Genomic DNA, 288,358 nt, shown 5'->3' with positions numbered 1-288,358 from the left:
TGTTTTCAAGATTGTATATATAAATATGGGTCATTTTTCCTATTCAAGTAGGTATAGATTCACAGTATAAATATCTGAATAATTTGAGCTGTTGAGTTTACTTTTGTTTATATACAAGACCTAAAGTCCCTGAATTCCGTTTGATTATCCTAAACTACAGCGGCGTCTTTCATGTAGCCCAGGCACATAAACACAGTAAAATTGATGGTGCATCTCCATTAGTTACATGTTGGTTTTGCACACGGCAGCAATGGCAGCAGTTGTGTCAGATTCTGTCGCTTTTATTTGACATAAATATGGGTATGGATTTTGTCAAGACATTAGTAAAAAAAAATGCACACACTTTGGAAGGCTAAGTGGCATCGCTCTACCAAGTTTCAGGTCCGGTACGCCGATATACCTGGCTTTTAATAGAGAGGGAATCGCTTTTGGGTTGGGAGGATTCCTACTTGAAACTATTATTTTGTAGATGGTTTGTTTGTATTTATTCATATTGAGGGCTCGTTATGGGTATCTGTTTTTAACGCATTGATCAGCTCTGGTGTTTTGAACACTGACCTTTTGTACAAAAAGGTCACAAATAAATGCGGCATGTGATTATTTGCGATGTATTATGGGATAGCAATTAATATACAACAATATATTGTGGACATGAATAAAAAATAGGAAATTATGTTGGTAAAAAATATATTGCAATGAAAACATCTATCACTAAGGGAATATTATGTAATAAGATATTGTACATGGCTTCGGCCACCAACAGTTGTGATGATTCAAAGTATGTCCACCACTTTGATTGACAGGGCACCGAACGAGTGAATGGGACAACATTTATTTAGCTTCATAGATGGGTTAGACCATTTATGTCATTATTGATTCCTTTCATTTCTAGTGTGTAGATGGAGTATTAATCATCTCATCTCATATACGATAGTATCTGTTTATTGTCTAAGCCCATATTCGTTAATGACACATGAGGTGTAGAAAAACATAATGCACAAGGTATGCTGTGTTTACTCGTGTGATTCAAGTTAGAGATCCCCCCCCCCACTTCGTCGCAGTATCTGGCTTTAGAATCGCCCTAATCTGCAGTCCCCAGCGACTAAATTAAACCAATCTTTACCATGCAAACATCTGCCAGCACTTACTGATATTTTTATTATTATAAATTAGCAGGGGTTCTGTTATTTACGTGCATCTAGTAAGCAGGTGGAAACAATAGATGCCAGCAATAGAACGTTCAGAATAACATTATTTGTTTGCACAAGAACACAACTTACCATAAAAAACATAATAAGTAAGCACAACATTCTTTATATTGTCGACGCACCAGTCTTATTAACATCTTATTAAACGCTCTCAAGGCGGCCAGAAGAAGCGTTTCAAGGACACACTGAAAACCTAACTGGAGGCTTTCAACATCGGCCAGGGCACGTGGGGGCACGCAGCCCAAGACAGAGGAGCATGGCGATTAGCTGTACACATGGGTGCCAAAGCATGCAAGGCCAACAGGATCGCTGTTGCTGAAGATCGCAGGCAATCCAAAAAGAACAGAGCCATCAACCCTGCAACAGCTGCCACCATTGCCTGTCCGTACTCGGCGTACTGCCAGAGACTCTTCCGGGCGCAGCTTGGTCTCACTAGTCAGCTGCGGACCCACAGAGCATGACTTCCCCAACCACTCGATGACTAGGTGGTCCTCGTTGCATCGATGGACGAACAACATTACATTAACATCAGTCTTCTTGCCCGAATACTGAAATATTATTGTGGTATGATTTCTTCTAGTTCCTGTATTATCACACACCTCGCATTGCTCGTCTTGTGACGCTGTGGCAAGTGCACTCTCACATATGGCCAATAATTTTCTGTATCACGTCTGGCCCAGCGCGCTCGCCTTCATTATCCAAGACAAAACGCGTCATTCTAAATTACGTCGTGTGTTTACGGTCATTCCAAGGTAAAATTGTAATGACACCTATAAGGTATATGATAAAAACCTTATTGACTCAAATGCTTCTGCACACGACCTCGGGCTGCACAAGTCATAATGTAAACCCTTGAACACAATTCGAGAATGCACACGCTGGATGCATGGAGCCGGGAACAGCCTTGGCGGCGCTGTATACAATCGAGACCTATTTTGGCTTGCTATAGCTCATTTAGATTTTATTGTAAAACGAAAAAGCAGTTGTTAAATTTGGTGACCAGTTTAGTATTTACTAATCACAATTCACAGAGTTTCATAATAAATGCTTTCTATTCATAATTTCACTTTCAAATAATATTCATGGGATATGTTACGTCATGACCACATTAAAGGTTATTGCCATATTATGTACACCGTGCGCATGTTTTGGGCTCTTTTTTCGTATTCCCCAACGCATTAACGTTACATGCAACGTCACGTTCAGCAGCGTCAATGGGTTTCACCACATTGTGATGGTGATGATGGTGCTGAAATTTGCTTTTGTAGTCAAAGCCCACACATAAGCGATGCTACCGAATAAATACAACAGCTAACAATCCAGCGACTGCCGACGATTTGTATACACTCCCATCATGTCAAACACAGTAATATACAATGACAATCCTGGTTTCTCCATAATTCTGGGTTGGAGCATTTCTGTCTTAAACGATTCTTTTCATTTCTAGTATGTTGTATATATTGTCAACTCATCCCATATGTGTGTACTATTCAAATAATAGTATCTGTTAATGTCTAAGCCCAGCTTTGTAAATAGAAAATATGAGATAAGAAAACATAACACACAATATATGGTGTATATGTGTGTACGTTGGAGAACCCCTTTTCGCCAGAGTTCTGGCTTTAGAATCGCCAGGATCCGGGCACTATGTATAAACTGAGTACCTATTGCAGCCGTGTCATTGAATGGGTTATGTTTTTTAGGTTGTATATATATATATATGGGTCATTTTTTCTATTCAAGTAGCTATAGATTCACAGTATAAATATCTGCAATATTTGAGCAATCAAGTGCATCTTTGTTTAAATAAGTATTGATCTATATACAAGACCTAAATCCCCTGAATTCCGTTTGATTATCCCAAACTACAGCGGCGTCTTTCATGTAGCCCAGGCACATAAAAACAGAAAAATTGATGGTGCATTTCCATTAATTACATGTTGGTTTTGCACGCGGCAGCAATGGCAGCAGTTGTGTCAGATTCTGTCGCCTTTATTTGATATGAATATGGGTATGGGTTTTGTCAAGACATTGGTAAACAAAATGCACACACTTTGAAAGGCTCAGTGGCATCGCTCTACCCAGTTTCAGGTCCGGTACGCCGATATTCCTGGCTTCTGATAGAGAGGGGATCGCTTTTGGGTTGGGAGGATTCCTACTTGAAACTATTATTTTGTAGATGGTTTGTTTGTATTTATTCATATTGAGGGCTCGTTATGGGTATCTGTTTTTAACGCATTGATCAGCTCTGGTGTTTTGAACACTAACCTTTTGTAGAAAGGGTCACAAATAAATGCGGCATGCGCTACCAGATAAATACAACAGCTAACAATCCAGCGACTGACGGCGATTTGTATACAATCCCACTATGTAATACACTGTAATATACAACGACAATCCTGGTTTCTCCATAATTGTGGGTTGGAGCATTTCTGTCTTAAACGATTCTTTTCATTTCTAGTATGTTGTATGCATTATTAAATAATTCTATATATTTGTGCTATTCAAATAATAGTATCTGTTATTATTGACTCAAATGCTTCTGCACACGACTTCGGTCCGCAAAAGTCATAATGTAAACCCTTGAGCACAATTCGAGCATGCACACGCTGGACGCATGGAGCCGGGAACAGCCACTGGCAGCGCTGTATACAATCGAGACCTATTTTGGCTTGCCATAGCTCATTTAGATTTCATTGTAAACGAAAAAACAGTTGTTAAATTTGGTGATCATGTTAGTATTTACTAATCACAATGGACAGAGTTTCATAATAAATGCTTTCTATTCATAATTTCACTTTCAAATAATATTCATGAGATATGTTACGTCATGACCACGTTAAAGGTTATTACCATATTGTGTACACCGTGCGCATGTTTTGGGCTCTTTTTTCGTATTCCACAACGCATTAACGTTACATGCAACGTAACGTTCAGCTGAATGTTGCCTTTGTATTCGAAGCCAACACATAAGCGACGCTACCAAATACACAACAGCTAACAATCCAGCGACTGCCGACGATTTATATACACTCCCACCATGTCATACACTGTAATATACAATGACAATCCTGGTTTCCCCATAACTCTGGGTTGGACCATTTCTGTCTTAAACGATTCTTTTCATTTCTAGTATGTTGTATGCATTACTAAATAATTCTATATATTTGTGATATTCAAATAATAGTATATGTTAATTGTCTAAGACCATCTTTGTTAATAAAGAATATGAGATAGGATACATAACACACAATGTATGGTGTATATGTGTGTATGTTGGAGAACTCCTTCTCGTCAGAGTTCTGGCTTAGAATCGCATTCCCATTAATTACATGTTGGGTTTGCGCATAGCAGCAATGGCAGCAGTTATGTCAGATTCTGTCGCTATTATTTGATATAAATATGGGTATGGATTTTGTCAAGGCATTGGTAAAAAACATGCACACACTTTGAAAGGCTCAGTGGCATCAGGTCCGGTGCCCCGGATTTACCCGGCTTCTGATAGAAAGAGGATTGGTTTTGGTTTGTGGTATTCCCACTTGAAACTATCATTTTGTATTTATTCATATTGAGGGCTCATTATGGGTATCTGTTTATAATGCATTGATCAGCTCTGGTGTCTTGAACATAGACCTTTTATAAAAAGGCTGGAATTTAATTTGGTAAGAAATATATTGCAAAGAAAACATTTACCACCAACTGAATATTATGAAAGGGCAGATTGTGTATTGCTTGGGTCACCAACACTTCGTTCCACCAGTGACGATTCAAAGTATGTCCGCCACTTTGATTAACAGCAGTGCAGACGAGTAAATGGGACAACACTAATGAAAGTGTAACATTGAATTAATATTGTATAAACGTGAAGAGTAGAGGTTGAGGGTGGTGATTATTAATGAGTATTAATGGTACACAGTTTAAAAATTTATTGACAACTCATGATTTCCATGCATATATCCATTGCTAGTAAAACAAAAGTTTGTTGATATAAGGAAGCAAGCCAAACTACTAGTATTCATGCAAGACAAGATTAAAGGTCGGTGGTCGTCAAGCCACGCATGCGCAAAATATTTGACTGTTGCGCAGACCAACGAGTACAAACTAGAATGTTATCAAGCTTTAACTCGGTAATTTCTTTGGTGACTGGAAGGCAGTGAAGGATTCTGTCGTAAATTCGCCCTGGGCCGTTAAACGGCAGTTTGGGTTTAGAAAAAAATAAGGTGTTATTTTAACCCTTTTGATGCCTAAAAGTTTCACCGTAGTCATTGACGCCTATGCAAGAGTATTGATGTTTATTGTGACCTGCGTGAATGGGTAAGCTTCGTTTCGACAATGAGCTGTTATCACTGTAAAGAATATTAAAATATTCTTCAAATGAACAGTTTATCGTTTAAAAACAACTATCTTTTTAGCTCTGCTGTCGACTTTGTCGAGCGGAGCTTATCATATGAGTGATTGTCCTTCGTTGTCCGTCGTTCGTGTCAATGTTTTACTTTTTCAACTTCTCCTTGAAAACTACAAGCCCGAATGCTTTGATACTTGATGTATATGTGCTTTGGGTAGACCTCTCTTAGATTTGTTCATTTCATGATGATATCTTCAAATTCTCTAATTTTGCTGAATATTTTTGTCACTTTTGGTAAAAAAGTGATATTTACGACTTCTTGTTGAAAACCGCAAGTCCAATTGCTTTGATATTACATATATAGGTACTACATGTGAACCTCTCTCAGATTTGTTCATTTTGTAATGATATCTTTAATTCTCTAATTTTGGTGAATATTTTTGTCATTTTTGGTAAAAAGTGATATTTTCGACTTCTTGTTGAAAACCGCAAGTCCAATTGCTTTGTTATTACATGTATAGGTACTACATGTGGTTCTAATTCAGATTTGTTCATTTCATGATGATATCTTCAATTCTCTAATTTTGATGAATATTTTTGTAATTTTTGGTAAAAAGTGATATTTACGACTTCTTGTTGAAAACCGCAAGTCCAATTGCTTCGATATTACATATATAGGTACCACATGTGGACCTTTCTCAGATTTGTTCATTTTGTAATGATATCGTTAATTCTCTAATTTTGGTGAATATTTTTGTCATTTTTGGTAAAAAGTGATATTTTCAACTTCTTGTTGCAAACCGCAAATCCAATTGCTTTGATATTACATATATAGGTACTACATGTGGTTCTGACTCAGATTTGTTCATTTCATGATGATATCTTCAATTTCCTAATTTTGATGAATATTTTTGTAATTATTGGTAAAAGGTGGTATTTTCCACTTTTTGTTGAAAACCGCAAGTCTGATTGTTTTGATACTATACATTTTGTTCATTTTCTAATGATATCTTCTGTTCTTTAATTGAAATGTGCATTGCTAACAGCGGAGCTATCTCAGCCGAGAGGCTGCTTGTTTTATTTAAAAATAAATCATGCCGCTTTCCAATCAAAATTCAAGCCAAAAGATCGTACAACAACATCAGCAAATCTCTTCCGTGCTGCGTTCAATAACATTAACATATTTAAATGAGCTATGGTAATTTAAACACGTTGGTATCATCCATCGTTTTCATTGGTTAATTAACGATTTGACCTGTCAGGCCAAAGAACACCGTCCAGGTCAAAACATGACGAATATTCATTTCCACAACATCGAGCGTTTAAAGTGCAAGCGGATCATTCGCTTTCGATGAAATCAGTTGTAATTTATTTGCATTTCATAACAATTCAACGAATTTATTTTTTGCACGTTATTATAATCATTACTCGGTAACTGTGAAACGCAGCGTGACCGGATTGCGCTGCCGCGATCATTTGCTACTCAGCAATGCAGTTGTGAAATTGGACACAGCGCCCTCTTGAGACAATTTTTGATAATTTTGAAATTTTTCTGTGAAATGATTTTGCTGACATTGTAAAGTGCCCTATTGTTGTAGTTTTATTATCTTTGATAATGCAATGCTTGTGATACCATACTTGTTTTGATGAATTTACGGCTGATATATGTCGATTCGATTTGATCCGGTTGCTATGAATTAGCGTAGCTTCACTGTTCATAGATATTCGCAAAAGCTTTCATTAATCATACTCACTGACAGACATCGGGAACAGCAGTCAGTTGTTAGGCGAGAATAGGTTGCTTGTGATTCCCAATTAACGAAGAACGTTAATTGTAGCGTAGCATGGAGGCGGCTTTGTTTAGCTCTCCTCGCAATGCATCATGGGGCGTTCATCCACGGAGAGTTGTACTCACAGTTACCGACTTCAGGATGTATGACAATTCCTTTTAGTTATCTCTTAAGCAGAATGAAACTTCTTCCAAGTGAGCTTGAAAACGCTATTACTTGAGGTGTACTGCGCATGTGGACTCCCGGACTTGCTTTGTCATGGTATTTAATCTAGTTTTCGTCTATGACTCTCCCGCATGGCGTCGTCAATCTCGCCTTCTTGTATTCTCCGCGGAGTGCTCTCGGCACAAATAAATAGTTCCCAAATAAAAATAATGAATAATGATCTCAAATACCATCCACACAGCTATTATAATAAAATACTGTTTCGTTTTGATTAATAGAACAATAGTCGGCTTATGATTTATAACCTACAATAAGTAAACACTATTTAAACTGAATGTCATGCAAAACACCGCGGATTACCACAACTATCATTTGCGTACAATGCGCCAGCAACCACTTTCGGAAATACTTGTATGGTATGGTATCACTTGAATTTAATACTATTTTTTATTGGAGAACAATTTCTTGATTTACTTCCTTTTTGTAGTGTTATCAAATAACTCAGATCACTTCCAGGATAATGGTGAATATCCAGATTTATTATCGGTAACTAACAAATGTTACAACGTCGTCTGCCTCAACCCCACGAAGTACCCCGAGTTAACCCGAAGCACCCCGAGGCTATAAATAGCTAACACAACATCCCCCTTACAAGTCAAACTCACCATAAAGTACAATTTCAGTACAATGCGAACAACTTCAAAAATACAACACATTAATGCCAATAAGGCTGGCAAAAATCGAAACTATCTGAAGAAATACAGTAATTGCAAGTCAAAAGAATTACAAATCTAATCTCTTGGGAGGTTTAATGACTCTGCCTGATCTGGTTCTATATTCAGTAAAGTTTGATTCTTGCAGAGTAGATGATTCAGGCTGGGGTCTGTGTACCACATTTTGCTTTTCAGTCCCCATGGTCAATGGTGCTCCCTGAACTGTGGTTTCAGATTTTCCATTTACCTCAATTTGTGGTGGGAGGTCATCCTCATGACCACATGGAGCTAAATACTTCTTATTTCTACGAATCACCCTGTGGGGCATAGCTACTTCATAAGACCTAAGTTCACGCAATTTATGCACAACCTCGCCATGGGACTGCATGTCCTTAACCAGAACTTTTGCTCCTGGTTTAAGTTCAGGCATTTCCTTGACACGATGTGACCTATCATAGTTCAATTTAGCTTTCGCACGATAATCCCTCTCAAACTTGTTAAGATTTTCTATATCCAGCAGTTTGGGTTTTAACTGTGATGGTAGAATTGGGACTGTCGTCCGAATACGACGAGCAAATAGCAACTCAGCTGGACTATATCCATTGGCTAATGGGGTTGCCCGGTATGCCATTAATGCCAAGTATGGATCCGCTGATTTTTTTATAAGCTGCTTAACAGTCCTGACAGCCCGTTCAATCTCTCCATTTGACTGGCTATATATTGGACTACTGGTCACAATCATGAACCCATATTTCTCAGCAAAGGTTTTATATTCCCAACTTGAGAACTGGGGTCCATTATCTGATCTCAATTCATCGGGTATCCCGTGGCGGGCAAACATAGATTGTAAATGAACTATTATGTCACTACTTTTTGATGTGTCCTCTAATTTAGCAACTTCTACAAATCTTGAGTAATAATCCACAACCAGGAGATACGTGGTGTTCTTTAAGAAATACAAATCTGCAGCCACTTTCTGCCATGGCCGTTCAGGGAAGTCTGAGGGAATCATGGGTTCTATCACGTCTGGGCTGTGATGTATGCAAGTTTTGCATTTATATACTAAATCGGCAATTTGACCACTAAGACCTGGCCACCATACAGAACACTTGGCCCGCTCTCTACATTTAACAATCCCCTGGTGACCTTCATGTAACATATCTAAAACATCTAATCTTTTTGAGCTAGGAATAATAATCCTAGACCCTCTCATCAAGATTTTATCAACATAACTAATTTCTGCTCGAAATGGATAGTATGCTTTTAGAGTGCCTGATAGCAATTGTCTATCTGGCCACCCATATTTACAGAACTCAATCAATTTACAACATACTGCATCACCATGCTGTTCTTGCGATATGGCTGATAAATAAGAGGATGTGACTGGAAGTTGACTTACAACATTAGAAGCATATGATTTAACTTCTCTACGCAATTGTTTACTTTCTTTATCTGGTTTAATGGCACAGGGAGCTCTGGATAAGACATCTGGTACAATGAGATCTTTGCCTGGTACATGAAATATATCAAAATGGTATCTCATCAATCTAATTCGAAATCGCTGTATTCTAGGTGGGAGCTCATTCAAATCTTTTTGTCCAAAAAGGGGCACAAGAGGTTTGTGGTCGGTTTCAATTTTGAATTTGAGACCAATCAGAAAATTTGCGAATGTATCGCATGCCCAAGTGACCCCTAGTGCCTCCCTTTCTATGGGGGCATAATTTTGTTCAGTTTTTGAAACTGATCTTGATGCACAGAAAACTAACTTCCACTCCCCGTTAATTTGCTTTTGAAACAAACAAGCACCTAAACCAATTTTTGAAGCATCACTGGCAACTTTTGTTTCCAATTTAGGATCATACAGAGCAAGGCATGGGCTATTTACGCACACTACTTTAATTTCATTAAATGCCCTTTCATGGTTAGCATCCCAAGACCATAAGGTGTCCTTTTGTAATAGCTCTCTAATTGGATGGGTGAGATCTGACAACTTTGGGGAGAATTTGCTAAATTGGTTCACCATGCCCAGGAATCTGCGTACATCGTGAATATTTTTTGGAGATGGCATATCAGTTAATGCTTTGAATTTTTCAGAGTCTGGTTCGATGCCATTTTCTGATACAATATGTCCGACAAAATGAACCATACGACGACTAATTTCACACTTAGTTTTGTTTAGAGTCATGCCCGCTTCCTCTAATCGTGCCAGCACCTCCTCAAGCCTAGAATCATGTACAGCTTGGTTTGGCCCGTGAATCAAAATATCATCAATAAAGACCTCCACTCCCTCAAGGTCATCTAAAATTTGAGACATTCGCTTTTGCGCATGCTCAGGAGCTGAAGTAATCCCAAATGGCATTCTGCGATATGCATATCTGCCAAATGGAGTGATAAATGTGGTGAGAAGCTGTGATGGCTGGGTTAATGGTATTTGGTGGAACCAAGAATTAGCATCCAGTTTACTGAAAACTTTAGCACCAGGGAGCCTACTCAGTACTTCATTAACACTGGGGATCATACACTTCTCAGTTTTCACATACTTATTTAATTTTGTGTAATCTACACAAATTCTAACATCTACTATATTTCCATTCTTATCTTTCTTGGGTACTGGTACCATAGGGGCACAACATTCAGTGGGTTCACTGACTTTGAAAATTACATCATCCTGTTCTAACTTTTGTAATTTCGGTTTTATCAATCTATATAGAGGAACTGATGATACCTTTCTGGGTGCATTGACAGCATATGGAATAAATTCCTTGTCAACCTTTATGTCATATTCACCCTTCATCACCCCTAACCCAGAAAACAACTGTGGGTGTCGGTTTTCAACCTGTACATTATTGATGATTCTCACTACATCGAGTGCCTGGATAGCAGGCTTGCCTAGTAAAGCTTTCTGACACTCTTTGACAACATACACGGTTTGATTTGACTTAGTATTATTGGCGTTCAATCTAGCCGTAAATTTCCCTACACAATCTAACTTTGACTTATTAGCACCAAATAAGAATCTATCTGGTTTACTAAGTTTAACTCCAAGGTCTAAACTTGAGTACACACTTTCTGGTAAAATAGTAACATCAGCACCTGTATCTATAGCAAAATTAACCTTGCACTTATTGACATCCAGTGCTATATTCCAAATGGAGTCTGATTGCCCATTAGCAGTAACATTACCTAAGAATGCATAACTTATATTAGCCGAGGCCTCAGTCTCTGAGGAATCTGAATTAGAATCACTAGATGTACTGCCTAGGTGATCAGTTCCATTTGTAACATGTTGAACATGTGACTTATTAACTTTCATTGGTTTGCCTTCAGACTTAGAGATACAGAATTTTGCCCAATGGCCTACTATGCCACACTTATTACATGAACTGGACTTAGCTGGACAATACTTGAAATGATGTGGTCCATTTCCACACCTAAAACACCTCTGTTTTGTGTTCTTAGATGGTTTGTACTTTGATCTGTACTTTTTCTGATATTTGTAGGAGACTTCATCAATATCCGCTTTGTCTTGCTTTGAGTCATCATCTTCTTTAGTCATTTGTTCATGTTCTTTCTCAACTTGTTCACTCAGCCTTGCTGAAGTCTTGGCCTTTTCTAGGGTTAAATCACTGTCCAGTTGCAGCTTTCTTTGGAGTTTCTTGTCACGAATTCCAACTACAATACGGTCTCTGATCAATTCCTCTTTCAGATTACCATAATTGCAATGTTCTGCTAAATGGTATAAGCCGGTAATAAATTCATCTACTGTCTCGCCTTCTCTTTGTTTCCTTTTATTAAATTTGGACCGTTCATAGATTATGTTTCTTCTGGCTATGAAGTGATCATTGAATTTTTTTTTCACTGAAGAGTATTTTGGCCAAGCTACTGCCTGTTCTCCTTCTTGTGGTTCAGGGGCTGGAGGAAATTCAAAACTGTTGAAAATTTCCTCTGCACGGTTCCCCATACAGTAGATCAGTGTGTCTATTTGTACGGATTGCTGTTTATCACCAAGGCCACTAGCAGAGCGGAAACGCTCGAATCTCTTCATCCATGCTTCCCAATTTTCCCCTTTGAATGAAAACTGTTCTGGAGGGGTTATTTGAAACTGGGTAGCCATATTCGATCACACTATCACCTCAAAACTAACTTCGGTGGGTGATTTCTCTAGTCGAGCGTACACGGGTCAGAGTTCATTGACCTCACGAATCGAGATTGTCCGCTGGCTTCTCGCAAGTAATATTATGAATAATCCCTGAATAATTGTGACTAGGATACTTGATATATGATTAGATCGCTTCCCAGTTGCTGCGTTTAGCTTCAGAAAGTAGCAAGTCACGTAATATATAAATATAATAACACTAGCAACTTTACCGCCAGATGATGGACGTCACTTTCGTCCAGGACAGTCGAGTAATTTTCCAACGATGAATTATTCTTTGACAGCAAATAATTTCATCCAAGGCGGGGTCTCGTGGGAACGTTGACTTCTGACACCATGTAGTGTTATCAAATAACTCAGATCACTTCCAGGATAATGGTGAATATCCAGATTTATTATCGGTAACTAACAAATGTTACAACGTCGTCTGCCTCAACCCCACGAAGTACCCCGAGTTAACCCGAAGCACCCCGAGACTATAAATAGCTAACACAACACTTTTGACCGGTCAAAGGTCAGCTTCAGCATCCGGCCATTTTCCATTCTTTTTTTTCTTAGATAATTTTGGCCATCAATCATTCATGTTGATGCCGATGTCACTGGTAAGCAATGTATTTTATATTGTATTTTCTTCAGCATTGAATTTCATGTTTTTTATGAGAAATTCACATTTCAAGTTCGTTGAAAATGGCGTCTATGGACAGTCATAGGCTGCAAGATTTATTGGAATTATTCAGTTATTGTAATTGTTATTGTTCTTTATGATATAGAACTAGATACTTATGTACTCCTGGAGACATTTGAGTGATACTTGATGCATTTTCTAACCACGCATTTTAAGATTTTATATTTTATGACTGTTTTGATGTAAATTTGATTTAGTGTGGCGGTTGTCTAGACTGAGTCAGGGTTTTTGTTTTTGTTTACACTAGTCCAGAAATAAAAGAACAGGACATTGCATTAAACTTTACCACCTTGTTTGTGTAATATTTTTGGCGTTAAAGTAAAAATATAAGTAATGTGATACAGTTGATGGAAAAAATGACACACAAAAGAGGTTTTTTGTTGATGTTGAGACCAAATTTCTTTATGTTCGGTTTGCGGTAGAGTGCCCTCTTTGGTAGATGGGGATTAAGCTTTTGTTTGATCTGACCTTATGCCTCGTGGAAAGTCAGTTTTGTTGATCGGAGAAACTTTCTGTGTAGTGAGCGGCGCTAAGTAAAGCACGGTATGTACAGTTTGTTATTCTACAGTGTTTTCTAGTTTATTTTGAGCGTACAGTTGACATTATTGTATATTCTGAATTGCTTCAACTATGTGACTTTTCTGCTCCATACATTATGTTATCGCTCGGCAACTCATTGTGTTAAATTTGTTTTTAGTATAAATTTGGTTAATTGCTGCACATTACATAATGCCACTGATGCTACTCACATGCACTCATTCGATATTGTAGCCACTGCTGCTGCCAACTTATTTTTACCTCCTCCAATAACTTAGCCACCAATGCTGAACCACTGTTATGTCTTGCCACCGTTGCTGCTCTCATGCACCCATCCAACAATGTAGCCATCGATGCTGCCTACCAACCTCCATCTGATAGCATGGTCTCTAGTGATAAACAACTAAAAACAGACCATCTTGCCGATACATCGTTTAATTATTCACACTACAGCGCAGATTCTTGTCTGCAGCTACTTTTACAGATCCATTATCAGGCTGGCCACCTATTTTAACAATGCAGCCAAACCAAATTACTGTTGCAGTCAAATACATGTGCCATTCACATTTGACATTCCACAGTGGCGAAAAGCATTAAACGACTACCATGACAGTATCGTAGCAGACTTTTTAGAATATGGTTGGCCTATTAATTATGCGGCAGACAAGCTTCCAGTTACGATGCCACATAATGACATTTCATCAGTATCATGTTGACAACTCTGTCAGAAGTCAGTTATGGTGCACTCCTTGGACCTTACAAGACAAATCCATTTAACATTAAACTCGTCTACTCTCCTTTATCAACAGTCCCAAAGAACAATACGCAAGTACGCAGAGTAATCATGGACTTATCGTTTCCCACCAACACCTCAGGTAATGATGGCATACCTAATGATCTTTACTTAGAAGAACCATTCAAGCCTCGCTACCCATCTATTGATAACCTTGTTAATTTAATCAACTCCAGTGGACATGATTGCATGCTATTCAAATGTGATATTCGCTGGATCCCAGTAGACCCACGTGACTTTCATCTCCTAGGTATTACCTGGAGAGATCATATTTTTATTGACACCAAGCTCCCATTTGGACTCCGATCATCAGCAATGGCTTGTCAACGCTGCACTAATGCTCTGATGTACGTTTACCACCAAGCAGGCTATGATGCTGTAAATTATATCGATGACTTTGCAGGGGCTGCTACATCAGAGATAGCCGAAAATGCTTACGAGCTTCTCACCAACACTATAAATAAATATTGCTTTTGCCTTTGCCTCGCAGACAAACAATGTGTCCCTCTACAAAATTGCTCAAAGACATTAGATGTTGGATAGTTTTCATGCATGGCTAAATGATGTGAGTATGATACCCAACTGGTCAAACGCAGAACAACTCTCTACAGATGCATGTCTCACTGGCTTCGGAGCATGGCCCTTAACCACCTGGAACCACTGATGCCATGTACTTCCACAAATAAATTCCCCACTGTATGGGTTGAATTAAACATTGCATTGCTAGGGCTCTTGACCATTCCAGACGTGTTATGTGTCTTTGGCAACTCTCTTGCTGGGCAACGATTAGCGGTCAACTGCGATAATAATTTGTGTGTGGCCGTTTTAAATACAGGGGCTGGACGAGACCCAGCACTTATGTCAATTGCCAGAAACATATGATTTGAATCTGCCAATGTCAACATTCAGATCAGAGCCACCGACATTCCAGGAATCAAGAATACCATAGCGGGCAATCTATCACACTGGCACCTTGGCCCACAACATATTTGCAATGTTACTATCTCACTCGTAGCATTGCGGCAAAGGAAATTACCATATGTGACAAAGACTTTAAACTAAACAAGAACATTTGATCTCTTTCAGGGACAAACCATACTCTAAAAAGACTTTGCTTGAACAAGTAAGCACAGCTCAATGGGCAGCGTTTAGGCCAGACACTTTCAAAAATCTCAGGTCCCAATTAAATTCATTCACTACTTTTTGCGACAATATTGGGCATACTCCCTCCCTGTCTCTCCCCATCTTTCTAGGACTTTTCGTAGCACCCAGTCCAATCGCAACTATATTCCCGGCATCACAACATGGCACAAACTTTAAAATGTTGATCCTTGCAGCTTTTCAGACATAGAGCTCAAGCTCATCTTACAAGGCTTAGATAAAACCATGACTAATCTGCCTCATCCCAGATTTCCTATTCTACCTTCCCATCTTTTTTTTTATTTTACACATAGATTGGATCTCATCTCCCCTTTTGACGCCACCATTTAGACTTGCATTATTATCAGTTTCTGTGCCTTTCTCCGAAAATCCAATTTGGTCCCTCTTTCACACTTGTCATTAAATTCCAGGAAACAGTTTGTACTACAGGGCATACTTATTCATGTGCCGTGGTCTAAATCTAGGCCGTGCCATGACTACATTAATGTTATTCCAGTTTCAGCATAACCACAGTCAGAGTTTTGCCCCATTTGGGCTTATTGTAATATGCTTGCCTTACAGCCAGCCAGTGCATTGTCAGCAGCCTTTTCTGTGACTCGGTCTGGTAGCCTTGTCTCGCTCACTCAGTATTTGCTTCACAAACACTTCCAACGTTTGGTAGTTGAAATTGGTCTAAATTCTTCAGACTACTCCTTTCACAGTTTACGCCGTGGCAGAGCAACTGTGGCTGCTATGGCTGGCGTACCAGATTATTTGATTAGAACGCAGGATGATTGGCGCTCAATGGTTTACAAGGAGTACATACGCATTCCAGTGACAGAGCGTTTTCACATCACTTCTGCCATGGGTAGTTTTATGACTAGTTAATTCTGTGCCTAGTCAAGCTTTTCATTTTTACCTTTAATTCATTTTTTCCTCGTTTTCTTGTCAGTGTTTGCTTTGTATTTTTTACTATTTTACATTGTCCTTACATAGCTATCAGATTGTTTGGTAGCTCCGTCTTGGTCTGGGGTACATTTAAGCCTATGTTCAGGCCTAGTTTTGTATTAAAGTACTTCTTTTCAGCCAAACAATTTGTGTGTGTGTGTGTGTGATTAAGTTATCTATTTTTCTAGCATATTGTAGCAATTGTGTTAAATTTGTTTTTAGTATAAATTTGGTAATTTGCTGCACATATATAGACTCGCCTGTTCAGTTTATCTCTGTTGTAGTGTAGCCACCAGTATATAACGCCACATAGTGGCAGCAGATTCTCAGTCTGCTTCAATATTTTGTTTTCCAGGCTGTCTTGTATTTTTCACCCTCCCACCACTTCCCCCATTGCTTTGTAATTTTATTTTCCTACACCCCTTTTCTGAATAGTAACACTTTTAACAGATTTGTGATTTTAGTCAGTTTCAGTAATTACTTACTGCCCTGTTGTAGTCTGGTGTACTTTTAAGCCTATGTTCAGGCCTAATTTTGTATTAAAGTCACTCTTTTCTGCCAAACAATTTGTGTGTGTGTGATTCATTCATTCATTTTTCTAGCATATTGTAGTAATTTGCACATGTTTATGTCTTCAGAAATATTGTATTTGTCGTATTCTATGGGACTATACCGATATCTAGTGGTTTCTGATTTATAGACAATATTTTATTATTTGCTTTCCCGGTATTGGATGACAGTCATTGTAAAGCACGCCGTTGGCACATGTTGATGTTAGTCCCTTCCATTCGAGGTGTTACGAAATTGTTTCGTTGAGACATGGTTCTCTATGCTATTATACTCACCGTGTATACAGTATTATATTTTATTGTATACAGTATTGTATTTTCATATGTGACTTTTACATGGTTGCGGTTCTACTAAAAAGTGTCTGGGAGTGTCTAGGAGATATATCTCTCCGCCCGGGGCTGAACTACGCATCGAAACAACTCCAATTGTGAATATTCGAATACGCTTGATCGTAAAATATGATTTTTCGCAAGAATAATAAGCGATGTACCTTCAGTTGTCGTTTTATTAAACACGATTTGCGACCCACTTTTACCGATCGGTTCAGTGGGCGGCCATCTTGAATGTTTGATGTCAAGCTGGGACGACACCATTTGCGTCGCGGGGATCGACGGCAGCATTGGTAAAATTTGATGTGGTGAGGTTTTGGGGGAATAAATGTAAATTTCTAGTATATATTGAACTATAAAAATAAAACAAAATCATGTTTACAAGGGCGACAATTTTGATGGAAAATGCATAAAGAATGAGTATGGGTAATTTGATAGGTGACACATACATTGTATACATATAATAATAATACATTGTAATAATAATTTAATTCATTACGCCACAATGGAAGTTGACAGATCATTTAAAGCTGTTAGTGTTATAAATTGTATACATCTTTACAAATATTTGCTAAAAATAGAAAATCGAAGATGATGTGATAAAATGAACATATCTGATAGAGGTCCAGCTAAGGTACCTTTTTACCAAATATCAAAGCATTCGGGTTACTGGTTTTGAAGAAAATGTCGAAAATAGCATTTTTGACCAAAAATTACAACAAATATTTGCTGAAATTAGAGAATTTGAGATATGGCCATGAAATGAACACATCTGATAGAGGTCCAACCAAAGTACCTATAAACCAAATATCGAGGCATTGGGTTACCGATTTTGAAAAAGTTGAAAATATAATTGTTGACGGACGGACGATGACTGACAATCAATCACATATATGAACAGCTCTGCTCTGTCATTTTCGATGACAGCAGAACTAAAACATAGTGTAATAATGTACAGCTTGCCCTTATGGGTATAATCTATGCACAATTAAATATAGATACCATACAGTCAGTTCGCCAGTGCCTCATTTACATATAGTTACCATATTTTTTACTTTGGACTGTGTGTCATTTGAAAGTCGGTCGTTGGATGTACTAGTTGTTCCTATAGATCAAGATCGGCAGCATTTCTGTAAAAATATGTATTAAAAACTTACTTCTGCCTAATACTTTTATTAGAATCTTTTGATTGTTTGTGTTATCTTAACTATAGTTGTTTGTGTACTAATTTGTCCAAAATTCTTAACCACGAGTGTTTCACAATTTTTTACTTGCACTGGACAATAACATGGTGAATAATATATATTAAAAAACTTCCGTGGAAATGTTGATATATGCCCGAGGATCAGAACATATCTTAACTGTATTCTAACATATACCATCTCTCAATCTAAAAACGTGTATATTGCAGACATTGACCTCAATATAATAAATGGTGGGAGATTCAGGAGCTGTCGTTATATATATAATTTTGCTTGGTTTCAACCTTATTGATGCATCTCTAATAGTAATTTAAAATATATATATACAAATGTTAGATTAAATGTCTACAATATAAATTGGGGTTGCCTTTCGCTACAACATCACAACACTTAATATTAATGTTGACAGGCACCCTTGTCAGCAAACTATTTTGTCCCTGCCAATTAACTACTGCTAGTTGGACATTTGGTTATGAACATGTCTTTTTGCCAACAAGCAAATGTGTTTGTAAAATAAAATAAATGAATATATAAGCAAAATTACACTGCTTGCTTGCAGAAATGTTGGTGAACTGATTCCATGTAGCCAAAAAGTGAACTAATTTTTGTATTAAAGAATTTTAATAATGGAGTTGAACCATTCGATATCTGGGGGGGGGGCAGAATTAAAAAAAGAATAAGTTTGCGAGACACCACCTATCAGAAAACAAGTTTACTGTTGAAAAAAATCAAACATATATTTCGTTGTGGGAAAAAACCTCGTTCTAGAAATCCAGTAGAAAATACTTGTATTGGAGGGATTTTTAGAAATTTCTCTGTGTACTCTGGACTAAGGTGACGGTTATTCTCCAAGATAATTACCGCATAATACAATAGTGTGACCACATCTTGGTGTACCATCTGATAAAAGTGTATATGAACGTTATTATTTTAAATACGTGTAAAGAAACATACACATGAGATTTTCTTACTTGTCACTGTATTTATTACAATACAATATACAAGTGTCAGATAAATGCAATTCTATCACATGCTCATTGTGATACCCAATTCATGCTAATGGCTACCGATTATTATAAATCATGGGGATTTGTACCATTATATTAAATATAAATCACAGGGTTGTCGAATAGTTCTGGTCCGCCTGACGCTGTGGTGAAATCAGTTGCTTCCCAGTCAAGATTTCCTTTCTTGATGAAACATTTAGAACTCGTACCATCAAATGTCCAGATTTTACATTCTGGTACAGCTGCACAAGCCAGGCAACAGTCAGTTGCTGATTCCGTGCCTTCCATTATCTGGATAATATTTATTCCCTCTGTTGGATACTTCACACCAACTTGCATGTTACATCTTAATTCTTCTGTAAGTGATATAATTGAAAAATTGGCATTGAAATATTAGGTCATTATACATTATGTCACATTCATCGTTCATAATCAAAGAACATTAATCTTGTACGCCCGGTGTGTGTCATCAGCATTTCATTCTTAAGTATTTGTATACATAGGTCTATGTTAATGATATAATGAGTTTACTAAGAGCCACGACTTCATAGTTTCTAGGATTCTGTTGACATTAACACCATGTGTGGTTTAAAATTGATTGCACATACGTTTTAATAAATAACACAGGGAAATTACAATGAAATTCGTTTCAAACATTTGACTATGGTAAAATCGTTGTAAAAAGACGCCCCCCCCCCACTGCACAACAGTGACCCCCCCAAAAAAAACAGCTACAGATATCGTTTAATGAACACGGATTCACTGTGACTAGACGAACATTGGTAGGCAACTGTTACAGACAACTGTATACACATCAAATATAAATGGTGAGTATGGCCTGCCCAGTGAAATACAAGTTCGTGTACAATGCAGCACAGTCAGCTGGCGCACGCGTGATAATAAAATAAATACGATAATTACTGTTGAACACTATTTATACTTACCCTCCGCTCGCTTCTCAATGTCTCTCTGCAAATTTAAAATAAAAAAACAGAAGACCTCATAAATTAAAACAAATATCTACTTATATCCAGTTTATTGATCTGTCTGAGGAGGGATTATACTATATTGTTATTCAATACATCGTATTTTCTGTACGATCTTGTTCATACACGCTATGTTCTACAATATTGGTTGCCGACAAATGTAGAAGTATCGATACAGTGATATCATAATGTGATGTATTGTTGTGGGATCCAAACTAAACTGCACCGGTGATGCTGGGATGCTACTATTGCGTACATCTCCTGAGTAAGAAGAAATGACAGCGGAATGTTCAAAATTAAATTATTTGGTATGGCAGTGATACAACTCGCCATAACAATTATCATCAGTAAGCGCAACATTATTCGTGTTGTTGATGCAGCAGTCTGATGAACAGTCTTCTTTTAAATTTGGTTTGAATTGCCGTATAAGATGTCAGCCAAACAAATACGTTGGAATTTTATTGTACCATATATACATATAATGAGGGATGTGATTATCTTATTTTAGTTATAGGTGGCATATGTTCTCATGGAGGGACATAATTTGAAATTTTGCAAGAATAATGAAATAGATTACAAATGTGCTACTGAAATTAATATTGTTGCATGTTTTCTTCTGATTTCTGTCTCAGCCCATATTCGTTAATGATACATGGGGTTTAGAAAAACATAATTCACAATATATGCTGTGTTTTCACGTGTGATTCAATTTACAGAGCGCCCCCCCCCCCCCATCTTCCTCGCAGTATCTGGCTTTTGAATCGCCCGGATCTGCAGTCAAGAGCGACTAAATTAAACCACTCTTTACCATGCCAATATCTGCCAGCACGTATTGGTATTTTGATTATTATAAATTAGCGGGGGTGCTGTTATTTACGTGCATCTAGTAAGCACGAAGAAATAACAATAGATGCCAGCAGTAGAACGTTCAGAATAACACAACAACACAACTTACCATAACAGGTTTAATATATAAGCACAACATTCTTCATATTGTCGACGCATCAGTCTTATTAACAGTCTTCTTGCCCGAATAATGACGGGGTTAACAAATGTGTCACTAATATTAATATTGTGGGTATGATTTCTCCTGGTTCACACCTCGCGTTGCCCGGCCCAGCGCGCTCGCCTTCATCATCCAAAACAAAACGCGTCATTCTAAATGACGTCATGTGTTTGCGGTCATGCCATGGAAAAATTGTAATTACACTTATAAGGTATATGATACAAACCTTATTGACTCGAATGCGTCTGCACACGACCTCGGGCGGCAAATGTCCTAATGTAAACCCTTGAACACAATTCGAGCATGTAAACGCTGGACGCATGGAGCCGGGAACAGCCACTGATGGAGCTGTATACAATCGAGACCTATTTTAGCTTGCCGTAGGTCATTTAAATTTCATTGTAAAACGAAAAAGCAGTTGTTAAATTTGGTGACCAGTTTAGTATTTACTAACCACAATAGAGTGGGGGTCGTGACTGATTATACGTGACTCCGGCGTTTTATACTAATGCTTTCCATTAATAATTTCACTTTCGAATAATATTCATGAGATATGTTACGTCATGACCACGTTAAAGGTTATTACATATTGTGTACGCAGTGCGCAAGCTTTGGGTTCTTTTTCCGTATTCCACAGCGCATTTACGTTACATGCAACGTCACGTTCAGCACCGTCAATGAGGTTTCACCACATGGTGGTGATGGTGATGAAAGCTGCCTCCGTATTCAAAGCCCAAACATAAGCGACGTTACCAAATATATGCTACAGGTAACAAGCCAGCGACTGCTGAAGATTTGTACACACTCCCACCATGTCATAACTGTATTATATTATACCAGTATATTGATGGTGTTAAATTTGCATATGCAATTAATGGTATATTGGATGGTAATGCACGGGTAAATCAAGTAGCCCTGGAACATGAATTGACTACAGGTTTAATACGGAAATACATATTAATAGACGTATTGTTTGATTTTTAGGTAAATATAGTGGTTGAATAATATTAGGTGATTGTCCCTCGCCAAACCTAAACCACCGTCCCTTAACAAGGTGCCTAAACAAACGCCAGAACGCTGTGTTCTCCGTGTTGCAGTGAAATTGCCCCCGGATATGTCTGTTTCAAAGAACACGGGACAACGCAGAATTCGATGAAGATATATGGTATTGTAATTCTCCACTACGGGTAAATAAATTACAGGTGATTATGACGGTAATTTCGATAGCTGCAGATTTGTGCCGAGTGTACACCAACCACTACGTTAGAGTGACGGCGTTCAAAGTATTTCTTGTGGCCGCAGTTGAAACAAAGCTGATCATGTACGTGTCACAAAAACGATGCGAGAATCCAATCTTACACCATCAAACTTACCCCAGAACAACAACTAAACTTGTCAGGCATACTGTCACAAATCTTGGTTATACCAAAGGTATCCAGGTCAGATGTTGGAACTGAGGTCGCCCTGCCGGTCGCCGTACATGATACACTGCGGCCCGGCGCGGACCAACTTTCGGTAAAACCAAGTACCGCTGAACGTCAAATATTCACAGTTAGAAGTATTATGATGAGTCACAAAACAGGTTTCACAACTGTACTTCCATTAGACAAATTACAATCCAAATTGTACAAAAAACGGAATGAAAACGTGGAAAATTAATGATCCAAACTGTACACGACCCTGTATTTCAAATGGCGTTGACGCAGTCAGTAAACGGTCAGAAAGGTCATCTTTTGTTATGCTAAGTTTTGTGTTTACGCAGCTCTATTCACCGTGGATACGTTTCTTTTTCTTTTTCATGCGGAATAAAAATTAGTTTGTAATCAATTTGAACTGTGTTGCGTATGTAATTTTTGTATGCATTCAGCGTACAATCACATACTATTCTTATAAATATTCATGTTCAAGGACCATTATCATGATCTTTTAGTAGATGAGTAAACACTTTTTTTACAAGTTTTATCGAATTGTCAATATACTGGTATAATATAGTAGCAATAACCCCCCGCCGAAGTTGGGTATACCACTTGATATTGCATAATTCACTCCATATATGCACTCGCCTGTGGCTGCAATAAAAACATCTATCACTAAGGGAATATTGTGTAAGAAGATATTGTACATGGCTTGGGCCACCAACACTTCTGTTCCAGCAGTAACAATTCAAAGTACGTCCGCCACTTTGATTGACAGCGGGACGAACGAGTAAATGGGACAACATTTATGCAAATTTAACATTGAATTAAATATAGTCTAAGTAGTCTAATTTTTAAAATGCGTTGACACCTTTGGATTTCCATGATTAGCGTTATTGCTAGTAAATCAAAAAGGAGCCAAGCTATATTATTATTGCAAGAGAAGATTACGTTCAATGATCAGGAATTTCGTGTGACATACACAACATTGATCAAATGTAAGTAATGTGCTAGAGTTGATGAAGAAAAACCCCATAAAATGACACACAAAAGGGGGTTCTCGTTGAAAGCGTACATGCATCTGTCGCTTTGTTTTTTTGTTATACTACTGCATATGCGCAATTTATATATTGGTTGTCTATGTGCATGTTTGCTTTTAAAGAGTCGTTTATGAAAACGACCTTCAACATAATTTGTTTTAAAGAACTGTTACCAATATTTAAATATAATCACAATAATTAAAGCTGTAAATTTTCAGATTTCAGATCACTTTTGTTAGTACATTCGTCAATACTGCAAAGACATTAGGAGTACTTTCGATTGAGAACTTGAAGGAGTACTATAGATTTTGTCAATACACTTGTGTTAATTGTAAACAATTTAAAAAAATACATATGCACTGTACAAACTAAATTAAAATGTTTCATAACTTTTTGTTTAAATGTATGCTGAAATTTGTTACACAGTTGTTATTGGTGATATTGTGAGTAAATTATCAAAAACTCTGCCACAAAATTTATCAAATTCCTCAAAACATTTACAGCTGACAGACTGTTGACTCATGTTTCTACAAATATGTTACTGGTTGTCATGGACACACAAATTTCTCAAAAAACTGAAAGTATTTTAATTCAGAGTAACATTAAATATGTAAATATGAACATAATCATTTTCGCAGATCAATTATGAACTGAAAGTATTGTCAGATTTAAACTAAAAACAATGCAGACTGAAGATTGTTGATGCAATTCCCTCATTGGGCAGTTACAATTATTTCTTTCAAAGTTTATAATCAAATATAAAAGCGTTGCTCAGGACAGCTACAAGCTGTACTCTCCTCGTTTCAAATGTATTTTTTCTTATTTTCTCATTGTTGCTGGTAATAGCATGTTTTGTACTTTTTACTATTTTCACTTTTTATTGAAAGAGATTACATGGCTGTTATCGTTATTAATCAAGTTCTATACCACGTTCCATGGTGGCATATGTTTAAATTGAACTTTTAATGAGTTTGAACAAATCTTTGCATGATTACAAATCAAGTTATTATTACACGGTTTGTGACATTACATCAGTCTTGGAAGACGAGTGACAGTTATCTGTTACCTGTTACCTATCCTCCAGATGCCTAGTGGCACATAGAATGGAGACGTTCGGTGGAGGCCCTGTCATATCAGCTGCTGCAGCTCTGGCTTCCGCCCATGACTCCCATCCAGCCTTGTTTCTTTTCTTCTCTGCATTGCGTCGCCAAGTTGTTTTGGGTCTACCCCGATTCCTTTTCCCTTCTGGTGCCCATGTCAATGCTGTGTTACAGATGCTTGTGGGTTCCTCCCTTAAGGTGTGCCCAATAAATTTACATCTCCTCTTCATTACTGTAGTGCTCAATTTCTCCATCCCAGTCCTGGTTAGCAGTTCTTCATTCCTAACATGGTCTTGCCATTTTATCTTCATTATCCTCCTTAAACGCTTTGTTTGAAAAGTATTGAGTTTTCTTTCGTCGCCTTTTGTCATCTTCCAGGTTTCAGATCCATATAACAGCACTGACAACACCAATGATTTGTACAACTTGACAGTTATCTAGAAGACAGTATATTAAAGCGAGAGGGTCACCTGTGCACGCGCGGGAATTGAGTCCCCAGCGACGATAACAACACACGCTGAAACGCAAAGGCTCATGAGTAGACGCTTGTTTGTAAACAATGGCACGCTGTGGCCATCTGACTCCCACGCTTTAATAAAACGTGGTGATCTCAACTATATGTGTTTTATTGTATCTTGATTTTTCAATGGTAGTGACAGGTATGTTGCAACACAGTATGATGTTTATCATGGGCTCATTTTTAGACATTTTGAAATGAACTATTAATGTTCATTTGCATGTGTAATATCAGGTTGGATGCGTCTTCATCATGTAAAGCACAGTTTTGGTCATTAATATTGTGGGATTAAACGTTAAACGTATTTATTGATATCGCAGATTTTCAACTTTTGTTATTTATATGTAAAATAGCATATCGATGTCTTTCTAAATCGTAGCTAAATTACCAAATATTTACAATAATGCTGGTGAAATAAATATAAACGCATTCATGTCTCATGTTTGTACTGAGACCTATATTACAAGACTATGTACAAGCAAGTTTAATCCACTGGTTTATTATTCAAACCTAATTAAATATTAATATTTTGGCAAAATATTTTGGAACAATTAGTGTGTCAGTGTGCATGTCTATTTCAATTTATATGTTTGCGTGAAATGAATCATATTTAATAATCATTTAAACTTGTTGTAGAAAAAGTTTTATAGTAAAACGGCCATAGATTGTAAAACATTTCTTTCAGGATAAATTAACCGTCATTAAGGGTTTCACTGCTCAAAATATGGAGAGGGATAACATTTTGTTTTCAGTGCAGGACTTTTGATATTTAAAATCCACCCTGAGTTTTTAATGGTCTGCCCTGTGACACAAATATAACGACTATATGGATTTTTTCTTTCACGAGTGATATGGTGATACATCGCGTTACATGTGAAAATAACTTATATATCCCCACAATCATCGGACGACGCTATGGTGTTCTATCATTTATTTACTGTTGCCACAGTTGAGTTGAGTTGTAGTTTACCTGTAGTACGTTTTACTAAACTTGAATATACTCTGGATTTAACTTTTCATACTGGCACCATTGCCTAAAGATGTCCTCTCAAACGAAATTAATTAAAAATGCTTACACAAATATTAAAAGTTAATCGCATTGCCAGTTTCCTCTTATGTAGATAGTAAAAACACAGTAATTGCACACATGCTGCAAGAGGGCCTAAACTGCACATGAGTATCCTATGGGCAAAGTTCAGTTGCGTCACTTATGTATTAAATTTTATGAATTGGCAGTGCATAGCCGTATGCAGAACGATACTGCAAACCGTAGAGAGACTGGGGTCATTGTATTCATTTCCGCCTCAATTAACAAAAATCGTTATCTATTTTATAACGGTAATTATTAATTACCTTGCCGATTCTGGATGAAAATGCACTAAAAAGGATTGACTTATAGTATAGTATATTGCATTGTAATTCCCCGTTTTTGTAAATTAAAGATCCTGAGCCAGTTGAACCAACTCATGTATGCAAATTTATTTATTTTGCAATAATTCTTACTTCCAGGGAATATAAAGATAATTGGGGGTTGGGGCCACAAGCCTAATTTCCCTAAAACTGATTGTAACGTTGTGTATAGTTGCTGATAAAGTTGATATTATTAACAAAGTGCAGTTTTTCGTTAACATTGTTATTTGGTAAATTCAGGTGAAAACGCATGGGAGTGCCAAAGTCGAACTCCATCATTCTTTGTGGTCATTTTAAAGTCACCAACTTCGTTTATAAATATTTTATCATACATTACAGACTCCTGGTAAAATTAATAGTATAAACCATAATGGCAACATAAAACCTAGTATTCGCACATAACTCACTGTTTGAATGGAGCAGATACACTTGAGCAATGAAACTGATGATGATAAGCAATATACTAATATTATGGCAATTTGTGACGTTGTCAGGATGTCTACCAGGCACCGTGACAGTATAACATTAATAATTTGGCCAGGTCTATTCACGTCAGGCTGGATAATGTTCACGAACTGTCTACGTTGAAGAAATACCTTTTCATAAACTTCTGGGAAAATGACAGGCATGAGGCACAAGTTTTAAAAATGTTCAAACTTGTTCCGAATAAGATGATTATAGATGTTGCTGGGGCATCAGACATGACTAGTTTAATTTTTTTAAATAATAGAAAAAAAACATATGACAGTGGGATGAGGTTCTCAGACTTTACCTACAACATTACTTACAATCTTCTTTCATCATATTTAAGTTTTATTTCTCGTTATTTTTGATAATATTACTCCTATTACAGAAAGATACGATGCCACGATAGAAGTATTTCAAGAAATCTCTGATCCATTTCAGTACATTATATTTGACGAGTATTGTTGAATAAGTGTATTGCGTTCTTTTTTGTGTAGACGAACAATAAGAGTGGCGAGTGGTGAAACATATGCACCTGGTACATATGCCATTTTAACCTAGGTAGCGCTACCAGTATTGTAACTGCTTGATTACTTGGGTGATGTCGTGTCTTAGATCACCCAAGTAATCAAGCAGTTACAATACTGGTAGCGCTACCAAGGTTAAAATGGCATATGTACCAGGTGCATATGTTTCACCACATTGATGAAGTTGTACTTCAACTTTGAAGTCGAAGATATATTTTGTTGCGGGAAAAAACCTCGGTCTGGAAATTCAGTAGAAAATACCAGTATTGGAGGGATTTTTAGAAATTTCTCTGTGCACTCTGGACTAAGGTGACGGTTATTCTCCAAGATAATTACCGCATAATACAATAGTGTGACCACATATTGGTGTACCATCTGGTAAAAGTGTATATGAACGTTATTATTTTAAAGACGTGTAAAGAAACATGCACATGAGATTTTCTTACTTGTCACTGTATTTATTACAATACAATATACAAGTGTCAGATAAATGCAATTCTATCACATGCTCATTGTTATACCCCATTCATGCCAATGGCTACCGATTATTATAAATCATGGGAATTTGTACAATTATATTAAATATAAATCACAGGGTTGTCGAATAGTCTTGGACCGCCTGAAGATGAGGTGGTATCACTGGCTGTTATTTTAGATGAAAGATCGTTTTTCTTTATGTAACAATTAGAAGTCGAACCATAAAAAGTCCAGATTTCACATGTTGGTTCATCTGCACAAACCAGGCAACATTCAGTTGCTGATGCTGTGGGTTCGGTCCGGATTACATTTTCGTCCCCTGTTGGATACCTCACACCAACTTGCATGTTACATCTTAATTCTTCTGTAAATGATATAATTAAAAAATTGGCATTGAAATATTAGGTCATGATGATACCTTATGTCCCACTCCTCGTTCATAATCAGAGAACATAACTTTTGTATGCCCGGTGTGTGTAAGCAGCATTTCTTTCTTGAGTTTACTATGAACCACGACTTCATAGTTTCTGGGAATTCTGTTGACATTGACACCATGTGTGGTTTAAATTTTATTGCATATACGTTATAATGAGATGCAACATATGAGATTCAAACATTTGACTATGGTAAATCATTGTAAACAGATGCACACCCAACTACACCACGGTGGGGAGACGCGCACCTCAGTGCGCAACAGTCATAACCTCCACCCTAAAAATGTTTCATGAACACAGATTCACTGTGACTAGACGAACATTCGTAAGCAATGTCTATGAAGTAACAGATAACTGTATACACATCAAATATCCATGGTCAGTATGGCCTTTCCAGTCAAAGACAAGTTCATATCCAGTGGCAGCACATACTATAGGTACAGGTAAGTTACTAACATACAATGGTCGTGATTCAACACATGTAAACAAATACAGTCAAATTTTGAAACTTTAACATATACATCATGTCAATTGCTTTATAATACGTAATGATAATAATGTGTTTGACTGTTAACATTATGGTAGTTGTTGAAATAGACTAGTGACAAAAAGGCGACACTCATTCCGGTGAGTCCCTGTACACTGAACAAGAAAAACATGGCTTCTTACAGAGAATTATTCCCGAATAAACTCGTGGGTGTTGTTTATTTTGAATATTGTTCAAATATTCCGTGACAGTGTAACAAATTTCCATAATATTATGATATGGCGATGAAATCACATTTCTGCCTCGTCTTCTGTAAAGCGACTATTTTGGTAATTGCTGCAATTTTGGTTTCCGTGAAAATTAAAAAACTAGTCATCCCAAATTTTAATATATCAAATTATAAAATTCTCTGTATACAAACTCCAGAGAAGACAACAGTGGCATTCATTGTTCGCAACTGTCATCTTGTACATAAATATCTGCTAATAGGTATCCTCTTTTAAGTTGAATTACGAACATTCTCATACAAGTTTAAGATATAGGCACATAATTTAAGAATTGAAATGGGCAGACAGCAACATAATGATAAAACATATCGGTATAGTATATGATATAATGTTTGTTAGTATGACACATTGGGCTTTTGAAAAATCTGAGTCTGGCTTAAGACAAAATTACAACTGATCAGGAAGTGTAATTCATCAGTAAAAGGGTATTGATGACAGCGAGGAAACTAGTAAAGATATTTTGTTGATAGCAAGGGAACTAGAAAACGGGTAATGTGGAGAGTACAAAAACTAGGGAACGGTATTGTTGAAAGCAAGGGAACTAGTAAACTGGTATTGTTGAGAGCAAGGAAACTAGTAAACTGGTATTGTTGAGAGCAAGTAAACTAGTAAACGGTATTGTTGAGAGCAATGAAACTAGTAAACGGTATTGTTGAGAGCAGGGGAACTAGTAAACGGATATTGTTGAGAGCAAGGAAACTAGTAAATGGTATTGTTGAGAGCAAGGTAACTAGTAAACGGTATTGTTGAGAGCAAGGGAACTAGTAAACAGGTATTGATGAGAGCAAGGGAAGTAGTAAACGGATATTGTTGAGAGCAAGGGAACTAGTAAACTATTGTTGAGAGCAAGGCAACTAGTTAACAGGTATTGATGAGAGCAAGGGAACTAGTAAACAGGTATTGATGAGAGCAAGGGAACTAGTAAACAGGTATTGATGAGAGCTAGGGTACTAGTGAACTGGTATTATTGAGAGCAAGGCAACTAGTACACAGGTTTTGTTGAGAGGAAGGAAACTAGTAAAGGGATATTGTTGAGAACAAGGAAACTACTAAACAGGTAATGTTAAGAGCAAAGGAACTAAAATACGGCATTGTTTGGAACTTAAAAAGGTACTTTTCCACTGAAACAGTGGGCTGTTAGAACATTATGTGGTAGTTACCAGTTTTGAATACTTACCCCCCGCTCGCTTCTCAATGGCTCTCTGCAAATTTAACATAAAAGAAAACAGAAGAACTCTTAAATTAGAACAAATATCTGCTTATATTCATTTTTTGATCTGTCTGAGGAGGTATTATACTATATTGCTATTCCATACATCGTATTTTGTGTACGATCTTGTTCATACACGTTATGTTCTACAATATTGGTTGTCGACAAATGTAGAAGTATCGATACAGTGATATCATAATGGGATGTATTGTTGTGGAACCCAAACTAAACTGCACCGGTGATGCGGGGATGCTACTATTGCGTACATCTTCTGAGTAAGAAGAGATGACAGCGGAATGGTCAAAATTACCTTATTTGGTATGGCAACAATACAACTCGCCGTAACAAGTATCATAAGTAAGCGCAACATTATTCGTCTTGTTGATGCAGCAGTCTGATGAACAGTCTTTTTTGACGTTTGGTTTGATATGCAGTATCAGATGTCGCCTAATCAAATACGTTCGAATTTTGTAGTACCACGATATCACGAGGGGTGTGATTATCTTATTTTAGTTATAGGTTGCATATGTTCTCATGGAGGGACAGTTACGAAATCATTACAGATATACGTGTCTCCTCGATCATAATTTGAAATTTTGCATGAATAATGAAATAGTTGACAAATGTGCTACTGAAATTAATATTGTTGCATGATTTATTCTGATTTCTGTGATATCTAGATACATTAATCATAGTGTAAACCTCTGAGCACATAGTAGTACAATTCTAGCTTCATAGATGGGTTAGACCATTTTAGTCACTATTGATTCCTTTCATTTCCAATGTGTAGTATGGATTACTAAATCATCTCATCTCATATACGATAGTATCTTTTCATTGTCTAAGCCCATATTCGTTAATGACACATGGCGTGTAGAAAAACATAATGCACAATGTATGCTGTGTTTGCACGTGTGATTCAAGTTACAGAGCCCCCCCCCCATTCGTCGCAGTATCTGGCTTTAGAATCGACCGGATCTGCAGTCCCCAGTGACTAAATTAAACCAATCTTTACCATGCAAATATCTGCCATCACTTATTGGTATTTTTATTATTATAAATTAGCGGGGGTGCTGCTATTTACGTGCATCTAGTAAGCAGGAAGAAACAACAATAGATGCCAGCAGTAGAACGTTCAAAATAACATTATTTGGCTGCACAACAACACAACTTACCATAACAGGTATAGTCTTATTAATATTCTTCTTGCCCGAATAATGATATGGTTAACAAATGTGTCACTGAAATTAATATTGAGATATGATTTCTTCTAGTTCCCGTATTATCACACACCTCGCATTGCCCTGCCTTGTAACGATTAGTAACGCTATGGGAAGTGCGCCCTCACATCGGGACAATAATTTCACCTTCATCATTCAATACAAAACGCGTCATTCTAAATTTTACCTATAAGGTATATGATAAAATCATTATTGACTCGGATGCTTCTTCACACGACCTCGGGCATGCACACGCTGGACGCATGAAGCCGGGAACAGCCACTGCCGGCGCTGTATTCAATCTAGACATATTTTGGCTTGCCGTAGCTCATTTAGATTACATTGTAAACAAAAAAACAGTTGTTAAATTTGGTTACCATGTTAGTATTTACAAATCACAATAGACAGAGTTTCATAATAAATGCTTTCTTTTCATAATTTCACTTTCAAATAATATTCATGAGATATGTTACGTCATGACCACGTTAAAGGTTATTGCCATATTGTGTACACCGTGCGCATGTTTCGGGCTCTTTTTTCGTATTCCACAACGCATTAACGTTACATGCAACGTCACGTTCAGCACCGTCAATGGGTTTCACCACATTGTGATGGTGATGATGGTGCTGAATGTTACCTTTGTATTCGAAGCCCACACATAAGCGACGCTACCGAATAAATACAACAGCTAACAATCCAGCGACTGCCGACGATTTGTATACACTCCCACCATGTCATACACAGTAATATACAATGACAATCCTGGTTTCAACATAATTCTGGGTGGGAGCATTTCTGTCTTAAACAATTCTTCTCATTTCTAGTATGTTATATATATTATCAAATCATCCCATATGTTTGTACTATTCAAATAATAGTATCTGTTAATGTCTAAGCCCAGCTTTGTAAATAGAGAATATGAGATAAGAAAACATAACACACAATATATGGTGTATATGTGTGTACGTTGGTGAACCCCTTTTCGTCAGAGTTCTGGCTTTAGAATCCCCATGATCATGTCACTATATATAAACTGAGTACCTATTGCAGCCGTGTCATTGAATGGGTTATGTTTTCAAGATTGTATATATAAATATGGGTCATTTTTCCTATTCAAGTAGGTATAGATTCACAGTATCAATATCTGAATAATTTGAGCTGTTGAGTTTACTTTTGTTTATATACAAGACCTAAAGTCCCTGAATTCCGTTTGATTATCCTAAACTACAGCGGCGTCTTTCATGTAGCCCAGGCACATAAACACAGTAAAATTGATGGTGCATCTCCATTAGTTACATGTTGGTTTTGCACACGGCAGCAATGGCAGCAGTTGTGTCAGATTCTGTCGCTTTTATTTGACATAAATATGGGTATGGATTTTGTCAAGACATTGGTAAAAAAAAATGCACACACTTTGGAAGGCTCAGTGGCATCGCTCTACCCAGTTTCAGGTCCGATACGCCGATATACCTGGCTTTTAATAGAGAGGGAATCGCTTTTGGGTTGGGAGGATTCCTACTTGAAACTATTATTTTGTAGATGGTTTGTTTGTATTTATTCATATTGAGGGCTCGTTATGGGTATCTGTTTTTAACGCATTGATCAGCTCTGGTGTTTTGAACACTGACCTTTCGTACAAAAAGGTCACAAATAAATGCGGCATGTGATTATTTGCGATGTATTATGGGATAGCAATTAATATACAACAATATATTGTGGACATGAATAAAAAACAGGAAATTATGTTGGTAAAAAATATATTGCAATGAAAACATCTATCACTAAGGGAATATTATGTAATAAGATATTGTACATGGCTTCGGCCACCAACAGTTGTGATGATTTAAAGTATGTCCACCACTTTGATTGACAGGGCACCGAACGAGTGAATGGGACAACATTTATTTAGCTTCATAGATGGGTTAGACCATTTATGTCATTATTGATTCCTTTCATTTCTAGTGTGTAGATGGAGTATTAATCATCTCATCTCATATACGATAGTATCTGTTTATTGTCTAAGCCCATATTCGTTAATGACACATGAGGTGTAGAAAAACATAATGCACAAGGTATGCTGTGTTTACTCGTGTGATTCAAGTTAGAGACACCCCCCCCACTTCGTCGCAGTATCTGGCTTTAGAATCGCCCTAATCTGCAGTCCCCAGTGACTAAATTAAACCAATCTTTACCATGCAAATATCTGCCATCACTTACTGATATTTTTATTATTATAAATTAGCAGGGGTTCTGTTATTTGCATGCATCTAGTAAGCAGGTGGAAACAATAGATGCCAGCAGTAGAACGTTCAGAATAACATTATTTGTTTGCACAAGAACACAACTTACCATAAAAAACATAATAAGTAAGCACAACATTCTTTATATTGTCGACTACGGCAACCGAGGTGGCTCACAACATGCCATTTTATAAAACCATTTTTACAATTCATTTTTATTTTATAATCCCTTTTTAATAACCATTTTCGGTTCCGAAATCGATTTTTAAAGGCCACTTTCAATTGTTTAAATTCATTTTCGTTTTTAAAATCCGTTTTCGTTTTTAAAATCCGTTTTCGTTTTTTAAATTCGTTTTTGTTTTTAAAATCCGTTTTCGTCTTTAAAATTTGTTTTCATTTTTAAAATTCGTTTTTCTTTTTTAAAATTCGTTTTTGTTTTTAAAATTCGTTTTCATTTTTTAAATTCGCTTTCATTTAAAAAATCCGTTTTCGTTTTTAAAATCCATTTTCGTTTTTAAAATTCGTTTTCATTGTAAAAATCCATTTTCGTTTTTAAAATTCGTTTTCATTTTAAAAATCCATTTTCGTTTTTAAAATTCGTTTTCATTTTTAAAATTCGTTTTCTTTTTTAAAATTCGTTTTCATTTTTTAAATTCGCTTTCATTTTAAAAATCCGTTTTCGTTTTTAAAATCCATTTTCGTTTTTAAAATTCGTTTTCATTTTAAAAATCCATTTTCGTTTTTAAAATTCGTTTTCATTTTTAAAATCCGTTTCCGTTTTTGAAATTCATTTTAATTTAGAAATCCTTTTCTGTTTTTTTAAAATCTATTTACATTTTACGTCCAGGTTCTTTTTCCAAAAAAAATTAAGTAATTTTTCAAAAATATTTGTAACCTTTGGCCTCGACCACCGCGTCACGTGACCAACGTACTGTCCAATCACGAAGCCTTCATCTTCAATCACCGACGAGACCGGTCATACAGAGCACTCATTTTGCGACTTGCATGTTATCAAGGTAAGTAAGTCTTCATGATTTTCGTTCTTCTTTACACCCAGATTAGTATAATCAACTAATATGCGTGTTTGTGTTTGATTACTCTGAATAATTGTGACATGTTTTGTATATGACAACCCTCCATCGATAATTTCGTTGCCAGTGAGTTTTGCGTATTAAACGCATTAAATAACTATAATACATGTCTCGGGCATAATTGTGTCGATCTGTTTAATTGATGTATCGACGATTGTTATTTCCTTTCTTTTCTCAAACCTAATTTTCAACTTCACTTTTTCGAAAGCCATGGATCTACCATTATTTGTAGAGAATTTAGTCATACGGGGAAAGACGAATGACACAATCTTACTGTACCTCAAAAAGAAATTAAATATTAGGTGGAGGTAAGTAACTCGACACATTGTCAATAATAATTTGTTTTGTATATTTCACAGACAGCAGCTGTTTATTATTTAACTTATTACGATGTTACTGATGCACTGTCCCTCAACACCAGTTGTTGGGGGACGGTGTCTGAGGTTAACGTTGTAGGGATGGCATGGCTGACAATACATATTGTGCCACTATCAAGTCAACTATTTGTATTAATTGATCACATACACTTAACCACTCAGATTACAACAGCCTCAAAAATCTGACAATTTTATTTCGTCACCATCTTGAGAATAGTAGTGTTCATGCTACACGAAGTGCGGAATTTCTCATATGATTGAATATCGGATAAACCATGAAGTGTAAAATTAGACTCAATTGCATTCACGCACTGGAGGAAACAGGGTTAGCCCGGGCTGTGTAACGAACTTGTTAAGAATATAATTAAATCTTTAGTCTGTTTTAACTATGAGTACTCGGTACAATAACTAGGAATGTATACATGTGTGTTATACGGTTATATAACAACACAAAGTATATTCAAGTATATTCAGAATGTGCAGATTATAGTATAACGGGAAGTAGAACGGAGTCTCACCGCCGGCAATTTTGATCACTACGTTTGGTCATATCCCAGCTGCTTATCTGCACACCTTTTAATCTCCACTCTCTGCCAATCAACGACCTCCATAATATATATAAGCATCTGAAGACCATCATCCGTCATTCACTTGTATTACACTTGCCCCAATTATGGGGGAACCGGAAGTGTAATTGTATATTACAGACACAGTCACAGGGACTGTGTTACAGAGTATAACATAGTGGGAATGTGTACAAATCTTTTGCAATCTGAGCAGCTGCTGGACTGGTGTGGCTCGTTAGTTTGTGTATATATCTGGTAGCATCGCTTATGTGTGGGATTGAAATACAAACACAAGTTCAGCACCGTCATTGAGGTTTGACTCACAAACCTCATTGACGGTGATGAACGTCACTTGCATTAAACTTAACCTGCAATTGACCTCACTGTGATGCCGCATTCGAGCCGTACGCAATATGTCGATAACGCAGACATATCTCATGTATATTATTTTAAAATGCGATTATTAATGGAAATATTTTATTATGAAACGCTGGAATCTGGTATATTCGGTCTTGACCACCACTTGTGGTTATTTGAAGACTGTACATGCTTTGTGGCATACTAAATTGGCCAAAAAAATTTGAAAAGTGTCTCCAATGTTTACACAGATAACCGGCGTAAGCGTTGGCAAGCTTAAATAGATATACAGCGCCACCAGTGGCTGTTCCCGGCTCCATGCGTCCATCCTGTTAAACACCCATCCACTCTGAAGTTATCAGCATTATCTAATAAAATACGAGGCGGAGTTGTCACTGCAGCATGTACAGCATGACAATTCATTTCGATTCATTTCAATTATATCTATGACCATAGACCCTCAACAAAGGGTTGAGGGTCTATGCTATGACTAAGTATGCTTTTCTTCTTCTCCTCTTTATTATTTGTTCTTATTGTTTTGTGTGTGTGACAAACAATAAACAAATATATGAAGATTGTTCTTGTTAAATTGAATTTTTATACTATTCAGTATATCTACGTTGAAAAGGAGGATGGTGTCATGGGGAGTAACAAGGCACGATAAATCAGTAACGCCTGAGGCGATAAAAGTAAGAAACTATATTAAACTTTATATCCAATTAAACACCAAATATTATAGTATATGTTAGACATGTTGAGAAATTCAAAAAATACTTATAAATGCACTTTTTCTCTATTTATCAGATGGAAATGAAAGGCTCGGGGAGGCTACTTGGGATTAAATCCATGCACAAACGCGTCAGGCAAAAGTACCACATATTCGCTACAAGGTAAACTAATCGGTATAATTGTGTCTCGCATTGTACTCATTTGCTGAAATAGCAATATAATTGTATTTGTTTTCGACAGAGATCAAGTAGAGGCCATCATGGTAGCCCACTTTTATGACCAAATGTGTATGCGAAGAAGAGGATGATTGGTTCCAGCTATCGGCCATAGGCGAAAATATTATTCCGAGGTATGTTTACATTAGACAGTGGGAGCAAAGTTGAATATATGAATATATGCCTGAGTTATTTATCCGGAGAACATTGTAAAAGCCTGCAATAGAAGTGATTCAATCGTGAATTGCAAAGTTTTAAAGTCTCCCAAATACATGATTTGTCCAACTTGAAAATGATTATAAATTAACGGACTTTTTCTAGGGACCAAATTGGTATTGGCACTGCGATGGTTATGATAAACTTATGGGATTTCGAAAGAAAGAGTATCCCTTCGCTATTCATGGCTGCATTGACGGATTTTCAAGAAAAATACTATGGCTCAGGATATACAAAAGCAACAACGATCCCCATGTTATATGCAAGTACTTTTACGACGCGATTACGCAGAATAAAGGTGAATAAAAATAAATATCCATAATTGATGTCTCATTATAAAATACGTGAAATTTAATAAACTGTGTGTAAAGAAATGGCCTGGGAATTCGATGGTCTGATTTGTTAATTCCGCATTATGAATAAATGTTGACGAAAATGATATCGCCGTGTCCATAATTCTCTGTTTTGTCGCGGTCAACAACTAGAAAACAATGAAATACTTATTTATTTAACGAAAAAAGGTAAAATGAATATATTGAATATTATACAATGTATTATATATTCAGTTCTGTATATTGTGACACATGGAACGATTCGAAGTACACGTAGACCACATATACAGATGTTCGTTCAGTTATGTATGTTTTACTATGTGCACATGTGTGTGTGTTTTTTGTGATGTAGTAACTTTAAGCTGTTAAACTGATTCGTGCATTTGTAATAGAAAGAAGAATCGGCGCAAATGTAAACGAATTATAATGCTTATGTCAGGCATTTTCTGTTGCAACAGTTATTTGTTATTTCATAACACAAATAATGTTACCTTGTGTATCATTTTAGTCTGTCCGAGCCGTACGAGGTCCGATCGTGGTACGGAGCTGGGAGATTTGGTGCAGGCCCAGATGTATTTTAGACGTGATCATAGTGACACATATGCGTTTGAAAGATCACATAAATATGGTACTTCAATGTCCAATCAGGTATTATTGCATCTAACAATTCTCAGAAACATAATATCAATAATTTACAACACATATACTCAGATGCTGGGAATTATATTTATTTTGTATTACCTTTGTTCATTATCATATACGATCAACTGGAACAGGCATTCATTTTTTGGACATCACGTTAGAATGTACATTATGCAATACAATCGATTTACCTGTATGATTTTCATGAATCTTCCGATTACAAACCTATATTAGTTAGTTGACAGCATTTACACTTTTAGAATGCCCCCATACGATGTGTAAAGCCCAAATCGATATATAACTAGAACATCAGCAAAAACACTACAATAATACTTGACAATAAAATAAACCACAATAATTCAATCTAACAATCACTGCAATAGAACATGGCTTACGTTATCAATACGTTTTTGTAGATCATGGGTAGTCATACACGTTCGCATGTATTCCCATAACAGTGCCTAACAACACTAATTTTTCTTATGAGAACATTCGAAAATTTGCAGAGACTGTCAGTCACTCTTCTATCTCTTTTATTGTGGCCAGTTCATTGACAACCAAATCACTTCTTCATACTAAGTATAAGTCTTATGCTAATCTGTTTTTGTATGAATAGTGTATCGAGAGTTGGTGGACACAATTACGCAAATACAGCAGTCAGTTTTGGAGGGAGGAATTTAAGGTACTGTATAACAGTATTGTATAATGTCGATATATTTGCGTTTGTTATCAAATTTATAGATCATCCCAATCTGTTCCTGATCTACCGATCAGAAGAAAGCTTTCAAATACCTATTATAATGTCATACAAATATTTTTTTTTAATATCAGATGTTGAAAGATTCAGGGATATATGACAGTGACAGTTTAATTGACAGGTAAATGTAAACTTCATGAAATCACTTTTGGAATGAATTATATCGTTAATTGATATATATGAAACTATTAGGATGTATGTTGATTGTGTCTAATTCAGACTATTCATTAATTCTATGATCATGCACAGAAACTGCCTTATGTATGTGTATATGCCTATATTAGAGGAAGAACTTAGTGAATTTGCGGATGAATGGAACTCGCATAGAATTAGAAAGCAAAGGAACCAATTACGACCAAATGGTGTACCAGAAGACTTGTACAGTTTTCCCGAGTTAGTCGGTATGTATTCAGATTCACACACAAACCATGAAATATTCTTGAAATTTATACCAGTGAACATATCCTCACGTGTTGTATATCAATGAAAGTGATTGGCAGGTTGGTGGCTGAAGGCTTATCTAACTAACTTTATTCACATAATAAATTCTCTTTGAAAATACCATAATACAAAACCAAAACAATTTGTATTTAGCATCGTTCCCAGGCATTTATATACATAAAAATCTTATTGAAATGCAATAATTGTTTTGTTTTTTTAATATAGACAGACATTTGGGTAATTATGTAAATTGAGCAATTATGCAGAGATTTCAACCCAAAACTAAGTAGATCTGTTTATTGCTTGGCGGAAAGGCGAAAAGTGAATTATTATGCAAATCAGATAAATATTATGTATATAAACCCAAAACTAATAAGATCATCACATTGTCTTAGAATATTTATGTACCAAGATTCATTAAAATAAGATAGATACTTGTGACAGTTGACAATTATTATGTAAATCAGTTATTAAATATATGCATATTTTAATGTAATACTAATAAAGTAAAGTCACAGAGCATTTATGTACAAAACAAAATTATTATACACATTCGGTAATTAATATGCATGAATATTAACCACTAACCTACCATGTCTGTCTGCCCTATAAAATCTATGTAACATTGAAATGTGATGATTATTACATTAATATGCATCAAATTTACCAAAAACTAATAGGGTCTGGGCTTTGTTCCAGATCATCTTTGTCCAAGTTTCATTTAAAGCTGACCAGTTGTTGTTGGGGGTAATTATGGAACATACATACATATAAACAGAGTAGCTGCAAAGACTCCCATTGTGTGCTTCTTACACCAAAGTCAAAAACTGAATTTAAATTCAATTTAGTTTTTAAAGTATTAATATGTCAATTTCATTGTATGAATTTTATTAATTTTGCAGGTGTCAGAGATATGGGATACAGTGTATCTGATACTGACCTTGAATCTGTAGCAGAAGAAATGGGTGTTGGAACTGGACTACCAGACTATCTGTCAGCAGAATTTAGAGAAGCAGCAGATAACGAAATATCTGGAGAATTCAACATTATTAATGTAAACAATGCTAAAGCAGCCTATGTATTTCTTAGAAACACTTTTAATCCTGATGTGTAATTTTGAGAGATCTGCAAATACTGTGGCTAAGAACCGTTTTGTTATAATTGTCCCAATGTTTCTATTCGTCCTCTGTTCCTGTTTTTTGCATGATCTATTTACAATACTTCAGTGACCTAAGAAAATATACGATACTAATATATTGTTGTAGCATAAGTGATATATGATCTAAACTATCATGAATAAAATGTATAGTGTGTGACATGACTTAGTGTGTTATAATTTATATATTTTTCACAGCAAACTAGCCACATTGTTCTGAAATTTGATATGTAGTGTGTATGTAAATTAGAGTTAAAAAAAATGACAATTGATCATGCGATGCCATGGTGGATTTCAACAACATGGAAATGTTCTATTTATCATACCATTTTTATATTTGGTATACAAGAACTTTAGCACAGACTGTAATGTTGTGCTTTAACTAGAAGCTTCACTATACGAGTGTCCTTTGTCGCATAACTGGTCCATTCGTCCGAGTTGAGAATTAATGTTTTTGTGTGTCATGAACAACTTGTATTAATCTGGGAATAACATCCTAAGGAGTTGTTAATTTGTCCTCATGACTTGTGCAGTTTTCTCTGACAGGACCGATGCTCTGATATTGTCCCTAGTTTCTTACTTCAACCAAGACATATTTGACCTAGTATGGAATTGGTTTTTCATCATGCATTCTTGTCACACTGCTCAGCGCCATACTATGAGAAATAATGGCAGTATTTTAAGGTGTGGAGCTAGTTTCTGAGTCGTCAATGTCAACAGATGGTGGGAATTATGTTGACCTTGCCAAGTACAGTATTAAATTAAAGCAGCCAGTGTATGAGTAGCAAACATCTCAAGAAATCTTAGTTATTTCGAGCTACACGCTCACAACAACTCTCTGTTAGTGAGGTTTCCTAGACTAAATCCATTTCATGTTTTAGCTTGTTCAGGGAGTGATGTTTTTAAATATTTGCAAGGTGGGAATGCAACTTTAATGTGTATAATAAAAACCTGCAATACTATTTGAGAAATTAGTGATGTTTGTAACATATACATGTGTCATCAAACATCAGCCTTAACACCAAGAATGCAAGAAAAGTGTATACTCAATGTAACATTTAATTAACATAAAAAAATAACTTACATAACTGGACAGGCATGGGGGTAGATGAAAGTCATACAGAAATGCCTGCACACTGAAATATTGCAACTGTATTATTTTGTTTTTCTTTTAAATGGTCAGTACAATTATCATAAAATATCATGACTGGTCTATGCTGTAGTGTATTCATTGCCAAATACATGTATTATTACAACATCTGATTATGGGAAACCATCATTGTATATAACAGAAAACTATTATTACCCTAGAAACTCACTAAAATTATATGTCAATTTTTTTTTACAATGGTAAATTTCATATCAACGAGTCATTGTTAATTTTGTGATCTGACATATCAATTTGATTCTGATGAAGTCATTGAGATTAGATTGAAACCATTAATAGGAGATGGATTTGTAAAAACCAAGTCATTGAAAATGACACAGTTCTCGTTAAATTTGTGAAAGTTCTCTGTGCTTGTCATGAGTGGATCCTTGAAACTTGAGTCTAAACAGATTGTTTATTAACATCAAATTCGAACACGTGTTGCGTGACGACCCCTCCAGTTTAAGACATAGCAAAGAAAAACATAGATCACAAGTGAAAGCATGTCATAGTTATCACATTTTTAACAAACAAGATGGCCACATGTACATGTACATGAATCCATTTATGACATGCTAAATATGAATGAAATGATACATGGGTGACACAGATATAGTAATATGGCTAAAAATAAAAACACCCGTTATCCGGCCATCTGTGATCTTATTATGAAACAAAGTGACATGTATGATGTATGTGCCAAATACAAATGAAAATGGTACATAAATCTTGGAAATATAGTAGTAAGGCCGAAAAATCAGATGGCTGTCAATCGGCCATTTTGAAACAAATTGTCACGGACATTTATCCTAACATGTAAAAAATATATGCCAAATTTGAATGAAAACTGACAAAGCATGTCCAAGATAGCACATTTAAAAAAAACAAGATGCCTGCTAGTTGGCCATTGCAAATTGCAAAAGAAATTGTCATGGACATGTATCCTAACATGTATAATCTATGTACCAATTTTGAATGAAAACTGACAAAGCATGTCCGAAATACAACATTTTCAACAAACAAGACTGCTGCCAGTCGGCCATTTTGAATCGAATCGCTAAACCACTGCATGCACATATGTCCCACATAAAGTACTAGGCACCTGCAAAGAATGAACAAAATTGGTCCAAAAGATTCTGAAATACGACTCCGCACGCATGGATGGACGGATGGACACACAAACAGAAATGTTCATTGCATACATGGGAAAGTAGGCATGGGTATCATGAAAAACAAAATGGCCACCAGTCAGCCATATTAGTTTGAATCACAGAAAAAATATGACATGCAACTATAACCCAATATGTATGATCATCATACCAACTTTGATCCAATTGGCCTAGTCATCTCTGAGAAGCAGCTTCGGACATGTAAAAATGACGATTTATAGAGCTTTTATATAAAAATTGAGCGTCAGCCAGCCAAATTGAATTACAAAAATAATGTTGGTGCAGATGTATCTCTTTGTATACTACCTTTGTACAAAATTTAAACAGAAACGTTCATTGTATTCAAGATAAAGTAGCATGGGTACCATGAAAAACTAGATTGCCGCCAGTAGGCAAATTTGTTTGAATCATCATACCAACTTCGTCCGAACGGGGACTAATAATACTACACATCTTATTCATGCCATGTCAGTCACTTTCAATTGCACCTGTAAAAAAGGAAAATCATGATCAGATATCAGGTCGTCATATTTATCTTAATCTAGATTGAGATTCTATGCTTAAAGTATACTTAATATAATTATGCATTTGGCATTACCGGTATATAGAATTTTATGTGAATGATCAAGAATTAGAAAGAGTATCGTCATACATGTATCTTGGTATAAAACTAAATACCACTGGGAACCTAGATATAGCACAAGTAGACTTGACAAACCGGGCTCTGAAAGAATTTTTCAAACTGAAGCAGATGCTCTACTCGGAAAAACAAGTTCCCATCAAAATCTATCTGAAAATGTTTGACACTATGATCAAACCATTACTCACATATTGTACAGAAATTTGGACATGTGACATAATAAAACATAGTTGAACTCTGGTGACCTTGCACATTGTTATATAATATAATTCCCTTTATCATAGTTTGTTTCAATATAAATATGCATTGTCATAATTTTGAATACAAACAAGTTTTGGGGTTGAACCAACAGTGGGGAATCAATCTACCGAATGTCCTTAATAGATGTAAATATCTTACAAAAACATTGGTGCCTAATTTGTTTAATTATTTTAAGGGACATAATTTCCAGCTTTATTCAAAGTAATTCAGATATTTTAGTATAAAAACAAATGCCTCATCTCAGAAAAAAAGTGCTGCATTTAGACGTAAATAGATTCATAAAACATGCAAGATAACAGAAAATCTTAGCTGGCTTTTGTCCAAGTATTTGTCTGTCAAAAATTAATGATTCTATCATTCTGTTCTAATAGCTGAAACAAATTCCTGTGAATTTTCATTTGTCGAATAAACTGTTCGTCAAATACAGAATACATATATCTTAGTACAATTTTCTTTTCAAAATGTGGATGCAACGTTTTGCTTTTTATGTATTTTTTATGTATTGTTTTTGATTTGATAACTTTGAAATATAATAAGTTCAGATCTTGATCAAAGTTTGGCACCCAGTTCATAGCAGTGCTTATATTGATTTTCTGACATCTTGTTTTCTATAAATATTTTATTGGTAGGTTTGCAAATGTGTATCAGACTGTGCAAAAAATCTCTTCATGAGTTGGTTTTGAAACCCAGTATAGTATTCCCATGAGATTTGGGAGATACATTACCAATGATATTATTACAAGATAAATCATTTGCTTCATTGAACACATACAACAATGCATATTTCCACTGAGATCAGTGACCTTTGATGTGTATCACCAGTGATCAGTCAAGTGGAAACAGTCAAAATATTTTATCAGATTTTCTCAAGTTTTGCATGATATTTTCATACAGGACATCTGTTGTTCAAACTCAAGAAAGATTTTTAGTATACGACTTCAATAAAGACTATTATTATTACGTAAAACTGACAGATGTTCAACACTGGACAGCTGGAAACATTTTGTTTTTGTGTCGATCAATTTATATTGACAAATGTCGGAAGGAAACACCTGTTAGCTAGTACCACTGATAAGAGTGAGTAGTTCATTGTAGTTCTTGTTTATTATGTAAACAAAGTCAATCTCATTAACCTAGTAATTGTTTATTGCTTTGTATGCACTACATGAACACTTTTGTTTGAGGCAAGTTCTTTCACTGGATGTGCAGAAAGTTGTTAAAAAACTTACCTCTGGTAGCTCATCATCTATCATACTCTCAGATAACTCTTCCATAGCTTAAAAAAAATACATTTCATAATCAATTGTAACGCTACATATGATTTTTCACCGTATATACTCAAACTATGATGTATGGCAATTTAGACTTTTTGATCGAATTTGTATTGGTAATATACTATCTTAATACAGTGAACAATTTTGAATCAAAAATGATATAATATCCTAATTGTGCACAAATAAGAGTTATGGGCATGTAGCATCATATAAGTTCAAATATGGCAAAAAAAGAATAAATAAATCTATATATCCCAGTTTCAGACTTAGTCCAAGATGTAAAGATGCTTAACGTAAAACCAATCCACAAGACATGTCATCAACAATAGATGTGAACAGTAGGCTGAGGACCCCATATATCAATCATTTATGTGTAACATTCCTATCAATAGGCAAGGGTACTAAAAATAACAAATGTCAAAAGAACAATGGACAGGCAACTGCTGAAAAGTCAGCAGCATATTTGGAACAGCTTTTAAGACAGTTTTAAAACAGATTATCAGTTGGAAGATGATTTTTGCAGAGAAAATAAACTGAAAACGAGATTGTACACGTGTGCTTTGCGCAGTAAATATGGCTGTGACCGTTTTCCAACCCCCAAACAATAGAAAATATTATGCTATAGCCAAACATAATTTGCATATTCATTGTACTAGCTTAGGCAGAATGGTGTGCACATTTTGGAGGCTGATACGAGTTAGTTGAAGGATGATGGCACTTTTAATTGTGGAGTCTTTTTTATGACAAGCAATGTACTGCAAACTGTGCATGTTTGGAATATTCAAAATCTGTCCTACATTTTGGTTTGTTGACCTCAGGTAACGCAATATACACAAGCACACAAACAATAAATGTGTAAATAGTATCAATTCTGGAATTGGATTTTGATGTATTCCCATTCATAACAAATGACTACAAATAAAACTCAACCTACCAGGCAGATTTAAATAAGCACAATAGTCAGAGCAAACATGTTCCTTCGAAAAACCAACAATCGCAACCCTTGAAATATTATCCATACCAAATAACCTGTAATATATGTAAAACTTTAGCAGGGAAAATAATTATGTTTACATAAAAAAATGGAGTGTGTCAATAGTAACTGGTTAGACAACTGTATTCCATATTTATGATATTTTAGTTTAGTTAAAACGCTAAACATGCTAAACAATTATAATTCATCTGTTACTATGCTGAATCCATAAACAGCTTTGAACTAATTTAATGAAACATAGTAACACAAACTATGATTAGTAGAATTTAAACTATTCTGTACACTGTGTATGCAGTGTATAAGACTGATTAATGAAATACAGAAACCAATCAATATTTATGCTATTTTTCAAAGGTGATGAAAGTAAAATTCATATTTAAAAGCACCTTAGAAATGCTTCTTTGTACTGGAAATAAACTGACTGCCCTGGACTGTTGGGTATTGTTCACCCACACTAGACTAAAAAGATTAATAGGACAAAAGAAAAAAAGGAAAGATACCAACAATTCTAACACAAATTTAATAATAATTTAATATACTTTCTACATTTAATTACACAAGAAAGGTTAATAAGGCTACAATACTTACAAATCATGTGTTTCACTGTCAACTAAATCCCAAGTAGCAACAGCAACATCAGTTAAGGTATAGCCAACACCTGCAAAATTGTATGTCATTAATAAGACCATTATTGAACTATAGTATGATAGACAAAAGTACTCTAGAACTTGTTATATAGTAGAAAATATTTGGCAATATTTTGCATTTGTAGTCCTATGTAACTATACAAAATAGCTAATCATTTACTCCACAACTTACTCATCATCATTACTACATGTACCATTGTCAATAATTAGTCTACAACACAAACCAAAGTTCATGAGACAGTATCCAATTGGTCAATAATCGCATTCTACATTCATAGAAATGGGGGAAATATACATGTATACTTTAGATCCCAATACAAAATCAAAACAAGCCTTTTCTTTAAAAGGTAATTATAACAAGTCATTGAAAATGACACAGTCCCCGTTAAGTTCTCTTTGTGCTCGTCATATTAAAGCGGAGGGGTTGTCGCGAGCGTGTCCTTGAAACTTGAGTTCCAAGTGGCGTATACAACAGATTGTTTATTTACATCAAAACACTTGTTTTGTGTCATAGTAATATAGCCAAAATAAAAACAGCCGTTATTCAGCCACCTTTGATCTGATTATGAAACACACTGATATGTATGAGCCAAATACGAATGAAAATGGTACATAAATTGTGGAAATATAGTAGTAAGGCCAAAAAGTCAGATGGCTGTCAATCGGCCATCCTTGACCTGATTTTGAAACAAATCGTCATGGACATGCATCCTAACATGTATAAAGTACATGTATGTGCCAAATTTGAATGAAAACTGACAGAGCACGTCCAAGATACCGCATAAAAAAACAAAAACAAGATGCCTGCCAGTTGACCATCTTTGATCCAATTGCAAAATAAATCGTCATGGACATGTATCCTAACATGTATAATCTATGTACCAAGTTTGAATGACAACTGACAAAGCATGTCCAAAATACAACATTTTCAAAAAACAAGATGGCTGCCAGTCGGCCATTTTGAATGGAATCGCTAAACCACTGCATGAGCATATGTCCCACATAAGGTACTAGGCACATGCAAAGAATGAACGGAATCGGTCCACAGAATTCTGAAATATGACGTTGGATAGACTGACGCACAGACAGACGCACACACGGACGGTCGGACGGACAGACTCAGGAACTCACAGACGGTCGGGGACATGTATCCTAACATGTATGATCTATGTACTAAATTTGAATGAAAACTGACAAAGCATGTCCAAAATACAACATTTTCAAAAAACAAGATGGCTGCCAGTCGGCCATTTTAAATCAAGTCCCTAAACCACTGCATGTGCATACGTCCCACATAAAGTACTAGGCACATGCAAAGAATGAACGGAATCGGTCCAAGGGATTCTGAGATATGACTCCGGACGGACGCACGGACACACAGACGCACGGACACACGGACGGGCGGAGACCGAATTATAAGTCCCCGTTTTCGGACTTCGTTCGAACGGGGACTAATAACCTACAAACTTTATATATCTGTGGTAAATAATTCCAAAGAAGTCCCACTCAAAGTTTGCATTTATCTACCAAAAATACAAGGATATTCATAAACATTTAAAATATTTACCTTGTAAGTCCATTAGTAATAGTCTCCCATTGTATTTTGCATATGCCCAATGAACAAAAGCAGCCATCTTGTCAACCATATCAAATGGAAGCAAATTGTTGATCATTCCATTATTGTTTAGATATTTGATGAATTTTCCAGGAATAAATTCTTCAAGTGTGTAATATACAATGTCATCATCAACTTTTAGCAGATAACATGGGACAACACTGTAAGGACAAGATGTACACAATAAACATGAAAAATGTGCGCTTACATACAAGCTCCACTGTCCTATAGAGCTTTGCAGTAACCATGTCAAGTAATAGACAATCCCAAGATAAGATACAGGTCACCCTCAAGAAAATAGTTTGATTGTGACTGTTGAAGACATGCCCACCAACAACAACAACACATTTACATCATAATTATCCAATGGACATGCATATATACTGTAATCGAATCAGCAAAAAATGGTGGTGTAGATGTACTTCTTGCTATTCTATTATTGTTCAAGGATTTAATAAACAGTAATTGTATTTAGGAGATACTGGCATGGACACAATAACAAGTTTTAATAGATGGGTCAATGACATCCAATTCTGAACACTTTTGCGGGTGACCACATGAATAGACCTGACCCAAAGATTGTCTCATTTTAAGATGTGTCAAAACAGAAACTAATCAAAGAAGCATAAGCATAAGTATTTACCAAAAACATGACGAATACTCTATAAAAGTGTCATTAAAATCCAATTAGTGGTTCTTTATATATCAGTGGAACATTCATGGAAAAAATTAACTAATTATGCAAATTTGGTAATTAATATCCACAATTATTTACCCTAAAACTAATCAGGTCTCTGCATAGTCCTAGTGGATCTGTGTAGCAAGTCTCATTAAAATATGATGATCAGTACTTGAGTTATCAGGCGAAAAGCTGAAAATTAACTAATTATGCTAATAAGGTGATTAATATGCACAAATATTTACTCCCAAACTAATCAGGTCTCTGCACAGTCCTTAAGTAACTATGTACCAAATGAAATGTGATGATTACTACTTGAGATATCAGTGGAAAATCCAAAAATTTATTAATCATTATGCAAATTAGGTAATTAATATTGCAGATTTTTACCCAAAACTAATCACATCTGCGCATTAGTTCAGAGCATCTATGTGCCAAGTTTCATCAAAATCCAATGAGTGGTTCTTTAGATATCAGTGGAACAATCATGGAACAGTTAAAAATCAGCTAATTATCATGCAAATTAGGTAATTCATATGCATGGATTTTTACCAAAACCTAATCAAATCTGCACAGTGGCCCAGAGCATCTATGCATCAAGTTTCATTAAAAATCAATGTATGGTTCTTGAGATATCAGTGGAACAGACAGAGACAGACACAGACACAGACACAGACACAGACACAGACAGACAGACAGACAGACAGACAGACAGACAGACAGGCAGACAGGCAGGCAGGCAGGCAGGCAGGCAGGCAGGCAGGCAGGCAGGCAGGCAGGCAGGCAGACAGACAGACAGACAGACAGACAGACACACGAACTGCAAAGACTCCCTTTTTTGTGCTTTGCACACAGGAGTCAAAAATACTAGTTGAACTGAGATTAACTTGAACTAACCATGGAGTTTCGCCATATTCCGGTGGTACATTTTTCTTAAAAACTTTGCAGAGCATATTTCCAAGCATTTGAGTCTGGACTTCCTGAAAAAATAAAAATACATTAAATTAATTGGTAAATAGTTATTAAAATCTGTTAGTTATTTGTATAATAAAGATTTAGAGATAGTGGAATTTTGTTTTTATCTATTTTCATTCCTGAAGAATGATGTATCAATGTTACACTACTAAATGTAAATTACATTCCTCAAATCTCAAATATTGACTAGATTTTTTTCTCCTCATATTTTCTGGATATTAGTTGCATTGGATAAAGATTCAAGCATGATAGTGTTATTCATATTAGTATTGAGTTTCTACATGCTCCATATTATAACAATAAAAGGAAATTTTTTTTTTTTTTCACTGAAGAGAGGAAAGTATCAAATTTTAATAACATTACTGAAAATTCTCAAATCAACCAGCGATTGTACCATTTGTCAACATTGGCACACAGAAACAAAGACATGTACAGATATTGGAATGACTAGTGTAAATATGTAAATAGACTAAAATTAAATGATCAGTATGTATTTTGGTCTGTAAATTTATGAATAAAAAAAATAATATCTAGAAAGTGCATGCTTCAACCATTATAGAAATTTGATTAAAAATGCTAAAAACTGATTAATAATTATATTTTAAATATAATGAAACTCCATACTTATAAAAGAACGTAAACATTAAGTATGAACATGCATTTACGCCCTTACTCTTTTTGCCATTATAAATCTGACATCTTTAAAACTCTTTCCTTGTTCCTGGTAAAAGCTTTCATACACAGCTTGAATGCGATCATCGAAATGATGCTTCAGGACATAATTGCCTGATTTCAGGTAATCATTTTCTAATATATGACAGTTGTATGCCTCTCGCATACCTCCTTTACCAAGTAACTTTCCTTTGCGGAATGAAATTGTGTGTGGTATATCATCCCAGTTACATGCACCAGATGAACTGTATTTAAAACAAAGTAGCTGTCCTTTTGTGATTGGGCCTAACAACACAGAATGAAAAACAAACTCATTTTAAAAGTGGTATTTCATGTATTGGTGGTTTTATGATAATTTCCAAAATGCTTGAAGATGTAAAATTTGATGTCCACTTAATTAACCAACCAATCTTGTTTATACTTTATTGGAAGGTACACATGTCAGGCAATCTGACTGCAATTGATTAGCACAATGTGTTAAAAATCATAATCAGTAAATAAACCTGAAATGTTACCCAAGACCAACTCATTACCCATGGTTTTATTATTACATGCAACATCAAGGATGCATTTGACGTGATTGGGACTATGATGACATGACATTATGCATTAACAAATTAGAGCTACTTGAGAAATGTTAATTCAGGCAATAACTTACCAGACTCCAAAGCAGTACAAGCCATACTTTGACCAAACTTTAGTAATGTCGCCACACTAACTGAAGACATCCCTCCTTGTTCCAATCCCTTCTTGTTTTGTGCATTCAAAAAAATTGATGATTCTAGAAATAAGGAAAGCAACATTGATAAATAAAAAACAATAAATAAGTACTAAAAAACAATGATATTAAAACTGCCTTACAGATAGTAATTTATAGAAACATCAGTTGGATAAAACGGCAATGTCATCAGTAATTCAATGTGTTCCTTTTACCAAATACAGAGTTGTCACCAGGTCAAAAGTAGTAATACTTTAAGGACAAGGTATATGACAAATTTTCTACCGTATATATATTCGCTTCTAATTGACAAATATGGTGATATCCTCTTATGAGGTACCTTTGATTTCAATTTGCACTTACCAGAAGTTGACTGCCTACCACTGACCTCCATCTGCAAGAATATACAAGATTATAATTTACATAATAATTAACTGATTTTCAGGATGCTCTGGGTTGTTTCACCAGAGTATATTTAAATGCAATTTGGTACTCAGACGATTTAGAAAAATGTGCAGACAAAGTGTTTTAGTGCAAATGCATGTACATGCAAATAACCTATCTAATTTTCTTAATGATTAGGTAACTATTATTATGTCTTCGGCTGTTCCTCACTATCTTAAGAAGAGCTCATCACAACTCAATGAAATTAAATACATGCAGAGGTGTTGAAGTGAAGTGAAGTGAAGGTACTTTATGTTTTGGTGCGAACTAACATCTTAATTGTCTTTTGTTTATGGTCGACTCATAAACGCGTCTATGAACACAGGTTACCTTGTTGGTAATATCCTGTACTTTGTTTGGCATATTAATTTAAATAATTAAATAAAACTTTGCTACTTTTTGTTCCGGCCTGTTTTTCCATGATCTCATCAGCTTTTAACCTGTTACGTAAGCTAATTTACTGTTATATAGCTACTTTTTAATAACCAAAAATAGGTTACACACCTTGGCCTTTGCTGACTTCACTTTTGCCACATCTGCCAAATGTTTCAGTTGACTAGAAGCTGTGAATAACAATGTATTCTATTACACTGATAAACATGCATGTATTTTGAAGCATACTCCAACAAACAAGCTAACACTGCATGTACATTTATAATTGGAATATAGAACTCTGCACTGCCTATTATTGCATGGTAACAGGGCACGGATATTCACTGAAATATTGAGCTTGACTGTATCTCAGTATCTCAACCATTATTGTCCAAGACAATGTGTAAATAGTGAAGACTCCTATAACTGTTCTAATATATTCATCTAATATGCATAAAAAATACTCACCACTATGGCTACTTGGAATACTGCTAATACTATTGTGCATAGATAGGTCAGAAAGTAGACTTCTATAACAAAAAATACTGCATAAATATTATATTGTATTGTATTGTATTGTAAGTTAATTTGCCATCATGAAAATAAACATATGGTTGTTAAAAACAGTCATTGAAAGATGCAGCATTTGCATCATATCACAATTTGTATCTGAATTAGATTAGTCAGCCATTTCGGATTATTTATATAAATGATGGGACAAAAACAGTAAAAAAACAGACAAAAACAGTAGAACAAGTCTATACATGAAATTATTTTGGTTTTACTGTGTTTTAAAAACTAATCAAAAAGAGTTTAGCACTAATGAGAACAACCTACTTTGGTTCACTAGATAGAGCATCACTATCAGCATCACCATCTTCATCCTCAAAATCCTGTAAATTTAAAAGGATTTAGCAAATATTACATATTGCCTGGTGACTTTTTTTCCCCACCAGTAATTTTGATATCTTTGTAAGCTTTTATCAGGAAATGAGCGCATGTGTTTCAAATATATTATACACAAAAAATGTTTTAATTAACAAGGCAAATTCATTTGCACAAATAATTTAATTAGCTACTGAGTGTAATTCTGGTACAGGCCTAAAACATCAAATAGCAAAATAATCCAACAGGTAGTTATTTTGGTTAACTAAGGATTTGTTTTAATATCAGAAATACACTTACTGGACAGTAGAAGCAAAATGTTGTTTTATTCCATATATGAGAATCTTCCTTATATTCAGGACCATTTGACCCTCCAAGCAATTTACAGTCATTTTTCCTGGAAATTGGGACTTTGAAGAAAGTCAAGCATGCTAACATTACATTATTTATTGTCACAGGTTTGTTGAATTCCACCTATAAAAGAGACTTGCATCAGAATAACATGTATACCAGTGTAAACCTTAAACATATTCACATTAACTATAAACACATTCATATGGTGTTTGGTATTAGCATTTTATACAATAAATAAATTTGCAGGGTATCTGATGTGAATCTACATTATCTAATTTTAGTGAAAATAACTATTTTCAACTAGATTAGAATTCCCTGAAATTACAGTGCAAACAAGTTATTGTCAATGGCATAGTCCCTGTCCACAATTTAGTGACTGTGTGACACGATTAAAGATGTAGATAGACAAGGTCGGTATTGATATGTTAAAATTATTAAAAAATTAAAATTATTTCAAATAAAACAAAAATGAACAACATTTTCATAGTTCATCAAAACAAAGCATGTTTGAAAATTAAAAATATAACCCAACATATGCGATGTTCATACCAAGTTTGACTTTGTTCGCCCAGGCATGCTTGAGAAATGTTTAGCGACAAGTTCAAGTTACTATTTTCAGTGTTTTTTAGGAACAAAATTGCAGCAAGCCCAGGCAAGTATTAGAAATGATGATAAATAGATGCTCTTAATGCAATACAGATCACTGTTTTGAACCTCGCACTAAAAAAAACAAATTTATCAAAATACCAACACTTATATAAGCAGCTTGAACTATGGTGAGATTATTCTCTTCTCCTGTATTTTGAGCATCGTCAAAATACTGACTAAATCTCTAACTAATCTAACTAAGTATTATTTGTTCCATGTAAGATAGTAACTGTAACTGCTGCAATTATTTGTGAATTATTGACGTCAATAAACAACCACAAATGATATATAGAGCAATAGAATACAAATATCTTACCAACTGCTTTAAAGTGTCGCTTTTTTTGTATTTTTTTTTCTCTGGCATAAAAACAAGTTTAGTCACTGTCAGCAACTGCAATGAAAATGTAGCAAAAACACTAACAAATGCTTTGTGCATTTTTCACATTATTTTATATATCAATTTTGAAACTTTTAAGAATATGGATGTTACTAAAACAACTTAAAACACCATATTTAAAGTTTATTTGCCAAAAATATAACAAAATCTTGATATTCCAAACAGAATTTTTGTCAATACCGTAGCTTAATGGCGATTACAGGAAACATTTTCAGCAAGATCTTGAAGTAATTATATATTATGCACACAAATTGATTCATAATGTATAATCTATGACACATTTAAGTATGAGAAAAATCAAATTAAAATTATTTGCCTCATCTTGGTAACAACCAAGTGCCTATGCCAAAGACAAAGACAATAAAGCAATTTCAATACCTACATGTATAGCTCTCCATTTTGGGAAAGATAATACAAATTACAGAAAGCTTAGAAAGGACTCGTGTGTGCTGAAAGTAATGAAGGCATGAAATGCAAATATTATATTTAAGCAATGATATCAGTGGTTTCCAAGTAGCTATGGTGTAAATATCAAATGGAATAATGACCATGTATGATGACCTGATATTTTGGTCATATATCTTGAAAGACAACAAAATAGCACCAGTTGCATGTTCTTATTTGCAAACTGTTGCAGATAAGGACATGCAACTGGTGCTATTACAGACAGACAGACAGACAGACAGACAGACAGACAGACACACACACACACACACACACCCACCCACCCACACACACACACACAGAATACTAACTGCAAAGACTGCCATTGTGTGCTTCACAAAAATGAGTCAAAAAACACCAAAAAAAATGTTCAACATTACCCAAGATGACTTGATAGATTATTGTAGGAAACTACCGGGTAAGTGTGAAACTCCCTGTTCAAAGACACGTTCGTTTGAATGATCCACTGGGATTATTGTAACCACAACCAATTTACAACAGATATGATGATGACAATTCCACTAAATTCTATTTAATCATAATCCATGATCACAAAAGAGTTTAAACTTGTTACTGTCAGAACAAGAGTACTACCTAATACTTTATTTCCTTCATCCATAATATACAGCTATCATAAGAGGTAAACTTCTTACAAAATTAACCATAATATTTTTTACCAAAGGAGATATTAACACTCACAAATCACACACCATCCTTCACTGTACCGGTATTTATACCATTCATACATTATACTAGAGTGCTACAGACGATCAGCAAACTATCAGTAAAAAAGCTTGAACAATACTAGGTACATCAAAATTCTTTGAGAATTATAGGAGAAAATTAATACTACTTGCCTGAGGACATTTAGTAGTCTTTTCTTTTCTCAGCTTTCGCTGCTTCTCCTTTATTTTATCCCAAGTATCTACATGAAAAAAAATAGTATTAATACTTATGCACTGAAACAGTGAAAGCTAAGAGGGGGCACCAGTGACCCTGATTTTTACATCTTGAAGCTGATTATTAAAATATGTTATCAGATACTAAATTTTCTTATTTCGGATCACAGAATATAGCTTTCCCTAACCAGTCTGAGCTGTGATCCTGCCATATAGTATTGCATGTATTACAAAGTAGAATGCATATCTTTCTTTTTTTTAAATATATTTTTGTGCCAGACGGTAGTTCGGGAAATTGAATGTCTCCCCTGACATTTTTTTTTTTGTATGTGCAAATCGCAAGTGCTAGTGCCGACACATACCGGTAGTGCATTTTGCCACAGAAGTGGGACTACATGACAGGGCTGTGTGGCCATCTCTCTGGGTAGGGGTCCACCCTTTGAAGTTCAGCCTAAGGTAGGATTTGAACTTGGGTCCCTGTGGGAAACACCGTTAGAGGGATTACAATTTGTAGTTCAAGGGTTTTTTATTGTAATTATATTAAAGTTAGAATTAATACACTTTACAAGATCAACAATATCAGCAAATAATTAATACATGTTAGTGCAGACAATTACTCTGTATACTACTTCTATTATTGGTGCATTATAACTACAAAATAAAACAATATTTTAAATATAGCCACGTAACACGTGATCGTCTCTATCAGGAACTAATCAGGTTCTGCCAATTAAAATATGGCAGATTGCAGACGTCAGTGAACATGGGTAGACTATTACTACATGTGCGATTAAAAATTAAATGTTGTCACATACCTCGTTCTCTTGCTCATTTTTGCACTTCACATATAAAAACAAACATTTGTGGAAAATTAATTGCACTGAAGTTGTAATAGCAATTTTTGAGACAAATGGATGAAGGTAAATCTCCACCGTATATACCACCACACACACTCCTCCAAAAAATGAACATGTCCTAACGAATTTTAATAATGGTGACATAAAGTATAACAGCTGCGTTTGGGCTATGTAAAGACACTGAACCCAGATCGAGTTGATGAAAATAATTTGACGGTAACTACATACGACAACATACATTCATACATTCAGAGCACAATTGTCCATTTCCTCGAGCGCGGTCAGCCATGTTAGTTGGTCAATGGAGTTAAAATGAGAGATATAATTATGATTCGAACAAGTTATAGCCGTGGTTCTGCTGCGTGGTACCGAGTAGGGTGTACAAGGCAGCGCCGTCGGTGTACTGGCCGGACCACAAATGCACTCGACGCTGCAGGCACGTTGTAAGCAGACAGATTAAGCCAAGAACCTTCTATGAACCCCGAAACGCCGCGGAACAACGGCTAAATAAGTTCTAGACTGGAGAAAAGTGACGCAAAGTAGCCTTACCATAAAAACTTCAATGACGGAAATCAGTGCCAGGATCAATGCCTAGTAACGAAATCTGGTCACGTGGTATGAGGTCAGAGGGCGAGGTCACAGGTCAAAAAGTGAAAATGAAAATGGATTTTGAAATTGAAAGTTTAAATGATATTGAAAACACAAATCGAATATCGTATCGAAATGAGAATGTCATTAAAAACAATTATTATGTTAAAGTTAATGCGATAGGCAGGAAATAACAGTGACTTTTCAGCAAATTATGATAGAAATTTTGCTTCAAAGTGAAAAATACATATATACCTAGAGTTCAAAGGTCAAGAAAAACGAAAGTGGATTTTAAAAATGAAATCGGATTTTAAAAATGAAATCGGATTTTAAAAATGAAAATGAATTTTGAAAATGAAAACGAATTTTTAAAACAAAAATGGATTTTAAAAATGAAATCGGATTTTAAAAATGAGAATGAATTTTGAAAATGAAAATGAATTTTGAAAATGAAAATGAATTTTAAAAACAAAAATGGATTTTAAAAATGAATTTTGAAAACAAAAATGGATTTTAAAAATGAAATCAGATTTTAAAAATGAAAATGAATTTTGAAAACAAAAATGGATTTTAAAAATGAAATCGGATTTTAAAAATAAAATCGGATTTTAAAAATAAAATCGGATTTTAAAAATGAAAATGGATTTTAAAAACAAAAATGAGTTTAAATAATTACTTTTAAAAATAAAATCAGATCTCAGTAACAAAAATGGGTTTTTAAAACCGATTTCAGAACCGAAAATGGTTATTAAAAATGAATTATATAAAAAAAATGAATTTTCAAAATGTAAATGAATTGTAAAAATTATTTTATAAAATGCTAATTTGTGAGCCACCTCGGTTGCCGTAGTCGACGCACCAGTCTTATTAACATCTTATTAAACGCTCTCAAGGCGGCCAGAAGAAGCGTTTCAAGGACTCACTGAAAACCTAACTGGAGGCTTTCAACATCGGCCAGGGCACGTGGGGGCACGCAGCCCAAGACAGAGGAGCATGGCGATTAGCTGTACACATGGGTGCCAAAGCATGCAAGGCCAACAGGATCGCTGTTGCTGAAGATCGCAGGCAATCCAGAAAGAACAGAGCCATCAACCCTGCAACAGCTGCCACCATTGCCTGTCCGTACTCGGCGTACTGCCAGAGACTCTTCCGGGCGCAGCTTGGTCTCACTAGTCAGCTGCGGACCCACAGAGCATGACTTCCCCAACCACTCGATGACTAGGTGGTCCTCGTTGCATCGATGGACGAACAACATTACATTAACATCAGTCTTCTTGCCCGAATACTGAAATATTATTGTGGTATGATTTCTTCTAGTTCCTGTATTATCACACACCTCGCATTGCTCGTCTTGTGACGCTGTGGCAAGTGCACTCTCACATATGGCCAATAATTTTCTGTATCACGTCTGGCCCAGCGCGCTCGCCTTCATTATCCAAGACAAAACGCGTCATTCTAAATTACGTCGTGTGTTTACGGTCATTCCAAGGTAAAATTGTAATGACACCTATAAGGTATATGATAAAAACCTTATTGACTCAAATGCTTCTGCACACGACCTCGGGCTGCACAAGTCATAATGTAAACCCTTGAACACAATTCGAGAATGCACACGCTGGATGCATGGAGCCGGGAACAGCCTTGGCGGCGCTGTATACAATCGAGACCTATTTTGGCTTGCTATAGCTCATTTAGATTTTATTGTAAAACGAAAAAGCAGTTGTTAAATTTGGTGACCAGTTTAGTATTTACTAATCACAATTCACAGAGTTTCATAATAAATGCTTTCTATTCATAATTTCACTTTCAAATAATATTCATGGGATATGTTACGTCATGACCACATTAAAGGTTATTGCCATATTATGTACACCGTGCGCATGTTTTGGGCTCTTTTTTCGTATTCCACAACGCATTAACGTTACATGCAACGTCACGTTCAGCAGCGTCAATGGGTTTCACCACATTGTGATGGTGATGATGGTGCTGAAATTTGCTTTTGTAGTCGAAGCCCACACATAAGCGATGCTACCGAATAAATACAACACCTAACAATCCAGCGACTGCCGACGATTTGTATACACTCCCATCATGTCAAACACAGTAATATACAATGACAATCCTGGTTTCTCCATAATTCTGGGTTGGAGCATTTCTGTCTTAAACGATTCTTTTCATTTCTAGTATGTTGTATATATTGTCAACTCATCCCATGTGTGTGTACTATTCAAATAATAGTATCTGTTAATGTCTAAGCCCAGCTTTGTAAATAGAAAATATGAGATAAGAAAACATAACACACAATATATGGTGTATATGTGTGTACGTTGGAGAACCCCTTTTCGCCAGAGTTCTGGCTTTAGAATCGCCAGGATCCGGGCACTATGTATAAACTGAGTACCTATTGCAGCCGTGTCATTGAATGGGTTATGTTTTTTAGGTTGTATATATATATATGGGTCATTTTTTCTATTCAAGTAGCTATAGATTCACAGTATAAATATCTGCAATATTTGAGCAATCAAGTGCATCTTTGTTTAAATAAGTATTGATCTATATACAAGACCTAAATCCCCTGAATTCCGTTTGATTACCCCAAACTACAGCGGCGTCTTTCATGTAGCCCAGGCACATAAAAACAGAAAAATTGATGGTGCATTTCCATTAATTACATGTTGGTTTTGCACGCGGCAGCAATGGCAGCAGTTGTGTCAGATTCTGTCGCCTTTATTTGATATGAATATGGGTATGGGTTTTGTCAAGACATTGGTAAACAAAATGCACACACTTTGAAAGGCTCAGTGGCATCGCTCTACCCAGTTTCAGGTCCGGTACGCCGATATTCCTGGCTTCTGATAGAGAGGGGATCGCTTTTGGGTTGGGAGGATTCCTACTTGAAACTATTATTTTGTAGATGGTTTGTTTGTATTTATTCATGTTGAGGGCTCGTTATGGGTATCTGTTTTTAACGCATTGATCAGCTCTGGTGTTTTGAACACTGACCTTTTGTAGAAAGGGTCACAAATAAATGCGGCATGCGCTACCAGATAAATACAACAGCTAACAATCCAGCGACTGACGGCGATTTGTATACAATCCCACTATGTAATACACTGTAATATACAACGACAATCCTGGTTTCTCCATAATTGTGGGTTGGAGCATTTCTGTCTTAAACGATTCTTTTCATTTCTAGTATGTTGTATGCATTATTAAATAATTCTATATATTTGTGCTATTCAAATAATAGTATCTGTTATTACTGACTCAAATGCTTCTGCACACGACTTCGGTCCGCAAAAGTCATAATGTAAACCCTTGAGCACAATTCGAGCATGCACACGCTGGACGCATGGAGCCGGGAACAGCCACTGGCGGCGCTGTATACAATCGAGACCTATTTTGGCTTGCCGTAGCTCATTTAGATTTCATTGTAAACGAAAAAACAGTTGTTAAATTTGGTGACCATGTTAGTATTTACTAATCACAATGGACAGAGTTTCATAATAAATGTTTTCTATTCATAATTTCACTTTCAAATAATATTCATGAGATATGTTACGTCATGACCACGTTAAAGGTTATTACCATATTGTGTACACCGTGCGCATGTTTTGGGCTCTTTTTTCGTATTCCACAACGCATTAACGTTACATGCAACGTAACGTTCAGCTGAATGTTGCCTTTGTATTCGAAGCCCACACATAAGCGACGCTACCAAATACACAACAGCTAACAATCCAGCGACTGCCGACGATTTATATACACTCCCACCATGTCATACACTGTAATATACAATGACAATCCTGGTTTCCCCATAACTCTGGGTTGGACCATTTCTGTCTTAAACGATTCTTTTCATTTCTAGTATGTTGTATGCATTACTAAATAATTCTATATATTTGTGATATTCAAATAATAGTATATGTTAATTGTCTAAGACCATCTTTGTTAATAAAGAATATGAGATAGGATACATAACACACAATGTATGGTGTATATGTGTGTATGTTGGAGAACTCCTTCTCGTCGAGTTCTGGCTTAGAATCGCATTCCCATTAATTACATGTTGGGTTTGCGCATAGCAGCAATGGCAGCAGTTATGTCAGATTCTGTCGCTATTATTTGATATAAATATGGGTATGGAATTTGTCAAGGCATTGGTAAAAAACATGCACACACTTTGAAGGCTCAGTGGCATCAGGTCCGGTGCCCCGGATTTACCCGGCTTCTGATAGAAAGAGGATTGGTTTTGGTTTGTGGTATTCCCACTTGAAACTATCATTTTGTATTTATTCATATTGAGGGCTCATTAGGGGTATCTGTTTATAATGCATTGATCAGCTCTGGTGTCTTGAACATAGACCTTTTATAAAAAGGCTGGAATTTAATTTGGTAAGAAATATATTGCAAAGAAAACATTTACCACCAACTGAATATTATGAAAGGGCAGATTGTGTATGGCTTGGGCCACCAACACTTCGTTCCACCAATGACGATTCAAAGTATGTCCACCACTTTGATTAACAGCAGTGCAGACGAGTAAATGGGACAACACTAATGAAAGTGTAACATTGAATTAATATTGTATAAACTTGAAGAGTAGTGGTTGAGGTTGGTGATTATTAATGAGTATTAATGGTACACAGTTTAAAAATTTATTGACAACTCATGATTTCCATGCATATATCCATTGCTAGTAAAACAAAAGTTTGTTGATATAAGGAAGCAAGCCAAACTACTAGTATTCATGCAAGACAAGATTAAAGGTCGGTGGTCGTCAAGCCACGCATGCGCAAAATATTTGACTGTTGTGCAGACCAACGAGTACAAACTAGAATGTTACCAAGCTTTAACTCGGTAACTTCTTTGGTGACTGGAAGGCAGTGAAGGATTCTGTCGTAAATTCGCCCTGGGCCGTTAAACGGCAGTTTGGGTTTAGAAAAAAATAAGGTGTTATTTTAACTCTTTTGATCCCTAAAAGTTTCACCGTAGTCATTGACGCCTATGCAAGAGTATTGATGTTTATTGTGACCTGCGTGAACGGGTAAGCTTCGTTTCGACAATGAGCTGTTATCACTGTAAAAAATATTAAAATATTCTTCAAATGAACAGTTTATCGTTTAAAAACAACTGTCTTTTTAGCTCTGCTGTCGACTTTGTCGAGCAGAGCTTATCATATGAGTGATTGTCCTTCGTTGTCCGTCGTTCGTGTCAATGTTTTACTTTTTCAACTTCTCCTTGAAAACTACAAGCCCGAATGCTTTGATACTTGATGTATATGTGCCTTGGGTAGACCTCTCTTAGATTTGTTCATTTCATGATGATATCTTCAAATTCTCTAATTTTGGTGAATATTTTTGTCACTTTTGGTAAAAAAGTGATATTTACGACTTCTTGTTGAAAACCGCAAGTCCAATTGCTTTGATATTACATATATAGGTACTACATGTGGACCTCTCTCAGATTTGTTCATTTTGTAATGATATCTTTAATTCTCTAATTTTGGTGAATATTTTTGTCACTTTTGGTAAAAAAGTGATATTTACGACTTCTTGTTGAAAACCGCAAGTCCAATTGCTTTGATATTACATATATAGGTACTACATGTGGACCTCTCTCAGATTTGTTCATTTTGTAATGATATCTTTAATTCTCTAATTTTGGTGAATATTTTTGTCATTTTTGGTAAAAAGTGATATTTTCGACTTCTTGTTGAAAACCGTAAGTCCAATTGCTTTGTTATTAGATGTATAGGTACTACATGTGGTTCTAATTCCGATTTGTTCATTTCATGATGATATCTTCAATTCCCTAATTTTGATGAATATTTTTGTAATTATTGGTAAAAAGTGGTATTTTCCACTTTTTGTTGGAAACCGCAAGTCTGATTCTTTTGATACTATACATTTTGTTCATTTTCTAATGATATCTTCTGTTCTTTAATTGAAATGTGCATTGCTAACAGCGGAGCTATCTCATCCGAGAGGCTGCTTGTTTTATTTAAAAATAAATCATGCCGCTTTCCAATCAAAATTCAAGCCAAAAGATCGTACAACAACATCAGCAAATCTCTTCCGTGCTGCGTTCAATAACATTAACATATTTAAATGAGCTATGGTAATTTAAACATGTTGGTATCATCCATCGTTTTCATTGGTTAATTAGCCATTTGACCTGTCAGGCCAAAGAACACCGTCTAGGTCAAAACATGGCGAATATTCATTTCCACAGCATCGAGCGTTTAAAGTGCAAGCGGATCATTCGCTTTCGATGAAATCAGTTGTAATTTATTTGCATTTCATAACAATTCAACGAATTTATTTTTTGCACGTTATTATAATCATTACTCGGTAACTGTGAAACGCAGCGTGACCGGATTGCGCTGCCGCGATCATTTGCTACTAAGCAAATATACTTTCATTACTAATAAACAATTAGTATAATAAAAATTGTATTTGGCACACGAGGTTCGTTAATTTGATTTATTTGGAGAAAAATGCGCTGGGTGACATTGTAATGAAATTTACTTTTCAATCCAGCACGAAAAAAAATGTACAATTGTTGATGTTTCTCTCGTTTTGGGTGGTCCAACTGCCGGCGTAGATGAAAATATAAGTCCCCAAAAATATATTATGATAATTTTTTGAAATTTCGAACCCCAAATAAGGGCCCACCAGCTGTGCGATTTTTCGGATTAGCGGCAGAACCAGGTAGTACACGCTGCACCAAGGATTGTTGGAAAATCAATGTTTATCTTTCAGTTCAATGATAAGATAACAATATCGTGTGACCCGACCTGACATTGTTCATTTACTTAATAATTGAAAGCACATAATAATATGGTTTATAATGTGAGACATGAAATTGGACACAGCGCCCTCTTGAGACAATTTTTGATAATTTTGAAATTTTTCTGTGAAATGATTTTGCTGACATTGTAAAGTGCCATATTGTTGTAGTTTTATTATCTTTGATAATGCAATGCTTGTGATACCATACTTGTTTTGATGAGTTTACGGCTGATATATGTCGATTCGATTTGATCCGGTTGCTATGAATTAGCGTAGCTTCACGTTCATGGATATTCGCAAAAGTTTTCATTAATCATACTCACTGACAGACATCGGGAACAGCAGTCAGTTGTTAGGCGAGAATAGGTTGCTTGTGATTCCCAATTAACGAAGAACAGGACGTCAGTCCAACGATTTACGAGACAAGTTCAATCAATCGCACAACACGTTAGCGTAGCATGGAGGCGGCTTTGTTTAGCTCTCCTCGCAATGCATCATGGGGCGTTCATCCACGGAGAGTTGTACTCACAGTTACCGACTTCAGGATGTATGTCAATTCCTTTTAGTTATCGCTTAAGCAGAATGAAACTTCTTCCAAGTGAGCTTGAAAACGCTATTACTTGAGGTGTACTGCGCATGTGGACTTCCGGACTTGCTTTGTCATGGTATTTAATCTAGTTTTCGTCTATGACTCTCCCGCATGGCGTCGTCAATCTCGCCTTCTTGTATTCTCCGCGGAGTGCTCTCGGCACAAATAAATAGTTCCCAAATAAAAATAATGAATAGTGATCTCAAATCCCATCCACACAGCTATTATAATAAAAAATACTGTTTCGTTTTGATTAATAGAACAATAGTCGGCTTATGATTTATAACCTACAATAAGTAAACACTATTTAAACTGAATGTCATGCAAAACACCGCGGATTACCACAACTATCATTTGCGTACAATGCGCCAGCAACCACTTTCAGAAATACTTAAGGAATAAACGTTACCTTTCACAATATCAGCTGTAAACTCATCAAAACAAGTATGGTATCACTTGAATTTAATACTATTTTTTATTGAAGAAAAATTTCTTGATTTACTTCCTTTTGACCGGTCAAAGGTCAGCTTCAGCATCCGGCCATTTTCTATTCTTTTTTTTTCTTAGATAATTTTGGCCATCAATCATTCATGTTGATGCCGATGTCACTGGTAAGCAATGTATTTTATATTGTATTTTCTTCAGCATTGAATTTCATGTTTTTTATGAGAAATTCACATTTCAAGTTCGTTGAAAATGGCGTCTATGGACAGTCATAGGCTGCAAGATTTATTGGAATTATTCAGTTATTGTAATTGTTATTGTTCTTTGTGATATAGAACTAGATACTTACGTACTCCTGCAGACATTTGAGTGATACTTGATGTATTTTCTAACCACGCATTTTAAGATTTTATATTTTATGACTGTTTTGATGTAAATTTGATTTAGTGTGGCGGTTGTCTAGACTGAGTCAGGGTTTTTGTTTACACTGGTCCAGAAATAAAAGAACAGGACATTGCATTAAACTTTACCACCTTGTTTGTGTAATATTTTTGGCGTTAAAGTAAAAATATAAGTAATGTGATACAGTTGATGGAAAAAATGACACACAAAAGAGGTTTTTTGTTGATGTTGAGACCAAATTTCTTTATGTTCGGTTTGCGGTAGAGTGCCCTCTTTGGTAGATGGGGATTAAGCTTTTGTTTGATCTGACCTTATGCCTCGTGGAAAGTCAGTTTTGTTGATCGGAGAAACTTTCTGTGTAGTGAGCAGCGCTAAGTAAAGCACTGTATGTAAAGTTTGTTATTCTACAGTGTTTTCTAGTTTATTTTGAGCGTACAGTTGACATTATTGTATATTCTGAATTGCTTCAACTATGTGACCTTTCTGCTCCATACATTGCGTTATCGCTCGGCAACTCATTGTGCTAAATTTGTTTTTAGTATAAATTTGGTTAATTGCTGCACATTACATAATGTCACTGATGCTACTCACATGCACTCATTTGATATTGTAGCCACCGCTGCTGCCAACCTATCTTACCTACTCCCAATAGCTTCGCCACCGATGCTAAACTATCGTTACGTCTCACCACCGATGCTGTTCCCATGCCCTCATCCGATAATGTAGCCACTGCTGCTGCCAATTTATTTTTACCTCCTCCAATAACTTAGCCACCAATGCTGAACCACTGTTATGTCTTGCCACCGTTGCTGCTCTCAGGCACCCATCCAACAATGTAGCCATCAATGCTGCCTACCAACCTCCATCTGATAGCATGGCCTCTAGTGATAAACAACTAAAAACAGACGATACATCGTTTAATTATTCACACTACAGCGCAGATTCTTGTCTGCAGCTACTTTTACAGATCCATTATCAGGCTGACCACCTATTTTACAGAACAATGCAGTCAAACTTATTAACACACACAATATTTGTTTATGCCTCGCACAATCCAAATTACTGTTGCAGTCAAATACCTGTGCCATTCACATTTGACATTCCACAGTGGCGAAATGCATTAAACGGCTACCATGACAGTATCGTAGCAGACTTTTTAGAATATGGTTGGCCTATTAATTATGCGGCTGACAAGCTTCCAGTTATGATGCCACATAATGACAATTCATCAGTATCATGTTGACAACTCTGTCAGAAGTCAGTTATGGTGCACTCCTTGTACCTTACAAGACAAATCCATTTAACATTAAACTAGTCTACTCTCCTTTATCAACAGTACGAAAGAACATTACTCAAGTACCCAGAGTAATCATGGACTTCTCATTTCCCACCAACACCTCAGGTAATGATGGCATACCTAATGATCTTTACTTAGAAGAACCATTCAAGCCTCGCTACCCATCTATTGATAACCTTGTTAATTTAATCAACTCCAGTGGACATGAATGCATGCTATTCAAATGTGATATTCGCTGGATCCCAGTAGACCCACGTGACTTTCATCTCCTAGGTATTACCTGGAGAGATCATATTTTTATTGACACCAAGCTCCCATTTGAACTCAGATCATCAGCAATGTCTTGTCAACGCTGCACTAACGCTCTGATGTACGTTTACCACCAAGCAGGCTATGATGCTGTAAATTATATCGATGACTTTGCAGGGGTTGCTACATCAGAGATAGCCGAAAATGCTTACGAGCTTCTCACCAACACTATAAATAAATATTGCTTTTGCCTCGCAGACAAACAATGTGTCCCCCTACAAAATGGCTCACCTTATTAGGCAAGGAATTTGACACATCAAAAATGACCATCACCATTCCTGAAGAAAAAGTGTGTGAGACTGACCACCTCCTGCAGCAATTCTCTATCGTGAATTGCAGTCACTTGTTGGAATATTGATTTTCATTACCAAATGTGTTCGATCTGCTCGGTTGTTTATCACTCGTATCCTACAACTGCTATGGACAGTGCGCAGTAAACACCAATGCATATATCTAAACAAAGAATTCCACAAAGACATTAGATGTTGGATAGTTTTCATGCGTGGCTAAATGATGTGAGTATGATACCCAACTGGTCAAACGCAGAACAACTCTCTACAGATGCATGTCTCACTGGCTTCGGAGCATGGCCCTCAACCACCTGGAACCACTGATGCCATGTACTTCCACAAATAAATTCTCCACTGTATGGGTTGAATTAAACATTGCATTGCTAGGGCTCTTGACCATTCAAAACGTGCTATGCGTCTTTGGCAACTCTCTTGCTGGGCAACGATTAGTGGTCAACTGCGATAATAATTTGTGTGTGGCCGTTTTAAATACAGGGGCTGGACGAGACCCAACACTTATGTCAATTGCCAGAAACATATGATTTGAATCTGCCAATGTCAACATTCAGATCAGAGCCACCGACATTCCAGGAATCAAGAATACCATAGAGGGCAATCTATCGCACTGGCACCTTGGCCCACAACATATTTGCAATGTTTACTATCTCACTCGTAGCATTGCGGCAAAGGAAATTACCATATGTGACAAAGACTTTAAACTAAACAAGAACATTTGATCTCTTTCAGGGACAAACCATACTCCAAAAAGACTTTGCTTGAACAAGTAAGCACAGCTCAACGGGCAGCGTTTAGGCCAGACACTTTCAAAAATCTCAGGTCCCAATTAAATTCATTCACTACTTTTTGCGACAATATTGGGCATACTCCCTCTCTGTCTCTCCCCATCTTTCTAGGACATTTCGTAGCACCCAGTCCAATCGCAACTATATTCCCGGCATCAAAACATGGCACAAACTTTAAAATGTTGATCCTTGCAGCTTTTCAGACATAGAGCTCAAGCTCATCTTATAAGGCTTAGATAAAACCATGACTAATCTGCCTCATCCCAGATTTCCTATTCTACCTTCCCATCTTTTTTTTTATTTTACACATAGATTGGATTTCATCTCCCCTTTTGACGCCACCATTTAGACTTGCATTATTATCAGTTTCTGTGCCTTTCTCCGAAAGTCCAATTTGGTCCCTCTTTCACACTTGTCATTAAATTCCAGGAAACAGTTTGTACTACAGGGCATACTTATTCATGTGCCGTGGTCTAAATCTAGGCCGTGCCATGACTACGTTAATGTTATTCCAGTTTCAGCATAACCACAGTCAGAGTTTTGCCCCATTTGGGCTTATTGTAATATGCTTGCCTTACAGCCAGCCAGTGCATTGTCAGCAGCCTTTTATGTGACTCGGTCTGGTAGCCTTGTCTCGCTCACTCAGTATTTGCTTCACAAACACTTCCAATGCTTGGTTGTTGAAATTGGTCTAAATCCTTCAGACTACTCCTTTCACAGTTTACGCCGTGGCAGAGCAACTGTGGCTGCTATGGCTGGCGTACCAGATTATTTGATTAGAACGCAGGGTGATTGGCGCTCAATGGTTTACAAGGAGTACATAAGCATTCCAGCGACAGAGCTTTTTCACATCACTTCTGCCATGGGTAGTTTTATGACTAGTTAATTCAGTGCCTAGTCAAGCTTTTCATTTTTAATTTAATTCATTTTTTCCTCGTTTTCTTGTCAGTGTTTGCTTTGTATTTTTGTACTATTTTACATTGTCCTTACATAGCTATCAGATTGTTTGGTAGCTCCGTCTTGGTTTGGGGTACATTTAAGTACATGTTCAGGCCTAGTTTTGTATTAAAGTACTTCTTTTCAGCCAAACAATTTGTGTGTGTGTGTGTGTGATTAAGTTATCTATTTTTCTAGCATATTGTAGCAATTGTGTTAAATTTGTTTTTAGTATAAATTTGGTAATTTGCTGCACATATTTAGACTCGCCTGTTCAGTTTATCTCTGTTGTAGTGTAGCCACCAGTATATAACGCCACCTAGTGGCAGCAGATTCTCAGTCTGCTTCAAAATACAAGGCTGTCTTGTATTTTTCACCCTCCCACCACTTCCCCATTTCTTTGTAATTTTATTTTACTACACCCCTTTTCTGAATAGTAACACTTTTAACAGATTTGTGATTTTAGTCAGTTTCAGTAATTACTTACTGCCCTGTTGTAGTCTGGGGTACTTTTAAGCCTATGTTCAGGCCTAGTTTTGTATTAAAGTCGCTCTTTTCTGCCAACAATTTGTGTGTGTGTGTGTGTGTGATTCATTCATTCATTTTTCTGGCATATTGTAGCAATTTGCACATGTTTACGCTGACTCATTTCACTAGTGAGAGTATTTGCTGTATTTTATCTGTGATTCACTGATTCATGAATAGCTTTGTAATTCTATGTCTTCAGAAATATTGTATTTGTCGTATTCTATGGGACTATACCGATATCTAGTGGTTTCTGATTTATAGACAATATTTAATTATTTGCTTTCCCAGTATTGGAGGAAAGTCATTGTAAAGCACGCCGTTGGCACATGTTGATGTTAGTCCCTTCCATTGGAGGTGTTACGAAATTGTTTCGTTGAGACATGGTTCTCTATGCTATTATACTCACCGTGTATACAGTATTATATTTTATTGTATACAGTATTGTATTTTCATATGTGACTTTTACATGGTTGCGGTTCTACTAAAAGTGTCTGGGAGTGTCTAGGAGATATATCTCTCCGCCCGGGGCTGAACTACGCATTGAAACAACTCCAATTGTGAACATTCGAATACGCTTGATCGTAAAATATGATTTTTCGCAAGAATAATAAGCGATGTACCTTCAGTTGTCGTTTTATTAAACACGATTTGCAACCCACTTTTACCGACCGGTACGTTCAGTGGGCGGCCATCTTGAATGTTTGATGTCAAGCTGGGACGACACCATTTGCGTCGCGGGGATCGACGGCAGCATTGGTAAAATTTGATGTGGTGAGGTTTTGAGGGAATAAATGTAAATTGCTAGTATATATTGAACTATAAAAATAAAACAAAATCATGTTTACAAGGGCGACAATTTTGATGGAAAATGCATAAAAAATGAATATGGGTAATTTGATAGGTGACACATACATTGTATACATATAATAATAATACATTGTAATAATAATTTAATTCATTACGCCACAATGAAAGTTGACAGATCATTTAAAGTTGTTAATGTTATAAATTATATACATCTTTACAAATATTTGCTAAAAATAGAGAATTGAAGATAATGTGATAAAATGAACATATCTGATAGAGGTCCAGCTAAGGTACCTTTTTACCAAATATCAAAGCATTCGGGTTACTGGTTTTGAAGAAAATGTCGAAAATAGCATTTTTGACCAAAAATTACAACAAATATTTGCTGCAATTAGAGAATTTGAGATATGGCCATGAAATGAACAAATCTGATTGAGGTCCAACCAAAGTACCTATAAACCAAATATCCGAGGCATTGGGTTACCGATTTTGAAAAAGTTGAAAATATAATTGTTGACGGACGGACGATGACTGACAATCAATCACCTATATGAACCGCTCTGCTCTGTCATTTTCGATGACAGCAGAACTAAAACATAGTGTAATAATGTACAGCTTGCCCTTATGGGTATAATCTATGCACAATTAAATATAGATACCATACAGTCAGTTCGCCAGTGCCTCATTTACATATAGTTACCATATTTTTTACTTTGGACTGTGTGTCATTTGGAAGTCGGTCGTTGGATGTACTAGTTGTTCCTATAGATCAAGATCGGCAGCATTTCTGTAAAAATATGTATTACAAACTTACTTCTGCCTAATACTTTTATTAGAATCCTTGGATTGTTTGTGTTATCTTAACTATAGTTGTTTGTGTACTAATTTGTCCAAAATTCTTAACCACGAGTGTTTCACAATTTTTTACTTGCACTGGACAATAGCATGGTGAATAATATATATTAAAAAACTTCCGTGGAAATGTTGATATATGCCCGAGGATCAGAACATATACCATCTCTCAATCTAAAAACGTGTATATTGCAGACATTGACCTCAATATAATAAATGGTGGGAGATTCAGGAGCTGTCGTTATATATATAATTTTGCTTAGTTTCAACCTTATTGATGCATCTCTAATAGTAATTTAAAATATATATATATACAAATGTTAGATTAGATGTCTACAATATGAATTGGGGTTGCCTTTCGCTACAACATCACAACATTTAATATTAATGTTGACAGGCACCCCTGTCAGCAAACTATTTTGTCCCTGCCAATTAACTACTGCTAGTTGGACATTTGGTTATGAACATGTCTTTTTGCCAACAAGCAAATGTGTTTGTAAAATAAAATAAATGAATATATAAGCAAAATTACACTGCTTGCTTGCAGAAATGTTGGTGAACTGATTCCATGTAGCCAAAAAGTGAACTAATTTTTGTATTAAAGAATTTTAATAATGGAGTTGAACCATTCGATATCTGGGGGGCAGAATTTAAAAAAAGAATAAGTTTGCGAGACACCACCTATCAGAAAACAAGTTTACTGTTGAAAAAAATCAAACATATATTTCATTGTGGGAAAAAACCTCGTTCTAGAAATCCAGTAGAAAATACTTGTATTGGAGGGATTTTTAGAAATTTCTCTGTGTACTCTGGACTAAGGTGACGGTTATTCTCCAAGATGATTACCGCATAATACAATAGTGTGACCACATCTTGGTGTACCATCTGATAAAAGTGTATATGAACGTTATTATTTTAAATACGTGTAAAGAAACATACACATGAGATTTTCTTACTTGTCACTGTATTTATTACAATACAATATACAAGTGTCAGATAAATGCAATTCTATCACATGCTCATTGTTATACCCCATTCATGCCAATGGCTACCGATTATTATAAATCATGGGGATTTGTACCATTATATTAAATATTTAGCACAGGGTTGTCGAATAGTTCTGGTCCGCCTGACGCTGTGGTGAAATCAGTTGCTTCCCAATCAAGATTTCCTTTCTTGATGAAACATTTAGAACTCGTACCATCAAATGTCCAGATTTTACATTCTGGTACAGCTGCACAAGCCAGGCAACAGTCAGTTGCTGATTCCGTGCCTTCCATTATCTGGATAATATTTATTCCCTCTGTTGGATACTTCACACCAACTTGCATGTTACATCTTAATTCTTCTGTAAGTGATATAATTGAAAAATTGGCATTGAAATATTAGATCATTATACATTATGTCACATTCCTCGTTCATAATCAAAGAACATTAATTTTGTACGCCTGGTGTGTGTCAGCAACATTTCTTTCTTAAGTATTATTATACATAGGTCTATGTTAATGATATAATGAGTTTACTAAGAGCCACGACTTCATAGTTTCTAGAATTCTGTTGACATTAACACCATGTGTGGTTTAAAATTGATTGCACATACGTTTTAATAAATTTCACAGGAAAATTACAATGAAATGCAACATATGAGATTCAAACATTTGACTATGGTAAATCATTGTAAACAGATGCGTACCCAACTATGACACGGTGGGGAGACGCGCACCTCACTGCGCAACAACCCCAACAATGTTTAATGAACACAGATTCACTGTGACTAGACGAACATTGGTAAACAATGTCTATGAAGTTACAGACAACTGTATACACATCAAATATCCATGGTCAGTATGGCCTTTCCAGTCAAAGACAAGTTCATATCTAGTGACAGCACATACTATAGGTACAGGTAAGTTACTAACATACAATGGTCGAGATTCAACTCAATAAATACAGTCAAATTTTCAAACTTTAACATATACATCATGTCAATTGCTTCATAATACGTAATAATAATAATAATAATGTGTTTGACTGTTAACATTATGGTAGTTGTTGAAACTAGTGACAAAAAGGCGACACCCATTCCGGTGAGTCTCGAGAACAAGAAACAAGGCTCCTTATAGAGAATTATTCCCGAATATACTTGTGAGTGTTGTTTATTTCGAATAATGTTCAAATATTCCGTGACATTGTAACAAATTTCCATAATATTATGATATGACGATGAAAACACATTTCTGTCACGTCTTCTGTAAAGTGATATTTTGGTATTGTTGCAATTTTGGTTCCCGCGAAAATTAAAACTCGTCATTCCAAATTTGAATATATCAAATAATAAAATGCTCTGTATATCAGCACTTGCAATTTCAAAAAATACATAAAAACAAACTCCAGAGAAGACAACAGTGGCATTCAGTGTTTGCAACTGTCAACTTGTACATACATATCTGCTAATAGATATCCTCTTTTAAGTTGAAGTACAAACTTTCTGATACAACTTTAAGATATAGGCACATAATTTAAGAATTGAAATGGGCAGACTGCAGCATAATGATAAAACATATCGGTATTGTATATGATATAATGTTTGTTAATATGACACTTTTGGATTTTGAAATATATAAGAATTTATAACTTGTTATGTTTTGTCAAGATTATATGCGAGTATGGCTTAAGAAAAATTTACAACTGATCTGAAAGTGTAATTCATCAGTAAAAGGGTATTGATGAGAGCGAGGAAACTAGTAAACAGGTATTGTTGAGAGCAAGGAAACTAGTAAACAGGTATTGTTGAGAGCAAGGAAACCAGTAAACAGGTATTGTTGAGAGCAAGGTAACTAGTAAACAGGTATTGTTGAGAGCAAGGAAACTAGTAAACAGGTAATGTTGAGAGCAAGGAAACCAGTAAACAGGTATTGTTGAGAGCAACGAAACTAGTAAACGGGCATTGATGAGAGCAAGGTAACTAGTAAACGGGTATTGTTGAAATCAAGGTAACTAGTAAACGGGTATTGTTGAGAGCAAGGAAACCAGTAAACGGGTATTGTTGAGAGCAAGGAAACTAGTAAACAGGTATTATTGAGAGCAAGGAAATTAGTACACAGGTGTTGTTGAGAGCAAGGAAACCAGTAAACAGGTGTTATTGAGTGTAAGGGAACTAGTAAACTAGTATTGTTGAGAGCAAGGAAACTAGTAAACAGGTGTTGTTGAGAGCAAGGAAACTAGTAAACAGGTATTTTTGAGAGCAAGGAAAATAGTAAACAGATATTGTTGAGAGCAAGGAAACTAGTAAACAGGTATTGTTGAGAGCAAGGAAACCAGTAAACGGGTAATGATGAGAGCAAGGAAACTAGTAAACAGGTATTTTTGAGAGCAAGGAAACTAGTAAACAGGTATTGTTGAGAGCAAGGAAACTAGTAAACAGGTATTGTTGAGAGCAAGGAAACTAGTAAACTGGTGTTGTTGAAAGCAAGGAAACTAGTAAACAGGTATTGTTGAGAGCAACGAAACTAGTAAACGGGCATTGATGAGAGCAAGGAAACTAGTAAACGGGCATTGTGGAGAGCAAGGAAACCAGTAAACGGGTATTGTTGAGAGCAAGGAAACTAGTAAACGGGTATTGTTGAGAGCAAGGTAACCAGTAAACGGGTATTGTTGAGAGCCAGGAAACCAGTAAACGGGTATTGATGAGAGCAAGGTAACTAGTAAACGGGTATTGTTGAGAGCAAGGAAACTAGTAAACGGGTATTGTTGAGAGCAAGGTAACCAGTAAACGGGTATTGTTGAGAGCAAGGAAACCAGTAAACGGGTATTGATGAGAGCAAGGTAACTAGTAAACGGGTATTGATGAGAGAAAGGTAACTAGTAAACAGGTAATGTTGAGAGCAAGGAAACCAGTAAACAGGTGTTATTGAGTGTAAAGGAACTAGTAAACTAGTATTGTTGAGAGCAAGGAAACTAGTAAACGGGTATTGTTGACAGCAAGGAAACTATTAAACAGGTATTGTTGAGAGCAAGGAAACTAGTAACATGTATTGTTGAGAGCAAGGAAACTAGTAAACGGTTATTGTTGAGAGCAAGGAAACTAGTAAACGGGTATTGTTGAGAGGAAGGAAACTAGTAAACGGGTATTGTTGAGAGCAAGGAAACTAGTAAACGGGTATTGTTGAGAGCAAGGAAACTAGTAAACAGGTATTGTTGAGAGGAAGGAAAGTAGTAAACGGGTATTGTTGAGAGCAAGGAAACTAGTAAACGGTTATTGGTGAGAGCAAGGAAACTAGTAAACGGGTATTGTTGAGAGCAAGGAAACTAGTAATCGGGTATTGATGAGAGCAAGGTAACTAGTAAACGGGTATTGTTGAAATCAAGGTAACTAGTAAACGGTATTGTTGAGAGCAAGGAAACCAGTAAACGGGTATTGTTGAGAGCAAGGAAACTAGTAAACAGGTATTGTTGAGATCAAGGAAACTATTAAACGGGTATTGATGAGAGCAAGGTAACTAGTAAACGGGTATTTTTGAGAGCAAGGAAACTTGTAAACGGGTATTGTTGAGAGCAAGGAAACTAGTAAACAGGTATTGTTGAGAGCAAGGAAACTAGTAAACGGGTATTGATGAGAGCAAGGTAACTAGTAAACAGGTTTTGTTGAGAGGAAGGAAACTAGTAAACGGGTATTGTTGAGAGCAAGGAAACTAGTAAACGGGTATTGTTGAGAGCAAGGAAACTAGTAAACAGGTATTGTTGAGAGGAAGGAAAGTAGTAAACGGGTATTGTTGAGAGCAAGGAAACTAGTAAACGGTTATTGGTGAGAGCAAGGAAACTAGTAAACGGGTATTGTTGAGAGCAAGGAAACTAGTAAACGGGTATTGTTGAGAGCAAGGAAACTAGTAAACGGGTATTGTTGAGAGCAAGGAAACTAGTAAACAGGTATTGTTGAGAGGAAGGAAAGTAGTAAACGGGTATTGTTGAGAGCAAGGAAACTAGTAAACGGGTATTGATGAGAGCAAGGTAACTAGTAAACAGGTATTGTTGAAATCAAGGTAACTAGTAAACGGGTATTGTTGAGAGCACGGAAACCAGTAAACGGGTATTGTTGAGAGCAGGTAACCAGTAAACGGGTATTATTGAGTGCAATGGAACTAGTAAACTAGTATTGTTGAGAGCAAGGAAACTAGTAAACGGGTATTGTTGAGAGCAAGGAAACTAGTAAACGGGTATTGATGAGAGCAAGGTAACTAGTAAACGGGTATTGTTGAAATCAAGGTAACTAGTAAACGGTATTGTTGAGAGCAAGGAAACCAGTAAACGGGTATTGTTGAGAGCAAGGAAACTAGTAAACAGGTATTGTTGAGATCAAGGAAACTAGTAAACGGGTATTGATGAGAGCAAGGTAACTAGTAAACAGGTTTTGTTGAGAGCAAAGAAACTAGTAAACGGGTATTGTTGAGAGCAAGGAAACTAGTAAACGGGTATTGTTGAGAGCAAGGAAACTAGTAAACGGGTATTGTTGAGAGCAAGGTAACCAGTAAACGGGTATTGTTGAGAGCAAGGAAACCAGTAAACGGGTATTGATGAGAGCAAGGTAACTAGTAAACGGGTATTGATGAGAGAAAGGTAACTAGTGAACGGGTATTGATGAGAGCAAGAAAACTAGTAAACAGGTAATGTTGAGAGCAAGGAAACCAGTAAACAGGTGTTATTGAGTGTAAGGGAACTAGTAAACTAGTATTGTTGAGAGCAAGGAAACTAGTAAACGGGTATTGTTGACAGCAAGGAAACTATTAAACAGGTATTGTTGAGAGCAAGGAAACTAGTAAACAGGTATTGTTGAGAGCAAGGAAACTAGTAAACGGTTATTGTTGAGAGCAAGGAAACTAGTAGACGGGTATTGTTGAGAGAAAGGAAACTAGTAAACGGGTATTGTTGAGAGCAAGGAAACTAGTAAACGGGTATTGTTGAGAGCAAGGAAACTAGTAAACAGGTATTGTTGAGAGGAAGGAAAGTAGTAAACGGGTATTGTTGAGAGCAAGGAAACTAGTAAACGGGTATTGATGAGAGCAAGGAAACTAGTAAACGGGTATTGATGAGAGCAAGGTAACTAGTAAATAGGTATTGTTGAAATCAAGGTAACTAGTAAACGGGTATTGTTGAGAGCAAGGAAACCAGTAAACAGGTATTGTTGAGAGCAGGTAACCAGTAAACGGGTATTATTGAGTGCAAGGGAACTAGTAAACTAGTATTGTTGAGAGCAAGGAAACTAGTAAACGGGTATTGTTGAGAGCAAGGAAACTAGTAATCGGGTATTGATGAGAGCAAGGTAACTAGTAAACGGGTATTGTTGAAATCAAGGTAACTAGTAAACGGTATTGTTGAGAGCAAGGAAACCAGTAAACGGGTATTGTTGAGAGCAAGGAAACTAGTAAACAGGTATTGTTGAGATCAAGGAAACTATTAAACGGGTATTGATGAGAGCAAGGTAACTAGTAAACGGGTATTTTTGAGAGCAAGGAAACTTGTAAACGGGTATTGTTGAGAGCAAGGAAACTAGTAAACAGGTATTGTTGAGAGCAAGGAAACTAGTAAACGGGTATTGATGAGAGCAAGGTAACTAGTAAACAGGTTTTGTTGAGAGCAAGGAAACTAGTAAACGGGTATTGTTGAGAGCAAGGAAACTAGTAAACAGGTATTGTTGAGAGCAAGGAAACTAGTAAACAGGTATTGTTGAGAGGAAGGAAAGTAGTAAACGGGTATTGTTGAGAGCAAGGAAACTAGTAAACGGGTATTGATGAGAGCAAGGAAACTAGTAAACGGGTATTGATGAGAGCAAGGTAACTAGTAAATAGGTATTGTTGAAATCAAGGTAACTAGTAAACGGGTATTGTTGAGAGCAAGGAAACTATTAAACGGGTATTGATGAGAGCAAGGTAACTAGTAAACGGGTATTTTTGAGAGCAAGGAAACTTGTAAACGGGTATTGTTGAGAGCAAGGAAACTAGTAAACAGGTATTGTTGAGAGCAAGGAAACTAGTAAACGGGTATTGATGAGAGCAAGGTAACTAGTAAACAGGTTTTGTTGAGAGCAAGGAAACTAGTAAACGGGTATTGTTGAGAGCAAGGAAACCAGTAAACGGGTATTGTTGAGAGCAAGGAAACTAGTAAACGGGTATTGATGAGAGCAAGGTAACTAGTAAACGGGTCTTGTTGGAAGCAAGGGAACTAGTAAACGGGTATTATTGAGAGCAAGGAAACCAGTAAACGGGTATTGATATATGAGAGCAAGGAAACCAGTAAACAGGTGTTATTGAGGGTAAGGGAACTAGTAAACTAGTATTGTTGAGAGCAAGGAAACTGGTAAACGGGTGTTGTTGAGAGCTGGGAAAGCAGACGACATTGTTTGTAACTTAAAGAGGTATGTTTTCTGCTGTAACAGTGGGCTGTTAGAACATTATGTGGCAGTTACCAGTTTTGAACACTATGTATACTTACCGCCCGCACGCTTCTCAATGTCTCTCTGCAAATTTAACATAAAAAACAGAAGACCTCATAAATTAAAAAGAATATCTGCTTATATCCATTTTATTGATCTGTCTGAGGAGGGATTATACTATATTGCTATTCTATACATCGTATTTTCTGTACGATCTTGTTCATACCCGCTATGATCTACAATATTGGTTGTCGACAAATGTAGAAGTATCGATACAGTGATATCATAATGTGATGTATTGTTGTGGGATCCAAACTAAACTGCACCAGTGATGCTGGGATGCTACTATTGCACACATCTCCTGAGTAAGACGAAATGACAGCGGAATGTTCAAAATTACCTTATTTGGTACGGCAGCGATACAACTCACCATAACAATTATCATCAGTAAGCGCAACATTATTCGTCTTCTTTTAAATTTGGTTTGAATTGCCGTATAAGATGTCAGCCAAACAAATACGTTGGAATTTTATCGTACCACATATACATATAATGAGAGATGTGATTATCTTATTTTAGTTATAGGTGGCATATGTTCTCATGGAGGGACATAATTTGAAATATTGCAAGAATAATGAAATAGTTGACAAATGTGCTACTGAAATTAATATTGTTGCATGATTTCTTCTGATTTCTGTCTAAGCCCATATTCGTTAATGACACATGGGGTGTAGAAAAACATAATTCACAATATATGCTGTGTTTTCACGTGTGATTCAATTTACAGAGCGCCCCCCCCCATCTTCGTCGCAGTATCTGGCTTTTGAATCGCCCGGATCTGCAGTCAAGAGCGACTAAATTAAACCACTCTTTACCATGCAAATATCTGACAGCACGTATTGGTATTTTGATTATTATAATTTAGCGGGGGTGCTGCTATTTACGTGCATCTAGTAAGCACGAAGAAATAACAATAGATGCCAGCAGTAGAACGTTCAGAATAACACAACAACACAACTTACCATAACAGGTTTAATATATAAGCAGAACATTCTTCATATTGTCGACGCATCAGTCTTATTAACAGTCTTCTTGCCCGAATAATGACGGGGTTAACAAATGTGTTACTAATATTAATATTGTGGTATAATTTCTCCTGGTTCACACCTCGCGTTGCCCTGCCTTGTAACATTTAGTAACTTTGTGGGAAGTGCGCCCTCACATCAGGAAAATAATTTCCCGTATCACGCCTGTTCCAGCGCGCTCGCCTTCATCATCCAAAACAAAACGCGTCATTCTAAATTACGTCATGTGTTTGCGGTCATGCCATGGTAAAGTTGTAATTACACCTATAAGGTATATGATACAAACCTTATTGACTCGAATGCTTCTGCACACGACTTCGGTCCGCAAAAGTCCTAATGTAAACCCTTGAACTCAATTCGAGCATGTAAACGTTGGACGCATGGAGCTGGGAACAGCCACTGATGGCGCTGTATACAATCGAGACCTATTTTAGCTTGCCGTAGGTCATTTAGATTTCATTGTAAAACGAAAAAGCAGTTGTTAAATTTGGTGACCAGTTTAGTATTTACTAACCACAATAGAGTGGGTGTCGTGACTGATTATACGTGACTCCGGCTTTTCATACCATTGCTTGCCATTAATAATTTCACTTTCAAATAATATTCATGAGATATGTTACGTCATGACCACATTAAAGGTTATTACATATTGTGTACGCAGTGCGCAAGCTTTGGGTTCTTTTTCCGTATTCCACAACGCATTTACGTTACATGCAACGTCACGTTCAGCACCGTCAATGAGGTTTCACCACATGGTATTCAAAGCCCAAACATAAGCGACGTTACCAAATAAATGCTACAGGTAACAAGCCAGCGACTGCTGAAGATTTGTACACACTCCCACCATGTCATAACTGTATTATATTATACCAGTATATTGATGGTGTTAATCAACAAATTTGCATATGCAATTAATGGTATATTGGATGGTAATGCACGGGTAAACCAAATAGCCCTGGAACATGAATTGACTACAGGTTTAATACGGAAATACATATTAATAGACGTATTGTTTGATTTTTAGGTAAATATAGTGGTTGAATAATATTAGGTGATTGTCCTTCGCCAAACCTAAACCACCGTCCCTTAACAAGGTGCCTAAACAAACGCCAGAACGCTGTGTTCTCCGTGTTGTGACTTTGAGATGGACTGTGAAACTCCAAAAAGAAAACATGATGTACTAGACGAGATTGAAGGGATTGAAGGACAAAATAATGCAAAAAACTACGAGTCACAGGCAATAATATATGCCACCAACAACTGGTGTCCTGTAGGGGCATTCGAATTCTAGCAGACAAAATTGCAGTGAAATTGCCCCCGGATATGTCTGTTTCAAAGAACACGGGACAACGCAGAATTCGATGACGATATATGGTATTGTAATTCTCCACTACGGGTAAATAATTTCGAAAGCTGCAGATTTGTGCCGAGTGTACACCAACACCACTGCGTTAGAGCGACGGCGTTCAAAGTCTTTCTTGTGGCCACAGTTGAAACAAGGCTTATCATGTACGTGTCACAAAAACGATGCGAGAATCCAATCTTACACCATCAAACTTACCCCAGAACAACAACAAAACTTGTCAGGCATACTGTCACAAATCTTGGTTATACCAAAGGTATCCAGGTCAGATGTTGGAACTGAGGTCGCCGTGCCGGTCGCCGTACATGATACACTGCCAACGTACCAACTTTCGGTCAAACCAATTACCGCTGAACGTCAAATATTCACAGTTAGAAGTATTATGATGAGTCACAAAACAGGTTTCACAACTGTACTTCCAATAGACAAATTACAATCCAAATTGTACAAAAAACGGAATGAAAACGTGGAAAATTAATGATTCAAACTGTACACGACCCTGTATTTCAAATGGCGTTGACGCAGTCAGTAAACGGTCAGAAAGGTCATCTTTTGTTATGCTAAGTTTTGTGTTTACGCTGCTCTATTCACCGCGGATACGTTTCTTTTTCATGCGGAATAAAAACTAGTTTGTAATCAATTTGAACTGTGTGTTGCGTATGTAATTTTTTTATGTATTCAGCGTACAACCACATACTATTCTTATAAATATTCATGTTCAAGGACCATTATCATGATCTTTTACTAGATGAGTAAACACCTTTTTTACAAGTTTTATCGAATTGTCAATATACTGGTATAATATAATAGCAATAACCCCCCGCTGAAGTTGGGTATACCACTTGATATTGCATAATTCACTCCATATATGCTCTCGCCAGTGGCTGCAATGAAATCCTCTATCACTAAGGGAGTATTGTGTAAGGGTATATTGTACATGGCTTCGGCCACCAACACTTCTGTTCCAGCAAAAACAATTCGAATTACGTCCGCCACTTTGATTGACAGCGGAGTGAACTAGTGAATGGGACAACATTTATGCAAATTTAACATTGAATTAAATATAGTCTAAGTAGTCTAATTTTTAAAACACGTTGACACCTTTGGATTTCCATGATTAGCGTTATTGCTAGTAAATCAAAAAGGAGCCAAGCGATATAATTATTGCAAGAGAAGATTACGTTCAATGATCAGGAATTTCGTGCGACATACCTAACATTGATCAAATGTAAGTAATGTGCTAGAGTTGATGAAGAAAAACCCCATAAAATGACACACAAAAGGGGGTTCTCGTTGAAAGCGTACATGCATCTGTCGCTTTGTTTTTTGTTATACTATTGCATATGCGCAATTTATATATTGGTTGTCTATGTTCATGTTTGCTTTTAAAGAGTCGTTTATGAAAACGACCTTCAACATAATTTGTTTTAAAGAACTGTTACAAATATTTAAATATAATCACAATAATTAAAGCTGTAAATTTTCAGATTTCAGATCACTTTTGTTAGTACATTCGTCAATACTGCAAAGACATTAGGAGTACTTTCGATTGAGAACTTGAAAGAGTACTATAGATTTTGTCAATACACTTGTGTTAATTGTAAACAATTTAAAAAGAAATACATATGCACTGTACAAACTAAATGAAAATGTTTCATAATTTTTTGTTTAAATGTATGCTGAAATTTGTTACACAGTTGTTATTGGTGATATTGTGAGTAAATTATCAAAAACGCTGCCACAAAATTTATCAAATTCCTCAAAACATTTACAGCTGACAGACTGTTGACTCATGTTTCTACAAATATGTTACTGGTTGTCATGGACACACACATTTCTCAAAAAACTGAAAGTATTTTAATTCAGAGTAACATTAAATATGCAAATATGAACATAATCATTTTCGCAGATCAATTATGAACTGAAAGTATTGTCAGATTTAAACTAAAAACAATGCAGACTGAAGATTGTTGTTGCGAATCCCTCATTGGGCAGTTACAATTGTTTCTTTCAAAGTTTATAATCAAATATCAAAGCGTTGCTCAGGACAGCTACAAGCTGTACTTTCCTCGTTTCAAATGTATTTTTTTTATTTTCTCATTGTTGCTGGTAATAGCATGTTTTGTACTTTTTACTATTTTCACTTTTTATTGAAAGAGATTACATGGCTGTTATCGTTATTAATCAAGCTCTATACCACGTTCCATGGTGGCATATGTTTAAATTGAACTTTTAATGAGTTTGAACAAATCTTTGCATGATTACAAATCAAGTTATTATTACACGGTTTGTGACATTACATCAGTCTTGGAAGACGAGTGACAGTTATCTGTTACCTGTTACCTATCCTCCAGATGCCTAGTGGCACATAGGGCCTCCACCGAACGTCTCCATTCTGTCATATCAGCTGCTGCAGCTCTGGCTTCCGCCCATGACTCCCATCCAGCCTTGTTTCTTTCCTTCTCTACATTGCGTCGCCAAGTTGTTTTGGGTCTACCCCGATTCCTTTTCCCTTCTGGTGCCCATGTCAATGCTGTGTTACAGATGCTTGTGGGTTCCTCCCTTAAGGTGTGCCCAATAAATTTACATCTCCTCTTCATTACTGTAGTGCTCAATTTCTCCATCCCAGTCCTGGTTAGCAGTTCTTCATTCCTAACATGGTCTTGCCATTTTATCTTCATTATCCTCCTTAAACGCTTTGTTTGAAAAGTATTGAGTTTTCTTTCGTCGCCTTTTGTCATCTTCCAGGTTTCAGATCCATATAATAGCACTGACAACACCAATGATTTGTACAACTTGACAGTTATCTAGAAGACAGTATATTAAAGCGGGAGGGTCACCTGTGCACGCGCGGGAATTGAGTCCCCAGCGACGATAACAACACACGCTGAAACGCAAAGGCTCATGAGTAGACGCTTGTTTGTAAACAATGGCACGCTGTGGCCATCTGACTCCCACGCTTTAATAAAACGTGGTAATCTCAACTATATGTGTTTTACTGTATCTTGATTTTTCAATGGTAGTGACAGGTATGTTGCAACACAGTATGATGTTTATCATGGGCCCATTTTTAGACATTTTGAAATGAACTATTAATGTTCATTTGCATGTGTAATATCAGGTTGAATGCGTCTTCATCATGTAAAGCACAGTTATGGTCATTAATATTGTGGGATTAAACGTTAAACGTATTTATTGATATCGCAGATTTTCAACTTTTGTTATTTATATGTAAAATAGCATATCGATGTCTTTCTAAATCGTAGCTAAATTACCAAATATTTACAATAATGCTGGTGAAATAAATATAAACGCATTCATGTCTCATGTTTGTACTGAGACCTATATTACAAGACTATGTACAAGCAAGTTTAATCCACTGGTTTATTATTCAAACCTAATTAAATATTAATATTTTGGCAAAATATTTTGGAACAATTAGTGTGTCAGTGTGCATGTCTATTTCAATTTATATGTTTGCGTGAAATGAATCATATTTAATAATCATTTAAACTTGTTGTAGTAAAAGTTTTATAGTAAAACGGCCATAGATTGTAAAACATTTCTTTCAGGATAAATTAACCGTCATTAAGGGTTTCACTGCTCAAAATATGGAGAGGGATAACATTTTGTTTTCAGTGCAGGACTTTTGATATTTAAAATCCACCCTGAGTTTTTAATGGTCTGCCCTGTGACACAAATATAACGACTATATGGATTTTTTCTTTCACGAGTGATATGGTGATACATCCCGTTACATGTGAAAATAACTTATATATCCCCACAATCATCGGACGACGCTATGGTGTTCTATCATTTATTTACTGTTGCCACAGTTGAGTTGAGTTGTAGTTTACCTGTAGTACGTTTTACTAAACTTGAATATACTCTGGATTTAACTTTTCATACTGGCACCATTGCCTAAAGATGTCCTCTCAAACGAAATTAATTAAAAATGCTTACACAAATATTAAAAGTTAATCGCATTGCCAGTTTCCTCTTATGTAGATAGTAAAAACACAGTAATTGCACACATGCTGCAAGAGGGCCTAAACTGCACATGAGTATCCTATGGGCAAAGTTCAGTTGCGTCACTTATGTATTAAATTTTATGAATTGGCAGTGCGTAGAGAGACTGGGGTCATTGTATTCATTTCCGCCTCAATTAACAAAAATCGTTATCTATTTTATAACGGTAATTATTAATTATTAATTACCTTGCCGATTCTGGATGAAAATGCACTAAAAAGGATTGACTTATAGTATAGTATATTGCATTGTAATTTCCCGTTTTTTGTAAATTAAAGGTCCTGAGCCAGTTGAACCTACTCATGTATGCAAATTTATTTATTTTGCAATAATTCTTACTTCCAGGGAATATAAGGATGATTGGGGGTTGGGGCCACAAGCCTAATTTCCCTAAAACTGATTGTAACGTTGTGTATAGTTGCTGATAAAGTTGATATTATTAACAAAGTGCAGTTTTTCGTTAACATTGTTATTTGGTAAATTCAGGTGAAAACGCATGGGAGTGCCAAAGTCGAACTCCATTATTCTTTGTGGTCATTTTAAAGTCACCAACTTCGTTTATAAATATTTTATCATACATTACAGACTCCTGGTAAAATTAATAGTATATACCATAATGGCAACATAAAACCTAGTATTCGCACATAACTCACTGTTTGAATGGAGCAGATACACTTGAGCAATGAAACTGATGATGATAAGCAATATACTAATATTATGGCAATTTGTGACGTTGTCAGGATGTCTACCAGGCACCGTGACAGTATAACATTAATAATTTGGCCAGGTCTATTCACGTCAGGCTGGATAATGTTCACGAACTGTCTACGTTGAAGAAATACCTTTTCATAAACTTCTGGGGAAATGACAGGCATGAGGCACAAGTTTTAAAAATGTTCAAACTTGTTCTGAATAAGATGATTATAGATGTTGCTGGGGCATCAGACATGACTAGTTTAATTTTTTTAAATAACAGAAAAAAAACATTTGACAGTGGGATGAGGTTCTCAGACTTTACCTACGACATTACTTACAATCTTCTTTCATCATGTTTAAGTTTTATTTCTCGTTATTTTTGATAATATTACTCCTATTACAGAAAGATACGATGCCACGATAGAAGTATTTCAAGAAATCTCTGATCCATTTCAGTACATTTTATTTGACGAGTATTGTTGAGTAAGTGTATTGCGTTCTTTTTTGTGTAGACGAACAATAAGAGTGGCGAGTGGTGAAACATATGCACCTGGTACATATGCCATTTTAACCTAGGTAGCGCTACCAGTATTGTAACTGCTTGATTTTTTGGGTGATGTCGTGTCTTAGATAAACATTGATGAAGTTGTACTTCAACTTTGAAATCGAAGATATATTTCGTTCCGGGAAAAAACCTCGGTCTGGAAATCCAGTAGAAAATACTAGTATTGGAGGGATTTTTAGAAATTTCTCTGTGCACTCTTGACTAAGGTGCCAGTTATTCTCCAAGATGATTACCGCATAATACAATAGTGTGACCACATCTTGGTGTACCATCGATATCTGATAAATGTTTATGAATGTTATTATTTTAAATACGTGTAAAGAAACATACACATGAGATTTTCTTACTTGTCACTGTATTTATTACAATACAATATACAAGTGTCAGATAAATGCAATTCTATCACATGCTCATTGTGATACCCCATTCATGCTAATGGCTACCGATTATTATAAATCATGAGGATTTGTACCATTATATTAAATATGAATCACAGGGTTGTCAAATAGTCCTGGACCGCCTGAAGATGAGGTGGTATCACTGGCTGTTATTTGATCTGAAAGATCGCCTTTCTTTATGTAACAATCAGAATCCGGACCATAAAAAGTCCAGATTTCACATGTTGGTTCATCTGCACAAACCAGGCAACATTCAGTTGCTGATTCTGTGGGTACGGTCTGGATTACATTGGTGCCGACTGTTGGATACCTCACACCAACTTGCATGTTACATCTTAATTCTTCTGTAAATGATATAATTAAAAAATTGGCATTGAAATATTAGGTCATGATGATACCTTATGTCACACTTCTCGTTCATAATCAGAGAACATTACTTTTGTACGCCCGGTGTGTGTAAGCAGCATTTCTTTCTTGAGTTTACTATGAACCACGACTTCATAGTTTCTGGGAATTCTGTTGACATTGACACCATGTGTGGATTAAATTTTATTGCACATACGTTATAATGAGATGCAACATATGAGATTCAAACATTTGACTATGGTAAATCATTGTAAACAGATGCACACCCAAATATGCCACGGTGGGTAGACGCGCACCTCAGTGCGCAACAGTCATAACCTCCACCCTAAAAATGTTTCATGAACACAGATTCACTGTGACTAGACGAACATTCGTAAGCAATGTCTATGAAGTTACAGACAACTGTATACACATCAAATATCCATGGTCAGTATGACCTTTCCAGTCAAAGACAAGTTCATATCCAGTGACAGCACATACTATAGGTACAGGTAAGTTACTAACATACAATGGTCGTGATTCAACACATGTAAACAAATACAAACAAAGGCGACACTCATTCCGGTGAGTCCCTGTACACTGAACAAGAAAAACATGGCTTCTTACAGAGAATTATTCCCGAATATACTCGTGGGTGTTGTTTATTTTGAATATTGTTCAAGTATTCCGTGACAGTGTAACAAATTTCCATAATATTATGATATGGCGATGAAATCACATTTCTGCCTCGTCTTCTGTAAAGCGACTATTTTGGTAATTGTTGCAATTTTGGTTTCCGTGAAAATTAAAAACTAGTCATCCCAAATTTTAATATATCAAATTATAAAATTCTCTGTATACAAACTCCAGAGAAAACAACAGTGGCATTCATTGTTCGCAACTGTCATCTTGTACATAAATATCTGCTAATAGGTATCCTCTTTTAAGTTGAATTACGAACATTCTCATACAAGTTTAAGATATAGGCACATAATTTAAGAATTGAAATGAGCAGACAGCAACATAATGATAAAACATATCGGTATTATATATGATATAATGTTTGCTAGTATGACACATTGGGCTTTTGAAAAATCTGAGTCTGGCTTAAGACAAAATTACAACTGATCAGGAAGTGTAATTCATCAGTAAAAGGGTATTGATGACAGCGAGGAAACTAGTAAAGATATTTTGTTGATAGTAAGGGAACTAGAAAACGGGTAATGTGGAGAGTACAAAAACTAGGGAACGGTATTGTTGAAAGCAAGGGAACTAGTAAACTGGTATTGTTGAGAGCAAGGAAACTAGTAAACTGGTATTGTTGAGAGCAAGGAAACTAGTAAATGGTATTGTCGAGAGCAAGGAAACTAGTAAATGGTATTGTTGAGAGCAAGGGAACTAGTAAACGGTATTGTTGAGAGCAAGGGAACTAGTAAACAGGTATTGATGAGAGCAAGGGAACTAGTAAACAGGTATTGATGAGAGCAAGGGAAGTAGTAAACGGATATTGTTGAGAGCAAGGGAACTAGTGAACTATTGTTGAGAGCAAGGCAACTAGTTAACAGGTATTGATGAGAGCTAGGGTACTAGTGAACTGGTATTATTGAGAGCAAGGCAACTAGTACACAGGTTTTGTTGAGAGGAAGGAAACTAGTAAACGGATATTGTTGAGAACAAGGAGACTACTAAACAGGTAATGTTAAGAGCAAAGAAACTTATATACGGCATTGTTTGGAACTTAAAAAGGTACTTTTCCGCTGAAACAGTGGGCTGTTAGAACATTATGTGGTAGTTACCAGTTTTGAATACTTACCCCCCTCTCGCTTCTCAATGGCTCTCTGCAAATTTAACATAAAAGAAAACAGAAGAACTCTTAAATTAGAACAAATATCTGCTTATATTCATTTTTTGATCTGTCTGAGGAGGTATTATACTATATTGCTATTCCATACATCGTATTTTGTGTACGATCTTGTTCATACACGTTATGTTCTACAATATTGGTTGTCGACAAATGTAGAAGTATCGATACAGTGATATCATAATGGGATGTATTGTTGTGGAACCCAAACTAAACTGCACCGGTGATGCGGGGATGCTACTATTGCGTACATCTTCTGAGTAAGAAGAGATGACAGCGGAATGTACAAAATTACCTTATTTGGTATGGCAACAATACAACTCGCCGTAACAAGTATCATCAGTAAGCGCAACATTATTCGTCTTGTTGATGCAGCAGTCTGATGAACAGTCTTCTTTGACGTTTGGTTTGATATGCAGTATCAGATGTCGGCTAAGCAAATACGTTCGAATTTTATAGTACCACGATATCACGAGGGGTGTGATTATCTTATTTTAGTTATAGGTGGCATATGTTCTCATGGAGGGACAGTTACGAAATCATTACAGATATGTGTCTCCTGAAATGAAATAGTTGACAAATGTGCTACTGAAATTAATATTGTTGCATGATTTCTTCTGATTTCTGTGATATCTAGATACATTAATCATAGTGTAAACCTCTGAGCACATAGTAGTACAATTCTAGCTTCATAGATGGGTTAGACCATATAAGTCATTATTGATTCCTTTCATTTCCAATGTGTAGTATGGATTACTAAATCATCTCATCTCATATACGATAGTACCTTTTCATTGTCTAAGCCCATATTCGTTAATGACACATGGCGTGTAGAAAAACATAATGCACAATGTATGCTGTGTTTGCACGTGTGATTCAAGTTACAGAGCCCCCCCCCCCTCCCCTATTCGTCGCAGTATCTGGCTTTAGAATCGACCGGATCTGAAGTCCCCAGTGACTAAATTAAACCAATCTTTACCATGCAAATATCTGCCATCACTTATTGGTATTTTTATTATTATAATTTAGCGGGGGTGCTGCTATTTACGTGCATCTAGTAAGCAGGAAGAAACAACAATAGATGCCAGCAGTAGAACGTTCAGAATAACATTATTTGGCTGCACAACAACACAACTTACGATAACAGGTATAGTCTTATTAATATTCTTCTTGCCCGAATAATGATATGGTTAACAAATGTGTCACTGAAATTAATATTGTGATATGATTTCTTCTAGTTCCCGTATTATCACACACCTCGCATTGCCCTGCCTTGTAACGATTAGTAACGCTATGGGAAGTGCGCCCTCACATCGGGACAATAATTTCGCCTTCATCATTCAATACAAAACGCGTCATTCTAAATTACACCTATAAGGTATATGATAAAATCATTATTGACTCGGATGCTTCTTCACACGACCTCGGGCATGCACACGCTGGACGCATGAAGCCGGGAACAGCCACTGCCGGCGCTGTATTCAATCGAGACCTATTTTGGCTTGCCGTAGCTCATTTAGATTACATTGTAAACAAAAAAACAGTTGTTAAATTTGGTTACCATGTTAGTATTTACAAATCACAATAGACAGAGTTTCATAAAAAATGCTTTCTTTTCATAATTTCACTTTCAAATAATATTCTTGAGATATGTTACGTCATGACCACGTTAAAGGTTATTGCCATATTGTGTACACCGTGCGCATGTTTCGGGCTCTTTTTTCGTATTCCACAACGCATTAACGTTACATGCAACGTCACGTTCAGCACCGTCAATGGGTTTCACCACATTGTGATGGTGATGATGGTGCTGAATGTTACCTTCGTATTCGAAGCCCACACATAAGCGACGCTACCGAATAAATTCAACAGCTAACAATCCAGCGACTGCCGACGATTTGTATACACTCCCACCATGTCATACACAGTAATATACAATGACAATCCTGGTTTCAACATAATTCTGGGTGGGAGCATTTCTGTCTTAAACAACTCTTCTCATTTCTAGTATGTTGTATAAATTATCAACTCATCCCATATGTTTGCACTATTCAAATAATAGTATCTGTTAATGTCTAAGCCCAGCTTTGTAAATAGAGAATATGAGATAAGAAAACATAACACACAATGTATGGTGTATATGTGTGTACGTTGGGGAACCCCTTCTCGCCAGAGTTCTGGCTTTAGAATCGCCAGGATCCGGTCACTATGTATAAACTGAGTACCTATTGCAGCCGTGTCATTGAATGGGTTATGTTTTCAAGATTGTATATATAAATATTGGTCATTTTTTTCTATTCAAGTAGGTATAGATTCACAGTATAAATATTTGCAACATTTGAGCTATCAAGTATATCTTTGTTTAAATAAATATTGATCTATATACAAGACCTAAAAGTCCCTGAATTCCGTTTGATTATCCTAAACTACAGCGGTGTCTTTCATGTAGCCCAGGCACATAAAAACAGAAAAATTGATGGTGCATTTCCATTAATTACATGTTGGTTTTGCACGCGGCAGCAATGGCAGCAGTTGTGTCAGATTCTCTCGTCTTTATTTGATATGAATATGGGTATGGATTTTGTCAAGACATTGGTAAACAAAATGCACACACTTTGAAAGGCTCAGTGGCATCGCTCTACCCAGTTTCAGGTGCGGTATGCCGATATACCTGGCTTCTGATAGAGAGGGGATCGCTTTTGGGTTGGGAGGATTCATACTTGATTGTATTTAATCATATTGAGGGCTCGTTATGGGTATCTGTTTTTAACGCATTGATCAGCTCTGGTGTTTTGAACACTGACCTTTTGTAGAAAGGGTCACAAATAAACGCGGCATGTGATTATTTGCGATGTATTATGGGATAGCAATTAATATACAACCATATATTGTGGACATGAATAAAAAACAGGAAATTATGTTGGTAAAAGATATATTGCAATGAAAACATCTATCACTAAGGGAATATTATGTAAGAAGATATTGTACATGGCTTCGGCCACTAACACTTCTTTTCCAGTTGTGACGATTCAAAGTATGTCCACCACTTTGATTGACAGCGGAGTGAACTAGTGAATGGGACAACATTTATTTAGCTTCATAGATGGGTTAGACCATTTATGTCATTATTGATTCTTTTCATTTCTAGTGTGTAGTATGGAGTATTAATCATCTCATCTCATATACGATAGTATCTGTTTATTGTCTAAGCCCATATTCGTTAATGACACATGAGGTGTAGAAAAACATAATGCACAATGTATGCTGTGTTTACTCGTGTGATTCAAGTTAGAGACCCCCCCCCTCTTCGACGCAGTATCTGGCTTTAGAATCGCCCTAATCTGCAGTCCCCAGTGACTAAATTAAACCAATCTTTACCATGCCAATATCTGCCAGCACTTATTGGTATTTTTATTATTATAATTTAGCGGGGGTGCTGCTATTTGCGTGCATCTAGTAAGCAGGTGGAAACAACAATGGATGCCAGCAGTAGAACGTTCAAAATAACATTATTTGGTTGCACAACAACACAACTTACCAGAACAAATATACTAAGTAAGCACAACATTCTTCATATTGTCGACGCATCAGTCTTATTAACATCTTATTAAACGCTCTCAAGGCGGCCAGAAGAAGCGTTTCAAGGACTCACTGAAAACCTCACTGAAGGTTTTCAACATCGGCTAGGGCACGTGGGGGCACGCAGCCCAAGACAGAGGAGCATGGCGATTAGCTGTACACATGGGTGCCAAAGCATGCAAGGCCAACAGGATCGCTGTTGCTGAAGATCGCAGGCAAGCCAGAAAGAACAGAGACACCAACCCTGCAACAGCTGCCACCAGTGCCTGTCCGTACTGCCAGAGACACTTTCGGGCGCAGCTTGGTCTCACCAATCAGCTGCGGACCCACAGAGCATGACTTCCCCCAACCACTTGATGACTAGATGGTCCTCGTTGCATCGACGGACGAACAACATTACATTAACATCAGTCTTCTTGCCCGAATACTGAAATATTATTGTGGTATGATTTCTTCTAGTTCCTGTATTATCACACACCTCGCACTGCTCGTCTTATGACGCTGTGGCAAGTGCACTCTCACATAGGGACAATAATTTTTTGTATCACGCCTGGCCCAGCGCGCCCTCCTTCATTATCCAAGACAAAACGTGTCTTTCTAAATTACGTCGTGTGTTTATGGTCATGCCATGGTAAAATTGTAATTACACCTATAATGTATATGATAAAAACCTTATTGACTCGAATGCTTCTGCACTCGACTTCGGTCCGCAAAAGTCATAATGTAAACCCTTGAGCACAATTCGAGCATGCACACGCTGGACGCATGGAGCCGGGAACAGCCACTGGCGGCGCTGTATACAATCGAGACCTATTTTGGCTTGCCGTAGCTCATTTAGATTTCATTGTAAACGAAAAAACAGTTGTTAAATTTGGTGACCATGTTAGTATTTACTAATCACAATGGACAGAGTTTCATAATAAATGCTTTCTATTCATAATTTCACATTCAAATAATATTCATGAGATATGTTACGTCATGACCACGTTAAAGGTTATTACCATATTGTGTACACCGTGCACATGTTTTGGGATCTTTTTTCGTATTCCACAACGCATTAACGTTACATGCAACGTCACGTTCAGCACAGTCAATGGGTTTCACCACATTGTGATGGTGATGATGGTGCTGAAATTTGCCTTTGTAGTCGAAGCCCACACATAAGCGACGCTACCAAATAAATACAAAAGCTAACAATCCAGCGACTGCCAACGATTTGTATACACTCCCACCATGTCATACACTGTTATATACAATGACAATCCTGGTTTCCACATAATTCTGGGTGGGAGCATTGCTGTCTTAAACGATTCTTTTAATTTCTAGTATGTTGTATAAATTATCAACTCATCCCATATGTTTGTACTATTCAAATAATAGTATATGTTAATGTCTAAGCCCAGCTTTGTAAATAGAGAATATGAGAAAAGAAAACATAACACACAATATATGGTGTATATGTGTGTACGTTGGTGAACCCCTTTTCGTCAGAGTTCTGGCTTTAGAATCGCCATGATCCTGTCACTATATATAAACTGAGTACCTATTGCAGCCGTGTCATTGAATGGGTTATGTTTTCAAGATTGTATATATAAATATGGGTCATTTTTCCTATTCAAGTAGGTATAGATTCACAGTATAAATATCTGAATAACTTGAGCTGTTGAGTTTACTTTTGTTTATATACAAGACCTAAATCCCCTGAATTCCGTTTGATTATCCTAAACTCCAGCGACGTCTTTCATGTAGCCCAGGCACATAAACACAGTAAAATTGATGGTGCATTTCCATTAGTTACATGTTGGTTTTGCACACGGCAGCAGTTGTGTCAGATTCTGTCGCTTTTATTTGACATAAATATGGGTATGGATTTTGTCAAAACATTGGTAAAAAAATGCACACACTTTGGAAGGCTCAGTGGCATCGCTCTACCCAGTTTCAGGTCCGATACGCCGATATACCTGGCTTTTAATAGAGAGGGAATCGCTTTTGGGTTGGGAGGATTCCTACTTGAAACTATTATTTTGTAGATGGTTTGTTTGTATTTATTCATATTGAGGGCTCGTTATGGGTATCTGTTTTTAACGCATTGATCAGCTCTGGTGTTTTGAACACTGACCTTTTGTAGAAAGGGTCACAAATAAATGCGGCATGTGATTATTTGCGATGCATTATGGGATAGCAATTAATATACAACCATATATTGTGGACATGAATAAAAAACAGGAAAATATGTTGGTAAAAAATATATTGCAATGAAAACATCTATCACTAAGGGAATATTGTGTAAGAAGATATTGTACATGGCTTCGGCCACCAACACTTCTTTTCCAGCTGTGACGATTCAAAGTATTCCACCTCTTTGATTGACAGCGGGGTGAACTAGTGAATGGGACAACATGTATTTAGCTTCATAGATGGGTTAGACCATTTTTGTCATTATTGATTCATTTCATTTCTAGTGTGTAGTATGGAGTATTGATCATCTCATCTCATATACGATAGTATCTGTTTATTGTCTAAGCCATATTCGTTAATGACACATGAGGTGTAGAAAAACATAATGCACAATGTATGCTGTGTTTACTCGTGTGATTCAAGTTAGAGATCCTCCCTCTTCGACGCAGTATCTGGCTTTAGAATCGACCGGATCTGCAGTCCCCAGTGACTAAATTAAACCAATCTTTACCATGCAAATATCTGCCATCACTTATTGGTATTTTTATTATTATAAATTAGCGGGGGTGCTGTTATTTGCGTGCATCTAGTAAGCAGGAAGAAACAACAATAGATGCCAGCAGTAGAACGTTCAGAATAACATTATTTGGCTGCACAACAACACAACTTACGATAACAGGTATAGTCTTATTAATATTCTTCTTGCCCGAATAATGATATGGTTAACAAATGTGTCACTGAAATTAATATTGTGATATGATTTATTCTAGTTCCCGTATTATCACACACCTCGCATTGCCCTGTCTTGTAACGATTAGTGACGCTATGGGAAGTGCGCCCTCACATCGGGACAATAATTTCGCCTTCATCATTCAAAACAAAACGCGTCATTCTAAATTAAACCTATAAGGTATATGATAAAATCATTATGAACTCGGATGCTTCTTCACACGACCTCGGGCTTGCACACGCTGGACGTATGGAGCCGGGGACAGCCACTGGCGGCGCTGTATACAATCGAGACCTATTTTGGCTTGCCGTAGCTCATTTAGATTTCATTGTAAACGAAAAAACAGCTGTTAAATTTGATGACCATGTTAGTATTTACTAATCAAAATAGACAAAGTTTCATAATAAATGCTTTCTATTCATAATTTCACTTTCAAATAATATTCATGAGATATGTTACGTCATGACCACGTTAAAGGTTATTACCATATTGTGTACACCGTTGCGCATGTTTCCGGCTCTTTTTTCGTATTCCACAACGCATTAACGTTACATGCAACGTCACGTTCAGCACCGTCAATGGGTTTCACCACATTGTGATGGTGATGATGGTGCTGAAATTTGCCTTTGTAGTCGAAGCCCACACATAAGCGACGCTACCGAATAAATACAAAAGCTAACAATCTAGCGACTGCCAACGATTTGTATACACTCCCACCATGTCATACCCTGTAATATACAATGACAATCCTGGGATCAACATAATTCTGGGTGGGAGCATTTCTGTCTTAAACGATTCTTTTAATTTCTGGTATGTTGTATAAATTATCAACTCATCCCATATGTTTGTACTATTCAAATAATTGTATCTGTTAATGTCTAAGCCCAGCTTTGTAAATAGAGAATATGAGATAAGAAGACATAACACACAATATATGGTGTATATGTGTGTACGTTGGTGAATCCCTTCTCGTCAGAGTTCTGGCTTTAGAATCGCCAGGATCCGGGCACTATGTATAAACTGAGTACCTATTGCAGCCGTGTCATTGAATGGGTTATGTTTTTTTAGGTTGTATATATATATAAGGGTCATTTTTTCTATTCAAGTAGCTATACATTCACAGTATAAATATCTGCAATATTTGAGCTATCAAGTGTATCTTTGATTAAATAAGTATTGATCTATATACAAGACCTAAATCCCCTGAATTCCGTTTGATTACCCTGAACTACAGCGGCGTCTTTCATGTAGCCCAGGCACATAAAAACAGAAAAATTGATGGTGCATTTCCATTAATTACATGTTGATTTTGCACGCGGCAGCAATGGCAGCAGTTGTGTCAGATTCTGTCGCCTTTATTTGATATGAATATGGGTATGGGTTTTGTCAAGACATTGGTAAACAAAATGCACACACTTTGGAAGGCTCAGTGGCATCGCTCTACCCAGTTTCAGGTCCGGTACGCTGATATACCTGGCTTCTGGTAGAGAGGGGATCGCTTTTGGGTAGGGAGGATTCCTACTTGAAACTATTATTTTGTAGTTGGTTTGTTTGTATTTATTCATATTGAGGGCTCGTTATGGGTATCTGTTGTTAACGCATTGATCAGCTCTGGTGTTTTGAACACTGACCTTTTGTACAAAAAAGGTCACAAATAAATGCGGCATGCGCTACCAGATAAATACAACAGCTAACAATCCAGCGACTGACGGCGATTTGTATACAATCCCACTATGTAATACACTGTAATATACAACGACAATCCTGGTTTCTCCATAATTGTGGGTTGGAGCATTTCTGTCTTAAACGATTCTTTTCATTTCTAGTATGTTGTATGCATTATTAAATAATTCTATATATTTGTGCTATTCAAATAATAGTATCTGTTATTATTGACTCAAATGCTTCTGCACACGACTTCGGTCCGCAAAAGTCATAATGTAAACCCTTGAGCACAATTCGAGCATGCACACGCTGGACGCATGGAGCCGGGAACAGCCACTGGCGGCGCTGTATACAATCGAGACCTATTTTGGCTTGCCGTAGCTCATTTAGATTTCATTGTAAACGAAAAAACAGTTGTTAAATTTGGTGACCATGTTAGTAATTACTAATCACAATGGACAGAGTTTCATAATAAATGTTTTCTATTCATAATTTCACTTTCAAATAATATTCATGAGATATGTTACGTCATGACCACGTTAAAGGTTATTACCATATTGTGTACACCGTGCGCATGTTTTGGGCTCTTTTTTCGTATTCCACAACGCATTAACGTTACATGCAACGTAACGTTCAGCTGAATGTTGCCTTTGTATTCGAAGCCCACACATAAGCGACGCTACCAAATACACAACAGCTAACAATCCAGCGACTGCCGACGATTTATATACACTCCCACCATGTCATACACTGTAATATACAATGACAATCCTGGTTTCCCCATAACTCTGGGTTGGACCATTTCTGTCTTAAACGATTCTTTTCATTTCTAGTATGTTGTATGCATTACTAAATAATTCTATATATTTGTGATATTCAAATAATAGTATATGTTAATTGTCTAAGACCATCTTTGTTAATAAAGAATATGAGATAGGATACATAACACACAATGTATGGTGTATATGTGTGTATGTTGGAGAACTCCTTCTCGTCGAGTTCTGGCTTAGAATCGCATTCCCATTAATTACATGTTGGGTTTGCGCATAGCAGCAATGGCAGCAGTTATGTCAGATTCTGTCGCTATTATTTGATATAAATATGGGTATGGAATTTGTCAAGGCATTGGTAAAAAACATGCACACACTTTGAAGGCTCAGTGGCATCAGGTCCGGTGCCCCGGATTTACCCGGCTTCTGATAGAAAGAGGATTGGTTTTGGTTTGTGGTATTCCCACTTGAAACTATCATTTTGTATTTATTCATATTGAGGGCTCATTAGGGGTATCTGTTTATAATGCATTGATCAGCTCTGGTGTCTTGAACATAGACCTTTTATAAAAAGGCTGGAATTTAATTTGGTAAGAAATATATTGCAAAGAAAACATTTACCACCAACTGAATATTATGAAAGGGCAGATTGTGTATGGCTTGGGCCACCAACACTTCGTTCCACCAATGACGATTCAAAGTATGTCCACCACTTTGATTAACAGCAGTGCAGACGAGTAAATGGGACAACACTAATGAAAGTGTAACATTGAATTAATATTGTATAAACTTGAAGAGTAGTGGTTGAGGTTGGTGATTATTAATGAGTATTAATGGTACACAGTTTAAAAATTTATTGACAACTCATGATTTCCATGCATATATCCATTGCTAGTAAAACAAAAGTTTGTTGATATAAGGAAGCAAGCCAAACTACTAGTATTCATGCAAGACAAGATTAAAGGTCGGTGGTCGTCAAGCCACGCATGCGCAAAATATTTGACTGTTGTGCAGACCAACGAGTACAAACTAGAATGTTACCAAGCTTTAACTCGGTAACTTCTTTGGTGACTGGAAGGCAGTGAAGGATTCTGTCGTAAATTCGCCCTGGGCCGTTAAACGGCAGTTTGGGTTTAGAAAAAAATAAGGTGTTATTTTAACTCTTTTGATCCCTAAAAGTTTCACCGTAGTCATTGACGCCTATGCAAGAGTATTGATGTTTATTGTGACCTGCGTGAACGGGTAAGCTTCGTTTCGACAATGAGCTGTTATCACTGTAAAAAATATTAAAATATTCTTCAAATGAACAGTTTATCGTTTAAAAGCAACTGTCTTTTTAGCTCTGCTGTCGACTTTGTCGAGCAGAGCTTATCATATGAGTGATTGTCCTTCGTTGTCCGTCGTTCGTGTCAATGTTTTACTTTTTCAACTTCTCCTTGAAAACTACAAGCCCGAATGCTTTGATACTTGATGTATATGTGCCTTGGGTAGACCTCTCTTAGATTTGTTCATTTCATGATGATATCTTCAATTTCTCTAATTTTGGTGAATATTTTTGTCACTTTTGGTAAAAAAGTGATATTTACGACTTCTTGTTGAAAACCGCAAGTCCAATTGCTTTGATATTACATATATAGGTACTACATGTGGACCTCTCTCAGATTTGTTCATTTTGTAATGATATCTTTAATTCTCTAATTTTGGTGAATATTTTTGTCACTTTTGGTAAAAAAGTGATATTTACGACTTCTTGTTGAAAACCGCAAGTCCAATTGCTTTGATATTACATATATAGGTACTACATGTGGACCTCTCTCAGATTTGTTCATTTTGTAATGATATCTTTAATTCTCTAATTTTGGTGAATATTTTTGTCATTTTTGGTAAAAAGTGATATTTTCGACTTCTTGTTGAAAACCGTAAGTCCAATTGCTTTGTTATTACATGTATAGGTACTACATGTGGTTCTAATTCCGATTTGTTCATTTCATGATGATATCTTCAATTCCCTAATTTTGATGAATATTTTTGTAATTATTGGTAAAAAGTGGTATTTTCCACTTTTTGTTGGAAACCGCAAGTCTGATTCTTTTGATACTATACATTTTGTTCATTTTCTAATGATATCTTCTGTTCTTTAATTGAAATGTGCATTGCTAACAGCGGAGCTATCTCATCCGAGAGGCTGCTTGTTTTATTTAAAAATAAATCATGCCGCTTTCCAATCAAAATTCAAGCCAAAAGATCGTACAACAACATCAGCAAATCTCTTCCGTGCTGCGTTCAATAACATTAACATATTTAAATGAGCTATGGTAATTTAAACATGTTGGTATCATCCATCGTTTTCATTGGTTAATTAGCCATTTGACCTGTCAGGCCAAAGAACACCGTCTAGGTCAAAACATGACGAATATTCATTTCCACAGCATCGAGCGTTTAAAGTGCAAGCGGATCATTCGCTTTCGATGAAATCAGTTGTAATTTATTTGCATTTCATAACAATTCAACGAATTTATTTTTTGCACGTTATTATAATCATTACTCGGTAACTGTGAAACGCAGCGTGACCGGATTGCGCTGCCGCGATCATTTGCTACTAAGCAAATATACTTTCATTACTAATAAACAATTAGTATAATAAAAATTGTATTTGGCACACGAGGTTCGTTAATTTGATTTATTTGGAGAAAAATGCGCTGGGTGACATTGTAATGAAATTTACTTTTCAATCCAGCACGAAAAAAAATGTACAATTGTTGATGTTTCTCTCGTTTTGGGTGGTCCAACTGCCGGCGTAGATGAAAATATAAGTCCCCAAAAATATATTATGATAATTTTTTGAAATTTCGAACCCCAAATAAGGGCCCACCAGCTGTGCGATTTTTCGGATTAGCGGCAGAACCAGGTAGTACACGCTGCACCAAGGATTGTTGGAAAATCAATGTTTATCTTTCAGTTCAATGATAAGATAACAATATCGTGTGACCCGACCTGACATTGTTCATTTACTTAATAATTGAAAGCACATAATAATATGGTTTATAATGTGAGACATGAAATTGGACACAGCGCCCTCTTGAGACAATTTTTGATAATTTTGAAATTTTTCTGTGAAATGATTTTGCTGACATTGTAAAGTGCCATATTGTTGTAGTTTTATTATCTTTGATAATGCAATGCTTGTGATACCATACTTGTTTTGATGAGTTTACGGCTGATATATGTCGATTCGATTTGATCCGGTTGCTATGAATTAGCGTAGCTTCACGTTCATGGATATTCGCAAAAGTTTTCATTAATCATACTCACTGACAGACATCGGGAACAGCAGTCAGTTGTTAGGCGAGAATAGGTTGCTTGTGATTCCCAATTAACGAAGAACAGGACGTCAGTCCAACGATTTACGAGACAAGTTCAATCAATCGCACAACACGTTAGCGTAGCATGGAGGCGGCTTTGTTTAGCTCTCCTCGCAATGCATCATGGGGCGTTCATCCACGGAGAGTTGTACTCACAGTTACCGACTTCAGGATGTATGTCAATTCCTTTTAGTTATCGCTTAAGCAGAATGAAACTTCTTCCAAGTGAGCTTGAAAACGCTATTACTTGAGGTGTACTGCGCATGTGGACTTCCGGACTTGCTTTGTCATGGTATTTAATCTAGTTTTCGTCTATGACTCTCCCGCATGGCGTCGTCAATCTCGCCTTCTTGTATTCTCCGCGGAGTGCTCTCGGCACAAATAAATAGTTCCCAAATAAAAATAATGAATAGTGATCTCAAATCCCATCCACACAGCTATTATAATAAAAAATACTGTTTCGTTTTGATTAATAGAAAAATAGTCGGCTTATGATTTATAACCTACAATAAGTAAACACTATTTAAACTGAATGTCATGCAAAACACCGCGGATTACCACAACTATCATTTGCGTACAATGCGCCAGCAACCACTTTCAGAAATACTTAAGGAATAAACGTTACCTTTCACAATATCAGCTGTAAACTCATCAAAACAAGTATGGTATCACTTGAATTTAATACTATTTTTTATTGAAGAAAAATTTCTTGATTTACTTCCTTTTGACCGGTCAAAGGTCAGCTTCAGCATCCGGCCATTTTCTATTCTTTTTTTTCTTAGATAATTTTGGCCATCAATCATTCATGTTGATGCCGATGTCACTGGTAAGCAATGTATTTTATATTGTATTTTCTTCAGCATTGAATTTCATGTTTTTTATGAGAAATTCACATTTCAAGTTCGTTGAAAATGGCGTCTATGGACAGTCATAGGCTGCAAGATTTATTGGAATTATTCAGTTATTAGGTTTTCAAGACACATGTCTTGGAAACCTATTGTAATCGTTATGTTTTTTATTATTCCGCCAGATTTTTTCGCTAAGCGCCATTTCGAGACCGTTGCACATATCTGGAAAAAATTTTCATATGTTTGTAAAGGTTGATGAGATCTAGTGCATATCCTAAGATGACGCATGTTGGTCACGTGGTACGGCGGCCATTTTGAATTTAAGACGAAATATGGCATGCTCATTTAAACACCTTTCTGAGGGTCTAGGAGTCTCAAACTTTCGCTTAAAAGAAGCATTGGCCCTAGAGCTACGTATTTCATGAAAAAAAAGTTGAACGGTCATGTGACTTTTTTTTCTAGAATTTTCTGAAATATTGTTTTGCATCTCATTTGCATAATTTTGATCGTATCAAAATTCCACGCCATAATTTTGAAGAACATCATACATACTACCGATTAATCAAAGAATCATGAAAGTGCGACCAACAGTTTTGGAGGAGTTGATTTATGAATATTTTTCACATTTTATATAAAATAGTCAGCAATGTTGCATTATGGGAAAGGGGGGAGGGCCCATATACGATACACATTGAATTGACATATATTGAGAACTATTGCACATACAAGAATGGAACTAACGCTATATTGAAGACATTGGACAAGAGAATTTACCAAAATATTGGATGACCATATATGGTCATGCAACTCATTAAATATGCATGTCTCTAATATCTCAGGCACTATTGCAAGTACAAACATGGAACTAACTTTGTATTGAAGACATTGGACAAGAAAATGTACCAAAACATTGGATGACCATATATGGTCATATAACTCATTAAATATACATGTCTTTCATATCTCAGGCACTATTGCAAGTACAAACATGGAACCAATGCTATATTGAAGACATTGAACAAAAGAATTGATCAACATAGTTGATGACCATATATGGTCATAGAACTCATTAAATATGCGTGTCTCTAATATCTCAGGCATTATTGCAAGTACAAACATGGAACCAACGCTATATTGAAGACATAGGACGAGAGAATTGACCAAAATATTTGATAACCATATATGGTCATAGAACTCATTAAATATGCATGTCTCTAATATCTCATGCACTATTGCAAGTACAAACATGGAACAAAAGCTATATTGTAGATATTGAACAAGAGAATTGACCAACACAATCGATAACTATATATGGTCATAGAACTCATTAAATATGCATGTTTTTAATATCTCAGGCACTATTGCAAGTACAAACATGCAACCAATGCTATATTGAAGACATTGGATGAGAGAATTGACCAACATATTCGATGACCATATAAGGTCATAGAACTCATTAAATATGCATATCCATAATATCTCGATCACTTTTAAAGATATAAACATGTACCCAAACCTATATTGAAGGCATTGGACAAAAAAATTGACCAACATATAAAATGACCATATATGGTCATAGAACTCATTAAATATGCAAGTCCCTAATATTGCATGCACTATTGCAAGTACAAACATAGTACCAACACTATATTGTAGATATTGAACAAGAGAATTGACCAACACAATCAATGACCATATATGGTCATAGAAATCATTAAATATGCTTGTCCCTAAAATCTCGGACACTATTGCAAGTATAGACATGCAACCAACACTATATTGAAGACATTGGACAAGAGAATTGAGCAACAAAGTAGATGACCATATATGGTATTAAATATGCATGTCTCTAATATCTTAGGCACTGTTGCAAGTAGGAACATGGAACCAGTGCTACATTGAAGACATTGAACAAGAGAATTGACAAACATACCTGATGACTATATATGGTCATGGAACTCATTAAATATGCATGGCTATAATATCTCGGACACTATCACATATACAAACATGGAACCAACGTTAATTTTCAGGGCTATTGCAAACAGTTATACATGGCCATGCATTGCATGTGACTTGGCAATGTGCCATGGTCTAGAAAACCGGTCATTGCTGCTATGCAGCTATATTTGTAATTGTTATTGTTCTTTGTGATATAGAACTAGATACTTACGTACTCCTGCAGACATTTGAGTGATACTTGATGTATTTTCTAACCACGCATTTTAAGATTTTATATTTTATGACTGTTTTGATGTAAATTTGATTTAGTGTGGCGGTTGTCTAGACTGAGTCAGGGTTTTTGTTTACACTGGTCCAGAAATAAAAGAACAGGACATTGCATTAAACTTTACCACCTTGTTTGTGTAATATTTTTGGCGTTAAAGTAAAAATATAAGTAATGTGATACAGTTGATGGAAAAAATGACACACAAAAGAGGTTTTTTGTTGATGTTGAGACCAAATTTCTTTATGTTCGGTTTGCGGTAGAGTGCCCTCTTTGGTAGATGGGGGTTAAGCTTTTGTTTGATCTGACCTTATGCCTCGTGGAAAGTCAGTTTTGTTGATCGGAGAAACTTTCTGTGTAGTGAGCAGCGCTAAGTAAAGCACTGTATGTAAAGTTTGTTATTCTACAGTGTTTTCTAGTTTATTTTGAGCGTACAGTTGACATTATTGTATATTCTGAATTGCTTCAACTATGTGACCTTTCTGCTCCATACATTGCGTTATCGCTCGGCAACTCATTGTGCTAAATTTGTTTTTAGTATAAATTTGGTTAATTGCTGCACATTACATAATGTCACTGATGCTACTCACATGCACTCATTTGATATTGTAGCCACCGCTGCTGCCAACCTATCTTACCTACTCCCAATAGCTTCGCCACCGATGCTAAACTATCGTTACGTCTCACCACCGATGCTGTTCCCATGCCCTCATCCGATAATGTAGCCACTGCTGCTGCCAATTTATTTTTACCTCCTCCAATAACTTAGCCACCAATGCTGAACCACTGTTATGTCTTGCCACCGTTGCTGCTCTCAGGCACCCATCCAACAATGTAGCCATCAATGCTGCCTACCAACCTCCATCTGATAGCATGGCCTCTAGTGATAAACAACTAAAAACAGACGATACATCGTTTAATTATTCACACTACAGCGCAGATTCTTGTCTGCAGCTACTTTTACAGATCCATTATCAGGCTGACCACCTATTTTACAGAACAATGCAGTCAAACTTATTAACACACACAATATTTGTTTATGCCTCGCACAATCCAAATTACTGTTGCAGTCAAATACCTGTGCCATTCACATTTGACATTCCACAGTGGCGAAATGCATTAAACGGCTACCATGACAGTATCGTAGCAGACTTTTTAGAATATGGTTGGCCTATTAATTATGCGGCTGACAAGCTTCCAGTTATGATGCCACATAATGACAATTCATCAGTATCATGTTGACAACTCTGTCAGAAGTCAGTTATGGTGCACTCCTTGTACCTTACAAGACAAATCCATTTAACATTAAACTAGTCTACTCTCCTTTATCAACAGTACGAAAGAACATTACTCAAGTACCCAGAGTAATCATGGACTTCTCATTTCCCACCAACACCTCAGGTAATGATGGCATACCTAATGATCTTTACTTAGAAGAACCATTCAAGCCTCGCTACCCATCTATTGATAACCTTGTTAATTTAATCAACTCCAGTGGACATGAATGCATGCTATTCAAATGTGATATTCGCTGGATCCCAGTAGACCCACGTGACTTTCATCTCCTAGGTATTACCTGGAGAGATCATATTTTTATTGACACCAAGCTCCCATTTGAACTCAGATCATCAGCAATGTCTTGTCAACGCTGCACTAACGCTCTGATGTACGTTTACCACCAAGCAGGCTATGATGCTGTAAATTATATCGATGACTTTGCAGGGGTTGCTACATCAGAGATAGCCGAAAATGCTTACGAGCTTCTCACCAACACTATAAATAAATATTGCTTTTGCCTCGCAGACAAACAATGTGTCCCCCTACAAAATGGCTCACCTTATTAGGCAAGGAATTTGACACATCAAAAATGACCATCACCATTCCTGAAGAAAAAGTGTGTGAGACTGACCACCTCCTGCAGCAATTCTCTATCGTGAATTGCAGTCACTTGTTGGAATATTGATTTTCATTACCAAATGTGTTCGATCTGCTCGGTTGTTTATCACTCGTATCCTACAACTGCTATGGACAGTGCGCAGTAAACACCATTGCATATATCTAAACAAAGAATTCCACAAAGACATTAGATGTTGGATAGTTTTCATGCGTGGCTAAATGATGTGAGTATGATACCCAACTGGTCAAACGCAGAACAACTCTCTACAGATGCATGTCTCACTGGCTTCGGAGCATGGCCCTCAACCACCTGGAACCACTGATGCCATGTACTTCCACAAATAAATTCTCCACTGTATGGGTTGAATTAAACATTGCATTGCTAGGACTCTTGACCATTCAAAACGTGCTATGCGTCTTTGGCAACTCTCTTGCTGGGCAACGATTAGTGGTCAACTGCGATAATAATTTGTGTGTGGCCGTTTTAAATACAGGGGCTGGACGAGACCCAACACTTATGTCAATTGCCAGAAACATATGATTTGAATCTGCCAATGTCAACATTCAGATCAGAGCCACCGACATTCCAGGAATCAAGAATACCATAGAGGGCAATCTATCGCACTGGCACCTTGGCCCACAACATATTTGCAATGTTTACTATCTCACTCGTAGCATTGCGGCAAAGGAAATTACCATATGTGACAAAGACTTTAAACTAAACAAGAACATTTGATCTCTTTCAGGGACAAACCATACTCCAAAAAGACTTTGCTTGAACAAGTAAGCACAGCTCAACGGGCAGCGTTTAGGCCAGACACTTTCAAAAATCTCAGGTCCCAATTAAATTCATTCACTACTTTTTGCGACAATATTGGGCATACTCCCTCTCTGTCTCTCCCCATCTTTCTAGGACATTTCGTAGCACCCAGTCCAATCGCAACTATATTCCCGGCATCAAAACATGGCACAAACTTTAAAATGTTGATCCTTGCAGCTTTTCAGACATAGAGCTCAAGCTCATCTTACAAGGCTTAGATAAAACCATGACTAATCTGCCTCATCCCAGACTTCCCATTCTACCTTCCCATCTTTTTTTTACACATAGATTGCATCTCATCTCCCCTTTCGACGCCACCATTTAGACTTGCATTATTATCAGTTTCTGTGCCTTTCTCCGAAAATCCAATTTGGTCCCTCTTTCATACTTGTCATTAAATTCCAGGAAACAGTTTGTACTACAGGGCATACTTATTCATGTGCCGTGGTCTAAATCTAGGCCGTGCCATGACCACGTTAATGTTATTCCAGTTTCAGCATAACCACAGTCAGAGTTTTGCCCCATTGGGGCTTATTGTAATATGCTTGCCTTACAGCCAGCCAGTGCATCGTCATCAGCCTTTTATGTGACTCGGTCTGGTAGCCTTGTCTCGCTCACTCAGTATTTGCTTCACAAACACTTCCAACGTTTGGTTGTTGAAATTGGTCTAAATCCTTCAGACTACTCCTTTCACAGTTTACGCCGTGGCAGTGCAACTGTGGCTGCTATGGCTGGCGTACCAGATTATTTGATTAGAACGCAGGGTGATTGGCGCTCAATGGTTTACAAGGAGTACATAAGCATTCCAGTGACAGAGCGTTTTCACATCACTTCTGCCATGGGTAGTTTTATGACTAGTTAATTCAATGCCTAGTCCAGCTTTTCATTTTTACCTTTAATTCATTTTTTTCTCGTTTTCTTGTCAGTGTTAGCTTTGTATTTTTACTATTTTACATTGTCCTTACATACCTATCAGATTGTTTGGTAGCTCCGTCATGGTCTGGGGTACATTTAAGCCTATGTTCAGGCCTAGTTTTGTATTAAAGTACTTCTTTTCAGCCAAACAATTTGTGTGTGTGTGTGTGTGTGTGTGTTTGTGTGTGTGTGTGTGTGTGATTCAGTTATCTATTTTTCTAGCATATTGTAGCAATTGTGTTAAATTTGTTTTCAGTATAAATTTGGTTATTTGCTGCACATATATAGATTCGCCTGTTCAGTTTATCTCTATTGTAGTGTAGCCACCAGTATATAACGCCACCTAGTGGCAGCAGATTCTCAGTCTGCTTCAATATTTTGTTTTCTCGGCTGTCTTGTATTTTTCACCCTCCCACCACTTCCCCATTTCTTTGTAATTTTATTTTCCTACACCCCTTTTCTGAATAGTAACACTTTTAACAGATTTGTGATTTTAGTCAGTTTCAGTAATTACTTACTGCCCTGTTGTAGTCTGGTGTACTTTTAAGCCTATGTTCAGGCCTAGTTTTGTATTAAAGTCACTCTTTTCTGCCAAACAATTTGTGTGTGTGCGTGTGATTCATTCATTCATTTTTCTGGCATATTGTAGAAACTAGTGAGAGTATTAGCTGTATTTTATCTGTGATTCACTGATTTATGAATAGCTTTGTAATTCTATGTCTTCAGAAATATTGTATTTGTCGTATTCTATGGGACTATACCGATATCTAGTTGTTTCTGATTTATAGACAATATTTTATTATTTGCTTTCCCAGTATTGGAGGACAGTCATTGTAAAGCACGCCGTTGGCACATGTTGATGTTAGTCCCTTCCATTGGAGGTGTTACAAAATTGTTTCGTTGAGACATGGTTCTCTATGCTATTATACTCACCGTGTATACAGTATTATATTTTATTGTATACAGTATTGTATTTTCTTATGTGACTTTTACATGGTTGCGGTTCTACTAAAAAGTGTCTGGGAGTGTCCAGGAGATATATCTGTCCGCCCGGGGCTGAACTACGCATCGAAACAACTCCAAATGTGAATATTCGAATACGCTTGATCGTAAAATATGATTTTTCGCAAGAATAATAAGCGATGTACCTTCAGTTGTCGTTTTATTAAACACGATTTGCGACCCACTTTTACCGACCGGTACGTTCAGTGGGCGGCCATCTTGAATGTTTAATGTCAAGCTGGGACGATACCATTTGCGTCGCGGGGGTCGACGGCAGCATTGGTAAAATTTGATGTGGTGAGGTTTTGGGGGAATAAATGTAAATTTCTAGTATATATTGAACTATAAAAATAAAACAAAATCATGTTTACAAGGGCGACAATTTTGATGGAAAATGCATAAAGAATGAGTATGGGTAATTTGATAGGTGACACATACATTGTATACATATAATAATAATACATTGTAATAATAATTTAATTCATTACGCCACAATGAAAGTTGACAGATCATTTTAAGCTGTTAGTGTTATAAATTGTATACATCTTTACAAATATTTGCTAAAAATAGAGAATTGAAGATAATGTGATAAAATGAACATATCTGATAGAGGTCCAGCTAAGGTACCTTTTTACCAAATATCAAAGCATTCGGGTTACTGGTTTTGAAGAAAATGTCGAAAATAGCATTTTTGACCAAAAATTACAACAAATATTTGCTGAAAATAGAGAATTTGAGATATGGCCATGAAATGAACAAATCTGATAGAGGTCCAACCAAAGTACCTATAAACCAAATATCAAAACATTGGGTTACCGATTTTGAAAAAGTTGAAAATACAATTGTTGACGGAGGGACGATGACTGACAATCACCTGTATGAACAGCTCTGCTCTGTTATTTTCGATGACAGCAGAAATAAAACATAGTGTAATAATGTACAGCTTGCCCTTATGGGTATAATCTATGCATAATTACATATAGATACCATACAGTCAGTTCGCCAGTGCCTCATTTACATATAGTTTCCATATTTTTTACTTTGGACTGTGTGTCATTTGGAAGTCAGTCATTGGATGTACTAGTTGTTCATATACATCAAGATCGATAGCATTTTTGTAAAATATGTATTACAAACTTACTTCTGCCTAATACTTTTATTAGAATCCTTGGATTGTTTGTGTGATCGTAACTATAGTTGTATGTGTACAAAGTCTCTGCATGCATTCTGAAAATTCTTAACCATGAGTGTTTCACAATTTTTTACTTGCATTGGACAATAGCATGATGAATAATATATATATAAAAAACTTCTGTGGAAATGTTGATATATGTCCGAGGATCAGAACATATCTTAACTGCATTCTAACATATACCATCTCTCAATCTAAAAACGTGTGTATTGCAGAAATTGATCTCATTATAATAAATGGTGGGAGATTCAGGAGCTGTCGTTATATATATAATTTTGCTTGGTTTCAACCTTATTTATGCATCTCTAATAGTAATTTTAGGGGCCCAACAATTTAAAATATATATATATACAAATGTTAGATTAAATGTCTACAATATAAATTGGGGTTGCCTTTCGCTACAACATCACAACACTTAATATTAATGTTGACAGGCACCCCTGTCAGCAAACTATTTTGTCCCTGCCAATTAACTACTGCTAGTTGGACATTTGGTTATGAACATGTCTTTTTGCCAACAAGCAAATGTGTTTGTAAAATAAAATAAATGAATATATAAGCAAAATTACACTGCTTGCTTGCAGAAATGTTGGTGAACTGATTCCATGTATCCAAAAAGTGAACTAATTTTTGTGTTAAAGAATTTTAATAATGGAGTTGAACCATTCGATATCTGGGGGGGCAGAATTAAAAAAAGAATAAGTTTGCGAGACACCACCTATAAGAAAACAAGTTTGCTGTTGAAAAAAATCAAACATATATTTCGTTGTGGGAAAAAACCTCGTTCTAGAAATCCAGTAGAAAATACTTGTATTGGAGGGATTTTTAGAAATTTCTCTGTGTACTCTGGACTAAGGTGACGGTTATTCTCCAAGATGATTACCGCATAATACAATAGTTTATACCTCCATGATTAAAAACCAATCTTTACCATGCAAATTTTTGCCAGCACTTATTATAAATTAGCGGGGGTGCTGTTATTTGCATGCGTCTAGTAAGCAGGAAGAAACAACAACAGATGACAGCAGTAGAACGCTCAGAATAACATTATTTGGTTGCACAAGAGCACAACTTACGATAATAGGTATAACAAGTAAGCACAATATTATTCATATTGTCGATGCATCAGTCTTATTAACAGTCTTCTTGCCCGAATAATGACGTGGTTAACAAATGTGTCACTGAAATTACTATTGTGATATTATTTCTCCAAGTTCCTGTAGTATCACACACCTCGCATTTCGCTACCTTGTAACGCTATGGGAAGCGTGCTCTCACATTGGGACAATAATTTCCCGTATCACGCCTGGCCCAGCCACGACTCTCACGCTGATTTGGGTGAGGCCCAGGCTCAGGCTAGTGGCACCTCCCCCCTATCACACACCTCGCATTTCGCTACCTTGTAACGCTATGGGAAGCGTGCTCTCACATTGGGACAATAATTTCCTGTATCACGCCTGGCCCAGCCACGACTCTCACGCTGATTTGGGTGAGGCCCAGGCTCAGGCTAGTGGCACCTCCCCCCTATTTTGAGCTAGCCAAGGTTTGTCGCGCGGTAATGGTACAAGGATTTTACCCTCGAGTCTGGTCTCTGCTGTGAGTTTTGACTCTCTTCCTACCGACCCACGGACGTTTCCAGAGGGAACCATCCCTTTCGTGAGATGCACAGTCGAACGTGCTCTCTCTCACATAATTAAGTTGATAGGAGATAGTACGCTCGCGTCAGTACAGCTGGCACCTCGAACGGTCCCTCGATGTCTTCCATCTGTAACGACTTGGTGAGCCACACCGTTGGTGTGAGGCAGTGTATCATCGATCCTAATGATACGATCTAAATACCCCCACTTACTGTTGCTTCAACGCTTATGAGATAACGGGCGTCGGGATCCAAAACAACCCCATCGGCACATCTCCCCCTGTCCGGCCGTGTGCTTAGTTGGGCGCATGGTGCGCGAACGGTGTTGATGGACGGATGTTGGTCAGTCACGGAGGAGGTAATGCTTAAGGCCCCCGGGTGGGGTAAAATCTTGTGCAACACTTTCCGCTAGACCAAACACTACCCGGTTGGTGTGGTTTTGGGATCAGACCCCAAAATGTGGGATGAGACTAAAATGCCCCAACCGGATCCCAAGGCTCCTTCGCCAGACTACCACGAATTTCCGTTTGGCAAATCAGGTAAAGGGGGATGGCCGCATTCCATGGGCATTCTCGTCAGCTCAGTCTGAGACGATCCATCAGGCCTTTAGGGCAGAGTTGCTTGAGTGCATTATTGTGCACGCCCAGGACTCTGAGACCTCAGAGGCTGAATGCACCAGCCTCCTAGACCAGGCGACACATTTACTGGTGGGCCACCGCACATCTACGTGCAACATCTCCTAGTGTCACCTGGCTCTCTTAGCTGAGGCTACTACTGTGCAATGAGACACAGTCTTAGACGCATGCGTTTTTGCTGGCAAACTGAGTCAGCCAGAAGGCAAGCGCTCATACCCTTCCATGGAAGGGAAGTGTAGCAGCACGCCCCCAGAGAGGAAAGGACCAGGTGGTGACTCCTCACCCTCCTTGAGTGGTCGTCCACCCCAGCAGCGAGTTAAGCATGTTTGGCGCTTACCTCTGCGACCAGGGGAAAGCCATGTGTTTGGTGAGTGGCCAGGTCACAACTTAGTAACTACCGCAGGCCTTTGGGAAACTCACCTCATGGGAGAAGAGAGCACCACCACTAACACTAACACAGGATTTACTTCACCAGTTGGGCTCTTTAGTAAATCAAAAAAAATCAAAATGATGACCTCAGTTTGAAGGGTTGTTCCCCAGGCCGCACTACGCAATCACCCTGTACAACGCTTGTTGTTACAACACCGAGCTCTCCTATGGGAACTAAATAGGTGGATATTGATCTTGCTCAGGCAACACAACGATGGTATCCTTCAAGAAGGAGGGGGTGCGTTCCCCATTGTTGTCAGTCCTAGTAGAGCAAATTTTGGTGCCTGGAATACAATGTGGAGCTAACCGCACACCACTTTCCAGGGGTGAGGAACAGTCTGGCAGATGCCCTTTCAGGGTGGCATTGTCTCCAGAACATGGAGTGGCTGATACCCCCCTGGTTAGCCTCCAGGCTGTTTCGGCTGATAGACCTGTTTGCTGCACTCCGGAACGCCAAGCTCCAGACGTACATAAGACTCCTTCCGACTCCAGGAGCCTGGACCAGGGTCGCTTTGCTAACCCCGTGGACCCACATAGTTGTGTACGCCTTTCCTCCCTTCTCGCTAGTTCACCGGGCACCGGAGAAAAACATTGACAGCTGCTCACGTGCATATTGTCATTGGTCGCACCCAATTGGCCAACCAAGGCCCAGTTTCCACTTCTGTTGGAAATACTAGTCGAAACACCAGTAGTGCTTCCAGACTTTACCGGACCGGCTGTCCCAACTGGATGACGCACTAACCAATGAGCCCATCAGGTACCACTTACACACATAGAGGCTCTCAGTAGACCCACACATACGAAAGGTTTATCTGAGCGGGCTGCCAACGTCCTAGGTTGCGAGCATACACTGATTGGTGTAGCGATAGAGAGATTGATCCATACCATCCCTCTATTGGCCAGGTGACAGACTACTTCGTCCACATGTTTGACGAAGTGAGTTTCTCCTACGCAGCGATCGTTAGCACAGGTCGGCCTTGTCCCTCACCATTGAAACATTTTGGGAACAAGACTAGCCAATTGTCCTATTATTAGGAGACTATTTACTGCTTTCCATATCAGAGGCCGAGACCCCGTACAAGGGATCTGTCCAACTGGGATTTGTCGGTTGTGTTGTCTGCTCTAATCAGACCGCCCTTTGAGCACCTTTCAGCACCACTCAAAATTTTGACATGGGAAATAGTCTTCCTACTGGCCCTCGCCTCAGGTAGGTGCCGGCCAGAGCTGGGGGTATTGTCCTTCTCGGACGATGTACTGCAGTTATGGACAATCAAGTTGTGCTGAAGACACGAATCGGGTTTATCGTCAAGAACTAGGTTGGGTCCCATCGTAGCTTGGATTGCTAACCCAGCCCGAACGACCACAAAGGTCCCTGTGTATAGGCAGTAAGATTTCTCTACCATCAGTACTGCCTGGAAACTTCCAGGTCCTGCTTTTTGGCCTATGCCCTCATGCAGAACTGTTTCGGTCTTCACTTTGAAAGCATACTACCCCCTGAATTGGGTTTGGGTCTAGCTTTCTCAGGCACACCGAACCCTGTCACCATAGCTCTGGGGACAGCACAGGCAAGGTAAGACACCACCCTCTTTGGGTCTTAACTAAGGTGTTGAGTGATTGTTGTAGAGTCCGGACTGGGAAAAGACTTTCATCATTTTTCATCACCCGCCACCTATGAGCGTCTGGCTCTGCCTACAGTTCAAAATAGTCATTTTGACTGACCAAAGTCTATGGATGGTAATTGAACATAGTGAATTTAGGAGAGGATTCTCCAAACCCGCCTATTTACATAGTTCATACCCACCATAGACTTTGGGTCCCCCCCCCAACCCTCCACTCTTTCTATAAATAATTTCACTTTCAAATAATATTTATGAGATATGTTACGTCATGAACACGTTAAAAGTTATTAGCATATTGTGTACGCAGTGCGCATGTTTCTGGCTCTTTTTCCATATTCCACAACGCATTTACGTTACATGCAACGTCACATTCAGTACTGTCAATGGGTTTCACCACATGGTGATGGTGATGATGCCCACACATAAGCGACGCTACCAGATATATACAACAGCTAACAAGCCAGCGACTGCCGACGATTTGTACACACTCCCACTATGTCATACACTGTAATATACAATGACAATCCTGGTTTCCCCATAACTCTGGGTTGGACCATTTCTGTCTTAAACAATTCTGTTCATTTCTAGTGTGTTGTATGCATTATTAAATCATCCCATATGTTTGTGCTATTCAAATATAATAAATTTATTCATAATACTGTAGGCCTCAGGCCTCAAGGTATACTCATTGTAATTACATAACATGTTACAGAGGACAATGTCATTTTACAGTGACTGAAAAAGAACAAGAAAATATGAAAAGAACATGAACTATCAGACCAAAATAATTGCATTACGTTTTTTTGTGGCGAGAAAAATAAATTTAGAAATGTTATGCAAGATTACTGCATTTTGTAATTGTAATAGTGATATAAATTTTTCAGGTGAGGGAAGTGTATAATAATAACTTGGGATGTATTTAGATCTCAACTCTTGGTAAAACGGACAGATAATGCAAAAATGGTACTCGACCTCTACACAATTGGTATTACATAAAATACAAACTCTTTCTGTGCGTGTATTTTGGAATTTTCTATCAGTTTCAATACGTAGACAATGGGCAGAAATTCTTAGGCGACACAATGCTTCCCTGTAACAGTCTTTTTGGACAGTTTTAAAATAATTCTCTTGATCAAATATATATTTAAATTTTCTATAAAAGCACAGCTTCGGAAATAGCTCGAGTACACTTTGCCATTTTGAATATCAATGTCCAAGCATCGCTTTTTGAAAAGCTTAACAAAGTATTCAGAGTTCCCCACCCCTTGATTGTACCATGCCTCACCCAGGCCATTTGAAAGAAGTAACATTTTTAAATTCAGGGCCCAACACTTTTTACCCCTTTCTGCTTCATGGTACTGAAACATGTAACATAAATATACCAGTCTGTCGGGGTAATGATAAAATGCGAAGCCAGTACTTAATAATCCTAATAAGTCTAAACGTTTTAATAGTAAACCTACCTAACTCCCCCCTTATAGCCAAATTTGGTGCATTATGATAGACTTTCAATATAAATCGACAGAATTTGTTTTGTATAATTTCAACTTGATTGCCATTGTGAAAGCCCCAAACTTCGCTAGCATACATTAAAATTGGTAGGATTTTACCATCAAAGATTATAAATGCAATATTTACATCAATACCGACAAATTGCGAAATACTTTTCTTAATCGCAAACAACGATCCTGACGCTTTTTTGGCCAAACTAGACTGGGCATAGTTCCAAAGCCCAGAACTCAACAATACTATACCCAAATAATTATAATAAGAAACAACTTCTAGTTTATGTCCTGCAAGCCACCATTGCTCAGTTAATTTCAATCTGCCCCCACGTCTAAATACCATTACTTTAGATTTATAAATATTAACTTTTAGTCTCCATTTATTTGTATATAGATCCAAATTATTCAGAAGACGTTGTAAACCCATAATGGAAGAACTAAAAACTGCCAAATCGTCTGCAAATAACAAATAAAAGAATTTTATAGGCGTTATATAAACTCCGGCGTGGCTGTGTTGTATTGATTTGCCAAAATCATTTACAAAGAGAGAGAAAAGGAGTGGCGATAAAACACTGCCTTGTTGGACTCCTACTTCACATTTGAACAATTCAGAAATACCTACCGGGGAGCGAACACATGCCCTGATACCTTGGTACATGGATTTCAATACTTTAAATAGTTTGCCACCCATTCCCGATTTTGTTAGTTTATAAAAGAGTAAGGTGTGGTTAATTCTATCAAATGCCTTTTCAAAATCTATAAATGTGCAGTATAATTTACTTCCTAATGACAAATAACGATCAATAATGGTTGATAAAACGAATAGATTGTCAACTGATGAATAATTTTTATGGAAACCAGCCTGTTCTTCTACAATAGGATAGTGCAAGTTCACCCAATTAAGCAGACGATGATATATAATATCACTGAAAACTTTTGTAATTGATGGCAATAATGTAATACCTCTATAGTTATTAACTGAATCTCTTTCACCCTTCTTATAGACAGGAATAATTAAACCATGCATCCATTGTGGAGGGAATATACCAGTATTAAGTATTGTATTGAAAAGTTTAACAAGTAAGTGTTTAAAAATCATAGGAATATGCTTAAATATTTCCGGCGATAAACCATCAATACCAGCTGTCTTATTTGCATTTAACCGACTAAGGGCATGTTCCAATTCCACAATTGTAATGGCTTGATCTAAAATCTGATAGTCAATAACTGCAAAATTAATAAATTATCAAGATAGTCTTGAACTTCTTCTAAAAACATTTTACTTTCATTCCCATAATTCAAATCTGAACTCGTAAAGAGTTGAGAAAAATAAACATGCCATGCGCTTGATTGGATTTTTGTAGATGGGCCACTTTTCTTACTATTTAATGAATTCCAAAATTCCTTTGTATTCGGATTGATTGCAGAGATGTAAAGTTCACGTTTTTTGAGATTGTTAAATAATTTCTTTTTGTCCCTTAGCAATATACGATAATTATTTCTGTGAGTAATATAGTTTTCAAGATTAACAACAGATCTACAATTTCGAAACTGATTTAGGGCTTTCCTGGTCTGTTGCTTCATGTATTTGCAGTCATCGTCGAACCAATTACTTTTCTTATCAAACTTTCTTATAGTCTGTGGCAATTTACATTTACGTTTCATGCCATCAGCCGCGTCAAATAACAAATCAGATAAAATATTAGCAGCTATTCAAATAATAGTATCTGTTAATTGTCTAATTGTCAAAATTTCGTACCTTTTTCACTGTTAGAAAGTTAAAATACATACCCTAAATGCGTTGAGTGTTTTAAAATCTATTTACAGCATGAAACAAAATTAAAGCAGAAATGTTGTTAGCATTTAAATGACAATTAACACTGTGATTAGTCACCTTCACAGTGTGGCTATAATATCTTTACTTCTAAATGATTTATACTACAACATATTTTGTTAAGAACATATTTATTTTTTCATGAATATGCAAACATCAAGACATTTCTCCAGTTTGGTTTCGACAATTTCCATCATTGAGCATATATCTGAAACCATAAATAAAACCCACTTTACTTCAACTCATCCTTGGGTCTTTCACAACCAATTTTGAATTTGCAAATTATTTAATAGAAAATTAACAATGGTGCTGTAATGTGTTTTCAACATATCAAGGCAGAATGTTCATAATGTTACACTGTCAAAATAACGTTCTTCAGTACCGGAAAAGACACCCTTTTTGTCTATTTTGACTGAAATGGTAACCCTAAACGAGTAACGCGCATTAACGTGCTCTTCTTTAAAAAAAAACACCCTTTTAATGCATTTTCTTCCACAGACATGCGTACCAGATCATTCTTTAAGTCGGACCCCAGGTCTAAGCCCATCTTTGTTAATAAAGAATAGGAGAATATGTATAAATATGGGTCCTTTTTCCTGTTTTTCCTGCAGTATAAATATCTGCAATATGTGAGCTGTCGAGTGTACTTTTGTTTAAATAAATATTGATCTATATACAAGACCTAAAAGTCCCTGAATTCCGTTTGATTATCCTTAACTCCAGCGACGTCTTTCATATAACCCAGGCACATATACACAGTATAATTGATGGTGCATCTCCATTAATAACATGTTGGTTTTGCGTCTCATATGAACAAATATGGCGATTTTGACTGTTGCGCAGACTGAGTACAAACTGAGACGTTAGAAAGTTTTAACTCCGTAATATCTTTGATGATTGGAAGGCAGTGAAGGATTCAACAACGGTTATTAGTAAACGCTACACCCAGGATTGTTGGGAAATCAATGTTTATCTGTTTCAACACAAGTGCGGCACGACGACCAACACCCTTTCAGTTCAATGATAAATTCAATGATGTGACCCGACCTGACATTGTTCATATACTTAATAATTGAAAGCAGGGCACATAATAATATGGTTTGTAACAATATAAGTAATGTGCTTACAGTTGATGAAAAAAAATGATAAAATTAGGTTTTTCGTCATAAGCACGCTTACAGCTGCTAATTTGTTTGTTGTTATGCTACTGTACAATTATGAACTGCAAAGATTGTCAGATTTAAACTAAAAACAATACAGAATGAAGATCGTTGATGTGAATCCCTCATTGGGCAGTTAGAATTGTTTCCTTTAATGATGATGATAGTCAAATATCAAAGCCTCATGGGTAGACGCTTGTTTGTAAACAATGACACCCTATTGCCATCTGACGCATGTGCAGGTGACGTCTCCCTTCGCTTAATTTTTTGGTTTTTCCTCCATCCACTACAAAGTCCTTGTTCATCTGCATCACTACCGTAAAATTTGTATTAGAAGCCGCACCCATTCTTTTTGAACAATTGAAACCTAAAGTCACCATTTCTCATATGTGTAGATGCTCTAATAGAAGCCGCATCTCCTCTGTTGCACTGTACCATTTTATTAGAAGCCGCAGCTTTTAAAGTAATCAGGCACCTGGGGAATGTACTATATATAACTATTTACATGCTAATACATTAATACACTATTTAGCACACATTTACAGTGTATACATAGTGTACACATATTCAACATACTGTTCAACAATACATTTCCAACATGTCCTTGCTTAAAACCAAGAGAGGTGGTCCGTTTGATATCTGTGGCTTTCTTAATTTAATTTGGCTATGTAAAGTCAACATGCTATTACAAATATTTATTTACAGTTGATATGAAAAATCGTAACAGTAAGCCCGATTTGAGTATTTATTTTACAATTCCACAAATAATATAGACCATCGACACCCATTCACAAACCCATTAAAACACAACTTGGCCGAGTTAGAATCTAGCCGAGTTTGGCGGTCACCTTGCATAATGTGATATGCCATTCCATCGTGCGAGATTTGTATTGCTATGCATCAAACCATTCCAGAATGCGAAATTCAAGTATTTGTACTGGTATTTCTTGCAAATTCTTCTGCATTTTCCGATTTGGTATACTAACAAATTAAGCCTGTAGACAGTCTAAAACCCTCCCCAAATGGGACTTGCATGGTACTTATACCGCAAAGGTTAAACAAGCAACCTGACTGTTGAAATAGCTCCGCTGTCCTACAAGAACATTGTGGGAGCCAAGTTAAGAACAAATTGGTCACAAAAATAATGTACACCTCAATTGAGCTTTTTTTAACAAAAATATTTGCCAAAAATAGAAAATTTGAAGATATCGTCACAAAATAAACAAATCTGACAGAGGTCCATCCAAGGTACAAATAGCCTTTTTACCAAAAGACAACAAGCATGTTGATAGTCAAAATAGCTCTGCTTTCCTACACTAACATTGTGGTAGCCAAGTCGAGCAATGTACACCCATAAGACAAAAAAAATAGTTTTAATCGGGCTGTTCAGAACATGACAACCTAACTTCATCAAACAAGTTGTTTGCAAAAATAATATACACCGCAAATATTAAAAGCAACCATATTGGCAGTGTTTATGAAGAATTTGAAATTTTTTTTTAACAAAATTATTGGTCAACAAGTCATTGTCAATGACACGTCCCTGTTCCGTTCATATTTGAGTGACATATACATTCAAAGCAGATCATGACCGAAATCTCAGACCACTTTCAGTGGTCTGATCCGAAATGCAGCTGCATTTGTACAACACATTGTACTAAATCTGAACAAAATCCATCCATGCATGACTGAGATCCGGTTCCGGAATTGTGAAAATACGTGATTTTGATGCATTTTCGGCCTTAAAATGGCCATCATTCAGCTATTGTTAAGCGGATCAAGAAACAAATGCACATATCTATTTGTGACATGATGTACCATGTGTGTGTGAAGTTTGAAATTGATCAATCCAGACATGTCTCGGATACGAATCCAGAACTGAATTCTTTAAAACAAAATGGCCGCCAGTCGGCCATTTCGAACGTGATCCGAAAAAAAAAATAACGTGCATCAAGGTTCTATTATGTTTAATGTATGTACCAAATTTGAACAAAATCCGTCCATGCATAACTAAGATCCGGGTCCGGAATGATGAAAATGTGCGATTTTGATGCATTTTCGGCCTTAAAATGGCCGCTATTCGGCTATCATTAATCGGATCATGAAAAAAATGCATGTGCATATGTCCATATAATGTGTGATGTATGAGTGAAGTTTGAACTAAATCGGTCCATGCATGTTCGAGATACAGGTGATCACGGACGCACGGACAAACGGACGCACACAGGGCAAACCATAAGTCCCCGTTTTCAGACAACGACCAAACGGGGACTAAAAATAATTGATGATATCATCATGAAATGAACAAATCAGACAGATGACCATCAAAGGTACCTACATACCAAGTATCAAAGCAATTGAGCTGGTGGTTTTTAAGAACAAGTTGAAAATGCTATAGTCAGTGGACAACGAACAATCATCTATAAGCTCTGCTCATTGTGTGAACAAGAATCTTGTGTAAGAAAAATGGCATTTATTCTTATTGACATTCAAAATACAAAGATGGTAATTCCAATATTGGCACGGAATCACAATTGCTATATTACACAGCAAATTAAATAACAATCAAAGTTCATTGTTCAGTTGTGTTGATTACAATTAATTGACACATGTATAGGTGCATGTCGTGCATGATATTTTTCTACTAAAAGTGTGCTCACCAGGGCATTTAATGCATAGTGATCAGTAAAGCCATGTTTAAACTTTCAAGAATATCAGAAAAAACAGATATGTTACTTATGTTCATTTTAATGTTGCAAATTAGAGACCACGCTACAATTTCAAGCTGGGGAGAACACTGCCCTCTGTGACAAAAACAACAGCTGAGACAGGGTCACAAACTGCACAAATCAGTAATTTGAAAAATTTGTTATTAAATTTTATTTTTATATTCATTGCCACTAAACAATGGACAATACACATTTTACTATTCCAATTTAACTAGACTAGGGCAGAAACAAATTTTCTGTTTTCAGTCATCTTACAGCATAAAACCTACCCCTCAAAATATTATTTTTTAAATTTTGTGTACCAGTGAAGTCTATTACTATGACAATTTTTGAATTTAAGTTGGCCAAAAAATGTGCAACCGACTTTTAGCAGTTTTCCAAAAACTGGAAGTTAACGTTCCATCCCTATGTACATGTACAGGTCGGACAACATGCTGCTATAATCAGGAATCCTATATGAACTTTAGTATTCCCAAGGCAAAAACAAAAATAGTACTTTGGGGGCAGCTAGGAAATGGATAATCCCTATTTTCTAATGTTTACCCCACTGATAATAGGATTCCATTCTGTTGCAGATCCTGTCTTGGTTGATGTGGCATTGCAGTATGAAGAACGTAAAATAACAAAAATAACAAACATAAGAATTTACGCTGATCAGACTACGACTCCTTTCTCAGGTTTCAAAATAAATTAGCTTCACACATATGGTGGGGGGTGATATCAGCATCCGTAATGCTGATGCATTTCAACTGATTGTCTTACCCAGCTGCCTTTCGAAGCAAAAACTTAGATTTGAAATTTTCAATTTACAATTAAAAGTATGAAAATTAAAAGTATGTGTCTCAAGGAGTGGCTTCTCTATTCAAACTGTATTTATTTCAATACTTCAATTTCAATATTTCAATTTCACGTTACATTTGAATGCCTCTAAGTATTCATTTACAGAAAGCTGTGTATTTTTTTTTTTTTTTTGCAATTTGACAAGTGAGAGACAACATAAAAAAAAAAACCTACACTTAGCGACTAGGCATTTCTGAAATCAACTGTCCCAGTTGAAATATGGTTGTTTGAGATAGGTGAGAAAGACCTGTATTTAGATTTCATCTAATAATAAATGAATAAACACAGACAACAAAAACATGACAAGTGAGTTAAGTACTGACAAAAACGTATACATATGACAAATAAGCAAAGTTCTAGAAACAAAATACAAACCAGATTTACGATTAAAAATAAATACAAAATTGGAGGTGAACATAACTGAAAGGAATATGGTCTCTAATATTTAATAATTCTTTCAGTGTTTGCTGACACCGGCGAATAATAAAATCTCTCATAACTGCAATCCTTCTAGTAGTTTGAGGCTGTGCCAAAATAAAAGTTCTTTATTTTCCTCTACAATTCAACTACTTTCAGCCCACCTAGATGTTAAAACAACACCTCTAAAACTTTTTTTTTAATGTTAACTACTTTTTACACTGAAACCAACAAATATATTAGAGAGAACTGGTGTTAAAATGGTTAGCCCTTTCTCTAATAATTCAAACACTCAACAAAATATAATTTAATTTTTCAGCCACCTCCAAAATTAATAATTTCTTCGTGGTCTAACTACTGAAAGGATTGTAGTATTTGACTGAAAATATGAATACATTTAAAGGGCTGTAATTACCTGAAAAGAAAGCTAAAATGGAAAGCGTAAACAAAATAGGAAGGATAGCCAAAAATAACCACATCTTTTTTTGTTTCTTGCCGTGACCATCCTGATCTGATTTTTACGAGAAGCCACATTGAGAGGGGGGAGGGGGTTATTGACAATTTCACTGTTGTATTTTCTCCACTAACAATTACTCACAATTACAAAGGTGAGTTACGCCATTACAAGATTAGTCATATTTGAGATAAGTCATATTAAAGGTAGGAGTAAATATGGTATTTCTGCAGATTCTCTTGCACCACAGTATGACCTTCCCTATTAAGTAGAACAGCCAAAACGAGTGTCACTAGATGTTAATCTGCTACTATGTACAATATTATTTTATTTTTCAACAAATCAATCACATCCACTTATTTGTGCTTTCAAGGTGACATACAACAGTATGCTATTATAAATTTGTACGAGTCAAGAAAACCAGTTCAATGGACATAAGTTCTGGTGGCTTTTGAATCAAAAAATCATACAAATTGTGAAACCATAACAGTTGGTATGTACAGCATGTATATAATTTTCGACCACCTGACCAGATTATAACCAGAGAAAATGAAACGTAACCGTCTAAAAACGATACTGAAATGAAAGACGCATTTGGAAAAGCTGTTCCATAGACTTGTGGTTTATATTTTGTATGAATATTTACCACTAATTTGTAAATTACATGAAATGTCTGTCTAATTTAATGTATTACCTATCCCAGAGACAAGTCGCTTGCTAAAAAGCCTGTCGCACTGAGCCCCTTCAGATGATAAAACAATAATGCTACACTAATATCAATAGAAACTAACTATGTTACGTAAAAAAAAAAGCATCATCAAGGTTACTATTTATCCGGAGTTTCATAGACTGGTTCTTCCGTTGCGGTATCATCTAGTAAATGTGCAGTCGTAGCATCTGGTACCCACATACCAGAGTCCACACAACGCTTCATATGGTACTGTGCCTCTTTGACTTCCATCTCTTGTAGGGTCTTCTGTAACAACTCAATATCTTTGGATTCAAAACATTTCTGTAAGCACTGCAATTAAGTGAATGAGTCAGTGAATGTGTAGCAACAATTAGTTGTGACCTGGTAACAACAAATACTCGCATGATGTAATGATAGACTGGCCCAGCTGTGGTGAATTTTTTTCAGTTAAATGATAATAATAATAATAAAAAAAAAATTTGAAAAAATAGTTTTGCGAAAGGTGGGGTGAATGCGAAACCACCACAGACATCAACTATTGTTTTCTGTGCTGATTGCGTTTGACTGTAACCCAGGCAAGATAAGGCTACACGCAAGGCTACCTCTCTCCGTTAGAATAATTTGTACGGAACGTTATAAATAGTAATTCTTTTGTTATGATTGACGATCGAGAAACTTGAAGAAAAGTGAAGTCTTCAGGTACAAAGTTTAACTAGATATAGTTTAAAGGTCAAATTACTCTGATTGGATAACATTCTTGCCTGTCATTCTGCTCATTAACATAAAAACTAGTATGAAAACACACTAGTTCCTGCTTTCACCACAGAGGGCGCGTCAAAAAACCTCCAGTCTGGGTGATTTCGCGGTCACGGGGGATTTCGCTTTTTTTTTACTAGTATTTAATTTTAAATATTTAAAAAGAAATAAATTGCCTAGACTGTGCAAGTCTATGTAATGACAATAAATCATAATAATGACAGCTGAAAGTTTATTTTGAGAAAATATCACAAAGATGGGTATCATTTTAGCCAATTTTGAAAACCAACAGCAGTTGCCCATCTCCACGATTTTTGGAGTTGAGTGCCCTGGTCAAGTATGGTATCAGCAAAAATAGAAAAATTAAAATCCAGGTAATACTTACTTCAGGTAAACTTTCAAACACCTCAACAGGGTCTAGTCCTCCGGGTCCGAGTCGAGCTTCACGTTCTTTGGCTAATTCCTGTATAAAGATGACAGATCACATGACAATAATATGAGGTTAGTATGAGGATACTGCAAAGTATGCACAAAGACAGTACAATAAAGAAAAAGATACAGAGCAGATGACAAAATCCCCCTGGAAAAAAAAACATGTACATGACAAATGCTGTCTGGTATACGGTGGTGAGACAAAAACAAAAACAAGATTAATTTACTTGTATTAAGCCAACCAATTATTTAAGAACTCCCATTTACGATAGTGATATTGTTCCTTTCCTTTATATAGGGCTATTTCCAACTCTATTTTTCTATTTTCACGGACTAGTGATTTAAACGCATTTGCAGAAGGGATTGTAGCATTTCTTCTACAGCTATAAATATACTTTTTGAACAGTAAAATGAAACGGTTTAAATTTAGATTGTCATAATTTAAAATACCGGGTACCTAAAATTATATTTACTTTATTACACTATTTGTTGAATAATACTACACTCTGCCTGCAATGCATTCCACCTTATTATTCCTCACAGGAATACATCATGGGAATGCCATAATCCAAAATGTTTAGAACAGATTTAGCGAACTTCTCTGTGTGGGGTCTGGTCAACCCTGGGGGCAGCCATGTTTGTTTTTTATAATTAGAGGTTGCTTATGCGCTTAATCATTCCATATTAGGAATTCGCATTCCCTAATATGGTAGGATGAAAACACCTGTGAAATACTGCAGAATTGCGCACGCTTTAACTTATGGTGTTACAGTGACAGATGTATAATAATATTATATACTGATAAAACCCCTTTATTGAAATACTATTGCTAATACAAGTGAAAAAAGTCTGTTAACAAAAATTGCAAGTTGTCAAATGTCTTCAACATTGTGTACGGTCACTTTTGTGTATGTACTGTTAGTGGGTGTATTTGTTTCCTGAATAAATTCTTCCTCCAGGTTCTCATTAGTATTCATGACAATGGTTAGAACCACTTAGATTGGAGACAGCATGATCTTTATTGCATGTTGTATGAATGTTGCAAACCAGTATACCTTTATCTATCCTTGGCTTGAAACATTTCCACATTGACACTGGAGATTATTTAAATGTGTATATTATACCAAATAATGAATACAAATGTTTGAGAAAATTCAGGGGTTCACTTGGATTGGAAAAATCAGAGGAATGCTGGACTAACTAGGCTTCACTTACAGTGGGGGCGCCCTCTGAAGACTGTGTGCCAACTTCTTTTGTTTTTCCCCTCAGAAAATATGCCCAATAAAGCATGATTTTGCTAATAATATTAACAGTGGTAATATGGCATGATTTTTGCATGAAATGATACTGAAACAACGTATGCAGGTTTTTGAGAAAATATACTCGCCTCTTCTGCTTTTTTAAGTGCTGCATCATATCTTGCCTTCGCACGGCCCTTAACTCGTTCTTTAAATGATTCAAGTTCATCGTTGAAACAGTCTTGATAGACTTTATCAGCTTTTTTAATCCTGTAAATATCAAGAAAGTTTAGAAATATTGAAATGGCCTTGAATGGTATTGAAAGTCAGATGGTTGGCTGGCATATTATTATTTGTCAATGAAAAACATGGAATAGATGATGGTCATCATGCACATAACATTATGTTTTATATAATAACATCAAGTACAATTATACTGTACGCCCATATTTTAGAAGCTACACCTACTTCTGCAAAACCACACCCAAATTGTAACTAGATGTTCAATTTAGCAGTTTATAGATTTTCAAGTTATAGGCAACATAATTTTTTTGTTTTTGGTGAATGTCCACATTTAGCAACTCAAAATTTACAGTTACGGGCAACATGTTGAATGTTGCCCATAATGATATGCAGAAAGCTCAGTTAACTTTTTGTAACTTGAAGTTCGTAACTTGATCAATTCAGCATCTCTGCCTCTCTGGTATATACAACACATGTAAAATAATACACTGGCTATTCAGATGAATGTACACTGCGCAAGGTTCATTCAATACGTGGAAAACTCATAACAACAAATCATATAATTCAGATGGCTGTTTGGAATATCAGTAGTTTTATGTTCAATAGTTTCCCCTCACTTGAAAGCATGTGGAACACACTCTGCCATGAGGGAATGTGTGTAAAATATTTAAAGTATTTAATTTGGCCTTTCAAATATGCATGTTTACAGTTTAGGTCCTAGATATCTATATGAATTATACTGTAGAACTAGAAATTGTATTTATAAAATATTTTCACCAAATGTAGCACTTTGGAACAGTTCAGTTTTCGCGGAACAACCTTTCCATGGTATTTGCATACCTATTATAAGAAGTGAATCATCATGGTTTTATTTTACAACAATGGCTGACATAAATTACATATAGTGAGTGGTGTAGTGATGTGAAATAACCCCCTTCCCCAATCGACTGCAGACAAATATAACAGGCAAACAAAAATATTTACACATTATTTCTGCAGTTTAACTGCAAAAAAATAAAACAGTGCAAATAATTTCTAGTTATAGAACCAGGTAGTTGTATTCACCAAACCTGATTTTAAACAAATTTACGGTATGTTACACTTTTTGGAATTTTTAGAATTTTCATTGGAAAAGATACAGATGCATATAGAGTGGCTTAGGGAATTTTGGGTATTGTTCTACTGATCAAAACACACTTCACAAGTTCACCAAACTTTCTGGGTTTTCATAAAATTTTAGAATGTTTAAAAACACGTTGACCAATGACAGAAGTAGAGTGCATTCAAATAATTCTCTAATCCCAAGACAAAAGATGCCATGGCAACCACCGACTGTGAATGCACTACAAAACAAAGCAATGGAATCAGAAGTAATTTTACACCTGGTAAATAAAACAACTACTAGTATATCACCTTTTTTTTTCAATTACTCCAAAACTTACTTTGTAAAGAATGGTCTAATACAAGCCCTTGGATCTTCCTTCATAGTTTTTGCCAGTTCCAGTATGTACTGCATGACAATTGTTTGATGAGCAACTTGGGCCATTAGTCCGTGTTTCTATCAAATGCAAAATTAACAATAGTTATGAATAAAAAAACAGTGAGGACGAATCTCATGGAACAATCGCTGTGGGCAATACCGTGGTAAAGGTATGGAAAGCAAGCATGGTGATAAGGAATTGAGCACGGCCGTCTTTCATGATGGCATGGCTATACTGTATTTATCCTGCAAACAAGTATTGCCATACATAGTGAATGTTATTATAGAGGTTATTACAGGACAATTTTGCAATTCTGTTACTGAAACCACCATATTGTTTGAAACACCAAAACAGCAACGTTGCAAGGTAAGCTGCTGACTAGTATGCTAGGCAACACATTCACAATATAAAACATGTTTACTGTTGCTTGATTTTCCCAATTGTTAATGTTTCCCAAAAATTAAGTAGGCCGCATTAGAGAGACGTCAGTTTCACATTATATTTACTATTGGTGACTCTCTAAGCTGCTGAAAATTTGATCACAGCCGAATCTACATAATAACTAAGCAATGTTTGCCAACATTTTTTAACCCAGATTTCTAGCAAATACTGTAAAATACTTTATTTTAGCTGGAATTAAATTTCACTGGAAAAACCTTTTAGGTGTTTCGTAAGGAATTTATTTTCACTGATTTTTGATGAGTTGAAAAAAGGTATATATTTTATTTTCAGTGAATCAGTCCTACAGCGAAAATTAATTCTGAGTTAAAATAATGCAATTTATAGTACCGAATTGTTGCATTTGATATGCAGCACATTATCATACTATTGTTAGTCAAATGCTTCAAACAAATGATATCCGATTATACAGCTATAAACAGGTGAACATACCTCTTCAACTTCTAAGTCTATACACCAAATAGCCAGATAATTTGCTGTCTCTTCACAAGCTAAGATAGGATGCTCCAATAAAAATGTCATACTGTCGTCCCATCGTCTCATCATACCAAATTTCTTGATGTGTGCTTCATTGACTTCCATGAAAGATTTCTGCAGAGTCAAAATACATACCAAGAGTGTCAAGCAAAAAGATCACAAGAAGTTATGAAGATGGTAAATACATGTATGAAAATTTTTCTATAATGTATATTTAACTATTTTGATCATTTTCATTGGGTTTTAGTTCCAGTGTAAGTGGCGATGTTGAATTTGTAAACTGAAATTATAGTTCCTTAGCTCAGTTTTTCCTAAGTAATTTGTAAAACAAATACAGTAAAATACTTTATTTTCGCTTGGAATTAATTTTTGCTGAAGGAATGATTCATTAAGAATAATATCCAGGGATTATACCTTTTTTCCCATATTTTACAAGCAAGTTGTCAAAAATCAGTGAAAAAAATTCCATAGATAACACCCGAATTATATTTTCAGCAAAATTTAATTCCAGCTAAAATAAAGTATTTTACAGTATTTGAAGGTAATAGAGGATAAGAAAACATTGGTCATTGATCACTTTGAAACAGCTGGCCTTTTGATGTATAGTTTACTTCAAATTTCTTGTTACTCCCCAGAGGCGGTCACTATGGTCACTCAAACATCTGATTAAAATATTATACATTGGCATATGGGAATAGTATGGGGGAAGGCAAACTCCCGACAGTTTCCTTCAATGCCTCCTCACCATCATGTTAAAGCAATTATACTAGGACTGGTTTACCTTCCAATTAGAGTATGCCTTCCTTAAATAATGACCTGCAATAATTAGTTCTGATTATTTGCTGCAAGATCTTAGAGTGAATTGCATGGGTAAAACCCTGTAACACTAGCTCTGATTGGTTGCTATGCCAGCAAGATCTGCAACACTAGTTCTGATTGGTTGGTGTTCCAACAACATCTGAGTGTGATGTGCATAGGTAAAGGCAATGTACAACAATCATGTCAGATTTTAATCAGATTGGTGATAAACTAATACACGGTATACTATAATATACACTCACATGTTTTTGGTCAAGTTCTTCTTCTGTCATGTCTTCTTCTTTTTTTTGATAGGGATTTATTATCGTCTTCTGCCAAGCATCATGACTCAGGGTGTCAACATTCCATGGTGTTAACTACAACAAAATATACAAGAGTTCAACAATATTTCATCATGCATTCATCGGAAATTAGTATCAAGCATACACGTACTTCTATCAGTGTTCTCCCCAGGATACAGACATTGTGGTGGTACTGCCACAGTGCTTTGTTTTACCACCACACTGGTCTGACACTGACACAATCATTATCCAGACTGCCACAGTGGTTTATTTCTACTCAGTCTTTGCTGACTTTTTAAATTAAATTGATAAATTGACGAAGACATGTATTTGTACAAGTATTGTCAGTGAATAATTGTGCTTTTGAGCATTTTAAAGAATATGTTAATTATTATAATTAAGTCAATAATTTTTTACTATTAGAGGTTTAAATTTTCTGGTGAAAACACGGATTCCCAGACGTGAAAGCTCAGCCATAATAATTTATTATACTGTAGAATACTTTATTTTCGCTTGGAATTTATTTTCGCTATTTTCGCTGAAGGAATGATTTCGTGAAAATAAAATCCAGCGAATATACTTTTTTTCCAATATTTCACATTAAACTCAAAAATCAATCATTAATCAATTAATCATTAATTAATCAAAAATCAGTGAAAATAAATTCCATACAAAACGCCCAAAAAGCCTTTTCAGCGAAAATTAATTCCAGCGAAAATAAAGTATTCTACAGTAATAAATCTTGTTTCATGTAACAAAATAGAACAAGTAGGTATTGATTTTAATAACTTTTATTTAAATATTGCTATGATGTTGTGGTTCACACAGCTGCAAATATGGGCCATTTCATAATATGTGAAAAATTTGCCCACCATGCAACCAGAAACATGTGAGCGCCCTCTAGTGTCCACTTTTCAGTTTTTCAATATGTGGGACCAGCACGGCTGGTTTATTAGAAATTTATTTTATTTGGTGGTATGTCTATTATTACATGCTGTATGTTATAACTATTCAAAAACGATCATGTGACTTTTCAACTTGTAAAAGTACATTTTATTTTGTAACCACTCAACAGCTATGAGGTTATGTCTTCCATACTGTATCCTCGAGGGCGGACATCCGGGCAATTTCTACCGCCTGGCAACCCTCGCAGTGAAAACAAAGACCAAAAACTCGCAGAAAACGGTACTTTGGGATGTTTGTTGAGACTCCCCTGAACAGTGTAACAAGACTAACCCTACGTGTGTAACATATATAAATTTGGTTGTTCAGGATTACTTCAAAGTTGAGTTTGTGTTGTTTTCTCGAGTTTTCACCGGCTCCACCGGCGTTCCACAGTAGCGCGCATAAAGCCCATAGAAATACGTGGTACAGTGGTGCGCGTCTTAGCAACGTGGAACGTCTGTGACGTAGCCCCGCCCCCGAGGATACTGTAAAATCATTTATTTTCACTGACATTTAATTTCACTATTTTGATGTTTTGAGGATATTCACTGTTTTATTGTTATTTTACATAGATTAAATTTAGTGGATTTTACTTATCAGCGAAATAGTAAAATTAAATACCAGTGAATAATTAATGCTTGTACAGTACTGTAATGTAGTTGATGAAAAATAAAATCAATTACAGTTTTACTTTAAATCTTTTGAGGTTTTGTTTGAAGCAAATGTATGGCAATTTTTCCCACAATGTAGGGCACGACACATTCTAATGTCACACACATTTTATTTTTTTAGAAACCAAGAACTATTATCCTTGGGGCGGAGCTACGTCACAGAATGTTCTATATTGCTAATGTATTTCAATGGGCTCTGCGCAAGCTGCTGTGGAATGCCGTTCAAACAGCCGATGAAAAAGGCTAAAGTCGAGGAAGCAACAAACTCAACTTTGAAGTAATCTTGAGCAACCAAATCTATATATGTTGCACACGTAGAGGTAATCTTGTTACACTGTTCAGGGGAGTCTCAACAACTATCCCAAAGTACCGTTTTCTGAAAGTTTTTCGGCTTCTGTTTTCACCGTGATGGTTGCCAGGTGTTGAAAATGCCCGGAAGTCTGCCCCCAAGGATTATAAAAATTTTAGTAGCAACAGGGGAAATATTTATTTGTAATTGAGACATTCTCTGAATGTTGGGCTCCTATGCTAACCTACCCCGGTATATGTCATTTGAAAGCTTAGATATAGGTGAATATGATATATGCCACAAATCTATGGGAATACAGGTACGATGCCAATTTTGCTATTGTGTTTTTGTAATTATCATTTTTTAACAGTTTTCCGTCATGCAAATGACCTGTAAATTGGACAGGAGTTTCACAATAATATAGGCTAAATGATTGCATCTTAATTTTTTTTATCTATCTTTGCTTTCTGGACATGACCAAATAATCACAAGCACGCTATCTATCAAGTATTAACTAGAAATAATATGACAACACATTTGACTTGTTCACTCCTATGTTTTAGCTATGATTTTTAAGTTAAAATTCATTGTATAGCAATGTGTACATGTTTTTTTCAGATAACAGAAAGAAAAATACAATTTAAAATACCCTTTCTTTCTTTGCCAGTTCTTCTTCTTTCTTCCTATACTCATCTTCCTGTCGTTGCAATTCATCTAATTCTTTTTTGGTTTTCTTCAATTCCTCTTGCTGAAAGTATTAATGACAAATAATGAAAGGCTTGTCATTGCCACATGGTCAGGGATCTCACCAGCTTACTGCAAGTGCTGTTCATTCATGAATCAATATTGGTAAAAAGCACAAGAGGGTAGGGTGAAGCCTTAAGTCCCACTTGGAATGCAGAGGATTGAATGTGACAGATTGGGGGGAATATTACCTCATTACGTCTTTTTTGGGAAAATAAAATTGCAAAATTAATTACATCAGGTTAAAATTATTAGAGTTTGTTGGATCACAGTTGAACTCTTTATCACTGTCGAGTGTGTTTGAACGTACTCATGATGTGAAGCCTTTTCCGTATGTTGTTTTCTTGCACAATTTGACCAACAATGTCCTTTGTCTCGATAGATCTTAGACTAGTCTTTTAATAAACAGAATGCTATGTTGTACCAACTCAATTCAATTCTCCAGGAATTTCCGAAAGCATTCTAGTATCACAATGATGAAGTGAATTATCTATGTCAACACATAATCTGTTGGAATTGATTTCGGTGAAAAAGAAACAATTTTGTTTTTAACTGGTAATTAGCAATTTTTGAAAAAACCTAAATATGGAATGAGTATTTATCGTCTTTCACAGTTATTAACAGGTCATTGTCAATGCGCTGTTCATGCACGGTAACCCTGGTCCACGCATTCACAAGATATTCACTGTAGTCGATATCCATGCATATTCTATAAATTTGATTACCGCTATTCGGAAAAGTCAACAATAATCAAAGAATACATGTAGGTTTTATGTTCAGATAGTCAAATTTGGGGCATTTTAGAGGTGATGGTCACTTAGCTGAACATGAACACAAAAATAATAATGTCCCAAAAGTTTAGGGACGGATGTGCTTAGCTGAGCATGGGTGCTAAGTCAGACGAGTACTGTAGTACTGTAAAATCTGCAATAAAAGCTGTGTGTAAACTACAAACAGATAACTTATCAGTTGTTTGTAAATAGCAAATAAAGAAAGTGGCCCAACTTAAAATTTTGTTTCAATAAAATAAATACACCAATGTAGCATGCTTTAGGGAGCTATTCTTGTGATTTTCAAAAACAAATGTGAAAAGAGCACAAAAAACTATTCTGCTACCTTAAAATGGCACAATGCAATAGAGATGCGGCTTCTATTAGAGCATTTATACATATGAGAAATGGTTGAAATTGTGGTTCTTATTTGTTCAGAATAAATTGGTGCGGCTTCTATTAGGAATGTGGCTTGTTATACAGATTTTACGGTACTATCACATCAATTTCCTACTTTAGCCCATTTATGTACACATGAATGCATACAAACCGGTGCACCAGATGTTGTCAACTCTTCAAGTTTCTGTCTCGTTTCTTCAAGAGTCCTTTTATGACTGTGGAGTTAGAGATATATAGAGTTAGGAGAAAAATAAACAATATGCTGCTATCATGTCTTATACACTACAGCTATCATTATGTTTGTGGTACTTTTTATTAAAAAATTGCTCTGAACCCGCAACATTGAAACCAGTGTATACTGGTATTGTTAACAATACAATACAATAGCACTTTATTATCACCGCAAAGAAACTACAATCTTTTTGGGCTCTGAATAATAAAGTTAAATTAATAAACGTGAACACACATTAATTATAATAAAAGTATCAAAAAAAGAAAGTTACTAAATGCTTTTTTTCAAGTTTGCATTATCAATGTATTGAATTAGTGCTTTCAGTAAACGAATGTCTGATATATTGTCTTGAATTTTTCTGTTTCGTCCATCTCGTGTAAATTAGTAAATATTTTGTTAAATTCATCGTAAAGAGTTTTTCTTTCAGAAGAGTAAACCTTATAAGATGTAATGAAGTGAATTTCATCTTCTTATACATTGCATGTTTTGCATAGTCTCTTGCTGAGTGGTGTTTTTGGACAAGTATGTCATCCTACCAACTTTGATCTATACATGTAATTTGTGGCTTTCACTCCCACCTAAAGCATAAATTAGAGTGTCGCCAATTTTATTATTACAGAATTATTTGAGTAGTAATTCAAGAAATTTTGTTTAAGGTGACCCAATTTTCTTGATTCGTAAAAAAAAAATTGTTTAAGAAAGCAGACTGACAATATTGATAACAAAAGATTTCTTACACTGTTGCCTGTTTTATAAGTTCTTTTTTCTCTTTTTCCTGTTGTTCCATCCTTTGAAGACGTGCATCGTGTCTCCATCGGAAAAGACTTGGAGTATCAATGTTAGGGTGAGTGTCATCCTCATCATCTGACACCTGTAACAAAAATAACATCCAGTTTCAATCATGGTACACTGACCAAATTTTGAAGGAACTGCAGACGGGAGCTAATATTTCAGATGCCAAAGTCAATTTTCATTTTTTGGAATTAACTTCATGCCATTAACTTCATGCTAAATGGTTAATTGAAGCTGTGCAGTCTATTGAAATTGCAGGGAATTGTAAGAGAGCTTCCAACTTGCTGGCATTACAGATCAACTGAAGCCACTTCGCGAACATGTGGAACAAGGTGACAGTCATATGAATATTGCCTTTTTTCTAAAATCTCCCTTTTTTAAAACCAGAATTCAGATGAATACATTTTCATTCACTAGTCGTGTATTACTAGTATAACATACAGAAGATAAACTTCATGTCTGAACTTGTTTTTATAAATTTTACGGTGCTGTCACGCTGAGGTGTCAGATTTTAGACAAGTATTTTTCAAGTTTTTAACTAATATTTGTGTAAAAAAAAATATTCATTTTTTTTAACAATGAAATAACAACATTAAATGAATACTTTTTTTACACTGCTTGAATGACGTAAATGCGAGTGTTGTGTGGTGCGTTTGGTACATTGGCAGTAATACAAAATACAGCGCCACCAGGAGCGAAATTAAAATAAATACCAGTAACCCCTAAACGAAATTTTCATGCATTTTAATTTTAGTACAGAGAGCCACCTCCCCGAACCATGCAAAAAATAAACTGCGCAAATAATATCTTGTTCAACGGTATTTTGTTGGTTGCTTAAACTGTTTGTAACGTCTAAATTAGAACCAAATTTAGGCCTTTCACTCAAATTTCTATTTCCCATTACACATTGATGAAGTACTAGGAATTGTGTAGCAATGGTTAACACATCGTCTGCTGACACCTTTTTTTTCTAAAACAAATAGGCTTTCAGTAGACAATGTAGTAAAGGCCTCCACAAACCACTATGGGCAAAATTATGGAGGTGTGGCAAGTTACTGGCTGACTGTTAAAGTGATAAGAGAGGTGTATAAATAAACACAGAAAACCTGCTGATAAGCAGTTAATGGAGGGTAATTTATTTGCTGACAGTGTTACATAAAAGTGATTGACAATAGTTCATTGACAAGGAAGGGACTAAGATTTCAAGGACATCTTGATTAAATAATCATCATAAATACCAGTACTATGGTATTTTGCAATCCCTGTTAAATCATAGACAGTATATAGTGTATTCTACTATACTGTCTATGGTTAAATATGTAGATTTAGTGGAATTCTCCTCATAGATGTTGCATGTAGAATGGTTTATGATTGCATTTGTTTATTTTGTTTTAGCCAACTTTACACATGTACATAACCACCCACTCACTATCACAAAGAACATTATGGCAGGGATAAACAAGCCCCTATCACTGGATACCATCAGATAAAAAGATGTTTGATATTGCACTAGCTACTAAGTGTCCTTATCAAAATGTTTTACTCAAAGCTACAAACAACAATCAAAGTTGAGCCCCATGGAGAATGGTAGAAAAAACAGGCTGCATAGTAACATCATACAATGTAATACATCATACATCCAAATTAGCATCGACAGGCAATTCCCTGCCTTAGTCGATAAGTGCTTCCCGACAAGGAACAATCTCATAAAAATTTTTAATAGAAATACAATCACAGTTAGCTATACTAATATGCGTCCCATATCAAACATGGCATGGTGTGATGACTATATATCACTTTAAAGCAGGGGAGTTGTCACCTGCGCATGGGTCAGATGGCCATAGCGTGTCATTGTTTACACACAAGCGTCTACCCATGAGCCTTTGCGTTTTTAGCATGTGTTGTTATCGTCGCTTGGGACTCAATCCCGTGCGCACGCAGGTGATGACCCTCCCGCTTTAAACGTAACTAATGAAATAAATACATATACAATAATAATAATTTGTACTACTATACAGGGAAGAGATCAATATTAATTAATAACAGGCAACAGAGAAAAATATTTTCGATTAGCAGTGAATCAAATGAGCTTCGCAACTTCCTAAAAAAATGTGACTTTGAGCAATAATTTCAGTAATTTATACCCAAATATGGGGGTAGTTAATAACAATGAAAGATACTGGCAACATTTGAGGGATCACGCCATACTTGTAGCTTTGTTTTTGAGAATAAGCTAAGTCTTGAAGAATTGTGCAGGAAATGTTTGAGAGACTATGACACAACTTTATCCTTGATAATAGTAATAATAAAGTTACCACATTCATTGTTTTAATGCTATATTATAATTGTGCCATATATATAAATGTCATAAAAAAGAAATACTGTGGAATACTTTATTTTCGCTGGAATTAATTTTCGCTGAAAAGTTTTTTGGGCGTTTTGTATGGAATTTATTTTCACTGATTTTTGATGAGTTTAATGTGAAATATAAGAAAAAAAGTATATTCGCTGGATTTTATTTTCACGGAATCATACCTTCAGAGAAAATAGCGAAAATAAATTCCAAGCGAAAATAAAGTGTTCTACAGTAGATTAATTAAAATTAAATTCATTCACCAACACAAAGAAATCTTCCCACACACATTGGTCCGCTAAGGGAACAGGGAAGCATAGACATAAGAGTACTGCAACAGAACAGTGCAATGAAGTTCTAGAAAGTTCCTGTATACTCGTGATAATTATATCATTACGACTTCCACAAAAGCAACACTGTCAAGACGTGTAGATTGAAATCACATTTACAGAAGGTTTTGGGAGTAAAAAAAAAAAAAAAAAACACTTTCATATGACGTCATCAATGGTGTAAATACGGAGGGGAATCCCACAAACAAAGCCATTTGAGAAAACAACACATGACGTCGTACTTCGATCTACAAAGTACCCGCGATATAAACGTATGCAACACAGTTACCTGTGAATACCAATGAATCTGGTGTACAATAAATATATACACGATCTTTCTGATTGCAGTTTATCAATGTCGCCGACTTTATAGAGAAATACACAAAAATTCACCCACCTCAATATGATCCCATTTACTGTAGTCCACCATTTTGTCTTTTACCTTACCCAACAATCATTGCGAGTTGAGGGCGCTCATACACTCCCCTGGAAACTACTATTTAACATGAAAATGCAATTTAGTTTTGGCCCTCTGAATAAAATAATACATGTAGTTTTCTCATGCTCACTAGCAAAATTACCGATAAAATTAATCGATAAAATCGTTTTCGCAATTAATTATTAATGATTTTCCTCACTTCCCGTGTTCTCTCGCGAGATGATGCGAGACTTTATCCATAAGTAAAATGGACCCATTCGAGAGAACATCGATTGATACAATCCTCCACTGAAAACAACAATTTACTGCCGCAAACATGACGAGTACGACGCAAGCCCCTGGCAGATTTGCTGAATATTTTGTTGTCTGTGGCCTAGACATATCATCAGGACTTGAACCCGATCAGCTCTCCGGTAAGTCGAATAATAATAATTTGATGTGATGTATGTATTTTATCAAAACCAAACTTGTTGACAAAATCAGCTGAGCGCGTCACTCGCTGATAAACATCACCAAAACACACATTCATGATTCTATCGAACAGCATGAAATTTACCCTATACACAAAAACCCAAAATGTTCACTGCGTGGATATTAATAATGACAAATATTAAAACTACACAAGTAATAATTTTATCAGCCAATTTCACGAGACAAACAGGAAGTCGAATCGTTTCACCGTCTTGTCTTTCCACTTTCGCAGAAATTATGTTACAACTTACGAAGTTCTTTCATGTATAGTGGCATTTTCTGAGCCTTGTAGAATTTGACTAGGCAATCACTGGCCGTTGTCAGCATAAGTGTCTACAGTAAACAACAGTTTAACACATTTTTTTTATTTAAATCCGAGATAATTGCCCAACAGCAATTTGCCTTTTTACCTCTACTTGCACTTGAAGTTGTATCGATAAATATAATTACCGCACGGAAGTAATTATGAAAAAATATTTATACGGTTTAATTTTGTTTTTTCATCAGTACTTTTATTTAACTGTCACATTTGTTGATTCTAGTGTCAGCGAGCACCTTAGTCCCTCTATGTGCTACTTTGTACCACATATTATAACAGTATTCCCTTTTCTTTTTATGTCCTGATGGAGGTCATTTAAAAAATGGTGAACCTAAATTATGTACTAGTATTCTATTTTGTTGCCTTAAAGTTTTTATCACATTGAATATTGCAAATTTTGTTTATATTATTTTTTGATATATTGCCTGCTGTTCGAGAAACCTTCCTGGGCACTCTTTTCCAAAGTCTGTCTTGCGTCATTAACAACAATTCTCAGCTCCAGCTGGGTGAACAATACATGTAAACAAAAGTACTGTAAAATACTTTATTTCTGCTTTGAATTTATTTTCGCTGATGGGATGACTCAGTGAAAATAAAATCCAGCGAATATACCTTTTTTCCTATATTTCACATGCAACTCATCATAATCAACATAAAAAACAGTCAAAAAGTCTTTTCAGCAAAAATGAATTCAAGCTAAAATTAAGTATTTTACAGTGTACAATTAGGTGTAGACCAAACATTAAACACATACATGTAACATAACTGTATCTAGATTTCAGTATCAAATGTTTGCTAGTTGGACCTAGCATTTGATATTTACAGTTTTTGGGATGCTCCCTAAAATTTACACTGTCCAAAAACTAATAACACAAAGTTTCTTACTTTTGATTCTGAAAAGACATTTTTCCTAATTTATATGAAATTTATTTTCACTGAATTTTGATGAGTTGAGTGTAAAATATAGGAAAAAATTCATTTCTTTAGCAAAAAGAGCAAAAATAAATTCCAAGTGAAAATATTTCAGTATTTCATAAATAGCACACAAAAATAAATACCAGACAGAGTTATTTACATTTATTTCATACAAAATACTGGTCTATGTAAATTTATGATTAATTTATCAAAATATGTCAAAACTAAATATATTTTTTTTTTTTTTCTGGTATTTGTAACAAAAACATGTTGTTGCCTAGTGCACTACTACAGACTGTTATTTTGGGGTTCAATTCATATTTTGTTTTCAGATTCTTGTTTGCACGATGAGATGTTTCTGCTGCAGACAAGTGGTTCTACGTCATAGTACATTTGCCAGCTGTTCATGTTTTCAGCTTCTCAAACTGTTAGCAGTCAAACATGATTAAATATTTCCATTAATATTTTCTGGAAAGCCAAAAGGATTTTTTTTTTCAACTACTGTATGTGTTTCGGCACTACTACATAAAATTTCAAATGTTGTCACAGCCAGTGTTAAGTTGTATTCTAATTTCTACGTATATTTATTTGGTACCAGAAAGATTTAACCTTTTCACCACCAGACTTCCTCGCCCAAAATTTTCTGCATTTTTTTTTCTTATATTTTTCAATATATCCTGAAATAAACCCTAATTTCGGAGTCAACAGATTTGAGTCAATTTTCAGTTTTTACTCAATAAATGTGGCTACTTTTGTCCAAATCTGCTGAAGGAAAGTGCAGACTATAAACAGGACTATTTTGTGAATTTGTGATGAAAAGAGGGAATTATATTTAAATTATAAAACACAGCTTTTCCGGACTCGTTTGAATTTCTTCCATCATTATCTTTGACATTTATAGATATGATTGCTTTGATGTCGCACTTACTGTCTTCAAAATGAAAATAATCTCTTCTTAATGTCAATCAGTTTATAGCAGTATTTTTAGGAAATTTGACCTTAAAATTATAGTTCCAGAATATTGAAGTTAATTTGTACTGTATCATCTCCTTGGGAGACATACATTGTAGAAATAGTTTGTTATAATGAAGAGTTCATTATAATGAAGCATATAATGCATTACGTTTAATATGAGCAAAACACATGCGATGTAATCATTACATCAACTTGATCAAGAAATTCATTGTAAAGGTGTTCATTATAACAAGGCTATGGCATAATAATATGTTTATTCCGTACTGTAGAACACTGGCCCAAAAGTAAAATAGTAATATCATTAAATAGACCAAAAAAATGAGGGAGCACACAATATACAGAATATATACAAAATAATTATTATATTCTGAAAAGTGTGTCTCACATTTATTTAATTTAATGTGAATCAGTCAACTATGTTTTCTACTATCATTGTTGGGTGTGGTGCTCTACATACTTTGGCTACCATGTAAGATCATGGCAAGTCAATTATTAGTTGACTCATATTGGGTATCATTTTGTTACAAATTAATACCCTCTTGAATTTGTTACAGACCTGACACACACTGTATATGTGCCACTGTACCATGTACTTACATATATACATCTATGTATTAATTCCAAGCTAAAATAGTGTTTTACAGTAAAATGAAAAAAATTTGATTTTATGAATCTTGTCAAAAGTTTACATGGCACTCAAGTATTAAACATGTGTTTTTGATGTTTGATACCCTTTTCTGAGGGTGATAGTGTGATAATTTTAAATGATGACAACTTTTACAGAATGATTTATCATTGTAGTTGTGTAGCCAGTACCGGTACTAGAACTTTATGGAGACATCAATGGCAATTGCTATAATTACAAACGAGTTTGCCTTTCGATATTACTGATATCATTCCTATATTGCCTAGGGAATTTTATTAATTTTGGCCTTGAAAATGTATGCCCTTTCAACTCAGGAGCCCTGCCAAATCTAATATAGTTTCATTAATGGCATAGTGAAGCATTGGTGAAAGCCCTGAAGTATGTAAATGAGAGATAATTAAAAACAAGAAAATGATAATGATATTCAGCATTGATTCACACTTGCGCCCATGCTGCAAATTAGATAGAAGCGGATTTGTGTTTGATTCATTCTAATTTTAACATATAAATTGGATTTGAATATTTAAATTTACACCCACGTTGTGATCAGAAATAACTGCTTTTACTTTTTTCCTCTTCTTATATTAATCTGCGCAAATTTGATTTCAATGAAGGACAGTTTTTTCTTGGTAAATTAATTGACTGTTTCTTTTCTGTTTTCTTTGATTTTTATTGAAAAGTGATATTGAGGCTGTTCTAAGTTGTATCCATCCACCCTCTGTGTAGCGTTATTGTTCAGTTGATAAAGGTAGCCTTTGACCTGTATAAGGATGAGGCTTTTGTATCTTCTTTCCGCATTTCTAAAAGCTGTGTTGTCATAGTTATGGAATGTGTCACAGTTCTTTGTCATGACTACCATGTCTGATTTAGACATGTAGTTTCTTCCAACAATAATTACTCTGTTATGAAAATTAATATTAAATACCATATTTGCTATATTAGGTGTTTTATAAATCAAAATGATTCCATTATGCAACAAATGCGATTTTAGGTTAATATGTGCTTCTATTGGAGATGTAGTTTTAATAAAGAAATAAGGTGTGTGTTGTTTAATTTTAAATTAGTTTACTTAATGAAATAATGAAGTACATGTATAAATTATATCAATATGTTAATTTATTTTAATAACTTCATCCATCATATATCTACATGTAAAGTACTGTAAAATGACTAATTTTCACTTGGTTTAAATTTTGCTGATTTACCATTTCAGGCTTATTCATTAGGTTTTAAATTAACAGTTTTATCATTTAGATAATGTGTTCTACAAATGTACATGTATGCTAAATTTTAAATATTCACTGGGTTTTTTCCAGTCAGCAAAATAAGCAAAATTAAAACCCAGTGAATAGTTAACCCCTTTACAGTACATACATGTATGAGCGAGTCCTCTTTGCTCACAAAAATGCATTTCCTCAATATTTCAATTTTGTTAAAATCCCAAAGCTATATATAATATTAGTCACTTTGCCCCCCCCCCTCCCCCCCGTACAGTATGATGTCATTTATATAGAAAGAGTGTCCTGTCATGTATATGTAGTCCCATATGGTATCTGTTGCTAAATGTAATGTACTTTTAGCATTTGTTTTGAATTTCCTTATAAAAAATAACAAGGCTTAAACCTCACACGGGTATTCACTGTCATTCAATGCTACAAAACAAAATTAATTTAAAAACAAATATTCAAAATTTGTTATCTATAATTAACAACGAAATTATAAAAAAATATGCTTAATTGTTTTGCTGTTCACTGGAAAATTATTCACAAGAAGGCGATAAAATTATTAATATTAAAGCGCGGTGGTCGTCGCGCAGCGCGTGTTTTGAATTTCATGTAAATAAACAATGTATTTTACACACGTTATATACGTCGCTATGAGTTCCATATCGAACAGGACGCGGCGCGACGTCTGCCCCCCCTTTAACTCAGGGTAATGATGGGACTTGTGGAGAATGATATGCGTTTAATGTTGGTATTAAACTTAACATACAATGTACAAAATGTAGTATTATTATTTCATACAAAGACGGATTTTGTCACGTTCCAGTCTTTCTTAAACTGTTGCATTGTGACAGCGACCTTCCAAATAATTGAATTAAAATCATTTATACGTAAAATACACCACTTACTAAAACGTCTTGCCATCTATTGTTTGAGCTGCTTTTGTAAAATTAAACATTTGCTTAAAATTTAATAAAGTTTTCCAGCCTTCTATGTGTTTTATTGATCATGTCATTTCAAGGAATTTGTTTTGTCATTAAAGCGGCTTCTACTACACGCTTTAGTGGTGAAGTCATTATAATAATAAATCTTTTCATGCCATATTTTCATAGCCACATACATGTACATACATGTATTTTTATGAGTTGATACAGTGTCTTCAAATTGAAGTGCCAGAGTTTTTTTTCTCTGAGTGGCGCCAGAATTGAATTAATCCTATTTTTTGCTGTAAACTCTCAAATTCCTGACCTATGATATTTCAAGGCTGTTTATTTTAACAATTTCACCATTTTTTATTAATAAGCTAAAACGGCATGTAACCTTATAAATATGTTGAGTATTTTTTTTTAGTAGCTAGGCTAAAATGTACATGTACATTGTATATTATGAAGAGGGAGGGGAGTTTGATGAACCTTTCCTTTTAATTTTTACTCCCAGTTACATGTGGATACATGTACAATGTAGAATTACAGAAACTCACAGTAATTCTGCACCCAGTGTTCATCCTGTCCAGTGCATCAAGTTTCCTTATTTTGTATTCAGACATCCGGGATGGTACAAACCACACAAGTTGGGTTTCTTTGAAACGTCCCAACATTCGGATATTGATTGGTATTCATTTCCATTGGAAGCAGAGGGGCAGAGAAAGGTCATAACCCTGCATCCAGTCCCAAGACAGTCGGTGTATTTGTATTCTACTTGCCTGCAAGTCCCTGGGAGCCTGACTGTTTTATTAAATGCCAACATGTACATTATGTGCAGTAAGTGTAAAGGAAAGGTGGTGAATTATCATGGCCTTGTTCACATTTAACAAGACAAAGCCTGGTTACTCTTTATTTTATACAGTTTATACACACATTACAATGTACAGTATATTATTAGGTTGTGTTCTCCCACTTTGTCTTCTTATTTTTCATTTACTAAATACTGCACTGCATGTAGAGGTACATGTTCTTGTTAGTTGTTTATTAGGCTCCAAAAATGACATGCATTTATTGATACTAAGCACATTCACAAAATGCATCAGCTAATCTCAAGGGACATGCAGTTTTAGTGGCCACCTGACCCAGGGTAATGTTAGCCAGCCAGGAACAACTAGAATTGAAGGCCTTAGTCGTTTTAGTAGCCACCTGTCTCGGGGTAATGTTAGTCGGCCAGGAACAAGTAGAATTGAAGGCCTTAGTCGTTTTAGTGGCCACCTGACCTAGAGTAATGTTAGCAAGCCAGGAACAACTAGAATTGAAGGCCTTAGTCGTTTTAGTAGCCACCTGACCCAGGGTAATGTTAGCCAGCCAGGAACAACTAGATTTGAAGGCCTCAGTCGTTTTAGTGGCCACCTGTCCCGGGGCAATGTTAGCCAGCCAGGAACAAGTGGAATTGAATGCCTCAGTCGTTTTAGTAGCCACCTGACCCAGGGTAATGTTAGCCAGCCAGGAACAACTAGATTTGAAGGCCTCAGTCGTTTTAGTGGCCACCTGTCCCGGGGCAATGTTAGCCAGCCAGGAACAAGTGGAATTGAATGCCTTAGTGGTTTTAGTGGCCACCTGACCCAGGGTAATGTTAGCCAGCCATGAACAACTAGATTTGAAGGCCAAAGTCGTTTTAGTAGCCACCTGACCCGGGGTAATGTTAGCCAACCAGGAACAACTAGATTTGAAGGCCTTAGTCATTTTAGTGCCCACCTGACCCAGGGTAATGTTAGCCAGCCAGGAACAACTAGATTTGAAGGCCTTAGTCATTTTAGTGCCCACCTGACCCAGGGTAATGTTAGCCAACCAGGAACAACTAGATTTGAAGGCCTTAGTCATTTTAGTGCCCACCTGACCCAGGGTAATGTTAGCCAGCCAGGAACAACTAGATTTGAAGGCCTCAGTCGTTTTAGTAGCCACCTGACCCAGGGTAATGTTAGCCAGCCAGGAACAACTAGATTTGAAGGCCTCAGTCGTTTTAGTAGCCACCTGTCCCGGGGTAATGTTAGCCGGCCAGGAACAAGTAGAATTGAAGGCCTCAGCCGTTTTAGTAGCCACCTGTCTCGGGGTAATGTTAGCCAGCCAGGAACAAGTAGAATTGAAGGCCTCAGTCGTTTTAGTAGCCACCTGTCCCAGGGTAATGTTAGCCAACCAGGAACAACTAGATTTGAAGGCCTTAGTCATTTTAGTGCCCACCTGACCCAGGGTAATGTTAGCCAGCCAGAAACAACTATATTTGAAGGCCTCAGTCATTTTAGTGCCCACCTGACCCAGGGTAATGTTAGCCAGCCAGAAACAACTAGATTTGAAGGCCTCAGTCGTTTTAGTAGCCACCTGTCCCGGGGTAATGTTAGCCAGCCAGGAACAAGTAGAATTGAAGGCCTCAGTCGTTTTAGTAGCCACCTGTCCCAGGGTAATGTTAGCCAGTCAGGAACAACTAGATTTGAAGACCTCAGTCGTTTTAGTAGCCATATGTCCCGGGGTAATGTTGCGTGCATGCCTGCTACCTACCCCATGGTTATATTAGCCTGCCTACTACATACCCCAGGGTAGTGTTAGCCTGCCTGCCATCTGCCCAGGGTAATATTACCTTGCCTGGGACCACTAAATTGGAAGGCCTTAATTGTTTTCTGATCAGGTATATGTGTAAATGCAAGTACTGAGTATTGACTTTTGAATAATGCATTTCACATTTATATGGTGTCTACAGTGCATAACCCTGTGATGTAATAAATCCGGCTATGTAATGAAATAGCGACAATTTGTCAGGCATGGATGAGTCTGAGAGTGGCATTTTAATCATAGAATTATCTTGCGTTAATACATAAATACATGTATATACTGCAAGTATATTTTGGATATTATGCCCTGGTTATGGCTTTGCTATCATAAAATCTTTTTTTTTCATTTAGGTATACACATTTTACTTCTACTGTACGTCCACTCAATGACACATCTTTATTCACTTTGTGCAAAGCAATTGTTTATGTATTTTTTACATCTGTGAAAAAATTGAAACACATTTTTTGAATCATGAAATAATTGGAAAAAAAAAGCTAGCATGATCACTGATATAATGTTCATATAGATTAGTGGACCATAGACATGATGGCAGGAGGCAATGGAACACTTGTCCATTTGAGGTGAAGACAATTTCTCAAGTTCTCAATGAGTACTCAGTGGTCAATTGTAGTGGAGGTTTATTCTCATAATGTGAATCTATATGGGATTGTCATCGTATACCACACCTGTTGCATATCCATATTTTCTAAATTATTGCCAATTTTTACATATGTCGTTAAATCTCTATTGGCAGCTGTATCCCTAATAGAAGTCGCACCCATTCAACAATTGAGACCCACAAATTCACCATTTCTTATATGTGTAGATGCTCTAATAGAAACCGCATCTCCTCTGTTGTATTGTACCAATTTAATAGAAACCATGGCTACAGATTTTACAGTATTTACATAAGGTGGTTCTCTGATCCAGAGTTACACTACAGACCATCCCAGAATTAGTCAAAGCAGTGTTTTTGCCAAGACTATCAAACATACATGTACAGTACAAGTACAGTTGAGTACCAATGTAACTTAACTTCCATGCTGACTATCAACTGGCTTTGACTTTTTTCATGATTTTTAAAGCATGTGTTATTGCCAACTTCTATTTATTCATTGGAATATCCACCCACGTTGCCAAGATAAGACGTATTTAGGCAAACTACTCTGCATAACCTATATATGTGTCAGTTTTAAAAGCAAGGTAAGCTAGCTTTAAGCAGGCTTAATTTTAAAGTTACTTGTATGCTGAGACAGACCTTATTGTACCATTAGGGTGGCGGATGGGGTTCCTTACTATGCCAACTACATGTATGCATCAAACATGTAGTCATGATGACCACCGCCCTTAAAACATATTTGTGTTGGAAATCCATAGTAGCACAACATTGGAAAACTGCTATCATTTATCAGGTCACCACTCTCAATAAAACTCGACAGTGAAATATTTTATTTTTCTCTCAGCTTGTATGCATACATGTACATAAGAATTCATATAACACTGATATTGTATCCACTTAAAAACTAAATACTCAGACACTCTATTAATAGTCTATTTTATGTAACGTGAGTAAGAAGCCATCAGCTAAACGGAAAGACATATCATTTACTGTATGAAATATAATAATGACTCATATTATTATGGTACATTTGTAAAGGTTATATAAATATGAGCTATGAGAATTATTTTCACACCATCCCAGATACTGTACAGTCAAAGCCTATCTTATCATGTAGCTTTTAGCTGGCTTAAAACTTGCTTAGATTTCTCTGAAAATCATCATACACGTGTACATGTGCAAAGTATTACTTTTGTCTAGTAACTGTAGGCAAACGCTACAAATGGATGAGTGAGAGTTATTGATGAAAATTGATGCAGGTTTTTATGAAAAAGTTTTATGTAAAACATGTTGAAAAAGCAACATGCAAGTTTAGCGAGTTGTGGTAAAATGACGTAATATCGTAATGTTGATTTCCTGTTTTCACAATACTTATTTGTCGCGTGCCAAAACAAATGCACAGTTATCACCTCAATAAAAACAAAGAAAAACTGTCAAGTGTAATTTGATTCTGTTCGCAATCATAAAAAAACTGATTCAATAGGGATTTGAAAAAGCGGGTATCGTTGCTGCGTTACATCCAGAACACTGACCTTTTATATTGGGACTCAAAAATTACTACTAAAAGTACTACTAATTTCCGTAATAATATATCAGTATCACTTCATTTATTTATTTTCATTCTAATAATGACCACAATGAATACGTTTATTTTTTTGTGTTAATTTACTTTTCAATAAAGTGTATTTATCATGTCAGTACGTTTTTTTTTGTCATGTTTACAAAGTGTGTGTGGAGAAAAAAACGTTGTTTGGTGGCCATTTTGAATTTATAATAAAGACATTAGCGACATCTTGAATTAGCGACTCAGTTCTCTTGCTAAATTCGTTAAAAATACATGCTTGCGAAAAAGACATGTTTTATAGTCAGTTATGCTTGCACTTTTCTATATCAAGCAGCAGAGATTCCGGGCTTTCTACACTACAGGCTAAATAAGTTATCATAATTATCACGATTAGATAACTTAAGACATTTTCACAAAAGTCATGTGTAATCAATCTATTGGTGCAGGTTTTGACACTTGCATCCCTAGAAAAATGTTTTTTTTTTGTAATTTTGTTTATGTAGACAGTCTGTTAACATTTCTGAAATCTACCTTGAGTGGAATGTACAAACAAAAAAATTGCTCAAATTATCATGAAAAGTACAAAACTGCATTTTTTTCATTGCTCTGCATAATTTGCAAAGCTGTGCATAAATAATAAAAATGTATAATTTGGATGTAAAAGTTGAATCCCTGTATAATCACTATCCCATCTAGTTTTACAGTTGGTGAGGGAAGTTCAAACTTTTAAGTAGTGCCAAGGCATAACGTATACCTATGTATAAAGACCATCTGTGATCTACTTTCAGCAAAATCTTTGCAGATTTGCTTTGTTTAAAAAACAAAATATATTACAGTAATTAGCATTTTGTTTATAAATTCGTTTTTAATTTCTTCTTGTCAAACTTGTTTGATTTTGATCAAGTCAAATAATTGTGTTTTCATTGCAACAGTACCATCTTATTATTTTCTGGCCAAATATCATGTCAAATGTATGGGTTAGAAATTCATCAAATTATAATCCAACATCCATATCAGGACAATATGTCTATTACAATAAAGACCATGAAGTCCCTTTAGTGGTCCCTGTTTGACTGTACCTTGAATGATCATTATACACAGATTTAACTGTACCCTGAGTGATCACTATACACAGGTTTAACTGTACCTTAAGTGATCACTATACACAGCTTTAACTGTTCCTTGAGTGATCACTGTACATTGGTGTGACTACCTTTAGGGATCACTATACACAGGTTTAACTGTACCTTGAGTGATCACTGTACATTGGTGTGACTGTACCTTGAGTGATCACTATACACAGGTTAAATGTACCTTGAGTGATCACTGTACATTGGTGTGACTGTACCTTTAGTGGTCACTATACACAGGTTTAACTGTATCTTGAGTGGTCACTATACACAGGTTTAACTGTACCTTGAGTGAACACTATATTAAAGTTTAACTGTACAATGTACATTGTATGTTTATTTGGTCCAAAATTATCAAAGAAATATTAAAAAAACATATACCATTACACACAAAGTTCTGTCAAAATAATGATGGCTTTTAAAGGTTAAACCTTAGCATTTATTAACAAGATTTAAATGTAAATATATGATTCACGTGTCTGTACTTCCGCACACCTGTCGTGTGATTGATAGTTGCGCTATTTTTAACATTTTAATAATTAAGTCTAAATTTACATTACATGTTCGTACAGGTATAGTGTACGTGTTTTGACCCCCATATAAATAACTCCTAATTATGTAACTTTAAAATTGATGAGCTGTCAGTCATACTAAAACATCTAATAGAATAAGTTGCATTGCGGAGCTACTTTTGTGTAAGTTTCAATTAGATATAAATGTGGCATTCTTGGTGGATCTGTCACCGACAGTAAAATGTTTATCCCCTAGTGTAAGAAGCACAGTCCTTCTCCCAAGGGGAAGGAGAGGGTGTTCATGGGAGGGAGCATTGCTTTTTCTGAAAATGATAAATTAGGTACATTCGTTTAAACTGACACAGTAGTAGCTCAGTGCATGTTCAAATTTTGTATAAACAATCCTATTTTACATCAAACCTTACTTTGTAAAGCATGTATTGACTTCAATCTCCTAAATAAAGATTCTAAAGAGGTAATTATCACTCTCTCAATTCAAACTATTTTGTTGAGATTTTATTAGCTTAGCTTCCCTGATCACTCACATCTCTGTTTCGAGGAGAGCAATGTTTTAGCTTCTAGGCCATTTTCAAACTGCAAGGCATATTATGTGTGTTGTACCGGTATATAACATGTGGGTCCCAGATCGATCAAAACAACACAGTTACAGGAAATTCTTCATGATATTTGATATAATTCTGTTATTCTTGGGCACAGAGACATCAAGGCATTTTCGCTACCTGGCAACCATCACTGGTACATTGTAAAAACAAAAGGCAAAAACTCTCAGAAAGCTGAACTTTGAGTTATCCATTGAGAATCTTTTGAACAAGTATACTCATCCATGTGGAACATAAATAAATTTGTTTGTTCAGGATTACCTCAAGGTTGAGCTGTTTTCTCCGGAGCACATAGAAATACATCTATAATACAGTTGTGTTGCATTTAAGTAACATGGAACATTCCGTGGGGTAGCTCCAAACCCTAGAATGAACTACCGGTAAATTCATTGTCCAAAATAAGTAATTTGTAACTTTTTAAGCAAATTTTAAAAAATCTCATTCACCACAGCGTGTGCTGAAACATGATCAGTAGAGAGGCATGTTTTTCAAGACAGAAACAACCGTTGGTTCTGCAAGAGTGACTTATTCATGTGGTCCCCACCTGCAATAATGTATTCCTCATAGAGCAATTTTTACCTTAACAGATTCTTATCATTTAACACGTGTCCCTTAGGAAACTTTTCAAACACCTCTTACAGTGTACATGTACAATAGATTGATAATCTGAGACTTCAAAGTCCTAAAGTCTTCACACCATATCATGTTGGGTACATGTACTGTACATGTATAACTCATTGTTCATTTACACGCTACATGTATTTAAAGGTGACAATTGTTAGATTGTACCAAATTACAGCCCCCCTCTGGACTGAACAAACATTCAGTTACTTGTTACTACTACGTGTATTAAGTCACAATTTTGTCATTAAATTTCACCTTAACATATGTCAGTAAAGTATTTAACAACAATTATTTTAATTTTGATTCACTGTCGCTTTTCAATAATTTTAGGCTTTGTCAAATGGATAGTGGGAGCCAAGCAATAATGTATGGTCATGTCACTTGTGATTAAGATAATATTCCGTGTTTGCCTGAATTAGTAACGTATGCTATTACGTAAATGACAGATGTGTATCAATGGTGAATAAAGGTCATATTTGTAACAATCCAGTTTTCAATACACGCAACTGTTGGTTTACATTTACATGTACTTATATTGGAGTTGCACTTCTAATAGAGAAAATACTATACCATATACAATGTATTGATATTATTGATACATCTGCCCTTAAATTAATTGTAAAAATTAGCACCATATTGAATTTATGACAAACAAACTTTCCAAAATCATGACATAAGCTACAGGTTTTTGAATTTATCTTATTCCGTTTTAATAAATAAAGTAGTGTGCATTCTTGGGGTAAAACGTTTCGGAAAAAACACTTTCTGTTTAAAATCCCAGGTGTGATAAATAAAACTTTGAAAACTTAAAAGTATCTGAAGCTGATACATGTACTATATTATATAGGCTAGATCAGCAAGGAAACAGAGATTATATCTCCAAATAGGTAGACATATAGATCTCAATCAGGAGACGATCATTCAATACAAAACAGAGACATTGTATGACACCCAAGGATGCAGAATGTATGCTGTCCATGCACATTTGCCCGACAGCAAACTCTTAGTTGGGTGGTTTACCAATATTCAAAAATTCACCTTTTTCATACATGTACAAGAAAAATAGGATAAAAGTCTGATTGACAGACATTCTCCCAATATTTTAATCTAATTTTTCACACCTAGACAGTTTTTTTTTTGTCAGAAATAAAGCACTGCATTGGATACTAATTGGGTGAATGTCTCCTTGTTCGTGGATAAATCCATTTCAGGGAAGAGTGCTTTGCTGTAGACAGAGACTCTAGAAAGCAGAGAAAGAAAGCGAGGCAGACATCAACGGGAAATTAATCCTTTCAAAGCCAGAAACTTAGACGCTGCCAGTCTTTCTATGGTTATCTGAGCCTGTATTATTGCACACATCCTCATCGTCCGTATCTTAGGGATAGTAAGATAGACTTGTAGTATTCGTTGCATTGAACCAATTAGTGTCATACTGTACTAAACCTTTTCCATATTAGTACAGGTAGGTAACTATAGCAGTACATTATATTTATGGCAATACCTTAGGGTGCATATTTAAAATCACTGCAACCAAATCAATAAAACTTCATTACGTTGTAATTAATTGAAGTTAATGTTGTGTAATAAATGCAATGCTATTCTGTAAACTACCGGGGGTAGTTCAATTTTGCTAGTGGGTACTATTGTCTGACAGGGATTTCACAAATTTTTTGGGAATCTGGGACAATGAGTCACAACTAGTTTTGTCCCGACGGATGCCCTCAAAGTATGCATGAAGGCTGTACGGTGATCATATCGACTAACACATACAGCTGTACGTGTAGTAGTGGTTGATGTGACACTGCACTGCCTGAGTACATATTTTGCGATATCCTTTTTATTTTCACATGTACATACATGTTTGCGAATTTTCATCATCTGGTTGCAAAACATTGAATACAGTCTTTTGTTTACATCGGACACAGAAACAATGTAGCGTATGTATGAAATAGAATCATGTCCCTGGTGTTGGGGACTGTTATATCTCACTACATTCTGACTGCAAGCAGGAAAAGCTGTACTACTACTAATAATAATAATGTAATAATAATTTTTAGAATACCACAAAGTATGCACTGAGTAAGTACAGGACTGCTTTTGTGTATACTTTGCAGGATTCATAATAACTTTCCTGCTTGGCATTTCATCAATGCTTTTAATAAATTAAAGGCCATAGGAACACACTTCCCGACTGCTGGTTTGAGATGGGTATGGATTTCTTCTTGGAATTTTTGTTCAAACCTGTACAGTATTTACATGTAGATTTACAGTGCGGTGCGTATTAAACTCTAAATTGTGCTTCCTGAATTCACAGAATTACATGTAAATGTACTTATGCAGGGACTCGCAATGTTCTCCCAGGGTCTTACAATTGTGGCTGTATCGTCAAGCGCTGTCAAGAAAACATAGTAAGTTTTTATGGTAATCATGTAATAGTAATAAAAACATAAATGCTAATTGATCGTCATTCATATGCAAATTAGTCTCCAAGTCTGCTCATACTGATTTGAAAAACACTGAATATTAGTTGAAATATGGTCTTATCTATGATGGCGACATGCAGAGTGCATTTTTATATCCTCCACACTACCCGGTATGCATGAATTTAATTCATATGTGTACTGCACAGAGCTTAATTATTGACTTGGATTTAATTAATTTAAATTGTTGATAATTAAATTTGCTTAATTAGAACCCAGGTTTTATTGTTTTATACACAAACCAGTGATTTTAAAACCTTGTGAAAATCCCTGCAACGTCAAATCCGCTGAAATAAATCCAGTAAGTTATCCACAGAATGTAATTATATCTTTCACAGACCAGTGAATCATATCCCTGCAAAACCAAAGAATATTTCTCTTCTTTAATTAGTACATGTACCAATAATAAAATGAATGAAATTCTACCCTCCCTGACAACTGCGCATCGCTCCCTCACTGATATGAAATGGTATAACCCTAATATCAGAGGGAATCATAAAATTGATATGAAATAAAATGCATTCAATAAGCATTGTAGGAGTCGTGTCTCCATTTCGTAAACAGGTAGAGACAGGGTGTCTGGAAAGATGATTGAAATGGAAGTTGATAATAGCATGCTCTGATAAGTCCTTAATAATTTGTCAGCCAGCTGCTTGAAGTTTCCTTCATCATTTGTGGATTGTCATTAAAGGGGTATGGTTAGTTCCTCCCCTCATTTATGTATGTCAAAGAGTTCAGTGTGACAAGACTACAGTAATTATCCGTGCTGTGGTTTAAGTTCCAAATTATCCATATACATGTATCAGTTGCAAATGTCATGAGTCACATGGGGCGTAATTATGCAGGTAGTTTCAATAAATGCCAGTGTGTGTTGTATTTACTTCGGGACCAGTATTTATTCATTTGTGGCCCAATGCACATGACAGTTATGAATCTCAAGTAAAAGTCCTGTATGGCTAGCTAAAACAACACCAGCATGATTTCAATAAATAGTTCCACCTGTTGCTATACTAGTATTTATTACTGGGAAAGAATTGACCAGCTTCGTTATTAGTCCAAGAAAATTGTTCAGCTTGGAATGTGTCTGAACCCCTCATTAGTCTGCAAGAATGTAGTAATGTACCAAGAAAATTGTTTTTCTGGAGTAAATTGTAGTGTATTTTATTTATTTATTACATTCAACTCATTAAAAAAGAAATAAAAGAAATTCCATACAAAACACTGAAAAAGTTATGTTAGTGACAATTATTCTGGCTAAAATAAAGTATTTTACAGTTTAAGGAAATTAACACCATTTTCGTCTAGTTCTATTAAACATACACGCATGCATATCTTTATTAGTCCCCGTTCGGACGCAGTCCGAAAACGGGGACTTATGTTTTGCCCTGTGTGTGTCCGTGCGTCCGTGCGTCCGTGATCACCTGTATCTCGAACATGCATGGACCGATTAAGTTCAAACTTCACTCATACATCACACATTATATGGGACATATGCACATGCATTTTTTTCATGATCCGATTAACGATAGCCGAATAGCGGCCATTTTAAGGCCGAAAATGCATCAAAATCGCACATTTTCACCATTCCGGACCCGGATCTCAGTTATGCATGGACGGATTTTGTTCAAATTTGGTACATACATTAAACATAATAGGACCTTGATGCACGTCATTTTTTTTTTTCGGATCAAGTTCGAAATAGCCGACTGGCGGCCATTTTGTTTTAAAGAATTCAGTTCTGGATCCGTATCCGAGACATGTCTGGATTGATCAAGTTCAAACTTCACACACACAAGGTACATTATGTCACAAATATGTATGTGCATTTGTTTCATGATCTCATTAACGATAGCCGAATAGCGGCCATTTTAAGGCCGAAAATGCATCAAAATCGCACATTTTCACCATTCCGGACCCGGATCTCAGTTATGCATGGACGGATTTTGTTCAAATTTGGTACATACATTAAACATAATAGGACCTTGATGCACGTCATTTTTTTTTTTGGATCGGGTTCGAAATGGCCGACTGGCGGCCATTTTGTTTTAAAGAATTCAGTTCTGGATCCGTATCTGAGACATGCTTGGATTGATCGAGTTCAAACTTCACACACACAAGGTACATCATGTCACAAATATGTATGTGCATTTGTTTCATGATCTCATTAACGATAGCCAAATGGCGGCCGCTTTAAGGCCGAAAATGCATTGAAATCGCACATTTTCACCATTCCGGACCCGGATCTCAGTTATGCATGGACGGATTTCATTCAAATTTGGTACATACATTAAACATAATAGGACCTTGATGCACGTCATTTTTTTTTTCGGATCAAGTTCGAAATAGCCGACTGGCGGTCATTTTGTTTTAAAGAATTCAGTTCTGGATCCGTATCCGAGACATGTCTGGATTGATCAAGTTCAAACTTCACACACACAAGGTACATCATGTCACAAATATGTATGTGCATTTGTTTCATGATCTCATTAACGATAGCCAAATGGGGGCCGCTTTAAGGCCGAAAATGCATTGAAATCGCACATTTTCACCATTCCGGACCCGTATCTCAGTTATGCATCGATGGATTTTGTTCAAATTTGGTACATACATTAAACATAATAGGACCTTGATGCACGTCTTTTTTTTTTTCGGATCAAGTTCGAAATGGCCGACTGGCGGCCATTTTGTTAAAGAATTCAGTTCTGGATTCGTATCCAAGACATGTCTGGATTGATCAAGTTCAAACTTCACACACACATGGTACATCATGTCACAAATAGATATGTGCATTTGTTTCATGATCTGCTTAACAATAGCGGAATGATGGCCATTTTAAGGCCGAAAATGCATCAAAATCACGTATTTTCACAATTCCAGAACCGGATCTCAGTCATGCATGGATGGATTTTGTTCAGATTTAGCACAATGTGTTGTACATATGCAGGTGCATTTCGGTCATGATCTGCTTTGAATGTATATGTCACTCAAATATGAACGGAACGGGGACGTGTCATTGACAATGACTTGTTTACCCTTGATATTATAATATGATTTTAATATCATCCTTAACACATCCCTAACAAATGCATGTATACAAACCCTTATTTTTATTTACACTCAATGTTGAAATGATTTTAATATCATCCTCGTGAAATTTCATTACACATAGATGTATTCTAACCCTTATCTTCATTCACCCTTTTTTGCTATTAATGGGTTTTCAAATTTGATTGTTAAACTTCAATGTTTTTCCAAGTGTCTTATCTCATTAACATTAATTGCTGGCGTCAGTTGAAAGATTGCAGACAGTGATTTGGTGTAGTATTTATCACAATCTTCCGAACACAACAAAGGTTACATTAATAGAAAAAAGTGATAGTTTCCATTAAACTTGATCAAAACAGGACTATACAACCTTGAGAAATGATAAATATTTAATTGAAAGTTAGACTAAACATTAAAAGAGACGACAACACTGCATTGGTTTGAATTTATGTGAGTAGGTTATTGTACCCGATAAATATATTCCATTGAAAAAATGGAAAAAAAATGATATCATCAGTTTTAATGAAGCCCCATTGTGTATTGTTGTATTCCCATGATGCATTGTGGCATTCCTGGTTAAATCTCATTTGCATGTTGATTTTTGCATTTAATGTCACCAACATTTCAAGCAGCTCTTTTCTGTAAATTTGGACCCCACAATCGCGAACCGTTCACTGCAACACCACAAACTATTCATGTAATCATATGTAAAAGCAGGTCATAACATCATAGTGGTGTTACATCAAGTGACATTCGGCAAACTCAAAACTATTTTGTGATATTTCCACGCTTAATAAAGTGCTATACACATTTGATGATCAATTTTGATGAAGTATAAGTACATGTACATGTAAGGCATATCTCAATGCCATATTCTATTCTTAAAAATAAGCATTTCGACGTACATGTAACTATAAAAAGTGAAATTCAAGTTCACAATCAAATCATTTATTAAACCCTACTTTGGCAATCATTTTGCTTTGAAAAATGTGTAAAATACATACAATTGAGGTATATGATTCCAATACACCAAGATTTTTGTTTTTAATTTAAAACAGCCTATCACAAAGAAGTTTTAGGAAATTTGTTTCAAAAGTGTGTAGGCACTAGGGTTATAGCCAGAAAATTTAAAGTTTCCGTCTAAAAACTTTGTCAAAATTAAACATACAATACATCAGTAACCACAGTCTTACAATCGATTTTTTTTATTAATTATTTATGGTTATTTTGTAATTTACTTGTAATTATCAATCAAAATTAGTTTGGGGAAATTTCGCTTGTCAGATGAAATTTTGTACCTGTGTAAAATTTGAAATATCTGTCTAAAGTGTAGACAAATTAATAAATGCTGCTCGGACTGATAAAAGCCTGGCTGGTAGTGACTACCATCATAAAGTAGAATTTAAGCTTAACCTGAATTATTTTTTAAAATGTTAGAAAAGTAAACAATGGTTATAAAGAGGTGCACAAGATAAATTAACATAGATGTTGCATACATTGGGATAATTATCTTTTAATGGTTCTTGAGTCTGCAACAGATGTATTATCAGAGAACAGAATCCATCAGAAATCTAGACAACTCCATCATTATGGTAATAGTTTGGTTTTCCCAGACGATGTTGCCCACGTAGTCACGTTTTCCCTCCATCTCTTGAGAATTCTGGGATGAGTCATCGTTGCGTACCTAGATAAAAAGATTGGTGACCTTGTCAATGTCAACTCCTGGCGGCTGCTTACAAGTAATGTATGGTTCATGCTTTCTGATGCAAGTTGCATACTGCATTCAAATCTCAATTCTAACCATTAGTTTTATACAAACATAATACAGAATAAACTCAATGTAATGCTTCATCTCACATTTCTTGTGGTTTTGAGGTGAGCTGCTGTTTACATGGATCAATGAAAATGTTTTAAAATAATCTAGGCATTCAACTGATAAATTTTCCTGAACTGTAGTTGACTTGTGTGAGGCCTTGAATATATGTAATTAGTCATGATATTATGCTGCAATTTCCTATTGACACATAAACATGTACATGAAAAATATTAAAGGACGATAGTTGTTGTGCAGCACATGTACGAATTATTTTACATATGTTGTACCTTTCACAATTGGTCTCATCGATAAGGACTTGACGACCCTTGACCTTTTAATAATATGAGGTTATTACAAAAAAAATAAAAAATAATGATAAAGTATGGATGATGGCAATAATCATATTGAAATACACCTACATGTAGGAGAGGTTGATGCATTCCCATACTGCCTGAGTGCATATTTTGCGGTATTCTCATGATAACCTTATTATATTATACATCATTTTCCTGCTTGTAATAATAGTTTAATGACCCCAAAATGGCAATGAAAAAAATTTTAAGCTGAGCGAACATTTGATTTCTATTTCTGTCAAGCGTTATGGTGTTTCTGAATCCGATGTAAACATAAAAGTGTTCAATTGTGACGTAAAGGTAATGCACATTCTCCAAATAAGGAAGACATTCAAAGACAACTGTAACATTTCCAAATATGTCCATATGATGTTTTACACCCTGATGAATCCTATTGTTTTTTGTGTCAGATACATGTACTGTAGAAGGATTCACTGGGTTTTAATTTTGCTTATTTCGCTAACTGGAAAATGTGCTCAATTAAAACCCAGTGAATATGTAAAATTGAGCATAGAAGTTAGAACACATTATCTGAATGATAAAACCATGAATTTAAATAATAAATCAGCAAAATTTAAACCAAGTGAAAATTAGTCATTTTACAGTACATCGTATATAACAATATTATTTATTATAATTTTGTACATTGACTTCTGCTTCTTGACTTGAAATTCACAAAGGCCACTTTATTATTACATTGATACATGTACACACATGTACTACATGTATATCCATGGCGCCTGACTATATGGTGCTCTCATGATTTTGCTTTTATAATATCCGTAGTGGTTTCGATTTATTGTTCACTGCGAGATCTTGCATAATGTGTAAATAGAATACCTTCATATTTATTGAATCCTAGGTGATGTTTTGATGCCACCACGAGGCTATGACTCTTGTTCGTCCTGTTTTTACATGCGATTGCTCACATAACACAAGATCTTGAGAAAGATGGAAAATGGTCTATTGTTACCTTATGTGTTTGAGCTGTTAGTCTTAAAATTGAATTCCCTTTATAGAATACCTACATGTACATGTATGTGTAAGTTCAAGCTAGTTTATGAACATGTGATTTGTGTAGAGATAAAATATAAAAAAAACTTCTGCTGTCAGATACCTGTGTGCGATCCATGTAAATGTACACGTACGCTTTCACCTAGCTTCTTTTATGTGCCGCCTTATTTACATAATTGCATAACCATGCGTACAACAGTCAACAGTAGTAACCCTCAGGAAACTATTCTGTTCTGATTCATCTCACTCAAACATCACATTACTTAGGGTTCAAAGATGTTATGCAATACTGTAAAACTTATTCAAATATAATATACAAATATATTACAATGTATGTTTATATGTATATTCACTAGTTCGTGAGATAAATAATACATCCTATGGTTTAAGGCAGAGAAATGTCACCTGTGCAAGTGAAAAATGACGTCCAAAATGACGATGCAAATGCTCATGGATGGACGGTTGTTTGTAGACAATGCTATGCTATAGACATCTGTATGCGCAGGTAACCCCACCTCCAACCCCCGCTTTAACTACATACATGAAAATGTATATTTACTCGTATAATGTGGATTGTTTTGCTCTGTTATTTGCACTTGTATGTGGTTTTCAGTGAGTCGCTTATCTTGGTTCACCTCTGGTGACACACTTGCACTTTAGCTTTTAAGTGCAGGTCTTTGTACCAACTACTGTGAAATACTTTATTTTTGCTTGGAATAAATTTTCGCTATTTTCGCTGTTGAAATGATTCAGTGAAAATAAAATATTTTTTTCTATATTTCGCATTCAATTTGTCAGAAATCAGTGAAAAATAAATTCCATTTATTTGATTTTATTTGAGTTATTCATATGGTCATGATAATTTGTTTAACAATTTTATTTGATAATATACATAAAACATTGTATATACATATTCCTCATCATTTTGGCTTTTCATGTACTGATAATTTGTTAATATATTAGCCAATTTTGTAAACAGCTCAACTTCAAAAGGTATTCATTCTTATAAAGATTTGCACTACTAAATAGTACATAAAAAAATATTGTATTTGTCATACGATTAATCGTTGAAATACTATATTATATTTTGAACATACATGCAGAAACACGTCTGTACGGTAATGACAAAACTCATCTTTGCTAATTTAAATGACAGTGCAGTCTAGCAGCTTGTTTTTTATCATTTTTTAAATTTTTCTATCGGGCATTGCCCTGCAGTCCAACCAGCTCAGTTGGGCTTCAATATCTATATCAGAATATGACAAATGTCATAGTAGTATAATAGAAACCAATTATCAATAATTGCACATAAATGTATAATTCAACCATTTACAGAACTGAACTCTGCCCTATCTGTTTGAATAATCAAGGTGAAACACGTATATTTTATAATAAAAATCCAATTGCACAATATTGGAGAAATCTCCCATTGTACAGCTGCCAATACAGAAAGTGGTTTGTTTAAAATTTCCCATTACATTGACGTGTATGCATTTTTGATTTATCGATAAAACTAATTTAATGTTCCGATCCGCTTGATGATTCATCCAAGCCATTAGATTGCACTTAGATAAAATGAAAGACGACAGTTCCCAGATCATCCCAAGTGATTTTCCCACGCTACTTAAAGTTTTCCACCTTCTGTCAACTACCACAGGCATCATTATAGTATAAACTCACACAAAAATATTACCTCTCATTATTTGGAATTAAGATCTCATGTTCATTCGGTTTATCAATCACATTGCCACCCGCAGATGAGAGTTTCTGTTGGTAATTGTGTCAGTTTTCAACACATTTTAGTTTGCATTGTTTCCTATAGGAATTGAAATGGTGTGAAGCTTGGTTATAATAATGGACTTGAAGATCATTACCATGTTTTTGTATCACAAGTGCTTCTAATGCAGTGGCTAAATGTGCATCCCTCTAATTTGGTTTGCATAAATTAATTGAATTACACTTGTGTCATTGAATACAGAAAATACATGTCAGTGCTGCATGTATATTTGCTCTGTTATTTTACTATTGTTAATTTGGAATTAAATTGATGTAATGTTTCAAAGTTGTTAAAAACAAATTTGCAGGTTAGCTTGTGAGCTGTGACAATTGTCACTTTTTTTTGAGATTCTGTGTCCCGTGTTGAAATCAAACATAAAAAAAAAAAATTACATATGCATTTGTATGAATGATGAAGTAAAGGTTTCTCAATGCCATGTTTTTCTCTGAAAGGGCAATATTTTGACATTGGAAATCAAATCATTTGATTTTAGTGCAGTGTTCTCACCCCCAAAAATGAAATATTGTTTCTCCAGAATTAAACAGTTGGGAACCCCTACTCTATAATTTGCTGTCCAGAGGCAAAAAACTCTTTAGTCGCATATGTTAAATCCACACTTTTGATGCATTATGCAAGATATTGCAGTGAATGGAAAATCCATATAAACAGTTGGCTCAGGCATTGATAGGAAAAACTATGGTAACCATATATGTACTTATTAGACAGGATAGTGTCTCATCAAAGATTTGAAAAAAAGAGGGGGAATTTGCACACACTAAGAAATATTAGGGTCAATCCCCAGAAATTGGTATATATAATGCAATCATGTCCTGGATGAAACACTGCAGATTTAATATAAGTGTAAACATGTGCACTTCTAATAAATCAAATACAGTACCGCAATGCATCTATTTCTAAACTCAAAATATATGTATATTGACTAATGCATAATGTACTCGGTAGAGCTTATGAAATTAAGTTTGCTTTCTTAATTCAATTTATCTTAATGAAGGTTATAGTATAAATATAGTTAATATGTCCTGTGAATGAGAGAAATAATGTTTATATATAAATTCTAATGAGCTGGACGCAGTTAATAGAATAAGTCACCCTAATAACTAGGGGTTATTTTTATAACTTGACATTGCAAATGTACAATGAGCATGTATTTTATAGGCATACTGCATCACTGATCACTGTGCTATTTGGTACAAGACAAGCATGGGAAAGTTAGACTTTTTCGCAGTTTGGCAAAACTTTATATTATTTTCACCCATATAGGGAGGATTTTTCGTTGAGCAAATTGTGAGAATTTTAAGAATTTTAATTCTTGGCATTGAAACGGTGATACAGTGGCCCCTCGCTAAGTCGCGGGTGTCGGGATCCAAGCAAAAACCGCGACTTATCGAGGGCCGCGACTTACCGAGGGACGTCGTGAAAGAGGGAGGTCGTGCATTGAAAAACATATAAAAAGCACATATAAACCCTCGGTTTAGTTAATTGATGTGTCATCACATGTGTCAGGCAGTATTCGAATAAAATCATGACTATGTTTGCTGTAAACATTGTGTTGATTATTTTGTTTGTGTCCGATATTATGTGGGTCGCTTGCTGTTGCTTGCGACTTCGACGGTAACAGCTTCCAAAATAAACCAGTTTCATCGCAATTATAAACTTGTTCGTCAAAATAACCACCTTCATAGATATTTTTTCTCAGTTTTTCGGGAAAAGTTCTGACAGCGTCCATGTTCACAGATCGAGCTTGGATTGAGACTGCGTGTGTCGATAGCGTGTCCTCTTTGCCATCGCAAGAACTGGCCTCAAATTCAAAGTCGTCATATCTGAGTTGTGTGCTTTGCATTGGGTGATGGGACCAGATAGTGGAGTTCTGGCAGACCGTTCTTGAAGAAACGTAAACAGCTTTATCGGTGTCATCATTGTCGGACACTTTCGCATGTTTTTCTGTTCAGTCCCGCCTCTTGGTCAACTTTGAAAACAAATTTACTTTTCATTTCTTACCCACCCACAAATAGTGGGTTCAACCACGGCTAGATCACGTGCAACCCATAACTTGGTTTCACCTCTACTTGACACGGTCGATCGCCGTGAGTTTATGGCGTACGAACAGGCTGGATAGCTTTTGCTTTGACATGCTGCTCAATTGAGAAATAGAGATCAGAATTCTATGAATTCAACTCATTGTAGCGAGTTTTTTTTAGAGGTATACCAAATGGGACCGGCCAAGAAGTATGTACGGTCACTACTCGACACCCCTGTTGACACCTTGAGTAAGGCCGCCGTCACCCATTTCGTCTCAGCAATTGACGGACAGTGGGTGTTAAGTTGTCTCTTTAACGGTTAGTTAAAAACACTATGCCACGAAACATTAGTCTGTGTACTTCAAAACTGCTGTCAAAACACAATAGAAATTTTGGGAGCCATCCAAGTACCCGCGACTTAGCCGAATCGCGACTTACCGAGGCGCGACTTAGCGAGGGGCCACTGTAATTTGAATTCTCAGCATTGAAACTGAGAATTTGAATTCTCGGCATTGAAACAGTGAGAATTTGAATTCTCGGCATTGAAACAGCGGGAATTTGAATTCTCAGCATTGAAACAGCGGGAATTTGAATTCTCGGCATTGAAACAGCGGGAATTTGAATTCTCTGCATTGAAACAGCGGGAATTTGAATTCTCGGCATTGAAACAGCAAGAATTTGAATTCTCGGCATTGAAACAGTGAGAATTTGAATTCTCATCTTTGAAACAGTGAGAATTTGAATTCTCGACATTGAAACAGTGAGAATTTGATATCTTGTCAAACTGCGTAAAACGGTTTGTTTCTTGCACTAGTTTTGCACTTGTTAACAATGGTGCAATTCACAAGCCCATTCAACTAAACTACCAAATTAGTATATTTTGTACCTCCAGAAATGGCTTGTCATTGCCATCCAAGGACTATACTGAAAAACCTGTAAGTCTGTGAAGCTACAAATAAATTAATTGTTCCCTCCCCTCCCAGTATACTCAAGCATCAAGTTAGGTCATGAACACATTTCTACATGTATGTGTTCCGATCATTATGAAAATTAATTTTCTATTGTCAATATTTGTGACTGAACACCTGTATGCCTCAAGTCAGCTGGTGTACAACTCAAGCACTTACCGGGATGAAATGAATTTTCTATTTTGCATCATTTCAAGGATTTTCACAAGAACTGTGCACATTATCTATGCAATTGTAGCTTTGGGTAACATATATAACTACTAGTGCAGCAGGATTTAATACTTCAGTACATATTCAACTCTTTATTGAAAAGCTTTTCATATCTAATTTCTACAAAAACACATTTAAAAAGAATTATTACCATTATATCCAAATAAAGAATTGTAAGACTAATTAAGGGGAAACACTTCAGGGAGTACTGCATTATATTCCAATACAGGTTTCAACATTTCCTGTTTACATACTACAGTAATGTGACATCGATTATCTTGATACTTGGAGAGAAACCAAACAAATGATAAGTGGTGTGGTGAAAGAAATGAGTGATTAGTTTTTATAGTGCTTCAGAACCACTTCAGTTTACATGTACTGGTGTATGCTATTTTGATTACCTACCTGTATTTGCTCTATTAAAAGCGCAAAACAAGTACAACAACAAATTGTATTGGTTTATCTGGTGAATCGCTTTATACATGTACATGTGTATACATAATATCGCTATATAAACTTTTAAATTAAGGTTTTTGTGACACTTACTAACTTTGGAAGTAATTATATCAGCAAAGTTTTACTCATTTTATAACAATTCCAGTAGCAGTACATCTGGGAAATTAATCCCTGTGCTGCAAAGTTGACGTTGGGAGAATTTGAAATTACAAAATCCATATGTGACTGAACACCAAATTTCACCAAAACGCATATTGGTGAATGTCTGAATACAGGTATATAGCTAAAACATTAATATCCACTGCCTAGCTTTGTACACGTACTTCTAATAAAATACTAGTAGGCTCTTTGTTCCTGCTAGCAACATGTATTATTCTAACTATACCTTGTTTTTTTCATATCCAAGGGTTAAACCAAACCAAATAAATAATTATTTTGTTTTGGCAGGATTTAAAGTGGGAGGGTCGTCACCTACCCATGTGGGAATTGAGTCCCAAGCGACGATAACAACACACACTAAAACACAAAGGCTCATGGGCAGATGCTTGTTTGTAAACAATGACACACTATGGCCAATTGACGCATACGCAGGTGACGACTACCCAGCTTTAAGTAAACCAAACTCATACTCCACTCCAGTAGTTATTCTACTTTGCAAACATTAGGTCATTTATGTAAACACATAATGCTTTTAAATGAGCAAATGTATAATTCTCATAACTCATGTGACTTCAAGAACAATATTTCCCTCCATGCAATGGCCCTCAACAACTTAGGGGTAGGTCTACGTGTTGTACTCCAAGTATAAATCAGACACTTCTTTACATTGAAATAAAGCCTGACGGAATCAAAAGAAATAAATCAACATTGTATATTTTCTAGTACATATAACTGTTTGTTTTTTAGTATATTAAATATGTGTACTCCGTTAAACACATCCATAATATCAGATTAAATTTAAAAAAAATACATATTAATTAGTAATACGGTTCAATTTTCATAATTAGGAGAAGGGTCGCAGCATATCATTATTAATGTCAATGCTTCCTGTCGCTGCCTGACTCAATTTAACCTGTTTTACTGCAAAGTAAGCCAACATCAAATCTAATCATCCATTTAAGGTAAAAGTAAGTCAAGGCTGTTTTGCTTTTGCTGATATTCTATGTGTACATGTATCTGCTCAATTGTGGAATAGTCCACATTGAGTGTTATTGAATATATAAAGCAGTGATGGATGTGAAATGTATTGATTCTCTCTTCTCAGTTGAGTAGTTTGTTGTTTGTGCACAGAATTGCATAATGGCTTTTTTTTTTCCATCACTGACCAATCTACCAGCTGCATTCTGATCTCCTACAAAAATGGATTCTCCGGGATTTTTTTAAACAAGGGAACAGGGGCGCAGTGCTCTCATGCCATGGCCATGCGCCCCTTTACCCTGGGAAGCAGATCCCTCTGGCTACCATAAAATTCTGATTGACCAGGGATCACATGTGGTCACAGTCTTCAACTGTGACCTGTCTGATACTTTATGCTCCAGTTTAACTTATAATTATAAAAAAATTCACACCCTGGTAGGGAGAACCTTATTTTCTCTACTTAATTGGTGGTGCCGCTGAACTGCAGTGCTTCCTCTTGCAGTTTTTTTCGGTGTACATGTGATTTTTGTATCAGATTAGAATTTTATTTTGAAATGATATATATTTTGTTGATTAAAGAATTAAGTGTCGATTCAGTTTTAATTCAGTTTTAATGCAGTTTATAAGCATGAATATTTCTTATATATTTTAATAATTATTTAAAAAGTGAAATATTGTCAACTGTATCTCAAATCAACAATTCTAATCAGTCCCACTGTATACAATATACCGGTACACTTATTTTTGTACTTTTTTACTTTCAGGCGACCATTTGCAATATCAACCGTTACAAAGATCATATAAATCTAAAGTGCTTGCACACTTCCCAGAAAGCAATGAGTGGTCACCGTTTAACAAAGATGCGGTTGGCATGGTAAGTAAACAGTGTAAGTGATTGGTTGTGATTGGCTATTTGCAGTCACATGATCATTCTACCTTTTTCTCAAAACATGATTGTTTGTTAACAATCCACATGACATTTCTGTTCATGGGTATGGTATACTCTGATTGGCTGTTTGTAGTCACATGATCATGCTACAATTTCCTCAATGCATTAAGATTGGCTTTAACAATTACATGGTTTTAGTTTCACATGACATTTTTAGCTATATTTTGGTGAATATTTTTTTCATTTTTGGTAAGAAGTGATATTTTTGAATTCTTGTTAAAACCGCAAGTCCAATTGCTTTGATATTACATATATATGTACTACATGTGGACCTCTTTCAGATTTGTGGTAATATCTTCAATTATCTAATTTTAATGATTATTTTTGGTGAAAAGTGATATTTTTGAATTCTTGTTGAAAACAGTAAGTCCTGTTGCTTTGATACTATACATATTGTTCATTTTTTAATGATATCTTCAGTTTTTTAATTGAAATGTGCATTGCTCACAGCGAAGCCATCTCAGCCGAGAGGCTGCTTGTTTGTATCTCAGGCTGTAGTCTGTAGCAACATGTAGTGTTTGTTATTGTGGTGACTAAAATAGACGTCTAAAAGTTTATCTATGATGCCTCTGCATTAAATTTAAAGTCTTGCATAATACTGAAAAAGTTGTAATGAATTGGTGTCAATGCGGACATGTAGGTAACCAGTTTTCTGGTTACTATGTGAACGAGTTCTATTGTACTAACCACAGTTACTGAGGTAGTGCCAACATGAAACCTTCATGCATGTTATAAATGTGGTATTACATTTGTTTGCATTTTTACAAGCATTCTCAGTTTGTTTTAGATTGCCAGTGTCTGATTGGTTGCTTGCAGACATGTGATGCATTTTAATCATCTATGATAGGTTAGGTAGAATCACATGACCTAGTATAATATTGATTGGTTTTGTATGGATCACATGCAAATTTTTCATTTTAGTGTCCCTGTTTGTTTCTTTTGTGATTCACTAAAAATTCTAGCATGCAGAAAACACCTAAAATTTATGAAAACTAAACGAGTCCTTGGCATTTAGTGTGATTTACATGTAATTTTGTTGAATCACTTGGAATTATTTTCAATTGACAAGGTAATACTGTTGATTTCATCATCAAGTAATCCAGCGTTTCGCTGGAAATCTTGTTAATTTGAATTACGAACTTCCTGTTTGCTGCTGGCTTATGTCTCGTGATATTTACGTGTCTACGAACAAATCTTGAGGTAGATATTGAAACTGTCTATTACTTGTATGTTTCATGGTATAATATCCCTGCCTGAATGGGATCAATTGTGTAATATAATTACCATTGGGTATAATATCCTCCTCTACTTTGACGTCACGGAATACGAGAGATTACTGTTAAAGCGTAGGCTAGAGAAAAGCTTATGTATGCGATATAAACGGGCTGACATGTACGTCTCACATAGAAGTGCTAGCTTTATAATAAGTGAAGGGATTTTCACTAATAGTGGCGACAGCAATTTCCTTGTAGCTGTCTCTTCACATCCCTAATGGAAGGTCTAGCCACCTACTATTTTAAATTGTTGTTGTAGAGCAAGATTAGTTTCATCTCCTACTTCTAAAGGTGGACCACCTGCCCCCTACAAAATGCTGAAACATCTACTATATTTGTTCTCTTAGTAACATATGCACCAGAGTATTAGCCAGCCGCCAGTCCACCCACCAAACAGACTGGCAACTTTGATTTTGGACTGGCAACTTTATCCCATTTTTTTTGTTTTTTCCTGTTGTTCTTTGATAATTTTATAGAAAATATATCGAAAACCATCTTCATTTTCATGAAGTTGAATTGTTTTGAACTGGCAGTTGCAATTTCCTGGCTAACAGCCTAATATACACTTACTTAAATGACAGAGTTGTGTACAGTATATGGCTAAAGTAACTCATATTATATACATGTAGTTGAATTTTTAAGTGTAATCAAGTATAGAGTAAATGACGTTTTTGTTTCTGCATGCTTCTTGTGGAGATTTGCTTCTACATGTAAAGGAACAAATAAAATATTTCCTTCGGTATATATCTTAATGCATAATTTTTTTTTCATTTTATGAAAACTTTAACTTAACAAAATCACAATCCAAAATATTGACATTCAGTCAGTAATGTATCTTTAGTATTGGCCCTGAATTTGGGTTCTTGTAGAATCTCTCTCTTCTATCATGCATGCACTTCTAATACAGCATTATGTTATTTTGTCGTTTCTGAGGCTAATTCATTACTACATTTACTGTATAGTTTTAGCAAGATTACTGTGTTTGAATTCTGAAAAGTCGAGCCTATTTCATTTGCGTCACTGGGTTTTTAATCCGCTGAGCAACAAATTTAAGTTGAATTTCCAAAACCTACATTGTTAGTCCCTGTTCGGACGCAGTCTGAAAATGGGGATTACCGATTGACCTGTGTGCTTGCATTCATGCGTCTGTCTGAACCTGTATCTTAGACATGTGTGGACTAATTACATTCAAACTTCATACACATACATCATACATAATAGTACCGGTACATATGCACATCAATTTGTTCCACAATCTGATTTAAGATAGCTGAATGACATTTTTTTGCTGAAAAATCATTAAAATCAAGTATTTCTGGCATCCCAGAACTGGATCATGGCTGTTTACAGATGAATTTTGTTCAAACTTGGTACATACATTTAAGTACCTGGGTTCTTATGCCACAATGACCAATAAACTGGACACCAGGGATCCAGGTGAGGAAGGGTAGTGCATCATCAGCCTTTGCACAGCTGAGTAAAGTGTGGAGAAGTAAAACCAGCCTGAAGGCTAAACTTCTCATATACAATGCTGTGATAATCACCACACTACTGTACGGAGCAGAGACGTGGACTACCACCCTCAGGGAAGAACACAAGCTGGATGCCTTTGACAATCGGTGCCTCAGAAGGATCCTGGGAGTACGATGGTTCCATCGAGTACGGAATTCAGCCATAAGGGAGAGAACTCAACAGCCACCAGTCTCCCTACGGTTGCGGCAAAGGCGACTCGGATGGTTCGGACATGTACCGGTATGTCATATAGGGCCAGAGAGACTACGGTACCTAGGGCCCTGATGGATTGGAATTCAGAGGATGTAGGCAGCCGGCGGAAGAGAAGAAGGCATTCGACAAGATGGAAGGAGGCAGTTGAGAGGGAAGCGAGGTCAGCTGGAGTTACTGGTGACATCTGCTCCCTTGCTGCAGACCAACAAGAATGGCGAAACATGGTTGCACTAGTGGCGATGTAACCGCCTTGGTTGCGAAAATAATTAAAAAAAAAACATACATTGAACATTCTAGGACTTTGATGCATATCATTTTGTTTCAGAATGGCTTCTGGATTCATATCTCTGTCATGTTTATGTTCACACTATATTACTATAAACAAAACTATATATCTCAAATTTGATAACTGACAGGGACTGTACCATGCATGACTTGTTTTGTTTTTTTATATATTTTTATATGCACAATGTATAAAAACCCGTAGTCAATAGAAAACTATGTCCATTAGGTCTAAGTGTAGAAGAAGAAAAAATGGGTAAAAAAAAATTATGGGTGAGGAAAATACGGTGCACAAAGGAATTAATGGATGTAAACCAAATACTTAGTACATCGAAATTGTTAACTGGTAATCATAGTCTTTAGTTAATATAACCAGACATTTTGGTTTAAACATGTAGTAGTATTAGAATACATGTAGGTATTGAAATGTTAGTCACAAATCTATATTTATCTGTTCTGCTAGCTTTTTTTAAAACCAGAAGTTTCAGATAACCAATTATATGTACTGTATTAATGTTCTATTAAAAGCGTATGCTACATACAAACATGTACATACATGTGTGTGGTCTTTCAAATGGTACCCTTTTTACCACCAGACTTTCTCGCCAAAGTTTTTCTTCATATTTTTCTTGTATTCTCCAATATTTCTGGAAATGAACCCTAATTTTGGAGCCAACAGACAAAATTTGAGTAAATTTTCGGTTTTCACTCAAATTTTGGCTATTTTTGTACCAAGTTTCTGAAGGAAAGTGCAGACTATATATAAACAGAATTATTTTGTGAATTTGTGATGAAAAGAGGGAACTGGTGGTGAAAAGGTTAATGATGATGTATGTTAATAATAAGCACAATTTTGCAAGACAGCAAATACAAATATAAGCATGCCCCATGAAACTTATATAAAGCTCCCACACTTTGAAGCAGATGAGGGTGGGTAGAACTGAAGAATCAGCTGTTTCCCCAGTTATTAAAGTTGGTGTGTATCATTTGAAATGTTTTTATGGTATAAATGTTTTAAAATGAAATTGTGAACAAAACGTTTTGGATATATCATGTACATTTGTATTTGAAAAGATTCCAGCTGCTATGCCAACCATTTCAAATTGATTGTTTCAAAAGAAAAATGTTTTTTGACTTCTGAAAACTTAAGGTGAAATAATAAATCAGTTATATTTCTACATGTACGATGGTAATGCCATGTATGCATTCACATGGCACTGTGATAATTGTACATTGATCTAGGTGTTCACTTCAGGAAGCCCTCAGTTTTCAGAATTTCCAATGCTTTACAAATGTACACATGACGAAATTATAAATCAGTTATAATCCATTTGTTTGTACGCAGTGTATGATGATACTGCCAAACTTATACATGTACCAGTTGCTTTATAAGAAGCGCATCTCCAATAGAAACACATACATTTACTGGTATTGTATAATTAATCAGGGATTTTTTTTTAAACAAGAGAAATTACCCTGGGAAGCAGATCCTCTGGCAACCATAAAATTCTGAATGACCAGGGATCACATGTGACCACAGTCTTCAACTGTGACCTGTCTGATATTAATTTTGGCCCCAAGGAAGCCATAGAATGCTCCATTTTAATTTACAATTATCCAAAACTCCACACCCTGATAGGGAAAACCCTATTTCCTCCACGTAATTGGTGCCAACGCTAAATTGCAGTGCTCCTTCTTGCAGTTTTTTTCTAGAAAACCCCTGATGAATCATTAAAATAGAATTTATTTCCCCCATAGAGACAAAACTGTCGTTTACATTGCGTAGACCTGTCCACTTCTTATAGACCGAACACTATATGCACTCAAATGGCATAAAGTACATCAATCCAGATGTTTACTTTAGAAAACCATTAATTTTCAAAATGACCAATGCTTACATGTATGTTGGAATAAATCAATTATGTTTGTACATAGGTATATACATGTATGTACATTGATATTGCTAAGTGCATGCACTCAAGACTGTACTATGATTACTTTGACCTATACTGTTATCCCAGGAGCTGGCTAATACTCATAATACAGTATATGTTATTTTCTTAATAATCTTGTATCATGAAGTCCTCGAGTTTCATTCTAATCTCGCTTGAGTGATTAATTTGTCATCCTCTTGATTAGATGATGGATTCGTTCTAATAATAACATTGCATCCAATGGTGTAATTATCACTTTTCACTTACAATACGTCTTCCATCGTCATCCACTTTCTGTCACTTTAATAAATGAGATATGTATTAATTTCCAATTGGTTCTTTTATGTCACATGGGAACTGGGGATCTCCAGTGATTGGTTCTTTTAGATCACATGTCACTGTAATAAAATGAGATATGTAAAAGATCTAGCATTTGTGACCCTGTAATATCTGATTATCTTCCAGAGTCTTGTATTAATTTCCAATTGGTTCTTTTATGTCACATGGGAACTGGGGATCTCCAGTGATTGGTTCTTTTAGGTCACATGTCACTGTAATAAAATGAGATATGTAAAAGATCTAGCATTTGTGACCCTGTAATATCTGATTATCTTCCAGAGTCTTGTATTAATTTCCAATTGGTTCTTTTATGTCACATGGGAACTGGGGATCTCCAGTGATTGGTTATTTTAGGTCACATGTCACTGTAATAAAATGAGATATGTAAAAGATCTAGCATTTGTGACCCTGTAATATAAGATTATCTCAGAGTCTTGTATTTAATTTCCTATTCGTTTATTTAAGCAAAGATCTTAGAAACAAGGTCTATAATTTTAGTCATATGAGAACTGGGGAGACAATTGAGTCTCACTGATTGGTTCCTTTAGGTCACGTGAGAACAGTTGTGTCTCACTGATTGGTTCTTTCAGATCACATGAGAACAGTTGAATCTCCCTGATTGGTTCACAGGGTAGACAGTATCAATCAGTTTATTTTAGGGTGTTTTCCGCCAAATTAAATATGACATATTGCTAAAAGTATTAAAGAAATTACCTCGTATTGTTCATCAAATAAATAACAAAAAACCTTAGTCATTCAAATTTTCTTTCTAAAAGTGCTAAATGTATGTATGTATTTACTGGACTCTCTAGACCAGTTGAAATAATTCTTAATTTTACATGTATGGTTTGTATGTTTTTTAGTCCCCGTTCGGACGCAGTCCAAAAACGGGGACTTATGTTTTTACCTCAGTGCGTCCGTGTTTCCATGCGCCCAGACCTGTATCTTAGAAATGCCTGGACCAATCACAATCAAACTTCACACATACATCATACATGATATCATACATATGCACATCAATTTGTTTCTTGATCTGATTCAAGATAGCCGAATGGCGGCCATTTTTGTTCTAAAAATCATCAAAATCAAGCATTTTTCGGCTGTTTACAGATGGGTTTTGTTCAACATTTTGTTGGACATTATAGGACTTTGATGCACATCATTTTGTTTTCAGATAAGATGCAAAATGGCCGACTGGCGGCCATTTTGTTTTAATAAATGTGGTTCTAGTGCTATATCTCACTGACTTGCTGTGACTGACTATGTTCAAATTTTAAATATTTATTATACATCATGTCATAGATATACAAATATATTGGTTTGACAATCCTGTTAAAAATGGTCGAATGGTGGCCAATTTTGTGCTAAAAAATCATCAAAATCAAGCATTTCTCGGCTGTTTACAGATGGATTTTGTTCAAACTTGGTATATACATGTATGTTCGACATTATAGGACCTTGATGCACATTTTGTTTTTTAATTAAGATTAAAAATGGCCGACTGGCGGCCATTTTTTTCAATGAATATGGCTCTAGTGCCATAGCTCTGACTTGCTGTGACTGCTTATGTTCAAATTTTAAATATTCATTATACTTCATGTCATAGATATACAGATATACAGTTTGACGATCATATTAAAAATGGCCGAATGGTGACCATTTTTGGGTTAAAAAATCATCAAATATCAAGTATTTCTTGCAATTATGGATGGATTTTGTTCAAACTTGGTACATACATTAGACATAACGAGTTCCCGATGCACGTTATTTTATTTTTTAGATCGGATTCAGAATGGCTGACTAGTGGCTATTTTGTTTTAATGAGTGGGCTTCAAGAGCCTTATCTCTGACATGCTTTGACCGACTATGTTCAAATTTTATATATTCATTATACATGTACTCAAAATGGCTGATTTTGTTTAGTTAATGCTGTTCCAGAGAAATATCTCTCAATACTAGTTTGACGATCAGATACAAATGTCAATCATTTAAATGTTAAACAATCATCATAATCATATTTCTGACATATTTATATTCCAGCTATATTACTATAAACAAAACTATTTATCTGAAATTTGATAACTAACAGGGACTATGCCATGCATGGCTTGTTTCGTATTCTGTCTAACATCCATATCTTTTTATTTTTCCCTTTGGATAATCATAAAGGCAAAATGTTATGAAAGTCACTTTGATTCCTCTGTCAGATGTTCACAGCTTCAATATTTCACAATTTTGATAGACTTGTGAAAATAAAAGTAATTACCATATTTGCTCCAATAGTAGCACATCTTAAATAGTAGCGCATACATTGTATAAACCTAAAATCACATTTGTTGAATACTAAATCATTCAGGTATTACTTGTTTTGACATTAGAAACACCTCTGTAATTACGTAAGCACATCCCCAACTAATAAAGTAAATACTGTACAATATATTTGCAGGTCCAGTTTTGACCAAGAAGCAAGTATACAACTTTGGGCTATTTAAAATAATGATACTTCCTAAATTAATGATGTGGATATTGGGAAATGATTTATTGGGTCATTTCAGAGGGAAGAATTGAGGGGATAATTTTTCCTTCGGGGTATGATCTAAAAAGAAATATTGCTTTCAAAATAATTAAAGATTTTCTATAGAGAGCAGTTTAAATTAAAAGCCAATTCATTTACAGTGAGATCACGTCATCAACATTTAAAAATTGTTATTGCCACAAAATGTAAATGTGAGAACATCTGTTTTTTTGCAAATCGCACCATAATCACGAACCGCACATCAGGATACACGTTTGTGATAATGTGTATATATCACAAAAAGATACTTAATCTTTATTTTTTTTCCAGTTCATTCCTCCAGGCTCCTTCCCAGTGTGTGACCATCAACTACACATTCTCGAAACACAAAAACTTTTCTCCAACATATATTGTACTTAAGAATACAGAATTATGACCTGACAAGTCCAAATACACATCCTTCCTTCCTCCTATCCTGCTATAAATCATATATCTTGCACTTTATTAAGCCATTGAATCTATGCAAACCCTAAAGGCATTCACATATCCGTACACTTGATATTCTCTTTCATTATAAAATGGCTTGCAGGCAGACATAAAACACACTCGCCTTGTGTGTATTTCCTACTATCATCCTGTGTTCATGATGATTTATCACAGCTATTTGTACAAATCTCTGTTTTCAGACCAAGCCTTATGTGGCTTGCATTAGTCATTATTATACTAATGGGCAATTCAAGGACATATCCATATTTCTATCTTGATGTGCTTTTTTTGAATTATGCTGTTCTTTATCTCAGACAACCAAGCTGAGTCTTGATGTAGTATTGCAATAGTTTAAGAATTTGTATTACAATGTATATAGACGAAGTCCGAAAACGGGGACTTATAATTCGGTCTCCGTCCGTTGGTGCGTCCGTCCGGAGTCATATCTCAGAATCCCTTGGACTGATTCCGTTCATTCTTTGCATGTGCCTAGTACCTTATGTGCGACATATGCACATGCAGTGGCTTAGCGATTTGATTCAAAATGGCTGACTGGCAGCCATCTTGTTTTTTAAAAATGTTGTATTTTGGACATGCTTTGTCAGTTGTCATTCAAACTTGGTACATAGATTATACATGTTAAGATACATGTCCATGACAATTTATTCCGCAATTGGATCAAAGATGTCGACTGGCAGGCATCGTGTGTGTTTTTTTTTATGCTGTATCTTGGACGTGCTCTGTCAGTTTTCTTTCAAATTTGGCACATACATGTACTTTATACATGTTAGGATGCATGTCCATGACAATTTGTTTCAAAATCTGGTCAAGGATGGCCGATTGACAGCCATCTGACTTTTTGGCCTTACTACTATATTTCCACAATTTATGTACTATTTTCATTCGTATTTGGCACATACATCATACATATCAGTGTGTTTCATAATCAGATCAAAGATGACCGAATAACGGCTGTTTTTATTTTTGGTGTAAATGAACAATCTGTTGTATACGCCACTTGGAACTCATTAAGTTTCAAGGACACGCTTGCAACAACCCCTCCACTTTAATATGACGAGCACAAAGAGAACTTTCAAAAATTTAACGGGGACTGTGTCATTTTCAATAACTTGTTTTCACTGAATTATCCCTTCAATGAAAATAGCAAAAATGAATTCCAAGCTAAAAACAAAGGTGTATACAGTATTATTTTGACCATGGACACACCTTCATTGAATATTTTAGATCTGCATGTGCTATTAATAGAACAAATACGATATTTATAATTGGTGGTGCAATGTACCTGTGTTTTTGATAGTTCTCATTAAATATAATAACCACCATATTGTGTTGCCTTTCGAGATATTAAATACAGTGTGTGCAGCTCATGAAAAATTATCTCTAAAAAGAGAGTTACATTAGATTTGCAGATTATATGTTTGTTTCAAATCAAATACATACATGTACATGTGAACTACCGGTACATACATACCGAAAATCACAAATTCACAGTTCAAAACAATTTATTTAAAGAATTAGAAAAACGTATATTAAATGTTAAAAAGGTTTAATATCCATCTAAACCTAGAACTTATTAAGTAGCTTCCAAATTGCCAGTAATTTGGTGATTGAGTCTAACATACTTACGTGTACAATATGTGAATCTAACTCTAATAAACAGAGCACTGAATGGTACTCACTTGTTTGCATTGTGCATAGAAGCTAGTTAATCTTGATTCTCTAATTTAACTTATAAGTCTAAACTAATTATTCTTGGACATGCTTGCACTAACTGAGAATTAGCTCTTTGCGGTCATGTGACCTCGAAATGCACAAATGCACAGTCCTCTGAGTGCATTTCCTGGACAAAATTACAATAAATTATGAGAATAGTGCTATATAAGCAGTGCATTTCAAGGACACTGTATCAAGAGTTCCTCTGTGTGCAATTCATTGACAAATTACTATAAATTATGGAATTACTGCTACATTATACAAATGTACACCACATATATGTTTCAACTGTGCAATTTTCAAGGATACCTGACTGACATACAGTTCCTGAACATGTGACTGTAATGATCATAGCCTATTCTTGCTATATAAAGTGTCTACCCTGCTTGCTATTTCTTGGGTATGTGACTGTAATGATCAAAGCCTATACTCAGTATCCAGTGTCTACCCTGCTATTCCTGGGTATGTGACTGTAATGATCAAAGCCTATACTCAGTATCCAGTGTCTACCCTGCTATTCCTGGGTATGTGACTGTAATGATCAAAGCCTATACTCAGTATATACAGTGTCTACCCTGCTATTCCTGGTATGTGACTGTAATGATCAAAGCCTATACTCAGTATCCAGTGTCTACCCTGCTATTCCTGGGTATGTGACTGTAATGATCAAAGCCTATACTCAGTATCCAGTGTCTACCCTGCTATTCCTGGGTATGTGACTGTAATGATCAAAGCCTATACTCAGTATATACAGTGTCTACCCTGCTATTCCTGGTATGTGACTGTAATGATCAAAGCCTATACTCAGTATCCAGTGTCTACCCTGCTATTCCTGGGTATGTGACTGTAATGATCAAAGCCTATACTCAGTATCCAGTGTCTACCCCGCTATTCCTGGTATGTGACTGTAATGATCAAAGCCTATACTCAGTATCCAGTGTCTACCCTGCTATTCCTGGGTATGTGACTGTAATGATCAAAGCCTATACTCAGTATCCAGTGTCTACCCTGCTATTCCTGGGTATGTGACTGTAATGATCAAAGCCTATACTCAGTATCCAGTGTCTACCCTGCTATTCCTGGGTATGTGACTGTAATGATCAAAGCCTATACTCAGTATCCAGTGTCTACCCTGCTATTCCTGGGTATGTGACTGTAATGATCAAAGCCTATACTCAGTATCCAGTGTCTACCCTGCTATTCCTGGTATGTGACTGTGATGATCAAAGCCTATACTCAGTATCCAGTGTCTACCCTGCTATTCCTTGGTATGTGTCTGTAATGATCAAAGCCTATACTCAGTATCCAGTGTCTACCCTGCTATTCCTGGGTATGTGACTGTAATAATCCAAGCATATTCTTGCTATATAAAGTGTCTACCCTGCTTGCTATTCCTGGGTATATGACTGTAATGATCAAAGCCTATACTCAGTATATACAGTGTCTACCCTGCTATTCCTGGGTATGTGACTGTAATGATCAAAGCCTATACTCAGTATCCAGTGTCTACCCTGCTATTCCTGGGTATGTGACTGTAATGATCAAAGCCTATACTCAGTATCCAGTGTCTATCCTGCTATTCCTGGTATGTGACTGTGATGATCAAAGCCTATACTCAGTATCCAGTGTCTACCCTGCTATTTCTTGGTATGTGTCTGTAATGATTGAAGCCTATACTCAGTATCCAGTGTCTACCCTGCTATTCCTGGGTATGTGACTGTAATAATCAAAGCCTATTCTTGCTATATAAAGTGTCTACCCTGCTATTCCTGAGTATGTGACTGTAATTATCAAAGCCTATACTCAGTATATACAGTGTCTACCCTGCTATTCCTGGGTATGTGACTGTAATTATCAAAGCCTATACTCAGTATATACAGTGTCTAACCTGCTATTCCTGGGTATGTGGCTGTAATGATCAAAGTCTATACTCAGTATCCAGTGTCTACCCTGCTATTCTTGGGTATGTGACTGTAATGATCAAAGCCTATACTCAGTATCCAGTGTCTACTCTGCTATTCCTGGTATGTGACTGTAATGATCAAAGCCTATACTCAGTATCCAGTGTCTACCCTGTTATTCCTGGTATGTGACTGTGATGATCAAAGCCTATACTCAGTATCCAGTGTCTACCCTGTTATTCCTTGGTATGTGTCTGTAATGATCAAAGCCTATACTCAGTATCCAGTGTTTAACCTGCTATTCCTGGGTATGTGACTGTAATGATCAAAGCCTATACTCAGTATCCAGTGTCTACCCTGCTATTCCTGTGTATGTGACTGTAATGATCAAAGCCTATACTCAGTATCCAGTGTCTACTCTGCTATTCCTGGTATGTGACTGTAATGATCAAAGCCTATACTCAGTATCCAGTGTCTACCCTGTTATTCCTGGTATGTGACTGTGATGATCAAAGCCTATACTCAGTATCCAGTGTCTACCCTGTTATTCCTTGGTATGTGTCTGTAATGACCAAAGCCTATACTCAGTATCCAGTGTCTACCCTGCTATTCCTGGGTATGTGACTGTAATGATCAAAGCCTATACTCAGTATCCAGTGTCTACCCTGCTATTCCTGGGTATGTGACTGTAATGATCAAAGCCTATACTCAGTATCCAGTGTCTACCCTGCTATTCCTGGTATGTGACTGTGATGATCAAAGCCTATACTCAGTATCCAGTGTCTACCCTGCTATTCCTGGGTATGTGACTGTAATGATCAAAGCCTATATCAGTATCCAGTGTCTACCCTGCTATTCCTGGGTATGTGACTGTAATGATCAAAGCCTATTCTTGCTATATAAAGTGTCTACCCTGCTTGCTATTCCTGAGTATGTGACTGTAATGATCAAAGCCTATACTCAGTATATACAGTGTCTACCCTGCTATTCCTGGGTATGTGACTGTAATGATCAAAGCCTATACTCAGTATCCAGTGTCTACCCTGCTATTCCTGGGTATGTGACTGTAATGAGCAAAGCCTATACTCAGTATCCAGTGTCTACCCTGCTATTCCTGGGTATGTGACTGTAATGATCAAAGCCTATACTCGGTATACAGTGTCTACCCTGCTATTCCTGGGTATGTGACTGTAATGACCAAAGCCTATACTCAGTATACAATGTCTATCCTGCTATTCCTGGGTATGTGACTGTAATGATCAAAGCCTATACTCAGTATACAGTGTCTACCCTGCTATTCCTGGTATGTGACTGTAATGATCAAAGCCTATACTCAGTATCCAGTGTCTACCCTGCTATTCCTGGGTATGTGACTGTGATGATCAAAGCCTATACTCAGTATCCAGTGTCTACCCTGCTATTCCTGGTATGTGACTGTAATGATCAGAGCCTATACTCAGTATAGAGTGTCTACCCTGCTATTCCTGGTATGTGACTGTAATGATCAAAGCCTAAACTCAGTATACAGTGTCTACCCTGCTATTCCTGGGTATGTGACTGTGATGATCAAAGCCTATACTCAGTATATACAGTTTCCACCCTACTATTCCTGGGTATGTGACTATAATGATCATAGCCTATACTCAGTATCCAGTGTTTACCCTGCTATTCCTGGGTATGTGACTGTAATGATCAAAACCTGTACTCAGTATATACATTGTCTACCCTGCTATTCCTGGGTATGTGACTGTGATGATCAAAACCTATACTCAGTATATACAGTATCTACCCTGCTATTCCTGGGTATGTGACTGTAATGATCAAAACCTATACTCAGTATACAGTGTCTACCCTGCTATTCCTGGGTATGTGACTGTGATGATCAAAGCCTATACTCAGTATCCAGTGTCTACTCTGCTATTCCTGGGTATGTGACTGTGACGATCAAAGCCTATACTCAGTATACTGTGTCTACCCTGTTATTCCTGGTATGTGACTGTAATGATCAAAGCCTATACTCAGTATCCAGTGTCTACCCTGCTATTCCTGGGTATGTGACTGTAATGATCAAAACCTGTACTCAGTATATACATTGTCTACCCTGCTATTCCTGGGTATGTGACTGTGATGATCAAAACCTATACTCAGTATATACAGTATCTACCCTGCTATTCCTGGGTATGTGACTGTAATGATCAAAACCTATACTCAGTATACAGTGTCTACCCTGCTATTCCTGGGTATGTGACTGTGATGATCAAAGCCTATACTCAGTATCCAGTGTCTACTCTGCTATTCCTGGGTATGTGACTGTGATGATCAAAGCCTATACTCAGTATACTGTGTCTACCCTGTTATTCCTGGTATGTGACTGTAATGATCAAAGCCTATACTCAGTATCCAGTGTCTACCCTGCTATTCCTGGTATGTGACTGTAATGATCAAAGCCTATACTCAGTATATACAGTGTCTACCCTGCTATTCCTGGGTATGTGACTGTAATGATCAAAGCCTATACTCAGTAATCAGTGTCTACCCTGCTATTCCTGGTATGTGACTGTAATGATCAAAGCCTATAGTCAGTATATACAGTGTCTACCCTGCTATTTCTGGTATGTGACTGTAATGATCAAAGCCTATACTCAGTATATACAGTGTCTACCCTGCTATTCCTGGTATGTGACTGTAATGATCAAAGCCTATACTCAGTATCCAGTGTCTACCCTGCTATTCCTGGTATGTGTCTGTAATGATCAAAACCTATACTCAGTATACAGTGTCTACCCTGCTATTCCTGGTATGTGACTAATGATCAAAGCCTATACTTAGTATCCAGTGTCTACCCTGCTATTCCTGGGTATGTGACTGTAATGATCAAAGCCTATACTTAGTATCCAGTGTCTACCCTGCTATTCCTGGTATGTGTCTGTAATGATCAAAGCCTATACTTAGTATCCAGTGTCTACCCTGCTATTCCTGGGTATGTGACTGTAATGATCAAAGCCTATACTCAGTATCCAGTGTCTATCCTGCTATTCCTGGGTATGTGACTGTAATGATCAAAGCCTATACTCAGTATCCAGTGTCTACCCTACTATTCCTGGGTATGTGACTGTAATGATCAAAACCTATACTCAGTATATACAGTGTTCTCCCCAGACTCTAAGCCAAGCATCGCGGCTAATTTACATAACAATACATCTTATTTGCATAATTTTGTTTGCATAATAATTAGTTTCCCCAACAAACATTATAACTGAAATAAAGAAGAGATACATATCTCGTATATTTTTTATACGATTACCAAATACAACAAAATGGCCGCCAGTCATTACCAAATATTATCTTCAATAAAGCCTATACTAAGTATACAGTGTCTTCCCTGCTATTCCTGGGTATGTGACTGTAATAATCAAAGTCTATACTCAGTATACAGTGAGTACACTTCAATTTCAGGGCAGCTGATTCTAGTCGCCTTCACTCAGTAAACAGTGCATACACTGCAATTCCTGGGAATGTGACTGTAATAGCAAAAACACTAAATTACCAATGTACAGTATACATTTCAAGGACATCCTGCTGTAATGAATAATAAAAAATAATAATCATAATGGGACAGTTATGAGCATTTGTTCCAAGGACAACTGACGATAATTATTGAAGTTAGAAAGGGATCAGAAATAAAACGTCACCTTTACAATTCATTCATTTGTTGTGTTCTTGTAGTTTACAATATGTAACTTGTAACTTGATCGTAATTGTAAATATTCCAAGAAATGTAGTCACGTATTCTGAGCTGAACTGTGTCTGAACTGTATAGATGTCGTAAAACAAGCTGCGTTCAACTCTGTACTACCGACCCTTGTACAGATTTAATGCTAATGGATAGTAAATACCTACTACAAATCATGTTTCGATGGCTAAATATGTACTACTACTGTAATAGAAGATTTTCCGTTCACTGTGAGATCTTAGTATTTGAAAAGCACAGATTTAAATCAGATTCAAAAATCATGATTTGATTTTGAACTTGAATTTCTTTTCTTTATAGCTGAATGTTATACTGCTGATCTTTCAGAAGGGAATATTTCATTGACATGCCCTTACTTCATCAAAATTGTACATATACAAATGTATAAATCACATGTAAATACCCAAAAATACTTTCGCATTTTCCCACGCTTCGTTTTGATGATGCCACATGGTTGCCCTGTTTATACATGTATGTTCGATTTCATACATCATGTAGGATCTGGCAGTAAGCAGAAAATGGCATATTCATGATTGTGCTGTGATTGATGATTCTCAAATGAAGGCCTCGGGACATCATATTTGTATATGTACTTGACAAAGGTTGAAAGATCAAACACAGAAATTCCTCTAAGCCAACTAAGAATCTGTTCTACATCGAATGACATACCTGACTGTGTGCATGTCTGTTATCTTGCTAACCTTACTGAATAATCTTAATTGTAAAAACATACTGCTCACCTGACACCATTGTGTAACCCCACTTAAAAGAGATGGTGATCCTATTATAAGAGGGCAACCATGGTCATCATGTTATATCTCAATATGTGTGTTTGCAAAGTGTATACGTGTCTGTAGTAATTTACTCTGGGTATTGTTGTATAATTGGTGTATGACTAATACTGCATGTGCATTTACTGCCTACACTGTCAATTTGAGTAAATCCAGTCATAATAAATGTTTCAAAATCTGGACAAACTAAGATTTTTTTTTTTGTGGTATTACATGTGGATAACCTTAATTGCCAGTAATGTACATGTATGTGTAAATGAAAAAGATATGTCTGTGGTCAAAATAAGTTATACATGTACCGTAAAATCTCGCACCCATTCTTTTTCAAAAATTGAGAACCAAAAATTCATCATTTCTCATATGTGTAGATGCTCTAAAAGAATCCAGATCCCCTGTGTTGCATTGTACCATTTTAATAGAAGCCTCAGCTTCTAATACAGATTTTACAGTATTTAAATGATCTGGTACATGTACAGTAAATACAGTGTTTTGATAGCCATGTAATGCTTGAGATTGTTTTTCTGTTAAGAGTAAAATATGGTGTTGGGTAGGGTTAATGACATGTGTGCACCAATGATCTATCCCAATGACCTTTGGGAATAGAACACAAATTATATCGCAGTGCACAGTGATAGAGGGACTATGCAGAGTGCAAGCATATTGTTACCAATATGTACATTTGTACATGTAATGCTTTGTGAGGTGAGAGTACAGATAACATGTCTTTGTATCTATCAGGTCATTTTTGATAATTATGAATTGTAAAAATTTGGAAATACTGTGTCATTAATATTAAATGTATGGTTAATAGACATTACATGTACATGTTGTACATTGGTTTCGTCTTCCTGTATTTTCACAATGTCATAACATTTGTCACTAAAATTATTTTGCAACATATCTAACCCTTGCCAATTGTTCAAAAACACACACACATGTAACAGTACGGCACTTGTCTATTCGTCTATATATCTACCGGTATATCTCATCTTTTTGCGTTCCCATCTTAAATGGCCCATCTATCACATTCACATTACACATTGTGAAATTGTGCATTTCACCCCACAAACATCAGGGATCAATTGACTAGTTCAGCCATGCCAATTTTATTTTTTATTAGATCTTTTTTTTTTTTTTTTAAATGAATAAACGCAAGAAATTGTAGAAGTCAGACTGTGATACATGTATGTGTTTCCCCAGAGTAAGTTCAGATCGTCACTGCGATGTTTAAAATGTGTGATTTAAATGTGCCTAGGATTCAAGCACAGTAAATGCGCGCCCTGATGAATGTGTAATGGGAATGTAGAAATACCTATGACAGATTTTTTGCAAAAACCATACTGTACATGTACCTTGTGATGTTTTAATCTTATGGCCTCATTGTAAAATCTTTTGTTCAATTTATTTACAGCTTTGTTTGCCAAAAGGATTGTCATTTAGAACACAAAAGGACAGCAGGGAACCAGTATTCCATTCTTTTATCATCACCCGAGAAGACGGTTCAAGAACGTATGGTGCTGCGGTAACGTTTTACGAGGAGGTAAAAAACAAACAGATATGTTTGGCGATGCAATCCCTGCACGCCATGCACCAAGCAGAGTTATGTAACAATCCAACAAAGACCATAACAATGACGCGGATAACCGAAACAGATTACTGGGACAACCCACAAGCTAATCTACGACCGGGACATACAAAGCTCAGTGATTACAATTTGAATAACGATGTGTTATACGCATCAAAGTGCATCTGTGTGATCATGCAACAGCCGTTTATCCAACCAGCTCGGAAATTCCTTCTTCAAATATACGAAGCTGTTGCATCAAATGAGAACCCTCCTTTACCATTGGAGAGTTACATCTATAATATCTTGTATGAAGTGCCGGTACCCCCTGTGGGAAGAAGTATGAAATTTACAAGTGTTAAACTGCCTATTGTTTGTCAGCGACCGGGGTCATCTGAATTACCACTGTGCGATTATTCATTCAGGGAATTATTTTCGTTATTAAGTGTGCATAATGTTGTGCAGTTATTTACATGTGCGTTGTTAGAGAACCAGATATTATTACTTTGTACAGGTAAGTGGCATTGTATTAATTATATTAATTAATTATTACATAACAATTGAACTAATTAATATAATTATAGTAAATGCATCTCAATGTGAGTAGATACATGTCTTGTACAAATTTACTCCCACTGGAATCCATAAATTGTGAATTTTGTGAGGCAGGGAAACTGCAGATTACTGTGGCAGTGTATTTTTTCATGGGGTCCAAACAATGTATATACCTGTATTATTTATCTTGTACAATGTATGTGTCATTCATTGTAGGAGCCATATAGAACAAATCGCAGAACAACGAGGGCTTCCCTAAACACAGAGTCATGCTGCGCAGTGATTTTCTCAAAATGTTGTCCTCATAAACGCTATCAAATTATGAAAATTAAAACATTGTTGCCCTACGAGTCTGTGGGTGTTTGTCATTGTCGTCATCAATGTTAACTTTTCCTGTGGTCACACTTTTGTATTACCAGATTACCAAAGACTGATGTTAGTAGCTGAGTGCCTGAGTGTTTTACTGTTCCCATTTACATGGCAGCATGTGTACGTACCAATATTACCAGCATCAATGTTACATTTCCTGGATGCTCCAGTGCCATTCATTATGGGCTTGCATTCCTCTGGTAAAGAAGACAGGTCACAGCTTTGTCTACCAAATGAGGTAAAATTTATGCAATTACTCCTTAGTCTATTTAGATAAACTATGAAAACAGGGCTGCTTGCATTTTACTTTGTTTCTACATGTGGCTTTCCTCTGTACATTCATATGTACTTCTGTCAGTGTGTTTTTGTTCATAGAATCATGCTGCTTTGAGTTAAAAGGTTATTGCGCATCTAGTGTTTGAATTTCGTGTAAACAAACAATGTATTTTACACACGTTGTATTCATCGCTATGAGTCCCATATCAAACTGTAGGCAGCAGGACTACCACCACCCTTTAAAGCGTCATAGTTTGTGTCAGGGTGCAAGGTCACACGAAAGTAGTTCTATTTTGAAAACAAGCTTTGGAAGGGATGGTACACTGTATGCTTTCATATGATTGGAGTTTTAGCGACAATCGGCTGGTTTGAAATGATGTATTGATGCATTATTTAGAGTGGACAGTCAGCTCACTTTACCAGTGTAGTTGTATTACCCTAATTTTTGAAATTTTCAACATTTATGACTATAATGTTTACTGTAAAATCTGTATTAAAAGCTGTGGCTTCTAATAAAATGGTACATGTACAATGCAACAGAGGGGATGCGGCTTCTATTAGAGCATCTACACATATGAGAAATGGTGAATTTTTAGGTCTAAATTGCTCAAAAAGAATGGGTGGGCTTCCATTAGGGATGCGGCTTTTAATACAGATTTTTGCTACTATTTGATTTTAAAAACTAAACAAGTCATTCTTACTTCCACTTCTACTGTATGTGTAAAATAGCCTCTTACTATGTAGCCTTTTGGGAGTTTTATTATAGTGTGAGATCTACTGTATGAATTTCTGATTTGAAAAAGAATATAGTCTATGTGTGTTGTTTATGTCATGTGTGACATCTCCTTGATTTATGCTGATACGCTATGCATTTCTAACCACATTGTCAGAACCATTGATAGTTTTCTAGCTACCATATTAATTGTAATTTCAGGCATCGCTATGTTTTGTTGACGTTGATAACCATGTTGTAGAAACACCAGAAGATTTGCCTGAATTTCCGTATAAATCCGAATTCATACTGGAAATATCTCAAGTATTGGATCGTTTCAACATATCCACTGATAGTGATAAGGATTTAGGGTTCCATGAACCGGAATCTAACTCCAACTCCATACAGGGTTCGTCATATGATCTTTACGGACTGCAGAATAACTTGAATGCCATCAATGCGGCTATGCAACAGGATGAAAGCTTTGACACGGAAAGTCCAAGTTCGGGGTCAGAAGTTTCCAGCCGACGTGACTCGCAGACGTCATTAACGATCCCAAGTAAAAGCGAATTTTTGCGGACAAATGAATTTGTATCAAAAGTTGCTGCAATTGCCAAACGAACTGGTGTCATTAAGTCTATATCTGATTTTGACGATGTTGCAAAGAAGACGGAAGCTGAAAAAGAGACAAAGTTTAACAAAGGAGACGTTGATGAACTGACCTTTAACAGTGCTATACGTGAGATGTTCTGTTATCGGTTTGTCCAAATGTTTCGTAATTATGAATCGTTTGTTATCCAACCGAATCAAGATATGGATGCTTGGCTTAATGCCAGAGAACAGATGCAGAATTTTGATAAAGTGAGTATGCTTTAATAAAATAACTATTACATTAAGTACAAACTGCATCCTCCATTACATTACAAATTCATACCATGAAGACACATGTAAGCCAGTCAAATACAGTACAAGCAAACACTGTGACTTATCGAGGGTTGCGATTTATCAAGGGGTCTTGTGAACGGGGGTCGAGTTTGGTCGCCGTCACCTTTTTTAATTGACGGCCAGTAGGTTTTAAGTTGTTTCCTCCAGCACTTTAATAGCCAATTTAAATACACGATGTGATGAAACATTAGTTCTTTTACTTCAAAACTGTCAGTAAAACACAATTGAAACTGTGACTTACTGAGGCACGATTTAGCAAGGGGTCACTGTATTTTGCCTACCGGTAATAATCATCAGTAACTAAGCAAATAGTCTCCCAATATTGGCAATTATCATACATCTGTATCACCATAGGTTACAGTGTGCTGTTATTTTGCAATATTGCATGGCATGTGCATCCTACTATATTAGAAAATGCCAATTACAAATATGGTGGATAATTTGAAAACAAAGTTCATCATGGCAAAAAAGTGTCAATAATTTACACCAGTTTTATTCAGTTCCGGGCATCCTACACCAAGCAATTAGATCAGGAAGATGTATGAAAATAAGGTTATTATAAGGATACTTGCAAAGTATGCACTCAGATCGATACACAATGATTGATACACTCAGTGTACTGCCTCTGTGCAAACTTTGCAGTATCCTTGTAATATATTTCTTATTTCGTTATGAGAACAAATTCGCAAAAAAAAATTTAATTGGTTCACCTTCTGAAATGTGTTAAAAGCTCTTATGGAGAGAGCTGTGTTTGGAATTGTCCGTATTTTTGAACTTTATATGGAGATTTTTATTTTGACCAAAACTGCAGGTGCCAAAAGGGCAGTCACGAGTCACAGGTGGTCTTTATATGCAGGTCACTTTGTGTTGCATTCAGACTGCTCAAAGTGAGGAAGTGATTGTTATGTAGATAAGTGATGCTATTCTGGATGTAAATTTCATTGAAACTTCTCAAAGATGGTCAATTTGGGCAGGTGGTCACTAGAACAGGTATGACTTTTATTATTACTGATATTCATATTTTTTTTGTATTCAGGCGGCCTTTTTATCAGACCAGCCAGATGCTGCCATCCCGTTCTTATCAGCATTTATCGAAACCCAGATGTTTACAACACAGATTGACAACAAGATTGTAGCAAACTGGGAAGAAATGGATCCCAATCTCAAAATATTTGAAAGTAGGATTGATGGCTATAAAACCAGAAATACCGACCCAACTGGTAGTGTCAAGACGCCAAATTATGAACATGCTACGTCAGTTAATGACTATGGTAAGTTGACACTAGAGGGCACCATGTACAGTTCTTTGTAAATACTTTTTATGTTGATTAATTATTCACTGGATTTTAATTTCTGTGATAACTAAACTTTCCTGAATGGCAAATTTATTTCAAACCAAGTGAATATTCTTTAAATATTTGAAATAGTGAAAATAAAAGATTTTGAGGTAACAGGTGGCAAAATAACTGTCAACTTTGATGTTCTGAAGACATGTTGAACAACTAGTAATAGAGCTACATGAATGTACAGTAAGTATGCAGATATATGTTTATTTACCAAGTTCTTTTCTATTTATGTCTGACATTCAAAAATAACTTCTCAAAAAAAAATTAAAATTAAAATATAGAATAATGTGTTACAATGCAGGTCATATTTATTTTCCGATATTATTGGTAATTGTGACCACACCCCAAAATGTTGTGACAAAACATGGTAGGAATTGAGTCATATTAAATTTATATCATTCCCTGACACAACCCTACTACATGAATTATGTTAAGTCTGATAAACAGGTACCACAGATTTTTATTTATAGTAGCAAAAAATTGATGAATAAACTTCATAATATTTATCATATTTATATCATATAACAGTAATCATTAGTGTAATTGAATCTGTTTAATTATTAACATAACAAAAGATACATGTGTGACAGTAAATGAAGCAGTGTAACAGCACAAATAAGCAGCGCTTACCCTTAATTTAAATAACAATGTAGTCTATGGCCTGTAGCTGCATTGAATTATGTTTACCAGTACAAATAAGGTTGTAATTTGCATACATTAGCATAACAAAGCATGTTTCCCTCTATTGTTCTCTGCAGGGCATTTAATTGTGCGGAGAGCAACAACTGTTGATCACATTGCGATTGCTCCTCATCTTCTATCCACCAATATTAAACGCAGACATGAGCCCGGATCATTTCCTGTATTAAACTCAGAAGCATTAACTAAACCAGCGTCCACACAAAGGTAAAGTCTTTTCTATTATATTCATCATCATTTTCATGGTTTGCTCACAAGGTACTTGTATGTATAAAATTAATGTAACACTACTGTAACTAGGATACTAGGCTTTATCACAAGAGCTTTTTGACTTGATTTGTCAGAAATTAACAAAATATACTAGGTTCATGAAAGAATCTGTTGGACATGACAGCATTCATCCAAAACTAGCAAGAGACGCCGCGCACCTAATCTCTCATCCTCTCGCACATATTATCAATTGTTCACTGAGCCAAGGCATTTTTCCAGACTCTCTCAAAACTGCTAAAATTACCCCAATTTATAAAAAAGGACCTACTACAGATACCAACAATTACAGACCCATATCTATCCTGCCTACATTTAGTAAAATTGTTGAATCAATTGTTAATAAACAGCTGATTAATTTCATAGAGAAAAAAAGTATACTTATCAAAACACAATTTGGTTTTCGTAAAAAACACAGCGCAACACTTGCCCTAGCCGACCTGATCTCAGACATAGCCGAGAAACTGGACAAAGGTTATATTACTTTTGGAATTTTTATCGACCTGAAAAAAGCCTTTGATACTATAGATCACAATATTCTGTTCCACAAATTACAATATTATGGGATCAGAGGGCTCCCGCTACTCTGGTTTAAAAACTACCTTTCTGTCCGTTATCAATCAGTGAAAATTAACAATATTACATCTACATATAAACCAATAAAGTGTGGTGTTCCACAAGGATCGATTCTTGGCCCACTTTTATTCCTAATTTACATAAATGATATCAATAACTCATCTAATGCTTTTGACTTTCGCCTATTTGCAGACGATACTAACCTCTTTCAGTATATTAAAAGTAACACAATCAAACTTGCACATACTAACAACGATTTTCAAAGAGTCTGTGAATGGTGCAGTGCCAACAAACTTACAGTCAATGTAGAAAAAACCAAATGCATGACTATTAAAACGCCTCATAAACACCTGGGCATTGAGGGCAGCTTGGATATAAATGGGTTTGAGATAGAGGGCGTTTGTTCAATCAATTATCTTGGCGTGTCCATTGACCAGCACCTCAACTGGAAACCTCACATTGAAAAAGTAAAAAAAATAATTGCCCCCAAAGTTGGTATTATCTCCCAGATCAGACATTATGTGCCCAAATCAGTTTTACTTTTGTTATACAATTCCCTGATTCTCCCGCATATTAGTTATTGTTTAGAAGTATGGGGAAACGCCTATCATACACTATTAGAGCCTATCCTTCTTTTGCAAAAGAAAGTTGTACGGCTTATCTCTTTTGCTGTTTACAATGCACATACTGCCCCTCTATTTAAAAAACTGGGCATACTTGATATTCACAAGTTGTGTAAATTTAAGATATGTCTGTTCATTTATGATCTGAAAAGCAACCGCTATGCCCATACTATCAATGACTATCTCTCCCCTCTACCTCATTTATATCCAACACGACTTGCGTCAGGTAATAACTACTATGTCCCCAGGATGAATCTTTCACTTTCCCAACATACTTTAAAATATACAGCCGTAAAACATTGGAATTCTCTACCTGAGCCAATCAAACAAATTACTAATAGAATAACTTTCAAAAGTTCCCTAAAACAACATATACTGAACACCGTACTTTAATATTTAAATACTAGCTTTATCATATGTATGATACAAATATTATTTGCAGCTAAACTTTATTTGTACTTGCCCACGATTGTTCCACTAATAATATGATGTGCAGAGTAGCGCATTAACAGCTCCATTTTTTTTCGTTCTTTTTTTCTCTCATTTTTTTTTTATTATTATTATTTTACTTATTTATTTCTGGAGATTTTGTTTTTTGTTTGTATGTGTATATATGTATGTGTGTGCACGTATGTGTACGTATGTGTATGTGTGTATATGTGTATATATATATATATATGTATATGTATATGTGTGTATATATGTATATATGTATATATAGCCTGCATAGAAATGTATATTGGTTAGGATTGGGCCACAGACTAGATTAGTTCGGATGAACTACCTCTGTGGTCCACACCAAGAAATTATTATTATTATTATTATTATTATTATTATTATAAGATTACTAGAATTGTTATTATTATTGGTGAAATAAATCATAAATTGAACAATAAATAAGTATAATATTGAAGGTATGAATGTGTGCAAAGACTATATTAATTATTCTGTATGCGCTTAGGTAAATTACAGGTGTTACTATAGTCAAAATAAATAATATTTAATGATTTATTGCACAAACAATGCAACTGTTGGTTTCTATTGAAAATGAGCTTCTAATAAAATGAATACAATATATGTGTGTGATACTGAAATGAAATACTCGGATCTTATATACTGAGAAAAGTGTTTGATGTGACGTGATTATAGCCTACTTAAGCCATGTCATATGACACTAGATTATTGTAGAAGATTTCATAGCATGCTTGTATGCAATGAAATAGATATCTTGTATTTGTAGTATATATTGCATGTCTAGCTAACAGGCAATAATCTCAAACTATGAGCACCCTAGTGTGGTTTGATGAGGTGATACTAAACTCCCACTCAGTGTTGATAATAGATTTCATTGCCATATGGTATATGATGAATATTGTGCTTTGTGGGCATTGTGTGCTTTATATTTATTTGTTTATGAATGCGTGTGACTGATATAATATGCTTTGTGAATTGAATTTGTATTTTTAAGTTAGAAGCCTTTTCATATGGACTATTCTTTGCTGTTTATAATACATGTGGTTTGTGTAGTGTGTAATACCTGCTATTCATAATACAGGTCATATGTTGACATGTGCTTTATGTGTCTATAAATAGATATTACTGTCTGTCCTATGTATACACTGTTATGAGATGCATGGTTTAGTGTGGTCCCTGGAGCTACATGTATCATTGTCCTTTCTGATTACTCACTTACTCACCCCTCCCTCCCTCCCTCCCTCACTCACTCACTCACTCACTCACTCACTCACTCACTCACTCCTCCCTCACTCCCTCCCTCACTCACTCACTCACTCACTTACTCGCTCGCTCGCTCGTTCCATTATGTTTGGATTGAAACTACATGTATATACTGGTAAGGTTGCGATTTAATTGGAGTCTAATTAAACTAATTTAAAATTACATTGCATTTCAATATAGAATTGTGTTTTAATTACATGTAGTTTAATTAAATAAAAATAACATTATACTTTCTGTGACTTAACACAAAAATGTTTACAAAGCTTAGTGTTAGGATAAATTTACCGTACCTTACCCCTTTACTAACCCTAAACTACGCAAACTTGACTTAAATTCAATTAAATATTATAATGTATGACAATAGTGAGGGTCGTAACTTGGTAGGTTTGGCATGACTTGGTAGGTTTGGCGTGATGCGGTAGGTTTGGCGTGACTTGGTAGGTTTGTCGTGACGTGGTAGGTTTGTCATGACTTGGTAGGTTTGTCGTGACGCGGTAGGTATAAAGTTAAATGGAAGTAATCACAACATTGATAAAACAAACATGCTCACTCACTCACACACATACTCACTCACTTTGTCCAGTTTCTTTCTTGTCTGTTCCTCACTCACCCTTCTCTCCCTCTTTCATTTTTCCTTTCCTCTCTCACTAACCAACTCTCACCTTCTTCCATTTGTTCATATCTCATTCTTTCCTTATCACCTTTCCTATTTTTCCTTCACTGTAATGTCAGAATTTTCTCTACACTAATCATTCATATATTGATTTACTTTCAGTCCAAGACATAAAAGTAAAGCTCAGTGGAGACGAAAAGACAGACAACATCAACATGCTGAACATCTGCAGTTGAAGCGAGACCAACGAGAGGTAGGTTTTCCTTAGTGTACTCCATCAAAATGAAATGATGTAGGTTTACAATATGTTTGTATGAGGCCAGCAAGTTAACAAATCAGCATGTGAGTTGTCAAACGACTTGAATTATGGGTAATCTGTTGGCTGTTTTCACCTTTTTCAGGCCTAGCTTACTTTTGTTATTTCTGGTGTTGTAAATTATTTGAGCCATGCGAGAGTGATGGGATTACAGTCTAATAATAAAACTTAATACCCAAAAGCAATCTTATTATGTGCATGCATGGCTGGCTCTGCTGAAATTAATTGGATTCATAGTGTGAATGATTATCAAATATATTACAACTACACAATTCACGAGTGGATTTCCTCACTTACTGCTTAATTCATAGATTTGCTAAAAGCATATAATTAGTAGTTTGTTATGCATACAGATTTATTGAATGCAGTGTTTTTTTTTCCTGAAATATTGACAATAGTGTTATTTTCTTTTGGAAAGCATTCATTTATACACATTCATAGATCATCCACTCACTCACATACATGGTTATATATGGGACTGGTATTCATATATGGTAATATATCATAGAACTAGATTCCATATTTGGTTATGAACAGATCTTGTTCATATGCATGGAAACTGATGACTATATATCTGAACTGATATATTGTGCGACAGACTTCTGTATATGGAACTAGCTTCCATATATGGTAATATATCATGGAACTAGATTCCATATATGGTAATATATCAGGGGACTTGTTTCCATACATGGTTAAATATAAGACTGGTATTCATATATGGTAATATATCATGGAACTAGATTCCATATATGGTAATATATCAGGGGACTTGTTTCCATACATGGTTATATATGGGACTGGTATTCATATATGGTAATATATCATAGAACTAGATTCCATATATGGTTATATATGGAACTAGCTTTAATATATGGTAATATATCAGGGGGCTTGTTTCCATACATGGTTATATATGCGACTGGTATTCATATATGGTAATATATCATAGAACTAGATTCCATATATGGTTATATATGGAACTGGCTTCCATATATGGTAATATATCAGGGAACTAGTTTACATATATGGTTATATATGGTTATACATGTACAATGTACCTGTAGTGATATAAAATAAGAAAGACTTGCATCAATGGGACTAGCTAAGATATAATGTGATATATGGGACTGACTTTTGTACTACATATGATTACTCATTAAAGCGTGGTTGTCATTGTATTTTACATGCGTTATATACATCGATATGAGTCCCATATCGAACAGGATCCGACCTGACGACTACCACCCTTTAAAGTTGATATACACTTTACATTTAAGAACATCAAGAGTAATTGACAGTTTAGTGAAGCTGATATGAACTATTGTCCTTTGAGATATATAGAACTGATTGTCATCCATATATATAAGACTGAATTCTATAGAATTTGATATATGGAACTACCATGCTTTCATATTCTGGTATATTGACATAATATAGAACATATTATATTATTTATCCAGCTTTGTTTACTGCATGTGATTTATTGTGTCTCTCCACTTTCATACAAAGTTGATACACTGTTTAGATTTAAAAGCATCTGCAGTATTTGACTAATATAAACTATTGCCATTTGAAACTTGTGAAATTGCCAGACTTCCATATATGGGGAATGACTTCCATATAAATTCCACATATGGGGACTGACTTCCATATAAACTCAATATGTGGGGACTGACTTCCATATAAATTGTACATATGGGGACTGACTTCTATATAAATTCAACATGTGGAGGCTGACTTCCATATAAATTCAATATGTGGGGACTGACTTCCATATAAATTCCACATGTGGGGACTGACTTCCATATGAATTCAACATATGGGGACTGACTTCCATATAAATTCAATATGTGGGGACTGACTTCCATATAAATTGTACTTATGGGGACTGACTTCCATATAAATTTGACATGTGGGGACTGACTTCCATATAAATTCAATATGTGGGGGCTGACTTCCATATAAATGCAACATGTGGGGACTGACTTCCATATAAATTCAACATATGGGGACTGACTTCCATATAAATTCAATATGTGGGGACTGACTTCCATATAAATTCAACATGTGGGGACTGACTTCCAAATAAATTCAACATATGGGGACTGACTTTCTTATAAATTCAATATGTGGGGACTGACTTCCATATAAATTCAATATGTGGGGACTGACTTCCATATAAATTCAACATATGGGGACTGACTTTCTTATAAATTCAACATGTGGGGACTGACTTCCATATAAATTCAATATGTGGGTACTGACTTCCATATAAATTCAACATGTGGGGACTGACTTCCATATAAATTCAACATATGGGGACTGACTTCCATATAAATTCAACATATGGGGACTGACTTCCATATAAATTCAACATGTGGGGACTGACTTCCATATAAATTCAACATGTGCGGACTGACTTCCATATAAATTCAATATGTGGGGACTGACTTCCATATCAATTCAATGTGGGGACTGACTTCCATATAAATTCCACATATGGGAACTGACTCCATATAAATTCCATATATGGGACTGACTTTGATGTAAATTCCACATATGGGGATTGATAAATTTAATATGTGGGGCTGACTCTCTCCCTGAATTCCATATTAGGGATCATATAAATCATATATATGGGACTTATGTCAATATATATTCCATAATGGGACTGATGTTCATATAAATTCCATACATGAACCAATTCCTTTCTTATTTGGGACTGACATCCACATAAGTTTTATACATTGGACTGGCCTCCATATAATTACTATATATGGGACTGACTTGCTTATAAATTTTATATGAGGGACTGTCTCCCTGAATTCCATATTAGGGGGTCATATAAATCATATATATGGGACTGACTCCCATATGAATTCCATATATGGGGCTGTCTTCCATATAAATTTCTTATATGGACTGTCTTCCATATAAATTTCTTGTATAGAACTGACGTCCACATACATTTTATATAAATACTAAACATGTATGTGGGACTGACTTCCATATAAATTTTATGTAGAACTGGCTCTCCCTGAAAACCATATTAGGGGTCATATAAATTCCATATATGGGGCTAACTCCCATATAAATTCCATATATGGGGCTGACGTCCATATAAATTCTAACATCTGACAGACTTCCAAATACAGATACATGTATAGATTTAGAACATGAGATTAATCACCCATATATTTGCTCTTTGGTGTCAGCTTACTTCATACAATATATGGTCATGCATGTAGCAATATGTTATTTCAAATTAAGGTGACATTTTCTGCTTTACTTTTCTCATATCATCATCTTCATGTCTAACATCACCTGCCAACCATACACCAGGTGTATCTCGCTGATAAACACATGAGAAAGTGGCTTGTGAGTGATTTTCCTATATCATTTAGATGTTACTTTGCTATTTTAACCTTTCATGGTATTTATTTATTAATTACGTTGTTGAGTTTTTGCTTTTGAATTTAATTATCATTGCCTGTTGTTGTTGTTTATAGTTTATTTAGTATGCATGTGTATTTGTTTATTATTTAAATCATTGTGCTTTAAGCGAGTGATGTTTCAGCTGAGTAATGTGTACATACCCCAGCTGCTGAAATATCATCACTGAATGTAAATCTTTTTCCTAACTGACTTAAGCAAATGTTAAGCTGACAACTACACACTGTGTATCAAAGTATGTTTAGTGAATAGATTTAATCCGCAATTTTTTTTTTTTTTTTTTTTGAAAATCAGACTTCATAGATCTACTTTGAAATAACAAAATAGAGTATTGAACATTCACTGATATCGCAAAGTGAAGAAGTGCTTGTGATTTTTTGAATGATTATGTAAATCAAGCGTCCTTGACCGGTACTATATTGGCCGAACTTAGAGAACTATTTCTTCTGTAACTTGTAATTGTGGGAAATTTTTTAATGCAGCTTAATTTTTGCCAATGCCAGTTTTATTACAAGTACATTACAATGAAATTGAACTTTATTTGACAGCTCTTGTAGCAATGTGTTAGGAATCAAGGGTTGATTCACAAGGGCTTGTACATCAATCATACATACCTGATAACAATGACAGGAAATCTCACTGAGCTATCTGATGGTTTGCTCCCATTGATATTGACAAGTGAGGGTTGCAGTATCTGTATGAAACATTAAAAAGGAATGTTTTAGTGTTTTGAAAGTATTGAAGTATGTTTTTGCTTTTCTATTGCGGTAATATAATGGTATTTTGCATACATGAATATAAATCGCTGCGATACATGTATAAACATAAATATCTCGATAGATCAGAGTCTCTACTACCTGTGTATCTGATTCTATGGCTTATGGATGCCTTCTACATACTTGGCGTACTTTATTTTAGAAGGAATTTATTTTCACTGATTATTAATGAGTTGAATGTAACATATAGAGGAAAGGGTATATTTGCTGGATTTTATTTTCACTGAATCAACTATTAACAAAACATATTTGAAGCGAACATAAACTATTTTACAGTAAGTGTGATTTCAGTGTGATGTTCATCAGATACAACTTACATGTATCTTACAAGCCCTTGTTTATTGACTCTTGACTTTTTTTTATACTAGACTAGTTTTTTCATTTATTTGACTTCAAGTTCTCCTGTATTCTACATTGTATATTATTCTAGGAAGGAGATTGTTAAAATTTTGTATCAGTTTTACCCAAACATGTAAAAATATACAATGTATATTACAGGGATTGCGTTAGCATTTTCGTGTAGCGAGTCTCGACGAGAAAGTGAACTAGAACTTGCAATATATTCTGTGTTTAAATAAAACCTGTTTTTGCACTTAAGTGGGGCCCTTCTTCAATATTTGAGGTCTAGGAAGCAAAATTTGGGGTTAACGCAATCCCTGGTAGGTTATCATGTTTTCTTGTGACTTTATTTGTTATATTGTTATATTAGCATTATAATTTTTTCAGTACCTCTTTTGCATGTTTACTTGAATCAAATAAATTATATACAGTGATACTGATATATGCAAGATAAGCAGACTAGTTTTGTTTTGTTTATGCTTTCTGAAACGTACCGTATCACAGATGAGCACAAATACCAAATGTAATTTATGTACCGGTAATACAGTAGTTGTAGGTTTTAGGATAAACTAGACAAGCTACAAATCACAACTATATATTGTAAAGAAAATGGTAGGGAAGGGAAAAAAACCACCTGTCTGTCACGGTTTCACCTCAAAGAGAAATTTTATCCACCCAATCATCTCATGGGTAAAATTTCCCTTTGAGCCGATATTGTGACATTGTCTCAGGATGGTCTAAATGCGGTTCACGTTCACGTTCACTGTAATGTTTTAGGTGATCACTAAAGAAAAGTTTTGATCATTATATGTACTCTATAATGGGAATTCAGACATGTGCATCAAGACAGCACAAAACTCTGTGAGGCATATTTGTTGATAAAATGAATGAAATACCTTCAATAATTTTATAATTATGAGATAGCTTAAGGGGTCAGAAATCATTAGTGAGGCACCCCAGCCTAATAGAAATTTCTGAGTGGGACAGCATACATGTACTTCAGACTAAATAAAGTGTGGACCTCAGAAATTGTTGATATCACTTCAAATCAGTGAAATAAAGTTTGGAGCACCTTGTTCAGGTTTCCATAGTTACTAATATTTTCATTTTCCACTTGAAAAAAATTATTAAAGGTATTAATTTGGTGTATTGTTTTGATTTTAATCAGAAATACATTCAAGAAGCTCGTATTAAGAGTGTTAGAACTCCTCAGCTTTTGGACATGTCACCAGCAGTCATGGCGCAGACAAACTGGAAATTTGTGGAAGGTCTATTGAAGGAATGTAGGGTGAAGGTAGGTTATATTTTGTACTGTAATAGATGTTTGTAATTTTTGATTCTTAGCTACTCAGAAGGAGGAGGAGGAGAATCTAATACTGGTTTTACTTTTTATATTTGAATGGTCCAGCATACTTTAAAATGTAATTATAAAATTTGAAATTTGGTAAAATATCAACAAAAGCATTTAAACAAAGTAAATTAAGTGTCAGTTTGGTTTGGTTTGCACCTTCAGAAGCACCTACAATCTGTACATGTTTCTCTCTCCCCAAGATGACTGAACTTTATTTTTAAAATTCCATTGTGACTCAAGATTCCCACAAAATCAAGTCCTATATTTCACACTCTAGAGCCTACCACATACCTACATGTACAGTTGTACTTGTCACTGTTGTTACATGTTAAATCAGAGGTTTTTCTAGAAAAAAAAATGTTAAGAGGGAGAACACCTCTATTACCACTCTATATTTGTTATAACTGATCATAATCTACTGACTGTTCCAGGTTTGGTAAGAGGACTCAATCCTAGGGTATGAGGGCGCTGCGCCATCAATCCCCTGTTTGGAAGAACCCCTGTTACCTAATTATCAAACTATTTGTTTGGTCTGTAAGTGACTTGTGAGTGTTAATACTTTTGTGCTGACTTTTATACCACCTCATCTACAGACAAAACGTATGTTGGTTGAAAAGATGGGTCAGGAAGCTGTGGAACTAGGACACGGTGAAGTGAAACTGACCGGAGTTGAGGAGAATACTTTGATTGCTAGTCTTTGTGATTTATTAGAACGTATATGGAGTCATGGATTGCAAACTAAACAGGTACGCCCTGCATCACATCTATTTTTATAGGTCATCTTGAGTTTTGTGAGTACCATGCTTCTTTAAATAAGTGCAGTATTTGCATCTCACTTCAGTTGCTCCCAAATGCAAAGTGGAAATGCAACTTTAAGGTAGTTTGCTGCCATTGAAACATGGAAAAAATTGGTCAAAGTAAATCATTCAAAAATTGTTGTGTGGTGATTCACATACATGCATGTCATTTTATATTTAACGTTTTATGGAGAAAGAAGGGTGTGTTTCCGAGACAGCATATGCAAAATAATCTGAAAAAGGACATTACTGGAACATTTTCTGTTGGATTCCATGTAAACATATTATTTCATGGATAACTTATACTAAAATTAAAAATTTTCTAATATATCATTTTTTTGGCATAGGTCACTGAACAAAATTTTGAGATATGATGGAATAGTAACTGATTGTACTCTATTCAAAAAATGCATTTTTGATCAATTTTCAAGATTATTTTGTGGAAAACTTACCAGTAGTCTGGTGACCATGTATTTTTTCATCAGAATTCTGAACTTACAGTAACCCAACCCTTCTTGCTGGATTTTGAGGATTTTGAGTATTTTTTTTAATGGTAGTAAACTGCCTTTAGTTAATACTTAGTGAAATGACAGTGTTATTTTGTTCACTGTTCTCTACAGGAAAATGCATCAAGCATATCTGCTATCGGTAATTTACTTAATTTATTGTATTGTATTTTCAAATAATCCAAGCATCTACTTAAAATGCTTTGGGAAGAACACTCACTCACACATGTACTTTTGAGAGAATTATTCTTGATCTATGTTTGTACATTGCAGGGTAAATCAGCATTGTGGTCTCATTTATTAGCATACCAAGATATGAGAGTTAGAAAAGACTCATCACCGGATCCAAACTTTTTAGTTCCAAGTAAGACTGGCATTATATGATTCACGGGCCATCAGCTGTAACTTTACTAATTTGTGTCATATATAAAATATATCCAGTGTTTTCTTGAAATCATATCTCCTTTTTCCAATATTGTATTTGATGTATTACTTGTTTGTATTAAGTCAGCCCTTGTTCCTATAAAGAAGCGATGTACAGGAGTCAAAATTCCAGCAGGAGAGCTTTGGCTTTATTGTACGCCCCTTGAATACTGTAGATGTTTGACACCCCCCCAAACAAATTGTGTATAAATAACCCTGAATGTTTGTATATTGAGTAATATTATTTTGTGATAAATCACATAATTTTTTTTTCGTGAAATTGCCCTTATTATATAAAAAAAAAGGAAATTCAGACGATATAAATATTCTTTGACTTTTGAATGGACGTGCTGCAATTGAATGGTGAAGTTACAGCTGCTGGGTCTACGTTGTTGCTTGTTTTTCACCAGAGAGGGCAATATTTGGATAACCTGGTACACTTGTACCATCTTTTGAAAATTTGTTTAAGAATTACAAAATAACTAGGTTTTTTGGGGGGATTTCTTCAAAGATTGTTGTGTGGTTGAGTCCTCGTTTTCCCTTCACACTATATTGTATTGTAAGCGCTGCATGTTCCTGAAAGCACCGCAGTCGTCACGTAGCTTGTGTTTGAATTTTGTGAACCATGTATTTTACACATGTTGCATACGTTGCATGGGACCCACACTGACCACACTGTTGCATGACTGGTGATTCAAAGCTAGGAGTCGTCACCATAGCGTGTCGTTGTTTACAAACAAGGGTCTATCCATGGGCCTATGCGTTTCTAGCGTGCGTTGTTATCGCCGCTTGGGACTTAATTCCTGTGTGTACGCAGGTGACAACCCTTCGCTTTAAGTATGCAAGGAACAATATTTGTATTCTACGGAGCATGTTACAATTCGTCATCAAATGGGGATCACCTTGGGTATAAGATTAAATATTGTTTTCACTTTTATTAACATTAACATGGAATTCGTTTCAATACCTATATATCTATAGCACATATGGATTTTAAGCCAATAAGAAGATTGCTTTTCTTCTCAATTAAATCGTTTTTTTATTCAGTCTAAAAAAAAAATATATGTTGAATGTTTTAAAATTTATTAATTGTTTCCAATTACATGCATATTATTGCTTCTATGCATCAAAGTTTGATTTGGATCCGCAAAACATCTTAGCAAAAAAAATTCTCCATTCCATCCAATACCATGCACTTCAATGGTATGTTAGAGTGCAAACAAAAAGTATGCGAGATGCACAGGTTTTCAAACTGGCGTTCTCAATGAGGAGAAGCATAATCTTTCTTTTTGTTTATTGAATAAATTGTGATTTGTGATCATGATAACAATAAAGAAATACATGAAACATCTTATTACAAATTGAAATATTTAACGAATAATTATGGTGATATTTGAAGTGTGGTCATTCTGGATTATTTGCGTTATATTTATGTTATGTTCTCTGTATTGTGTTCAAGTATTATATTTGTATTGTGTTTTTCTCTTTATCTCAATACTTCACCTATTATCTACTGTGGCTGATCTTTCCCCAAAATGCTGTCTTAATGTTCAGTCAACCCTGTTTGTGCAGTTTCAAAATAAAAAACAAGAGTGTCATTCTAAACCAACTCTAGAGGGTGCTCACTGACCACTATGGAGCAATGTATCTCAACTTAGGGGGATTTGATTGGTTAGAATGAATTCAATGTTTGTTTTTCATTTCTTTTCTCTGAAGTCAAAGCCAGTACTAGTTTACCTTTGGATTGGTTAAGAGGTGCTTTCAAGTTCAAACTTTTTCAAAGTTTTGTCAAAGGTATTCCTATGATAACTATAACTTATTGTTGTTATATTTTTCTTTTTTATTTAGCTTATTTATTTTTTGCTGATCCAGTCTGAAACTGTCTTCTAGTCCTGTCTTGTTTTTTTTTGCATGCACTTTTCCTTTTGGGTTATTTAGTTTTGAGAACATTTCCATTGTGAACTCTACCTTCCCTGTCCCCTATTTGGTGCGGCCCTATTTCACTATTGTCTACATACATTATACCAGGGAGCTGTAATGATTACAGCTCCCTGATTATACAGAACAATAACACTTTTATTTGTTAAGCTAAAGGAGCTTATTTTAATTTCCAAGCCCCCTTATGTCTTTGATATTGATATTGTAACAGGATATACATGTACAACTGTTCGAACACTGCTGTCAGTATAGTGTATTTGTGTTGCAATACATAATACATTGTAACTTCCCTTATAATTATTTTCCAGTGGGATGCATTGTTTCAACTACAGATAACCCTTTGAGATGTGAAATGTTTGTGTGATATAATTTTCCTAAAATTTCTTTGTTGGATAACATTTTGAATCAATAGGACATACTGGACATATTGCTGTAGGTCTTAACAGTAATACAGTTGTTTTGAAATAATATGTTAAAATTATAATATTAATGATGAACCAATTGGCATAATATTTCCAGGTATTTATATACTTTGATTTATAGTTTTTCAAATTCTCTTGATTTTGAAGTCAACTTGTGGAATGTTACAAAAGTTGATAATGGTGGTAAAACGTTGTATGTCAACTGGATCATTGCATCAAATTCTATTGAATGGGTTGACGTTAGCGCCATCACTTGTTATAATGCAAGACAAAAACTTACAAAAACAATTAACAGACTTTAGAGTCGTTTTTCTCAAATTGGTTCCTGGTGTATAATCGTGGAATACAACTAGAACATATAGTTTTGATATACATTGTAGTATGCTTTCCATGTTGCTTGTTAAGTGTATGTTAATGGTATTCTGTGTGATTGGTGTTGTCAGTATGGTGTGCAGTATGTCTGTACAGCATGGTTTGTTCAGTCACCAGTATAATAATCATTTAGCTCAGGAGCAGAACTCCTAAATCACATGACTTACCTCTGATAGTGGTCACCTGATTCAAGTCACATGACTAACATGTTTGTGATCACCTGATTCATGTCACCTTAGACACAAATTAACAGCTTAGAATGTTATTCGTTGCCATTATTGTTCCATGTTACCAATCCAGCACTGCCCCCCATCACGTTGTGTCAATAGTAAGTTATTTTAAACAGTACCAGCTCCCAAACAAAACCGTCCTCCAGTACTCAAGAAGTGACTGAACCACCTCAGCAACACTGAGATGAAATAACTAAGCAAATCTTGTTTTTTCCTTCTTCTTTTTCCAATTTCTTCTCTTCTCCTCATTTTATTTTTACTTCATTGTTTTGTGATTTTCTCCCACTAAGTTGAAGCACAGTGGAAGCAATGTAAGAATACTGATGAACCTAATATATACTTTGGTGTACCGTCAATCATGTGTTGTTTTGATATTGATATGTTTCTAGATCAACAACCTGTCTACTCTGCTAACTGTACTTCTCCAACATTTAAATGTATGTGACTTTTTCATTTTTCTCACATCCCAGAATCAATCTTTATAAACTGGTGAGGTTTAGGATTGGGGTCAGGGGTAACTTGTCAATTGGTTCAGGATCGGGTCATGTTGCTGAGCTAAGGTCATGGAATCAGGGGTTACCTGAGAGTAATGTGGTCTTTTGAGAAGGGTCTTAACGTTACTTTTTTAGGGTCATGAAATAGGGTCTTAGCCCCAATATTGGCACTTTATAAGCAAATATGTCATACATATTGAACATGGGGAACAAAACACATTGAACAAATGGTGTGTTTATAGTTTCATATAATAAACATACATGACTGTAAAATGCTCATCACTCTAACCTCTTAGATATTGTTACATTCGAATGCTCATGCTGCCACTAAAACAGGTTTCCAGAAATCACGTCTGTGTAGTACAGTGCAAATTTTACCATTCTGTAATAATAAAATACTATTTACTTTACAAAAGTATTTTTAGTAGGTTTCAATGATTACATGTATGTACCATAGTGTTCATTGGTTTCAAACATTCATTCAGTGGTATCGCTCACACCCAAAGTTGTTCCATTATTCCCACAACTTTGTCTCACCATATTGTTGTCTCTTTATTAATGGCTCTTCCCTCTATTTAATGGTCATTATGAGCCAAGATACATTGTAGATTGATTCTGGGATTTACAGAAAACTTTCTCTTCATGTCATCAGAAATAATTCTCCCTGGACAGAAATAATGTGTTTTTACTGCCATTAATCACTGATTTTGTTTGAATTACCTAAACACATAATTAGTATGCTACTAGAATAGACTGCTTTCTACATTCATACCTAGCTAACCTGATGAACCTAAACCGACAATACCGAGTCAGATTATGGTGTAATAACACAAACTTGAAATCAGTTTGGAGTGCCACTCATACAGAATTGATCATTTATAACTTGTAAATTATATTTTTGAATTGAATTATTCTGAAATAAATTGTGTGAAACAGACAAACTTAAATAAATACATGTTTTTGATTGAGGTTTTACTAGTAACAAACACGCTCAGTAACTCCAGCAAGCTCCAGTAACTCCAGCAACAATCTGATTAAAATCTGATGTAGTGTACGGGCTTTAATTATTTTGGCTATAAACTTATTTTAATTTTATTTTTTATTACTTTTGTTATTAATGCCATTTTATTTCATTATTTTACTTTGATTTTGATTTTTTTTAATTCTGCCCTACCTACATCTGATCCGACGCCTATGTAAGTCCCGTTCAAATCTCGCGTAAGTAACAGCCAATCACAGCCCCCCTTTTATACAGGCTGTCGGTTGCTTACTTTTCAGTGTATACGGGCAATCTTTCTGTACATTATATTTTGCCCACTTGAATAAACCATTAATAGAAAATTGCTAGTATATTTTTATTTGCAAAAGAAATTCCACAGCATTTTACAATTTTTGTCATTACATTGAATATTTGTTCACTTCCAACAAATGTGTACACTTCCAGATACATCTTCGCCAGCCAAGGTTCGTTCATTCAGTCATCGCTTCAATTTTACATCACTGAGCATAAGTATCTAGAATGGAAGCAAAAAATAAGTAAATCGTAATGATTAGAACACTGTAAACAGCTATAGTAAACAATGCAAACTGATTTTAAATTGTATAACGGTCACCGGCCCACGGCATCGACGCAGAAAATTGGAGCAAACATATATTTCCTGATCAATTGCGATGTGTTCCAAATAAAAAATATTTTATTCCAGTCCAAATCAGCTCAATTACTTTAATAAAGAGTTATTGTATAATGTACAAAATGTTGATACAATTTGATGAATTTTTACAGCTTCAATACCGTAGACGATTTTGGCCCGATCGTCAACAAAACATCACCCGTCTCCAGGGCAGGCGACTGGAAAAAGACACTGGTGTTCGGTCGAACCGGTGGAAACAAAATCGTCACTCCCAGAATAACTATGCGAAATAACGATCTAAAGTCGAACCATTCGAGCCACAATATTAACATAAAAATGACTTTCGTTGCATTTGACAATGATAAACTTACCGAAAAGCCGTGTTATTCACGGTCGCTAACGTCGGTATAATCCGCCATTTTATTTGAGTGTGTTTGCCACCTGACTCTGCCCGGTGACGTCATCATGTGCGCTATAGAAGGAGGTCTGTGATTCGTTGACTAAAATCGTCGATAGTGGGTCTCGTTGAAATCTCGTTACATAGGCATCGGCTCAGATGTAGGTAGGGCGGAATTAAAAAAATCATCAAAATCAAAGTAAAATAATAAAATAAAATAAAAGGGCATTAATAACAAATATAATGAAAAATAAAATTAAAATAAGTTTATAGCCAAAATAATTAAAGCCCGTACACTACATCAGATTTTAATCAGATTGCTCCAGCAAGTGTGTCATGCTACCGGTATATAGCCAATTGATTTCTAAAAGTTTGAAGTTGCACTCTGAAAACATTTAATTTACTGAGGTTTGGGGATCATTATTGACAGGTTTGATGGTCTGAATTTGTGCGTATTCCCCCAAAATGAGGATTTAAATTGATGCAGCTTCTTTCACTTTATGTAAGTTGTAGAAATATTGTTGAACGAAATCTTTACTCGACACATTGATACTACACACATTTGAAATTCATTAAAAATAGTACAGAATGCTTTGATGATATAGGTAACTTTATAGAAACAATGTAAACAAAGTGTCTTATCAACCTCCATAGCGTCCATAATGTTGAAGAGCAGTTTTTTTATCTCAACTAAGGGGGTCAGTTTAGCAGTCTTTCATCCCAACCTAGGGGGTCAGTTTTGTATGGCATTTAATCTTTCTTCTTGCTGTCTCTATTTTACACCACTTTTGTAATTAAAACTTCAAACATGTCACTGAAAAGTCTTTAAAATAGCTACCTAGGGTGTTCTTGGTTTTTAGCAATCTACCTAGGGTGACTGGCTTTCAATTTTCTCTAGGGGGATCATTTACTTTTACCATCTACCATGATCTGGCTACTTGGAAATTTGATAATGAAAACAGAATTTTCAGTGACATGTGACAATTTATGTAAATATATACATCACGTTATTGCTGTGCTATTTTATTTTGCAAATTTGTTTTAAATTAAATATTGTTAAATATTTTATGTTATATTTATCATAATATAGAATTATGAGTCCTAATATTTTGTTACTTATTGCTAATTGTATTGTGCTGTGTTCTTAGCTGTTCTCTTTTGTTTATTTATTAATCAATTAATTTGAACTTCAGGGGTTACATTGATACGGAACAAACGGCAAATAGGTGTGAACTTGTCATACCTAACTATGTACATACAGTACAGTATACATGTATAAGGAACTTAGCATTCAGCTGGCTTAAACCTGGCTAAGCTTGCTTTCAAAACCATCAGATGCAATGTAACTAAATGTATGGAGTAATTTGCCTAAATATGTCGCACCACTTAGGTAAATACTGCAACAAATAAGATTTGTTGATGACAATGATAAACTCTTTGAAAGTCATAATTTTTTATGAAACGGCAAAACCAGCTTGAGAGTTATGGCTCAAACTGTACTGTATGATACAAAGGAGATAGATACTGAGTAGAATCCCCTTGTTTATGGATACCTAGTCAAAAATACAAACAAATGAAAACCCTTCAAGTTTGCCTTACGTTATTGCTGAGCAATAAATCTGTTGAGCCATACATTGTTGTGATATTGTTATGCTTTGAAAATAAACTTTAATCTACAACACATGTATGGTGGTCAGCTTCCCTGCTCCAACAAGACACCTTAACTTCTTCATCATTATTACATTGTAGACAACTTTGTATGTACATTATGCAATCCTCTCTTATTTTATCCCTAGTAACACATCTTTACTGTCATCTCATATGCACCTTCTATTTCTTTAAGTTATAGTTCTTCAAATATAGAACAGAATAATGGCAACTCAATCTTTAGGTTGTGATTATACAAGTCATTATTTCGTTCTACATTTCTGCCCTGCAACACTAATCGAGTCAGTGTTATTCAAGTTGTAAAGTGCAAATTGTAATGTTGCTTTGATTTGACTGATAGATTTGAGTCCAGATTCCCCATTGCTTGGTCATAGACGTCGTGGCAGTGGTCTACCAGATCCAGTATTACCACCAGTGCCTACAGATCTAACACACGACATCAGGTAAGGTGAACGTACAATCATCGCAACTACCATACTTAGAAATGCTGGTAGTTGTCACCATGACCATGTGTAATTTTGATGACATTGTTGCTTTTAAGCTGTATCCTGCAGTAAAATGAGCCATAAAATAAGTTGAAGGTTTATGATTCATGCGTGTCAGAACTTTTCGCTCAATGACTACCAGTCAATGACTAGCCTAGGGAGTATGAAATATTCCATGTTCAAAGTTCACTTGGACGTAGTGGCAACAAAAATCATCTAAATTTAAAAAAAAGGGGGGGACTATAACACCCAGGTACCAGAAATTACTTTTCAATGCAAACTATCCTATGGGGATTTTAAGAAGGTCTTATTTGAATCTTTTGTCAGAAAGTTCCATGTGTGATTGAACCTGAGATGCTCAAAACTCAATTTTATGGAAATGTTTTGTAATGTTCAGCTGATTACAAACAACTTCTGACTCGAACTTCAAAAGCAATGAACAAAATCGTGATTTTCGGTAAGTCGCGAGCCTCGATAAGTAACAGTTTTGCTTGCGACACCTGCGACTTAGTGAGGGCCATTGTATACCCAACATTACAACTTTAACAGACATTAGTATGGTGTGATGTAGTTATTCAAAGCCTGAATTAGGATTGTCATGAATCTTGTAAATGGTTGCCATGGATGCAGGGCATTTGCTATAATAATACCGAATCATGTGAGATTATAGTGATGACAAGTTGAGCCATGAAAAATAGAAAGATTTTTTAATTGGTCCACATGAGAGCGATATAATGAAACATGGAAGTGAAAACATTCTTCCAATTCCAAGAGTCATTTGGCATGTTAGGAAGCAACAATGATGTCATTTGTTTAAATTTTCTCCAACCAGTAGGATTTATTGATGTCTGTTCATATATTGATTATAACTGGCATATGTAAAATGTCTAAATAATAGCAGAAGCAAATTATGCTAATCTTGGATGCAAAATGGTTCTTGCAAACCAGTCACTAGTGGCGTTCAGGTTAGAGATCTCGGCACGTGCCGAGACTCGGGACCGTGCTGAAATTTGTGTGTGAACAGTCGGGACCGGGTCGGCATGTGCCGAAAAGAACTCGATTTTGGTCCCGATAGATACTTGGGACCGAAACTCTGCACGTGCCGAGATTTGCTGTCTGAACGCTCGGCACGAGCCGAAATCACGGCCTTGGTGGTAAATTTAAGAAAACATAAGTTGATTCATACTAATATGAAATGACGGTGACAGGAAATTCAGATATACTAGTATATGGTCGGATGCTGTAAGGAAAGGAAATGAATGCAAACCGTCGTCAGCTACATATATTTATGTGCTGCTGGAACTGCTATTTTCCTGCAATACTACATTGACGTGAAAAAAATAATTGTGTTTCAAATCTTCTTTGCCGTTCATGTGCACGATGGCTCGTAATAAACACCATAGCAACAAATGAATATAGTTTCACTATGTGTTAGGGCCAACAGATCGACGAATGAGGGCGTGATTTTGGCTTGAGCCGAGTCAGTCCTAAGTGGGTCCCGAAAAACGTGAACGCAACTGCTGTAATCCCTCTGCAAATACAACGGATTAAAAATTTCGGCACGTGCCGAGTTCCTGTAACGTGAACGTAGTAACTGTTTTCGTGTACACACAAAAACTTACATAGCAAGTGGTTTAATCAGAACTAATTCCTAATTATCTCGTTTCAGAAAAATCCAGTCAATGAAGGATGTAAAGACTGATGTTGGATATGCCAGGGCATGGATCAGATTGGCACTGGAAAGGAAATTATTATCGAAACACCTTAAAGAGCTGCTATCTGATTATGAACTTTGCAAGTAGGTGTAACAATAATATACCCATATATCAAGTGTAAACTTATGCTAGTATAAGGAGTTACAACCAGAAATTACAACCTTGACTTTTTAACTAGAATTAATGTTCGCTGTTTTCGTTGAAGGAATAACTCAGTGAAAATAAAATCCAGCAGATTGTACCATTTTTTAGATATTTTACATTCAACTTGTCAGAAATCAGTAAAAACAATTTCATACAAACCACCCAAAAAGTCTTTTTAGCGAAAATGATTTCCAGCTAAAATAAAGTATTTTACAGTATAACACCATAGAGCTTAGTATGCTATAGGCAGTCACTTTTGTTTACGTTTGTGTGTATGAGCAGTCACTGGTTGGAAAGAACTGACTGTTCTCATCCAAAAGATATATTATAGAGGTATGTATGGGTACCTCAAAAACGTATCTGCAGATGAGTTGTGCAGGCACACAGAAGCCACAACACTGATGTCTGCATAAATAAATACATTATATGATGCTGCTATTGATAAATATACACGTGTCCTAGTTAGTAAAAAAACTTATGGGGAATGTTGTCACAGGAGATTGTGCTGATCAGTATAAGGCAACATTTGTTATCATACAATTGTAGCCAGTAATGAAACAAATTGATTGCTAATCTTTCATGGAAACCCTTGTATGCTCTAACCATAGTTTCAGACAAAAAAAATGTTTTAAAATTACTGATTCAATAATTCTGCAGTGCATTTTATTTTGACTCTGACTTTGTTTCTTTCACAGGAGTCGATATAAGAGATACGCTTTTCTGAGGTCGGACGATGAAAAGGAGCAATTTCTATTTTACTTACTATCGCTGAATGCCGTAGATTATTTCTGTTTCACAAATTCATTTAACACAACAAGTAAGTTAAATAATGTTACATATCATTTTAGATCCATTATTGGATATTTCTGGGATAGACCCCCCCCCCTGTACATTATATAAAAAAATTAATAGGCCAGGCCTTCATGGGTGCTGCCAAAGTCCTAGACTGACCTATTCGTGACAATTTTATTGTTTCATACAATAATTCCTTTCAAATGAGTTTGTAGAACCACTCACGTTGACACGAAATTACATATACCAAAACTTGTCTATGTTGTCACCACACCCTCTATGTTGTCACCACACCCTCTATGTTGTCACCACACCCTCTATGTTGTCACCACGCCCTCTATGTTGTCACCACACCCTCTATGTCGTGGTGATCAATATGCTAATGAGTAGAATGGATTGTAAGTTTTAACCAATATTAAAGTAAGGCAGCTTTTGGTTTGATCTGTTCTATGCATGCTTGGCCTGACACAGTCTTTTGCACAAGCACATGTCTACTTTTTACTCTTTTGGAAGTTTTCAACTCCTGAGTTCCATAACACCACTGCATATCATGAATAAGTACTAGCACTGAATATGTTGCAAAATTGACCAGTTGTGTTAGTTTTGCATCAAACGACGATTTAAGAAAAAAAATTCTGACATTGCCACGGCTGGCCCATGTCTACCAAAGACCCAAAATGGAAAGAAATAGGCTGTTAATAGATTCCACTCAAGGGAATGCTTGATTAACATCAATAGCTGTGTTTATGTATCTCATATGTGAAGTTTCAGCATAGTTTAATTCAACATTTAGCTGGTTTTAATCTAGCTTAGCTTAGCTTAATTTTAAAAGCATTCAGCTAAATACTTTTCATATTTGGGTCTTCCAATGATTAACAGCTTATAATAGTCGCACACCCTTCCCTCATAAACAAAACTTGTCAAGTACCAAAAAAAATTAGCGATGTGATTTTTGCACACAGTAATTGAAATTACCTTTGAACCCCTCCTTCTAAATGAAGAGATTACATTTGCTTTGAACATGATTACTATGTTAGATACTCCTGGCCAGCATGAAATCTACTATGTGTGTCAATGAATAAATCGTATGTTATTACAAGAAAGCAAAACCCGCTGAAAGCCAGCTTGGGAGTTAATAAGTTATGTCAAGATATTCTGTAATTGCACCACAAAGTTAGAGTTGGCTTCTAATGGAGCATCTAAACGAAGAAAAAAATGGTGAATTTTTGGTTCTCAATTATTCATAAACATAGGTGCGACTTCTATTAGGAATGTGGCTTTTAATACAGATTTTATGTAGTGGTAGAATTTAAGTTTGCTGCCAATTTATCAAATTTTGTGTATTTGTATTATAGCAATGACATACAAGGTGCTATTGTTTGTGAGTCGTAAATTCAATTCAGCGACAACTGCCAATCCGTGGATCAGTGTTGCAGGGGAACATGGAGATACTGGTATCATACAACTACCAAAGAATGCAGTGGAGCTGACATTTGAGGTGAGATATCACATAGCTGTGGTGAAAAGTGTAATAAAAGAGAAGTTTCAAATACTAGCAAGAAATTGTTTTTTTCAAAATGGAGAATATCTCCAAATGAGTCTATATTGTTTTCATGCCAGTGCTTTATTTTTATTTTCAACAGTAAATTTGTTAGGGGTGATAAAATTAGATTAAAATATTGGGAGAATGTCCTCCTAATCTGACTTTTATCGTAATTTTCTTTGTATGAAGAATTGTTGAATATTGGTGACCTACACGTAAAATCAACATAGAGTTTGCTGTCCGGCAAACGTGCATGGACAGCATGCATTCTGCATTGTCATAAAATGATCTCTGTGTCAGGAAATTATGTTATACTAATTAAGACCTACATTTGTTTTTTGATCTGATGGACTTTCATAACTACTAGGTCTCAGACCAAAATAGCTATCGTATTTGCTCTATTAGTCATGTACTGTAAAGGGGTATTTATCCTTTTTAATGATCAAGCATATACAGCAAATACAGTTTTAGGTTAATATGCAGTTTTATTGGAGATACGCTTCAAGTAAAGCAAATATGGCAGTGTCCTTCAAAGTAGACAAATATTTTTCAACACAATATATATTAGTTTGATGGTTCAACCTCATAATTGAGTGCCACCTGAGAATATTGAAGTTAAAGCTCAAGTTGGACCTTTTAGCAATCACTTTCATGATATAGCAGCTATGAATTTTGAGTCCTGATATTAAATTTCAATAATAATAAATAGCAGCATTGGAATATTACCAGTTTATGTTTTACAAATGAAGTACCGGTAATCAGACAGCATTGCAAATTGTGTACTAGAGTTTTAGGTTAATATGCTGTTTTATTGTTCAAAAGTAGACAAATAGTTCACCCTCATAATTGAGCGCCATCTGAGAATATTGAAGTTAAAGCTCAAGCAAGTTGGACTTTTTAGCAAAGTCCTGAGATTAAATTTCAATAATAATAAATGGCAGCAATGGAATATTACCAGTTCATACTTTGCAAATGAAGCAATCAGACAGCATTTCAAGTTGTTTACAAGAAAACAAGTTGATTTATAATATTCCTGCTTTGTACAATGTCGTCGTTTGAGATAATTCAAGTTATTATTATCAATAAATTGATATTTATATTGCTTTCAGCATCGAAATCTTGGAGTTCTGAGTACCGTTAGAATTGGACATGATAACTCTGGTATATCACCAAAATGGATGATTGATTACATCTTAGTTAGAAATGAATTGACTGGCCACACTTTTAAGTATGTATAATGTATTGTAACATAAGGTACATTGATAACTGCACACCTTCATTAAAATACATATTCTTCTACATGTAAATGTGGAAATACATTATAAATCTCAAAACACAAAATCATCATTTCTTGGTTCTGTATCACCAATGGTATACATGTATAACCTATAACAAACAAGAATACAATTCTTATAACTTTAGGTTTTCATGTGGGAGATGGCTTGGTAAAGGAGTGGATGATGGGAGTTTAGAAAGACTACTAGTTGGGGAGCTCATTCCAACCAATATGGATACGGAAGACATTATGACGTCATGCAGGACACCACCATGTCAAAGGTCGCCGGTGACAATTAGAAAAAGTATGGGGACGCCGCAGAAGACAACAATCCCACAGATACAGGAAATGTTGACTGACGCTGTTAATAATATTGTCAAGTATTTTTATAAACCAGAAAAAGAGGTGAGAATCATTCACTTCTTATTATAAGGGAACGTATCTATAAATTTTCAGAGCAATGTTCCATCATGTATTCAATGTTGTGAAAGCCATTTATGGTATGCTACAAACCAGAGTTGTCATTGTTTAAAAATAGATTTATATACTGTTTTGGATTTAGCCAACTCTTCACCAGACGGCAATGCTGAATACTGTAGAATACTTTATTTTCGCTTGCAATTTATTTTCGCTATTTTCGTTGACGGGATGATTCCGTGAAAATAAAATCCAGCGAATATACTTTTTTTCCTATATTCCACACTAAGCGCATCAAAAATCAGTGAAAATAAATTACAAGCAAAACGCCCAAAAAGCCTTTTCAGCGAAAATTAATTCCAGTGAAAATAAAGTATTCTACAGTAACATTTAAACTGGTCTGCAAAATAAGGATGTCGAATGTACCACCAATGACGAACACAAATTTCAAACCATGAAAAATTCTAAGTAATCAGTCATTTGAAAACATGCCTTCATCCATAGAAAGGTAAATTAAAGTACCGGTATGTGTTGTAGTAGCGTATTTTAATTTGCTACTAAAGTCTGATAAAATTACATGATTGTTTTGTTTTTTTTTCACCATTTGCCAAGCAATTTGGCAATCGGCTAATTAAAAAAATATTTAATTAGCCATTGTGCCTAGTAAAGTAGAAGCTTGTAGTAGAATACTTGTATGTTGTTGCGAGTGCATACAACAAGATTAGTATAATGCTTATTTTAATGGTTTCAGAGAGGCAGCCTGACACTTTTACTGTGTGGAGAGAGAGGTCTTGTTCAGTGCCTAGATCAAGTTTTCCAATATGGTTTTAAATCAACAAGGTTATTCAGAAATAACTTTTTCATCTGGGATTTCATTGGTGAGTATTCACAGAGAATAACTCGGATCTCATGGTTATATATTTAGTCTCCGAAATGTGTTGAATCAACATATGTGACCTGTAAAACTACTGTATATAGACTTCGAGGTGACTAAATAGACCTGTGTGACTACAGGAAGTACATAATAATTTTCAGTAATATATGATAACTACTAACTGTTATTATAATACCTAAATTAAGGACGTCGTCCGAAAACAAGGACTTATTGACTGACCTTATTGCATGTGTGTGTATGTATGTGCCCAGACCTATATCTTTGGCCAATTACCGGTACATTCATACTTCACACATACATATACATATGCACACCAATTTGTTTCACGATTTGATTCAAGATGGCCGAATGGTGACCATTTTCGTGTTGGAAAATCATCAAAAATCAAGCATTTTTGGCATTTCTTGAATCTTGGTTGTTTATGGATGGATTTCATTTGTACTTGGTACATACATTAGATATTATGGGTCACTGATACACGTCATTTTGTTTTTCAAATCACAATCAAAATGGCTGACTGGTGGCCATTTTGTTTTAATTAATGCTGTTCCAGAGCAATATCTCTCAATATGAACTTGTTTGACAATCAGATACACAATGACAGAATGTCAATCGTTATTGTGGAAAGAATCATCATAATCAAGCATCAGCTTTTGAATCCATATCTCTGACATGTTTATGTTCACACTATATTACTATAAACAAAACTATACATCTTAATTTTGATAACTAACAGGGACTGTGCCATGCATGGCTTGGGTTTAGATGACGAATGACCTATGACAACAAAAGAGCTCATATTACATCAGCAATAATGTCATGTGGCTTCAAATTCTGACATATCCAGTTGAGTCAAAGCATATATACAAAGCAGAATTTGATACATTGAAAAAACCTGTCAACAAACAAGCTGCTCTTTGATTGGTCAGAATGTTAGTTTTCAGAGATGGGTGGCCAATCAGGCACAATCTTATAAGTAGCTTTGCTATTTGACTGTCCTCATTTATTACCATTGCAGAAAAAGTCAGCACATACTTTGAGAGTGTTGACAATGATGATGAAGGTAAAAGAGGTCCTCAAGATGAAAGACATGCAAGGAGAATGTTTTGTCATTTTGTGAAAAAGATCAATAACACATCAAATAATATCGGTAAAGATGGAAAATTTCAGCTGTTAATGTGCCTTGGAGTCAGGTTAGTATGTTATCTGTTAGCAAAGCAACACTTTCTTCCATGTATGTATTCCAAGATGCTGAGTTGTTCAAGTCACAGACATCGAGTTATCATACATTGAGTTACACAAATGACCATGCCTATTTTTTAGAAACACACTTTTGAGAAACCACGCCCAAATTGTAACTTGATGTTCAATTAACAGTTCAATTAGCAAAACTTCGAGTTACAGGCAATATATATTTTTGTTTTTGTTGAACGTCCACTTTTAGTAGCTCAACTTTATTAAAAAGTTACTAAACCTCGGTACGGCAATACAGATTTGTTGCTTTGTTTAATGTTCAAATTTAATAACTCAAATTTAAATTAACTGATAACCGAACTTTGAGTCACAGGAAAACAAAAAATTAAACAACATAACAAATTTATGTTGCCCACAGTGTTCGAAATTAACGTCGGTCCGTCGGCCTCACGCCGACAGTGGGTGTAAAGGGCCTAGAGGTGTGAAAGACCATCAGTCCTTGTGACCGACCATAAATTTATATTTAAAAAAAAACGTTCCATTATTTAGTATGATTGTAAGACCAAATATATAATAAATATCGATAGTACCGGTAACTCCAGAATTGTTTCAAAATTGCGTTTTCTTGCACGTTTGATCAACAAATGGCATCACTCATCGATCTAGGCATACGAGTCATAATTCAAGCTCGCCGAATGATCGCGAAATGCGCCGAACGTGGAAACTGTAACAAACGATCTGATTGGTTGTAGGCCGATCAAGCCTCTGATTCAAACAAATAGAATTCGCGCTTACATTTTATGTTCCGCCATCTTTGATTTGCATCGAACTCGCTGGTATCAATAGTTGCAGAGTTACGTCTACATCGAAGTATGTGGCGATATTTAAACTGCCAGGAGCCTGCTGCTAAACGTGTGAAAACTACACAAGGAAGGCATGACAAACAGCTTGAATTCGAATGGTCCAGGCGTAAAACACGCACATTCCAAGTTAGCTGGCAGGCGGAGTTCAAAGACTGGTTACTTTTTGATAACAACAAGGCGATGTATTGCCGGCCTTGTCAAGGATCCTACGGTTAGCTGTCGGTTAGTAAGATTGTGAACACGATGTAAAATACATGTCAGATTCAGAGTCGGCCAGTGATCATGTTTTTTCTGAAGATTTTGATGAGTTTAGTGACGATGAAAGAAATGATGATGACCTCTTTGAGGCTACAGATAATATATCTGATTAATTATTAAATAAAGGTTTTGCAATTGCAAGCTTGTATTATCCGTTTAGTCTTTGTTTGTTAAATATCAGAGCCTACAGTTAGCTAGAAGGACCTACAGTTTTAAATTGACATAGGTCCTTCGGGCCTGTAATGATTTTCAGTTAATTTCGAACACTGGTTGCCCATAACTCGAAGTTCGGGTAACAGTTAATTGAACATCAAGTTATAATTTTCGCGTGGTTTTGCAAAATTGGGCGTTGTCATTTTTGTAACTTGATGTTTTCATAACTCGATGTTTGAAACTCAAACATTTCAGCGTCTCGTATAATCCTATATTTGACCCCCTAACTGATTAAGTATAAAGCATGCAGCTGTACTTTGATTAAAATTTTAAAATGGTTGGTCTATATAGCGGCCAAGTAGATTGTGACGTCTACATACGAGTAATCTGATAAATAGTATGATTCTAACTGTGTACATATAAGAGAGATATTAAGTTTGGGTCCTGTGGTTGACTGCCCACTCAGCCATAAAAAAAAGTACATACTGCCGACTTGCCAGACCCAGGGGATGTAAAACTGTCGATCTTGTGTGCTGTTCCTGTCCTTTGTGTGCATAGAAAATCATCCTTGTCATAAAAAATAGCGGGGATAATCACAGAATGACCTCTATAAATAAAGTCGAAATGAAAACACAAAACGTAAGGAGCATATTCCTTTGGCCTATATGGAAGCCAAGTGAGAGTACCATGCATGTTCGTAATTCATGCATGTTCATGTAAGAAATTTTGTTTCCCACTCTAATGTTTACTGTTATTGTACTTTGCAGGGATCATCTACTAACTCTGTGGATTCCCCAGATTGCATCCACTCCAGTCACTTACAGTATGTATGAAGACAACTCTTTACTCAAAGACAGGTCATCTGTTGTGTTTCTAGTACAGATTATAGGCGCATTGAGGGAATTCAATGTTACACTAGAAGCATCTCTCATCAAAGGTCTAGATCTATAAAAAGTATCCATGGTGATACTATCATGTGATGCTGATTCACTAATTAGAGACTTTGAAATCAGTTATTCATGATTTGTGTAATGCTCATTAACCAATGGCGGTCATGTGATGTCATTCCAGCAATTGCATCACAGGAAATCAGTAATACATGAATTATGCGATGATCGATGATGAAAATGAGTAAAAATGTGGGGACTTGTGACGAGTTGAAGCATGCCAAGAATGCACTTTGAAATTAATAGTAATCACTGCAAGACATTGATATGAGTGTTCTTTATTGTGATCAAGTTGTTCAAGAGAAAGATAAAGTTTTGTTTTTGTAGTCAGCCGAAGACATTTCATTAATTACAGACAAAACCATAGCAATATTTAGTGTTACTTATTGATTGGATTGATTTAGTTCTGATCTCAACGACTTGACTTTTATGTGAGTTTGGCTTTTTAGTGACATGGTCTATAATATATTGTATTGAAGATAGATTGAATCGTAAATTACGATTACCATGCAAGTAAGAAATGAAATTGAGGAAATGATAGACCAAACAATTCCTCCATAACAACATAATCTTGCCCAATAAATCTAGGAGAGGGCAGTATAACACTGTTATTGATGAAGATTATGTCGTTATGTACATCAAACTAGTTGAAACTTTACTTTAATAGACACCGTTGGTATCTAATATTTTTATTTTTGCTTTTTGATCACTTTACTGGAATGTGCTGAAGGCTTTTGAAAAAAGTGCCTACTGTTTGTGAGTGTTTAGGAATGTTATTTACTGAAATTTCAGCGTGATTTGAAGTGGGAAAATCTTAATAAACTAATTGCTTACTAATAGAGCAAATACAATATCTTCATTGATTGTTGCCAGAGGGCACTGTATTGTCGGATGCCGCTTTATAATACTTTACCAGATGGAGTACAGGGAAGCTTTAATATGTTTACACTAGGATGCTGCACTAGAGGGCGCTTCAATATAAAATTGCACTGGAGGGGGTTTCAATATTAAATTACATTAGAAGGTGCTTTAATAATATATTACACTAGAGGGCGCTTTGATGTGGTATTACAGTCGATAGTGCTTTAATATGAGATTACACTAGAGGGCGCTTCTATATCAAATTGCACTGGAGGGAGTTTCAATATTAAATAAAATACATTAGAAGGTGCTTAAATATATTACAATAGAGGGCGCTTTTATATGAGATTGCTCTATAGAGGGCGCTTCACTGTGGTATTATTGTAGAGGTGCTTATATACGAGATTACGCTAGAGGGCGCTTTAATTTGAGATTGCACTGGAGGGCGTTTCAATATTAAAATACATTAGAAGATGCTTTAATATACTGTGAAATACTTTATTTTCGCTGGAATTAATTTTCGCTGAAAAGGCTTTTTGGGCCTTTTGCTTGGAAGTTATTTTCACTGATTTTAATGAGTTTAATGTGAAATATAGGAAAAAAAGTATATTCGCTGGATTTTATTTTCACGGAATCATCTCTTCAGCGAAAATAGCGAAAATAAATTCCAAGCGAAAATAAAGTATTCTACAGTATTACAGTAGAGGGCGCTTTTATACGAGATTGCACTATAGAGGGCGCTTCACCATGGTATTACTGTGGAGGGCGCTTTTAAATGAGATTAAGGTAGAGGGTGCTTTAAATGAGATTACAGTAGAGGGTGCTTTTTATATGAGATCACTCTTAGAAGAGAGTATCATATTTACATATGTAAGTTTTGTTATAGGATTACATTAGTCAGAAGTAAGGGATCACCCTTTCAGGGTGCATCATTGACTGACATATATATTGTCTAACACCAAGGTAGTCCTTCAGTACAGTGCCCTCTCTCATGTAGAAAGAAACTCTTTAAAAAAAAAAGTAGTTATGAATTTGTAGGAATTCATAAACATTTACATGAACCAGTGTGATGATAGTTTAAATCTGTTGGTCATAAATTTTGCTGCAAAGATAAATTCTAGTGATATTATACTTGTATGTCATGTGTGGTGATTCAGAAATCTAAGATAAATGACCTGGTACGTGAAGCTATTTTTATGCTATTTGTGTATAAATGTACATAGAATTGTTAGAGAATTTACAGAGAAAAAAAAAATCTTTTTGTAAAATATGTTTTGAATAATGAAAGTGCCTAGCTGCTTGATAGATGAATTCATGACTTCAGTAAGTCAGCCATTCTAATAACGTACGTCATCACACCGGCCTGGCTCTGTTCACTGCCATGTGAAAGTGGGTTAATTGGTCCCTTATTTTGACTCCTGCAAACAAACCTTGGCAGTCTGATTTTCACTGATGATCTTTCGGCAGTCAGACGGCGTGGCGCCTGGTTGGAAATTAACATCTGACACTGAAGGCATGGATTCGAGGATGTATGATAGATAACTCAGGGTACAATTCTAATTTATAAACATTGACTTAGAATTGTATTTACTAAATTTGATATAACATTTTACTACTATTTGCAAAATATTTTGTGGAAATAACCAATTTTTTGATTATTTAGATTTCCAGTATAACTGGCAAAGTTTGGTTTAAATCTGTTGTAATAGAAATAAAAAAAATAGCTTTGCTGGCATTGTGAATTTTCTTGACTAGAGATGGAGCTGTATAAGTTTTGATGTAATTAGCAATGAGATTAAGGATTGCTTTTAATTTTCAGGTTTGTTATAGTTACAAGATTTATTGTAAAATACTTTTACAGTTTGCAGTAATATTGACATTAAACAATTTTGATATGATTTATTTCTCTGCCATTTGCTGTTTTTAAGTAATAACTTTTACTGAAATATTCTTCTATATTGTAGAATTAATATTTTTATCTTTTTTTTTTTGAAATAATTATGTTCCGACTTTATGTGTTTCATAATTTTTGTGTTCATGTATGTCATGTTATTTTGTGTTTATGCCACTTGTTCATGGAATGTACATCACATGAATAACACATGTTCATTGGATGTATATCACATGATTATCAAATGTTCATTGAATGTACAGCTCATAGCATTACTTGTGCACGGCATGTACGTGTTTATTTTGTATTCTCTGTTGTGCAATGATAATGGGTGAATCATTCAAAATCATGAGTTGAAGGAGAGTAAACATCCTGCCACAATGGGCATCAAAATGTATCAGTTACATTCATTTTCCATGTCCCTCTACCTTCTTTTCAAGGTTTTTAGATGGTCTGCCCCTAAGTTGAATTAATCTAAGATATAAACCACGCAATGGTTTTAAACTGATTGGGTCAATGCTGGTGACTGGAAAGTTCCCAAACAAATCAGTTTCAGCTATCTGCATCTCAAGTTGTTTTTCTCCATAATGGTATGATTGTGGTACATTATAAATAATAAGTGTGCAAAGCAATAATAACAGTCTGTTTTGATGCAGTGGCTGATTTTTAATTAAAATATGAATGAGAGTTTTTTCTTTGCTGTGACTTGATTGTAGAATCCTTATCCACAACATTGTCCCATATTTCATTTAGTTACATGTATGGTATTATCAATACTCAAGTCGTATTGCATTAATTATTTTTCACATACATAGCTCAGTGACCGTTGCCCATCATGGATATGAACGTCTTATTCTAAACTAAATGATGAATTTGTGTTTGAATCATGTGACATTCATGAATCACTCATAGCACCTGTTATTGAATAAGTTAGTTTGACCCATACCAGGTTATAATCATTGCAAATAATCTTCACTATTCAACAGTATTTTAAATTCTGTATTATATTTTATTGAATATGAGCAATACGGTTGATTTACTGTCTTATGTGCAATTATTTTTTTGTATAAAAATATTTCATTTTTTTTTTGTCATTTCTCAATAAATATGCTGCTCTTTTCTTTGTACACATTCTATTGTAGTTTAATTTGAGGTTGTTCTGTTTCTTGGTAACCCCATATTATATGTACTTGCGTTAGTGATGTGCATTGGTAATGATCCTAGGGCTCTGGACTCTATGTTGAACACATTTCTAGCCAAAGTGGTCATCAAGTTACTACCTGTCATGAAAGTCTGATCTACCATTTATGAGAACTGCAGTAGAGCATTAGCAAAATTTGTTTTTGTTTTGCCATTTACCACTAATAAATATAGCTTTTGATGAACTGGTAGAGTGAGCCCTGGTCCTATCCTTGGTAAAGTGAAAAGTTTCAACAGGCTTCACATGCAGTATATATTTGTGTTTCCCTCACAATGTCACTGGGTTATGCGTATAATTTTGTCTACTACTACCTTTAAACTTGGAGTAATTCAATGACAACATTTTTAAGGATCCAACAAGGTGTGAACTAGAAACCTGTTGAAACTGAACACCCCTGCCACTATATAGGTATGAAAATACCCCTATCAAAACAAAACCCCTCTGAAAACTCAATCCACATTCAGCTAAAACATGTTTCACTGTTTTATATGATTCTCTGAACTCTAGTCATGCCAAGCAGTGCATCAACCAAGGCATACATAATACATAATTTTCATGGGTAGAAAACAGAGAGCCTTCAGCAAACTTATTGAATATAACTACAGAACTATATTTTCAAGATGGATGTTAGAATAATACATATTTTAGTAGATTATCTGTGAAGCATTTTTTGGGGATATGTGATCCCATCTAGTCAGTAAAGTAACAATACTGTTGTTGTTTTGACTTTTTTTTTTAAATTTTCTTCACTTTGTCATTTTCAGAACCGTTTAATAAAATATAAATCAGTTCAAACACCTGTGTGTTTACCTTCATCCACCCACTCCTCATCCCCCACCCTATCCCCTAACTCCTTCCACCCTATTCCTTCCCCAGTCAGCACACATGTATATATGAATCATAGTCACAAACACTTATCCTGTTTACCTTTCTTTTGGCCCTCTCCATACTAGTCAAGAAATGTTACCTAAATTTGTTGTCATTTACCATGTGAATTTATTCAAACGTCATGAAGATTGGGGCAGTCACACTTTCATCTCTGTGCCAAATATCAGTTGATACAGTGTATGTGGAAAACATACACTGTCATCCATTGTTTGTTAAATTAGCATGTTTGGATTAGCAGCCTTCTATATTTATCAACCAATCAATGGTGTTGCCCTCCCACTGACTGTAGAAGCAAAATCAAGACAATATACAGACTAATATGGAAAGGATCAAAATACCCATGGAATAATAGGAAGGCAACTAAGGGTATTTGAACTATATCAGAGGTGGCAAATTCGCTACATAACGTATTTGATATTGTCAATTAGGGTGTTTTACGTTGACCTGCATGTATGTATATTCTAAAAATCTTATGCATCAACCAAGGTCCATTCATTCACCATCCCCTAAGTATGTTTACATAAAGTTGGTGAAACCATGGTGAAATCATGTAATTTGGGAAATGATAATAAATAGGACCCATAATTGCGCACTGAGACCTATACCGGACCTATTTAATCAGCATGGTAACATACCAGCAATATTAAGTTGTGGTCGCTTCGTTTTGAGGTAACGCAATAAGCTGCTTTGATGACTTTAGAGGGCGCTTCAATTTCAGATTCAAAAAAGCATGGCATTTGAATATTAGATTGCGCCAGGTGTCGTTTCAATATTAGATCGTACTTGAGAATGCTTCAATCTGAGACCACTTTCTTGGATTTCGAATCGGAGGAGATACAGCATTTCAAATACACGAGCATATCGGATATGGTTCACAGGCATACTGGCTATAGGGGGGGCAACATAAACTTTCACTCGTGAAGTTATGCTTGCAGGCATCACAGGCACTCAGAAAATTTTTTGGATAACAAGTCATTGTTAATGACACTCCCCTTCCCAAATTTTGTGATCTGACATATCAGATTGCTGCTGATGAAGTCATTGAGATTAATAGGAGAAATTATGATTTAGTGCTTTTACACGAGAATTGGGCAGTCATATTGAATCAAATTACAGAAATAATGTTCATGTTGATGCATCTATTGGTATACTGTCTTTGTACAAAATTTAAACAGAAATGTTCATTGATTCATGGGAAAGTAGGCATGGGTGTCATAAAAAACAAAATGGCCACCAGTCAGCCATATTAGTTTGAATCACAGAAAAAATATGACATGCAACTATAACCCAATATGTCTGATCATCATACCAACTTTGATCTAAATTGGCCTAGTCATCTCTGAGCAACAGCTCCTTACATGTAAAAATGACGATTTAGCACTTTCACATGAAATTTGGGCGCCAGTAAGCCATATTGAATCGAATCACAAAAATAATGATGTTGTTGAAGTATTTATTGGTATACTGTCTTTGTACAAAATTTAAACAGAAATGTTCGTTGCATTCATGGGAAAGTAGGCATGGGTGTCATAAAAAACAAAATGGCCACCAGTCAGCCATATTAGTTTGAATCACAGAAAAAATATGACATGCAACTATAACCCAATATGTCTGATCATTATACCAACTTTGTTCCAAATTGGCCTAGTCATCTCTGAGCAACAGCTTCGGACATGTAAAAATTAAGATTTAGCACTTTCACATGAAAATTGGGCATTGGCCAGCCATATTGAATCGAATCACAAAAGTAATGTTGGTACAAATGTATCCCTTGGTATACTATCTTTGTACAACATTTAAAAAGAAACGTTCTTTGCATTTAAGAGAAAGTAGCATGGGTACCATGAAAAACAAAATGGCCGCCAGTCAGCCTTATTTGTTCGAATCACGAAAAAGATATGACGTGCCTCTATAACCCAATATGTATGATCATCATACCAACTTTGATCCAAATCGGCCTAGTCATCTCTAAGAAACGGCTCCGGACATGTAAAAATGACGATTTAGCACTTTTACAACGTTTCTTGGTATACTATCTTTGTACAAAATGTAAACAGAAACGTTCATAGCATTCAAGAGAAAGTAGCATGGGTACCATAAAAAACAAAATGGCCGCTAGTCGGCCATATTTTTTTGAATCACGGAAAAAGTATGACGTGCACCTATAATTAAATACGTATGATCATCATACCAAGTTTGATCCAAATCGGGCGAGTCATCTCTGAGAAACAGCTCCGAACATGTAAAAATGACGATTGATTTAGCGCTTTTACATGAAAATTAGGCGTTGGTCAGCCATATTGAATTGAATCACAAAAATCCTGTTGGTGCAGATGTATCTCTTGGTATACTATCTTTGTACAAAATTTAAACAGAAACGTTCATTGCATTCAAGATAAAGTAGCATGAGTACCATGAAAAACAAGATGGCCGCCAGTCGAATCACGAAAAAAAATGACGTGCACCTACAACTCAATATGTATGATCATCATACCAACTTTGATCATCTCCGAGAAACTGCTGTGGAGACGTTTAGGTATCAGAAATAGCAAATTTTACATCCAAAATGGCCGCCAGTCGGCCATTTTTCTCTGATCATAAAGTAAATTGACACACATATGTAATACATTATGTATTGTCTTCACATAAAGTTTGAATGAAATCCGTCAATGGGTGTCCGAGATATAGCTCCGGACGTGCGGACGTACGGAACGAACCCAAATTAATAGTCTCCGTTTTCGGACTTTGTCCGAACGGGGACTAATAAAAGAACCTAAAGTAGGATCGGTATACTTAGTCAGTCGCCGGTACATTCATCATATTATATGAGTAGTCGTCGAATGTAAAGTATACCGACCTTACTTTAAGTTATTTTTATTATTCAGGAAACGTCAAGTTTGGAGCGCCTTTAATTTGAATATGAGATTGCACGAGAGGGCGCTTCAATATGAGTTTGCTATAAAGGGCTTTTCAATGGGATTCTTTACATGAACCTACACTAAGTAAATTAAGCATTTCCTCAACACGTCCCGTGAAGTTGTTCAAACCATACGGACTTTTATGCTTTAACACTTAACCTTGCAACCAGGTTTAAATTCATGCTTTGTTATGTGTGTGTTGTGTGCATTATGATGAAATTGTTTTCGCGTATCTGTTAATCGACTTAATTAGCTGATTATTAGTGACTGGCTGTGTTATGTCTGTCATCGTTTAGGCAGGCGAGGTCCTGGACGGAACTCGACTCAGTGATTTGGAACTAATAACTTATTTCTGACAGTTAGTATTCGTAATTATTAATGTAGTGAACCATTAATCAAAAGATATGACGTATTCAGTACTTAGTGTGATTGGCTTTATGATTGAAGGTTACGCCCTATAGTCTTTTTTCTGCTTTGTAATTGGTTAAGGTTTTGAAAATGAATAAAGTTGTTTTAGTTGGTCTTGGCGAGTACAGCACGACAGACGCAGTCCAGTCCTGGAGAGTCTTGGGCTAGTCTTGGGCCAGCCTTGCGATAGTCTTGGGGACTTTTCCCCAGGACGCTGGGTCTTATAGAGTGCTCGACTGATCGACTAAGACGAGAGTTGAACGTATTTCGCTGTGTGTGTCTTATTTGACTGTAAAGCTTAAGTGACTTTCCCGATCCCGTACCTCAAGGGGACGCGATAGAGAGACGAAACGAGATTCCCCCCTGACACGTGTGGAGACCCCACAGGAGAAGATTTCCCCCCTGATAGCATTCCAAAGACACTTTTAGTTTCCGGTTTATTTGCTCTATATATAATCTGGGAAATCTCATTATTTTCAAGATGGCATGTTACAGCTTTGTCCATCAAGTTTTGCATCTAGCTTTATTTGTTCCTGTTTTCTTCGTATTGTTCTCTGTGTGGTTATTTTTTTAATAACCATAGTTGCGTTCACGCACAGCTCCTTAGCACGGGCTAAGAGGTCAAATTCCTTAGCCCGTGCTAAGAAAACGTGCGTGAACGCTTAGCACGGGCTAAGGAATGCTAAGTACGGGTTAAATCTGATCCGAATTTAAGATGCGGTCTAGACCTTAGCACGGGCTAACGAAGTATGCGCGAACGCTTAGCCCAGGGCTAAGCGCCCTCTGCGGCGACCTTTGGGTGTGAAAATTGTCCCATGTTCGCTATTCCACCAGTCATTACTTCGCGCTCGCTTCCACACTAATCGGGTCACTGTAGTAGTAGAGCGTACAGCAGCTCCAATCGTAGACAAAATAAATTTGGTTCGCTGTCTACGACATGCATCAATAAAACTCTGTATTCTGTTACGACCGTTGTATACTGTTTATGTGCATCCAAATAAGTTGGGTCCGTCTTCTCTCGCGTTCCTGTGCAGGTCGCTTCAAATTTAGAACGAAACATGCCAGCAGCAGAAATAGAACCTCGCGCGTGTCATCCATTTTTCGTTCGTAAATAGCGGCTTACCAAAGGTCACCGACTAATGGCACCCCTTAGCCCGTGCTAACGACTGGCCCTCCCTGTGCGTGGACGCAATTGGGTCTAGCCAAAATGCAAATATGCTAGATAAGCCTAAATCAGCTTAAATCTTAGCCCGTACTTCGTGTAACGTGAACACAACTCATGTTCCTTTATGATTTCGGGATTAATGTTATCTCAACAGGATCTTCAGTCATCTACACCAGACCTTGCGAAAGCAGAAGCACAAATTTCTTTGAAATTACATGAAGCATGACAGTTCGAATAAAAACGTTCGATTTTGAAAATATGAACTTCGGCTGTGTGTTTTACTAGTAATATGACTGCTAGAGTAATGCTATAGTGAAACTAGCAGCCTGTCGGCTGATATAGTTCCGCTGTTTGTGATGCATGCTCTGAAAGCGAAGACTAAGAAGCAAAATAAACTTAATGCTAGCTGCTTTAATATCACAAGACACCAACTTTCTTGATTTTGTTGCAGAGAATATTTCACTAAAAGTATAGAATTGAAGATATCTTTACGAAATGGACAAATCTAATAGAGGTCTACCCAAGCTGCATGTGTACAAGTATCAAAGAATTCGGACTATTGGTTTTGATGAAAAATTATGAAAATATTTGCCAAAAAATAGAGAATTGAAGATGTTGACATATACACCAAGAATCATGGCATTCAGGTTAATAATTTTGAAGAAGTCGAAAATATCATTTTTGAGCCAAAAATGACAAACCTATTCGCTGAAAATAGAGAATTCAAAATATGGTTACGAAATGAACAAATCTGACTGAGATCCACCCAAGGTACCTACAGATAAATTTACAAGCAATCAGGTTAGAGGATTTCAACAAGAAGTTGAAAATAACATTTTTACGAAAAAAGGACACAAATATTCACTAAAAGTAGAGACTTAAAAATATCGTTATGAAATTACCAAGTCTGACAGAGATTTACTCAAGGTACCCACAAATAAAGTTACAAAGCAATCGGATTAGCAGTTCTCAAGAAGAAGTTGAAAATAACATTTTTGACGAAAAATTAAAAAAAATATTCATCAAAATTAGAAAATTGAAGATGTCGTTACAAAATCAACAAATCTGACAGAGGTCCACCTGATGTACATACATATACAATATCAAAGCAATCAGACTAGCAGTTTTCCAGGAGAAGTCGAAAATATAATTTGTTACCAAAAATGACAAAAATGTTCATCAAAATTAGAGAAATGGAGATATCAAAACGAAATGAACAAATCTGAGATAGGTCCACCCAATGTACCTACATACCAAGTATCAAACCTTTTGGGCTAGCGGTTTTCAAGAAGAAGTCGAAAATAGCATTTTTGACCAAAAAAAGTCGAAAATGTAAAGTTGACGACAGCGACGGCGACAACGGCGACGACGACGGCGACGACGGACAATCAGTAATACTATATAAGCTACGCTTGACTTCGTCGTCAGCGGAGCTAAAAAAGTCAACGTTTCCATGGAAACAAGGTCAAATACACTGTCCTAATATTTGTTGTATGTCATTTATTCGATAGAACCCTTATTGCTTAGCAAAAAATCAAAAACTTATAGTTCTTTCATATTTTGTGGATTTTACTAGATATATAAACTATTAAGTAAAATGACAATATATTGAGGAATAATCTTAGTATAAAGACTCGATTTTTTGTCTCTGCCCCTCGTATAGTATACCAGTAGTTGCCGTTCTTGTGTGTTATACTACCCTGAATGGCATGTGTTATTATACGTCTCAACTGGCGGATTGCCAGGCCGAGGTTGAATCCCAGTCGTGCAGCGGCAGGAGACATGAACCGATTCTTTCAGTAAGTATCATTTTAGTATTAATACCATATATAGAGGACATATGCCCACACAATAAATACTTGATATGCAGACGAAAGGGCGAATAAAAATAGGGATGGTCAAACTTGTTTCCAAATGAATGACGAATTGTATATTCCCATAACGTTAAACACTCGTACATGTACTCTGATGGCCATTTTGTAATGAAAATCGCTCAAAATACTTACAAGTGAGGTTCAAATTTTAAAAAAATAATAATTTGAGTACCACAAGTGTTGTTCTTGACTTTTGAATAATCAGTAATTTTCCCAAATCAAATTGTTGTGTCAAAATGTTAGCTGCGAGTACAAGAGATGAGAGTGTTGTTGTTACTCGATATACATGTATATTAGTTTGTGCAGTGTGCTTACACTTGATGCGAAAACTGACATGGCCCAGCAATCACCCATACAGGGGCGACGGACCAAACCAATCGCTTCAAAACTTGGTAATTTATTATCCAGCTTTTCGAAGTTAGACAATTTCTCCTCCTTTGATATTCGATAATTGTTTGTGGTTTTGAATTTTTCATTATCATCATATTCACAAGTCGTGATTTTCACATCGTTATTTCGAAGTAAGTTTCATTGCGTTTCTGTAAATGTTATACATCACGGGCTTTTTGGCCGCCCGGAGAATGTAGGGAATTCATTCTTTCATTTACATTGTTTATCTAGCATGTTTATGTCAGAGTTTATATTAATCCTAAGCTCAGGTAATCTTAATCCTTGGACACACACCTTAATTTTTACAGCTGGTCACTCACTAATTAATATTTACCTTGTAACTTCTAGGCTGCGTAACTATATTGATACATTATATCATAGACTTTAGAATTCTAAGGTCTATGATTATATAAACGAGTTTTGATTGTGAATAGAGTAGAGTTCTTAGTGAGCAGTCAAACCGTATACCTCGTGTTGCCTAACTTATTCATATAACCATGGAGGTAAAAGCCTGGGTTTTTAAAAGTCTGGATATAACCTACCCGCCACTATACAATCCACCTATACGAGCCACACACAAATCAAATCCTGTGTTTGTCGAAAAACGGGAATTGAATAGACAATAATTTCATTTTTTGTTGTCACTTTATATTCTTATACTTGGTGGTAGATATAAAAACTCTACTTTGGTTGTCAGGTTGTTTTCGGGTTCGGTGAATGGGTCACCCCCCCCCCACGGATTAAGGTTATGGATTCAAATCCACCATTCAGGTGTCGGATTTTTGTTAACTAACACACCCCCTGGAAACTTTACTATTTTGACCAAAGACAATAGAAATGTCTTTGATTTGACGTATACGGATGGGTATGTGAAAAAATTAAATATATCAAAAATATGACACCTCTCGGAATTAAACCATCCATACTTTTTGTAGAAATATGACCTCTCGGATTTAAACTATCCGTAGGGGGGGGGGGGTGAACAAAAACTGGAATGACCCCATGGATCGTCATCTCTCGGGGAAATCAGTAACGCTGTGTTGTTTGAATTTGGGGTAAGTTGCTTGGCTTTGAGAGTAGCTTCTGGGCATGATCGCATAAGTGATATTTGAACTGCTCAACAATATTTACACAAGTCACTGCATGTCATTTTCATCATTTAGTATATAACACACACCCAGAGTTGCACGTTCCATGGCCTAATTGCCCATCAACGCAGAGTGGTGAGCCGTATTGAAAAGCCCCACCTCTCACTAACTCGTAAAGTTGTATTTTGGGATGTATCGTGTTACCGTGAGATCACTACGCTCTCTAGCGTAATCGTAAGAATTGGAGTGCGCCCGCAGCGACTGAGTTTGGCAGCAATCACTAACTGTGCTCATATAGCTAAAGGGAATACTTTCATATATTTTTAGGTTAAACTCTGGCTGATGACAACGGGATTCACAAGTGTTATAGGGCCAGTTATAAGATCTTTGTTCAGCAAATCGGATTACTAGATTCATACTGGCGGTGTTATAATTCACCTAGTTTCGATATAATGACTGAACAATGAAAATGTAAACTCTTTTAAAACTTGTTTAGGAAAAAATTGCACGATATCTCAAACTGAAGTAGAATCCTATTCATAATTTTTGAAATGTAGTCATACTAGTATGTCATGATAGCGACTTCACGTTCGCGCATGCGCAGTCGACTCACACGCCGTTACACCATTGTTTATAATCAACAAACAGCGTGTTTGGGGTGGAGACTATAAACATATATTTCGGGAATTTGATAAATAAATTGTTTATTTATTGTATTTAGTAGTTGCAACTTTGCAGCTTGCAACTTGACTTGAGTTTGTAACCTTTTGTGAGAAGGCGGAGGGAGATAAAAGAGATAAAAGTTTTAGAGAACTGTACAGCGAGGGGTTACAGCTCTCTGCTTCAGCTGACTGTTTGTAAGAATAAAGCTGGTCGAATCTGGTATCTTTACGTGTAAGCGTTATCAGCTAAGTGAGTCAAGTTCCCCGATCACAAAGTCAGTATTCACATAAATCGCATAAAAATGTTCATCGGTTTATTGTGTAGAACCGTCGACCTATTGACATTGTATTGTGTGTGACGTATTTTGAGAAAATTTTGTTCTAATGAATATTTTTCAAAAATTGCTATTTTTAGAACAATTCCATAAAACACAATGTTAAAGAAAGATTGCTCCCTTCGAGAGATTTGGGTGAACTTGCACGTGTGATATTGGATACACCAATTGTAATGGATGTAACATAAACTACGATTTCTGTATTTTGCGTCATTACAAACGCAGGCGTCTTTCTGCACCCGTTCTTCTCACTACCTTCGGGAAAGTGGTCTATTCGACCAAAGACTATAGAGAAAAGGGACAGGCAACTCGGTCTTTTCTTTGATGTAAGGTCTTTTGTAAAAAAGTTAATCTCCTCGGGGGCGGAGCTACGTCGCGGATGTTCTACGTTGCTAAGACGCGCACCTCTGTACCACGTATTTCTACGGGCTTTGTGCGCGCTGCTGTGGAACGCCGCTGGAGCCGGTGAAAACTCGAGAACACAACACAAACTCAACTTTGAAGTAATCCTGAACCAAATTCATATATGTTACACACGTAGGGCTAATCTTGTTACACTGTTCAGGGAACTCTCAACAACCATCGCAAAGTACCGTTTTCTGCGAGTTGTTGGTCTTTGTTTTCACCGCGAGGGTTGCCAGGCGTTAGAAAATGCCCGGATGTCCCCCCCCCCGAGGATTCGACGAATACAGAACACAACCGGGTAAGTTTAGCGCCCTCTTGGACTGAAATGAGAATTGACCTCAGACTGTTTCCGGTGTTGCCTCAAAGACGGGCCAGAACAGGAAGTCAGTAGAATACAAAAAATGTTTCGTCAGCTTGGGGAAAGTTGAAACAGAGGTGTTAATCCGAAAATTTATTCATTGTTTGTGATTGGTACTGGCAACGTTTGGGGGATCGTGACGTAGCTCTCTTTGAAAATCTCTCTGATTTTCCCGGATCGTTTTCAATCCCGAAGTACGACCATGGCTGCCAAACTATCTGTTGTTGACAAGATTGACGAAGACCTGCTGACTTGTGCCGTTTGCTTGGAACGTTATAAGAATCCAAAGATTTTACCATGCTACCATTCCTTCTGCGAGCAGTGTTTGGTGAAGTTGAAAGGATCACGTGACACGATTAAATGCCCCAACTGCAGACAGCAACTTTATGTGCGTAACGTTTCACAACTCCAACCAAGCATGGTGATAAATTCTGCCATAGATATTATTGAAGATCAAACAAAGCATCGAGGCAATGAAACATGCCATGGGGTTGTCAAGAAAACCCATCGAAAAACAGGTGTGTGGACTGTGCCATGGATTTCTGTACAACGTGCACCAAAGCTCACAGAAAAATGCCCATCAGTCGACGTCATCGAATTATGACTGTTGAGGAGACAAAACAGGCCAAATTATCAGATGAATCGATTGCTTTGACTGCAGTTCACTGTACTTCCCATAAAGACAAACTTTGTGAGCTTTACTGCGAGAAATGCCGAGTTCCAATATGTTCTATGTGTTTGACTACACGGTCGAATCACAAAGGACATGAAGTCATTGACTTACAGGAGGTGGCAGATAGATTCTGTAAGTTTACAAAAGATCAAGTCACAATCTTGAAAGAGAAGGAAAGAGAAGTAAAACAAAGCAAAATAAGTGCCACAAAACAGTTGGAAGGATTAACAATAGAACATTTGCAGCGGAAACAACATATACAAAAACATTCAATGGAAACTATTGAGAAGTTAACAAAATCAATAAAACAGAAGGAAGCAAGTCTCTTGGGTAAATTAAAAACTGATTATAACAAAAGAAAAGAAGATATCAAGACTGAAATGCACCAGTATGACACAAAGGAGGAACTGCTGACAACTACTATAACATTTATGAATAATTTATTACTATGCAGCAGCTCTGCACAGCTGATGACAACTAGTGAAGAAACAGAAAAGAAACTAAAAACTATGGTGTCACTTGATACAAAATGTAATGATACACATGATTCACTTCCACAGTTTTACCCTGGTGACATCGAACTGAAAGGAATTCTGGGATCATTTCACACTCCTGAGGTAGATTCAGTTTCTCACGCGTCTCAGCAATCGCAAGAATCATCACATGCTATAAATGCACCAATGAAATTAGAGAGAACCATAGGGGGCGATGAATCTAGAATGTTCAGTGTACCGCTCGGAGTGGGCATTAATATATGTGGTGATATTGTGGTGGCTGATGAAGGGAATGAAACTGTTCAGATTGTAGATAAATTTGGCAGACCAAAATCTCAGTTGCAATTTACAGGATATAGTAAAACAGTTAGTCCAATAGATGTAGCAATATCTTTAGATAACGCATATTTCATTACTGATGGCTCATGGGTACCAAGCGCAGAAAATCAGGTCATTGTGTGTAATCAATATGGGAAGGTTATAAAATGTTTTGGTGCAAAAGAATTAAAGTACCCGTATGGTATTGCTATCAACCACAATAATGGTATTGTATATGTGGTTGATAATGATGCACATTGTATTAGATTATATGAAATGGCAAGTTTCAAGTATATTAAATCAGTTGGTAGTAAGGGTCAAGGGTCATGCAACTTTGAAAGTCCAAAATTTATAGCTATTAATAGTAACGGATGTCTCATAGTCTCAGATACAGGGAACGATCGTATTCAGGTTCTCAGTTCTGATGGAGAATGTATGTTTGTGTTCCATGGTTGTGAAAATGATTATTTCAGTTTTCCCTGTGGAGTTGCTACTGATAAGAATGATAATATTTATGTATGTGATTATGAGCATAATAGAGTGCAGAAGTTCAACAGTAAAGGTGCATTTATAACCAATAGTGTTAGCGGTAGTGATGTACATAACCCCATAGGTGTTGCTGTCACTGACGATGGTAAAATCATTGTCACTGATGACACACGTTGTGTTAGAATATATTCATAAATTAACATCCCTGAAAAATCAAACAATTCAATGAAAATTGGTACACAAATTACCTGGGATTATTTTTTTTAACATGCATTTATTAATTACCTAATTTGCATAATAATTAGCTAGTTTTCAGTGTTTCCCCTGATATCTCAAGCACCACTGTACACATTTTAATGGAACTTAGTACATAGGTGCTCTGGGATACTACACTGACACAAGTTCAGAGTTTGCAGTCTGTGCATACTAATTACTTATTTTTTAGTTGTTCCTTAATACTTTAGTACTAGTACATCTAATTTCAAAGAAACTTGGTACATGTACATTGGTGGTGTAAGAATTAGTTTACTGTTAAAATTGTTGCATAACAATTACCAACTTTGCATAAATTAACCTTTTGTTATTGTAAGGTGCTTTGGTGTAATCCACAGACCTGTAAGGGTTAGGGGAGAAATTCTGTTTATAAATATTACCTCATTTAGATATATTAGACTGGAGGATAGATGATGGAGATACTTCATAGATCATATGTAGATGTACTATCATTTTATTTTTATTTTGTTTTGTTTTTTGTTAATCTTCAATTTGTGTGGATCACATAAAATAAAAAAAATTGCTTTCATATTTTGCACCTTGGAACAAAAGCTTTTGTTTATACATGTAGGTTACTAAGGTTAGTCTTAAATTTGTAAATAGGTTACTAAGGTTAGTCTTAATTTTGTAATAAATGTCTGTTTCAAGCATCCAATATACACAACACACTTGATTTCTTTGCTTTTATGATATTAGTTGGGAAAAGTTGGTTGGAATGTTGAAAAACTGTTCAAGTATGTCAGATTTTCAGCTTGACAAAGTTGAACGAAGACATTCATTTTACTGATTGTTATGTTATATGTCCTATTTCTGTGCCTTTTCTATAGCCTGTTAAAAGCCTTGTTTTATATAAACTGTAGCTTGCTTTATCTTATCAAGCATTTAAAATTTTATCATTTTGGGAAAAACATGTTTTATTTTGTGACAAATGACAAAAGTTGTCCTAAGTTCTCAAAGTGTTGAATAGATATCAATTATTCCACATGTTATCAACATCAATATTTGCTTCAAAATTCATTATGGATGCCTAAGAGGGTTTCTTTTTAAGATGAAGTACTATAAAATACTTTATTTCCGATTAGAATTTATTTTTGCTATTTTCTCCAAACGGACGTTTTCATAAAAATAAATTTCAGTGATTGTACTTTTTTTTTCTTAAATTCTACACTGAACTCATCAAAAATTGGTAAAAATAAATTCTATATAAAACATGGATAGTCATACAAATAGTTTTATCAGCGAAAATTTATTTCAGCCAAAAATAAGTATTACAGTATCTCTTGTTTATGATTCTATGTAGTCACTGATGAATCATTACTCTTGATTGTATTGCTTTTATAATTTTCCTCACTTTTCATTACCACAATTCTTTTAATAAAATATAACTTAGTTCAGCAAATTGTGTTTGTGCATGTGTTTTTATTTAAATTTTAAATGACTTTTTAGCTTGGCAACAGGCACAGTTGTATTATCCTTGGTGGCATTTTTGGTTGGTTGTCAGTTTTGTTATTGTATCAGCAAAAAAGCCAACAGTAAAATTGCCATAAACAAAACGCCACCTTCTGTTAACCATGGTGACTTTTTTTTTTCACATTTTTACTGGTGTGGGAGATCTTTTAGTGGAATCCAGAGGTTATTTTCAGGGGAGGAGGTTGTTTAGGCCAATTACAAGTTGCCATGAACTTCACAGAAGCATTGAATGTCTTTGCCACAAGGGCCTTTAATATTTCCCCTGCTATTTCTAAGTGCTACAGCGATTTCATAAATTTTAGTCTTGAAGTACAAGCCTGGTGATTGGATCTGTAAGCTCATAAGCTGATGCCATCTTTGATTTAAACCAAGGTATTGTGTTACATTCATTCCTATGGTGTACCCGGTAATATGGCTTGGCCAGTGCTGGTGCCTAGGCATGTTTTGACGAGTCAACTGTATTGATGTAGAAATATTGTCTGTATTTGCACAACAAATTGCTACTATATAGAAAATACAACAGTAAGTACAAGCCTGTGATTGGATCTGATATGCACATGTAATCAGTGTGCAAGCTCAGCTCCTGCCATCTTGGATTCAGACAAAGGTAGCACTGTGTTACATTCAATACTGTGGAATACTTTATTTTCGCTGGAATTAATTTTCGCTGAAAAGGCTTTTTGGGCGTTTTGTATGGAATTTATTTTCACTGATTTTTAATCAGTTTAATGTGAAATATAGGAAAAAGTATATTCGCTGGATTTTATTTTCACGGAATTATCCCTCCAGTGAAAAAAGCGAAAATAAATTCCAAGCGAAAATAAAGTATTCTACAGTAATTCTTTGTACGCCAAATTATTATATACCAACGTTTTGCACAATTTCATACTGTACATTTTTCTCTAATTTAATTTTTTAGCTCCGCTGTCGACTTTGTCGAGCGGAGCTTATCATATGAGTGATTGTCCGTCGTCGTCCGTGTCAATGTTTTACTTTTTCGACTTCTTCTTGAAAACTACAAGCCTGAATGCTTTGATACTTGGTGTATATGTACCTTGGGTAGACCTCTCTTAGGTTTGTTCATTTCATGTTGATATCTTCAATTCTCTAATTTTGGTGAATATTTTTGTCATTTTTGGTAAAAAGTGATATTTTCGACTTCTTGTTAAAAACCGCAAGTGCAATTGCTTTGATATTACATATATAGGTACTACATGTGGACCTCTCTCAGATTTGTTCATTTTGTAATGATATCTTTAATTCTCTAATTTTGGTGAATATTTTTGTCATTTTTGGTAAAAAGTGATATTTTCGACTTCTTGTTAAAAACCGCAAGTGCAATTGCTTTGATATTACATATATAGGTACTACATGTGGATCTCTCTCAGATTTGTTCATTTTGTAATGATATCTTTAATTCTCTAATTTTGGTGAATATTTTTGTCATTTTTGGTAAAAAGTGATATTTTCGACTTCTTGTTAAAAACCGCAAGTGCAATTGCTTTGATATTACATATATAGGTACTACATGTGGACCTCTCTCAGATTTGTTCATTTTGTAATGATATCTTTAATTCTCTAATTTTGGTGAATATTTTTGTCATTTTTGGTAAAAAGTGATATTTTCGACTTCTTGTTAAAAACCGCAAGTGCAATTACTTTGATATTACATATATAGGTACTACATGTGGACCTCTCTCAGATTTGTTCATTTTGTAATGATATCTTTAATTCTCTAATTTTGGTGAATATTTTTGTCATTTTTGGTAAAAAGTGATATTTTCGACTTCTTGTTAAAAACCGCAAGTGCAATTGCTTTGATATTACATATATAGGTACTACATGTGGACCTCTCTCAGAATTGTTCATTTTGTAATGATATCTTTAATTCTCTAATTTTGGTGAATATTTTTGTAATTTTTGGTAAAAAGTGATATTTTCGACTTCTTGTTAAAAACTGCAAGTCCAATTGCTTTGATATTACATATATAGGTACTACATGTGGACCTCTCTCAGATTTGTTCATTTCGTGATGATATCTTCAATTCTCTAATTTTGGTGAATATTTTTGTAATTTTTGGTAAAAAGTGATATTTTCGACTTCTTGTTAAAAACCGCAAGTCCGATTGCTTTGATATTACATATATAGGTACTACATGTGGACCTCTCTCTCAGATTTGTTCATTTTGTGATGATATCTTCAATTCTCTAATTTTGGTGAATATTTTTGTAATTTTTGGTAAAAAGTGATTTTTTCGACTTCTTGTTAAAAACCAAAGTTCAATTGCTTTGATATTACATATATAGATACTACATGTAGACCTTTCTCAGATTTGTTCATTTCGTGATGATATCTTCGATTCTTTAATTTTGGTGAATATTTTTGTCATTTTTGGTAAAAAGTTATATTTTCGACTTCTTGTTAAAAACTGTAAGTCCGATTGCTTTGATACTATACATATTGTTCATTTTCTAATGATGTCTTCAGTTCTTTAATTGAAATGTGCATTGCTAACAGCGGAGCTATCTCAGCCGATAGGCTGCTTGTTTAAATTTTTGACATAATAGTCAAATTCAATTTGGTTACATGTCTTCATTTAAAGTTTGAAAAAAATATTTAAAAAAAATTTCACTTTATTATTGGGCTATGGGAAAGTGAACAATAACTTGGTTATGGGAATAGTAGTGACAATTATTTAGTATAGCGAGTGTTTTTGTAATGTTTATACAGGTCAACTATATTTAGATTTATTTATTAACACAGAAAAATAACAACATAAAAAAAAGATAAAAATTTGAATACAAGGAATGTATTACTGGCTTAGTTCATGTAGGTGCTGCTGTCTTGTATTAAAACAGTTTTTTAAATATTGCGCTAAAGGAATTAACATTTCCTCATCACTTAGTAATGATATGAATTTATTTTCATTACTAAATTTGTCAAAATTTGGTATACATTTATTAGCTACAATGTAAAGTTTCAATCTTATTTCGTTGTAATGAGGACAATTTATTACAAAATGTTGTTCATCTTCAACATGGTCATTGTCGCACATATTGCAGACTCTGTCTTTAAAATCCAATCCTGTATGCCGGCCTGTTTCAATTTTCAGACAGTGGTTGCCAAGTCTAATGGGAATGTGTGTCAGTGTTATTTGAGGACAAAAACGTGTGTTCATATTCAAAGATGATGTATGCACCAATCAAATTCATGCATTTGGATTCACACACTGCATTCTATGAAAAACTACTAATACTCAATACAAAGTGTATTTCCATCAACTCTTTACTATAGCAGTAAGAATACACACAAAGATTTAAACAAAAATGTACATATAAGAAACTAGTAATAAAAATAATCTACAAAGAAAAGTACAATTGATCAGCTGCATTTGGTTTGCAATGTACATGTAACCATAGAACATTTAATTTACACATAACAACCATGTACTGTAAAATACTTTATTTTAGCTGGAATTTATTTTCGCTGAAAAGTTTTTTTAAGTGTTTTGTATGGAATTTATTTTCACTGATTTGTGACGAGTTGAGTGTAAATTATAGAAATAAAGGTGTATTTGCTGGATTTTATTTTCACTGAATCATTCCTTCAGCGAAAATAACGAAAATTAAATTCCAAGTGAAAATAAAGTATTTTACAGTATCTCAGTATTCCCTTTGGAACTGAACAACTTAGTGGGGTCACTGACCTATTTGAAGATCACTGAGCAACTTGGTGAGGTCACAGAGTGACTTGGTGAGGTCACTGAATGACTTAGTAAGGTCACAGAGTGACTTGGTGATGTCACAGAGCAACTTATTGAAGATTTCAATTATCAGACCAGGTTGCATGTGATTCAAATAATGGAATTAATTTTATTTTATTAAACAATTGTTTTTATTGTGTTCGTTTTATTAATCACTAGTTGTAAAATGATAAGATCTACTTGGATGACTTTAGTCAACCAATCTTGAAGCGTTATACAAAATGACCACGATCTGTGAGCATAAAACTCTGTAATGGAAGCACTGAATGGTGTTTTCAATACAAGATTAGAACAAGTTTATTAATTTGTAATGGTCTTACTGGGGCCTTCTCGATAAAGAAAAATTAAAATCAAACATTGACCTTATAATAAACTTGAAGCGGGGGAGTCGTCACCTGCGCATGCGTCAGATGGCCATAGCGTGTAATTGTTTACAAACAAGCGTCTACTCATGAACCTTTGAGTTTTTAGCGTGTGTTGTTATCGTCGCTTGGGACTCAGTTCCTGCACGTGCACAGGTGACGACCCTCCCGCTTTAAAAATAACATAAAAATACATGAACAAATAAACCAAATAGCCCAAAACAAAGGTTTGCAATTTAATCCGATTGCAACTGTTGTATATACAGGTATCTACTATGTCATTTCTTGGTCACCTTGTACTGCATCACATCACATGATGTACAAACAACCAATCATGATTTGTGTTACAAAGTGCACATGCAGAACAATTCAGTTTGGTCGTTTTAAGGTAAAATTTAATTGGTTTAATAATTTATCAAAAGGGAACATGAGTTTCATACAGCTGATGCAATTACCGGTACATGATATGATACAAATAAAAAGGCGTTACCCCGGTAATCTTTTGAACACTATATTGACAACTTTTGGGGACAATGACAAAATAAATCGTCATGGTTAACGGATTTTGTTCAATATATCCACTAGGTTCAAATTTAAAAGAAATTATCAAAAATACATTCAAAATGAATAAAATAAATGATGGCATTTAAGGGTTCAACTGCATGTATATACATAATATTGCTATAGTGTGTGATCATCAGAAGAATTTGACCTGATAAAATATGGTTTGACGGATATTGGTGCTTAAGTAGCAATGGTTCATTTTATTTCAGATAATGAATCCTGATTTTGCAACATATGAAACAAAATTATTGTTTGTGATTGAACCAGTGAGGAGGAACACCATGCTACAAGCACTTAATGAACTAAATATGAAAGATTGTATAAAGCTGACACCACTGTATATCAATTAGCTTCTTTGCAAAATAAATTATTTTTGAGTTTTGCTCATACTTGGGAATTTTTTGTAGTAAATAAATGTAGAATAGAAGAAACAGAGGCCTACTTTTGAAGCCTTTATTGCAATATTATGAGAGCTTTCATGCAATAATCAGTCTAATCTGCATATAATATGAATAAAATAACTAAATATCAATTACAGTATTTACACTACGGCAAACCATGTTTATACAATGATACACAATGTATATACTACAATATGGCCATTATATACTATGATATACAAGGGTATAAAAATGCATTATGATATATATATATATTTAATGTCACTATGTCATGTATATACCATGGTGGAATATTACACTGTGGTATCATGGTGTATTATTAATATACTATGACATGCTTTGGTATATTACACATACACTATGTTAAGCCATGTAAATACTATGATATATTATATACCGAGGGGGTATATATATTATTTTCTATGAAATACTGTGTATATATCATGATATACCAGGTATATCTCATGGAAAGCCAAACTATTTAAAAACAAGGAATAATGTACTCGGATAAATATGTATAAATATAAAGCTTTAGTTTTAAATAGATCATATGCCCTAGCACAAAAAAAAAACTGCCTTGCATGGCATACCTGCAATATCAATCAATCAAATAAAATATTTTATTGCTCAATTGTATTCAACTGAATTAGCTAAAAGGAAGTTGTACTAACTCAGCTATAATACATAACATAATTAGTGTCTACCAAAACATACTACAAATTTACTTTAGAAACTTTAGCTGACTCAGCCAGTTTTTTTTTCATTGATAATGATGGCAAACTTTAGCTGACTCAACTGTTTTTGCAATGAAACTTTAGCTGAATCAGCTGTGTTTGCATTGATAATAGCAAACTTTAACTGACTCAACTGTTTTTGCATTGATAATAGCAAACTTTAGCTGACTTAACTGTTTTTGCATTGATAATAGCAAACTTTAGCTGACTTAACTGTTTTTGCATTGATAATAGCAAACTTTAGCTGACTTAACTGTTTTTGCATTGATAATAGCAAACTTTAGCTGACTTAACTGTTTTTGCATTGATAATAGCAAACTTTAGCTGACTTAACTGTTTTTGCATTGATAATAGCAAACTTTAGCTGACTCAACTGTTTTTGCATTGATAATAGCAAACTTTAGCTGACTTAACTGTTTTTGCATTGATAATAGCAAACTTTAGCTGACTTAACTGTTTTTGCATTGATAATAGCAAACTTTAGCTGACTCAACTGTTTTTGCAATGAAACTTTAGCTGACTCAACTGTTTTTGCATTGATAATGGCAAACTTTAGCTGACTCAACTGTTTTTGCATTGGTATGGCAAACTTTAGCTGACTCAACTGTTTTTGCATTGATAATGGCAAACTTTAGCTGACTCAACTGTTTTTGCATTGATAATGGCAAACTTTAGCTGACTCAACTGTTTTTGCATTGATAATGGCAAACTTTAGCTGACTCAACTGTTTTTGCATTGATATGGCAAACTTTAGCTGACTCAACTGTTTTTGCATTGATAATGGCAAACTTTAGCTGACTCAACTGTTTTTGCATTGATAATGGCAAACTTTAGCTGACTCAACTGTTTTTGCATTGATAATGGCAAACTTTAGCTGACTCAACTGTTTTTGCATTGATAATGGCAAACTTTAGCTGACTCAACTGTTTTTGCATTGATAATGGCAAACTTTAGCTGACTCAACTGTTTTTGCATTGATAATGGCAAACTTTAGCTGACTCAACTGTTTTTGCATTGATAATGGCAAACTTTAGCTGACTCAACTGTTTTTGCATTGATAATGGCAAACTTTAGCTGACTCAACTGTTTTTTGCATTGATAATGGCAAACTTTAGCTGACTCAACTTTTTTTGCATTGATAATGGCAAACTTTAGCTGACTCAACTGTTTTTGCATTGATAATGGCAAACTTTAGCTGACTCAACTGTTTTTGCATTGATAATGGCAAACTTTAGCTGACTCATCTGCTTTTGCATTGATAATGGCAAACTTTAGCTGACTCAACTGTTTTTGCATTGATAATGGCAAACTTTAGCTGACTCAACTGTTTTTGCATTGATAATGGCAAACTTTAGCTGACTCAACTGTTTTTGCATTGATAATGGCAAACTTTAGGTGACTCAACTGTTTTTGCATTGATAATGGCAAACTTTAGCTGATTAGCTGACTCAACTGTTTTTGCATTGATAATAGCAAACTTAAGCTGACTTAACTGTTTTTGCATTGATAATAGCAAACTTTAGCTGACTTAACTGTTTTTGCATTGATAATGGCAAACTTTAGCTGACTTAACTGTTTTTGCATTGATAATGGCAAACTTTAGCTGACTCAACTGTTTTTGCATTGATAATGGCAAACTTAAGCTACTGTATAATTTAAAGCAGTACAATCATGCAGTGTGTGTTCAAATTTCAGGTGAACAAACAATATTTTTTACACAATTTGTATGTGTCGTCATGGGTCCATGTCAACCTGGATGCGACACGATGACACTTTAAAGGATGTCAGGCATCATGGTACATATTGCTTGATAGGAGTTGCGTTGCACAAACACAATGCACATGAAATTGTATGTTCACACAAAATTCAAACATCCAGTTTTTGATGACCACGAGTATCATACCAGACATCTTACTTTCAACTGATCACACATAAATTAGGTAATGACGTCAATAATTCGTGTCAGATTTGTTGGTGCTTGATCATCAATGATGACTGCAGACTCCAACTGAGAGATGATTGATGGAGACAGAGGATCGTCGTCATGGTGAACTTTCATCCAAGGTTTACCTGTAAGATCAGTTAGATGAAAAATCAATTATTGACAAAGGCAGAATGATTGCTAAGAGTTCAGGGACTAAAACCTCAAAAATAAATTTTATTTTAAAACCAGGAGAAATTCATTTTCATAAATATCAGTTATAGTATTTTATTTGAATGAATTTTCTGAGTGTGAACAAATTAGGATAAATATCTTCTAATCAGTAGACTTTTAGCCTATTTTGGAAAATCAAAATAAAACAAAGAATGAACATTTGAAAGTAGCCCTGAAATAAACAAATATTGTTCTGTTGGGCTGTTCTATAAATGCACACTCATCATAAATTGTGCATCCTTAGTTTATAAAAAATTGTTTCTGTATCAGAGATAGCTAGTCTGGAAAGGAGTGTAAAGTATACAGGACATTGTGTGAGACATACTGAAGAGATTGTGTCAGACCTGATACTATGGCTGCCTTTAGATCTCTGGTTGGCATAAAAGCAAATTTGTGAACATGGAAATATTAGATTTGATTCAACTGCAGATATTCATGGACAACATAAAGATATCAATTCAGATCATGGTGGTGCCCAATCTAGTTTGGAAACGTTACCATCTGAAAGACCTTGGTTCCTATAATATTGCATATTTTCTAGTACATTTAATTGTATGACTCTCATTTTCACATGTTCCAGACAGTGCTGGTACATCTTTCATTTAAATATAAGGCTGAGACAAATTTAAAAAATAATACAGATACCTTGTTCTATCGCATTTCCAATGCCTACAATTAGTTGACAGCCAACACTATGATTGACATCGTCTCCACTCTTGGCTCTACCAGCTCCTAAGTCCAGGCACACCTTAGCCAATACCATTGCATCTATGCTGCTAACAAATCCTACCAAAATACAATATAATCAGTGTTTATGCTACATGTATGACAAACACTTTTTATTATTTATTGAAAGGCACAGATAATTAACAATTCAAAAAATTAAAACTTGAGGGCCAAGACAGAGAGAGAGAGAAAGAGCCAATGGAGATACACATGGCTGGCATGACTATCATAACCCAATCTATTTCAGAATTATTATTTTAAATTCAACTCTAGTCCAATCCCACACAATCCAGTAAATCCAACTCAATCCTAGCTCAATCTGACCCAATCCAGTCCATTTCCACTTATTCCAGTTCAATCCCACACAATCCAGTAAATCCAACTCAATCCTAGCTCAATCTGATCCAATCCAGTCCATTTCCACTTATTCCAGTTCAATTCTAAACAATCTAGTACAATCCAACTCAATCTATTTTAATCAACCAAAATCCAACCAAATCCAGTAATCCAACTCAACCCAGTAATTAACCCATCTCAATCTATTAATCCAAAACAATCAATTCAACTCAATCATGATATAATAATCCAACTAATTTTCTTTCAGTTCAATCCCACCCAATTTAATAATCCAACTCAATCAAGATTAATCTAACTCACTTCAATAAAACTAATCAAGTAATCCAAATTCAATCTACCTTCAATCCAGTTGATTTCAATTTATTCAACTCAATTCAGTTCAATCCCACATAATTCAGTTCAATCCAACCTAATCCAGTCCAGTCCAACTTAATCCAGTAATCCACCTTAATCCCAATAATCCAACTTAATCCAGTTCAATCCTACACAATCCAGTTCAATCTAATTCAATCCCGTAATTAATCCATCTCAATCCATTCTTCCAACACAATCAATTCAGCTCAATCCAGTAATCAAACTAAATCAAGATACTATAATCCAACTAATTTTTATCCAGTTCAATCCTACTCAATCTAATAATCCAATACAATCAAGATTAATCTTACTCAAATCAATCCCAATCAAACCCTCAACTGTCCTCTGAAATGGCTGCTACTAATTTGCCTATTATGTAATCAGTAAATTTATTGTATGCCAAGAAGACAATTAATTGTACTCTTTCTGTCACTCAGTGTTCAAAATATAATATTTATCCTCCAATGTAATGATCACAATTGGTCTAGTATCTAGTATCGCAATTGGTGAAGAATTGGTTAGTGCTTCGTCAAGTGCTAGAAACTTAGGTGTCTTGTTTGATTCGCAGCTGTCTATGGAAACACACATTTCTACTATTTGTAGATCTGGATATTCCCATCTAAGAAATATTAATCGTATTCGTAAATCATTATCCCAATCTGATACTGAAAAATTGGTACATGCTTTCATATCTTCTCGCTTAGACAGCTGTAATTCATTATTGTCTGGTCTCTCTGTAACTAAGATAAAAACTCTTATTTGTGTACAAAATGCAGCAGCCCGCCTTGTCACTCGTGCTCGAAAATATGACCACTGGCACATTACAGACATTTTTATTAAACTTCATTGGTTACCATTTATACAAAGAATCAATTTCAAATTACTTTTACTAGTGTATAAATCTTTGTACGGTTTTGCCCCAAATTATCTATGTGAGTTAATCGAATTTTATGTACCGAGTCGTAGTTTAAGATCTGAATCGAAGTTTCTTATTAAAACTCGTCAGATGTGTAGTAAAAAGTCCAAGGTGTTATACAAAGACTGTGCTTTTGAAAATTTAGGTCCTAAACTTTTTAATGAATTACCTCTGTCTGTTCGTTCTAGTCCTTCAGTAGACATTTTTAAATCCAGACTGAAAACGCACTTATTTAAATGTGCTTTTAATATTTGACTGATTGTTTATTGTATCAGCGCCTTTGATCTTCATATGTTGGAATTGTTGTACTTAATTAAATAAAGTTATTATTATTATTATTATTATCACCCACTAACCACAACATATTGCAGACATCCTAGACAATTCAGCTTTATACAATTAGAATACTGTTGTTATTGTTAGTCTGGCAATGTGTGATATGGTCTTCACACTGTTTAGTGTTTTTTATAAAGATATAGAAGATATATTTTTAGAAGATATAAAATAAAAGTGACTCTTTTTTTAGTATATTTAATCAAAGACGGACAATATTAAGTATGGAAGTCAATTTTGGAAACCCGCTGAATCCAATTCAATCCAGTTCAGTCTGATTGTATCTGGTTTAATTCAGTACAATCAAGTTGAATCTGAATTAATTCAGCTCAAACCAGTTGAATCTGGTTTAATCCAGCTCAATCCAGTTTATATTCACCTGTTTTACTACTCTTGATGTCTGTGACATATTTAGATTTCCGCAGTACACACCATGGATCATCAGCACATAACTTATTTGCAACATCTTCTTTCACACCTTGTGATGTTATCATATCCTTGAATTTTTTTAATGCCGCTCCATTATCTATCACTTCCTGGAGTTTAGTATTCCCTTCTTCAAAAGAATTAACACGTCCAGCAGTGAATAACAAATGGCCGCCTACAAAAACATAGTTAAACTATCACTACCTTGCTCAAGAATGTATGTTAAGGTTATCAAATATAATATAAGGAAACAAGGTTAACAGTAGCTTTTAATTGGATATGGTTTTTAAATTAAAAAAACAATTACCTAATTTGCATACTAATTCCATCAAGTCATCAGGTCCATTTCCTTGGAGACAATGAATTGATTCAGCTACTTCCAATGCGTTGCCAACATGGAGTCCTATTGGATTGTCCATTTTTGTCAATAATGCTATTGTTTTTATTCCCAACCCATTACTAGCGGTCACCTATAAAAACAATAGAATTTAATTTCATGAAAGACAAATTATCACAAATCTGGAAACATTTGTTAGTAGGAAAAATAGTGACCATGAAGGCTTGAGCAGCTCTTGTGTGCTCCTCCGTGTTTGGCTAACCATTTACCTGTACCAACAGTGATATCAGTAAGCGAATGCGTATTTCAATAGACACTGAATAACACCAGAAGATACCCGAAGCTGTCTTTTAGCAAGAATTATGCCAGGCAGAAGGAAAAATTTGCGAAATTTGAGTGGTGCACGTTCGTTGACGCCATTCATTACCAGTCCTGTAAATGTGCCACGTGGGTCATCCCCACCTGCTGCCGGTGAAGACAAAGCCAGCGTGAGTACTACTGCTTCTAGCAACGATACTGAGGTCGGAAATAATGAAGATTTTCAAACATTTGTGAGAAATGCGTTTGAACGTTTAGAAAAAAAAATCGAAGAAGGCGTACATAAGCAGATTAGTGTTACAAGCAGGGTGGATACGATTGAAAAACAGCAGTCCGAAGTTGAAAAGTCTGTGGAATTTCTGCACGACAGTGTTGTGCAGTTAAACAAGGATAAAATAGCATTGGAGGAGAAAGTTAGAAGGATGGAAGAAGAAATTTGTCACCTTAAAACCGAAAATAAAGAGATTAGAGAAGATGGTATCCGGCAACAAAGATATTCAAGGAGTTATAATTTACGTTTCGGAGGGGTGAAAGAAGCTGAAAACGAAAACTGTTTACAAACTATTGCCAACATATTATGTGATCAGTGTGGTTTTGAAAATGCTAAAGATATGCTGGAAAACGCTCATAGAGTCCCCACAGTTAAACGGGCAACTACCAATGCGGATCCGAATAGACCTGCTCGCCATATTATTGTCAAGTTTTTGCGTAGGCCTCAGCGTTTGGAGGTGTTCAAAAAGGCGAAAACGTGTCTCCGTGGTAACATATTCGTGACGGAAGATTACTGCCAAGCCGATTATAAATTAAAGCGTGGGTTGAGATCAGTAATGGAAAATGCGTATAAAACGGGACAGAAACCATACTTCAGTAATGGTCGCTTATTTATTAACGGTAAGCTGTATGTGACAAATAATTAAATTAAGAATCGTTATCTGTGCATTGTTACCACTGCTGATTTGATTTTGGGGACAAAATACAGTCCTCGCTTTGTATGGATTTTATTATATTAATTACCGGACGGGTGTAATTATTATCACTGCTGGTTTGTTTTACAGTATTATGTTTAAATTTTGCCTAGCGGATGGATAGTTAAACCCATTCTATTCTTTAATGCTTTGGGTTTTTCTCTTTTTGTTTTATTTGTTTTTGTTTCGTGGGTGTCTGTGTTTTATTATCAGAGTATTTTTTTATGAAATATGTAATCATTGTGACTTATGCCAGAATTGAATTTTATCTCATTCAATGTACGGGGATTACAGGGATATAAAAAGCGAATGAAAATTTTCAGCTGGATTAGGAACTCGAAAGCTAATATTATTCTGCTTCAAGAAACGCATAGTCTAGAAAAAAATGATCATTTGTGGTGCTCACAGATTAAAGGTAATGTGATATTTTCTCATGGGACGGGGGGATCAAGGGGTGTCATAATAATTATTAGAAATATAGAATGCGAGGTGAATAGTGTTATTAGGGATTCAGAGGGTCGTTTGCTAATTATTCGGATAACCATTGAAGATAATAATTTTCTTATTATAAATACATATGGCCCGAATTACGAACTTGATCATTGTAATTTTTTAAACATCGTTAACAAAAATCTACACAAAATGAATATTAACCCTGATACTCAAATAATTTGGGGAGGTGACCATAATTATGCATTGGATATTATTTTGGATCGTAAAGGGGGGAATCCAAGAGTATGGCGGCGATCATTAGATTGGTATAATAAACTAATGGAAAAATTTAGCCTCATTGATATCTGGCGTATACAAAACCCAAACTCTCGTTGCTTTACATGGAGTCGTTACAGACCTGAACTCATACAGAGTAGAATCGATTATTTTTTGATTAGTGAATCATTGCAATCTTCTGTATTATCTTCTTCAATGAAACCAGGATTGAAGTCAGATCATTTGGCAATAACTCTCTCCATTTCAATAAAAACATCAAAACGAGGGCCCTCATATTGGAAATTTAACTCTAGTTTAGTGAATGATAGCGTGTATATCGAACAAATCACATACAATTTTCCATTATGGTTACAAAAATATAACAATCTGAGAAATCCCCTTCTAATTTGGGATTTAATGAAATTTCGTATAAGGGGTCTTACAATTACCTATTCAAAGAAAAGAGCTGCAGAAAAAAGAAAGAAGATTCAGAAACTAAATGTTGAAATACTAGCCTTGGAATTGGAATACAATTCGGATCCATCGGAACAGTTGTTGGATAGGCTTGAAGGCAAAAGAAAATCACTAGAAGAAGAATATGACTATATAACGGAAGGGTGTATAATTAGGTCGAGAGCAGATTGCTACGAATTTGGGGAAAAAAATTCAAAATATTTTTTAGGCCTAGAAAAGACTAACCAGACTAAAATTCAGATAAATAATTTAATTGATATATCAGGAAATATAATACATGGGGAAAAGAATATTTTATCAGAAATCGGGAAATTTTATTCAGAATTGTTCCGATCAAAAGTTGTGACTGATAATACAAACATTGAGACATTTTTGAACCCATTGAGACTTCCCCATTTAAAAGAATCTGACAAAAATTTGTGTGAGGGTCCAATTACATTGAAGGAAGCTTACGAGGCTCTGCAAAAAATTCCAAATAATAAAACACCGGGGAATGATGGTCTTAGTGCCGAATTTTATAAAACATTTTGGGCTTTGGTGGGACCCTGTGTGGTGAAAGCATTGAATTATGGGTATGAGGTGGGTAAATTATCAATTACACAAAGACAGGCAGTGATATCATTACTCCCTAAAGAAGGAAAGGACCTCAGATACATTAAAAATTGGCGCCCCATATCGCTGTTAAATTTGGATTATAAGATTGCGGCTAAATGTGTTGCCTTGAGAGTGGAGAAAGTATTACCCTCCCTTATTTCTGAACTCCAGTCTGCTTTTGTTAAAGGTAGATATATAGGTGACTGTGCACGTCTGATAGATGACCTTATGAACTACACAAAAGACAGGAATATACCTGGAATTTTATTTTGCATTGATTTTGAAAAGGCATTTGACTCTTTGGAATGGCAATACATTTTTGCTGTTCTAAAGAAATATAATTTTGGGGAGTCATTTATTAACTGGATTCATTGTTTCTACTCTGATATCTCAAGTTGTGTAATGAACAAAGGCTTTTCAACTGGGTATTTTAACATGAATCGAGGTGTAAGACAAGGTGACCCTTTATCTCCTGCTTTGTTTATTTTAAGTTTGGAACCTTTACTAAATGCTATATCTGAAAATAATAAAATAAATGGTATTCAGATTGGTCCAAATCAAGTGAAATACACTGCTTATGCAGATGATCTCACCACTTTTGTTAGAGACTTGGCTTCTGCTACGGAACTATTTAGCAAATTGGACTGTTTTAGTACTGTATCTGGGCTGAGGGTAAATGCGGATAAAACGGAAGCAATGTGGATATAAGGTAGCTGGAGACACCGAAAAGACGAACCTTTAAAATTAAAATGGTGTTCAGATTGTGTTAAAATTGTCGGTATATATTTTTCATATAACGATGATCTTGCGACTTCAATGAATTGTGAAAAATATCTTGTGTCAGTTGGAAAGCTTTTAAAATTTTGGGCTTGTCGTAATTTATCTTTACTCGGTAAAATACAAGTTATTAGATCCTTAGCTATTTCCAAATTACTGTATACGTTTAACCTTATTTCCGTTCCTAAATCAGTATTAGTTAAACTCAACTCGATGTTTTACAATTTCCTCTGGAACGGTCCTGATAAGATCGCCAGAAACACTGTGATTGGTAATATGTTAAAGGGGGGTTTGGCTATGCCGGATTTATTGAGCATGTGTGTTGGAGCAAAAGCAAATTGGGTTAAAAAGTTTTTTGATAAAAATTACCATCCATGGAAACAAGTTTTTGATTGGTATCTTAATTCGGTAGGTGGAGCAAATTTGTTGTTCCAGTGTAATTTTAATAGGGAAATGTTACCGATAAACTTGCCACCCTTTTATGAGTCTGTTCTTCATGCATGGTCGTCAGTAAATTTACATAAACCCCCGGAAAATCTTCAAGAAATCGCAAGTGAGATTATTTGGAACAATCAAAATATTATTATTCAAGGAAAATCTATCTTTTATAGGGAATTGTATAACATAGGTATAGTTTATATTACGGATTTATATGATAAGAATGGTAAAATTCTGTCTTGGGATCTATTGGTTAATCGTTTGGAAGGCACGACAATTTTTTTAAAATGGTTTGGTCTTGTGGATGCAATTCCGAAAACTTGGCATATTAAACGTTCTTATGTTGTTAGACCCACTCTCCCGGTAAGTGTCCCTAGTGATGGTAAAATTATAGTTATTAGCAAAATGTCTACGAGAATATTTTCCCAAATACTAGTTAAAAGGAAATTTTCCCCCCCGAAAAGCGAAATATACTACCAAAATTTGTTTCCTACTATAACTTTAGACTGGAAAAAATTGTATGCACTTCCGTACAAGGTTACAATAGAATCTAAGTCACGTGCATTTTATTGTAAAATTTTGAGAAATATTCTATATATTAATTTTATTTTATTTAAAATGTCCCCAGCTTATGCATCATCTCCCCTGTGTACTTTTTGTAAAAAAACAGATGAAACTTTACTACATTTATTTGTAGACTGCCAATATTCAAAGGAGCTTTGGGGTAAAGTATTTCATAACTGGGGCAAATTTTTAAATCTAAACAGTCTGCCAGATAAACATCAATTACTACTTGGGGATGGAAATTTTAGTACTATTACAAATCAGGTTATATTACTTGCTAAACGGGCTATATACACTGCTAGGTGTCAAGATACCTTACCCAGTTTCATAGTATTAAAACATTTAGTATTGAATATTTATAAAATTGAAAAATATATTGCAACTCGTAAAAATATTATGGAGCATCATGTCAATAAATGGAGTGATTTTCCAGTCGAATAGGTCAAATTTTATGTACTTTACCTTACTCTGATAATTTGTTGTATTTGTGATTGTGTTGTACTTGTTGTTCTGTTTCCTTTTCATGTATTGTTAATTGTATAAGAATAAAAAAAAAAAAAAAAAAAAAAAAAAAAAAAAAAAAAAAAAAAAAAAACATTTGTTAGTAGGAAAAATAGTGTTTATTAGGTAGGGAGTGACTTTAACTGCAACAAACATGTCATGTTAATCTCTTTCTTATTATTTTTGTGGATAGATTATTTTCTATTATTATACATCTGTCACCGTAACACCATAAGTTACAGCATGCCGTAATTTTGCGGTATTGCACTGGGTATTTTCATCCTACCATATTAGCAAAATATTCCAAATAGGGAAGGATTACACACGCAAGCGTCCTCTAATAATAAAAACAAACATGGCTGCCACCAGGGTTTGACAAAGAAGTTCTAAATCTGTTCTGAACGTTTTGGGTTTCGGCTAAGGTTCGGTTAATGTTATTAGGAGCATACTACAAACTAATGCACTCGGACAGTAAGCGTTCGCATCGACCTCAGTCGGTCAATACTCCTGCTGTACTGTCTTCGTGCATACTTTGAGGTATCCTTGTATTAACCTCATATTATTGATTTACCTGTAAACAAACTTACCATACTTCTCGCTAATTCTTCTGCTTTCTCTTGTGTTGTCATAAAAGCAGCTTTACCACATTTCACATCCAGTACCAAAGCAAATGGACTTTCGGCAGCTTTCTTACTAATTATTGAACCTTAAAAAAATGTTTCATTGTTAGTAATGTATGCCCTCTATGGTGAAACTATTGATACTTTTGTTCTCACGAGAGCTAAACTAATCAAATACCTTCAATGAAAACAGTTTGTGTAGCAATAGCATTTCTTTCCTTGAGCAAAATTAATCAAATCCTATTCATTATTTGCTAACATGGTGAAAATGTTGATACTTTTGTATTTGAGCAATTTTGAGTTCAAAATGTGTACTTCAAAAAACTAAGGATAAACTTCACCAAATAGACAAGTTTATTATCTGCAAGATTCAGATATTGCGCTCGATAACACTATATAATCATGCTTTTCGTTAACCAAACCAGGAGTGCATTTAAAAAACTTTCAAGGATGTTCTTGTAGGGGTGTTAGGGTGTTGGCTAACAATGCTATTAGCTGAACCACAGAACCAACAACAATTTTTTTTTGTGTCGGTTTGTGTTATTGGATGCATCCCAGATACTGTGCACCCTCTATGGTAAAATTATTTTTACTTTTGTTTTTATGAAACAAATTAATCATGAGTGCCTCAACATAATTTAGGATTTAGTAAATTGCAAAAAAAAATTTTTGGAGGATTCCATACTTGATAATGATTCCTTACTTGTTATTAAAGGTGTTGATGGCACTGTGCCCGTCACATCTCGGATAGAGTACAGTATTTTATCAGCAGGCACTAGATTTTTAGATTGTCCTACAATACAACAACCGACTTTGTCCAATATATCAGTCATCTTTTCTGGGGATAAGGATACTTGAAAACCCGGAATAGATTCAAGTTTATCAAGAGTTCCACCGGAAAATCCCAAACCTCTTCCAGATATCATGGGAACCTATAACATTTAAAAAAAATAAAATACAGTGAGTCAGTGGAATTAGATAAGATTAGTTTTAGTTGACCATTATTGAGGAAAAATTAAGGAAAATAAAACAAATTTACAACAAAAATCCACAACTTTTCAGACAAAAGCAAGAAAAATTACAGCAACACAAATTTATAAAAAAAAACATGAACCTTAAAACAAAGGAAAGAATGAATATAATTCATACAATTGTTTTACCTCCCCCCCCCAAGTTCCTATTTGTCGACCCCTTAATAGCACAGTGTTTCAGTGGAACACCCTAACAGTGACAGATTTTTGCGAACACCCCCTCAAGTTTCTAATGGTCAACCCTTGATAGCATGGTTTTCAGTGGAACACCATAACAGTGACAGATTTTTTGTGAACACCCCTCAAGTTTCTAATGGTCAATCTCTTGATAGTATGGTGTTTCACTGGCACACCCTATTTGGTTTTGTAAAACCTCACAATAATTTCTTAGAAGTAATACTAGCACTTCTTTACTACTTTCGCTTTCTCTTTCAGTTGATGCAAAACAGCATATTCACTTGATTTCAAATTTTGCATTAACTTGATTGGTTTTAATTAATTAACTTTTATTATGCAGTTAAACTAACATAATTATTTTTTAATTATGTTGAATCTACTCTCTTTTTAACGGCTCTTAACAAATAGAAGAATAAGAACTGAATTTCTAATTACCTCATGAAATAATACAATTATTTTACATTGGTAAATTAATCTATATTATTCTGTAGTTATTTTTTTCAATTTCATATCTTATAATTACAGGTATTGTATTATTAACAAATTAAATTCATCATACTGTGGAATACTTTATTTTCGCTGGAATTAATTTTCGCTGAAAAGGCTTTTTGGGCGTTTTGCCTGGAATTTATTTTCAATGATTTTTGATGAGTTTAATGTGAAATATAGGAAAAAAAGTATATTCGCTGGATTTTATTTTCACGGAATCATCCCTTCAGCGAAAATAGTGAAAATAAATTCCAAGCGAAAATAAAGTGTTCTACAGTACCGGGTACATACTGTATTTCTTTTATTAGTTGCTCTTACATAAATTACAATACATTCTATGATCAAAACAAGTAATGTTTTAATAACTCACAATACAATAGATTTGATTAAAATTTCATGTAGAAATATACTCATATATACATATATATATGTCATTATTTAATTTTATATTTTGTTATTGTTATTTTTGTTTAATTATGATTTTTTTTTTTGGTTTTACTTTGACTATTTTTTTTATATACAGTATCTTAATTGTTGAAGCAAGTAGCCAGCATGTGATATAAAAAAAAAAACACGTAAAAAAGCATGTAAAACCATGAGTTCCCTATTTGCATCACAATTTCAAAAATTAGTCCTGTTTATAGTCTGCACTTTCTTCCAGAAGATTGGGACAAAAATAGCCAAATTTTTTGAGTAAAAACTGAAATTGAATCAAATTTTTTTTTTTTGGCTTGCAAATTCAGGTTGATTTTTCAGAAATATTGAAAAAGTAAAGACAAATTAGCTCGAAAAAATCTGGAGGTGAAAAAATTAATCAGATTGCATAAATGCCTGTTTTATATTGTGCTTCTGTTGGAGACGATATACAGTATATACTTGTCAATTTGTCCTTTTTCTACATTCTTATATCATTTTTGTTTTGATATATCGGTAGGTGACTTAAAATGGGACTGCTAAAATAAGGTTATTATAGGCTGGTAGTGGTAGACTATAATAAATTATGCCTTTAAATATTATTAATTGATTTCATTCATTTGCGAAACACATGTATGTTTCAGAACTTATGTTGATTCAGATTTAAACTATACCCCGGTAATATGAAAGGCTTTTAATAAATATACTAAACAATTTACTGTGTTAAAGAATAAAAGTCACTATATAAAAGGAGGTCTCCATGACCTTGAATCTGCGTGTCATTGAAAAAGCTATAAACTACTTAATCTACACAGACAGAACGTGACCTCTGACCAAATTCATTATTAGATGTGCCAGAAATGTTTAAAATGTCTGGAGAGAGATTTATGACTAGACGAATATATTTAGTTTGCAGACATGACCCAGGGTAATACTGTGATAGTATTCAGTTTGCAGACATGACCCAGGGTAATACTGTGACAGTATTCAGTTTGCAGACATGACTCAGGGTAACACTGCGATAGTATTCAGTTTGCAGACATGACCCAGGATAATACTGTGATAGTATTCAGTTTGCAGACATGACCCAGGGTAATACTGTGACAGTATTCAGTTTGCAGACATGACCCAGGGTAATACTGTGACAGTATTCAGTTTGCAGACATGACCCAGGGTAACACTGCGATAGTATTCAGTTTGCAGACATGACCCAGGGTAATACTGTGATAGTATTCAGTTTGCAGACATGACCCAGGGTAATACTGTGATAGTATTCAGTTTGCAGACATGACCCAGGGTAATACTGTGACAGTATTCAGTTTGCAGACATGACCCAGGGTAATACTGTGATAGTATTCAGTTTGCAGACATGACCCAGGGTAATACTGTGATAGTATTCAGTTTGCAGACATGACCCAGGGTAATACTGTGATAGTATTCAGTTTGCAGACATGACCCAGGGTAATACTGTGATAGTATTCAGTTTGCAGACATGACCCAGGATAATACTGTGATAGTATTCAGTTTGCAGACATGACCCAGGGTAATACTGTGATAGTATTCAGTTTGCAGACATGACCCAGGGTAATACTGTGACAGTATTCAGTTTGCAGACATGACCCAGGGTAATACTGTGATAGTATTCAGTTTGCAGACATGACCCAGGGTAATACTGTGATAGTATTCAGTTTGCAGACATGACCCAGGGTAATACTGTGATAGTATTCAGTTTGCAGACATGACCCAGGGTAATACTGTGACAGTATTCAGTTTTCAGACATGACCCAGGGTAACACTGCGATAGTATTCAGTTTGCAGACATGACCCAGGGTAATACTGTGATAGTATTCAGTTTGCAGACATGACCCAGGGTAATACTGTGATAGTATTCAGTTTGCAGACATGACCCAGGGTAACACTGTGATAGTATTCAGTTTGCAGACATGACCCAGGGTAATACTGTGACAGTATTCAGTTTTCAGACATGACCCAGGGTAACACTGCGATAGTATTCAGTTTGCAGACATGACCCAGGATAATACTGTGATAGTATTCAGTTTGCAGACATGACCCAGGGTAATACTGTGATAGTATTCAGTTTGCAGACATGACCCAGGGTAATACTGTGATAGTATTCAGTTTGCAGACATGACCCAGGGTAACACTGCGATAGTATTCAGTTTGCAGACATGACCCAGGGTAATACTGTGATAGTATTCAGTTTGCAGACATGACCCAGGGTAATACTGTGATAGTATTCAGTTTGCAGACATGACCCAGGGTAACACTGTGATAGTATTCAGTTTGCAGACATGACCCAGGGTAATACTGTGACAGTATTCAGTTTTCAGACATGACCCAGGGTAACACTGCGATAGTATTCAGTTTGCAGACATGACCCAGGGTAATACTGTGATAGTATTCAGTTTGCAGACATGACCCAGGATAATACTGTGATAGTATTCAGTTTGCAGATATGACCCAGGGTAACACTGCGATAGTATTCAGTTTGCAGACATGACCCAGGGTAATACTGTGATAGTATTCAGTTTGCAGACATGACCCAGGGTAATACTGTGATAGTATTCAGTTTGCAGACATGACCCAGGGTAACACTGCGATAGTATTCAGTTTGCAGACATGACCCAGGGTAACACTGCGATAGTATTCAGTTTGCAGACATGACCCAGGGTAATACTGTGATAGTATTCAGTTTGTAGACATGACCCAGGATAATACTGTGATAGTATTCAGTTTGCAGACATGACCCAGGGTAATACTGTGATAGTATTCAGTTTGCAGACATGACCCAGGGTAATACTGTGATAGTATTCAGTTTGCAGACATGACCCAGGGTAATACTGTGATAGTATTCAGTTTGCAGACATGACCCAGGATAATACTGTGATAGTATTCAGTTTGCAGACATGACCCAGGGTAATACTGTGATAGTATTCAGTTTGCAGACATGACCCAGGGTAACACTGTGATAGTATTTAGTTTGTAGACATGACCCAGAATAATACTGTGATAGTATTCAGTTTGCAGACATGACCCAGGGTAACACTGTGATAGTATTCAGTTTGCAGACATGACCCAGGGTAACACTGTGATAGTATTCAGTTTGCAGACATGACCCAGAATAATACTGTGATAGTATTCAGTTTGCAGACATGACCCAGGGTAATACTGTGATAGTATTCAGTTTGCAGACATGACCCAGGATAATACTGTGATAGTATTCAGTTTGCAGACATGACCCAGGGTAATACTGTGATAGTATTCAGTTTGCAGACATGACCCAGGGTAACACTGCGATAGTATTCAGTTTGCAGACATGACCCAGGGTAATACTGTGATAGTATTCAGTTTGCAGACATGACCCAGGGTAATACTGTGATAGTATTCAGTTTACAGACATGACCCAGGGTAATACTGTGATAGTATTCAGTTTGCAGACATGACCCAGGATAACATTGTAGACTAGTAATCTGTTGGCAGACATGACCCATGAGGGTAAGACTATACAAAGGTAGACTGCTATAGCGTTTCATTTGCAGACTATCCCAGAGCATCACTGTAGTCTAGTAAACTGTTTGCAGACATGACACAGGGTATCACTGTAGTCTAGTAAACTGTTTGCAGACATAACCCAGGGTAAAACTGTAGACTAGTAATCTGTTTGCAGACATGATCCAGGGTAACACTGTAGATTATTATACCTCATGACCATGACAGCCAATCAGATTACCGTATTAGAGGTTAACATTTTTGTATGTTAACCTCTTGCCATAATTGTATGTTGACCTCCATCCGGGTACCTTCCTCTTCAATTTACCTGATTTACGACAATAACTTGTCAGGGAGCACAATACGCAGCAATATTTGTGAACTGATTGGTTTGCCAGGTTTACGTTCACTATATGACTATCTTATTGGAGAGAAAAACTAGGATTTTGTAGCGATATCTCGTGATTTTTAGTCTAGCTTGTCATGCGTTCGCCGGCACGCTCAGCTACGCGATTTTGAAACATTCGATCTGCAATTGCGTAGTTCGTCAACCTAAATAATCTGAGAGTTGTGGGCTTTGCTGTGTGACGGCATCATTTTGTTTGATTTTGTTACGTATTTTGCGGGTTTTGACAGTATATTGACATATTATGTACAGTGTATTTGTTGGAAGAGAATGGTGTTGACAAAAACCAATACTCAAGCAATGTGCATGATCCGTGTGCAGCTTGTTTCATTGTTCTACATGTAATGCAAACTGGAACGCAATGTAGCTGCGCACAGGATATGGCACAGGATGTTGTTGCATCAATTCTTCGTCCGGCTGAAGCTGTTGAAATTTAAGTTTATCAAAACTACCATGAAAGTAAAAAGGCATCCATGATAAAACCTGAAGTACATTAAGAAATGTAGCTCTGATAAAACTTAATTGAATTCATTCACTGTTCTTGAACTCATTCAACTTGTATATTTGTGTTCATACATGCATTCAGATCTACAAGCGTGAACTTAAGTTTGCCATGATTGAGTGCCACAATTTCTGTTTTTAGATTTATTCGATTTAATAATACAAATGTACACCTCAACAGAGGTGGACATACAGTTTTAGAGACCCTCAGCTTCGCCTCGGTTGACAATGAGCTCTTTGGGTCGCTAAAACTGTATGTCCACCTCTGTTGAGGTGTACATTTGTATATTAGTATTCAGTTTGAAGACATGAGCCAGGGTAACACTGTGATAGTATTCAGTTTGCAGACATGACCCAGGGTAATACTGTGATAGTATTCAGTTTGCAGACATGACCCAGGGTAACACTGTGATAGTATTCAGTTTGCAGACATGACCCAGGGTAACACTGTGATAGTATTCAGTTTGCAGACATGACCCAGGATAATACTGTGATAGTATTCAGTTTGCAGACATGACCCAGGGTAACACTGTGATAGTATTCAGTTTGCAGACATGACCCAGGGTAACACTGTGATAGTATTCAGTTTGCAGACATGACCCAGGATAATACTGTGATAGTATTCAGTTTGCAGACATGACCCAGGGTAACACTGTGATAGTATTCAGTTTGCAGATATGACCCAGGATAATACTGTGATAGTATTCAGTTTGCAGACATGACCCAGGATAATACTGTGATAGTATTCAGTTTGCAGACATGAGCCAGGGTAACACTGTGATAGTATTCAGTTTGCAGACATGACCCAGGATAATACTGTGATAGTATTCAGTTTGCAGACATGACCCAGGGTAACACTGTGATAGTATTCAGTTTGCAGACATGACCCAGGGTAACACTGTGATAGTATTCAGTTTGCAGACATGACCCAGGATAATACTGTGATAGTATTCAGTTTGCAGACATGACCCAGGATAATACTGTGATAGTATTCAGTTTGCAGACATGACCCAGGGTAATACTGTGATAGTATTCAGTTTGCAGACATGACCCAGGGTAATACTGTGATAGTATTCAGTTTGCAGACATGACCCAGGGTAATACTGTGATAGTATTCAGTTTGCAGACATGACCCAGGATAATACTGTGATAGTATTCAGTTTGCAGACATGACCCAGGGTAATACTGTGATAGTATTCAGTTTGCAGACATGACCCAGGGTAACACTGTGATAGTATTTAGTTTGTAGACATGACCCAGGATAATACTGTGATAGTATTCAGTTTGCAGACATGACCCAGGGTAACACTGTGATAGTATTCAGTTTGCAGACATGACCCAGGGTAACACTGTGATAGTATTCAGTTTGCAGACATGACCCAGAATAATACTGTGATAGTATTCAGTTTGCAGACATGACCCAGGGTAATACTGTGATAGTATTCAGTTTGCAGACATGACCCAGGATAATACTGTGATAGTATTCAGTTTGCAGACATGACCCAGGGTAATACTGTGATAGTATTCAGTTTGCAGACATGACCCAGGGTAACACTGCGATAGTATTCAGTTTGCAGACATGACCCAGGATAATACTGTGATAGTATTCAGTTTGCAGACATGAGCCAGGGTAACACTGTGATAGTATTCAGTTTGCAGACATGACCCAGGATAATACTGTGATAGTATTCAGTTTGCAGACATGACCCAGGGTAACACTGTGATAGTATTCAGTTTGCAGACATGACCCAGGGTAACACTGTGATAGTATTCAGTTTGCAGACATGACCCAGGATAATACTGTGATAGTATTCAGTTTGCAGACATGACCCAGGATAATACTGTGATAGTATTCAGTTTGCAGACATGACCCAGGGTAATACTGTGATAGTATTCAGTTTGCAGACATGACCCAGGGTAATACTGTGATAGTATTCAGTTTGCAGACATGACCCAGGGTAATACTGTGATAGTATTCAGTTTGCAGACATGACCCAGGATAATACTGTGATAGTATTCAGTTTGCAGACATGACCCAGGGTAATACTGTGATAGTATTCAGTTTGCAGACATGACCCAGGGTAACACTGTGATAGTATTTAGTTTGTAGACATGACCCAGGATAATACTGTGATAGTATTCAGTTTGCAGACATGACCCAGGGTAACACTGTGATAGTATTCAGTTTGCAGACATGACCCAGGGTAACACTGTGATAGTATTCAGTTTGCAGACATGACCCAGAATAATACTGTGATAGTATTCAGTTTGCAGACATGACCCAGGGTAATACTGTGATAGTATTCAGTTTGCAGACATGACCCAGGATAATACTGTGATAGTATTCAGTTTGCAGACATGACCCAGGGTAATACTGTGATAGTATTCAGTTTGCAGACATGACCCAGGGTAACACTGCGATAGTATTCAGTTTGCAGACATGACCCAGGGTAATACTGTGATAGTATTCAGTTTGCAGACATGACCCAGGGTAATACTGTGATAGTATTCAGTTTGCAGACATGACCCAGGGTAATACTGTGATAGTATTCAGTTTGCAGACATGACCCAGGATAACATTGTAGACTAGTAATCTGTTGGCAGACATGACCCATGAGGGTAAGACTATACAAAGGTAGACTGCTATAGCGTTTCATTTGCAGACTATCCCAGAGCATCACTGTAGTCTAGTAAACTGTTTGCAGACATGACACAGGGTATCACTGTAGTCTAGTAAACTGTTTGCAGACATAACCCAGGGTAAAACTGTAGACTAGTAATCTGTTTGCAGACATGATCCAGGGTAACACTGTAGATTATTATACCTCATGACCATGACAGCCAATCAGATTACCGTATTAGAGGTTAACATTTTTGTATGTTAACCTCTTGCCATAATTGTATGTTGACCTCCATCCGGGTACCTTCCTCTTCAATTTACCTGATTTACGACAATAACTTGTCAGAGAGCACAATACGCAGCAATATTTGTGAACTGATTGGTTTGCCAGGTTTACGTTCACTATATGACTATCTTATTGGAGAGAAAAACTAGGATTTTGTAGCGATATCTCGTGATTTTTAGTCTAGCTTGTCATGCGTTCGCCGGCACGCTCAGCTACGCGATTTTGAAACATTCGATCTGCAATTGCGTAGTTCGTCAACCTAAATAATCTGAGAGTTGTGGGCTTTGCTGTGTGACGGCATCATTTTGTTTGATTTTGTTACGTATTTTGCGGGTTTTGACAGTATATTGACATATTATGTACAGTGTATTTGTTGGAAGAGAATGGTGTTGACAAAAACCAATACTCAAGCAATGTGCATGATCCGTGTGGAGCTTGTTTCATTGTTCTACATGTAATGCAAACTGGAACGCAATGTAGCTGCGCACAGGATATGGCACAGGATGTTGTTGCATCAATTCTTCGTCCGGCTGAAGCTGTTGAAATTTAAATTTATCAAAACTACCATGAAAGTAAAAAGGCATCCATGATAAAACCTGAAGTACATTAAGAAATGTAGCTCTGATAAAACTTAATTGAATTCATTCACTGTTCTTGAACTCATTCAACTTGTATATTTGTGTTCATACATGCATTCAGATCTACAAGCGTGAACTTAAGTTTGCCATGATTGAGTGCCACAATTTCTGTTTTTAGATTTATTCGATTTAATAATACAAATGTACACCTCAACAGAGGTGGACATACAGTTTTAGAGACCCTCAGCTTCGCCTCGGTTGACAATGAGCTCTTTGGGTCGCTAAAACTGTATGTCCACCTCTGTTGAGGTGTACATTTGTATATTAGTATTCAGTTTGAAGACATGAGCCAGGGTAACACTGTGATAGTATTCAGTTTGCAGACATGACCCAGGGTAATACTGTGATAGTATTCAGTTTGCAGACATGACCCAGGGTAACACTGTGATAGTATTCAGTTTGCAGACATGACCCAGGGTAACACTGTGATAGTATTCAGTTTGCAGACATGACCCAGGATAATACTGTGATAGTATTCAGTTTGCAGACATGACCCAGGGTAACACTGTGATAGTATTCAGTTTGCAGACATGACCCAGGGTAACACTGTGATAGTATTCAGTTTGCAGACATGACCCAGGATAATACTGTGATAGTATTCAGTTTGCAGACATGACCCAGGGTAACACTGTGATAGTATTCAGTTTGCAGATATGACCCAGGATAATACTGTGATAGTATTCAGTTTGCAGACATGACCCAGGATAATACTGTGATAGTATTCAGTTTGCAGACATGAGCCAGGGTAACACTGTGATAGTATTCAGTTTGCAGACATGACCCAGGATAATACTGTGATAGTATTCAGTTTGCAGACATGACCCAGGGTAACACTGTGATAGTATTCAGTTTGCAGACATGACCCAGGGTAACACTGTGATAGTATTCAGTTTGCAGACATGACCCAGGATAATACTGTGATAGTATTCAGTTTGCAGACATGACCCAGGATAATACTGTGATAGTATTCAGTTTGCAGACATGACCCAGGATAATACTGTGATAGTATTCAGTTTGCAGACATGACCCAGGGTAACACTGTGATAGTATTCAGTTTGCAGACATGAGCCAGGGTAACACTTTAGACTAGTATTTACATTACAGACTTGTCCCAGCTTGAATGTGTACTTTGTAATAGATAAGTGACACATTGCCGGATTTACATATCATTCCTGTAGTGTATTACCTGAAAATTATACCTTATTAACCAAGGTAAGCCTAGTGTTTATTTTACATGTGAAATGAAGGTCATGTTGTTATAATAGTAATAATACTTTATTTTTTGAGTAAGTGTAAAAAAATAACCCATAAAACCTACAAAGTAGAGCTAATAAAAAAATCAAAGCAAAAACAGAACATATGGTCTATAATTGTCTACATGGCAACCAGTTTGAAGTTCAATTGTTTTGTTGACCGTTACTACATAATCCAGTGTCATCCTTGTCTAAAGACTTTTCACTTGCTATAATAATAATTAATTTTACCTATGCAATTTCATTTTTCCATTGCAAACAATACAAAATACATATTTTTTAGTTCTAAAGAGATCAGTTGTGGGTAAATTTGATATTTTCACCAGTCTATATAAGTTGTCACATCATACTGTGATTTACGTGACCTAAATAATACTGCAACACAGACATCTATTTATAGAGTTTTGTTTCATGTAACAGCTCCAGCAGTCACAAGCTTACTACAAATGTAGCCACGAATGTTTTCATGTCATTTGATTTATCAAATGAAAGCAAACAAAATATCGGCCATATGCAATCTGTTTGAAATCAGATGTATTTTATGATTTTCTTTTTTAATTTTATATAATTATTTTATTTTATTTTATTAAAAAATTTTTTTTCCATTATTTTTTATGTTATTATTTGATGCATTTTTGTATATTTGATTTTGTATTATTTTAACATATTTTTTAAAATTACCAATTGAAAAAACTACCAGCAGATAAATAATCAAGATTAAATAAAAAATGTATATGCAAAATATATAGGTACATATTTATTATTATGTGCAGCTGTGGAAATTAATTTGTAAAATTATTTAACTTAAAATTCAGACACATACTGTGGAATACTTTATTTTCGCTGGAATTAATTTTCGATGAAAGGGCGTTTTGCTTGGAATTTAATTTCTCTGATTTTTGATGAGTTTAATGTAAAGTATATTCGCTGGATTTTATTTTCACGGAATCATCCATTCAGTGAAAATAGCGAAAATAAATTCCAAGTGAAAATAAAGTATTCTACAGTATTAGTAATCACATGTAAAAAACAACTTCCTGGACAATTAAAATTCAATTTTGACCTTAATTTCCATAAGTTGCTTAAACTTTGTTAATTAATACAATTACAAGAGAAGTACAACAAACCACATCAATTCTTAATATAAGAACATGTACTTTTTACCCCCAGACTTTCTCGCCCAAATTTATCTGCACTGATAGTATTTTTCAATATTTTTGGAAATGAACCCTAATTTTGGAGCCAACAGACAAAATTTGAGTAAATTTTCAGTTTTTACTCAAACAAAATTGCCGATTTTTGTCCAAATCTTCCGAAGGAAAGTGCAGACTATAAACAGGACTATTTTTGAATTTTTGATGAAAAGAGGGAACTGGTGGTAAACAGGTTAAATAACAAGTTAATGCATTATATTTTTATATGTGAAACAGTTTTTTCATTTAAACTGGCGAATACATTTGCAAACACATCAACAGGATTTCACCAGTGCACAGACTTCCTTTGTTCTCAGCCATGCATAGAAACCCAAGTATGCTTGTTTAGCACTTGTGTGATCATACAAACTCAATCACCATGCCCACAATGTTTGTTATGAGTATTTATTTACTGAAATCAAGACTAAAAACTATAAACACAAAGAGGGTAACTCAATTTCTTTTGGAATTAAACACCTGATTCCACTGGTGATTGGGACAGATTCTAAAATCCTAATAGTTGTTCCATCCAGATTTTATGAAAACATTTTTTTTTTTTATTTTCCTCTAGCATTTCAATTCACCACCTGACAGGAATTAAATGGTCAGATGCGATAAATCCACCTTGATATTTCTTTTCGTTACCCATGCCATTTTTTACTTTTTTAATTGTCCCTTTAGAAATTATCTCATGTCAACAGCGATAACTGAATACTATCATAGTGTTAACCTGGGTCATATCTGCAAAAGAAATACTAGTCCACAGTATTACCCTGTCTGCAAACAAAACACTACAGAAGTCTACGTTAGTATAGTTTTACCCTGGTCATATCTGCAAAAGAAACGCTCCAATAATTCAATCTCCCAGTAATATAATTTTAATTTTTTTGTATCATACAGCCACTTCCAAAAATAATTATTGCTCATGGACCAATTAATGGAATACAAATTTGTTTCTATTACAATTTATTAAACTTTTAATTGAAATAATTATAATTGACAATCTGATACGAATAGAACACTAGTGTTGACATTCTCTCTATATCAAGGCCAAATGGTGCATGTTTGAACATTTGATTATAGCAGATTTTCTGTGAAATAGACCTGTCTTAGGATCCCAAAATTTCCTGGTTGCTAAGTTACCATGTGCAAGAAATTATTTTGCTATATCTGCTTCAGTATTTTACTTCACATTTTGATTCAGTCTGTGTTGAAGATCGACATACAACGTTATCTGTGACAGTTTTCAAACTTTCATAAAATATAGAAAACACATTTCAAATTCATATATACATGAATGAAGACAAAATATATCATTTATATCCCCCATGGTGTCTGTATGTTCTTTTGTAGAATATTTCTGAGGGATAATTAACATACAAAAATGTATATTCAAATGGTGCAAATGGGCTAATGGACAAATCAATGTAAAGTCAAACCCCCTTATTGTCTCTGAAGGTTTAGTAATTAACATGACATTTTGGAACACTTCCGGGACCTCAAAACCTGTCCAATATTGATATTGAGCCCTCTTTGTAAAAACTAGGGTTTCCATTAATTGGTAACTTATTTAATTAATTTAATATACAAATAAATAAGTTGAAAAAAAGGTGAATTTATGGTATTTCTGAGAACACATTGCCATTCAGAGGAGCAGGACAGGTAAGACACATAATAAACAAATACTAAATGTACACAAACATAAAATGAAGTTTTAGTTCAGAGGATTTTTCCCAAAGCAGCTTAAAAAACAAAGATGTCTGTCTTTACTCTTGTTTTTACCCTATCAAAATTTGTTGGCACATATGAAAAGGATCACTTCCAGGGCCACAGCAGTGCTGCCCAGTTGCTGACAAGATAATCTAAGCAGCTATTTCTTTGAACTCGAAAAGTATTTCTTATTTTGCTGCCACTCAGAGTTTCAGGATGACCTTGTGAATGTTCACAAAAGAAGTAATCAATGCAAATTAATTAAGTGATATGTGAAATAACACGTTTTATCTGTTAATACATTGGTTTATTAACAATCTGAACACTAGAGGGCCAGATGATGTCACCTGAGGGCGCTGTACTATACTTACCTTCATACCACATGCTGCTAAAGCTGGAGCCAATGGAAGACTGACTTTATCCCCAACTCCACCAGTGGAATGCTTATCAACTATCAAACCTTTCCATTCATCCGGCCATTTCAAAACGTCACCAGATTTCATCATGGATTTGGTCAGTGAGATTGTCTCCCTCTCAATCATTCCCTTCAAGCATATTGCCATTAACATTGCGCCTGTTTAGTTAAAAAAAATAAAATAATATAATAATAATAGTATTATACTTTGTATGAAACCCTCAGTACTGCTGTTATAAAAAATCCTATGTATATGGTATTTTAGAGAAAATTTAATATGATATTTAGTATTTGAAAATTGAAGTTGATAACTTGTAGAAACAGTTGATGCAAAAATTACTAATAATATGAGGTTATTACGAGGATACCTCAAAGTATGCACGAAGACAGTACAGCAGCAGTATGGACTGCCACGCACTTTATTATTATACATCTTTTCCTCCCAATGATACATCATGGGAATGCCGAAATCCAAAATGTTTAGAACAGAATCAGCGAACTTCTTTGTGTGGAATCTGGTCAAACCCTGATGGCAGCCATGTTTTTTTTTTTTATTATTAGAGGATGCTTATGCGTGTAATCATTCCATATTTGGAATTCGCATTTCCTAATATGGTAGGATGAAAATACCCTGTAAAATATCGCAAAATTACGTCATTGTGCAACTTATGGCGTTACGGTGACAGAAGTATAATAATAGTTTATATTATATACAATATTATTAACAAGTAATCAAAATTCGGTTTCATGTTTGCAATTTTATAATTTGACTAAATTTCATGAAAATCTTTGTTGAAAGTTAAACAAATTTGGATTCTCAGTGTTGATATAATTGTTTGACAGCCATTACTGTAATACTAAAAACACATACTATTATATTGACATTATCTGGAACGTTGCCAAAATGGAATTTATGCAATCCTCGGGGGCAGAGCTACGTCACAAGACGTTCCACGTTGCTAAGACCACTGTACCACGTATTTCTATGGAACTCAACTTTGAAGTAATCCTGAACAATCAAATTTACATATGTTACACACATAGGGCTAATCTTGTTACACTGTTTAGGGGAGTCTTAACAACTATCTCAAAGTACAGTTTTCTGAGTGTTCTCGGCCTTTGTTTTCACCGCGATGGTTGCCAGGCAGTGAAAATGCCTGGATGTCCGCCCCTGAGGATACTCCGTAACTAACAACAAATAACTTAATTAAGATTTGTGAAATACTGAGGTAGGCAGTTCGATTTTGAAAGTTATATCGGAGGCCAAGATTTGACAATTTTCTATAGGTTAGCCGGCTGAACAAGCTAGCCAAGTAGACAACTATTCAGCAAGCAGCCATCTTTTAACAAAACGTCTGATACTATGTACCTAACAACGAATAATATAAATACTCTGTAACTAACAACAAATAACACAAGTTAGGTTTCAGGAAACACTGGAGTAGACGGCTAGATTTTGAAAGTTATATAGAGGCCAAAACGAAAAATTTTCTATAGTTATTTTTATTATTTTTATTTTTTATTTCTGTATATGAACAAGAAAGCAGCCATCTCCTAACGAAACCTCCAATACTCTGTCCCTAACAAGAAATAATATAAATACCCCGTAACTAACAAGAAATAATATAAATACCCCGTAACTAACAAGAAATAATATAAATACCCCGTAACTAACAAGAAATAATATAAATACCCGTAACTAACAACAAATAATGTAAATACCCCGTAACTAACAACAAATAATATAAATACCCCATAACTAGCAACAAATAATATAAATACTAGTACCCCGTAACTAACAAGAAATAATATAAATACCCCGTAACTAACAAGAAATAATATAAATACCCTGTAACTAACAAGAAATAATATAAATACCCCGTAACTAACAACAAATAATATAAATACCCTGTAACTAACAACAAATAATGTTATATACTGTAAAACCATTTATTGTCACTGACATGTAATTTCACTGATTTGATGTTTTGAGCATATTCACTGTGTTTTAATGTCACAAATTTGTCAAGGAAACAATGAGTTTTATTGTTATTTTACATATTCATGTAGATTTAATTGAGTGGATTTTACTTATCAGTGAAAATAGCAAAATTAAAACCCAGGGAATAATTAATGCATTTTCAGTACATCCATTGAAAAACAGTGAATATATTAAGTTAATTAACATATCAAATATGAGAATTTAAAAATGTAATATTGATAAAAACATGCTTTTCAATTATTGTTGTTCAATGACAAATACTGTAGGCCAAATCAAATCATGATATATTATAAACTACAATTTTTTGTTTTTTAAATCATAAAAATAATTAATTTTAATTATCCAGTATACAACTTTTTGTTCATATGTACTTCCAACAGATCAAATGCTGCAACAATTAAACAACATTTAATAGGGACTCTCTGTGTTGTCATAGTGATTGATGATCTGATTGTTGATTTAAATGTTACCAATACACAACAAAACTCATGACATCCTAGCCTGACAAGTTGGCGTAGGTGGCGCCCTGGACTGCTGCGATCCCCACCAACAGGGCGCCACCTACGCCAACTTGTCAGGCTAATGACATCCAGGCTATAAAACTTGAAGCAAACTGGCAAGTTGCCAAGAGGAAATGAAATCTCTTCTACATCCAGTTACTAACCACAAATAATGTAACTCTGTGATTGCATAACAGTGTACCCATGCAAAATTTGGTGCCGCCGCCTTTGAGTTTTTACACAAAAAACAGCAACAAAAATCGCAGCTTGTATGACAGTTTGGGTTACTGAATAGTATCGTATACATATGGCATCTGTTATGGATAAGAACTCCAGATATCGGGATACTAACATGTCCTGCAGTACCCTGTTGTGATGGCTACCGATCACGCATCATTGATGATATTACGTGACACGTGTGAATTGTTTAAAATATGCATGTATTTCTACGGCAGACATAATATAACTCGATATAGCAACGAACGAGCCATATGAAGCACATGCCACATTTCTGATATGGTAGCTACCGATCACTAACGTTGGTATGCGTGCTATGGCGATAGTGGGTATGTAGTGACGCACGCGTCCGCTTGCCTAGAACCGCCGGCACAGATACAGTACATAGAAATGAACACGATTTAAACACACCGAAACAGTTACATGTTTTGTTGCAGGTTTTATTCACATCGCCATCTTTAAAAACGCATTTATGACTACCTTGTTACGTAACATTTTTTTATTATGAATATGTTTTTTTTTTTTTTTAAATGTGACGTTTGCGGCACTTAGTGACAGCACGTATTTCATCACAAAGACAGACTAGCGAGGAAAATCAGTGTTGCGCGACAGCGAATAAAATTGAAAGTGACCTACACACCCCCTACACATCGTCAAACACGTTTATAAAAAGCGTGTGACCCACTTCAGCGATTTATATCCAGCAATTTAAATATCTCGAAAATAAAGCTGCAATAAGGACGTTTCAGCAGGGAACTGTACAGCTCCCTGGTTTCAGCAACTTTAGCTATCAATGTACTTATTAACTTGATCTCGGAAATTGAAAAAAAATAAAATAAAAACAAACCTATTTGACTCTCTTGGACTCTCTTTCCAACGACGCCTTTCACAAACCAATCGATCTCGTCATCGTCCAATTCGCCTCCATCGCGCTTCTTTATAATCAAATCTGCAGTGCGAAAAGTCGGCATGTTGCGTGTGTGTGTGTGTGTGGCTACAGCCCAAATGTGAGGACGGCGAAATCTAGTGACACGTGACTGAGCAAATAAAAATGTCAACAAACGAACTCATTCACCACGCAGCGTTGTCGTCATTAATCACAACACGCTGGGAAGTCAGCTGAGGTCACCAATGTGACCTTAAATCCAATTTGCATATTACCGAAACAAAATCTTGCAAATGTCGATATATTTGAACCTTAAAACGTTTTACTAGAGGCTTAACTGCTAACATCGGGATATTCAATACAGCTGCATATGTACCGGTATATAGGTCATAAGTTAGTGTCACATGATCTATATTGAGGGCATAGTAAGCCAGCCAGTTCTCGACATACGGCAAAAAAAAAAGTACCGCGTTTGCTTTGTCAGTGCCTCGGTGAATAATAAATTATATGGCGGTGATATTGATGTGACATCGCCCAGACAACAACGTCATAACCGACAGAAGTGCGAGGCAAGGCTTCATAATTTCTTCAAAGCTTTTAACTTGATTACGCAATCTGTTAGGACAGATAGCTGATTTGGTGTCTCACAGCCCTCTACTCTGGCAATCTCCCAGGCAGAGTTCTATTTCTACGAATACTTTCGGTGTCTAACCGCAAGGAAGAAGGAGAATTAGACTGTGGGTGTCTGTATCAGTGAGGAGACTGATAAAAGTCGTCATATTGGTATATACTGGACGAAAGGTCACCGGGGGTGGGGATCACTTGTAATAATATATACGGATAAGAGAGACACCAACTTCAGGCATTATAACTACTAGATTGTCAACTACCTTAAATTTAGCTATACCTTTCAATCTTTTCATCACCGTTCCCTCTTTTCACCAAAAATTCATGTTAATAGTCTGCACTTTCCTGCAAAAAATTGGGAAAAATAGCCAAATTTTTTTAGTAAAAGCTGAAAACTTACCCAGATTTTGTCTGTTGGCTCCAAAATTAGGGTTCCTTTCCAGAAATATTGAAAACTATAAGAAGTGAACAATTTGGCCGAGATTTTAAGTCTGGTACATAGTGTAAAGGTTAAAAGAACCATGAGTTTTCACTTTTAATTTGATGACCATAGTGATAGAATATGGAATGTTTTATCACTAAATATCAAGATAATCATGATTTAAAAAAATGTCTGAAGCAATATCTTTTAAGCCAATATGACTATTCTGCCAAACTGAGAAGGTGATTTATGAGCATACTTAAACACAAGTGTTGATAAGTAAACAGCAAAATAGCACAAAGTGAAAAATGTATAAGATGAAGCTGCAATTAAAAAAACAACATGTGTATGAATGAACTTTATTGTTCCCGTGTAAAAAAAGAGTAGGTTACATAGGGTATTTGCAACAATAAAGAGTTTTTGTTAACAAGACACTATTTTGAAAATAACTTGAATGAATGTACTTAAAATTCACAAATAAATAAATATGTATAAAAATAAATACACAAATAAATTATTAAAGAAATCTAATCTCTAATTTTGGTCGCAGCTAAAATAAAGTTCGATATCTCTTGTTGAACTAATTTATCTTGATGTGAAAGTAAATATGTGAAACAAGAAATGTTATTGTCAGCCGGGACTTTAATTTTATGTAACAGTTGAGATCTCTGCTGTTCATATTTTTGACAATCTAAAAGGAAATGGATCTCATCTTCAATGCAATTATTCCAAAATTGACAAAGTCTGTTATTTATTGGTACTTTTGGGATAGAATGTCTGCCTTTTTCAATAGCTAAACTATGATCGCTAACCCTGAATTTAGTGAATATTTTTCTATTTTCACCGTTCAAATTAAGTAAATAAGGCTCCAAATTATACTTTGTTTTAAATTTTGAATATGTTCTGAGTTTAGAATTTTCATTTGATATAGCAGTTCTCCACTTGTTCACATACCTGCTTTGTAAATTTGATTGTAAAATTTTACAAATTGTTGCTTAATATTTGTGTTTTGAGGATTTTTCTTTTCAGAAGAAAATCTAATGATGCTTCCTGTAATATGGTTTTAAGATTAATGAACCAACTATTTGATATAGATGACTTTTTCTGTTCATAGAATGCTTGTTTAGTTAGATTATCATCTGGTAATTCCACGATATGCAGCCAATATTTTATTATTTGTTTTTTGATGTCAAGTAAAAGAGGATATTGAGGATATTGTGTATGATATCTAAATTAAATTATGATTTTTTATGATATCTAAATTGTGTATGATATCTAAATTAAGAAGCAGAGTACTGCAGCCCCTTTGAGATTTACTGAGAAATGGAAGACTAGATAGCTAGTAAATATTTTGTATCATTGGGATAAACCTGTGTTCCGTTCTTATATTGCAGTGGTTTAAATTTAACTTGAGATAATATATAATTAAATATGAATTATTTTTCAACACAACCTTGATCAATACCATTTCATGTAGTACATGTTATTTATATTGCTATATCAACCTACCCACTTCAGATATTTTTAGATCAAACAGAATTTTTCAACAGGTAGGGCAAACCTTATGATGGTTTAAATTTGTAAAAATGTTGTTAACCTGAATCTGAATGATTCGCAACTACCTTGTCAGGTTTGAATTATACCATAATAATTTTATGACAATGACTGAAATTTTCTATAGTGACAATTATCTTGCACGTTTTCAAATTGCTAATTTGTTAATTTTTGGATTATTTTTGTCCAGAATGTTTTTATTGACTTAATTATTGGAAACAACTACCAATACCAGATTGATTGGTATGTAATAGATATTTATATGCAAATGATATGATTCAAGGCTTGTTTTTCATTCTAATTATTTTATCATGCATTTATTTAAATTTTATTTTAATTTATTAGTTGTTTTTTAAAATGTTGGTATTCATGAATGCCCTTGACGTAGTTAAAATAATACAACATATGTTCACTTATAAACAGCAAAAATAATGCAAAATATATTCAACAAATATTTTCATCTTCTTGAAAAAGGTTGTGTTCTCATAGATTACTTCTGCATTTTTGGGGGGGAAGGGGTAAAAGAATTATTCGCTTATTTGTTTTGTTTCATTTATTAATAAATTTACTTCCAAGTAATTTATCTCTCATAAATTATTGATTAGAAAATGTTCCCTGTGTATTGTTAAACTTTTCATCTTTTATGTTAACTGCATCCATATTTTAGAGTTCAAATTATTACATCTAACAGTTATGCATGCTATGATTGGTTAAAGCTCAGTCACATGACATTGAATAATTTACATACATATAGGGGTTTACACCACAATTAGAATAAGGCTGTAAGGTCAACACACTTTTTGCACTGTTGTTCGACTTTAAAATTTGTTCTTTTTTGTTGGGAAATGTCATTTTGTCTTTACAAAATAAATAATAAAATTGAAAACATAATTAGTTTTATGTTATTTTCTTCATTATAGTTTGATAACAGCAACTTAAACACCAATGACTCTACATCTGGTGAAGAATGTTCACAATGGAATTCAGTTGCCTCCTGATGTGCATACAGTTGCTATGGTAACAGGAGATTATCTATATTATCACTATAGATGTGATGGATTTGATGATCGGGTAAACTATAATTTTTTTTTTTTTTTTTGGACAAAATATAATTGTACAGCTACATGTAAGTGTTTGAGCACCGTAATTTTCCTGTCTAAATCATGGCACAATGTTTTGTCGTTTTTAAGTTTTTTCTATCAGTTTCTTTGAAAATTTCCAACCAAATAGACATATTTTTCTATTGACTACAGGTTTTAATCAAAACCAAAAAAAAAAAAGTAATTCTGCTGTTTTTTTATTTTGTTGAAATTAATTCCTGTAGAAATTGTCAACTACATCATCCTCTGGTATCCAAAAGTACTGTAAAACCATTTATTTTCACTGACATTTAATTTCTCTACTGAATATTTCGTCATTTAGAGCATATAACTAAATGGGTTTTAAGTTCACAAATTTGCCAGAGGAATAATGCATTCCATTTGGGCCCTTCCATACAAATTGTAAAACTTCTGTAGACAATTTTATATAAAATTACATTCCATTAAGTTTCTATATACATTTATACAATTCCGTAGAACTCACTAAATAATTTTTTTATTTTGTTCACATTAATTGATTACCCCTTTCTGTGCTACTGCAAATGTGGCAAATTTTCACTTTTATGGTTTAAAATAAAATTTTATGGTAATTCATAAAACTTTTTCATTTTACAGTAAACCCAATTTATCTGCACATAAATTTGTTCTTGTGAAATTTCAGGGCTGGGGATGTGGTTACAGAACTCTACAGACTTTATGTTCTTGGGTGAGAATAAAGCAATTAAAAATGGGAAAAGAGAGTAGAAAAGAACCAACAAATCAAGAAATTCAAGAAGCTCTTGTGACAATGCAGGATAAACCAGCTGAATTTCTTGGATCCAAGCAGTGGATTGGTGCCTTTGAAGTCTGCCTCTGTTTGGACTATTTCTATGATGTAAGACATGCCACCATCCCCTCCATGCATAATGGTATGGTCAGAAAGTCAGGTCCAATCATTGGATTTGTTCATATCCAACCATCCCCACTCTGCATAATGGTCATAAAGTTAGGTTCAATGATAATGATATGGTCAGGTATTAGGTCCAGATTTGTACTTGTCCAATTCTTCCCTCCACACTTAATGGTTTGGTCTAAAAGTTGTATTCCAATAACTGGAGTGGTTATTTTGTAGTCTTTCACTTGTATGCCAAACCTGAGGTTTCCCTGACCTTTTGAATTGCTATATTTGCTCTAATAGCAGCGCATACTCTTACATAAATGACTGAGTTGTGTTAATGGTCAAAATATATCCAGCATATAATAAATAACATTCTTGGCTCATGTACACTACTAATAGAGATGCGCTTCTAATAAAGCAAATACTATATGTCCCTGCCATCATAGGCTTCATTATACATTATACATCTGTCACCATAATGCTATAAGTTACAGCGTGCCATAATTTTGCAATATTTTACAAGGTATTTTCATCCCACGATATAAGGAAATGCGAATTTCAAATATGGAATGATTACGCACATATGCGTACTCTAATAATAAAAACAAACACATGGCTGCCACCGGGGTTTGACCGGACCCCACACAATAAAGGTTGGCTGATTCTGTTAGCTGTGCAGCGGTCAACACTGTTTTCGTGCATACTTTGCGGTATCCTCGTAATAACCTCATAGTATGCTATATTTGTGAATATAAGGTAGAAGCCTACTCATAAATTAAAAACCCAAAATTTATTCATTTTGCAATAAATTGTATGCCAAGGCAATATAAGGATAATGACCTAAAAAAAGTTTGGGGGTCACCAGCCTTTTTTTCGAGAAATTGATGGTTGTATTTTAGTGAAAAGTCACCATTTTTACACTATTATAACACTTTTACCACAGGTTCCTATGGCAGAGATATTATGCAATATCTCAAAATCTAGCCTAGTGACATAAGCTGAAAAAATCATATATTGTTAATGATGGAGTATTTTTTGTTGTTATGAATTATTTAAAAAATCTGGGTTTTAGTGTCAAAAAATGCAATTTTTCTTTAACATTGTGTTCTATGGAATTGTTCTAAAAATAGCAATTTTCAAGAAATATTAGGACACGTTTCTCAAAAAGCATGACTGTAAATCACAAAATAATGCTATTTCATTGTACCATGAAACATTAGCTTCATGATTGTACATAATAAACTAATGAACATTGTCATGCAATTTATGACCAATTTTGTCAAAAATGATGACTAGGCTTCTACCTTAACACATTGCATGTTGATGCATTATTTTTTGACTGTCTATTGAGGTTTTCAGCTAGCGTTATGTTAACTCTGATTACAACTGTTTATATGTACATAGGTATCCAGTAAGATCATACATGTGACAAGTGGAGATGACATTGAGAGTAAAATTCCTGAGTTGTTCAATCATTTCAAGAATATAGGATCACCAATTATGATGGGTAAGCAGTGAAATTCTAAAAAGATTCTCTGACTTTTTTCGCTAGTTATGATATTTAAAAATATTATTTTTTTTTCTAATTTTGTTAATTTTCTGTTTTCTACTGTTAAGGCTGACCATGAAATGAAAATGTGCACATAGTAAATTCAGAAAAATGTTCTATAGAAAAAAATCAGAAAAAAAGATATGTTTAGAAGTAACAGCAAATGAAAAAAGAAAACTTATCATTTCACAGCATTATCCTGAAAGGAAAATCTACCTCGGTGTAGGTGAAACATGATTTAAAAAAAAAAATTTTTTAAATGGTCAACCTTTTATCTATAGTTTGAATGCTTTAAACTGATTGACTCAAATCATAATAAAATCCAAAAGTTGTATTTTCAGCAAAAAATAAAATGTTTGCGCCGTTCAAGATTTATATTGATCAAAACCCGACTCATTGCATTGTTTACGACTAAGCTTTATCTCCACGCTGTCACGCTGGTATGTCCCCCATTGTTACATCAAAGAGTATGGCTATCATATTTTAACTATGACGAAATACATAACTCAGTATCCAATAACAACTATTCTCAAACAACACTTAAAACATGGCGTAATCTTGTAAGCAGGTACATGTGGCTCACATGTACCTGCTTACAAGGAGATTTTTCCACACAAAAACGACAAGTTCGGCAGAATTGTGTTAGCTAACACAATTCTGCCGAACTTGTCGTTTTTGTGTGGAAAAATCTCCTGCATATTAAGATAATGCTACACCGCTGGTCTAATGTTGCCTCGAACGTAGGTGTGTAGGAATCTGAAAAAAAAAAACGTTATTCAATTTGTCTATTTATTTTCAAGCCGTATTTAAGATGGCTGCTCGCATGCAGTAAATATCAGTAAATTGATCATATTTATTTCATTATTGAGTGTACGCTTGCTGACTATGACATGATCTCACACCAAATCACTTACTGATCAAGCCGAACCAGTAAAGTGTTATCGAAAGGCGTATTCTATTAAAACATGACAAAATTCATTTTAAGATTACCATAAAGATGTGATGGGCAAAGCACAACTTGGGTTTCACAAATTCATGTTTGTTTTAGGGTTGTACGGAAAGAATTTGCTTTAACGTTGGTTGGTCAATAATGAAACACCAAATCTATTTACGCATAATTCTCCTCAGCATGGAATTGAATTTTATTTTTTTTTAATTTTATTAGGTTTATAATGTATGTGAATACACAAAATTCTTCTTCAGTCTGCAATGCAAAAATATACAGCTGTGTGTGTGTATGTGTGTTGGGGGGGGGACTGCTCCGATAGATGACGTATAAGATTATGCGGTGGTGTTTAGACCACTATTAGTAATATTCTTTGTTTCTTTACACTTCATAAAGCCAAGTCATCTCCAATAAAATATTTCATGTGAACACTTCACTGGTTTGGATGCAAGTTCACACGTTGCGTACCGGTCTGTACACGTTATTCAGATAACAGCATAAAAATAAGTTCCTTATTTCTGCGTCGCAATGCCGGTAGCGAAAGGGGCTCGATTATTCTGCTCATGAATGTATTGATTGTAGTTCCAAATAGTAAATATTATTTATCGATGGTGTAGGTGTCAAATATTTGACCAACAAGGGGGACGAATGCACATTAATTCGAATATACCGACTGTACATACTATTTTTAGCTCCGCTGTCGACTTTGTCGAGCGGAGCTTATCATATGAGTGATTGTCTGTCGTCATCCGTGTCAATGTTTACTTTTTCGACTTCTTCTTGAAAACTACAAGCCTGAATGCTTTGATACTTGGTGTATATGTACCTTGGGCAGACCTCTCTTAGATTTGTTAAAAACCAAAATCCAATTGCTTTGATATTACATATATAGGTACTACATGTTGACCTCGCTCAGATTTTTTCATTTGATGATGATATCTGAAATTCTCTAATTTTAATGATGATTTTTGTCTTTTATGGTAAAAAGTGATATTTTCGACTTTTTGTTAAAAACTGCAGGTCTGATTGCTTCGATACCCTACAAATAGGTACCTCAGGTAGACCTCTCTCAGAGTTGTTCATTTCGTGATGATATCTTCAATTGTCTAATTTTAATGAATATTTTTGTCATTTTTGGAAAAAAGTAAAACTTTTGAATTCTTGTTGAAAACAGCAAGTTCGATTGCTTTGATACTGTACATATAGTTCATTTTCTTATGATATCTTCAGTTCTGTTATTTGAAATGTGCATTGTTAACAGCGGAGCAATCTCAGCCAACAGGCTGCTTGTTTATATCTAAATACGCTCACAATCGGGTGATGGGTCATTCAACTTGGTGAAAACACCAGTTAGTTGCTTTAGCTATCCCGTCCCAAACACTTCAATTGCAAAATATTACGTGTATACACGAGTTACTTGACGAGTACATCAGGTCAGCAAGTCACTTGAGGTAACTGTACCTGTACCAAGCACATAAGGTTCCTTATCTAATAATTCAGATAATGTATCAATCAGCGTGTTTAAATGTCAGAATGTGCAAATGTCACAATGTCTATGCTTATCACACTCTAAAGACAAATCTGAAAACTCCACTGAATCTCAAACAATTCCCTGAACCATGATAAACTCATAATATTTGGTTAAATTAAATATAACAAAATTCCAATTTTTGTGAAATGCAGTCACTCTATAATTGACAATACATTTTTCTATTAATTAAAAAAATGAATCTGCAGACACTTGATATATCAGCAAAGGGGCAATTTTCAATCAGAATAAGATTACTCAGGTGAAAGGAAATAAATTAGATTGTTACTCCACCCTCCCATTTTGGATGATACATTATCGATATTCTACCCTCACATCTTAGATAATACATTATATTGTCAATGTACCCTCCCATTTTACACAATGGAATAAATTGTTGCTCTAGCTATCCTCCCGATGTAGAAAAAATATTAGGATGTTACTATATACCCTTCAACATTGGCCGTGATGCGATTCTGTTATAAACTTGATTGATTTGTAAGAAGAAATTAGCAAGAACGGGAGTGTGTAGCGGTACTAAGCATGATTTCGACTGGGAGTGCTTCGCTGACAGTGAAAGAATCGCCCAAATGGATTAAATTTCTTTATGCATTATTGTTAAAAAAAATTGGCGTTTTTCCTCTTTTTTTTTGTTTTGTTTTCCCTACAATGTATCCCTTCATTACATTGTATGTAATTTTCAATCTTAGAAGTTCACACTACACAGTGCTAACACTAGTAAAATAGTTGTCATATAAATTCAAAAGAGGGGGTTCTGAGGGTTATACAGGAAAAAACTTGTATGAATCTCAAACTTGTTCCTAATGGAAAATGCTTCACATCGAATGAATTGATTTTGTAATGATGCCCATCTTCAAGCACTGAACAAAGAATCATGTGTGCGGTTTGGTGACCTCATAACACCCTGAAAGAAGCTGAAAACTAAATCACAAGCAAAGCTATGATACTGCTCAATGGTGTTCAGCTATTGGCAAAAAGAATATCTTATGAATACCTAAGCTGTTGCATTTATTACAGTTCAGGTATACTAGTATATATAACTTAACATGTCAAAGGCATGAACAAAATTATTGCTGACATTACTTCTGTGAATGCAAATGTTCAATTTTGCATCATGAATTTGTGTATCAACCATAACATCACAAGTGGGTTGACAGCGCCCCCAACATGTGAGATTAAATAATAAGCAGGAATGGTACAGCGCCCTCAGTATATTGGAATGACAGTTCGTTCGTTTTTATTATAGGTGGTGATACTGATACATCTTCTAAAGGTGTTCTAGGAATTTGTCAATCTCTGGATAAAACATATCTACTTACACTGGTAAATTGTAAAGTTTATATAAAGGCTAGTCCATTTGAAACCCTGGGGGTGGCTGGAAGATTTATTAAAAAAAAGAAAAAAATATGCATGCAAGGTTTTGTGGGGGAACATGTTGGCACCTTGAAGAACAGTAAGAATGTTCAAACAAGACACCTGTGGAAAAGATTTACTCTAGTCATGCTCTTCCAGCCACCCTCCCCCATAATTTCTAATATTTGCCCCTTAATATGAGTAATACCGTAAAATCTGTATTAGAAGCCGCATCCTTGATAGAAGTAGCACCCATTCTTTTTGAATAATTGAGAACCAAAAATTCACCATTGTAGATGCTCTAATAGAAGCCACATCCCTTCTGTTGCATTGTACCATTTTAATAGAAGCCGCAGTATCTAATACAGATTTTACAGTCGTAATATTTTATTGCATTTTTAGAATAAGTACATTTCTATTAAGTATTACCAAAAAGTATACTAGTGAGAAGTTAAAGATAAAAGTTATACATGTACAGGAAACATCACAAACAATTATACAACTTTATTTTCTGTTGCAATGCACCTGTTTCCAAAACTGCTTTTGATTATTTCATTTTTAGCAGGGAATGCAATATGTCTAAATGATATTTATGACAAACTAGTAAAAAGTGTAATTCATCTTGTATTTCATTTAGTAAACATTGTATTCAAATTCTATTGGCTTTGGCTGGGTATGTATCAATGTAAAGTGGCAGTTGTTTTACATTATAATATTTTGTTTACTTTTTCAGGATCCACATTTTTATGGTAACCCAAATATCAGCATACTACAAGATGAACTCTGGGTTAAATGGAGACCATTGGAAAGTTTCATGACAGAATCATTTTATAATTTATGTCTACCACAGTTTGTAGATAGCTGATATAAAATAAATTTAGCAAAATAAATAAAGTTATGTTTATCCTGTGTAGATTATTATGTATAGATTAAACCTAACCCCAAAATAAAAGGTTAACCTAGTTGCATTATAATGGCTAGAACTGCCCTGACTTTCGTTTTATAAAAGCTAGACTGACACTGATCACCGTAGTATAACAGTTACCCCAGATAATTGCTTTATAATAACTAGAGGACTGCCCAGACCATCTTATTATATTAGATAAACTGCTGCAGCCGATGGTATTATAATGCCTTGAGACTGCCCTGCAGATTATTGCTCCAAGACCATCCTATTATTATATTAGGTAGACTGTCACAGTCCATTGTATTATAATAGCTTGAGACTGCCTTGCAGATTATTGCTCCAAGACCATCCTATTATATTAGGTAGACTATCACAATCCATTGTATTATAATGGCTTGAGACTGCCTTGCAGATTATTGCTCCAATACCATCCTATTATATTAGGTAGACTATCACAGTCCATTGTATTATAATAGCTTGAGACTGCCTTGCAGATTATTGCTCCAAGACCATCCTATTATATTAGGTAGACTATCACAGTCCATTGTATTATAATAGCTTGAGACTGCCTTGCAGATTATTGCCCCAAGACTATCCTATTATATTAGGTAGACTGTCACAGTCCATTGTATTATAATGGCTTGAGACTGCCTTACAGATTATTGCTCCAAGACCATCCTGTTATATTAGGTAGACTGTCACAGTCCATTGTATTATAATAGCTTGAGACTGCCTTGCAGATTATTGCTCCAAGATCATCCTATTATATTAGGTAGACTGTCGCAGTCCATTGTATTATATTAGCTTGAGACTGCCTTGCAGATTATTGCCCCAAGACTATCCTATTATATTAGGTAGACTGTCGCAGTCCATTGTATTATAATGGCTTGAGACTGCCTTGCAGATTATTGCCCCAAGACTATCCTATTATATTAGGTAGATTGTCACAGTCCATTGTATTATAATAGCTTGAGACTGCCTTGCAGATTATTGCTCCAAGACCATCCTATTATATTAGGTAGACTGTCACAGTCCATTGTTTTATATTAGCTTGAGACTGCCTTGCAGATTATTGCCCCAAAACTATCCTCTTATATTAGGTAGACTGTCACAATCCATTGTATTATAATAGCTTGAGACTGCCTTGCAGATTATTGCTCCAAGACCATCCTATTATATTAGGTAGACTGTCACAGTCCATTGTATTATATTAACTTGAGACTGCCTTGCAGATTATTGCCCCAAGACTATCCTATTATATTAGGTAGACTGTCACAGTCCATTGTATTATAATAGCTTGAGACTGCCTTGCAGATTATTGCTCCAAGACCATCCTATTATTATATTAGGTAGACTGTCACAGTCCATTGTATTATAATAGCTTGAGACTGCCTTGCAGATTATTGCTCCAAGACCATCCTATTATTATATTAGGTAGACTGTCACAGTCCATTGTATTATAATGGCTTGAGACTGCCTTGCAGATTATAGCCCCAAGACTATCTTATTATAATGACTAAGATTGAAAAATCATACCTTCATATTATTAATATTCATATAAACATAGCAATAGATAATACTGGTTTATCGTACATGTATGCCTGTATTTGAACATCATGTAAGCCCAATTGTCTCTCTCCGTACATAAACATTGGTAAATAGATGCTTATTTATGAACATACGATGCATGCACTTTTTGTTCTACTTGTCACTTGCTTTCTCGCAATCACACACCAACCTTTGAGCATTGACAATAACAAGTATCAAATTTCCACCTACGATTGGCTAATAAATAAAATACAAATATATGGAATACCGAGCCAGTCTGCTCGAAATATCATAGGGTTCCATCACTATATCATGCCTGTCTTAAATAATGATAACTTTATTATACATCAAGAGTATATCATCAATGGATACTATAAACTAAATAATCTAACTAGAATAGACATTCATTTGGGCAAGTTTATTTTCAAAACATCAAGAAAAAAAGGTACAACATTAAATGCTTCTTCTTAATCCTGACAGATGCTGACACTTGTACACCAGCACGGATTTTAAATTTACGTTTGCTGTATTATCAGTAAACTGTCGTCAATTCCCGGGCCTAATAAAGAGAGACTGGTATAGCATGTAACGCTCTCATGCGGCATTACGTGGAAAATGCCCTGTGACGTTCCTGTTGAGACTTATCTGTTTCTCACAGCGAATGCTAGGAATACAATGGTCTCTAAAAGCGAATATGTTCTAGTTTAATGTAGACTTGAAAGTCAATCAATTTGCATGGTGAGAAGTACTTGTCTAGCAACTATAAATTCAATATGACCCAATTAAAATACTAGCTCCTGTGACAATTGAAGGCAAGTACATTTCCAATAAAACTCAT

The 288,358-nt window shown here is 35.6% G+C and overlaps 10 protein-coding genes, 4 long non-coding RNA genes and 2 pseudogenes across 16 annotated transcripts; 7 read left to right on the top strand and 9 right to left on the bottom strand.

The window, feature by feature from the left end:
- Positions 1-14,308: 14,308 nt before the first annotated feature.
- On the top strand, positions 14,309-16,420 carry LOC144357942 (uncharacterized; annotated as a pseudogene).
- A 12,071-nt stretch (positions 16,421-28,491) lies between these two features.
- LOC146735573 (uncharacterized) lies at positions 28,492-31,416 on the bottom strand. The gene is made up of 3 exons (XM_085506155.1): positions 31,260-31,416; positions 30,917-30,941; positions 28,492-28,895 (listed from the first exon to the last, which is right to left on the bottom strand). The coding sequence occupies exons 1-3, from the start codon at positions 31,317-31,319 to the stop codon at positions 28,633-28,635; spliced, it is 348 nt and encodes a 115-aa protein (XP_085362281.1). The 5' UTR covers positions 31,320-31,416; the 3' UTR covers positions 28,492-28,632.
- A 3,847-nt stretch (positions 31,417-35,263) lies between these two features.
- LOC144360580 (uncharacterized) lies at positions 35,264-37,836 on the top strand. The gene is made up of 4 exons (XM_085505925.1): positions 35,264-35,808; positions 37,411-37,489; positions 37,605-37,690; positions 37,770-37,836. Exons 1-4 carry the CDS (start codon positions 35,711-35,713, stop codon positions 37,834-37,836), a joined length of 330 nt encoding a protein of 109 aa, XP_085362051.1. The 5' UTR covers positions 35,264-35,710.
- Positions 37,837-39,955: 2,119 nt separating this feature from the next.
- On the top strand, positions 39,956-41,448 carry LOC144360579 (uncharacterized). Its single transcript, XM_078013248.2, has 2 exons — positions 39,956-40,092; positions 41,035-41,448. The coding sequence occupies exons 1-2, from the start codon at positions 39,963-39,965 to the stop codon at positions 41,244-41,246; spliced, it is 342 nt and encodes a 113-aa protein (XP_077869374.1). The 5' UTR covers positions 39,956-39,962; the 3' UTR covers positions 41,247-41,448.
- A 1,633-nt stretch (positions 41,449-43,081) lies between these two features.
- LOC146735572 (myosin heavy chain kinase B-like) lies at positions 43,082-52,475 on the bottom strand. Its single transcript, XM_085506154.1, has 8 exons — positions 52,443-52,475; positions 52,020-52,142; positions 50,612-50,694; positions 48,988-49,196; positions 47,362-47,431; positions 46,714-46,808; positions 45,735-45,781; positions 43,082-44,092 (listed from the first exon to the last, which is right to left on the bottom strand). The coding sequence occupies exons 3-8, from the start codon at positions 50,677-50,679 to the stop codon at positions 44,063-44,065; spliced, it is 519 nt and encodes a 172-aa protein (XP_085362280.1). The 5' UTR covers positions 50,680-50,694; positions 52,020-52,142; positions 52,443-52,475; the 3' UTR covers positions 43,082-44,062.
- A 481-nt stretch (positions 52,476-52,956) lies between these two features.
- Positions 52,957-53,788, bottom strand: LOC144346995 (uncharacterized). Its single transcript, XR_013419588.2, has 3 exons — positions 53,733-53,788; positions 53,364-53,425; positions 52,957-53,086 (listed from the first exon to the last, which is right to left on the bottom strand). It is a non-coding gene; the product is annotated as an uncharacterized LOC144346995 (long non-coding RNA).
- A 362-nt stretch (positions 53,789-54,150) lies between these two features.
- Positions 54,151-58,012, bottom strand: LOC144355936 (uncharacterized). The gene is made up of 5 exons (XR_014931115.1): positions 57,929-58,012; positions 57,338-57,361; positions 56,481-56,548; positions 55,099-55,173; positions 54,151-54,254 (listed from the first exon to the last, which is right to left on the bottom strand). It is a non-coding gene; the product is annotated as an uncharacterized LOC144355936 (long non-coding RNA).
- Positions 58,013-84,231: 26,219 nt separating this feature from the next.
- LOC146735571 (uncharacterized) lies at positions 84,232-84,633 on the bottom strand. Its single transcript, XM_085505924.1, has one exon. The coding sequence runs from the start codon at positions 84,631-84,633 to the stop codon at positions 84,232-84,234; it is 402 nt and encodes a 133-aa protein (XP_085362050.1).
- Positions 84,634-87,520: 2,887 nt separating this feature from the next.
- Positions 87,521-90,237, bottom strand: LOC146735570 (uncharacterized). Its single transcript, XM_085506153.1, has 3 exons — positions 90,082-90,237; positions 89,739-89,763; positions 87,521-87,924 (listed from the first exon to the last, which is right to left on the bottom strand). The coding sequence occupies exons 1-3, from the start codon at positions 90,139-90,141 to the stop codon at positions 87,662-87,664; spliced, it is 348 nt and encodes a 115-aa protein (XP_085362279.1). The 5' UTR covers positions 90,142-90,237; the 3' UTR covers positions 87,521-87,661.
- Positions 90,238-90,839: 602 nt separating this feature from the next.
- Positions 90,840-123,350, top strand: LOC146735569 (uncharacterized). Of its 2 annotated transcripts, XR_014931228.1 has the most exons (5): positions 90,840-90,933; positions 96,105-96,222; positions 102,853-102,896; positions 117,799-117,874; positions 123,093-123,350. It is a non-coding gene; the product is annotated as an uncharacterized LOC146735569 (long non-coding RNA). The 2 variants fall into 2 exon arrangements; XR_014931229.1 differs by lacking the exon at positions 102,853-102,896.
- On the bottom strand, positions 122,242-139,135 carry LOC100369477 (hsp90 co-chaperone Cdc37-like). The gene is made up of 10 exons (XM_006818441.3): positions 139,027-139,135; positions 135,893-136,026; positions 135,075-135,138; positions 133,660-133,758; positions 131,067-131,180; positions 129,961-130,119; positions 129,031-129,146; positions 127,495-127,615; positions 126,061-126,138; positions 122,242-125,249 (listed from the first exon to the last, which is right to left on the bottom strand). Exons 1-10 carry the CDS (start codon positions 139,057-139,059, stop codon positions 125,055-125,057), a joined length of 1,113 nt encoding a protein of 370 aa, XP_006818504.2. The 5' UTR covers positions 139,060-139,135; the 3' UTR covers positions 122,242-125,054.
- Positions 139,136-139,312: 177 nt separating this feature from the next.
- On the top strand, positions 139,313-226,020 carry LOC100369328 (DENN domain-containing protein 5B). 2 transcript variants are annotated; one of them, XM_085506446.1, is made up of 21 exons: positions 139,313-139,481; positions 168,276-168,385; positions 186,604-187,270; positions 187,731-187,918; positions 188,891-189,529; positions 190,650-190,884; positions 191,718-191,865; positions 195,637-195,727; positions 201,530-201,655; positions 202,306-202,458; positions 203,289-203,379; positions 206,691-206,711; positions 210,931-211,033; positions 212,745-212,873; positions 213,630-213,751; positions 215,082-215,224; positions 216,379-216,497; positions 216,692-216,950; positions 217,714-217,840; positions 218,876-219,050; positions 221,093-226,020. In XM_085506446.1, exons 1-21 carry the CDS (start codon positions 139,385-139,387, stop codon positions 221,274-221,276), a joined length of 3,927 nt encoding a protein of 1,308 aa, XP_085362572.1. In that variant the 5' UTR covers positions 139,313-139,384; the 3' UTR covers positions 221,277-226,020. The 2 variants fall into 2 exon arrangements, with proteins under 2 accessions (XP_085362572.1, XP_085362573.1); XM_085506447.1 differs by lacking the exon at positions 206,691-206,711.
- Positions 208,236-209,236, bottom strand: LOC146735568 (uncharacterized). Its single transcript, XR_014931230.1, has 2 exons — positions 208,897-209,236; positions 208,236-208,408 (listed from the first exon to the last, which is right to left on the bottom strand). It is a non-coding gene; the product is annotated as an uncharacterized LOC146735568 (long non-coding RNA).
- Positions 226,021-235,680: 9,660 nt separating the features above from the next.
- Positions 235,681-239,362, top strand: LOC100369186 (tripartite motif-containing protein 2-like; annotated as a pseudogene).
- Positions 239,363-246,304: 6,942 nt separating this feature from the next.
- Positions 246,305-275,219, bottom strand: LOC144348207 (thymidine phosphorylase-like). The gene is made up of 8 exons (XM_085506451.1): positions 275,051-275,219; positions 271,421-271,623; positions 257,525-257,753; positions 256,789-256,907; positions 250,833-250,995; positions 250,479-250,700; positions 248,059-248,199; positions 246,305-247,328 (listed from the first exon to the last, which is right to left on the bottom strand). Exons 1-8 carry the CDS (start codon positions 275,172-275,174, stop codon positions 247,195-247,197), a joined length of 1,335 nt encoding a protein of 444 aa, XP_085362577.1. The 5' UTR covers positions 275,175-275,219; the 3' UTR covers positions 246,305-247,194.
- Positions 275,220-275,506: 287 nt separating this feature from the next.
- On the top strand, positions 275,507-285,959 carry LOC102810295 (ufm1-specific protease 1-like). Its single transcript, XM_006824501.2, has 6 exons — positions 275,507-275,658; positions 278,612-278,762; positions 279,453-279,665; positions 281,073-281,175; positions 284,959-285,035; positions 285,799-285,959. Exons 2-6 carry the CDS (start codon positions 278,637-278,639, stop codon positions 285,928-285,930), a joined length of 651 nt encoding a protein of 216 aa, XP_006824564.1. The 5' UTR covers positions 275,507-275,658; positions 278,612-278,636; the 3' UTR covers positions 285,931-285,959.
- The last annotated feature ends 2,399 nt before the right edge of the window (positions 285,960-288,358 follow it).

Source organism: Saccoglossus kowalevskii, chromosome 12 (genome assembly GCF_978046115.1).
Source record: "Saccoglossus kowalevskii chromosome 12, keSacKowa6.1, whole genome shotgun sequence".
Taxonomy (NCBI): domain Eukaryota; kingdom Metazoa; phylum Hemichordata; class Enteropneusta; family Harrimaniidae; genus Saccoglossus; species Saccoglossus kowalevskii.
Note: the sequence above shows the minus strand (reverse complement) of the source record. Positions and strands in the feature narration are given on the sequence as shown.

Coding starts and splice junctions, on each gene's coding strand:
- LOC146735573 (XM_085506155.1), bottom strand. CDS start 31,319: ATGTTGCGCTTACTTATGATACTTGTTACGGCGAGTTGTATTGTTGCC. Junction 30,942..31,259: donor TTGTTGCCATACCAAATAAG/GTAATTTTGACC, acceptor TTAAATTTGCAG/AGAGCCATTGAGAAGCGAGC. Junction 28,896..30,916: donor CATTGAGAAGCGAGCGGGGG/GTAAGTATTCAA, acceptor TATCATTTACAG/AAGAATTAAGATGTAACATG.
- LOC144360580 (XM_085505925.1), top strand. CDS start 35,711: ATGGATCTACCATTATTTGTAGAGAATTTAGTCATACGGGGAAAGACG. Junction 37,490..37,604: donor TAACGCCTGAGGCGATAAAA/GTAAGAAACTAT, acceptor TCTATTTATCAG/ATGGAAATGAAAGGCTCGGG. Junction 37,691..37,769: donor TACCACATATTCGCTACAAG/GTAAACTAATCG, acceptor TGTTTTCGACAG/AGATCAAGTAGAGGCCATCA.
- LOC144360579 (XM_078013248.2), top strand. CDS start 39,963: ATGCCTATATTAGAGGAAGAACTTAGTGAATTTGCGGATGAATGGAAC. Junction 40,093..41,034: donor CAGTTTTCCCGAGTTAGTCG/GTATGTATTCAG, acceptor TTAATTTTGCAG/GTGTCAGAGATATGGGATAC.
- LOC146735572 (XM_085506154.1), bottom strand. CDS start 50,679: ATGCTTGGAAATATGCTCTGCAAAGTTTTTAAGAAAAATGTACCACCG. Junction 47,432..48,987: donor ATTACTAATGGACTTACAAG/GTAAATATTTTA, acceptor ACAATTTTGCAG/GTGTTGGCTATACCTTAACT. Junction 45,782..46,713: donor TGCTTATTTAAATCTGCCTG/GTAGGTTGAGTT, acceptor ATTTTTTTTAAG/CTATGGAAGAGTTATCTGAG.
- LOC146735571 (XM_085505924.1), bottom strand. CDS start 84,633: ATGACAAAAGGCGACGAAAGAAAACTCAATACTTTTCAAACAAAGCGT.
- LOC146735570 (XM_085506153.1), bottom strand. CDS start 90,141: ATGTTGCGCTTACTGATGATACTTGTTACGGCGAGTTGTATTGTTGCC. Junction 89,764..90,081: donor TTGTTGCCATACCAAATAAG/GTAATTTTGTAC, acceptor TTAAATTTGCAG/AGAGCCATTGAGAAGCGAGA. Junction 87,925..89,738: donor CATTGAGAAGCGAGAGGGGG/GTAAGTATTCAA, acceptor TATCATTTACAG/AAGAATTAAGATGTAACATG.
- LOC100369477 (XM_006818441.3), bottom strand. CDS start 139,059: ATGGTGGACTACAGTAAATGGGATCATATTGAG. Junction 135,139..135,892: donor CTTATAAAACAGGCAACAGT/GTAAGAAATCTT, acceptor CTAACTCCACAG/TCATAAAAGGACTCTTGAAG. Junction 127,616..129,030: donor ATTAGACCATTCTTTACAAA/GTAAGTTTTGGA, acceptor TGATATTTACAG/GATTAAAAAAGCTGATAAAG.
- LOC100369328 (XM_085506446.1), top strand. CDS start 139,385: ATGACGAGTACGACGCAAGCCCCTGGCAGATTTGCTGAATATTTTGTT. Junction 203,380..206,690: donor TCCAAACTTTTTAGTTCCAA/GTAAGACTGGCA, acceptor TCTCCCACTAAG/TTGAAGCACAGTGGAAGCAA. Junction 216,951..217,713: donor TTTATAAACCAGAAAAAGAG/GTGAGAATCATT, acceptor TAATGGTTTCAG/AGAGGCAGCCTGACACTTTT.
- LOC144348207 (XM_085506451.1), bottom strand. CDS start 275,174: ATGCCGACTTTTCGCACTGCAGATTTGATTATAAAGAAGCGCGATGGA. Junction 250,996..256,788: donor AAGAATTAGCGAGAAGTATG/GTAAGTTTGTTT, acceptor TTGTTTTTATAG/GTGACCGCTAGTAATGGGTT. Junction 247,329..248,058: donor TGGAAATGCGATAGAACAAG/GTATCTGTATTA, acceptor CTGATCTTACAG/GTAAACCTTGGATGAAAGTT.
- LOC102810295 (XM_006824501.2), top strand. CDS start 278,637: ATGACTCTACATCTGGTGAAGAATGTTCACAATGGAATTCAGTTGCCT. Junction 278,763..279,452: donor GTGATGGATTTGATGATCGG/GTAAACTATAAT, acceptor GTGAAATTTCAG/GGCTGGGGATGTGGTTACAG. Junction 279,666..281,072: donor GTTTGGACTATTTCTATGAT/GTAAGACATGCC, acceptor ATATGTACATAG/GTATCCAGTAAGATCATACA.